General features: G+C 45.1%; 11 protein-coding genes and 3 long non-coding RNA genes across 32 annotated transcripts; 4 read left to right on the plus strand and 10 right to left on the minus strand.

The window, feature by feature from the left end:
- Nucleotides 1–1943: 1943 nt before the first annotated feature.
- On the plus strand, nucleotides 1944–47072 carry mbnl2 (muscleblind-like splicing regulator 2). 12 transcript variants are annotated; one of them, XM_047577003.1, is made up of 10 exons: nucleotides 1945–2201; nucleotides 11134–12026; nucleotides 32451–32615; nucleotides 33261–33464; nucleotides 34124–34384; nucleotides 36668–36721; nucleotides 37134–37284; nucleotides 39227–39262; nucleotides 40207–40301; nucleotides 43294–47072. In XM_047577003.1, the coding sequence occupies exons 2-10, from the start codon at nucleotides 11853–11855 to the stop codon at nucleotides 43306–43308; spliced, it is 1155 nt and encodes a 384-aa protein (XP_047432959.1). In that variant the 5' UTR covers nucleotides 1945–2201; nucleotides 11134–11852; the 3' UTR covers nucleotides 43309–47072. The 12 variants fall into 12 exon arrangements, with proteins under 12 accessions (XP_047432958.1, XP_047432959.1, XP_047432963.1 ...); XM_047577007.1 differs by having other exon boundaries at nucleotides 40249–40301; XM_047577002.1 differs by lacking the exon at nucleotides 40207–40301 and having other exon boundaries at nucleotides 1944–2201; nucleotides 33264–33464.
- Nucleotides 47073–48190: 1118 nt separating this feature from the next.
- Nucleotides 48191–58808, plus strand: LOC125001137 (ras-related protein Rap-2a-like). Its single transcript, XM_047577018.1, has 2 exons — nucleotides 48191–49138; nucleotides 57523–58808. The coding sequence occupies exons 1-2, from the start codon at nucleotides 48825–48827 to the stop codon at nucleotides 57758–57760; spliced, it is 552 nt and encodes a 183-aa protein (XP_047432974.1). The 5' UTR covers nucleotides 48191–48824; the 3' UTR covers nucleotides 57761–58808.
- LOC125001142 lies at nucleotides 58631–60160 on the minus strand. The gene is made up of 2 exons (XR_007111527.1): nucleotides 60016–60160; nucleotides 58631–59292 (listed from the first exon to the last, which is right to left on the minus strand). It is a non-coding gene; the product is annotated as an uncharacterized LOC125001142 (long non-coding RNA).
- mrpl39 (mitochondrial ribosomal protein L39) lies at nucleotides 59240–63022 on the plus strand. Its single transcript, XM_047577013.1, has 9 exons — nucleotides 59240–59417; nucleotides 60058–60264; nucleotides 60354–60493; nucleotides 60577–60676; nucleotides 60762–60829; nucleotides 61200–61312; nucleotides 61398–61617; nucleotides 61707–61754; nucleotides 62362–63022. The coding sequence occupies exons 1-9, from the start codon at nucleotides 59381–59383 to the stop codon at nucleotides 62437–62439; spliced, it is 1011 nt and encodes a 336-aa protein (XP_047432969.1). The 5' UTR covers nucleotides 59240–59380; the 3' UTR covers nucleotides 62440–63022.
- Nucleotides 63023–63485: 463 nt separating this feature from the next.
- On the minus strand, nucleotides 63486–66855 carry LOC125001141. The gene is made up of 2 exons (XR_007111526.1): nucleotides 66442–66855; nucleotides 63486–64819 (listed from the first exon to the last, which is right to left on the minus strand). It is a non-coding gene; the product is annotated as an uncharacterized LOC125001141 (long non-coding RNA).
- Nucleotides 66856–66952: 97 nt separating this feature from the next.
- Nucleotides 66953–79913, plus strand: jam2a (junctional adhesion molecule 2a). 3 transcript variants are annotated; one of them, XM_047577015.1, is made up of 11 exons: nucleotides 66953–67370; nucleotides 72129–72194; nucleotides 72323–72433; nucleotides 73678–73827; nucleotides 73915–74102; nucleotides 74275–74377; nucleotides 74815–74922; nucleotides 75027–75042; nucleotides 77513–77584; nucleotides 78896–78929; nucleotides 79055–79913. In XM_047577015.1, exons 1-11 carry the CDS (start codon nucleotides 67322–67324, stop codon nucleotides 79091–79093), a joined length of 936 nt encoding a protein of 311 aa, XP_047432971.1. In that variant the 5' UTR covers nucleotides 66953–67321; the 3' UTR covers nucleotides 79094–79913. The 3 variants fall into 3 exon arrangements, with proteins under 3 accessions (XP_047432971.1, XP_047432972.1, XP_047432973.1); XM_047577016.1 differs by having other exon boundaries at nucleotides 66954–67370; nucleotides 75030–75042; XM_047577017.1 differs by lacking the exon at nucleotides 77513–77584 and having other exon boundaries at nucleotides 67161–67370; nucleotides 75030–75042.
- Nucleotides 73651–74931, minus strand: LOC125001140. Its single transcript, XR_007111525.1, has 3 exons — nucleotides 74795–74931; nucleotides 73861–74020; nucleotides 73651–73793 (listed from the first exon to the last, which is right to left on the minus strand). It is a non-coding gene; the product is annotated as an uncharacterized LOC125001140 (long non-coding RNA).
- A 1274-nt stretch (nucleotides 79914–81187) lies between the features above and the next one.
- Nucleotides 81188–83365, minus strand: atp5pf (ATP synthase peripheral stalk subunit F6). The gene is made up of 4 exons (XM_047577021.1): nucleotides 83244–83365; nucleotides 82268–82437; nucleotides 81890–82014; nucleotides 81188–81287 (listed from the first exon to the last, which is right to left on the minus strand). The coding sequence occupies exons 2-4, from the start codon at nucleotides 82435–82437 to the stop codon at nucleotides 81259–81261; spliced, it is 324 nt and encodes a 107-aa protein (XP_047432977.1). The 5' UTR covers nucleotides 83244–83365; the 3' UTR covers nucleotides 81188–81258.
- A 675-nt stretch (nucleotides 83366–84040) lies between these two features.
- appa (amyloid beta (A4) precursor protein a) lies at nucleotides 84041–113533 on the minus strand. 3 transcript variants are annotated; one of them, XM_047576996.1, is made up of 17 exons: nucleotides 113351–113533; nucleotides 98072–98239; nucleotides 96918–97047; nucleotides 96614–96726; nucleotides 96337–96527; nucleotides 95730–96079; nucleotides 94667–94834; nucleotides 92084–92217; nucleotides 91456–91530; nucleotides 90282–90431; nucleotides 89836–89964; nucleotides 89659–89758; nucleotides 88896–89108; nucleotides 88739–88792; nucleotides 87972–88063; nucleotides 86732–86878; nucleotides 84041–86423 (listed from the first exon to the last, which is right to left on the minus strand). In XM_047576996.1, exons 1-17 carry the CDS (start codon nucleotides 113408–113410, stop codon nucleotides 86322–86324), a joined length of 2376 nt encoding a protein of 791 aa, XP_047432952.1. In that variant the 5' UTR covers nucleotides 113411–113533; the 3' UTR covers nucleotides 84041–86321. The 3 variants fall into 3 exon arrangements, with proteins under 3 accessions (XP_047432952.1, XP_047432951.1, XP_047432953.1); XM_047576995.1 differs by having other exon boundaries at nucleotides 90282–90440; nucleotides 113351–113531; XM_047576997.1 differs by lacking the exon at nucleotides 94667–94834 and having other exon boundaries at nucleotides 90282–90440; nucleotides 113351–113531.
- Nucleotides 113534–113748: 215 nt separating this feature from the next.
- Nucleotides 113749–120831, minus strand: cyyr1 (cysteine/tyrosine-rich 1). 2 transcript variants are annotated; one of them, XM_047577019.1, is made up of 4 exons: nucleotides 120484–120831; nucleotides 118056–118155; nucleotides 116387–116547; nucleotides 113749–114643 (listed from the first exon to the last, which is right to left on the minus strand). In XM_047577019.1, exons 1-4 carry the CDS (start codon nucleotides 120572–120574, stop codon nucleotides 114510–114512), a joined length of 486 nt encoding a protein of 161 aa, XP_047432975.1. In that variant the 5' UTR covers nucleotides 120575–120831; the 3' UTR covers nucleotides 113749–114509. The 2 variants fall into 2 exon arrangements, with proteins under 2 accessions (XP_047432975.1, XP_047432976.1); XM_047577020.1 differs by lacking the exon at nucleotides 116387–116547.
- Nucleotides 120832–124232: 3401 nt separating this feature from the next.
- adamts1 (ADAM metallopeptidase with thrombospondin type 1 motif, 1) lies at nucleotides 124233–130239 on the minus strand. Its single transcript, XM_047576991.1, has 8 exons — nucleotides 129203–130239; nucleotides 128039–128379; nucleotides 127806–127938; nucleotides 127263–127720; nucleotides 126960–127146; nucleotides 126592–126770; nucleotides 126231–126406; nucleotides 124233–126138 (listed from the first exon to the last, which is right to left on the minus strand). Exons 1-8 carry the CDS (start codon nucleotides 129825–129827, stop codon nucleotides 125406–125408), a joined length of 2832 nt encoding a protein of 943 aa, XP_047432947.1. The 5' UTR covers nucleotides 129828–130239; the 3' UTR covers nucleotides 124233–125405.
- Nucleotides 130240–131987: 1748 nt separating this feature from the next.
- On the minus strand, nucleotides 131988–133858 carry LOC125001109. Its single transcript, XM_047576959.1, has 4 exons — nucleotides 133374–133858; nucleotides 133198–133235; nucleotides 133047–133114; nucleotides 131988–132951 (listed from the first exon to the last, which is right to left on the minus strand). Exons 1-4 carry the CDS (start codon nucleotides 133483–133485, stop codon nucleotides 132504–132506), a joined length of 666 nt encoding a protein of 221 aa, XP_047432915.1. The 5' UTR covers nucleotides 133486–133858; the 3' UTR covers nucleotides 131988–132503.
- Nucleotides 133859–134880: 1022 nt separating this feature from the next.
- LOC125001146 (A disintegrin and metalloproteinase with thrombospondin motifs 5) lies at nucleotides 134881–150119 on the minus strand. The gene is made up of 8 exons (XM_047577026.1): nucleotides 148800–150119; nucleotides 142420–142552; nucleotides 142066–142233; nucleotides 141329–141612; nucleotides 140101–140284; nucleotides 139844–140019; nucleotides 139589–139764; nucleotides 134881–138725 (listed from the first exon to the last, which is right to left on the minus strand). The coding sequence occupies exons 1-8, from the start codon at nucleotides 149886–149888 to the stop codon at nucleotides 138014–138016; spliced, it is 2922 nt and encodes a 973-aa protein (XP_047432982.1). The 5' UTR covers nucleotides 149889–150119; the 3' UTR covers nucleotides 134881–138013.
- Nucleotides 150120–153186: 3067 nt separating this feature from the next.
- On the minus strand, nucleotides 153187–173287 carry LOC125000949 (sodium- and chloride-dependent GABA transporter 2-like). Of its 3 annotated transcripts, none has more exons than XM_047576727.1 (15): nucleotides 173167–173287; nucleotides 164260–164504; nucleotides 164039–164173; nucleotides 161868–162008; nucleotides 161667–161757; nucleotides 161437–161569; nucleotides 160568–160702; nucleotides 160026–160129; nucleotides 159542–159666; nucleotides 158214–158326; nucleotides 157995–158132; nucleotides 157797–157899; nucleotides 155978–156078; nucleotides 155650–155820; nucleotides 153187–155543 (listed from the first exon to the last, which is right to left on the minus strand). In XM_047576727.1, exons 2-15 carry the CDS (start codon nucleotides 164486–164488, stop codon nucleotides 155394–155396), a joined length of 1869 nt encoding a protein of 622 aa, XP_047432683.1. In that variant the 5' UTR covers nucleotides 164489–164504; nucleotides 173167–173287; the 3' UTR covers nucleotides 153187–155393. The 3 variants fall into 3 exon arrangements, with proteins under 3 accessions (XP_047432683.1, XP_047432681.1, XP_047432682.1); XM_047576725.1 differs by lacking the exon at nucleotides 173167–173287 and adding an exon at nucleotides 165535–165692; XM_047576726.1 differs by lacking the exon at nucleotides 173167–173287 and adding an exon at nucleotides 164613–164736.
- Nucleotides 173288–286522: the final 113235 nt, after the last annotated feature.

A 286522-nucleotide genomic window follows, 5' to 3' on the forward strand; every position in this document is an offset into this window, starting at 1 on the left:
TATACTTTTTTGTATTTTTTTTCATATTCTCAGATTATTTTTATTGATTTCTCTTTATATTTCCACATTTTACAGCACCCCTGTGACACCATACCAATGGCGTCTTCATCCCTGACACTGCCCAAGGTAATATATGGAGAAACAAATGTGAAATAAATAAAAGTGTATACTTTTTTCTGTATTTTTTTCTTCATATTCTCAGATTATTGATTTCTCTTTATATTCTCACATTTTTCGGCACCCCTGTGACACCATACAAATGACATCTTTATCCCTGACACTGGCAAAGTTAATATATGGAGAAACAAATGTGAAATAAATAAAAGTGTATACTTTTTTTTTGTATTTGATTTATATTCTCAGATTATTTTATTGATTTCTCTTTATTTTTCCACATTTTTCGGCACCCCTGTGACACCATACCAACGACGTCTTCATCCCTGACACTGCCAATGGAGAAACAAAAAATTTATACTTTTTTGTATTTTTTTTCATATTCTCAGATTATTTTTATTGATTTCTCTTTATATTTCCACATTTTACAGCACCCCTGTGACACCATACCAATGGCGTCTTCATCCCTGACACTGCCCAAGGTAATATATGGAGAAACAAATGTGAAATAAATAAAAGTGTATACTTTTTTCTGTATTTTTTTCTTCATATTCTCAGATTATTGATTTCTCTTTATATTCTCACATTTTTCGGCACCCCTGTGACACCATACAAATGACATCTTTATCCCTGACACTGCCCAAGGTAATATATTGAGAAACAAATGTGAAATAAATAAAATGTTGTACTTTTGCGTATTTGATTTATATTCTCAGATTATTTTATCGATTTCTCTTTATTTTTCCACATTTTACGGCACCACTGTGACACCATACCAACGACGTCTTCATCCCTGACACTGCCAAAGGTTCTTGCATCCTGACAGACTGTGATGCCTTTATTCTCAGCAGCATTCCACTGAGGCAGGCCTTGGCCCTGACAGAGCAGTCTGCGATGGCTACGTTCATTGTTCGTGCGCTCAATAGGCAGCACATGGCGTGGGCAGCAGTCAGTGGGGCTAAATTTGTGCCTCTCCGCTCATTCCGGGGATATTTGTGACTTGCTCCTTGTTGACTCGCTGCGCTCCTTGCTGACAACGGGGCTCTGTGTGTCACAAACTGCTTAATCCAACCAGCTGTATGCAATTAGGCTGCAAAACGCTGGGGATGTGCATGCTCCTCTGCAGAACGTCAAGCGGCGATGATGGGCTGATTTAAAATCTGTGATCAAGGAAAGAAAATGCAATTAAATGCCACTTTTTTTTTGTTGTTTGTTTGTTTTTTTTGCTTTAGGTTTTGTGATTCAGGTTAAGATTCAGAAAACTATCAAAGCCAGTTGAATCCCTCTGGTATGAACAACACAAGGTTAAAAAAAATAAAAGAAACATGTTTTTTTAATCATTTATTTTGGTCCAATTGAAATGTTAGAACTTACCTGGACAAGGGGAATAAAATAAAACAACTGTTGATCCCATTGCAAATGATCACATGTCTAATGTTTTCATCTTGTCGACTGCAGGCTACTTTGACAGACAGACGGGCTCTGGTTCATAAATCAGTGGCCACATCTTTTCCCCCCAGGGAGATTCACTGTTGTTTCCTAGGTAACAGGCACCCCCCCCCACCCCATCCCTACTCTCGGTTTCTCTGGACTGTACCATATCTACTGTAGGGTAGAAATGGTCTTGTTTATCAAACAAAAAACGGCTTTTATTTCAAAGGCGACAATACATAGCAGAAGATTATCATTCTAAATGATTTAAATCTTTATTTTCCGCAAATAGTTGCTCAAGCCGTTTATAACACATGCGTTATTAATGTTCACACAGCAGTGATAACCCCCTCCCAGTGAAGCGCGTTCAACATTTCCTCGAACTGTCAAAATCGCTTGTTGCTTCCTACCCTAGCCTTAAAAGTAGTTAGCGAGCTAGCGAGTGGCATCGCACGTCCGCTGGAAACCTCACTTCGAGAAAGCGGAAAAGTTTGCAGCCGAGCAGAAATAGTGGCGAGCGTCGGTCGGAGACCGTCCCGTGCTCGGAACCGCGAGTCCCGAGCCGACCGAAGCAGGCGCCCTCGAGTAGCCCGTGCGGCGGCGGCGGCGGCGGCGGCGGCTGAAGTGCAGCTGGATGTGACGGGCTCGTTCATCAGGTAAGCTGCAGGTAGTTAGCTTAGCACCTAGCACGGTAGCACCCTCGGGGCTGCGGTGCCTGCTTACACACTTGTTACGGCTTTATGGTGGATATTGTGACTCCCCCCCCAAAGGTGGCGTGGTGGCGTGGGTGGCTGAAGTGTCTCCAGTGATGCTGCTCGAGATTTATAAACAATTCCCTGGCAGCTGGGTTGCCATGCTAGCTCCTGTCACTGCTCGGGTAGCTCATGAAAACAAGCTGAATTTATTTTATCATTATTATTTCCATTTATTTTTTTTTTTTATTTGCATTTACATTTCTGCATGTGAAATTATCCGAGGATGGAGATACATAATAATAATAAATTAATAAATAATAATAAATGATTTTGAAGAAAGTGTGAAGCCAGTCACGTGTGTGTAATGCGCACTGTGCAAATACATTGATTTCTAAATAAATGGCCTGTAGCTCCGATATCCTCACAAAATATACACTATGTGACACGATTGTTTGTGTCAAATCCGAATCCGTTGACATAGAAATTCGCTCGAGGGGTAGGCACACACCTGAAAATCAAAGACGAGCATAAATCAGGCAGCACTGACATCTGTGTGTTGCCTCTGCTGGGAAGTTTGATTCACGACCTGCTGAAATCTGCTGGGGATATGTTTGATAATAAGATAAGACGTGCCTTTAAATTTAGTTTGTGTAGCATCAGCAGCAGCACAGATTGTCTCAAGATGATGGAAAAAAGCTGGCATGAAAAACCTCCAGAAGGTGACGGTGATAAGGAAAAAACTCCTTCTCAACAGGAAGAAACCTGGAGCACATGGACACATACACACAAACAAGATGTAGATGATGGTGTTACACGTTAGCAGCAGCTCTCACACAAACAGTGCACATATAGGTGGACCGTGCATGGGGGGAAAAAATAAAATAAAACATGAAATATAGATTACAAGCAAGTCATGCACCAGTTGAGGATGCAGACAGTGAATGTGCTGTATGAGTATGTGTGCGGCTGTGAGTCGGAAAGAGTGTCGCACATGCAGCAGAATATTGCAAGCGTGTTGTCGTGGGTGAAGAAGTCACTGGTGGAGCTTTCCAGGACTCTGAGGGTCTCGACTTGAATGATGTTACCAAAGCTCGACGGTGCACACGTGTGGCGGCACACACGAAACTCGCCGCTCACGTGCAGTACATTTAACGTCGCCTCTATTCGTGGATTGTTAGATTTAATTGCGGCGTACAAGAAAAAAATAATAAAGCGGCTCTAATGAGACACAAGTGGACGCACCTTCTAATCTGACCCCAGCTTTTCCTTTCCTTTCCACCTGGGGAAGGTTAATAAGTTTTGGATCGGGGCTTCCTCGCTAGGTCATGTACGGTAATTGGTGCTCCTGAAAATGCAAAGCGGCGTCTCACGTTAGAAATGTTCCAGTGGTTCTCAAATGTAAAAATAGTAATGTAAATTGCCATTTGCGTGGGATATGTTGTGTGTATTTAGCAATGGTAGGACGTGGCCTCGCTCTGATTGTTAGAATGTGGACCACCAGAAACACAACGTATACGGTCTGTAAGGATTAGATTGATTACGTTTCATCAACAACATCTTTTTCCCCCTGTAAAATTATCACGTAGATTTTGCATGTGACAGTTTTACAAGATTGAGCTGGAAGCGGAAGGAAGCGCAGCCCTTTGCTGCTTGATATTTGATTACAGCTAATAATAGAAAAAGACAGCTGCCTTTTCATTGATCTGTCTTCGGTGCCCTATTTCTGAGCCCTGTTTTTTTCCCTCTCTCCCTCCCTCTCTCTGTCCTGTGCAACAATCCGGTCGCGATCGCTCTAAAACGCCGGGGATTTTTCAAACTTCCAGCCCCGTCCGTCTTCATTTCCCATAATTAGCCGTTGTTTCAGAATATTTTTCGCGTTTGAAAATGAAGCCGCTTTCGGGGGGGGGGGGGGGGGGGGGTGGGGGGGGGCGCTTGCGGGATCCTAAATCCGGTTTTGCGCGCGAGCCAGGGCCGTCCGGGGTCAAACAGGACGGGGATAATAAGAGGGGAGGGGACGCCGTGTGGGGAAGGAAGTAGCTCGGCTTGTTTGTCTGCCAGCCTTTTGTTTGTTTTCCTGTCGGACAAATCTATTTAGGAGGTAGGCTATCTGAGGTCTGCCAGTGGAAATTAGCGACAAACAGGGCTCGTTACGCGGTCATTGACAGTTATTGACAGTTATTCAGTAGTGCCATTATTGAGAAGCCAGATGAGAGATTTATGAGCCTGTATCTGCTTATTTTTTAGGAGCGTACCTGTTAACGTAATCTCCTGCTTTTATTCCGAGACCACTCTCACTGAAGGTGTAAGGTGACACCTTTGCTTTCGACAAAAGGGCTCACCCTCCCCGCCTCCCTCTTCATGCCTCATGCAATGGCAGCGCGCTTGCCTGTGTTATTTTCCTACAGGTGCCCAGATGCTTGAGATGACGTCGGTGCTGAGGTGGACATTTTTTTTTTTCCCCCTTTCACGTAAGAGAGAGATTAATCACCGCAACCCCCCATCTCCCCCAAAACATTTGGCAAATGTTTTGCCAGATTATACGCGGCGATCGAGGCCTAATCAGACGGCAAATGGGTTTGTTTGTCGCGGGGAGCGCAAAAGCGTGTTTATCCTCATTGATGTGAGCGAAGCACCCAGGCTGCCGCCGCGTCACCCGCCACCTTTTGTGTGAGGGCGGAGAGACACGGACGGACGGTACAGCTGTTCTATTGAATCTGGAATCGAAAAGTCATGAAGCTGGATCTCTGACTCATCAGTTCTGTGACGCTCCGGTTTCACGGCTCATATGATGCCAGCCGGCGTGTCATCGGCCGGGGCGGGGGGGGGGGGGGAGGCAGAGGGACCAAGACCTCCCTCCCAATCCCTGCCACCAGCTAATTCTGATGCAACGACAATAACAGTCACCACTGTGCACTTTCTCAATCCAGAAACTAAGGAGTTGGATTTAAATAGAGACAGATTACCGGGAAAATATATACAGGTGGATGAGGAGGGGAGAGGAGAACTAAGAGAAGAGGGGGAGTGTGCATGGTGGGGTGGATTTGAGGATGGATGCTGTGGGGAGGTAGAGGAGAATCGGGAAGGGGAGGAGGTGCCGTGCTCCCGTTTCCTGGGGGGATGGTTTTGAATGTGATGACAGACAAGGACAGGGCTGATCTCCTCTATGCAGCTGCACCAACACTTTGATTATTATTTTTGTGCGCGTGACAAATTCCTATTGCTCCTTTTCTATTAAAAACACAATAGATGGGGATGATTTATATCTAATTATAAGTTCACGTGAATAGGAAAATGGGAAAAGAGGAAAGCGAGTGATGCGATAGCGAGTTGAAAGAGGCATGAAATTGGGGAAATACCTTCTAAGATCAGCATTCAAGGGTTGTTACTGTAAGCGCAGTTTTCACCCCATCGCTTCGGCCGCTCCCCGCCAATGGAGAGGCTCCGAAAGCCGTGATTCAAAGGAGCTGCCGTTCCATTGGCCGCTGCCGTCAAGGGGCGGGGCCTCGCCACAAGCTGGTGGGCAGGAAGGGGCTGGCTTTAGGGGTGTGTGTGCGCGCGTGTGTGTGTGTGTTTGCGCGTGTGTGGGGAGGGGGTGGGTTCGGCTGGAAGTGTTTCAGACGGATAGTTGGAGTAGACACTCTTCTGCTTCCTGCCCGCCTCGCTCGCTCGCCTCGCTCGCCCGCCTCGCTCGCTCGCTCGCTCTGTGGCTGAGAGAGAGACACTGAGAGAAAATCCCTGTCTCGGCATGGACCTCCAGCTGCAGCACTCGGCAGCCCGCGAGGAATGACAACAGTTCACACGGTCATTAACTCCGGTCGCTGAGGCTGAAGGCAGAGCTGCGCCGTAGCCCAGTGTCACTGAAGCGCCGGCGTGCCCCCCCCTGCGTGTTCGGGACGGCGGCAGAGCCACGGGACCCCGGTGAAACGAGGTGGGAATCTGGCTGGCTTCTCTCTGTTTTAAAGATTTTATTTTTTTTTTTTTTTTTTGCTGCAGTGTGCTGCATACCAGTCTGGGTGGGGAGGGACCGGAGGGAATGTTTTATCTATGTGAGAGAACGGCTAAAAGCGAGGAGAGGAAGAGAATGTGACCGGGATAACTGCATGGGAGCGATGCGAGTCCACAACGCAGTCCTGTAATGGACTTTCTCTTCCGACTCCCAAGGGAGAAGCGTTATCACAGCAGCTGACTTGGTACAAATGTCAGGAGCTTCTTCTTCTTCTTTCTTTTTTCTTTTTTGCCACATTGGCTACATATTCTTCACCGTGTCGAGAAAAAACTCCTCGCGCCGCCGCTTCAAGTTCTTCCTCGTAACTCTTGCACATTTTCCACGGGCTCGATGTTTTTCTGGCCTCTCGCGCGTACGTGGATACAAATAGACGGCGGCTCCGAATTGAGCTGGAACTCCCATTTCTAATAAGGCCCTCGTCACAATTAACCTTTGGAGTTAGACGGGGCAGGGTTGACGTGCTGTCTGTCCAGATTTAGCTTCGCCCCGGCGCGGTCGGAGCGGCGGACGTCGCTGCCTACATGGAAAAGGCCACGGCGGTGTCACGCTTCTGGCCGTAGATCAAGGGGAAGTGGGTGTTTGCTAAAATGGAACATCAGTCCAGCCCTTCCTGTTGAGGAAAAAATAAAAGAACGGGGTAAATCTCAGACAAGTCGTCACCGCGGGACTAGAAATCCCCCCCTCTTTCCGAGTCGCATGCATATTGCACCTCGAGGTGGCTCTAAAAGGATTTTTGCGCTCGGTAGGTTTAACAGAGGAAAGAAGTAGTCTGTGACACGGGGGTGAGTTTGCTGAATCATTCAGCTCGTGTGTTTTTAAAACGCTGCAGTTTGAAGCGGAATGACTTCCGAATTCATTTGATATCACAGCTCGTAAAACCTTGAGAACATACTCTGTTCTCGATTTTTGGGTCCGTAAAGTAAAAAAAACAGTTAAGTCGGCGGGTTCTGATATCCCGTTAATCGTTACAGCCATCTGAACAGCGCTGCTGTTCACCTCTGGCTGCAGACTGCACTGTAATTAGCTGATGACTTGCCTGCGTCCCTGTGGCCAACCAGGCAGAAGACAAGAACACTTAAACAGGAAATCCATTTACTAAATGCAGGGGTTGATATCACTCGGATATACAGTAAATATCTCCTGATTGTTTCCAATTAGAGGCCGCTACGAAACAGCCCATATGTCCAAGGCTATTGGGGTCACCGTGGTCCAGCTAAGGCTATTATGATATGGGGCAGACCTACATGCTGACTCTGTGAAATGCTCCTCGCGTCGCCGCGAACGGTAGCTTAGTCCCGGTATAGCCTCTGCTGAGCTCACTCACTCGTCTTTATCGCTAATGGCACTTGATAATATTCAACTCAAGGATCCGTAGCTTATGCCAAAGACAATTTCATAATAGCCTCCATAGCATTAAATGCGAATTAGGGCTGCGGGGTTATTGCCCCCGCTCTGACTGATCCTCTCTCTGGGAAAAAAACGCGGAGGAACCTTCTGCAAGTGCACAAGCGGGTGATGTCACACAGAAAGCTAGGTTTTTGATAAAGCCTTAACTTAAAAGCTCTCTCGTTTTTCCATTACCCTGGCGGAAAATGAACATTTTCCCATTTCCCCACCCCCCCCTCCATGCACAATGAGCCCCCTCTCTCCACAGCCTTGAAAAACATTGACCACTTGTTCCTCTCGGCCATGCAAATGACCGACACAACCGCGGCCTCGCCGGGGCATAAAATGGTAATAAATGGAAATGCGGCCACTCAGGTAGCCTGCGCGCACGGGCCCCGTTCGTCCCAGTCATTTGCGTTTTTTTTTTTTTGCTCGCAACACCTGGCCGGTGCCAACAGCGAGCAGCGCACGGCCCCCACGACAGGAACCGGGTAGCTTATCGTCTCCGCTGAGCAAATACGGAGCGGGCTAAGATAAACTGCAGCGCGCAGCCCGGAGCGCACAGATACCAGACTAATGGGTTACATACGTGGTATTCGGAGGTCAAGCCAATGACTTTCACTCGAGACACCCCAGTCCCGCTGACTCTTATTCAATTAAGCGGACTGACCAAGATAATGCCCCGTGCCAGCTGGCCCTCGTAAGCGTCGGTAATCCATAAAGTCTAGTACTCTGGTGCTTTTCTTCACATCTCTATCCCGCTCTGTCGGGTCACCCTATCTGTCCACTGTTTGTGCAGGACGCAGAGAGGGCGAAGTCTTCTTGCGCAATCTCAGCAACTGCAGATTAATGCGATACAGTGTTTTAGGCATCATCCAGAAGCCGGTGCAGGTGATGTGGTGACAATATCTGGGTTTACGCACCAGCGTTAACATTCACACCCAGGACAGGACACAGGATCTATTATTCCTTCACATGGGTTTTGTTTTTGTTGCATCTGAAAGTATAAATGCAATTTTCTGCTCCTGGACGGACTCAAAAGTGCTGAAAGGTGCTAGATGAGGGCTAATCTCCGGGGTTTGTTTTGACAGCCATGCAGATTTTACCTTGAGATGGTTTTAAAAGGATTCAGCGGCTGATAGACGTCCTATACGCGAGAGGGGCCCTGTGGCTCTGTACCTGCTGATCATCCCTCCTCCTGTCTTTCCATCTCTGTAGCATTGTACTTAAACGCGTCTCCCTCGCTGTAACAAGCTAGCCGAAGCCGAGCTAGCTCCTGTCCACATTTACGCCTAATCAGCCTGAACTAAAACTGCACCGACTTCAGCTGGAGTTTTCCAAAGTAGTCATTTTCACGAAGCGATTCCCCCTCGCTATGTGTTTGGGTTTCTTATACTCTTAGGGCTGGGATGCTATTATGTGACAGAGGTAATAGTTTTCCCCCTCGGGATGACAGTTTGCTTTCCAGCAGGGGCTCAGCTTTGCTTTCACAAACGTGAGAGAGCTCAGTCATCTCTGCAGTTTGTTCTGCTAAGTATTTAGCATGCAAATGAATGGTAACACAAAGATTATTCTTTACTTTTATTTATGATATTTCCAAGTAATTAATTCGAGCCTGGCTTCTGTGCAGGAGCCCTTGTGCATCGCAGCAAACCACTGCACCAAAATAATGACGAATAAATAATATTTGCCTTTGCAGCGGTTACATTCCCCGAGTGAGAGCGAGGACTGCGGAGACGTACAATAGTTTCATGCAGAATGAGAACAGACATGTGGTCGTGTTGCTGCATGTTGCTTTTTTTTTTTTTTTTTTTTTTTTTATCTCGCCACCGCCCACATAGGGGTCCTTTTTGATTTTCAGGCCTCACCATTTGTTTTGAACATCTTTCTTTTACGGCAAACGTTGCTTGAATGTCGCCCGTCGAGTCCCCCCCCCCCCATGACCCCGACCAACCCTTTACCCCCTTACGCCTGTTGGATTTTCACAAAAGCTTTCAGCTCCGCGAAAAACCAGTTTTGCTCAGTGTAAAAAAAAAATAACAAACACAAATGACTGACGCCTGCGTCAACCAACCGTTTCGCCCGCTCGTCGCTTGGCGGAGAAATGCCGCCCCGTCGTACACTCCTGACAAAGTAGGTTAGCTTGATCACGGACGTCTTATGGCTGACTTCTAAAAATAAGAAGGGATTAATTGTTAAAGGTCACATCTGACATGATTCTTACCTGACTGTCTCTTCTGCAGCGATTGGCTCACCCCCCCGGGGAGATGATGTGAAATTAAATCGCGCCTCGGAGAGTCAGTGCGATCGGGCGAGGGAAGCTTCTGATCTCATTTCACATGATCAGCACTAAAGTGGGACGATATGATTAGCCGGACGGTGGGGCCGAATACGAACTGTTATTTCAAGGGGAAGCATCTTTCTGCCTCTGGTTATCTGCGTTGACTGTAGCGACTGTTGTGAAACATTTCTTCTTCTCTAAACAGCCGACTGTACAAGCCTTAACTTGCCTCCATTAACAAGTGGAGCTCCGGGAGGTTGGTCAAGATCTCATGATATTGGCTAATCTCGTCTGCTTTCCACGGATGAGTTTACGTGCACACGAAATCTTAATCTTTTAACCAGAGCCGTAGATTTTTACAACCCTTCTCTTTCTCCTCCCTCCGTCTGGTGTCCTCAACCCCCTTCCCCTCCCCATTTAGCAGGAAAACATTTCCAGATGTGCCAAGAAAAGAGCTCCCTGTGCAGTAGCTTAGTAATGGATTTCGTACGCTCGAGCTAAAGGTCACTTCCTTAGATTGTTGCTCTATCAATTGTCCCCCTTGTTTCCCTAGACGACAACCAGACACAGGGACCTGGGCCTTTCCAGGACACGGTAGAGAGTGCGCGCACACATTCCCCTCTTGAATGTAAATGGACAGGCTGCTGTCAATGAGCCGGGGCCTGATTTCGGATGGTGGGAGACCGGTGAATATTGCAGGACACTGGGCAGCGTCATAATCGTGTCTGGCATTGGCATATGCATCTGTCTCGGTCCCTCTCTGGCTGCTGGACGTCTGCCCGGAATAGTGCTGCGCTGCGCTGTTTTCTATTGGCTGCTCCATCCCGTCCCCGTGCATTGCTCTACAGGGTGGGTTGGACCCTGGGGCTTTTTTTTTTTTTTTTCTATCTCTGCCCTGACTCTTGTCCACTGTCTCATAGCACAGAGGCGTTTGTAATTCACCACTTTGTATTCAATACTTTTGGCAAGCCGGTGGGCTTGTAGTCACCTCTCACAAAGGCACACATCAGTGACTGGGGAGGCTTAAATTCAAGTGGCTTTTGAATAACCTCACCTTCTCTGGTTTATTAGCCTGCTTCCTTTAGAGCCAGCGCTCCTTTGGGACAGTAGGCACACAAATTCAAATTAACAAGCTTAAAGGGACGCTGTTGTTAAATACTGTTAAAGAGTTTGCCAGCATTTCTGGTTTCGTAACCCCTCTCGTCTCCTCTCCGTTTCAGACCACCGACAGGAAGTGCCTTGTGAGACGACGAAGAGCGTTTCCGACGAGACGCGGCGCAGACGCGAGCGAGCGCCACCCGACCCTGGGTTCGCCCTGAGTGAAGAGGGGGGGGGGAGCCGCTGCACCCGGTGGCCCGAGGCGCCAGAGCTCGGAGAGGGAGAAGACTTTTACGCAACGAGAAAGCCACGCATGTTGTCGTGTCGTCCTAAACCGTGCCATCGTACCTCGAAATAGCACCACCTCTGCTCCCCAACATCCCCCCCTTTGCGAAGCTGTTATCCCACATTCGGAGGACGTTTGGGGGACGTTGCTAAATCAAGTAGGGCTGGTCTACAAGTATGCCCCCTCTGCCTTGTCAGGGGTCCGCACCTGAGACTTACTGATTGATGAACAGTTAGACATTTGACTGACAAACTCTGCAGCAGTGCAATAGCGCAGTCCCATGCTCAGGTCACAGAGACGTTGCCAGTCCATTACCTCCAACCCCTATCTGCAAGGACAAACATCATCCCCTGACCCGAAGCAGATCATTTTTAGCTACATGTTCCACCGCTTTTAGTTGTTTTATTTTTTTTATTTTATTTTATTTTTTATTTTTTTTGTTTTTACTGGAACACTCTGATACTGATCCCACCGAGGACCGAGGATCGCCTCCCCCTCCCCGTTAAAAGCAAGCGGCCCCGCTCCACCCTAGCTTCCGCGGCCAGCGCTGTTGACATGGCTCTGAACATCGCCTCGATACGGGACACAAAATGGCTGACGCTGGAAGTGTGCCGGCAGTTTCAGAGGGGGACCTGTTCGCGCAGCGACGAAGAATGCAAATTTGCCCACCCGCCCAAAAGCTGCCAGGTGGAAAACGGGAGGGTGATCGCCTGTTTTGACTCATTAAAGGTAAGGGCCAAGGAACTAAATACAGTCACATAGAACTGAACGGGATTGCTACGTGTCAGCGTTTGATGTTTAATTTTACAGCTTCGTGGTTGCTAATGGTCGGCAGGTGTAAGCTATCTTCTCAAATTAGCGTGTGTGTCAGGTCTCCGCGCCGCGCTGCACTTAGCAGACCGGCCTGACCCGTGAAGCTAAAGGCCAGAGAGGTCTGTTGTCACGTTCACTGTCACCACAGATGCGTATGTGTGTTTGGTTTCTCTAACATGGTAAGTTCGTCTAACGTTACCGTGCCCGGTCCATCATCTTCACATCCGATCGCCTTGAGTCGCTCCAGAGCTTCTATTCCTGGCTTCATTTCAGCTGTCACACACGTTTGCCAGCAAATAACATAAACACTCGTGGCGTGTTTTGTAATGGTTGAGCTCAGAGATTCTCCAACGAGAGGCACAGGCGAGAATATTGCAAAATTAGAGGCCTTAAAGTCGTGTTGAAGTATTTATCCCTTTAATAAAGGCCTGTAGTTGATCTGTTAACCCATCTTAATAAAAGTTATTCTCCTCTTTTATTTCTTATCTTTGATGCACTCATTATTGGGCACTTTGCTTTTTCATAGCGATGAATATCTGAAATTAGCTTAACACCAGACACTTAAACGTCTCCTCAATTATAACAAGGTCGCTTCACACGAGCCCCTGCACGCAAGCAAATCAGACAACCGCATCCAAGAGCAACCTATTATTTTCAAGCTGTGTGTGGGGGAAAAAAAAAAGAAATAAAAAATAGAAAACAAAAAAAAAGAGACGTGACAATGATAAATAGCCAGGGAAAGTAGAGCAGAACAGTGGAACTGCGTCGTGGAGTTTGTCTTTTTTTAAAGTATGGACTGTAGCTGCGTTTCATATAAACACCAGCGCGGAGGTTGCGCGCATCACATTTTTCAAGGTTGCGCACGAGGTCAGCAGCGAAAGACAAGAGGTGCTCTTAATTCCGGTGTGCTGCGTTTCGCCAGACAAAAGGAGGAGTGATCCGAGCCTCCCTAAAACGCCGGGCGAAGTAGAGCCCTCTTCATTACAAGCCAGTTATTTATTCTGCACTGTAAAAACAAGCTGCTTTTATGGCGCTACCAGCTGACCCAGCTCTCATCGAGGCTCGCTTCAGTTATTGCTCGCCGTCAGCCACCGAGTGACATTCTTCCCCAGCTGCCAGATTTCGTGAGCTATGCTTTAATGAGCAAACAGCTGACTCTAATCGGGACGGATTTGTTGTTGCGCCACGCACTGGGACCTGTGCGCATCTCATGTTATGGTTCCTTGATAAGTCCGCATCCCTGGCAGCGGAGACTAAACCACCAAGGAGCTCGGCTCCGCACTAGTCCCGCATTTCATTGAGGCCGCGCTCGGTGACATTTCCTATGCAAACATTGGCTTTGAGGCACTCCCCTGACACTTCATACATCATCTGTACCGTAGCATTCATAGAATAAAAGGATAAGCCTATGCATGCAGTGTGCGCTCGGAGGCTGCAGTCGCCGCCTAGAAAGCTGCAGGTAATTAATCCTGTATCCCCTGTTCTCTTTTACCACGGAGAAGGAATCTCACCGAGGAGGGCTCTCTCATCGTATTCAAATCACCCCAGTTCATCTAAATGGGAACTTCGCAGCTTTTGTCAGCCGTTCAGCAACAAAAGGGTGTAAAAACCCAGATGTAATCTACCGACACGTCTCAGATCTTTATTTGAAAGGGTAGCACAATGTTCTCATAAGCTAAGAGCTACATAGAACGACGTGGACATGCATCCTGTACTTCCTATATTCTTAAAGTGTGGCTTCAAAAGCACAGATAGGAAGTTTTTGTTTTGGCCTACATGTGATTGACTCTGGGTCAACCCATCAGTTATAATGAAGCTAAATTGTTAAATATATATACAGATGAAGACCTTATCTCCTACTTTCTCCGCGTTTTCTCCTCACAACCCAGTGACGGGAGGAGAATACAGGATTCTCTGTACTTTTAACTCCAACTCGCCCCCCACTCTCCCTCAGAAAAAAAAAAAAAAAGGCTTTCCTCGTGACGGCAAAGAGAATGAACGCTTTATTATGCATTAGGAAAAGTGTTTCGCTCCACAGCCGGGCCGATTTTCACCCCATTACGGCCGTATCATCTTTCCGGGTGTCCTCATCTGATAGGGTTATCGTGGCGGGGTGGTGTTCTGCCAGGCGCGACTTGGCCGCTGATCAGAGGGGTCCTTTTTTTCGCAAACGTTTAAGTGAAAGAAGACGAGGAGGCGTAAGTCTCGTTGCGCTTGTCAGGTGGCTCTAGGTGAGCGGGCCGGATCTGTGGAGAATCGGAGTGTTGGGGCTGTCGTTGTTTCGAGACCGAGTTGGTAAAAACTGTCACGACAAAGGCTCCTTGTTGAAATTTCATATCAAATCTTCAAGCCACGTAATCACCCATGACTTATTTATTGTCTGTGTTTTACCGGAGGTTCAAACGCCTGCTCGCTGTCTTAGATACTCATATGACTTATGACTTGATATTATGCAAATTAGAGGTGTCTCCGACTCTTGGCAGTCATCTTTGGCAGCTTTAAAGAAAAAAGAAGAAGGTGTAATTCATTTGAAACACAATGCAGTGGGACTACGCGCAGAGGCTGCCGTCGTCGCTCGCGGTAAGACTAAACGCCTCGTGTGTTTTTTTGCCGAGATTAAATTATATCCGGGAGCGTAATTCAATTATTGCTCTTGCGCGTGAGACCCGAAGAGCAACCCGGCTTTTTTCATATTTCCCGTCCATCTCTTCCAGGCAGCAAAACGCAGCCTCTGGACCGGAGGAACGACCTGCACTGGCAACCGAAAAACACCTGCCTTTGCATTTTCCGTTGGCGCGCTTTGCATGGGTGCAACGATAGGGCTGAATCACACCTGCTCAGTTTGCTCCTGCCTCCTCTGATCACGCAGCATCGCGGCATCGCGCCGCACTCAGCATTTCTGTAGCGTAACGTCTAGGGGATTATTTGTGTCCCCTGCTCCACATTGTGGGCTTTAGAAATAGTCTCCCGGTGCCGCATTCGTCGTCTCTCAAAATAGCTGCTTCATCTCTGTCCAGCTAGAGGTGAATTCACATTTAGGGATGTACACATGCTCGTGAGGTATCGTTCGCGTCCGCTGAGACAGGACATGAAAATTTGACAGTGGTGACCTCAGGATCAGATGTGACGCTGAGATATGTCAACCGTTTTTCAAGGCAACGGCCCCCTTTATAGCCTTTAATTCAAATGTGGCAGTGCTGAATGTTTATTTAGTCGCTTTCAGTGGCAGGTTATCTCTAATTAGGAAAATAGCATGAAAATGAAACGTGGTGGGGATGTGAATTTAAATAAAATAGGATAAGAATGCAGATGGTAGTCTGGCAAAATTAGATTGGCTTCCTACAGGTATGTGGGGATAAGATCATCGTCAACGTCTGCAGATGCCTTAAACATTTAGTCTCCACGTGTTTTTCCCTCGCAGCCTCGACGTCGTTCCCTTCTGGACGTGATAGATAATCAATCGAAGCAGCTCCGCTTCTCCATTTTCTTCAAGCTCTTTGATACTTGTTGCGCCGTGACCATGGAAACCGTGACAGAGCGGTGACGGTGGGGATGAGTGGAGGTGGTGGTTGCTGGGGGGGTGGGAGGGAGGGCTGTGGGAAAGGAGCGAGGATGCCTACCTTAATGGAGCAAATGCAATCACGGCAGTCATGTGAGGATGTCACATTGACTGCGCCTCAGACATTAGCCTTTTGTTGATGCTTGTCTCTTCTTCTCCTGCGGTCCATTCCCTATGGGGCCGGCCATGCTGCTGACAGGGTCGTATTTCTTCCCCTTACAGCAAAACACTGTTCACGTCCAGGGCGGTCGTCTCAATTAATGGCTTTGAGTGCTCGGTTTTGGGTGTAACACACATAGTGTGCGCATATTTAAAGCAGGACTAAAAATAAGAAGCATGTGACGAGATTGTCGGATGTTTTTCTGGTCCAGTCACTTTTAACCAGGTGACCATCACGCCTGGCTGAGCCTCTATAGCCTGAAAGGTGGTGGTGGTGGTGGTTGAGGGTGGGGGGGGGTGTCCGCTGCATCTCGGCGCGATCATGTTTCGTCAGATTGTCAAAGAGAAAAGCGCAGGAGAAACAATAGAAGCTACATTCAGGTGCGAGTGTTTCCTTGTTTGCATCACCAGCCCACCGCGGTCCCCTTGGGAGTGAAGCGCCCTGGTTTCTCTCACTCAGTAAGAACATCTTAATCCGGACTCTGCTTTAAAAGAGCATACTGTCGAGTATTTTTTTATTTTTTTTGTGGAGGGGCGTGGGATGGCTGGGAGCAGTAAATAAAGAAGCGAGGGAACCTGGAAAGAAGGGAAGGTGTTAATAACGAGAGGGCGCTGGAAAGGAAGGGAAGAAGTGATTCAACAATAAGAGTAAAGAAACGAAGGTGGGAGTGTGAGGGCTTTCCTGTCGGCTGTAAGTGATGGATGGAGCAATCATCAGCAATTAAAATTCGTCAGGAATGTGCCGTGAGTTAATTGGACACCGGTCCAGACAGAAACCTAAATGCTAATGTATGCCGATGATGCAGTTTTTTGAGGTCAGAGATTCCTCCGACTGTAACTGTAAGTGCCCCCACCCCCCACATCCCATCACACTTCCCTTCTGAGCTTATTGCATTTGCATTTTTTAGGAAGCTTCAGTGAACATTGAACTTCGTGCCAGTGGCCTCGGCCCCCTTTCTCCTCTCTTGTTTTAAAAGATGGGCTCGGCTACATTCCTCAGCGTAATCCTCTCGAACTGGGCCACACCCTGGGCAGAGCAAACATGTGGAGGGGAATGCATGCAGCGCAGCGGGAGCTGGTGTCCCCCCCCCCACACACACTCCCCCAACCCCACCCCCTTGAGGGTCATTCACACAGACACAATGAGGCACTGACTTGAGCTTAATGTGGGGCTACAGTGGACCCGGCATGCTTTGATGAGCCCCTAGGAGACCCCCACTGCTACGTTCCTTAAAAGAGGCCTCCCCCTGTATGAAGACACATGCGCCTTGCACTCTGCTGCCTTGCCAGCGCAAACCATGGCAAACATCATTCGATCCATGTGATTTCATCCCTGCAGCCCCATAACAAGCGGTCGTAAAAGTTCTAGACGGGGAAGAAGTGAAAGAGGAAGTCAGATGAGCTCACTGTCTCATGACCCAGGTCCAGTTACTCAGTGGAAACTTTTGATACCGAAAGGAAAAACAGCGGAGAGCATGTGTACTTTAACCACCATTAAACCTCGGTAATAGATCAACGCGATTAAATAAATTGCATTTAGTGATTTAAATTGTTTCTCTGCAGATATTCAAGATTGTCATATCAAGATTGTTTGGTTCACAGTATCTGTGTAGGGCTAGGATTAGGGTTAGGGTTAGGTCATAGGGTTAGGGCTAGGTCCTAGGGTTAGGGCTAGATCCTAGGGTTAGGGCTAGGTCCTAGGGTTAGGGCTAGATCCTAGGGTTAGGGCTAGGTCCTAGGGTTAGGGCTAGCTCAGTGTGAGTGATGTGTCTACACTGTTGTCTCCATCTAGGTGCAGCCAGGGGACCGAAGATGCAACAGAGCTACAATAACAACACGTTTTGCCCCAGCAAAATTATCTCTTTATGCGTGTATCGCTTATTTCTTTCTTTTGGAGTGCTTTATTATTGGAGCACTGCAGGCCTACACTGTAGCAAATCTTCTCCTCTAGCAACAGGAATTCTGGTGAGCCCTTGGCTTTTAATGTGGGCAGGGAAACCAAAAATAAAACCCAGAACAAACAGATAGAGCACATGGCCACATTTAACCATGGGTAATTTTCTATCTAAAGTAAGAACTTTCCAGACGCCAGAAAGGGGAGAACAAGCAGCGTTTATCTTAATAAGAGTAACGCTGCAGTCATGAGCTAGAATAATAAAAAGGCTGCTCGGGGACGGTTGTTTTGAACTTCATCATATCTTCTCCGCAGAACAGAAGGTGCATGTCACTACTGTTGTTTAGTGTCAGATAGAATACTAGTCCGCCCGACGACGAGCCGCTTTCAGCGTGATGGAAAGGCTGAAAATCTGCCCATCTGCTGTACCAGTGTCTCACCTGGTCTCAGTCCACCCACTACCTCTGAGTCATCCTCTTTTTCCAGCGCTGCCCACAGTGCTGAGAAAGTGCTTGATTCTCCGCATTTTTATTTTCCCTTTCTGTAAAAAAAAAAAAACAAAAAAAAAAACACAGTAATTTAAATCAGCACCGCAGAATCAATGCCATCCTCACATTTGATGATTTCAAAGCCAGCTGGACTCAAACCCCCTGACTGCTGCAGTAGTTGTTGCGGTTTGCGAGCGCCTCTGCAGTAAAACCGAAGGCAGATCTATGGCAAGCCGGGCAGGAGGCCTGCTGTGCGATTGACCTTTAGTGTGGTTCTCATTAATTATTGATACCCTAGTTTCATCATCACTGAGATGGACTCTGGTTGTCTGAGCGTAGCAGTTATTTGGGATTTCATTTAAACAGCTAGCGACGCCTTTTTGCTAGCCGCCTCAATATGTTGCCTGGATTGCCAGTGATGCTGAAGCATATGGCGTTTTAGTGTGGCCCATTTTAAACATTAAAATTAAGTGTTTCACGAGAGAAGAAAGCCCCCCCACTCCCCTCCCACCCCCTCGGGCTTCTTTTAACCGTCTGCTGATTAGAAAATGGACAAACTTACAAAAAAACACAGCTCAAGATGCTCCACAATTCCCACGCAGCCACACACACATATGGCTACACACACACACCGAGAGAGCCACAAGCAGTTAGACAGACAGGCCCAGCCGTCTCCCAGGGGCCAGCCTCTATAATGAGACAGAGATCCTCCTAATTGGCTCCATCTAATGAGGCAACAGAAATGCAATCTTTTGGGGCCCCACACTTTTTTTTTTTTTGTCTAAACGACTATTGGTCTGTGTCAAGCAGGCAGCTGCGCACCAGATCTGCCACGACATCCCAATCCCATGTGAAGACGCTTCAGCGCTGAAAGTGTCAAAGCCTCCATGTTGGTATGTCACCCTGTAAACGATTCAGTTAATAAAATCAACAGTGTAAAGTCAGTGATTGACACGGGCATGTGACAATAGACTGAGCCCGGTTTGAACCCCTTCTTTCTCCTTTAAGTGCTCTGACTCCTACTCCTATTGAGGCCTGATGAGTTGCAGTGATGGACCGTGCAGTAAAAACAAAGCTCGCCAGTATTTCTTGTGTGTAAGGTTCTTAGTCAGTGCTTTGGAAACCGCAGGAACTTACACATATTTCCTAGAACTGTTGTAGAAAGTGGCTCTTTTTTTTATGTGTCTGCGCTGCGGGAACTTCGGGGTAGGATGAAAGCGTTCGGTTGTCGCTGCAGACGAAACGCGTAGGAGCTTGTGAATTCAGCAGCTGGTTAAAAGAAATGTTATTCGCTAGCAAGACCACACCTCGGCACGTACAAGGGTGCAAACAAGTTTATTTTGAGCAGGTTGAGGGGAGGGAAAGGTGGGGAATGGGATGAAGGAAGGTGTAGAGGTCGATGGTGGTCCTCAGATGTTCAGACCAAGGAACCTAGATAAGGTAATTGGATGTTTTAGCCCTGAACCTAAGTTATATAACTTCACGCATTGGCCATTCGTCAGCCATCTAAACCACGTCTCTTGCAATAAGCCATACAAAACGTAACAATGCATGACGAAATGGGCCAACAGCGTGGTCCTGACATAGTACAGCCTGGGTGAATACGACGGCAAAGGAAGTCCTTGAAGTACTTCTTGCTGTTCCTGGGGGGAGTTGATGCCGAGGAACCCGTCACCTCAGAGACGACACTTGAAAAGTTGCCCTCAATGAAGAGCCAGCCATTCACCCTTGTAGCCTGAGGGTAAAGATTGAATCGGCCGTGATTGCGTTCACCTCTGTCTAAACCGGCTCATCGCCCCCCGTATGTACTGCCGTTGCAGTCAATGGCACAAGGTTACAGAAGACAATTCATTCAAGGCCGGTCTTGATGTCCTCTCAAACATCAAATGTAATACGCTAGACTATAGCTGCTGGGTAATTTGATCGAGCTTGTCTTGATGAAAGTCTCGGAGTCGGCGTAAATGGCCTTTGTGTGAGAGAAGGAAAGGCTCAGAGCTGGATATTGGAAATGTTTTCACGCCGACACATGTCTGATAACTCACATTGGACTTTGGTTCTCGAGTAGGCAACGCTTTATATGTCTCTCTTGTTGTTGTTATTCTTATTATTCGTAACAAGAATAGTAACACTGTGCACACCGAGGTTATTTCTGACATCTGGGACTGCGCTGTCATGACGATGAAGACTGTGAATACAAACTAGCGAGGCTTTTGAATGTCTTCTAAGACTCAGAACGTGTACGGTAATGGTTACTATTCTAGTAGAGGTAGTTTTTTAATAGCCTGTCCAAAGTAGAGAGGTTATTTATGTCACGCTCGCCTTTCCCTGACCACTCTGGGTGGCCATACCGTAAAGGTCAACTTCAGGTCATGGCACCAGATCCGAGCCTGTTTATGTGTGGGTGTATATGTGTGTGTGTGTGTGTGTGTGTGTGTGTGTGGGCCCACGAGGGAGGAGGGGGGCGGTGCATGCAAAGTTCATGGACGAAAGTGAGATGGCCAATTTCGCACCCAGCAGATGCCTGCACCGGTGACCCACGGCGACAGGTGGGGGACACTAATTGGCAGCGCGCACCCCTCGCAGAGTGGGCCGGACCCGCGGCGGGTGAGGGAACGAAGCCGGGACGGGAGGGCGAGGAGGAAAGGGAAGACGGCGACAGCGGCGGGCGGGAATTTGGCGAATCGTTAAAACGTCCGCGGAAGGAAGGGCGTCGGGTTAAGGAATGGTATATTCTACCGGGAAAACACCTTTTTTTTTTCGCTTGAGTCCTTTTTGATAACCCACACACCAGATCTCACCTCATAGCCAAGAGCAAGAGCAGGGTGATGACATGGGTGAATAGCGTGATCAATATGTTTACCTGCATCCGACGATTTTAAGATAAAACACTCTGCTGCTCAGAGGCTGAGTCACTGTACCCTGGTTTATTGATCCCGTTCCTTTGACCAAAGGCCAACTATTGCTTTTACCAAGTGCGAGCTCTTGTTCAGCTCCGTGCTCTGATTCTTATGAGGACGGTTTTCATCATCTCCGCACGGGGTTAGAGACTCTCCGGGCCCACAGGAGAAAGCCTCAGAGGCCTCGTCACCACAGCCAACAAACAACATGCCGATCTAGGCCGAGCTGCACCTTCTTCTCTTATATGTACATAATGAACAATACCAGATAAGATTCCTATCTGGGATACTAGCGCGACTTCAAATTCTCACTTGAGTAACCGGACTTTTTTTTTTTTTTTTTTTTATGTCAGCAACTGAAGCTTAAATCTCCAAACTGGAGAGTAAGCAAACCACACTACATTTCTGCCTCTATCTGCTGAGTGTGTTAGAAAGAGGCTTTGATGAATAGATCTGCTCTCTCCCTTCCATCTCATTATCCCCCTTTATCTGTTTTATGGATTTACACAACTCCTCAACACGCTCTGACATGCAGTCGATAGCGTCGGGCTGGAGAAAAGAAGACGTAGCCGTGTCGTATTGTTTTAGAAATGCACAAGCAGTTGTTGTGGTTATTTTTACACCACTTCACGTTGGTTTAAGCTTTAATCGTTAGGGAGGGATTGAAATTCTACTTGTTAAAAAAATGTAAACTTTTAGATTAAGGCTCACTTGCTTTCTGTTCTATCCTCTTGGGCTCTGTGGCACATTTTCTTTTCAAACTAGGCCATCAACATCGTGTAAGCTATTTTTATTAAATCGTCCGCTGGTTGAACTCGTCTGTTAGTTGCAGGACTGCTGTCATATCGACGCAAAGCTGACAAGATGTGTGTTCTCGGCACGGGGGGTGGGGGGGTGGAAATGACAGCTCGTTGAAAGCAGGTTAATGCCTCACTCTTTTTTTAAGCTGTGACTCACCTATCAACCGACCGAGAGTTGGCAATGTCACAGCCGCAGCCTCTCTTCGGGGCGTGCGCTCGCAGAGGCGCGTTTGCGCGCCGGAGCGAGACGCTTCGCTTCAGAGAAAAAGGGTGCAACCCGTCGGCCCTCGCGCCGGCGTCCCTCCGCGCCGCGCCGATTGCGCGTTTCTGTTTGTGTGTGCAGATTAAATGGGCTCTGGAGGGTGGGTTTCATGTCTCAGCAGGTCACAGATGATCAGATTAACTGAAGCAGGGCTTCAGCCTCCAGCTGGATTAGCAGCGGGAACCGGGACTTTGCAGGCGCTTCGCAAGGGTGCCGTTGCAGACAAACTTTGAACATCCTCCTCAAATGACAGTTAAAACAGCAACACATGTGCACTTGCCATAGCATCACTTGATGCTATGGCAAGTTTTAACTGTGACTTTGAATATATCTAGATAAAACAGATATATTCAAAGGATATATCACAGCTCCTCTTGCAGAATATTGTCCAAACCCTCTAGACAGTTCAGGAAATTTACCTTTAATCTTAAGGAATGCCCTCTCTATTAGCTCAGTTAATAATATCATGCACTTTTATTCTTGATTTATACTAAAACCTTATGGCTTTAGTGTTGACATATTCTCAAATTATCACTTGGTATTTGCACGAGCACTTTTTAATATTACCTAGGAGCGCCTGACCTACGGCTGGAGCTAACAGCTCACTAGCCAGAGCGCCAGTGCTGCGCAGTGATAACACCAGCATGTGATTTTCAGCTGACGCGCCGCATTCTGCGACTATTCCGAGATGTTGCCAGACAGGACTTGCACGGAAACAATGCGATCAAGGGAGAGGCCGGTTTATTAAAATGGTGTCAGTTAAAACCGATGGCATAACCCCCGCGCAGGAAAGAAAAGCTGCTATTAAACGTGCCACATGGAGGTGTTTGCTTTGGCGGGCTGCGGGGGGAAAGTCAGACTCGCGGTATCCAGGACAAACAAACCAAAAAAAAATAAAAAACTAACTTTATCTCACCTTTATCCCACTCTAACCCTGTCTGTGTGTATCTCCTCCTCCGCCTCCTCTTGTTGGGTAATCTCAGGCTTGTCAGCAGCAGTGCCACTCCTTCATCTGTGGGATTACAGCTGGTGAAACAAAGGCACTTAATTACTGCTGAGGCAACACAGTCTTATGTGTGTCTGCTGTGTGTGTGTCTTAGGCATGAGAAAAAACAACAAAGGCAGTCCATTGCAACGGCATTTCTTTGTTTATTCTCATTCATATAGTTAATTGTAGTGTGAAAGTCAAATATACCTAATCACGTCATAGTCAGATTTGAAAATGAGTTGCGAGGCGGTTTTTAAGAGGCCGGCCCTTACCCACCCTTCGCCATTGATTCCCGTTCTCCATTACCAGCTCAAATGTAAGCAAGACGCCTTCAGATATCATTTCATAATGGATTTTCTGTGTTTCCTGCTGTCCAAACAGGCCCATTAGCCCAAACAGATCCATTAGAGCCCCAAAAAACAAAAAAATAAGATCCCTAAGAGGGGGCATTCTCTGTGTTTGAGCATAAAGAGAAGCCCTGTCCATGTGCATCCAGTGCTTCTCAACTCTACCGAGTGCTGGGATCACTGGGTCTTTTTCCGGTCCTCTGAGCGCCGGAGTGCCTGTCCTGTTGGCGTCTCATAGATGGCGGCTTTCACCAAAGTGGTTTCCTGGTGAACTGTTACAGGCTTGACCCATAACTAGTGTCCCAGGTAAACGGACTCCTTCGGACGGACGAGAAGAACAACTCTTTTCATTGATGCCCTAGAAAAAGCATGATGTCAGGATTGGGCAAAGACAATGCAAAAAAGGAGGGCAAGGGAAAAAGAAAACCGTTTGTGTTTTATGTAAATGTGCAGGTGAGGTGTAACTTCCTGGAATGGGTAATTTCACCGTTACTTCCCGTAGGCGTCAGGAAGCAAGAAATGCTCTTTTTGGAGCTTTTCATAGCAACGACTATCTGCAAACAAAACTCCCAGCAGCAGAAATTAAACACATATTTTACAACAATATAATTGGAACAGCATTAATCTGAGGATATAAATTACACCCCGCTGAGGCAAGACACTCGAGACAGAGAAGGAGGAAGCTCCGGCGCCTCCTCACCGCCCCTTCTTCGCTGGTCAGTTGGGATACAACAGGTTCTTCGGTTCTGCTGTAAGAGGATTACACATATCTCAGGCTTCGTGTCAGGAAAATTTGTGTCAGTTTCTCGCGGCGGTCTTCCCCCTTTCACGCTGAGAAGGACAATTGGATAAGGACTCTGTTACAGTCTCTTCTGATGGATGCAACCACCCAAAAACCAGATGTTTAAGGCGTTGCCTGTAAAAGACGGCACTATTTAGGGTTGTCCACCACATTCAGCTAGGTTTGTCAGGCTAGCAACGCTGCTAGTCACAGTCCCACGTCTCTGACTTCTAAAGTCTTGATGGCACAATCAACCATCACATTCCCAGGGCCTGGTTGTTGCTGCACCCGCATGTTTCTAAGCTCTTTTTTCCCATGATCGTCCATCCACGATCGGCCTTTCTGATTTACAGTCTGCCAATACCGTCAGTCGCGCGGCCATCGATCACGTCGCCGAGCGCTGCGCTAGCATCAGAAAGACATCACGAGGGCTCGTAAAGCCTACCCGGCTTCTTTGCGGCCGCCGGAGAAAATGGGAGCTTAATGGAGAAATGCATGCGCGGACACATCTCGGATTCCCGAGATTTCGACGGCCGGTTCGTCAATATCGCTTCTCGGTTTCGAGCGTTGATGTGGGGGAAAAGGAAGGGTGATCGGAGGCACTGGTGTAATATAAAAGCGCGTTTCCAGACGCCTTTTTACGAGGGCGTTTACAGCTCCTCCGTCGCCTGCAGCCCATAGGCAGCCACTCTCTGTCCCCGGCCGGCCTCGAGGATAGAGCGCCCATTGAGGGCAAAATGCAAATGTTACAGTGCTGAACGGAGGGGCCCACAACTGAAGCGCTATTCTGCGGAGGGGGTGGAAGACTGGTCCTCTGTGTCTGTGCCACCCACAGACACACAACAGTCATCGCTCTGACCATTCAGCCGGGGCTGATGAAGGAGGTGGGGGGTCGTGGAAAGGGGTTTCTGCCACTGATGAAGATGCCAGGGTAAAGCAATGGGCAGGGGACGTTAATGGCGGCTATGCACGGACCGTTTGGGCTAGTGTTGCTCGTCAGTGTATTTCACACTTCAGAGGGAGGGGCGTGCCAGCTCCAGGAGAGGTTCTGGTCTCGTTTGAACCTACCGACTGTAATTGAAGTAGTAATGATCAAGAAAATCTTTTGATTTCTCCTTCTGCTGGATTTTTCTCGCTTTAAGAGACGGCAGTCGTGGGCTGACTCACAAGAATCCTTAAAGCAGACTATAGGAAAACACGCACGCTTGAAAAGAACAAAACTACAGCAGAGATCCCTGGCAGTTCAGTGTGCGTACGGTCAGAGGATGTTTTCCCCTCAAGTGCTTTTGTGTTGCCTTATCGTCGCCTCCGTGTATGTGTGGGCTACGGTGTGATAGTTAGGTCATGTTTGAGCAGGAGAAACGATGTACCCTCCTCAACACTCTGTCACTCCGCATTGTTTTTTGTGCGTGTGTGTGCGCTTTCTGTTCTCTTGAGAGCGCGTTCGCTGTGGTAAATGTTTGCCTTGTGTTTTTCCTCTCCCCCGCTTTCGCTTTTGCTGAAGGTTCGTCAACTAAACACTGCGCCTCTGATTTGGAGGAATTATTCAGTGCAATGAGAAACAATTTATCGTTTTCGTTTTATATATACTGCAATCCGTTGATTTTTATTAATATTTTTGATTGAGCTTTTCATTGTTTAGTCACACGAGACACATGAGAGAAACAGAAGCACGCAAATTGCAATTTTCCAGCATTCAAAGGGAGGTCGACTGATCACTTGCTTTGTAAAACTTATAAGAAAGATGGTATTTCTACCTAATAAATTGCGAAAATAATTCACTAATATGAAAAATTCTTACTGACTAATGATAATGGAATAACCGTTTTACCATTAAATGTCAGGGGAAAACAATTAGTTTGAAACTGCAGCGATTAGGTGCATGAAAACATTTTTTGCCTGAAGCTGTGTGTTGTATTATGCAAACCGACTAACAGCAATATATGGTGAAGTTCATCACAAGTATCCACAGCCAATTTACGCATAAATAAATAATATATATATATATTATAATCTATAGGCTCTCTGGTCACTTTATTAGGTTCACCTTGCTAGTAAAAGGTTGGACCCCCTTTTGGTGGTGTTGGAAACATTCCTCTGAGATTGTGGTCCGTTTTGACATGATAGCATCACACAGTTGTTGCAGATTTGTCAGCTGCACATCTACGATGAGAATCTATTGGATTGAGTTCTGGTGACTGTGGAGGCCATTGGAGAACAGTGAACTCATTGTCATGTTCAAGAAAGCAGTTTGAGATGATATGAGCTTTGTGACGTGGTGCATTATCCTGCTGGAAGTAGCCGTCAGAAGATGGTCCACTGTGCTCATAAAGGGATGGACATGGTCAGCAACAATACTCAGGTAGGCTGTGGCATTTAAACCATGCTCAGTTTGTACTAAGGGGCCCAAAGTGTGCCAAGAAAATATCCCCCACACCATTACACCACCACAAACCACTGACATCTGAATGTCGCAGCTGAAATCGAGACTCGTCAGACCAGGCAACATTTTTCCAATCTTCTATTGTCCAGTTTTGGTGAGTCTGTGTGAACTGTCGTCTCAGTTTCCTGTTCTTAGTTGACAGGAGTGACACCTGGTGTGGTCTACTGCTGCTGCAGCCCATCTTCTTCAAAGTTCAACTGTTGTGTGTTCAGAGATGGTGTTCTACGTTCCTTGGTTGGAACCAGTGGTTATTTGAGTTACTGTTGCCTTTCTATCATCTCCAACCAGTCTGCCCATTCTCCTCAAGCCTCTCACATTAACAACTACTGCTCATTGGATATTTTCAATTTTTTTGGACCATTCTCTGTAAACCCTAGAGATGAAAGTCCCAGTAGATCAGTAGTTTCTGAAATACTCAGATCAGCCCGTCTGGCACCAACAACCATACCATGTTCAAAGCCATTTAAATCCCAATTCTTCTCCATTCTGATGCTTGGTTTGAACTTCAGGAAGTTGTCTTGATCACCTCTACATGCCTAAACGTACTGAACTGCAGCCCTGTGATTGGCTGATTAGCTATTTGTGTTAAGCAATTCAACAGGTGTACCTAATAAAGTGGCAAGTGAGTGTACATATATATAGATAGATTAGATTAAAGAAATACTAAACCGACTCAAGGAGGCCACTGTCCCACTGGGACAGCCCTAATGTGGAACACATCCTTATTGACATTACTGCTTTGTGAAAACTCGGAGCGGCGTCCTCTTGGCGACGACCGTGCGGATTTGCGGAGAGTAATGTCTTATATTACGAGGCTCTGTGTCAGCTGAAAGCGTCTGATCGTTCATCTCCGCTTTCCCCTCCGTTGTTTTTCACTGCGGCGCCGAGGAGATAATTATCCATTCTGAAACACATCGGTTATTAGCCGAGTCCCGGCCGCACGGATCGGGGCGTTCGCGCACACGGGGGGGGGGCAACCTCACAGCCCGCGATGAGAAACTGCGGCGCGGCGGAAGGTGTTATATCACCGCGCAGCTTCGCAAACCGACGGCTGAACCACAGAGACGCTTCAGAGATCCTTTTTAACAGACGGCCGCTTGAAGGCAGTGAATGGATCCCTGCTCCTGGGCTGATGCCGGTGACTTAGCATCAGTGCGTCTGTGAAACGCCAGCCTCAAACATGAACATTTGTTGCAGCGCTGCCGTTTCCACAAAGCTTACCTCATATTATGTGCTTTGAATCCCCAAGTGTGCTATCTCAAGCTGCAGCCTGGACCATATTTCACTACTATTGAAATTGCCGGCAATTGGCCTTCACCGTGTTTTACTAAAGCAAGAATCACTTCTGCGACAAAGCAGATGTTTTCACCCTTGGAGCTAATCAGAGAGACATTTAACTGCTTCTGTACAAGAGCAATAAATGAACACGTTCCTATATATATGTGTATATATATATATATATATATATATATATATATATATATGTATATATGTATATATATATATATGTGTGTGTGTATATATATATATATATATATATATATATTATGTGCTCAAAGTTGTGCTCTTTTTGTGCCGATAACTTTCATCCCGTTTCGCGCATTAGCTCCAGACTCTGATCTATGACTCAAACATGTCTTCCTGTATCGTATTACATTTTCTTATCTGTACCAGGAGCAAACAGGATCTATTAGGAAAAATGGATACCATGTTCCAGGACGGCGGCCATTTATTCTCATAAAAGTTGCACACCGCCTCGAGGCTTCGGCGCGCGACGCACTCGCATCGGTGCGCGGCTAACTATTGACTACATTTAGTGATTAATACTAACGCGTAACACATCATCGTCCCTTATTTTCACAACGTTGTAAATGTCGCAGCTATTGGCACACACGCATATGTGTTTACACGTACTGTAAGTGACAGGTTCAGCTAACCTGATCTCTGAATAATGGTTGTTTACATGTTTTTTAAATGGCGCCTGGATCTCCGTTACCGTGGCAGCACCGGCCCCAGTCCTTATATTTATTGTCTCTTCCACCTCCGAACTAGATGCAAAAGAAGAATAGAAGCTAATTCATGCAAAGATGGGCGCAGAGCATCGCGATGGCGTCATCGAGGGCGAAAAAAAAAAAAAAGGACCCTCGGATAAAGTTTGACAAGATGAAAGGAGACGTTTTTACGAGTCCAAGGCCTGCACTTAGCGAGCTCAAGTAGCTGCACCGCCGTTTACCTCATTACCTTAAACGGGGAATAATGATGAACAACTGCACAAAGCGTATGTCACTCACTGTGTGTATACGACGCGAGCGCCGAGCAAAAATAGAGGTAATGGCTTCGCGTGACCGACGAAGCGGAGGTCTGCAGCGCGCGGCGGCGTCTTTATCTGCTCCCGGCCTCGTGTCTGTGATCTCTGCTGGGCGCGATGGCGATGCTGCGCCTCCCCGCGGACTCGGTTTGGGACGCCGTCCAGACCTCAGCTTCAGCCCCAGCTCCCTTTTTTTTCTCTCAGTCACACCCGCCCACGCGCTTTCTCCTGCACACGGCTACACCTCGCCCACGCACTCGCCCCGGCGGCAGACGCGCGCACACACCTTTGTGCCGCTTTCGACGGGCGACTGCGCGGAAGCCCCCAATTAGTTTTGACGCCTCGTGAGGTTTTCGGTCGCGGGGGTTCAGCGTTATCCCTCCGGTCTGGACGGGGCCGGACAGAACTGCGCGCATGTTTTCTTATTTTTTTTTGTGTGTGCATGCACGCGTTGTGTGTGGGCGATGCCTGTTGTGATTTTGTATGCATACGTGTGGGCAGGTGTGAGTGCGCCAACCGGGAGGGAGGTTTGCACGATTGGCTCGCCGCAGCTTCGACGCCGGGTTACGGAGGTCGGCCCCTGCTGGCTCGTGACACTCCTCGCCGGAGTCTGCCGGCAGCGTATGTGTGTCACAAAGACAATCTAATTCGTGCCAAATTGCAAATATAGGTGCACGTTGAAGGAGGAATAATTGTAACAGTAGCTGTGTGTTTCATGCTCTGGAGGAGCGTGCCTTTAATATCTTAAACAAGACATCCAGGTTTTATTAGTTTCCCTTTGATGAGACCTGAGTGGTATGGATTATTTACACTGAGCGCCAGGCTTACACCCTGATTAGAAGTTCTCTTCTGTTCGCCTGCTCACATAAGGCAGAAGAACAAAGCTCCCGGTGGCGCTGTGTAGACTCGAACACGCGTCGGCTTCAGATCGACGCCGCGTGGCGAGTGACACACAGAAATAACCTATATCATGTTCATTTGCATGACAACCCATGGGATGTGCTCCAGTTACTAAGGATAATAAGAATAATGTATTGTTTTGTGTATTTCTAAATATACAGTATACTGCCTATATATCACTTGCTGCTTCTCATTAGGAATGAGCGACAATATATATACGCCAAAAACAATCCCCACGATAACAATTTGCCATCTCGCAATAAATGTGATAAACCACAGGTCTTTAACAGGGGGTCCGCAAAATCTTTGGTTGATTAGATATATTTTATACATTTTTTTTTAATGTCCCCCTACACATTTACATAAATCCAACATATTTTAGTAAAGGGATAAATGGGGGCAGAAGACGTTATCTATCAGTCAGCTGCCTTTAAATCTAAGCTTCCTGTACACAATAGGCCCCGCCCCCATCGCTACTGAGCCAATCACATGGCTGCATATTATACAAAAAAAACAACCGCTGCGTTCCAGCGTTCCAGCATCCAAGAAAGCCAGTCGTAGAAGAAGAAGCTAAACGGAGCAGCTAGAAGAATGGTCTGAGGGATAGCGCGGATCTTACCTGCACCAGATGTAGCGTGAACGTTACGTACGAGATTAAAAAATGTACTATTATCCCTATAGTTGTTGTTTAAATGCCGGTCTGCCGCATGAACAACTCTTGTTTATTATATCACATAATAGGTCAACCGGAAATCGGGCCGTATTAACGTGGTATTTTCCCGCTGAAAAGACACGTGTCGCCACCTAGTGTGGAGGAGGAGAACAGTTATTCGATTTTTATTCGAAGGACTGTATTCAGAAAGTCGAACTTTGACCATAGCTCGATTAAGCTGTGAATGTAAACGCACTGATTGACTGTCAGGTTCTCTTAGTTGCTGGTGGACTTTCTGGGTCTGGTTGCCTTGATTGTCCACTTGTATATTTCCTTATTCCCTTGTTTCAGAGTTAAACAAACTCATGTAGCTACAATATAAAAATATCTGTATATATCTCAGGGGAAAGTCAATGATGAGACATCGTCTTTACGAGTTGTTAGCAGGTTTGATCTCCTCTTCTGTTGTGATGTGGTTGTAAACATTCATCATTGGCGCCCAAACCTACCACTTCCCTCCCATTGGTCGACACCTCAACCCACTCCTCTCACGTCGTCGCCTCATAGCTGTTTAGAAGCCGCAGTCCTCCCCCTTGATCTGGAGACGCCACTCTCGCCGACGCTTTTTAATAACAGGTTAAATATGCTAATCTTATCAGCGTAGTGGTATGTTATTAATACATCCTTCACTCTGCTCTCTCTGCACAACTCCGGGCCGCTCAGCAGGACTCCCCTCCTCCGTCAGATATAATAAGGATCACCGTGCCCACCAGACTGCCTCAGCACATGACACACGTCGCGTACGTTTCCCTTCCCGCCGTCTCGTCGTCGCTTCGCCTCTTCCACCCTGCGCTCAGGACGGCGTTTGAGCAATTAAACCCAGTCATAACCAATTACTGCGCGGACACTATAGGAGGAAATTAGAGAAACGATGAGCGCGATATTGCTAATCAGGCCGCGTCTAGTCCGTGTCACGGAGCTAAGGGGTATTTGCGCAAGGCAGCAGACCTCCTCATGCGAGACTGATTCTTATTTAGCTCCGGTTCCATCTGCCGTCCTGTCCTTTTTTTTTTTGTCTCCGCGGCCCGCGCTAATTCGTGTACCTCCGCTCTGCCTGCATCTTCACCTCCGCTTTCAATCTCCCCCACGGCTCCAGTTTTCTCTCCAAACCCGCCGCGTCCTACCTTTCACATCGTCGCTCCCCCCTGACCTCTCTCCTCGCTTCCACCCACTCTCCCCGCAATAAGCGCTGCAGAGAGGATCTATATTGGATTATTGTGTTTGCCATTAGCCTCTGGGTTGACAGTGTAATTGCCTCCATCCACCGGGGTCTCTGTGAGGCCGACCCCGCCAACCCCCCGGATTTGCATTTCCACCGAGAAAAACCAGATGATCTGTCCGTCAAAGACTTGCTGGAGATTTAATCACGGTGGCTAGATGTGTTCTGCCGGCGACCGTCCGCGGGCGCGGCGCTGACCGGGGACCCGCCGGAGATAACAAGGTCACAAATCAAACCGGTAATCATCCGTCATGAGGACGTTTCAACCCAGAGCCGAGAGCAACAACTTCCGCTCAAACATTCCTCGAGTTGTGTTTCACGCTCGCTCAGCATGAATATGTATGCTGCCTTCAAGCGCTTCATGTTGTGTTAAAAAAAAGAAAAAAATCAATGCCCACATATCTGCCACATCCCCAGGCAGACACACAACCTGTTCTTAGTCAGGTTTCTCTTCAAAAGATGCTTGTCCCCCCCCCACCTCACTCAATCCCGTTGATCAGGCGCTTTCGCACGAGCCCGCGATAATGACCCCGACTTATTTATTTTTTTTTTCTCTTCTCTCTCTTTCATCGTCTCCGCTCAGGGCCGCTGCACGCGAGAGAACTGCAAATACCTCCACCCGCCCGCTCACCTGAAGACCCAGCTGGAGATCAACGGGAGGAACAACCTGATCCAGCAGAAGACGGCGGCCGCCATGTTGGCTCAGCAGATGCAGTTCATGATTCCCGGCACCACCATGCAGCCTGTGGTCAGTCATTCGCTCCTGAAACATAACGCAACTTCAACTGATGCTAACAGCATTTTGCAAGATCTATGTTGATGTTTTACTTAGCGATACCGTAGGTTATTTGGACTGAAGTTGCCCTTCACGCTAGCGCAGGCTAGCTTGATTTATAGCTATCTACCCTCTGGAATTAGCTTGTTAGGCTATATCTCGGGCTATGAAGATCATAAATTCGCTCTTGTAATCATATTGTTCTAATGCCCTTGTGCGAAGCTCCCCTACCTACCACTCTCAGGGAGTAGCTCAGCAGTCAGCAGTAGGCCGTGGCTGCACTGGGCAGCTGCCAGGTGCGAATGTGTTTAACTGCATCAATGTAAGGCGACTGAAAAAGGAACATGCGCGCTCAGCAACTCTTCCCAGGATACATAGAGGTTAAAAAAAACCCCTCCTCCTCCTCCTCTCTTGTTTCTACCCTCATTTTCCCTCCCTCTCTCCACTTTTTCCTCTTAAACCTTTCTCCCTCTACTTGTCAAACTCCCTCTCATCTTTCTCCCCCACCACACTCTGCGCATCTCCGGTGTCTCTTCCCCCCCCTTTCCCATCTCAACACCCTCCACTTCCACTGTTTTAAAGAGCGCCTCCTCTCTCTCTCTCTCTGTCCGTCCGCAGCAGACGTTTCCAGTCAGCCAGGGCTTGGGTTCCAGCGCGGGCCTGAGCTACACGCCGTACCTGACGCCCATGTCCCACAGCATGGGCCTGGTGCCCACGGACATCCTGCCCAGCACCCCGGTCATCGTCCCCGGCAGCCCGCCCGTCTCCGTGACCGCCGGCTCCTCCTCCAATCAGAAGCTGCTGCGTACCGACAAGCTGGAGGTGACCCACCTCGCAGACATGACCAATGATAACCATTACATCACCTTAATGCAGCTAATAGACGGGAACCTGAAAAGTTCTGTTCAGTAAATACGTGAATGTGCCGTAGCAGTAGAGTAAATTAGACGTATTTATTTACGTTTTCCTCGAGCATTAGCTGGAAATTATAGGGACATTACACCGAAAAATAAAATTGGAATCTGCTCAACACAAACCGCCACTTGCCAGACAGACGCAGTTAGACGAGGACGGCTACTTCAAGCCGTCTCCATCTGCCCCCTGGCAAACAGCCCCGAATGAGAATAACTGTGCCATTGTGACAGAGTGCGTGGCAGGGAGGGATTTTATTTAATTTTTTTAATATTTTTTTTTCCCGCTACATTTATAAAGATAAACAATAATCTCCCTAAGACCTTTAGGTGATGCGTAGGTGTGTGCCTGTATGTGTTTTTCTGCAGGAGTGCTATCACTTAGCAACTGAATGAAGCTGCCTCTAATGAAACAGTATCCCTCTGAGACACTTACACTCTCCCACGCAAAGCCGTCATGTGTGTGCACACGTGTGTGCACCAGTGTTTTTCTATTTTTTTTGCATGTGTACTCTCATACAGAGCTAATAAAAAAAACTGTTCTCCCCGCCCGTCCTCCTCCGCCCTCAGGTGTGCCGCGAGTTCCAGCGGGGCAACTGCGCCCGCGGCGAGACGGACTGCCGCTTCGCGCACCCGAGCGACAGCCCCATGATCGACACCAGCGACAACACGGTCACCGTGTGCATGGACTACATCAAGAGCCGCTGCTCGCGCGAGAAGTGCAAGTACTTCCACCCGCCGGCCCACCTGCAGGCCAAGATCAAGGCCGCGCAGCACCAGGCCAACCAGACGGCCGTGGCCGCGCAAGCCGCCGCCACGGCCGCAGCCATGGTGAGAGCGCAGCACCACACGCGGCGTTAGAGCAGGACGCACGCGCACACACACGCTAAACCTCAGAGTAACTGCTTGTTTCCAACACCTAAAGACACCTTGAGCCGACCAATATTATATTTGTTAGAACACTTCAGATTTGATGCACTAAATTAAATTTGATTGGAACGACCACGACACCTAAAATGTGGAGCACTGCTTTATTACTGCACAAAAGCCGCCCTCCTCTGCTGGTTTATTCTAGCGGGCTCTGATGCACAATCCGCCGCCGATAGTCATCCCCGCTGTACACAATAAACAGCGAGACCTAAACAGATCACTAAAACGCCGCAAGAACAATCTGTTATTATCTCACCGCAGTCCTCTTTTATTTTCCAATGCCCTTGGTTCGTACAGAGACAATGTGCTGCCTCACCCCACATCCCCCCCCCCCCGTCCCTCCCCCTCTCATCCCACCCCACTGCTCTCAATGATAAGTGCGGCTCTCAGCAGATCAGTGCAAATTGAATCTGGGATGGATGACGGTGTAAGACCGCGGGTAGGGGAGGCTTTACCCTCGTCTGCCTTTTAGTTTAAAAAAAATAAATAAAAAATTAAAATAAGAAAAAAAAAATCCCCCAAGAAGCGACAGATACAGGCTCCTCCCCCCCATCACAGGCTCAGAGTGGCTTCTTTTTAAACGGCTGCTGCGCTCGCACACCTTTTCTTTCCTTTATTTCTTTTCTTTCTTTTTACTGACTTCTTTCCTCCATGGCATGCGCATGCTTTACGCGTCGCACCCCGCCTCTCATTCGGCTGCCTCCTCGCTTTCCCCCTCCCCTCCCTCCACGAGCGCGGACGTCGTCAGTCGCCGCGCGAACGCCGGGAAAACGACAATTAAAAAACGGACCCCGAGGCGGCGTAAACCCCGACGTCGGCTCACGTCGCCGCGGCGCCCCGGTTCATCAACTTTATGACCCAATTCCCAAATTACATTCAGCGGTTCAATCTGTTCTAGAGGTGAAGAGGGGTTAACCTTAGGACAGCGAGTTGTTTAGTCAGCACCTTTAATCCAATTTTCTTTAGCCCTTAGCCTAAGCTGGAGCACTTTTATTGAAGCCCATAAAAGCTGTATCGCTGCACTGCTGCAAATAGGTAATATCATTATCCATAATTCACTTTTTTTTTTTTTTTTGTAAATGTAAAGCAAATAGGATAAAGTGTCCTGTAGCTAAGTTTGCACATTAACTGATCCTATTACTGAGATTATGTTGTTCTACTGTGCCACGTTATGTGTTGCTTGCCGCTGCTCTGATCTTCTTCCTCATGCAAGTCGAATGCAATCACCGTTGCTTTCCATGTCACTGTAATGGGCCGCCTTCCATTTTAACTAACCACGGTGTTTGGGCCTGTTAGCTGTGCGCCGCCGCTCTCCAGTGGGATGTTGCATACCATTAGAAAGCCCGCACATCTGAAGCAAGAGGCTTGTGCATGAACCCCTAAATCTCATCCATCCATGTCATCTTTTTCTTTTTTTCTTTTTTTTTTTTTTTACTCCTCGCAGCAGTGACATCAGTTTTTACTAAACGAACAAAAACTATAAATTGAAGCCTTTGTAGATACTTTTGGTTTAAGAATAAACAGAGCTCCACATTGTTAAAGTCACGCCGCGTCACCTCCCTGATTTCATCGACCTCACTAACGAGCCAATCAGATTTAGCTTGAGGACGTCTCGCGGAAAAGGGTGAACTACTTCCAGCTCCAAAAAAAAGAAGAAGTAAAAAAAAACACCTCACACCATTAAATAGCCGACTCCAGGAGCACTGTAATTACTGTGTGTGTACATGAGACTTCATAAAGTAGCCCAGTATTTAGAAACCAGTTGTGTACTGCTTTTTGTTCTTGCGTAGCTCTTTTTAAACTTGTTCAGAAATAGCTACTACTACTAAATGCTTTCCCGGTAGTTCTGAAGTTCATCACAGTATCTTGCTTTTTTTTTTTTTTTTTTTTTTTTAACCCAGGGTTAATATAGATGCTTTTTTTTTGGCTTTTGTACTAATTCAAAAAGTAGCAATGTTTCTTTAAAAGTAAACAAAACAGTTTTTTGTTTATGTGCATGCCTATTGTTTTGTATGTGGTATACTTGCATTCAGATTATTTTTGTTTTTGTTTTTTTCCTTCTCACCTATCCACAATGCAATGCTGTCCCCCATGACGCACCTCTGCTTGCTGTTACCTGTATGTTAATACGCTTGAATCCCATTGGCCCACTGCCATCATGTGCTCGCTGCCTGCTAATTAAAGACTCAGTCGACTGCCAAAGCAATGAAGCGACCCCTCGAGGCAACTGTAGACCTGGTACTTTGACCTTTCACCTTTTGCTTTGCATGTAGCTTCTTTAATTGTACTGTAGCCACTCACAAAATTTAATTTGGCTCTTTTGTTTTGTGTGAAAGACACTTTAATGTGTAGCTATGTATCGTTTACGATCACCAGTGGCAATTCTAGATTATGTATATATTTTTTTATAAATGTACGACGTAATGTTAAAATAATAATCCCAGCTATCTCGCTACTTTCTTTAATGTGTTGTTGATGACTTCCTTGCTACGGTGTAGTTTCTCATTGTCCTTGTGATAGACTCAGCAAGTTTCCATTTTTGCCTTGTTGTGCTGTGCATAGACAGATTTAGGACGTGTTAGCGTTGACTTGCGGAAGTCTACAGTTCAAATATGCTTCTGTTGTGTTTGTGTGTGTTTTCGGTGACTAGGCGTTCCCCCACGGCGTCCTCCAGCCCCTACCAAAGAGACAAGCACTCGAGAAGAGCAACGGAGCCAGCTCCCTGTTCAACCCCAGTGTTTTGCACTACCAGCAGGCGCTCGCTAACGCACAGCTCCAGCAGCCCGCTTTCTTTCCCACAGGTAAGACCTCCAGATCCACACACACACGACACGCAAATCACAGGCACTTATAAGTTTGCACGCACCAAAGACTGTGTAAAGATGGACGCCTGAATCGTTCCTCAAAAGTGAAGCTAAAGCGAGTAGAGCTCCCCCTGGTGACTGACTGCAGAATAGGTCATAAGCTCCTTCTCCACCATGTTAGTGGATGGGTCAAACTAAAATACTAAATTACACAAATCAAATCATTTGTTTCAAAGACGGTTTTGGACTCGGACACCGCCCATAGATGACAGCAGCAAATTAAATTTTGGGTGAAAACAAACCACTAGCAGTAAATACAAATCCCCCTGTAGTCGGTGTTTATTTTGCGTTGCTAGCATTTGACGGGCAAAATGGCTAACGTTAGTCAAGCAGACACATACGTAATGTTTTTTCTGAGCGATGATCGGTGATGTTACATAGAAAAACTTGAAAAAGTAGAGCCAACCAACCGAAAAATGGGTGAACGTGCCCACTCAGTGGCTGGAGGTGTCATATCTGAACAATTACTCTACAGTCTCATTGAATCTCCGGGTAATATATGACATCTGTCATCAATTCATAATCGTTGATGTTTAATTAATCCTGACGTAAATACAGCATGAAGCTTAGCCAACGTTAAGCCTTTTGTTAACGTAACTCTGCTGACTTACATTAGCTAATGTTAGCATCATAATTTAAAGTGATGAGGTGTTTGAGGGGAGCTTAGAAAATCTCAGAGTTTTATCCTAAGGGGGCGTGGCCTTTTCAGTGACGTGGGGTTACTCTCTTTTGTAGCATTTGGTCACGTTCAAGGAAGTGGGGACATGGCGTCCATATTTATATACAGTCTATGGCATGCACAAACACAGCTGTCCACCTTTTTTAAATATTCTCTCCTCACCAGTCACGTCTGTTTACTCCTGTATTTTCTTTTCAAGTGGATTCGTACCGTGAATGATGGCGTGTGCTAACATTTTAACCATTCACCGTGTCATTTCTAAACTTTGCTGCCTGCTAATGTAAACACGCGCTAGCTGCCGGGTCGAGGCAGAAGAAAGAAGATACATTACAGTCTCCGTCCAAGCGTATTAAAAAGAGATCTCTTCTGTACTTTGAAGGATAAAATAATAATTTTTGAGGCATTTATAATGCATATATTTAATATCAAATTTTAAAACTAAACAATTTTGTCCCTTTTTTTAACCGAATTAGATCAGGATTTCTTTCCCCACATCAAAACACAGCCTGCCCCAGTAGCTTAAAGGCCCTGGAGTCATTAAACGAGTTAAGTGCAGCTAATACGATGCCTGTAGCCACACTCATGAGTCATGAGGATGAGACTTCCTATCCCTCCCCGCGCTCCTTACTCTACCTGCTCCTTTTTTCTTTGCCCTTCGTGTGCGGTGCCTAACGGCCCTCCATCCCTCCCTCGTCGTAACCGCGTGTGGGAAGCAGCCCCGAAGTCTGCGAATGCATTTAAATTTCAGATGGGCGCGGTAGAAAAACACGCGTGAATGGTTGTGACGCGGCAAACCGTCCCCGTCTGTATTTGATCCGAATGGACACCGCATGACGCTGCTCTTTGACTCTTTCGTTTCATTCTCTCTGTTATTTCCATTTTTGTTTCCAGCTTATAGCCTAATGTAATTTACCCTTTTTAGATCCGCTCTTGGTTTAAAAGCTACTTTAAGTCAGAATCGAAGCCTGAAATGACTAAATAAGTATGTACGGAAAAACATCTGGCGTTAGAATAAACTAATAAACTACAGAAGCTTGCTCGGCCATTAACAGCAGCGAGGCCTTCTTCTTTTTTATTTTGTCTTGTCTAACCTTGTTGTTCTCCTCCCTCTCGATTAACCCATTGATTTCCTCCTCTCTCTCCCTCTCTGTCTGCCTCCCTACCTCCCCTCTCTTGTCTTTCTCTGCATGAACACCACAGGGTCAGTCTTGTGCATGACTCCTGCTAGCAGTCTTGGTAGGTCCCTCCCGTTGCTCTCCGTCTCTCTGTCCGACACACACTTGTCTTGATTTAAGATTTAAGGTGGGAGTAGAGGGGGGGGGGGGGGGGTGCAGCCCTTGCAGGTGAGACAAAATGCACCATCACCGCCTGTGTTAACGGTGAAACTTTTTAAGATGTGTTCTTTGTTTTTTTCTTTTGTTTTTTTGTTTGCGGTCAATTTTGTATCACCTGGAAGACATTCACGTCTTGTTTCTGCCTTTCTTGCTAATGTTCAGGGTTCAAGTGTGGATAAAGTACTGCTCACTGATCTGTTCTTAAGCTTTAGAGTAGCTTCTGTCTGTTTTGCTGTGCTGTGTTGATCAGGAAATTTAAATCAGTTTCCCAGAGAATTTACGAAAAAAAAAGAGGGGATGGGAATTATATATTTATATATAAAAAATGATTAAAATGATGTAGAAATATTAATTGATCTGTTTAAAAAATAGAAATAAATGAATTCCCATCCCTGGGTCTCCTGAACTTCTCTGGGAAAAAAGCAGCCAACTGATTTTCCGTGTAAATTTCCTTACTTGTGATTGTAATCAGCTTCTCTCCTCTTGTTTTTATTTTTTCTCCCACACTCCTTTCTTTCTTTCTTTCTTTCTTTCTTTCTTTCTTTCTTTCTTTCTTTCTTTCTTTCTTTCTGTCTTTCTGTCTGTCCTCCTCGCTTTGCATTGTGAATGGTTGCATGCCATCTGCCGGTGTAACCCTAACGATGGCTTGCTGGCTCTCTGTAACATCCACCACCACCACCACCACCACCACCTCCACCATCAACAACAACGACAACACACGCATCACAACTGTTGCCACGGTTACCATAATGCTCCACCTACCTGTCCACCGCTGCCACCTCCTTCCCCCGTCCCTCCTCCTTCCTCCTCCTCCTTCCTCTCCCCTTTCCCACCCTCAAAACAAAGTCCCAATGATGTACAGTGCTACGCCTGCTACTGTCTCTGCAGCAACAACTCCTGCCACAAGTGTCCCCTACGCAGCAACAGCACCAGCCAATCAGGTTTGCTCCTTTTAAAGCTTTCTTTCATCAGTCCCCGAAGCTCTGAATAAGTGCTGCTTTCCAATAGCGAGCCGCAATAATCTGCAGCTGAGTCCACTCCCTGTTTTCTGGAGAAAGCTCTCCTGCACAAAAAAAAAAAAAAAAGGCACTTCTTCAGAGCTCCCACATTTGCAAGTAGTAGTCGTGTTGTGTTGCACTACTTCCTGGTTTTGTTCTGCATGTTCTCAAGTTTTGTTTTCCACTTTTTTTTTTTTTTTTCTCGTCGTCGTCCAACAAGCCTCTCCATCCGCAGCAGGGGCCTCATCTGCGCCGCTTGTGTGCTACGCAAAACAACAACATTCAAGCAACTACTGTAAATGCAGCGCTTTTAACAGCCGCCGCGTCCCCCCCCCCCACCACCCCCTTGTTTTCCACTCCTCTGCCCGGGTTTGACCTCTTTACCCTTTTCCTGGCCGCGGGTTAAACGGGAGCACAAGTCGCGCGAGGGGACGGGGGGAAAAAAAAAAAAACGATCACGGGGCCGAAAACGGGCGTCCGATCCGATCGTCGTCGGTGGTGTCTCGGTGCCAGGGCGCTTTAAACCAGGAAATTTCAGCACAGTGCTGGCCTCAAACAGCTGGCAATCATTTACTGCCGGCGCGGTTTAAGAGGTACCTTCAGGACGCACACATGAACAGATGAGAGAGAGGTTCCACAGGTGGAAGTGGGAGCGGCAAACCGTCCTGAATTTAGGAAAACCTTCATAAACGCCTTCTGTTAAGTTTTACACGTTCTTTTTGTTCTAACGCTCACTTTTATTAGTACTAGGGACCCATATTTAAAATTTCCATCTCATTTGAACCACTTCTTTTTTTTTTCTTTGGTTTTACTGCTTCAGTGACGAGAGAAAATTTATATTAAGCATTAAATTTAATATTACCTTCAAAAATATCTGCAGTAGAAAAAAAATAAATGACAACAGAATGAGCTCCGTCTGTGTTTTCCATTTTCAAACGAAATGAATGAAATCATTTTTTCCAAGATCTCGTCCCCCACTCCTCTGGTATCATTAATCAAGGATCTGGTCCCAGTCCTCTGTGCTTTATTGCCCCTCATAGGCCAGCAGTGTGTGCACTTCCTGTGACTCACCGTCTCTTCCTGTAATTGGCATGCAGCAGCAGTAGCAGCAGGAAGCAGAGCTGCTCTTTAAAGATGCATGTGGGACAAGGAGCCAGAGAGAAACACTGACGTCAGCCTTCGCTGTCTGTCTGCGTCTGCCCCCCCCTCTCTCCTCTCCCCTCCCCTCTCCCCCACCCTGAGAACGATCCCTCCAGCTAGGACACAGTTAACCCTTATCATCATCAGCTGGGCTGCGCACAGTACGCACCTTGTTTATCGTCATACGGTTTTTCAGGACGCACACCGGGACAGCGGACGTCACGTTTTTTTTTTTTTACTGAAAAGCAGCTTCTCTGTTTGAGCTTTTAGCGTCTCCTAAATAAATACTCTTCAACATATGTTCTGAGCCGAGACAGTTTAAGTAGACCTGGATCATTAACCGGGCATTATGTAAAAAATCTAAATGAATTAAATGTTGTATTAGAAGGGATCTCGCGACGCGACTAATGAGCACCACGCCTCCGTGTGGGGCCAGGATGTCGCAGACATGTCGTCTGGTCAGAGTCTGGTCATCCCGTGGCTCCCTGAACCATTAATGTGACATGACAGGCAGGAACCAATCACATCCGTCCATGTCCCAGCACATATTAACCCACCAACATCGCCGGGCTACCGCATCGTGAAGCGGCAGCGCCCTCTGCTGTCGTTCTGTTATATTAGCCTCTACTTAACATGAAAAACTCAAGTAGACAGAAGCTACTGTTGTTATTGTAGAATAGAAAATAAGCCTTATAATATTTATATATATATATTTTTTAAATAAGCTGCACTGAGCGCTTTCTTTCTAACTTGTTCCCGGCTGAGTCATGCTGCTAGTGTCTCAAGCAGGACCTGCAAACAAATCTGTGTTTGTTTGTCGGCGCATCCGTTTAAATCCCACCAATCTGGAAGCTCCGCGAGGCGACCGCTCCCTACTTCCACGCCGCTCCATATCAGGCTTCTCCTCTCGGGCCCCGCGCGCGTCAAAACATCGCACGCCGCACGCCCTCCCGCCGCGGCGGCGACCTTCTGCGACGTGCGACGTGACCAGCGGCTTCTGTCCTTCGCCGGCTCTCTATTGTGCATTAACGAGCACCATGGGGCTTTGTTCTGCGCTGGCTTGCCGCCAGCGGCACCCACACAACGGCGGCCAGCCTCTCTTCTACCTTCCTCCCCTCTCATATGAGCAATCTTCTCTCTTCTTCTCTGTCTGTCTTTTTTTCATTGTGTGCTGGGGTATAGTCTTTATCTCCTAGACAGAGAGTAAAACACACAGAGGTGACCAGACCAGGGTTAAAGACACATACGTTAGAGGCTTTCGCCCTTATCTGCATGAAACACCAGGCAGGTAGCGAGACCACAACTCAACAACCTCGACCTTGTCGTTGTTGTGGTAAAATCCGCCTTCTGGTCGCCCTAAGGTCTCAGTTTGCTTCAGAGGAACTACTAGGTTCTCATTCCCTCATGAGTGGGACATGTGCGACAGTAGCAAATGCCATAAACATAAACATTCATGGGATTTCACCTAAATTTATGGGGGAAAATAAAATATATATATATATAAAAAATGTCGAATCAACCAAAGCTTTTGCGACCCTCCTGCAGTGTCTCCGCGGATCCTCTAGGGGTCACCAACCCCCTGTTGAGGAGCTATGACGCACAGCGAAAACTCTTCTTTTCCAAGTTTTTAAAGTACTTTTTCTTAATTCGTGGGTTTATCTGAAGCGCACTGAGACCTTTAGTAGATGGACAGGTAATCTCCGGGTGAAGCCAAACTCTGATACGTTTTGTAGCATCCGCTCCGGGTCCATAAAGAGATTTGCTAACATTCTCTCTCCTTTGTCTTGTCTTCCAGATCATCCTGAAGTAAGGAAGGGAACGGAGTGTCACGAAGCTGCACTAGCAAACCCAAAACAGCCCCTCTGTAAATACTACCTTACCTCTCCCATAGAGGTCCAGCAACCTGCATGCTAAGAGTGTAACACTTCAATTTAACCGTAAGAACTGCAGTGCCGGTGTAACACACACACACACAGAAAATAATAATAATAATAATAATAATAATAAAAAAGATATATACTGTATGTATTGCTAGGAGAAAAAAACTATTAACATGAAAAAGTCAAAAATATTCTTATGTGTAGTACATACATAGCAGACAGACGTACTATAGAGGTCATTTTACCAGATACAGTGGATCCCCCCTCTTTCTTTTGCGTATTTATTCTAAACAAAAAAAAAAAAAAAAAAATCCTCTGCACAATGTTCATCCCTTCGGTTGAAAGAGGTGTTTGATTTGCACTGTACGAGAGGTGCACAGGAAGCCCACGCACAGCCACACCTACGCACTTTTCGTTATTTCGGGAGGGTTTCTTCGAATGTCCTCGACCTCTCACCTGCCCCGAAGATGCCATGTTGAAGCTCATCCTCCCTCCTCCCTCCTCCCTCCTCCTCCGCCAACTTTTCATCTCCGGAAACATCTTGCCAAAGTTGGAAGAGGTCAACGGGGGTCAACCTGCCAGTGAGCAGAGCCACATTTTAATTTTATTTTTTTTGTTTTTTTTTTTGTTTTTTGCCATTGCCCACACTGCAAACACACACCCTTTATTTATTGTGGTGCTGGGTTCTTTGTCCGGGAGTGTGATAAGATTGCGCACGGGTTTTTCGCATGCAGTCGGGACAGGAGGAGATAGTCGTGGCCATTACTGAAAAAAGCCTAAAGGCTCGAGACGGTGCCAAGGGCTCAACGAAGCTTGAGGGTTTTTGTTCCAAGCCTTCTGTGTGTGCGCGCGCGTGTGTTTCGTAGACTGATGGTCTGCCGGCAGACTGGGACTTGAAGCGAGGTCTAGCAGGTGATGGCAACACCAGAGTTTTTAAACGGAGGGAGCGGGAGAGATTTAAGTGCTAAGACTTTAAGAAAAAAAAAATAAAAAATTAAAAAAAAGGTGCATTTGACGACGCTCGTCAAGCAAAAAGATGACTTGAACTTCGACTGGAGGGCTATCTGTGACCGTCGGTTGTCCTGTCCAACCCTACTATCACCGATAATCCTGTTCCATTTTAGAAAACTGTAGAAGTGCCTAAAAGAAAAAGAAAAAAAATTTTTGCTCATCAACTACACACACACATCCTGAGTGTATCACTAAAAAGTTACACGACAAACACACTGGCTGTCGGAAGCGGACTTTTTACAGGAGAGGAGACGAGCGGTTTTTCCGCTCGCTCGTTAACATCACAAGTGACTTTAACCGAGAAGAAATTCAAGAAACGACAAATCAAAAAAAAAAAAATTTAAAAATCAAAAATATTCAAATAAAAAATAGCTTTGTAGAATGTTTGGTGACTTTCACGGTGTACCATCGTTTCTTACCACAGTTTGAGTAGTTTACATGAGGAACGTGAGTGAGAAAAAAAAACAATGTATTGTAAACTGTGTAATGTATGTAAAGTGTCTCTTATTTTGAGAGTTTATATTCATGGTTCTAGAAATGTATTCAGAGTTATTTAAAAAAAAAAAAATTTGTGTTGTGTCTCCTATCGAGGTATGTTTGAACTCCCCCCAAAACCCCTCCACCAACCTCCTCGAACAATCATTTATTTTTAAGCCAACTTATTTTACTTTTATTTCTTAATTTTAATAGCAACGTGTGTGTGTGTGTTTTAACTCACCATACTAAAGAAAATTTTTGAAAAAATCCTGATGTAATTTCATGGTGCTTGATTAACATCGACAATCCACAATCATCATTGGTTTCGCTCACGTCGTTCCTTGCATTATGATTTGTTTGTAATATTTGTGGAAGGTGGTAAAAGTTCTATTTTGTTGTAATTTATCTTATTTTACTCCTGGTCAAATTTTAGTCAAAAAACTAAAACAAAAAAAACAAACAAAAAAAATTTAAAAAAAGAAACAATGTTGTAAACTATTCTATTTTGAAATGAATGTAATTTATTGAACTGTGCTACGTTCTGCACAGTTGGTCATTTCAAGGTCTAACCTGTCAGGTCAGCGGATGAGGGGAGGGCGGGGCAAAGGGGGCGGGGTTTAAAAGTCCACCCACCAATAGAAAGCTACAGGATCTTTCTTGCCTTCTCATCGATACAACAAAAACAACAAAAAAAAAGAGATCATCGCAGTAATGAGCATAGTTATAGAGTTGCTTGTGTTGTTGGGGGAAATAAAAAAAATGTTTATTGTATAGATGACATTTTACCAAAAAAAGCAAAGAAAAATTCAAAAAAGATGTACTTTTCACTCTAGTATAATAGTATTTCATAACAATATTAAGTTGTTGCTGTGGCAACCAAATGTTGCAAATTACTAAAGGTCGGTATTTTTGTAAATTACATGGTTAAGTTGATTTTTTTTTGTTTTTTTGTTTTGTTTTTTTTTGCTAGAACACTGTACACAAGGTAGATTGTAAAGAACATTTCTTATTCTTCACTGAGATTATGACCTAATATTTTCATTAGCAAAACAACAGCCTCTATAGCGCTGTGATTGTAACACTTATAGATTTAAAGTCATCAATGTTACATAGATTACATATAAATATATATAAATATTTATATATATGAAATGAATAATCTATAAATTAATAGGATGTGCGACTCTTCCCCTGACAAAGGACCTTTAGGTTCCACACGGACATTTTATTCGATATGTATCACTAGACTTTAGGACTGCACTTTCATATTGTTTCAAAGATGTGTTTTATCCTTTAAGGGTTTATTAGTCCAGTAAATCTGTTCATCACTCAAAAAGCAGATACTACCGGTAAATACTTCAACAAGTTGCATGGGAAAAAAAACAACAATATTTTCCTTTTCTTATTAAATGATACTGAATGTTTCTAGTGAGAGAAAAAAAAAATGTCTGTACACAAGATGTCCTCATTCGGTGACCCCACATCGCCCTCGTGTATGGAATCCTCTTGAGGTGTAATGCTTTCTTTTCTTCTTCTTCTTTTTGTTTTACATGTGCTCGCAGTGATTGACTGATGGTTAAAAAGACAAGCACTTTCTGAGCAGTTGGTCAACTGAGCAGACTCAGCTTATCCAAACACTTTGCCTTATCTTGAGTCCATCGTGCTTAAGGTTTTATGTTTTTAAGAGCTCTTATGAAATTTTATCTGAGAGACTTTATCTGGTCTCAGATCCCTTCAGAGTTTCATTTCAAATATGTATCTTTATATCTGAAAACATTTTTTTTTTTTTTTTTTTTAAATGTGTGCATCACAAGGCCAAAAGAAGTAACTGCAACAGTCACTCATGTTTACTTCTGGTCTCCCCAAATCTGTAGTGAGATATTTTTTTTGTCCCGTTGACTTAAAAACTGTTTGGAGGGTGTAGTTCACTGCTGTAGCCAGCAGAAGGCGCTGCACTGGAGGCCACAGGTTTATGAAGTGTGACTGCCTGTGACAGCATTGTTGCAGTGGACCTTACCAACAAAGTAAAGGCATGATTTGACAGGCAGACCCTCACCGGATTTATAGTTTCAGTGTAATCATTTTTAAATGTATTCTTTTTGCATATATTTTGTGCTATTTTATGTTTCTATAGTCAAATGTTTCTTTGGTTCCAGCAAGGTAGTGTAAAATCTATTGAAAGAAAGAAATAAAGAAAATCAAAGGATTTTTTTTTTCTTCTTTGGTCTCTTGTTTGTGTCTCAGATTCTTTTGCCTTCACAGGATTGTAGCTGTGCACCCTGTGGACCAGGGGAGTTAAACATCCTTTCACTGAAATTTCTTTGAGTGCAGAGTTTTTATTAGAACCCCTCTGGAGGATGCTTTGGTGCTCCCTAAAGCCTGCTGCCCTAAAAATAAACATCAGATCTTATGAAAAGATTTTCATGCATTAAAGTAGATCTGAGCCTTCCAGAATTGACTTTTTCGCCACAGATGATAAGAAGGACGATAAGGCCAGAGCCTGGGACAAGTAAGCTCTTTTCCATTATTTATTTTCTGTGTCATTTCCTGTTAGTGTAGTGGAACAGTTTTTGGAAAAAGACAGATATGAGGGGTCAGTAGTGCCACAGTGGTAATCAAAATCATCTCGTGTTGATAGCAATGAATCATTCAGAAAACGTTTATGTTGCCCCGTGTGCTTTATTTTTGCGTGTTTTGATTAATTACAACGAGTTACAACATAGGAATACACAATTATTACGAAATGTGATACGCCTCTCTACTCCGCACATTCCTATATGTAAACCACCAGTAGAAATACGTGCCAGATGTGGCACGACTAGGACAATATTGGAAGCAGGAAGTGGATACGTTATACTTGTCAACCGCCAAAGTAAGTACTTATTTTTTTTGTTGTTGTTGACAAATAATTGATAACTTTATGTCAAATAACTTGACACAGTTTTTAAGATTGTGTGACGAAGTCAATATATATAAATATATTAGGGCTAAAATAATAGTTTTTGTAGATTTAGGAAAAGCAGAAGAGACATGGTGATAGAAAACTGCGCAGGTAGGGAGGTGACCTGGGTGGATGGTTGGGTCAATAAAATGCTGGTAGCTCGTAGCTAATGCTAGCACCCTGTAAACACTGGTACACGGCCACAGAACAGTCAGGACGTTTTTAGATGGCAAGGTATTTTGTCCTCACATTCAGGGGACTTGTTCCAGCTATGTTGATGATTAAGGGAGACACATGTCCCATCATGAAAAATAATAAGAATCGAACAAGACTTAAAACAAAACAAAACAAAACAGAGTTAATTTTGGCTATGTCCTTCCAAATTTTTGTCATTTTCATAAATAGTTTGTAGTTTTGGCTTAGCTTTGCTAGCTGAGATTGCTTTGTCTTGTTTTATTTACAGACACAATCAAATAAAAAATAATTCCTTCCCATAATGCATGCCCTCTTGTCTCCGCTGCCCCGTGGCACTAATTGCCCTCCATATCTTCCAGGAACGTCCAGTGGATGCACCGACTCCAGAGGCGTGGATTCCCAGCACTGTTGTCTTCTTAGGGATAAATAGGCTCTTTGCCTTTAACACCACTGTACACCACTGTGCAGAGAAATGTAGCGCTAGCCTTCTGTCTCTTGTCTGCGCCCGAAAAAGATGTGCCGTCTCGTTGTTGCTAATTATAGCCAATCTTATTTCTACCACACCGACGCCTTATTGCATTATGGATGCCTCTGGAATGGTGTCCCTTCAAGATAGCGTGGGAATATCTCAGTAGAGGCTGTGCATCTCGGGGCTACATGCTCCAGCATCATCTCGCCCGCCTATAGCTGCCAGAGCATCTCATTTAGCGGAGGCTGTGTCATGCCTGTAGTCTGAGTCCCGTGCACGGGGATGCGTTTCTTTTCTCCGCCGCTGAAGACCTGATTTCCTCTGCATGCCGGATTTAACTCCGCGGGAGCGCTATGCGGGAGTATAAGGTGGTGGTGCTCGGCAGCGGCGGGGTGGGGAAGTCGGCGCTCACGGTACAGTTCGTCACCGGGACGTTCATCGAGAAGTACGACCCGACCATTGAAGATTTCTACAGGAAGGAGATCGAGGTGGATTCCTCTCCGTCGGTGCTGGAGATCCTCGACACGGCCGGCACCGAGCAGTTCGCCTCCATGAGGGACCTCTACATCAGAAACGGCCAGGGCTTCATCCTGGTCTACAGTCTGGTCAACCAGCAAAGTTTTCAGGACATCAAGCCCATGAGAGATCAGATCATCAGGGTTAAAAGGTGAGACAATGCCCACTTCATTGTGTAAACCCCCATTGTGTCCTAAATAGAGTATTGAACATGTTTAGGCCCCTTACATAGTCATATCCCAAGGCAATATGTATCACACAAGTTGGTTGTGTTATCAGGAAGGGTAGTTATTTACAATAATCATCCCTAAACACACCCTAATGTAAATATAATACATAGTTAACTTCATGGAGTACCACCTGGTATCCATTGAGGGCCCCTAAAAGTCAATGAACCCCAATGTAAATCTTTCGCTATCTTTTAAAGAATTTACATTGAGGCCTGGGAATCATCTCAGACTGCTATCCTCCCGGCTCCCTCCTCTTCCTCCCTCTACATGCTTCTGATCCAGAGCTTTTCGTGAGAAGCCACAGCCCCGCTCACATGTTCCTCATAAGAGTCCAGCTGGGGCTCACCTGTCATGCGTCGACCCCGCTGAACCCTCGCTGATGTTTCTCCGTGTGTCCCCTCGCTCATGACTAACCGTGGACGGCTTTGATCAGTTTCAGTCCATTACTCAACAAATCCGCTGAGCTCATCTCACGGCTGTGAGAGAAGGAGAGGGAGAGTGGAAGGAAAGCTGTGATCTTTGCGTTTTGGTGCTGACACATTGGTGTTTTTGGCAAAGAGCCTCCTGTAATTCGTTTAAGGACACCAACTGACGCTGAGGCTGCGACTACAGACTTTATGAATACATACAGTTTGCTCATTCATTTCCTTTTGTGTGGTGAGTTAGATCAGACCGACACCCCTCTTCAGGCCTGTGAGTCAGGTATAAAGGTGCAACAAGGAGGCTGCTTAGCTTAGCTTAGCAGGGAGACTGGAAACAGCTAACCAATTAACACTTTGGTTTTCAGTGTGAGGGTTCAAGGGTTGTCCCACTTTAAAATGGGATTGTAAAATGAGTCATTCAGAGAATAAAAAAAGCATGGAGAAAGTATAATAACCCAGATAAAGAGACACATTGCCCGAGCTCTGACTCATGCAGTTATCATCATGGGTAATTATTTGAGAGGAATAAAGAGGATATGCATCTTATTAAAAGTATTTTATCATGACACAGCTGCATTTTAAAAAAAATAATCTCTTGTGTTGCTCCTATTTCCCCTTTTCTGCAATTTGGACATTACACAACAAGGCTTCGGCATATATATATTTACCTAACTGCATACTGTTAATAATTCACCATTTGACCTGTATAGTTTGGCGCAGCTCCTTACAGCTCCACCGCCGGAGTGAACTGAATGCTCCCGTGGCGGGGGACGTCACAGGCCACGCAGCAGCAAGACAGCGTCACGGCTGGTGATGCACAGCAGGGCCGAATGCATGAGGGAACTCCTCTGAAATGAATAATATAATGAGGGATAAAACGCCACTGCGTCGCCTCCAGCCGGCCGCCACCCAAAGCAGCTGCCTGTGCTACACCAGCCGCCGTCATTGTCCTCAAGTGTATATCTATATATATATTTCATACTTTTATTTCTCACTGGTTCTGCTTTTGAAGTGGGGATTGCTACTGTATGCGCAAGGCTGCAGATGAGTAACATAACAAGATGCATGATCGGCTGGGTTTAGTTTTAAGGATCGTAGCTCATCTACACACGTGTAGGGCTTAATGAAAGTAACAATCAGCTCCTGGTCTCCATTAGCTGTCGTCAGGAGATCAGCCACGCTCCTCCCAAACTTCTTGCTGAGCCAGCAGCAGTAACAACAAGCGCCACGCAGAGCTGTAGTATGTGCCCACTCACTAGAACTTAATGGGATTGTGTTGGGTTGGAAGCCAAGAAGACATCGGGCCTCCATTAGGGAGTCCTATAAACCCAGAATGCTTATGCAGGGCTCTGTGTGTGGGAGCCAGTGAGCCCCTATACGCTGGGATGTTGCGCGGTGAAGGTGGCATGTGGAAACAACATGGCCGCCGCGGGATATCTTGGGTTTTATGGCCCACGGTGATTAAACAATACATTACTTTACCGGCTTAGGCAGCAACTAGTGGTGAGACCAGGGGTCTTCAAAGTTTTTCAGGCCAAGGACCCCCGAGGGCCCACCAGATGCAGTAAGGACCCCCTACCTACTATATGTGTTCTATATATATATATATTTATAAATATACATTTTGCATTCAATATAAAGCTATTCAATTATTTGCTTTACCTCCACTTCCTTTACTAAAATATGTTGGATTCATGTTAATGTGTATTTAAAGAAATTTAACAAAATATGTATGTATATGTATATATATAAAACAAATGTCTAATCAACCAAAGATTTTGGTACCTCCACAGACCCCCTGTTGAAGACCTATGGGGTAAACCTTAGCTGCAAAGATACATTTTTTGTTTGACACAATATGTGAATTTACACTTGTTACAACCAGGATATAGCATGAAATATGAGTATCTGCTACTGGTTAGCCTAGATGTAGCATGCTAGCTCCAGCTTCACACAGTGTTTGAAGCGCAGACACATGCTACCAATCCTTTCATTTAACTCTCAGGGAAAAGGTAATAGAGTAATTTAATTTGGCCGCACATGAGGTTGAGACACATTTTTTTGTAGTTTAAGCTGATGTTTTTTTAACCCTGTGGTGGTAAAATGTCCTCAGAAAGATTGTCTCTTTTTCGCATAAGCGGCCTACACGTGTTAAAATACACCGTCAGACATATTTTACCCCCCGCAGTCTCCAGCACCTCACCGACTAACCAAATAAACCCCCGTGTAAGCTGCTTTCTGTGAAAGCAACATCTGGGTGCAGCCCTTCTCCCAATCTAATAATCTCCTGCTCGCATGTTAAGGTTTATAGTTCTGTGAGGCCAGGAGGCGGAAGGACGTTCAAAGCACTCGAGCCGTGTTTTCACGCTGCACTGATGCTGTGTCTAATAGCAGGAGGTGAGCATCACGCACCGCTGAGTGGGAATCGGGTGGAGAGACCAAAACTACATATCCCAGGGGGCACTTTGGTGTAGGTACAAAGCAACTTCTTGACCTCGTGCTTTTAGTGTTTGCCATCAGGAAGGAAAGAGTTGTTAAAGCAGCCAGTTTGATTTAAGATATTAGCCAAGAAGAGCCACCAGTAAAGTGCTCATTGTTGGTGTGTGTGTGTGTGTAAAGTGCTTAACATATTTACTGCATTATGCTCTCTTAAGTGTTTTCACCATGCACTACCACTTATCATATTTAGAACTGCCTTGTTGCTTTCAGGCAGCTCTCCAGCATTTCTTCATTGTTCCAATCTGATCTGCTCGCACAGTTATTGTTCACGAGCTTTAAACCAAAGCTCTTGCATCCAGCTGTCGGTGGCAAATAGTTCGGAACAGATGTTCCTTTTCCAGTCTTGAGGCCTCAAGAGGTAACACAGCACCATAAAAAAAAACACAAATGCGAGAAAAAAAAAGTATTTTTTTCCCCTCTAATTCCTAGCTTGTTAATCATCTCACAACCACTTTAGTTTATCTTTAACCTCTTAGGGCTACAAAAAATACTTTGATGTGTATCTTGAATTTACCACATTTAGATGATTATCGCTGGATGTGGAAAAACACATTGGGATTCCAGATCCCAAGGCAATGAGTGGAAAATCTGCAACATACAGTGTATGCATTATTCAATGTTACAAACAGTTAACAATCACAGTTATTGTATTCTGGTTCCTTTTTGAGCAAATGAAATCACTTTGGTGAAACATCTGCAGGCCTCTTTAATTGGAATAACAAATATTAAAGGCACACTAGGAGTGCTGTTGTGCAGAGTAGTCATTTTGAACAGCAATTATAGCTTTTACCCATGGACGGGAAAAACAGATTATGTTTCAGTGACTGGAAAAATCTGCGATATATGTGTGTTTTGTTTGGTGTTACAAAAAGTTATTATGTTTTTTTTTTCTTTTTTTTCGGCAATTGAAATCGCCCTTTAGTGTGTGTAAACAACCAGACAATCAGTGCTTTCATAGTTGGGAAGTCAAATTATGGAATCCAGTGAACTGAAGAATTTGACCACAGGGGGTGCTATTATACAGAGGAGTCATTTAAGAACAGTAATTATCGTTTTTTTTTTTGTTTTTTTTTCCCTAAAATTGCTTTAGTGTTGTAGCATGTGTATATGTACAACAACCAGACAATCAGTGTTCTTGTAGAAGGAACATCTACAGAGGTGTTTGATTGTAATAAAAAATATTAAAGGCGCACTGTGGAGAATTTGACCACAGGGGGTGCTATTGCAAAGAGTAGTCATTTAAAATGAGCTACTTCGAAACAATAACCTTTAAGTGAACTAGCTCCAAAGAAAAATCAACTGTCAAATGCTTGAATCACCACCTCTAGCTTCTATTTTTTTTTTTTCGTTTGGAGCATAAAATTTTATTACTCACTTTGGATTCCTGTGATTCTTTTCAGTACAGATCATCAGCAGTAACTGAGCTAATGAGTCTGGGAACTACTGTAAACTGAGGAAAAAAAAGGAGATTATCTGGAGCTGAGCTCCAGTGTTGAAGATGGAAATGAAGCTCGGGGTATCGTCATAAAAAAAATAAAATAAAAGAGATTCTCCATCTGCTTTTCGCAGGCCTCTCTCCTTCTGTTTGTTGTTTTGTTTCCCAGCTTTCTTCTTATGCCGATGAGATGCCAGGGCGCGACAGAAACATTAGCAACATTAGAAGCTTTGTTCCTCAGCAGTGACACCCTTTGGGAGTTAACGGAGTGTAGGCGCTATATGTTGTGTGATGTTTCTGTCCGGTTCCACCAGCAGATACACGGCCGGCTGTCACGGAGAGTAGCTGCTCCAACTGTTAATTAACAGCAGATGCAGGGAGCAAAGAGGCGGCTGCAGGGCTGGAGGGCTTCACGTTGGAGATGCCTGACTGTTCTTTTGTAGTCTGTGTGTGTGTGTGTGTTGGCCGATGCTGTGGGGATTGTGAAAAGTGAAGTCACTGTAGCTATTTAGCACAGCAGGTAGCCTTAAAAAAGTCGGTTGTACCCCGAGGCTCAACGGAAAAATTCGAGGGCCGTCTTTTTTTTTGTGAGTTATAAACACCGTGTGCGGGTGGGTTGGTGTGTTTGCCTCGTTCCCAACAGTTGGAATAACATCCTGCGGAGGTAATAGGCACTAAGTAGGTTGAACTAGTTGGAAGTCATTCAGGGTTCCACATGTTCAACCTGTGGCTTTTCGCCTATTGAGGAGCAGACGACGGTTTCTTTCTCTGCGTGTCGTTCTGAAATGGATTTTTGCAACAATATTTTAGAAAGCAATACAAATTCCGCAAAAAATTTGCGGATCATTTGTTGAGCCGTCGGCCACCTGCTGTTGTCAGTTGTGTAAATCCAACGTGGCTTCACTCCCGCTGCATTTTGAAAACAAAAAGCTGCACATTTATACAGCTGCCAGACATTCCGTCTGAGCTGATATAATCCCCAAAGTCAATGGTTTCCAAGAACTAGTTCCAGGAATAAGTTAGTAAAATGTGTTATTTTTTTCCCTGACACCTCAAGAAACCACAATGTGGGTGATGATACCTTAAAATGTGACGTTATACGGTGGGTGTAATGGTGGGAGAAAACAGAGGGTCACAGTAAACAACATGTCCCTGGCAGCAGAGTTAGCAAGTGAGTGGCAGTGGCTGAGGAGGAAACAAGCTAGCTGGGGAACATACTGAAGGTAAGGCTAGATGAGTGGTTTTAGTAGTTAGTAGTGGTGGATACATGGAGGGGGGTGACTCCAGGACACTGGAACTCACTGTTAAGCGTTCTTGAGGTGTTGTGGGCCAAACTTAACGAAACATCGGTGACTGGTGGAGCTGGTGTCTTCTTGTAGGTTGCTAGCCAGTAGCTGACTGCTAGCCTGCTGGTCGGGATATTTTCTTCTAAAAGTATTTTGCCTGGGATCTTGGCACAAGGGATTGCCCGGGATACATCTTATCCTGTGTATGTACTTAAAGCTGGACACAAAAACTGTAACCAAATCAGACCTGTATCAAACGTGCTTCAAACTCCATTTATTTTTTAAACTGTTGACAAAATGCTAATGCTAACTGTTTAAGTTTCATTGATGCTAGTAGCTTGATTTCATAGACGAAAACTACAACCACTAAGCAATGACGTTTAAGACCAAAACAATGAGCTCAAAAAGGCTAAATGGCTAAAGCTATATTGAAGAATTGACCTTTTAATGTAATGCATCATTAAAAAAAACGTGTTTGTTGCCGCTTTCAAATTTCAAAATAAAAGCAGAAATTATAAAGCATGACTTCTATTAGTTTTAATGATCTTGCTAGTTGACACGGAGCTAGTTATTATAATATCTTGCAGACAGAGATGTTTAACACTCCAAACACTGACTCACATATAATTCAATAACACATTATAATAAACCACTAAATCCCTGTACGACAGCTTTTCATCCTGCTGTGCTGAACAGTTAACTCTTCGTGTGGTGAGGAGGGAGCGGTAGTTTGATGCCGCAACAAAATCATACTCCCCGCCCGCCCTCCCCGGAGTAGCTGGCTCTCCCTGTGTCTTTGTAGTTATATATAGAGTTTCTCCTGCAAGGCTGTCAGATTGCATTTGTCTGTATGATGCTCTCCTTGTTCACACTTCACACCCTCTAGACTCCAGCTTTCCAAACACACACAGGCCGCGCGAGATGCTCGTCCTGCTGAGGTCAGCTGCTGTTTGCGAGCGTGTGTGTTAGAGCGCGCCGGCTGTGTGGGAAAATGTCAAGCTGCAGGGACGTCCGTGGCATTTGAGCTTTTCCGAGATCCGCATTTCTTGACAGTCCTCGACTTGTGGACTCAAAATGCCGGCATTACTTTCAAGTATTTGCGCATTTTTTTTTGCTAAGATTTACTTTTTCTATTTTGGATTTGCCTGTGAACGAGAGGGAGTTCGGAGACGAGCGTGACCCTTCAAAGTCTCGCTCGAGGATACCCAAGAGTGTCCGTAAGTGTCCTCCTCTGCTCCGCTCTCATTCCTCCGAGCCCCCCCTCCCCGCTCCCCATCTCTCTTGGCCCTCTTTAGCTCGCCGAGGACGCTTGCCAGCTCTTTTCCACGCCTCAGCTCTTCTCCCTGGCCGAGCGGCGTGGCAGCAGGCCACCAATTTGGAGATAAGAGCCTATTTCTCAATAGCACCAGCAGATCAATAAGCCCAGCTTGGAAAGCACTTAGGGACGATTGATGGCGCGGGCTATTAGGTGGTGTGTGCCATTACCTGTTGTGAAAATATATGCACACACTGTAACTGACACTCGGTAGTTGTTTCATCTGAGGAAACACGTAGGGGGGTCTTAACTGTACCTCTTGTATCGCTGTATATCTTGGATTCAAATAAAGTCTAGCATTAGCCAATCGTCACTCTTATTTTAGCTCTGTTTTGGCCTCCACCGCCTCCTGAGACGTGCAGCTCTTCATCTAACAGCTCGTCATTGCTCTTCCATGGTGCGCTAAGCTAACAGACGTACGCCCCACACAATAACCTCGTGTTTTGCAAGTAAAAGAATTTGGATTCTTAGGAAACTTGATAGATTAACTCAATATATTTTTTTTTGTGTGTGAGAGTCTCCACAGACACCCGCAACACATTAAGCAGTTACAGTGAGCTGAAAGCAGCTTCAGAGCTTCAAATCCGAGGAGAACCGTGAGCTATTTTCCAATACAAGCGACACCCTTCACATTGAGTTAGCCTTTTCGTCCGCCGCTCACATGAAATATTAATCACAGGCTGCTCCTTTAATTTGAAGTCGACTTTTCCTGTTTGTAATATTAGTGGATCAAACCTTTAGGAAGTGTTTTTTTTTTTTTTTTCCTCAACTGACATGTGTTGCTGTAGAGCTTTTAATGCTAAATAAGAAGCAGAACATGTCTGTTTCCAGGGCCAATGTCCGCGTCCTCCCAACCACGTGAGAGCAGCACATTAGCTTTATTCAATTATTCAATAACTTATTCCATTACTCTCCCCCAGCCTGGTTTTCCTTCTATCGATGGCTCAGAGGGAGGAGGAGGAGGAGGAGGAGGAGGGCCGGGGGTCGTGATGGACGCTCGCAAGGCCAAGAGATTTTACACAAGAATTGGGAGCCCAAAAAAGCCGTGAGTAAATACATGGAGCATATTTTTGTGGTGACAGTTTTGTAATTGGACTGGTATTAGACGCCCGGGGGGTGATGGGAGCCTCCTGGGAAGCTGGAACTGTTTATCGCTCTCCTTTTGCTCCATTGTGCATTGTTGAAATCCTGTATTGTTTCTGCATCCAACAAATACAGTATTTAGGCCAGCAACACACACACACACACACACACACACACGGCTGGAGTTTAGTTTCCCTCCCTCTCTTAGGAAGTTCCTATGTTTAACAGAGCAGATTCCTGATGAGCCCTCTGCTCTCGTTCGCAGGTACCAGCAGGTGCCGGTGGTGCTGGTGGGGAACAAGGTGGACCTGGAGGAGGAGAGGGAGGTGTCCCCCAGCGAGGGCCAGGCGCTGGCCGAGGACTGGGGCTGCCCCTTCATGGAGACGTCCGCCAAGAGCAAGACCATGGTGGACGAGCTTTTCGCCGAGATCGTGAGGCAGATGGATTTCTGCCCTCTGCCAGACCGGAGAGAGGCCTGCTGCCCCGCCTGCAGCGTACAGTAGCAGTCGATGAGTCTGAGGGAGGGAGACGGGGAGGGGTGGGGGTGAGGGGGTGATGGATGGGAGGGGAGTAGAAATTAGAGTGCAAATGTATTCGTGTTAGAGAGCCCGAAGACGGAGGAGTTTAAAGGAAAATCCACTGTTGAAATCACGTCTTCTCCCTCCACCTGCTTTCCATCCGAGTCTAGTGGTTCAAGAGGCATTCTGGGAAACGTGGTGAAATCACAAACTGAGGCGGGGGTCAATTTAAAGCAGGTCGAGGGGGAATTATCACTTCTCAACACGCGAGGTGGACTTTCCCAGCGGGCTCCGACGTCCGTCGACGGCCGCTGGCGATTGTTCGGGCGTCCGTTTTCCCGGGGTTTCCCAAAGGCAGCACGGTGCCAAAACCATCCTGAAAGCCATCAACTAAAAGGATAGTCATAGTGCTAAATGCTTTTGGGAAAGCAGCCATAGGTCTGAGCAGGGATGGCAGCACGCTCAGCAGTTTTATTAGCCCTGATTCCTTCTGCTTTTTTTTTTTTTTTTTTTTTTTTTTTTGCACTTTTCTGACTTTTCTGACGGTGCAAGGTCCAACCACCCGAAACAGATGAGCAACACCACTGTGAAGGAGGGAAGGAGTCATACTGGATGTTCATTTTACCGCAGGCCCGCCTAAATATGAATGAATGAAAAGATGTACGAATGTCTAATAAATATTAAAACAAATGAATAAATAAATAAACGAGGCACCTTTGGGGAAATTCCTGCAGAAGATCCCAAATGTTGATGTACTGTGGATGATGTGTGCGTGGAGGGAGTTGTGCTGTCACACTGACATTGAGTACAATCAATCCCACCCAAAGAGACCGTATCAATCAATCAATCAGTCAGTCATTGTCGGACACTCGTCTTTACACACTTACAGATAATACAAATGCCTTGTTACATTGTTTGAACTTCAGTGTCAGTGTGTAGGTCATCTATCTTAAGTCACATCAGTTAGTGGTTCAATGTCAGAAACACTTATTTTCAACAAAAAACAAAAAAATAAACCTTTATGCACAACTTGGCCATGTTTTATTGTTCTTCTTCTCCTCTATGTCACATGATTTGTGAAAATCGAGCAGCAACCTGGCACTGCTGATGATTCACGATGCTGTTGGTCCCACTCCTCGCTGCTGATTGTGGTCCTGAAAATCCAACGAGCATTTGTCAAATTCCCAGCGCCATTAGAGTCCATTAGAGGATGAAATCTCAGACGTGAGATTTTAGATACAAGATCATAACTTTTGAACTCCACGCAATCAGCATAAGAGCAGCGGCCTTAAGCGGAGGACATTAAAGAGTTATTAGACAGAGACGTAGCCTATTATGTTGCGTTAAATGAGTGAACGAGTTAAATGAATACCAACAGCGACACCTGCTGTCGTAAACCAGAGCAGCGCTTGGTCCCGTAGGTCACGTGGAACTCCCGGCTCCTGATATACGTTCCGCCCCGGACCCAAATATACGTTGCACATCCAGCAGGCATGGCGTCCTTCAACCACAAGCGCCTGTAACAGACATTTATTAAATTCCTCGACTGTATTTATTTGATATATATAGTTTTTTTTACTTTAGCTGCAGTAATTGTTCGTCACCATGGCGACGAGGACCGTGCGTCAACTTTTGCAGCGTCGTAAGTACCCCGCTAGCCGTTTAGCATTAGCATGGGGGCTAGCCCACAGCTCGTCTCCTTGATAAAATACGTAATATTGTAAAAATTATTTTTTACAAGGAGGACAATAACTTATTGAGTGTCTCACTAAGATATTCCAAGTAGCTATGTGGATATATAATACTGTATACGCGTACATATGTACATTAAATGTCTCGCAAATACATTTCTTCGGCTTAAAATGTATTAGATACTGTACATAGTTTTATTCATTTTTATTTTTTAAGTAAAAGTAAAAAGTAAAAGTAAATAAATATAAGTAAAAAAAGTAAATAACATATGTTAAGTATATTGCATATATTGATAAGATGGTTTAAAAATATTTTTAATATTTTTATCCTAATAACTGAAGCCTACATTTCCCACAATGCAACTGCAGAGTAGCGTTGAACGACTAATCCGTTCCGAATTGAATCATTTCTGTAAGAATATCCATTATACACATACTATCCACTTTACATGCCCTATACAGTCTCTTTTAAATAGTACTTTTGGCACATATATCTGTGATTTATCTATTTTTATTAAGAGTACTCTAATAGTTAGAAGCAGTTGATACCTCCTCGTTTGTGCCTGAATCCAAACGTTCATTGATCCCCAGGTTTTGCGTCGGCCTCGGCCGCCCTGCGTCCGTCTCCCGCCGAGATCCTCGGCCAGCGCAACGCCGTCTTCTCCAGAGAGCAGGCCCGGCAGCGCGCCCTGTACCCCCGCATCGAGAAGATCGAGGTGTCCATGCAGGGCCCCGGACTGGACGGCACGCTGCTCATCATGAACAAGGGCATGTCCACCCCGCTGAGCTGCGCCAGACGTAAGTGGGAGCGGACTCTGATCTAGACTCCCCCCCAGTCAGTCGGGTCCGGGTTTGTGGTTTCTGATGAACTTCCCCGATTCCCGCAGATCTCACCGAGCATCACGTGACGAGCTCGGCCCTGGCCCTGGTGGACGGCGAGCCGTGGCCCCTCCACCAGCCCCTCACCCGCTCGTGCTCGCTCAGTCTGCTCACGTTCAAGGAAAAGGACCCGACGCTGGTGAACCAGGTATGAGGCGGAACATCTAAACAGAAGGAGGACTCGGCCAGTCAGCGAGCAGCTTTAAATACGTCTTGTTGTGCTCCCTTCAGGCCTACTGGCGATCCTGTGCTGCCCTCCTGGGTCAGGTGCTGGAGACGGCCTTCAAGGATGATTACACCGTGGAGCTGCTCAGCACACCAGAGGTGCCAGGTACGAAGGGTTGGAAATTTGATGAGTGGTCCTAGGGGTTAGATACATCATTTGATTTGATTGTATATCACGTATTTCCCCGCAGTGACTTCAGGGGCCTTCTGCTGTGACGTGGTGCTCGACTCTCAGCTCGACTCGTGGACTCCCTCTGAGGTGGGAGCTCAGTTTGTGTTTTGGTCATGTACTGTAGTGCACAGGGTGGACCACTAGAGGTCAGACTCTACTGGATGACAGTATGTTAGACAGAGTCAAATCATGGGTGCAAATCACATCATGTGTTATTGCTGCTTCCCTATGGGCATCGCTGGATGAATATTGGTTAGATGGAGCCGACGTGGCCCCCACAAAAAACGTGACCAGCTCAGAATCAATCAGCATAGTGGGAAAGCTCAGACCCCCCCCCCCACTTGGCCAGACTCTCTAATATAGAGCAGAATTCGTCCTCATCCTCTTAGCTATTGTTGCTAATCAGTTAAATGTGACTAGACGGGGAATCCTAACACGGCCGTTTGTTTGTTTCTAGGAGTCGTTGCGTTCTCTGACCAAAGGGGCCCAGCAGCTAATCCACAAGAACCTGGCCTGGGAGCCTTTAGAAGTGGCCCCATCCGTGGCGCTGGAGGCCTTCGCTCACAGCAGGTAGAGTGGTGTGTGACAGCTATATAAATAAATAAATAAATAACAAGAAGAAGAAATCTCACTGAGCTGACTGTGTCTCTCCCAGGTGTAAACAGGAAGAGGTGGAGCAGAAAGCCTCACAAAACCCCAAAGGCAGAGTGATGCTCTACAGGTGTGGAGACCACGTTCTGCTGAGTGGGGGCCCCCTGGTGGCCAGGACAGGCCTGTGCTTCCAGTACGAGGTGACGGCCCTCCACAGCCTGGGAGAGGGACCCTGGGGCCTCCGTCGTAGAGCCCAGGGCCTCTCGCTGCCTCTGCAGCTGCAGGTACAGATGTGTTTGTTTACACTTCACTTTTTCTTCTTCTTCTTAAATAAAAAATAAATGCGAGTCACCACGTCTCCTCTCCCCTTCAGGCTCACCACACAGTCTGGAGGAAGCTGAGGCAACGAGCAGAGAAACTGGTAAGAAGTCACTTTTTTTTTATATCTTTATTCTATCCAACAGTACTTAAAGCTCCTCAGTACTCCAGCCATCACTTCATATTTCACCAAGCAGCCAGAGGTGAGGATTTAACACTTCTATTTTTACTGCTCTGCATTATTACTTTGGCAAACACAGAGTGTAATCTCCAAACGCAGTCCTCATCCTCATCACGAAGGACAAACGGCTGTTTTTCTAAACTCGACATCAAAAAAAAACAAAAAAAAAAAAACGCAGACAGGAGATCCAAGGAGAAGAGTATTTTTAAATCTGCAAGTTCCGGACATTTGTGACACTTGGATCGTGTCTGTCTGCATAACCGGAGCACCGAAGGAGGAGAAGCATAAAATCAAACTAGGCTACGAGTTAATTTTGGATGGAGATATCTTTCGCTGCAGCTTTTCTGGCATTCAAAAAAAAAAAAAAAAAACCTGATGTACTCATTAATGGAGTCATTGGCAACCGGTGACATACTGTGCTCTGTGGCCTACATTTCATTTGGATATTCGCATATATTATTTGCAGCTAATTCATCACGATTTCCATGATTTATGACTTTTTTAAAAAAACACGGCTTCTTTTATTCAGGTGGACGTACCCGAACCTAAAGAAGAAGTGACCCCGTCTTCTCCTCCTGACTCCGACCGGCCCCCACCCTCTGTGTAACCTCCCACACACCGTTATTATATCACATCCGATTGTATCATTAGTTTAACGTACAAAAAAAAAATAAATGTCTCTGTGTCTCATCCACTGTTCTTCTTAAATTGCGTAGACAACCGAAGCAGCGTGTGCGTGTACATTGGCCGAAGGTGCAGCTGTTGTGTCTGTCGCTCGTCAAACAGGTGGCCCTCAGTCATGTGAGTGTGTGTGAGAAAGCGATTCGATTTGTTTTTCCCTGGATTCCATTCACTTTGACACGTTAGACACGGCGCTGACGCTAACAAACACGGACGATTACCGCTTAACAATCCTCTGACATCTGAGCGCCTTGTGTGTGCAACAAACATAATTGTGGATCGCCATTAACATGTTTTTGCTGTAAACTCCATCGCGGCCCCTGCGCAGCTGTTCCTCCCACTCCTGCTCCCCCACCCCCAACACACAGAGAGAGTTGAGATGTTTGAACTGCTGCCTGAATTTTTCACTGCTGTACTTTGGCAACAACAAACCTGAATGTTATGTCTGAAGATTTGTTTTGCCCACGACAGTATAGTGTTGTATATGTATATTAAAAAGTATAAAGTTGTCCGTATGTTTATATCTAGCTACAATTAAACATCGGTTCCTCCCTATAACATGGTTCAGTATTTGGAAGGACAAAAAAAAACAAGGACTAATACCACGACCTGGGACCTCTAGGATCATGAATGGGCTGAAGCCTGGGACACGGAAATCCGTTCCCAGAGAGAACGTTTTAACTGCCCCTATAGGTATAGCTATTGTTAATGCAATAGTAATGTAATTAAGTAAGTTAAGTAACTTCTTTCTAATTTAGTAACTATTTTTAAGTTACTTTGTTATTTAGTAACTTAAGTTATGTTCAACATTTTGTAAGTTACTTTTTTACCACATTCAAAAACCATTATTTTACTAATTTCATAATCTTATATAAATGTTGGCTAATTCAATTCAAAATCATCAAAATTCTTCCATCATTTTTTCCTTCCTCTTTTCTCCCTTTGACTTCCTCAACTCTTGTTTTTTTTTTCTCTTCCCTCCCTTCACTGTAAAACTCCAGCCTCTCGTAGCTCTGGGTCCTATAACCCCCTCCTTCTGTTGCTCGGAAACCGCGGGGGAGGACACGGCCCCCCCCCGGCCTGCTACTGCAGGGATGTTTGGTGGATCCAGGCCCCCGGCCACGGATGGGAATCGAACCAAGCTCTTGCGACTTCCAGTCGCGGTTGAAACCCACCACGCCACCGACGGCCCTTCACACTTGAACCTTCTTTCTGAGCGCTTTTAAGTCTTCGCTTTGGAATCTGGACTTCAAAACACACTGACCCTGATAAGATTTGAACCCATGACTTCATGACTGCCAAGCAGTCTCCTAACAGCCCGCGCTGTTGGATCAGACAGGTGGTTGAATGGCGTTGACACAATTTGACTCTTCACTTTGGGTGTTGGACTTTAAAAATCACCAGCACCGATAAGATTTGAACCCATGTTCTCAGAGTCTCCAGACCGTCATCTATCAGGTTGAGCTATTTGACCACATGGCTCTGACCTTTCTTAAGAGTTTTATATTCTTCACTTTCGGTGGTGGACTTTAAAAACCACTGGACGTCATAAGACTCGAACCCAGGCCTTAAGAATGACAACACAGTCCTTCAACAGCCTGAGCTATCTGACCACACACCCACCATCTTTCTCATAGCTTTTCATTCTTCACTTTGGGGGTTGGACTTCAAAAGCTCCTGAGTGTCATCAGGCTTCAACCAAAATCTTAACAGCAAGAGATTCCTCAAACAGGCTGCACTATTTGACCACATGTTTCCAGCCTTTTCTTTTGGTGTGGAACTTCAATAAGAATTTAACCCACGCCTTCAGAATCCCTAAGCAGCTTGCAATTTACTCACTTGTGCTTAATGAAATCCATATTGTCAAATTAACTGCAGATGGACCAAACACTTGAAGCTATCAGAACGGAGATAATAACATACAAGATCTCCTCCAGACCACTCTAGTACTCAGAGCACCAGTTGAGATAATTATGTTTAATTGACCTTACGTTAATGAGCCTTCAGCTGCAGTCCAGCCAACAGAAAACACCACGGACATATGTATCAAGCATTAAAATAAAGACTCCTACACCAGAATGTTCTTTATTGACTCCACCTTCAACACGATCATCACCCACATGCCGTCTTTCTGACGAGCCCAGTCAGGATTGGGCTAGGGTCTTCAGTTAGCATTCTTACAAAGATTGGCACTCCACCAGGTTATGTCCTCGGCCCCATCTGGAACTGGATCGTTGAGAGTGTCTCGACCAGCTGCATCGCTGTGTGGTACGGCAGCACTACCGCCTTGGATGATTTGTATACAGCTGGGGATTCGAGTGAATGGGAAAGAAGAATTTCATTGTAAAGGGTTTTGTACATGTTTCTATACTGTGCAAACAAACAATCAAACCCATGTCTTCAGAACCATCAGAGAGGCTCGTACCCAGATGTACCCAGTAGTCGTAAGGCAGACAGTCAGATAGACAGATATATACTTGATTTATCCTGTGGGGAATTTGGTGTCCAGTAGCTTTATTGCATAGAAACATATGCAGTGGTGTGAAAAAGTGTCGGCCCCTTCCTGATTTTTTTTTTTTTTTTTTGCATGTATGTCACATGTAAATGTTACAGCTCATCAAACAAATTTAAATATAAGTCAAAGATAATACACGTAAACACAAAATGCAGTTTTTAAATTAAGGTTTTTACTGTAAAGGGGCAAAAAAAAAAAAAGAAAAATACATGACCCTTTGTGTAGACCACAGATCCTCAAAAGCTGGACAAGATCCAAAGAAATTCAGGAACAAATGAGAAAGAAAGTCTTTGAGATCAATCAATCAGTGTTCATGACTCCACCATAAGAAAGAGACTGGGTTACAATGACCTCATGGCAGAGTTCAAAGACCACAATGATCATGATCAAAAAGAACAGAAACCTCAGTTTGGCCAGAAAACATCTTGATAATACTATGTGTACTGATGAGACAAAAATTGAATCTTTTAGGAGCTGTGTGTCCCATTAAATCTGGTGTAAAAGTAACACAAAGAACATCATAGCAACAGTAAAATTTGGTGGTGGTAGCGTGATGTTCTGGGGTCGTTTTGCTGCTTCAGGACCTGGAAGACTTTCTGTAATCAATGGAACCATGAATTCTGCGTCTACCAGAAAATCCCGAAGGAGAAAGTCTGGCCATCTGTTCATGACCTCAAGCTGAAGAGAACTTGATCCAAAATGATCAAGAAAAATGATCCAAAATACACCAGCAAGTCCACCTCAGAATGGCTGAAGAAAAACTAATTGAAGTCAAAGTCCTGACCTGAATGAGAGATGTTATGGCATGACCTTAAAAAGGAGGTTCATGCTGGAAAACCCTTCAATGTGGCTGAATTATAATAATTCACCAAAGATGAGTGGAGCAAAATTCCTCCACAGTGCTGGAAAAGACTCACTGCAGTTATTAGGTTTAGGAGGCGATCACTTTTACACACAGGGCCATGCACATTTGGATTTAGTTTCCCCTCAGTATAAAAACCTTCATTTAAGAACTGCATTTTGTGTTTACTTTGACTAGAATTACAATGTGAATCTGAAACATTTAAGTGTGACAAACGTGCAAAAAGATAAGAAATCTGGAAGAAGGCCAACACTTTCTCACACCACTGTAAGTTACATAATAATAATATGAATACATAATGCAGTGTATAAATAGACAGTAGTGGCAGCAGTGACAATGACAACAGTCCAGATGTTTCCTCACAGGGAGGTAAAAAAGTTAAGAGAACCTAAACCCATATCTCCAGAACCACCAGAGATATCTGACCACACCTCACCTTTGTTTCTTTTCATTCTTCACTTTGGGCGTTCAAAAGCTCCTGGGTATTCAAAAGATTTTATTTAAAAGCCTTTCTTTCCCCAGCACCACATCGTCTGTAAACTTTGTTGTACCTCTGTGAGTGGAGATCCTTCAAGTCCTTGACGTTCCCAAGATCATGTCAGCCACAGTGGATCACAGCAGGACCTCTGGATCAGCTCATCCTTCGACACCAGGACTGGACCCGTCACCCGAGTCCTAACAGAGCACCAGTTTAGATTATTAATTAACCCTACATTAATCAGTCATTAGCTGCAGTACATCTAGCAGAAAAGCCATGGACATATGAGGTTTCTATGTGTAATAAGCAGTAGAAGAAGCATGACATAGTTAGTAAGTCATTTTCTTTTAGGGTTTGTTCAGTGTGCGGTCAAACTTTTTTTTTTTTAGTCGCCACACCTTGTTGCCATACCCACTTGACTCCCGCTATGTGGCCACCAGGCAGTGCAGTGCGCGTCTTGGACACGGCGCTGCGCTCTCGCCGCTCCGCCGCTCTGAGCTCACCCCGCCCTCCCTCCCTCGCTCCAACTCCCATCTCCATCAGCTCCCAAACGGCACAACAAGCGGAGCGCGCGTTCATTCCGCGTTCAGTGGCCGACGCACTCTGTCCCTCCCCACCCCTGCCTTTCACACTTCTCAGCCAGGACGCCGACCTCACTGTTGATCAGTGCCGGAGTTGCGCCCCGCTCATCCCGTCGCCCTCCAGCTCCAGCTCCAGGTCCACGCCGCGTCTCTCCTCTCCTCTCCGCGCCGGGCTGGTCCGGTCCGGTCGGTTCGCAACCCTCCCCCCCCTCCTCCCCGCCCACCTCCTCCCCCAGAGAGCGGTTCATTCCCTGGAAGCTGGATGAATTATTGGAGAGTTGTGAACAAGTGCGAGAAGAACCCTGAGGGCTCGGGATCTGCCTCCTCGCTCCGTCCAGGGAAGACAAGTCTCAGCCAGAGTTGTGGACGATAATGGAGGGGACGTCCCTGTGTCTGCCCGTTGTCATTTTACTGATGCAATGTAAGTGGAAAATGGAAAGTATTCATCCAGGGGAACTCTCTGTTTTTGTGCGTGTGCTTATCCACTTTCCTCCGCGGGATAAAGCTCAGGGTGGATGATATTAAAACGCAGGGTAGGAGCAGGATAGGAGCGGCTTTGGTGCCGAACTGATCCTGTTACTCGTTATTTACCATGATTTGTGCTCCTCGCGGTCTCAGTGGATTCAGCCCAAAGCGTTTAATTTGACGCTTTAGAACAGATAAAGTGATATTACTTTAAATTTTTAAAAAACTGAATGCATGATTTTTTTTTTTTAAATCTACCTTTTTTTGCAGAATCACAAATTTCAACGTTGACTATATACATTTATTTATTTTTTTTTTCATTTGGATTTGTGTCCGGTTAAAGACCATCTGCGAGAGCTGTGCAGCCAGGCTGGGTTCCCTACAAGTTGGCCCCTAAAGTTGCGTTGGCGCGGTGCCACCTCGGGGCGTGGGTGGCACGGTGGCAGGGTGGGACCTCTGTTTCTGGCAGAAGAGGTGGCGCAATCCGTGCAGTTGGAGGTCAACAGTTGGAGCGCAACCAGAAACCTCAAACTGCTCTATGTTTTCATGAAACGTAGGGGGAACAACAACAACAACAAAAAAGAAAAAAAAGCAGGGAGCGTTTTCAATCTTTAAATAGAAAGGAGGCAGTCAGTGGAAGTTGTCCTGATTGTGGGACGCGTGGAAAAACCTGTGGGGCAGATTGAGAGAAAGCAGTGGAAGTGCTGCTGGGACTGGAGCTCAGCGAGATGGATGTGATGAGACAGTGAGAGTGAGTGACGCACACTTTTTACCCCGCGTTGTCCACATTTAGCCACCTGTCAGGCCTCGGGGTCACGGGTTCACATTGAGGTGTGTGTGTGCGTGTCTTTCCTTTCCCGCTGCGTGGACGAGCTGATGGGAATCAGTCATCGTCTGGTTCGCTGATAGGTGGACGATTAAATCAGGTCTCCTGCTTCGGCGGATTAAATTGTTTTAGGGGAATGTTTTTGGGTGGGTCTCTGTGGCAAGAGTCCCCACATCCCCCCCCTCCCATATGACACACACACACATATGCACAGTGTCTGACTGAGACAGCTGTTGCTCACAGTGTTACTCTCACACAGGCAGGCTTTGTTCAAACTGAGCACACACACACACACACACACACACTCTGAGCCGTCCTGTTTTCCTCTGTCCCCCCTCAGCCTTGAAACGTGCCGTCCACATTTCTTATCTATATCACACAGCCAGACGGGATATTTCCTATGGGTCCATCTCCCTCCCTCCTTCATTTGTTCCCTGTTAATTTGAGTAAGTGCCTTAATTATTACTGCGCCACGCTTTTGACCTCGGCACAGCCCTGGCAACACACGCCCCCCCTTCCCCCTTCCCCCCTCCTCCACCGCCGCTGCCACCACCACCTCCTCCACCACCCCTCAGTCTCTGTAACACTCTGTACGGACCACGTAATGAGAGTAAAAGCTGCGTGCCAAGGAGCGAGCGTGCCATCCTTCTATTTTTTGCCCAGGCGAGAGAGTGGCCGTCTCTCTCTCTCTCTCTGAGTTGAGGCTGTCGCAGCGTTTGCTTGATGCTAATGCCGTAAACGGGGCGCGTTAGCATGTCGATCAGAAAGAAGCCACGAGCATCTTTTTTTGCATCTGGTGCGTTTACGCGACTTGAATCGGTCGCGCTCGGCCCGAGTCCAGCAGACCTGTCTGGACTCACTACTGATGAGTGATGTGTCTCGGGTTTTCTCTGGGTGCCAAATCTGGCCCGGGCGCCGCTAAATGGAGACGATTCTCCGCCCATGTTGCTGGCGCATAAGCCAAATCGGATCCGGCTTGTGATTAGTCCGTATAGTAGAGCTGAGTGGAGTAGTTTGCTACGCGTCCCGATCTGTCCAAGTGAGGTGGCTAGGCTAGGTGATATCAGCTCAGCTCACTCCTGATTGGTGGTGACAAACTTTCAGACGGATCTGAGGCAGCAGTGATGGTGGAGACTATTGCTGTTGGCGGGGATTTCAGTACCTGATTGGAGCTGATCGGCAGTTACTGAAGTACCTACAAACCAAACAAATCTATCTCTAACCCTGACCCAACTCTACCCTAACCCTAACTCTACGCCACCTTAACTCTACCCTAACTCTACCCTTACCCTACCTTAACTCTACCCTAACTCTATCCTTACCCTACCTTAACTCTACCTTAACTCTACCCTAACCCTACCCTAACCCTTACCCTACCTTAACTCTACCCTAACTCTATCCTTACCCTAACTCTACCCTAACCCTACCCTAACCCTAACTCTACCTTAACTCTACCCATACCTTAACTCTACCCTAACCCTAACTCTACCTTAACTCTACCCATACCTTAACCCTACCCTAACCCTAACTCTACCTTAACTCTACCCATACCTTAACTCTACCCTAACCCTAACTCTACCTTAACTCTACCTTAACTCTACCCTAATCCTACCCTAACCCTAACTCTACCTTAACTCTACCCTAACCCTAGCTCCACCCTAACCCTAACTCTACCCTTACCCTAACCCTACCTTAACTCTACCCTAACCCTAGCTCCACCCTAACCCTAACTCTACCCTAACCCTACCTTAACTCTACCCTAACCCTAGCTCCACCCTAACCCTAACTCTACCATTACCCTACTCTAACCCTAACTCTACCCTAACCCTAGCTCCACCCTAACCCTAACTCTACCCTTACCCTACTCTAACCCTACCCTAACCCTAGCTCCACCCTAACCCTAACCGTCTGACACAGGAGCACGAACAGCTTAATTATTTTTTATCAACATCTAAGAGCTTTTCTAACAGTTGTGACACCACCACCTATTTGTTGCTTAAATCCAAAGCTTCCTCCGTGTGCATTTTCAGCGGGTATGCCTGATAGGATTACTCCGTGCCATTTGGATGATTCAGATGCGTCACGTGCAAGGACGCCCCCTTGCCTTCCTTAAATATTTGAACGCCGAAATGAGTGCGTCGGGCTCATCGCGCTCGGCAGTAATTTTGCGCCTCAACTTCTTGGAGAGCAGCGGAGCCTCCGCCGTGTTCCCATTAGCCACCATGCGGTTGTGAAGTGATCCTCACGGGCCATGTGTTCGTCGTCTAGCCCCGACGCCTCTGTGGCTAATTGAGGCCATTGAAGCTGACAGGGTTCACGGAGGAGGAGGAGGAGGAGGACCTTGCTCATTTTTTATTTTTTATTTTTTTTATTTCTCCCCCCGATGCTTTTGTGTTGTCATCCCTGCTACATTTCCTTCCCCTCAAAGAGACACCCTTCAAGGCTTCAAGGTGGCGGCAGGCTCGGTCTCACACTGTGTGACAAGAGCGTCTCCCATTCACAGTCCAACTGTCTGAGAGGATCTCCCTCGCCTTCAATCCCACTCGCTCTTTTATTCATGCTTCTGTGGGTCTCTGGCCCGGCCCCCACCACCTCCACCTCCACCCCATTTGTATTCTATTCTTAGGGCCGCTCATCTCTCCTTGATCGTTCATTCTTGTACCCTTTTTTTTTTTTTTAATCTCATTGTATCTCCCTCCCTCATCTTGTTCATCCTTCAGTGAGACATTGCCCGTCTGAGGGTGTCGAAGTACACAAAGCCAAAGCTACCATCATAATCCTGTTACACCGTCGTGAGTGTACACAAAAAAAAGTGAAGGGAGGGGGGAAAGAGAGCGCCTGGGGGAGGTGAAGGAGGTGGTGCACTTTTAATTTCACTTCAGGTCAAAGTTTGAACCGAGTGAAGCTGCCGTAAGCTGTTCTTTTGCCACATGAGACATTTAAAAAGCTGAGAGCTCGGTTTGTATGGCCGCCCAGCGTGGCCGTCTTCCTGTGCTACCTCACACTTCCGGCCCTTTGTCTCAGCTTTGCCAGGCATGCTTCAACAGTGTCACCCCTCCCTTTATACAGGAAATTATCTCTAACCCACAGTAATAGACGAACAATGGAACCAACACAGGACGCTGTGGACAAACAGGAATAGTGGTTTCAAATTTAGAAATCTTCAGTGAGTGGGACTTTCAAGAATGTCACAACTTAATTACATTTTTTTTTTACATCTCTTCAAAGTACCCTAGAGCTCCATTCAACATTTATGCATTTTCAAAAATGCATAGCCTTCCCATCTGAAAATCTTTTTTACTTAATTTGCAGCCTTTTTGAAGACGATGTTCCCGTCGTCCATCATGAGAGTGCTTCATGGTTTCCGTCTGCATGATTTTAACCCCGTCAGCCCGGATTTAAATAACACCTAACCTCCAAGAAATAACAGGACAGCGAGATAATCATCTGCCGCGCAAACCAATCAGCGCGCAGGAAAGGCGGCTTCCTCTTCCTGTTTTGGACGCGGTTGTATCAGTGACACGCAGACGGCGCACTGTCCGCCTCCCGCTAATACCCTCCATACATCAGGTTAATCTGGACCAGCCACCGCTGAGGTGACCTTGTACTAACCTGCGTTTAAATAAACATACGGCAAGCTGCTCTTTAACCCGGTAGGATTAAAGCAGAGGAGGAGGGGGAGGAGGGAGTAATCCTGCCTCTACCTCAAAGCTCCTTGAGACAGTAGAGCTTCAGCCCCCATTAAGTATTCTCCTCTTGCAGTTGGCGGGGCACTTTACCCAATTCACCTTGCCCCCTAATGGATGACAAGTGATATTGCATTCTGAACTGCTCTCACCCCTCTTTTTGCTTTTTTATCCTCCCTCCATCCAATCCCTCCACCGCCAGGTTCTCCCTCAGCTCCTGTTACCGTATCCAGCAGCAAACCTAAAGTGGAGGTACACGAGTACGCAGGTGAGGCATCCTATCAGATTCAGCCTGACAGAATAAAACACACAGCTATAAATAGACCACACACTTAAAAGTTCCCTCTGATCCTTTGCTGCTGAATATATCATCTGTCACGACTCTTGTCTTTTTAGACGCAGTGCTGTCCTGCGAGTTCCGGACGGAGAAAGACCAGAACCCACGCATCGAGTGGAAGAAGAAGGGGAAGGATGTTTCCTTCGTGTACTACGAAGGACGCTTCAGAGGTGAGAAAACAGTTTGTCACCGTCTATCCTCTTGGTGTTCTAATCAGCTTGCAGTACCAGCTGGAAGGGGTGTGTCGGATGAGAGGAAACGCTCGGGCACGGTGAGAAGAGAATGATGGATGTGTGAGATTTTAGCGCGGTCGACGCGTCGACGGTGTGGAAGCATAAAATCATAACCCGTCGCTCGTCCTCAAACTCCCATCGCCGTGATTTAGGACGTGAATTTAGCAGCGGGACAGAAATAACGATCGTACGGACGCTTTCACACAGGTTTCTCAGATTTGTCAAGGCTTTTAAATGCTTTTGCCCCATTAGATCATCTTTGTTAAAAGGACAGTACAACTTTTCACCTTGGCTTACTAACCTGAACAACTCCTAGGCCAGTTTAAAAATCAGTCCCACAGCTGCCTCATAGTACAACATCATCAGCATATACAGTCAATACGTTTATATGCACATGAAAAAAACGAATTATTGCCTTAATACGACTTTAACTGGACCAGTGAGTGTAAACACGAGAGTTCTCCTTATCCGATTAAGACACCCAGATAATTTGATTGGAAATTGATTTTCTCCAGCATGTATACACTTTAATTGGACTTGACAACGTGCACATGCTCCACAACCGCTGTGTTGGTGTATGACCCTGGAATAAAAACATCAAAGAAAGTCGGTTGCAGAAGAAGAAGTAGGCAAAAAGAGCTGGTATAAGAACCACCTGAGGGATAGCGCCATCTTATCTGGACCATAACCTGGGCAAACATTACGTAGGAGATTAAAAAAGTTGAACTTATACCATCTAGTTGTTGTTTGAAATGCCGGACGACTCTTGTTTATCATATGACCTAATAGGTCAACTGGAAACCATATACAATTATATTTTGGGTTTATATCACTCTAGGAATGGCCAGGATACAGGATTAGCCATTCTGTATCTGGATAATGGATAGCAAGGCCAAGACATCCGGTTCAATGCATTGTTCATTGTTGTGAATGAAGTCAAGAGACGACATCTACACCAGCTTACACCCAGTTAACCTTTAAATCCACAACAACTCCTTTGTTTAAGGTATTTGCTTGACAAAGGAGACCAGTTAGCTTGCTTGATGACAAGGTATAGTTCATGCTATAGTAACATTGCTCTGTACAGTCTGTACCATTTAATTTTCAAGCGAAAGGCTGTGGATTAAAACATGCTCACGGTGGCTTTAGTCTTCATCCTGACCTTGTCTTCTTGCTCTCAGGTCCCTTGGAGGGCCGAGCGTCCATTGACGGGGCGACGGTGAAACTTCGTAAGGTGACCCAGGAAGATGCCGGAGAGTACCGCTGTGAGATCAGCGCTCCTCTGGACTCTGTCAGCCTGGGAGAGACCAACGTTACTCTCAAAGTTTTAGGTACGAATCATCACCATAAAAATTTGCTCATACCCTTCGACTTGGCTGGTGTGCTCAAGCTTTACTTTCCGGTTCCTTATCCTTCAGTGCCGCCTCAAATCCCGTCCTGTGACATCCCCAGCTCCGCAGTGACCGGCTCAGTGGTGCAGCTGCACTGTAGGGACCGGCATAGCATCCCACCGGCAACATACTCCTGGTTCAAGGACAACAAAAAAATGAATCAACCCCGTCAAACCAACGCAACCTATAAAATCGACTCAAACACTGGACTTCTGGTGAGGCGGACAGTTTGTGCATGACAGCAGATAAAGAAAAGCAGGAAATTATCTGTGTGTGCCAAGGAATATTTTACACCTTGTAGTATCATATTTAAAGGCTTCTGCTGAGTTTTGTTGTGCTCATTGGTTGCTAGTTACAGATAGTTGTTCCCCACTGTCTCCCGTGCAGGAGTTTAAAGCCGTCGCCAAAGAGGACACCGGCCGATACAGCTGCCTGGCGTCCAACGGAGTGGGATTGCCCCAGATGTGTAAGGGCAAGCACATGACAATAGGTGTGTTGGTGCTACATCCTGCCTCTTCCCCCACACCTTTCACTACTGGACAAAATCAAGGAGGCAGTGGAGAGGAAGCGCCTTCTAAATTTATCTCACCTTGCTTCTTTAATGTGGACACCTTCAAAGTCCCTTCCAGTTTGAAGGGAGGCTGCATCCATTTACGGCCAAGTTTTGCGGTTTAAAATGATTCCCCTTATATAAACGGGTCTTGCTGATGAATTATATAATGTGCTCTATGTTAACAAGGAACCACTTTACGCAATTAATAAATGATAGGAGATACAGTTGGGAGTTCAGGAAAAGACATTGGCTGCATTACATTATGTCCGACCTGTTTGTTCGAGGGACTCCCTCTACTTCCCAACCTTTTGTGATTTACTACTACAATGAAACACAGACGACTCCATAACTTACTCTTCATTCCCTCCTACCAGAGGACGTCAACGTTGCAGCGGTGGTTGCAGGGGTGGTGGTCGTCTTTCTGATCGTCGTGATCTGCGGTTGCGGGGGGTTCCTCTTAAACCGTAACGGCTTCTTCTCCCGTGAGTTGGTTGAACGCTGCACCAATTAATACTTTTTATTCTCTCCCAAAAAAAAGAATAACATTAAGTCTGTTTCTCTTACATGGTCATGACTCATCCATCAGCAGGACACAGAGGAAGGTAAGAGCTTTGTGATTGCATTAACATTGATGTGAGCGAACAGGCTAATATCCTACACACTGAGGGTTGAGGGTGGAGGAGGAGGAGGAGGGGTAGGAAGGGTGGGGGGTGGACTGTTGTTCCACTTAGACGGCGTGTCTGCATCTGTGTGCTGAGTCAGGATTGTATAGAGTGACAGCTGTGGCTGTGTGTGTTTTTGAGTCACAGCCGTGCCTGCGTTTCAACTCGCTCTGTGATTGGCGCCAGCAGATGGAAAACCATGGGAAAAGTTTTTTTTTTGTTTTTTTTGGATCGGAATTTGCGTCAAAACGTAGCCTGGCTGATGATCTGGAAAAAAACAGGAGATGAAAGGAGACACAATCAGTGCATGCATATTTATGGAATAATTACTGGCTGTTAATCAGCGAGGACGATAATATTGGCAGAAGAAAGAATCGCAGGCAATTAAACTGATCTGACGGATCATTGCAAATGGAATACTTAGATATCTGAGAATCGGCAGAGACTGGCATAACAGAGTGATGTCAGCGCAGTGCATACACACTAGAGTGGGCAAGAGGAAGCGGTGCCTGAGAAACCACCAGACATAAATGCATGTCCTCATGCGACTGGCCTAACTCGTCTTGACGTTATTTGATTACTGGCTTGTTATTGCTTGGAGTTTGATGGAGAGTCGGCGTTGAGCTCTCCTTGAAGCTGATGCGAAAGCTCTTTGTCTAGGTTAAAGTCTGATGCTTAGCCCACTGAGCTAACTGGAGCCATCAGTGTCAACTTCCTATTTATAGAGCGGGGCTTCTTCACGATGACTCAAAGACAATGTGACATGATTTCTGATGCACTGATAGTTTGTGCGAATTTACACGACAGCCACGCAGAGCTGCCTTTAAAGGAAAAATGGTCTGAGGGGATTCTGGTTAGATGGATTTATGCCATGTTAAACACCGGCCATGGATCCGTTTACAGTTGTCTTTATGGATTATGGTTGAGTAAAATAAAAAATCTGAGCTTTATAATGCTGAACACTAAACCAAGACCAAACAAAGTGTCCTTGAACAATGCATCTACATTTATTCTAAATGACGCTGGATGTAGGAAAAAACAGCTAGATATGAAAAACAAAATAATTGCAGGTGTAAATATTACTTATAAAGCATGATTTGAAATCGTATGTCATTTCAATAAAGATGGTTTTAGAGTCACAACTTTAACTGATATATGTATTGAACATTAATGCATTGACAAAGATCTTCAAGGGACCCAAACTGGAGCCCTGGGGAACTCCAGTTTGAAAATGAAGCAAACAAATCCAGAGCCATTTGTTGAATGTGTTGCTCAGGGACACTTTCACTGCTATGGGAAAACTTGAGAGAACAATGGGGAGAAGAGTCACACGTGATTTGGACTATTAATATCGGGGTGTTGGATTGCTGCATGTGATTGGCTCACCTGCATTATGATTGGCTGCATGTTTGCACAGCATTGACGCTGGTATATGGAATATTATATGATTTATAAATATGTGCTTAAACTAAGGAGTTTTGTACCAGTGATGATGTTTTTTTATGGTCTTAAAAACTATCTGTGTACTTGTATTATCATAAGGTGTGGTTGGCAATGCAGTTCATTTGCTTCAATCTTAATTCTGCGTATGAGGGATTTCTATTTTCAGAGTTTGCATATTTAGGTATTTAGCTTTTAAGGTTTTTTTTAAGGCCTCTACTTGTAAACTGACTCACATTTGTAGTCAGATCTATTCTTTCCAGCTTAATTGCTCAAGCATCTGTCTGCGCAATCACATTACTGCACATTGCGATAAAAAAAGAAGAGAAGGTGTCTTTGTAATTGCTATAACCAACACAGCTGGCTAGATAACAGTGTTGGTCACCCACTGGTCAGGGTCATTCTTTTCTTTGTAGCAAAACGAGACAATCCACCTTTGTTCAGTTTCCTGGCTAATGCAAACCTATCGGATTTAGGCGATTAACATTGTCGTCCAGCCTTTTAAGACACTGAACGGTCTCGCCTTTGCGACACACCACGCAGTAAACTTGTTAAAGGTTTATTTTAGACGCTCACAATGTTTTCTTTTAATCATGCAGCTTGAAGCTTTGGATGTGTGAGCACGAACTTGCGAAGCGCATTTTTACAGACACAGGCCTGATACATTCTGTTTGTTTTTTTTGTTTTTTTCTAAAACCTGAAAGCGATGACCTGAATACAGAAAACGTTTGAAACAGAAATCCCAGTACAAATCAAAAGGTAGACGCTGACAGATTTAGGATTACAGCTAGAAACTTGTATTTTCGAACACACTTTTTGAAATCACAGATACCAAGACAACAAAACTGGGTCAAAATTCCTCTTTAAGTTCCTCTTTCCAGTACTCCATACTAATAACCGCCACTCCAGAAAGCATGGTGTGCAGCATGAGTCAGAGCTCTTGTTAAAGCCAACGCCCTGACCCCTACAGGTCATTTTGGATCTCCCAGTGTCACGGTGCAGCCCACATCAGCAGCCAAACCCTGCACAGAACTGAAGACACGTGAGTGTGACACATGAGGGAGAGTTTACATCTAAAACAAGGACGCCGAGAAGCGGTCGCTGCGAAATCGCCACGTCAGTTTGTTATTTGGATTAACCAAACAAGATGCGGAGTAAATACGGAGCTTTAAAGGTGCTGCCAAGCAGATTTCGTTCACTCTCAGACTGGGCCGGGCACATTGTTTCCCCCGTTTCCAGTGTTCTCGCCAAGCTGACCGTCTTTTGGCTGCAGCTTCGTATTTAATAGACAGATGAGTGCCATTGATCTTCCCGTCTAACTCAGCAAAAAAAAGAGAAGAAGAAGAAGAAAATGGCACTGATTTTAGAGCAATTTGAAATCCATTATCTGGATTAATATGACATTAGATGTACATATTTCAGATGGTGCAAAGGTTAAAGAGTGAAAAAACATGACAAATTAAAACAATTATCTTAAATTATTCTAATTTAGAAAAAAAAATAATGTATAGGACAAATAAGTGAATGAAAGGCTGATTTGTCCAATTATGGAGACATCTGACGTCCATACATGTCAAGGTTACGTCTTCTTGAATTCGAAAAAAAATTACCCACATGCACTCAAATAGTTTTCAAAATCTAATATTTCTCTGATGTAAGTTCATTATTTTACAGTCCAACCAAACTAGTCGCTCATGTATGAGAAGTTTTACTTTTACGTTGTTTGTTTTTTTTTTTAGATGACAGACCCAAATGCAGCCGGTTGAGCAAAGGTCTCAATGAATCCTTTCAAAAGGTCACCGGTTGAGTTTATGAATCCGTAGCCAAATATTTTGATTAGTTTTTTTTTTTTTTCATTTGCATATCCTCAAACTTTGGACGGTTTTAAAACGAAAATAGTTCAGCGCTACCTAGAAATTAAATTCCGTCCACGCTCCAACATTACATTCGGAATGAAAACAGAAAGACGGATGAATTTGCTTTTGTTCTGAGCGTCCGAGGACAAAGGTCAATATCATGTCTGTCTGAAAAGCACAAAGCTTAGCTTAGCAACAGAGGCTGGGAACAGGGAAACGGCCCCCTGGTCCACTCCGAGGGTAAAAACAATCTAGTTTACGGTGGTTCTTCGCTGACTAGTTCAATTTTATACTTAACAGAAACAGAAAATTTAGGTTCCTTTTGGTCTCCGTAGATGGACGAGCAAAAGCCACACAATAGTGTCTCTAATAGGAACGATGACTGTTGTTTTTAACCAAATGTCTCATTTGCCTGGACACGAGAGGCACGTATGACAAATGCAGGAAGAGATGTGAGTCAGGGTGCAGCTGTCTGACGTGCTTGTGATGTCTTTCAGGTCCAACGTCAACTACGTCCCTCCGCCCCAAGAAGTAAGCGCCTTCGTTACCCCCTCTGCTCTTGCTTTTTGGTGATTGATGGGTGCAGGTCACCACCGAGGACAGAAAGAAAACGAATGCTAATATATATATTTTTTCTTTTATTCTGTCCTCCTCAGCCCCAGGATTTCAAACACACACAGTCGTTCATGCTCTGAGAAGCCGGCCTCCCTTTGAACTCGTCACCCTCCGCCCCGATAAGGTGCCAACACTGGATGTCTGTCTCCCTGCGTCTCGGGACTCGAATTATTGATCTTCCACTATAATGTTCTACTTTTTTTTTTTTTTTTCCGAACGGGTTATGTCAAACAAATCTGCAAGGCTTCTTCCTCTCTTGCTTTGCTGTGTGTGGTTCGCCTCTTTCACTGATGTCTTCTGCTCTTGAGGGATTTAAGTACAGTTTCATGGTACTCTGCTCCCCCCTGGTGGTCAGACGATGAAATTCCAATCGACCTTTCACAAATAATCCAGGGACTAGTAGACATATCTACACCCTTTGTTTCCTCCCTCTGCAGGCCAGTTTATTATTATTACTTTGTTGTTGTTGTTGTTTTTGCTTTCTCTTACCAAAGACTGATATTTAATTGGTTGCTTTAAAGCGGAACCATCACACGGGAAATCTAAAAAGCCATAGGAAAAGTTGTTTTCAATCCACTCAAACAAAACTCTTAAATACAGCTTTTACCTCAAGTCGGGTATCTTCAACAACACAGAGACCAACCCCATTCCATCCTAATGTGCCTGCATGGTCTTTTTTATAATGTATACCTTGTGCCTTTTTAATTTGTCTGTCATATTTATCTACGGATCACGGTTTTTTGTAAAGAACTTGCCTTACTTCTTTCTGTCTTTATATTTTTTCGTGCCACTCTTTGTGTATCGAACGTATCGAGTGTCTGTTTTTAGACGGCGTGAATGGATTGTTCAGAGTTTTATTTGAATGGTGTACCGGTAATTAAAGGTTTTTTTTTATTCAAAGCCGTTGTGACGTCTGCACATTCCACTTTTTGTTAACTTTTGCTGCGAATTAAACATACGTATCTATACACACAGTTGCAAATATATATCAGTGCATAATTAATTTGATCATAAGGTTTTAATGGACCATGCATAATTTAAATTAACCCCAGCATAGCTGCAGTATAATCCAATGATTAAATTTGCATTTTCTCTAATTATTAAGTACATTTGACTACATATTAGTTTCCTTCCAACACTGCAACTATAGAACAACATGACAAGAGGTTGAAAATTAGTGATATGCATCTAAATAATCAGGCTAAATTTGTTTTATTGTACGTTTCTGGGATTCATCTGCAACTTTTTCATCATCACACATTGAAACACTAAGTTATATAATGAATATAGAAACCTTAAGCTTTGTTTTGAGGGTAATGTGCAGGAATTCTAATCATTTTTAGACTCAAATCTTATACGAGTGTTGTGGTAAACGGCTGAAATAAAAACTGTTGATGCTCAGAGGCTTAATCATTCAGTTCCTCACAGCATCACACAGGTTAACCAGATCACGCCTCGCATTCAAAGCGGACAATATTTCCCGCGTGCAGCCGCAGTTTATTCACTCGTATCAGCCTCCTCATCCGGATGCGGACTCGTGCCGCCCGGCGACACCGAATCTGGGTTAACGTCCCGAGCTCCGCTCTGCAGCGCGGCCGCACAGTCGTGAAATATTTAGGCGTCGGGTCAGACGGGAGCGCGAACTTTCCGCTGCTATTTCGGGTTTGAAACATTCATCCCGGAAAGAGGGAGGCGCCCCCCGCATCTCTGACCTTGTCATAATTTAACGCTCGAGAACCGATTCGGAGAGATTTCCCATGTGGGTCAGTCAGCATCGAGTTCAGATATCTGGGCGTAAATGAGATCATTCAAATTCAGCGTAGTTCACAGCACGTTCTGAGAATAGCAACTGTTTCATTCCTTCCTCATTAATGAACTAATCTGGGCTAGAAAACAGATCAAGGAGGAAACTGACAGACAAGATTTCTGCTTGAAAAATGACACGTTTCAGCTGTAATGTAACTGATATCTACATTTTTTGTCGCTTACCTTAAGATTTCTGATGCTGTTCTTCAGACCAGTGTTGACCACAGAACCTTTCATCAGTCACCACAGATTTATTTGAGATGAAAGTACAGTGACAGGTGACAGTATGTTTGGAAATACACTCCAATGTTAGTCAGTGAGGAGACGGTGTGTGACAACCGGCTTAATACACAACTAGCGCGTCATGATTCGATCCACTATCTTTTTATTAAATACAACATATCTGTGACAGGGAGGAGATTTACAACATGGACATCGTTCACTTGGGTCCGTCCTCGAGCTTCGGCTCTGGAACGAAAAAACAAGGAGAGATTCATTAGCGTCTGTTATTAGTGAGTGTGATTTTGAATTTTAAACGTACTGCAGCAAAACTTCCAACATCACAACAAATCTCACAGAAGCTTAATCAAAAACGAAACATGTCTGAACCTAGTTCCAACACAGTTCACCTCACTCTGCCGAGGGTCACCATGTGAGATATTTATAGGCACAAAGGCTCATATTTATAAACAGGAGACTAATAAAACTCAAATTTACTGTACAACCAGCACCGGGGCCGATTTAAAAACACACCTTTCCATGACAAACGTTTAAATTTTCTTCGTCTGTTCATTACAGTAGAACCTCAAAAAATACTGACATTACCATAAATAGTATATTACAGTTACACTCGTAGAACCTGGGGTTACAATATGTAACCAACATTAGCTGCGCACGTAAGTAACAGAACTGGTTGTAAAGCATTTGGATCAATCACAAACTATCTTTGAAGAGCTCCTGTCCTACAGAATAAAACTACAAATAAAAAAACGACAAATGTTTGTGCGCAAAATGTTCAGTCAATAAGCAAAAAAAACGCTCAGTGAATGGATTTAGTCGTCTATACCGACCTGTGAACTTGAAGTCGGGGAACTTGTTCATGTCTCCGCCGCCATATAGCCTCTGCAGTTTGGTTTCTTCCTCAGACACGTTCTTCTGGTAAGAGGGACCTGCATCCACAATCCCACCAGAGCTCCTGGGAGAGCCAACGCATCAAATCATGTTCAAAATTCACGAGCTCGACAGCGATGAATGGAGGAGATGAATAGTCGGGAGGGAGATGAAATGAACCTGCATGCAGCAGTTACGCGTTTCACAAGTACATTTAAAGTTAATATTTGACCACGACACAACTTGGGTGAGCTTCTTCTACCTGGACACACGATTCAGATAAATTTAAACGTCGCAAACAGAATAAAAATGACACGACTCGCGCGTCGTCTACTGACTTGCTCTTGGTGTTGTAGTCCCGGATCTTGTCCAGGAACAGTTTCTGGATGGGGTCGAGCTCCTTGGCCCGGTTGAAGAGGACGGCGGAGATGCCGATGTTCCTGCGCAGGGTCAGGCTCACGGCGGAGCGCAGCACGGAGGACAGCTGGAATAACCGGTGAAGTGCCATCTGAAGGGAGGAACGCAAAAACTAGGGTTAGGGAGACCAGCCTGCAGGAAACGAGAGGTTCAGACGCATGTGGTTTTCATTTAGCCAATCAGAGAAGATCAAGGAAACAGTCTCAGGGCTAATCAGGGTCTATGAGGTCCACCTCTGCTTTATTAGGACAAGAACAAGTGTCCTAATGTCGTCTAATGTGATAATATGTTGTCTGAATCAGCACGTATGTTCTAATGGTCTAAATACATGTTTACATTTGTTTATCACGTAAGGACAAGTAAATTCAATTATCTTGAGTTTGTCCATGAAAAGAAAAAAGAAATTGATAAAGAATAAAAAAGTAAAATAAATCTAAATGTCGACATTGTATTTCAACTCTACTCTCGACATTGTACTTCGACTTATATGTGCAAGTGCATGATGGGAAAATAAGCTACCTCCTCTCATTTGTTTTCTCTAACGAGCGGCCTTAATAATCTTCCTTACATCCACATAAACCAGACTATTATATCAATAATGTCACAATGACCTTAAGTTGCAAAGTTGACTTCATTCCTGGTTAAGCTAACTAGCTAGCTAGCTAACGTTTCCTTCCTTTAACCCAGCAAAACAGCTGCTAATGCTAACATGCTACGCTACCTTTAGCCGACCCGAGAACCTTCAACTATTATCCTTAAACGTCCGTTGTTGCCTCAAACTTCTGTCACGTCGTTGCACTAACCGACGACACTCGCATTTATTGGTGTATTGAGCAATAAAAAACAGGGTTAAGCACAAAGTTTGACATCTTTTTTCCCTCTTAACGCCGTACTCACCTTGGGTTTGACACTCAGAGCAGCACTGGTGGATCCAAATGTGGAGGGCCGCGGTGGATTGTGGGAGTGTGGCGGAGACGAGGAGACGTTCGCAAGCGTCAAAATGTTGCCTCCTCTGCGCAGCGCTGCGCAGATTTGATTTGACCTCCCTTTCAAAACAAATAAATAAAAAAATACCCTAAAATAACATAAAATACGAATAATATATTGTTTTTTTAATCTATACCGATCTTCACCTTGGATAACCGACTCTTTCAGAATTAAAAATAAATAATTACTAAATAAAAACATCGTTAGCCTAATAGCATAATTACCTAATCCATATTTAAACGTTTAATCGTTAGCCTAATTATGCTATTAGGCTAACGATATAAACAGAAACAAATCTGGATAATTATTTATTATTAGATGTAAATATGTTTATAGTTATTTATTTTTCCCATTAAGAGAAAAGAAAGAATGAAATGTTTCTATGTATTATCTATCAGTATATTATTGTAGTATCTAGAGCAGATTGTGGATGTGGTTCCAGTTCAGTGCAAAAGCAATTCAACCTTTAGCAAGATGACCCAGGTTCATGTGCGCCAGGGAGATCTGACGTGTCCTTTTAAGCAACACAACTCCAGTCTGCTGTTTTAAATGTGAGAACAACCTCCGACCTCCTCATGAAAGTCAAAGAGTCGGCTGTCACATTGTTATTCCCCTCAGTGGTTGAATTTAAATATCAATTATTAGCATAAAACAGGGCCCATGAACAAAACTACAAATATAAGAAAGAATAAGGAAACAGAGGCAGCTTTTGTATGTACATTCAAAACTTTATTATGGAATACAGTGTAGAAAGCGTTTGCCCAGTCAATGCAAATGGCCTGCACAATATTACACAGTGGAAAAAAACAAAAAAACAAAAACCAATATATAACCCGTGGAAAAAAAAAAAGATAGAAAGAAAATCCTGCTTCCTCTTCTTCTTCTCTACTGCCCTCTGTCGGGCTTCTAACGAGCGCCTTCTGAAAACCACCCCACCGCAGCCACCGCCGTGCGTACATTTCACCCACCATTTCCTCGCAGATTTAAGAGGCCGCGCTGTGTTTCTTTCCCCGCGGAGATGGTGACAAACCGTTAATCTGAGCTGACCGCGTGTTGTATGTGGATGAACGGAGATCCTCGCCCCGGCTTGCATTTACCTCCGACTATCGTCTGCATGTGAGGGGGGTTGAGGTGAGACGCATGGCTGGAGGAAGAGGAAGGAGAGGAAAGGGAGGTGCAGGGGGAAGTGAAAATCCATTATATGTACAGACTGCCTGCCTGGCTGGTTATCCATCCGGAACTGCAAGTCATTTCCTCTCCACCTCTCCTTCCTCCTCCACCTGCTCTGTCCGCACAATGATTACAAAACGAAGGCTCACAATTGGACGAAAACACCAGACTGAAAATGACACATACACATACACGCAGATATAATCCTAACCCGGCTTCCCATGCCACGCCACGCCACCCCACGCCGCGCACCTCCTTCCTACCCCTCCACCCTCACCGACATGCCCTTCTCAAAATTTTTTAAAAAAAAAATACACAGGAACCGAAACGAGGAAAGATCTCCGAGAGCCCCTACGAGTAAGGATTTTCAACACAAATCAGTGAATGAGGAGGGTACACAAACAAGAGATGAAGCCGTGCGCCCTCCTGCAGCTTCAGGAAAGCAGCAGGGTTTAAAATTAAAAAACAAAAAAATCAAAAAAAATCAAAAAAAAATCACAGATCTCCTTTAAATGTGTATTTTACATGATATCAAAGCATCGTCTAGATTTATACGTCGTCATCGCTTGAACTCACGTGATCACGAGAAGATACTAAATTTACAATCTTGCTAGAATGAACAATCTATACGTGAGAAAGGATCTTGAGAGAGAGAGAGAGAGAGAGAAAGAAAGAGAAAGAGAGAGCAGCGTTAAGATTTAATTTTTTTTTTTTTGATCTTCCAAATCCTGTCGTCATTGTTGTCATGCACTACATAGGAACAGCTAAGACTTCAGCATTACTCCAGTAACATTACACGTAATTTAAAAAAAGGACTTTACATCGGTTGATTTCTCGTTTTTTGTATTTTTTTTTGGTTGTTTTTTTTTTGTCTGAGTTTTTTTCCGTCTTTTTTGAAAAACAAAACTGGAAACGATAGAGAGAGAAAAAAAAAAGAATTAAAAACAGCTCATTCGGAATACGTAATTACTACCGTCCTCATCGACACGTTTATCGTCAGCGTCTCCAGATATCCTTAAGAGCCTTGTGTGTCTTAACACAGCCCAGCTGTCGTAAGAATGCGCAAAGAAAAGAGGATGGAGGGAAGGATGGATGAAGGAGGAGGAGGTGGAGGAGAAGGAGGAGGGAGAGGAGGCTCACTTATACTCCAGTGTAGACTGTAGAGAGAGTGCAGTAGTGGTGCAGTAGGTGGGGAAACACTGGGCCTCATTTATAATAAATCATGTTGCTCGACTTAAGCCTCGGTTTGATTAAAGCAAATTAAACGTCTCCATGAATGATTTAAAAACGGCGTTTTTTTTCCAGATCAGCATGCGCATAAACTGATCAGAGGTCAGATCACTCGAAAACCATCTCAAACCAAAAAAAACAAAACAAAAAAAAACTATACACTGGCCCTGAATCAGTGTGGAGAGACGTGCTTCTTCCTTCTTCCCCCAGAGAATGGGTTTGTGTCACTGGGCGGGGCCTTTTTTTTTTTAATTTATTTATTTTTCCCCCATACATCAGCAGGCCCAGACGGAGCGAACGTATAAAAACTCCTTTCTTTTTAATTTAAAAAAAAAAAAAAAAAGGCGTCTTCGCTCCAATAAAGTGAACCAACGTGGTGCAAACTGGCTCGAAAATGAAAGAGGAAAACTCCCGGCTACAGTCGCTCCGCACGCTCGTAACGGACTATTGCAACCACACTGCCTGTTGGGACCCTAGTTGAGGGGGGAGGGTGGGGGGTCGGGTGGGGGTGGAGGGAGGGAGGGAGGGGAGTGTGATGCGTGGGAGGGGATTGGTGTGTGTGTGTGTGTGAGTGTGAGTGAGTTCTCCTCAGTTCTGCATTTGCTCAAAGAACTTGTAGGTCGGGTTCTCGTAGCCGTTCTGCTGCATCTTAGACAGGTGGCGCTCCTCGGGGGTGACGGCGGCGTCCACCTGGAGGGGGGCCAGAGGAAAAGACGGAAGGGGGGAGGGGTTACACACTTGCACTTTTAATAAAAATAAAAATGGCTGCTGTGGCGAGCGTTTTTTTTTTTTTTTTTTTTTTTTTTTTTAATTGCACAAGTAATGAAAGTTTTAAAGTGATGAATGTGGATAATTAGAAAAAGGAAAGCAGGAAATTAATTTGTAATGGGTGTTAATGCAGTGCAGTGGACCATTCATTGCATAGAAACACAGTCACACAGAACAGCTTGTACACACAACACACACGTGAACAAACACGGCGGTCAGCTGTTTCCCACCTCGATGACTCCGTGGTGGATGGAGGTGTACTGCTTCTTCCTCAGCATCACCAGGGTGATGACGATCACGGTCGCTATGACGACGCCGCCGACCATCAGGCCGATGATGGCGCCCTTGTTGGAGCCGACGTCCTCCGCGAAGAACACCTGCGGGAGAAGCAGCGGGTCGCGGTGATCCGACGGATTCGAAGCGGCGATAAAAATCTCATTCCGACTCGAGTTGTTTTGTGTGTTTTTTTTTTTTTTGTTTTGTTTTTGCGGTGCACGCTGTGGGTAATTACGTTTCCTGGCTTCATTACAGAGGCAAATTTAGTTTGAAAGTACGCCAGCACGCGAGTCACGCGGCCACGATAAAAAAAAAAAAACTAACTCGAGGGGTAATTTCTTCCCGAGCTCAAACATAAAGAAGGCACCGGTGCAGAATGACTCAGCTCCAGCGCAGCTCGACGTTTCTCAAATGCACAAAACCAAACGGGGGGGGGGGGGTTCGGCTCCGGCTCCTCGGTCAGAGCTCACAGCAATATGGAACAATAACAATAAAACAGAAGCAAACGCCTCGTTAAAGGAGGAAAACAAGTCTCTTTGCAGCAAAAGCTGCAGCGATTAAGGACTTTCTTCTCCTCCTAGTGTATGCAGCTGATTGGGGTTACGGTGAATATTAAATTGAAGAATTAAGGACATGCTGGCTGCTCATTGTGAATACAAGAAATGCGATATGTAATGAAATGTAGGGATTAAGGGATTAAAGCCTTAAGGTGAGAGGACTGAGGTACGTGGATTTGGATTTGGCTGAGGGTGGATTGAGGTTTTTCTTTTTTTTTTTTTTGTGCTCGCATTACAACGCTGCGTGAGATTAATGTACGCAGAAGTGGGAGGGAGAATATTAGAATGTTTTAGTACCTGTAACTTAACAAAAAAAAACACAGATACAAACAGAAAACTTATCGGAGGGCAGTGGATTTTTTAGAGAGTGTGACGCACGCATCGTCGCGGCCGTCTCCATGGGCACCTGTCTCCATGGCGACAACCTTGGGAGTTTACCGGGGAGGACGCGGCGAAGAAAACCTGCGCTCGTGGGGAAGAGGGACCAGAGTGCAAGCTTGCATGCGTCGCTGTAATGCATCTCAGTGCTTATCAACTCCTCCGTACGCGAGTGTTCGGCCGGATCAGCGAATTTGAAAATGTGCGGCGAGCTTCTTTGAGGCTGGGTGAGGGATGGGGGGTGGTGGAGCCTGTTTACCAGTTTCTGGTGGTGAACTTCATACTCGGTGCTCTGCCTGTCCTCCGTCTCCATGCGCATCTCAGGGATGGCCTCCATCTTCATTCCAGTCACTGGCGAAGGGGAAAAAAAAAAAAAAAAAAAAGTACAATCTATTATAGATGGTGACACTCAGCCACTTTCTCCATCTCGCCCGGCCGACATAAAACTCACTGACTAAAACGTATCGGACAGCCGAGTGTTGGATGGATGTAGCAGCAGCGTAGCTTGAAAATAGTAATAATATATATTTATAGATGTAGCACCTATAGAAGAGCATAAAATGTATAAAACTTGTGCATTAATATGACGTCAGGAGTGCAAGAATACTGTCCTCCCAAAAAAGAAGGACACTTCTATCATTTGTCTACAGCATAGGCCTTCAACAGGCGCCCCCTAGGTGGTCCATGGAGGTACTGCAGGGGGCGGGGTCGCAAAATCTTTGGTTGATTAGACATTTTTTATATATTTTTTAATTTCCCCCCATCAAATTTAAATATTTTTGAATACACATTAACATATTGTAGTAAAGGGATAATAGCTTAATATTGAATGCAAAATAATAATAGTAATGTATATTTATAAACAGCTGCTTAATCTTTCCATCACCTATTAGTGACCAGCGACAAATCTGGCCACTATAAATGAGCCTCTATTATTGCCACCAGAGGGCGCATTCATAACACTGACAATTAGAAGCTGTGTAGAAAACCTCACAATCTGGGAATAAATGAGATCTTTTTAACCACCTGGCCGTGTGGGGACGCCTCTGTCGAGGCCGGGGCGAGAGTCCACTGGCTCCACTAGAAAGACAAGACAGAGAAGGAAAAGGTTTCACTTTTATTTTTTTTTTCGGAGCAAAAATCAGCACCCTAAACGGAGCTCCTTTCCGACCGCGCCGCGTACCCTGGTTCTCGGTGTTGGGCTGGTTGAAGCTCTCGGGGTGGATGAAGCCGACTCCCCCGAAGCCGAGCGTGTCCTCCTGGGGCAGCAGCTCGGTCTGGTCGTCTCCCAGCTCCTGGTCGGGCATCAGGGCGTCGTTTCCGTAGCTCACCCTCACGTCCGTCTGTAGGTTGGCCAGCTGCTGGGCCATCTCCGCCTGCTCCCTCTGCAGGAGCTCTGCGCGGACACCGCAGGGGGTCGGGAAGGATGTTTGGGAGGAAGGGGGTGGTGAAAAAAATATTCGTTTTGAACGTTATGCTTCTGTATCAGAGGAGGGCAGACGGTCCTCAGACGTTTAAATAGACCTGCTGCCGAGCAAACACTGACTGCTTTTTATTCTGTGTACGTTCGTGTGTGTGTGTGTGTGTCGGTGGGCAGTGCAGACTGTCATCGTCTCCCAGACACAGATGGCGGCGTGACGCAGGCAACTCCAATAAACCCAAAAACCCCAGCGAGCAAATGCAGGGGTGAGAGCGAGGGAGGTTAGGGAAGGGATTTACGCTCCTAGCAAACAGTTTCATTTGACTCGGAACAGAAGAATTAGGCCAAATGCCTCCAAAGTCCTTATCAGCAAATTTTTTTTTCTCTTTTGAATGTGGAGCATTCAATCTTACCGTTACATGTAACACAATGAGGACAGCGTGTCTCCTCCCGGATCTATCCGGCACACAAAGCTACAAGATTTTTTATCTACCTGCTGCCTCGGATAAAAAAACGACACACTCACCAACTTGGTCCTGGATGTCGTCGGCCACGCCGGGCACTTTGTAGAGAAGTCCCAGAGACTGGTTCATGCGCTCCTCGATGACGCGGAGGTGGGTCAGCACCTAATGCACAAGAAACAACTTAGAAGCGTTCCTTCCTCCATAACTGGGGACTTTAGATCCAGGCTGCCTGGTTGTACCTGAGGTCTAATCTGAGCTGCCTTCTTGGGATCCACCATGCGGACGTGCTCGAAGTGCTTGAGGGTGTGCTGCCTGTCCTTCTGCTCGGCACGCACGTACTTCTTCAACAGGCTGAAGACATGACGGGGCTGCGGGAGAAGGAGGCAGATGGTTACGAGCAGATGTTTTATATAGTATGGATGTATGCATAGGAAGACAGAAACCAAACACCAGCTACAAATGGCTCCCGAGATGAAGGTTCTTCCATTAATCTCCATTTATTTATGAGTATTTTAGATGTTTCAGGTGGATCTTCATTGAGATCCATCCCATGTGCATAATTCGTTAGTTGCTCAAAAACAAACCCGAACACAGATCTAAAAGTAACATCTGCAGGGGTGTCAATGTCTTTTAGTAATTGGTGTTAATGTTCAGTCGTAGAGAATTACAGAGAAGGTGGTCGTACCCTGGGGGGTTCCTGCTGCAACGCGGTCAGGTAGCTCTCCAGAGCGAGGCGGCGGCGGTCGTTGAGCAGAGCCTCCACCCGGGCCATGTGGGTCTCCACCAGCTGCTGGCGCTCGCTGGCCGCCTCCTGCTCCAGCGCCTCCACCTTTTCCTGAAAACGCTGCGCGCACACGCACGCACGGAGGAAGTAAAGTTTTCACCAAACTTTTAATGACTCCGCTTAGAGATCAACCGATATGGATTTTTTTTATGGCCGATACGTGCTGCCGATTTTTCTGAGCCAATGTTTGTAGCTGATGGTGCTTTTTCTCCCTCCATTTACATGATGAAAATGACACAATGGTAGCAAAGTGTCAATCTAACCGAAAACATACAAGCGTAGAAAATAAAAAATAAACGGATAAAAGCAGGTGGAGCACTAGCAGGGGCGATTCTACAAAAAATAAACTAAATAAATCACCAAATACTCTTATTTTTTTCTTATTTCAATCTTATTTTTAGTTGGTGTTCGACACAACAATGAGTACGAGCGTTTTCCAGCTGCACACACTCTGCTAGTGTGGGGGCGGCCATGTATGGGCTGCACGGGTCCAGTGTCTCCAGCAGCACAGGGCTGCCTGTGGATGCGCCTGTCTGTAAATCCTGCTAAAGAAAAACTGAGTATCTGGCATCAACTATATATTCAGCTTGTTTGGCTCCATTCGGCTCTTTTTTCGGCTTATTTTTCACAATATGTTTGGAAGAGATAGCTCGGTAAAGTTCTTTTATTTATAATTTTTAATTTTCACAAAGATACAATGACAGCACATTATTCATACGAAAATAAAGTAATAAAATGTCAAAATAATTCGTTCATTTGTATAGTAGGCCCAAAAGGATTTGAGAAGTTTTATCCTGAAGAAGATTAAATAAAAATGCAGCTTTTATGAATTTATCCAAAGAATAAAAGGACAAAACTAAACCGATAAGTTGCTCTGCTTCGATAACAACTACTAACTTAACCTCTCCTCCGCTTCCTCCTGTTGTCCGACCAAATATAAGACGTGATGTCAACATCGTTGTGATGTCACCTGGAAGCGGTGATATCAATACCAGCAAAAAAAAAAAAAAAGACGCAACTATCATCCATCGGTCGATCTCTAATTCCATTTACATCTGCCGTTTGCATTTCTCACCTGAATCACAGCCTTCTTCTCTGAGCGTGGAAGATTCTTGGCTTCCCTCTCGGCCTCTTCCCACTCCCTCATCACCTAAAGAGGAGCGAGAACCGTCAGTCGGCCCGATTCGTTTTTATATCCGGTTTGACACATTCATGTAGCAACGACATCTGGGTGAAGAGTCACGAAGTCAACGTGAGTCAATATGAGGGGGATCACATGAGGCTGCGTCGTCAACCGTTTCTCTTCCCTTCTGCTGAGCTACATCCTCCCTCTCGACTCACTGTGCGAATGCTTTAATTCCACTTAGGCTTCTGCCAAAGCGAGGACCAAAACAGCGTCTGTAAGGGTGAAGTGAAGCGCGTGAAATCGGACGACGTCGCGCCCCGTGGCTGCTCATTCAAACCGAGCAAACTCTGAGCGATGAAGTCCCTCCAAGAGCCGCACAAGCTTGTGTGCGGCTCTGAAAACGGAGGGACCATCTGGCCCGAGAGCCGCATGATTAAAGAATACAATTAAAGAAACGTGGGGGGAGGGCTCACCCAGGAGGAATTAACGAACGCACCTATTCCTTTTATTTGACGCATCTTTTTCCACCATTTTCTCAGCAAAGACACTGTTGTGCGCGTGGTGAACAAATAAATACCTGGGACATTCTCTCGCGGTGCTTGGCCTCCAGACTCTCTTTGGCTTTCTGGAAGTGGGCGTGTTCGTTTTCGTCAGCAGGCGTCTCCAGGTAGTGGTCCACTGCGTCTGGGGAGCTGGGCGTGGCTGTGGGTACTGCATTAAGATAGAAGAAGAGAAAAAAAAAGAGAGAAAGGAAGGGAGGTGAAAAAGACACATTTGGTTCGTCTGCTGGAGGCGGTTTCACCTCGGGACGCACAGACATCCACACGGGTTAATAAGAGTTAGAGTGAACTCAGGGGAGAAAAGGAGGAAGCAGCTCCAAGCAAACGCAAACAAGTGAAAGCCTTGAATGACCCAGCCCTTTGTATACAAAAAAAAAAAAAAATCGTCATTTATATAACTTCATTCAGAGCGTGATCGAGCTCGCCTGCCAAACTACTGACACTAGAATTTATCCCGTGGGCTCAGAAGCACGCGCTAAATCGTTGTTGACTCACCAGCAGAGGAATAAATTGGATCGGTTATTGCGTGAAACCTGGATTTAATCAGCGGAAAGTTGATTAGCGTTCGCGAACGTGCCGTCGGGAGGCGCGAAGCCGCCCGCGCGCACGCGTGAAGGTCGTGCGAAATCGGTTATGTCTGATGGGAACGCATGACTGCGCCAGACGCCAAAAAAACAACAGATCGCTCTGACCTCCTTACATCTTTTAAAGGACCGGTTCACCCCAAATCTCACGTTTAATGAGTGGCCCCAAAAACTAAAATCAGATGTGAAGGTGCAGACAGGAGCGCCGGCACAAAGGCCAAGTAATTAACTCCTGTGGACGGGGTCAGCAAGAAAATGTATTTTAGTCTCTTAAAACAAGGAGCTGCTAGAAAAATAAATAAATAAATAAAAATCAATAAGAGTACAGACAGTCTTTACACTTTTCTGACACCGTTATTGATCTGTGCTCCCTTTAACGCCACCAGACTCCACTAAAAAATTTTTTACCTCAGAGATCTGGTCTTCCACTTCCTTGATTGGTTCTTTTTTCTTTTTTTTTTGTTATTGAGTGCCTCTGGTGTGTAACGCGTTAGATTGGATCTGAATTAACAGGTTAAATCACCACAGCCGCACAGCGGTACACCAGCAGCCTTCAGTGCTCCGTGGAGCAAAAAAAAATGCTGCTTTTCTCTGTGGAGTCTGGTGGATTTGAAAAGCTTCGTTTCCCCGTCAGAAAAGGCAAATAAAACGGTCCTTGTTGCGTGAGGCTAAAAAAAAAAATAATATTTTGTCACTAATAATTCTCTCATATCTGTGGTAAAGTGGGGGCTTTAAAGAAACCAAAACCATCCCCGTTAAGCTTTCACTTAACGTAATGACAACGCACTAAAAAGTGGGACGTAAATTACAATTACGCAACCCTGCTGAGTCAATACGCACCACTGCAGAGCGCACAAGGCCGCATTCTTGGTTTCGTCTTGGCATACCGCCGCTGAAGAGCATCATTCAGCACATAAGTGCTTCTCTAAGTGCAACCTTTTAGAATAATACGAGCGTCCATGAAAGGAATTTATGATTAGCCCGAACACTGCCCTGAAATCAATTACCGTTACTGTAATTATCGTGCGCATTATGCTCTTCTTTTCTTTTCTTTTTTTTTTTTAAAGCGAAAATGCCACCTGCACCGAGACTGAGAACGGTTATTAATTGAACGTACATGTAAGTAAACGGTGCACCGGTGAAGGGAGGGGGAGAGAAGAGACGAAACGGCAAAGCAAGAAATCCTGAGCCAAAAAAACACGCGTGACGGTGCACTCTCACACTCACCGGTGATAAAATTAGAGCAGAATATGGGGACGTGGAGACGGCACGACCCCATTTCGCTGCAGGACGGCTAATGCGCCTCGTGACTATACCTACACGCCGTGACACTTGGGTCACGTGCAACTCAGCGCGCGGAAGCAAGAAGCAATTTCTTTTTTTTTTTTCTTTTTAAGTTTCCATTAATAAGAACCTCTGATGGTTCAGCACATTAAGTAAGTGGAAAAATCACTGAGCAATCATCCTTATTTCCACTGATACCAACTGATAATCAATCATGGCTGCGTGAGGTCTGGCAGTCGTATTGATGAGTTTTTTTTTTCCACTCACCGCTAGCTGGGAATTCACGTTTTTAGAAAGGAAAATGATAATCTCTGCCCAGGTGGTTTTACACCTCACATTCATTCTGAAGTAATACTTGTGGAATAGCTGTAATCACAGAAATTGTGGTTGCTGTCTAACGTGTAACCATGGCGATGTAAAGTGAAAACGAGCCCTTTTTGCGTCTTATCAGTTATTGGAGGATTTAGCTTTGGGAACTGACTCAGCTGAGCCCCGTCGTGGTCCAAAGTGACTCTGCAAAGAGAAGAGTGTGAATCGAGTGTGTTATTAGTAAAAGACACACACAGACTGGGAGGAAACGGCACGCTTTAGTTTAGAAGAGAAGCACGCCAAGCGGCTGTTAATATCAATAGTGGAAAACTCGGATCGGAGTAAAAGTGGAGGTTAGAGAGGGGGGAAAACACCCAGCTTTCACGCCGGTCGGGGGGGTTAGCAGCTCTCGCCGGGACTTACTGACGCTGTTGCAGACAGACATGCAGTACTCCTCTGACTCAAAGTTATTCCTGTTGCCTCCGCAGCCGCCGTAGATAAACTGGGCACAGCGGCCCTCCTCGCGGTCAAAGTACCAGCGGGGCAGCATGGCCCGGCACGGACCTGTCTCTGCACTGGCCCAGCACACATCTTGGAGGACACACACACACACACACACACACACACATCATTCACAAAGAAGTGCTCCTCTCTAGTTTACACCATCTTTTTTGTCAAGATCCTGTAATTTCAACAATTGCAATGCGTCAGCGAAGTAACACGATGGAAATATAATTAGAAAAAAAAACACATTTAAGCATTATTAATGCAGCTTGGGGTTGATTTTAAGACCAATTTAACATGAAGGAACAGCGCTGGTACAAGCGCCCCTGATTCTAATGGATCGTGCCTAATGAAAGCTGTGAGATGACAAATGAGCACAATGAGAAAAATGACAGCAGGAAATTAATTGCTGAGGAACATGGGGTTTAACTGTGTTCAGCAAGGCGTACAAACTGGGGAGGAAAGAAAAACATGTTTTTGAGTGTTGTAACTAATGGAATTGTTCCAGACGGTTCGAAATTTGGAGCCGTTGAAGTCGTCCGACGGCTGAATTCAAGCTTCAGATGACGGAAAATGTAAAAGGGTTAAAACTAGAGATCGATACATCAGGCCGATATTTCTTTTTTTTTTTTTACTGGTATCGTTATTGGCCGATAAATGGGTGCGTCAATACATATACATATATATATATATATATATATGTTTACAGGCGCATCCACAGGCAGCCCTGTGCTGCTGGAGCTGCTGCTGACCCGTGCAGCCCATACATGGCCCCTCCCCCACTGGCAGAGTGCGTGCAGCTGGAATCTTCATCTGTTCGTAGTCATGAGCTTATTGAGGCCTAAAATCCGACCCTAGAATTCTTTGAGTTAAATAATTGTATCGGCTCCAAATATCAGTATCGGCCAATGCTGATCGGTATCAGCCCCAAAAAATCCATATCGGTCGATCTCTAGTTAAAACTGTGGGAAGCCTTCCTCACCCCTGACAACTTCTTCCACGGACTCGGTGGTGGTGGTGGTGGTTGTCGTCATGGCAACGTTGGTGGTGGGCTCGTCGGCGTCGTCGTCGAGCGTTTCGACGACGTCAGCGTCGTCCCCTTCCTCCTCATCCTCATCCTCATCCGCCTCCTCCTCCTCCTCAACCACCTCTTCATCCTCCTCTCCGTCTCCGTCCTGGTCGTTGTCGAGCACGTCCTCTTCCTCCTCCTCTTCGTAGTCGTCGTCTTCCCGGGCCACCACCTCCTCTGCCTCCTCCTCCTCGTCCTCCTCCTCTACCACAGATGGCTTGGTTTCCTCTTGCTGCTCCACTGGCTCTGGCTCCCGCACCATACTGGGAGGAAGGGTATAGGAAGAGGAGGGGGGGGAAGAGAGTAAAAAATGTGATGAGGGAGTAACAAGACATATGGGGGCAACAACAGCAATAGAGGGAGAGAGGGAGCGCAGCAAGGACAAGTTATAACCAATCAGCAGTTTGCTTTTGCCGGGAGACATTTTGTCCTCGCCGCAATGTGAAAAATTAAAGTGGAAGTATCGGTGCTGTTGTATCCCTTTGGCACCTCGCCCTCATTTGTCAGCCCGTGCGCGTACCTGTTGTCAGAGTAGTCAGTCTCGGGTCCGCCCCACCACACGTCAGAATCATCAGCATCCTGCTCGGCGCTGTCGGCGTCCCGCTCCGCCTCGGCGGGGCAGCACACGAACTCCACCCCTCGGAAGCGGTCGATGCCGCACGGCAGCAGCATCCCGTAGTCGAGGAGGTTCATGGTGCGGTCTCCGCAGGACTGCGGGGGACGCGGAACGGGAGGTTAGCTTAACAACGCGGGCTCGCCGCTAACGACGGGGGATTTGTCGTCGGCGCGGGACTCACCTCCTTGGCTAAAGTGTGCCAGTGCAGGTGGCTCTCACACTGGTCCATGCGCTCCTGATGCAGGAACTTGCACTTGTCAGGAACGAGCAGGGCGTCGCTCACAAACTCTCCCACTGCAGAAGAAATAAAAAAACATTCAGATTTATAAAGTGGAGACACACTTGAAGCAGCACTCCTAGAATCATGGTTGCTACGGTAACTCTTTTAGCAACCAGGTTAAGATGATTTTTTTTTTTTTTTTTGTTTAAATTAATTTCTCCTGCTTTTAAATCCGTCTGTTACCGACATGTTTTTATATCCTCACCCAGGCAGCGGTAGGGCACCACGATGTGCATGTGACTGTGACACTGCTTGCGTCCCTTCTTGCACCAGTTCTGGATGCTGACCGGCTGGTTGGCCTCCACCACGTTGGTGATCTGGAGCTCTGGGTACACCTATACACACACACACACACAGTACTACTTGTTACAATTGTGCCGTAACAGTGCAGCTCTAACGTGCGAAACACAAATTAAAAACTCTCTCTTCACTTATACATCACCATGGTGACGTTTTATCTGCTCATCCGACAGCATATATTTAAGCTTGGCATCTATTCCCTGTGCTAACTTCCTTTTTTACTGTGTTTGCAAAAACAATAAAAAAAAAATATTCCCTGACTCTGACAAAATGGCTGCTTTCTAAGCGTCTGTGTTTACTTCTATATTCCTCTCAGCCGTGCGTGACATCTGCCTCGGCGCGATACTCTGACTCTGCACGTCACCCCTCTCCAAACGCCTCCCCCGACACCTCCTCCTTCTGTCTTCTCTCCCCCCCCCCCCAAGTGCGGAGGAGCTGCACAACCTTCTGCTTTCGCCCTCAAATTCGCCGTCAATCTGTCCTTTATGTCATACTTGAGGAAAAGCGTTTCTTTGTTATCGGGCGACGGCAGTGATAAGATGCGTTTATCTTCCTTTGAGCTCGTCGCTCATGTCTTCCGGAGAAATCACCTCTTATCAGACGGCTGCGTTTTTTTTATTGTGTTTGCGCGGCGGCGGGAATGTTCCCATGATGAAACGACGAGGGGAGCTCGGTTCGGTTCCTGATCACGAGCTAACTTCTAAAGTAAAGTCACATGGACTTAAGCAGCTTGATCACCGAGGCAGAGTTTGGGCAACGCGTCGCGCTGCCAAACCGGGGGATTTCGGTGACTAAAACAAATCTGCTTGCGGACTGTGCAGCCCACTCATGACAGACTTAAAACCCTCCCACTCACTTCACCGAACTCCTGTGCTCCTGGTAAATAAAAGAACGAAACCATCATCGGTATCATAATTGCTTGATAATAACAATTTCATTAATCTCTGACAATCCCTGAGGCTGAGACTTTCTACTCCGACAATCAATAAAGATTCACATCAGTGTTTAATAGATTAATGCACATTAAAAAGAGAATAAACTGTCCGTGTGAAGCCTTACCTCCTGGCAGTACTGCAGGATGCCCTCCTTGGTGCCGATGCAGCTCTTGGTGCCCGAGGGGTCCGGCTCCCACTTCCCGCTCTGCACGTTGATGTGCATGTTGAGTTTACCGCAAAACATGGCCACCTGGGGCTCGGCCAGGAGACCCATGGAGCCGTCCGTGGGCACCTGTGGGCGGAGGGGACAGACGAGAGGGGCTTTAACGAGACGCTCGCGGCGAAACTCCTCGAGCGTTCGCGCTGGGAGAAAAAAAAATAAATAAAAAAAAAATGCAAGGCAGACGCAATAAAATTTTATTACTCGGATAGCGAGAAGGCCGGGAGAGGAGAGGAGAGGAGATTAGCGCGTGAGATGAAACGCGCGGTGAGGTGAGCCGCTTTGAGGGGACGAGGGGCGAGCGGGGAGTCGAGAGATAAGGCGTCGGGAGCAAATGTTCCGCTTGGAATTTAATCAGAACGTGCGGTTTGACTCCCGTGTAACTGTCGCCCGGTGTCCTTCCTCAGCTCTGGAGTTTTTTGTTTTTTTTGCCGGCGTTTAAAAAAAGACAGCGGATGAAATATGGATGCCGCTGTTGTGGAAACAGGCAAAATAACAAATAATTTATGAACGTCAGCTAAATTGTCCTCGCGGTGTCACACTCTCACTTCACATTTCCACCATAAGACGTTATCGATCATCGTAAATGAATATTTGAACTGATGTATTATTCAAATAGCTTAATACTGAATGATACATTTACATTTATAAGTAGCACTATACATGTAGAAGACATTGATGACCCCTTGCTGTACACATTAATTGCAAAACATGCGAGTTTATGCCCGTGTATTGTGCCGCAACAATGAAGAATTCTGTGTTCCGGGGAAAATACGTGATGGACGTGATGAATCAATAGCCTTACAAGAATAAATTACTCCAGACAACAGGCCTGGGGCGATCAAACACGCCCTCTGTTGTTTAAGGCGTTCATGCGCGATGAAACACACCCACTCGTCTGCCCCGTGCTACAGGTGTACCCTTCATGTGAACAGCGCCTGGCTACGAAGGGCTTATTGTGTTTACGTAACCCTCTGTTGATTCATTTTTTTTTTTTTTTTTTGCTTCGTTTCTCTCAGCCGGTGCCGAGAGAACGAGAGCAGGCTCGCTGGAGGCAAGAAGGCAAACGTGAGCACAAAAAAAAACAGAGAAAGAGTGTGTTTGTGCGCCTTTGGCATGACTGTGTTAATTTTTTTGTGTTAATTTACACTCCTGCGCCTCGGCCTGTGTGCGCCGCTGCCGTCCGCCCGCATAAGGAGGTTTTGTGCTCGAGTTTCCCCGAGGAGAGGAGGTGCAGACAAAACACTGAATGTCTGCATTGTGCTGGCAAATGAGCTCCAGCAAAATGGGAGGGGACGCGGGAGGGGATAAAAAAAAAAAAAAGAGAGAGAGAGGAGGAGGGAGGAGAGGGACTGTTGCCATTGTGCGCTCCCTAATCTTGTTAATGGTTCTGAAGGCCCTGGCAGCCAAACAAATGTTGTTTTGTGAGATGGATGGCATATTTTTTTGCCTCCCGACTTGATTCTCTCCGGAGCGGTCCGCGTCCCGACTCTGACGGGAAGGGCCGGTGGCGGCCGTCAGCTCGGATTTAGTCTGAAGCCGCAAAGTCAAAAAAACGGTTGGATCGATTTAGCGAGCCGCTCATCTGCGCGGCGGCGAACTTTATCAGTTCTCATTATGTTTCATTACTCGGCGAGAGGACGGCGATGACAGTTCCCTCTGGAGCCGTTAGCTCCTTCTTCTATTTTCAGCTGATTGCGTCCAGAGAAACTAGGCACAACGCACCGAAACAGAAAGCGACGTCAGGTACACGAGCCTGAGGTGAACGCGACAAAATCAACACCTGGCTGACAAAGAAGAGTTATATGAAGCGGCTAATGATCCGTTTAAAGCTAAACAGAGACGGGTTTGCCTATGATGATTAATAGAAAAGTACATGAAAAGAGACACTGTCGCGTTAAACTGTCATTTGGAAGGAGTAATTACATACATTTTTCATTTAATTACAGCCCTTTACGGGGGAAAGATTTGTTGATATGCAGCGACAGGCAGACGTTCAAAGAGATACCGTGCACTTAAAAATCCATCTTCTTTGCGTCTTGGATGTTGTGTGGTTATTGCACCGTGAAGCAGCTCAGACTGCACATCTGATTTTTTTGCTTACAGTACATGTTCTGGCCACATCCATTCAAGCTATTTCTGTTATTTATTGTTTTATTTTGTCCACTGAGGGACACCGTACAAACAGCAGTTTTAATACCGAGTTAAAGTAGAAGCCCTGGTCTGTTCTGTGCATTTGGAAGTTGGAAAGATAATATCATGGGAAAGTTCATTAAGGGGAAGGTTAACTGCCTTTTATTTTGCACATTTTTGCACCGATGGTTCCAATTTTGTCGTTTTTTCTTCCACAAGATGTCATTTGTCTCCTCTGATTAGACAGCGCATAGACAGTATAAAGATGGACGGTGGAACAGCTCCCCAAAAATGAAGTGTAGCTCCCCCTGGTGGCTGGCAGCTGCAGTATAGGTCATAAGCCCCACCCCCTCCAAGTTAGTGGATAGGACTTGGGCCAAAGTAAAACACTAAAATAAATGTCAAAGACGCCATTTTTAGGTAGTTAACCTCCTGAGACCATGCGTCCTCATATGGGGACATGACCTTTTGGGTTTCACTGCTGCTTATTCTGTTTCATTTAAACCCATTGTCCTCGTTAGAGACAAATTAGACAAATTAGTCTGCCATTTAGTGCTAGCAAAGATTAAACTTATTTATTTATGCTTATTAACGTTTCTAGTTTGATACGAGTCACAAATTAACACATTTTATTACTGACAACGAGCTAATTAGCAAGTACTCGTTTGAGGACATTTATTATAATATAAATAATAAAATAATACCAGTGTCCACATATGAGGACATTGATATCGAGGCTCTGCATGGCTCCAAAATTGCAAGATGGCAGGAAAATAGCATCTATTGGGCCACTGCAAGGAACTGGTGACACAATGTCCATATTTATACAATCTATGGTATACACTCATTAGGGGTGGGTATTGGCAAGGACTTCACGATACGATATGTATCACGATACTTTAGTCACGTTACATTATTGCGATATTATGATATTGCGATATATTGCAATATGCTACATAGTTAACTGAGAAATTTTAAATGCAGCTTAAAATACACGTCGTATATACAGCTGACAGCGAGTCAAAAACAATATTAATCCCAATTGTTCCATTTCCAATTTATTGCACTTGTACAGATAAAGTGGCGGTGGACGAACGGAAGTTGTTCAAGATTTCAAAATCGATACTGTATTAGAATTTTTCCCACCCCTAAAACTCATTCATTAATGATGATAATAATACTAAAGCCTGCTATATGTTGAGTCATTAAGACGTGACAGTGAGCTTAACGTTGCTGAATGACTGACAAAGCCGAGTCATTTGTTCTGAGCCGTTCACTGCAGTCAAATGGTGGTAAAAACATCACACTCTGGCATCAGATTACACTTCTGTGGGTTAAATATGCACCTTTAAAGTTCACATCCCCCTCAGGTCAGTCTGATAACAGGCCAGCTGCGCTAGCACCGAAATCAGTGCATCTCCCCCGACACACACACACACACATAAACGCACACAAAGCCGGATGTAGAATAATCCCCTGTTCGCCACAGCCCTCCTTAGCTCCCCCAAATGATAACTTAACACTAGTGGCCATCAGTCTTGACACTTGGCCATCTGCACCACACAGTGTTACTTAGGGGTCTGCCGCTCAGTTCCCACAGTGCCATCTGTGAGTGAGGGATCACTTCCCGTTCGGCTCATTAATAGCAAAAACCCAAGGCAAACTGAGAGCGGGAAGTTTTCAAATCATCTCTGAAAAGTTGCGCGCTCTCTTTTAATTAACTCATTTTATGACCTTATCTTATTCACCCTCCGGCCTCGCTGGCTTACTGGGAGACATGCGTCGACTCCCTCTCAGTGTCGGGGCGCAGGTAGGTAAATCCCTGCCAGGCTCTCGCTGCTGACATTCAAATTCTTTTGCGTCGTTCCCGTTTTGACTGGCAAATTATACCCTCTGCAATTTCTCTATTCTCCTTCCACTGCTCCAGTTGGAGGAGGAGGAGGAGGAGGGGGAGGAGGGGGAGGGAGGGGACCAGCCAAGCCTTTGCTGCAAGCTTATAAATCAGAGCTCGGGGATGATGGCAAAGGCAGGAGAAAGTGAGAGAAAGAACAATAACCACAATGGCGAGGGACGGGGGAGAGATTGGAGAGCAGATGAATTGGACAATAAGCCTCGGGGCCGAAGCAGAAGGTCGAGGGCTCTGTAGGACTGGACGGACGCGGTGATGGACGGCCGGTGGCACGGAGGGAGGCTGGAGGAAATAAGGGGAGGGTTTAACAGGGCAAAGATGGGAAACTATGCCGTCAGTTTTGGAGAAGAAGGATGTCTGCAAAGATCCTCCCGGCAAAATGGCTTTTATCCAATCACAGAGATTTTTTTTTTTTTTTTGCCGTCTTTTAGCTGTGGTGACAAACTGACGAGCTCAAATCTACCCTGAGTGGGCAGCAGACGAAAGGTCTAAATGAAAGGCAGTCTGATAAATGGTGAAGCAGCAGCAGCAGCAACACCAGGCTTTCCTCCTCTCCTTCACTCTTTATCCCGTCTCTGCTACACCGCTCCTGCCAGTCTGACAGCCGGTCGTCCTGCAGGGTGGGGAGGGAGGGGGAGCAGTAATCTGGGCACCGAGGATTAGGACGGCAGCCTGGTCGGGAGAAATATCCCCCTTTGGTCTCAATCTGGCACGATAACCATCACCGTAACGACGGGGAATAAGCCCGGGGAAACAAGGCTGATGCTATAAGAGATTGACCCTGAGGAGATAGTTCAATTAAAGCCGCCAGAAACAACACTCACATTCGGCTTCGACGGAAATTGACCTCAACTGAAGCAGCGATCCATCAAACATCGTCACACTTTTATCAATTATATTATCTGATGATACGATTTCATTAAAAAATAAATAAATAAATAAAGAATCAGAGTGACTAAAAAGCTAAAAGCTAGAAAAGAAAAGCACCGCCGCAACCTGCTAAGCCTGCTGACCCACATAGCGCCGCAAAATTAAGTTGCATGTAGCCCACGTGTCCGAGTTGTCAAAGCGCGGCATGCGATGTCCGTTCCTAAACAGGGAGCGCATTTCGCCCCCAAGAACGAGAACGGGCGGAGCAACAATCTAATAACGTGATGCAATAACGCACAAGTTTAAGGCAGCGAGGCGATTAAAGTGAGATTATTTGGTGGCGCAATCTGACAGAGTGGTTCCGCCGCCCAAGGAGGTTCGGGCTGAGGGAGACGGAACCCGGCGCGGGAGTTCACACGACTGTGTCGCATCCGGATCGTGATATACCAAAAAAAACAAACGCTGAGTCATCCGAGGAGCTTCTTCAGTTGTGAAGGACAGCCGGGGGATTAAGTAGTAGCACACGTGTGGGTGTTACCTGTCGGAAACTGGCACGACTCGAGTGTGTCCGTTGACAACAGGATGTTCGTTGGAGGAGACTGTTTGACCCAATGACCGGCGCTCTAACAACCCATTATCAGTCAAAGACTCTTGGGTCGAGGTGTGAACGGGGGGTGAAACGTCTTATCTGGGAGCGGCCGCTAGCATTTCCACTTTAACAATTACAAACTAGCATGGATTTGGAAAAGTGGATTAGCCTCAGTTTTCATCAGTTTCAGTTAGTTTTAGTTCATTTCAGTTATGATAAATGTAGCTAAATAAAAGATGCTAACGCTAAGATCTTTACTGAGAACTAACGTTAGCCATATAATACTGTAGCGTCTGACCAGAGGTTAAAGGGATGACGAGGAGTTATCACAAATATTCAGTTTATTGTTTTATTATTCAACAACATCCACAACAGCCCTCCAGAACGTAATTTAATAATTAACTTAAGATATGACTTTATCAAAACAATACATGACACTAAATGTGAACCACAACACCAGGTTCCATTTGTTTCTTCTAATGCAGCGATCCTTTTACTTCTTTTCTTTGGCAGATATCTGTAAAAATATATCTGACTGCTTTTCAAATCTGTCACTTCAGTCAATCACACGACAGCTCTTCACTTTTTTATTTGTTTTGCCACTCAGTCGTCGTAACCACGGACACTTCAGCTAGCTGTGACACCACGTACGTACGCTCTACGCCTTAATCGGAGTTAAACTAGACAACGCTCCACAACCGCTGCGCCGGGAGCAGAAGAAGAAGAAGGTAAACAGAGTCGGTAGAAGAACCACCTGAGGGATAGCGCACATCTTATCTGCACCAGAAGTAGCGCAAACATTACGTACAAAATTTTAAAAAAAGCTATAACTATTATCCACCTTGTTTGAAATGCTGGTCTGCCGCATGAGCGACTCTTGTTTAGCCTCAGTTTCAATTAGTTTAAGTTAGTTTTAGTTCATTTCAGTTATAATAAATGTAGCTAAATAAAAGAAGCTAACGCTAAGATAAAAAAAAAAAATGTAATATCTGATATATGACATAATAGGTCAAATGAAAACGGGGCCGTATCAACCCACTGACAACACACATATTGCCACCTAGTGTGGAGGAGGAGGACATGTATCTGTCAGACTTTCTCCGTTGCATGTAAACGACTTGTTAGTTCTTCATTTAAAGTGTACACAATGTTCCTAACCTTAGTTTACATAAACAAACAAAAATATGGTGCCATAAAAGACAGTGATAGGAAACTTTAAAATTAAAAAAAGAGTCCTTGTGTCCCTGTCCAACTGGTTTGACTTTGGGAGGTGCGTACTCTCAGAGGAACAAATATTCTCAGTAATCTATGCAACCACACGGCGCTGCAGACACCGGACTGTCACAGAGATAATAACTCTTCTTTGACTTTATGTAAACTGCCTAACCATTCCCACCTCCAAAATTATTGTGTATAAAGGACTTGTGTTAAAACCTAATGCTGTGTGCTTACGACTGAGCTTCCCTAAGCCATTACATGTAAATGGGTCGACGTCAGAAAAAAGAAATATTACATCACAAACTGCAAATAAATGTGTCTGTTCACTCACATAGAGGCTGAGGAGCGGTTTAATGTATTCTGGAGCGCGCGCACACACACATCTTTGAAGTGTCCCCATGGGCGCTGGTCCTGCAGTGCTATTAATTGTACAGTCTTATCTGAGTGGCCCAGGCCTGCCATGGGGAGTTGGGTGAAGGTGGTAGCGGTGGGGGATAAGAGGAAGGGTGTCTTAGATCAGCTCTCATCCCGGGGGGAGACTCCCTGGAGAGCGGGATGTGTCACAGGAGCTCTGAACACACACACACACACACACACCTTTTTCCTCGGCATCTTCGGCTACGTCCGGGACAAAAGCTAAAAGATGAGGTGTTGTTGTCCAAACTGGGACAGACTGTACCCAACGCGAGGTAACGTCGGAGCCGGAGACGGCTCACAAAGACTCCAATACGCGACACGGAAGATAAAGAAGAGGCAACGCGATGCAAACGGGGACGTTACTCCTCTATCCTCGGCAGCTTTTTGCGGCGTTTATGAGGAGCGGGATAACGTGTTATGTGATGCAATAAAAAATATATTGCTTCTTCGCGAGTCGTTAATCAATCAATTGCGGTGGGAATTGTGCAGAAGTGCCGCGGCGTGTTTACAAGATGCATCGCTTTGGGAACGCGTTTACTTGGGAGGATGCGAGATGGATGAATTAAATAAGACAGGAGTGGGAGTAGAAGAGCTGCCCACTTGCACGCTCCTCACACACACAAACACTCTGTAACCACCTTGGCCAGCGGGGCCTGCTGTTACTTAAACCCCTCAGATCATCTCTGACTGGACTTAAAAGTGTGTGTGCGTGATAGTATCCCACTATCTGCGGCTGATGTTTGGGAAGCAGATCAAGTGGACGGAGCTGATTACAGAGGCAGGAAGGGGCTGTTCCCTTCCCCACACACTCCCCGTCGGGCAAAGGCTCAATAACAGACGGCACAATAAAACAGAGCGAGTACAGGAGGAGGAACGTCGCTGTAAAAAAAAAAAGAGGCTCGGTGTGAATGTGTGACAAAAAGGATGAAAAGCAGGTAGTAGGGAGGCCGGATTACCTGGCTCATCCTCTAAGCAGTTTAGGCCGAGGTGAAGCGAGGTGATCCGGGTTGTAAAGAAACGTGAGCGCCGCTGCGTCTCTCGGATCGATGCGGAGTCCGGCGCACACATCGATCTACTCTCGCTCGTCTCAGGTCAAACGGGCACGATGAAACGTTTTCCTCAAATCTCGCCCAAATTTCAAAACCTACGAGATCAATCGCTCCGAATCGCCGCTCCCGACGCGTGCATCCGGCTCCGTCCTCAACTTCAAAAGTTTTCATTAAGTCTGCGAGGAGAGTTTGGGTTTGTTTGAAGAATTGTCTTCATTCATATTCAGCGCGATTAAACTACCGGCCCGCCGGGGGGTGGTGGGGGGGGGTTCCTCGGGAATTAGCATCCCAGACAAATCGGTTTCAAATCTGATTAGGAGTGTGTAAGAAAAACCCTTCTGACTTTTGCCCGTTTAATCTGTCTGGACGTGATGGAAGGGACTCTTGGTTTCCGTGGGTGTCGTCTCCATGGATACGGAGGCTGCTGTCAAGCCTCGGGGGAGCCGCGAGTTATAACCTACCCTTCTGACACCGCTGCGGCAACCTGAGGCAACAACATTATCCAAGTCACCTGGGAGCAGGAATTTCATCATCGGGTTGGTTAGTCAAGGAAGTGGGCTGGTGTGTGTGTGTGTTTTGTGTAAGGCTCATTTCGTGGCGGCCTGGCCTGCTGAACCGGCCCCGACCTCGGTTGGCGTCCGGTCGCCACGACGACGTACGCAGATGGACAGCTGTAAGTTCGTTTTACGCATCTTAAACAAATAAAAGCAACAGGCGATGGTGGAAAAAAAAACAAAAAAAGCCTGTGAGCTGAGGTAATCCTTCATCAGCGTTAGTCAGGTGCCCTGAGGAGCTGATGGGCGTGTACATATCCTGGAATCATCGTCAGGGGTTACAAGCCCCGCCCACAGCAGGTGAACTGGGAGCGCAGTTTGTATTACGAAAAAAAAACGCATTATCAATGAATACTGTTAAGATCCAGCGTCACACCTCATCTCCCTGTTTGTCACTGTCCCTTCAAACATAAGGGGTTTTCCACACAATGGTTTCCCATCACAGCCCACGCCCGCACACACACACACACACAAACACACACACTTGGCTCATTCGACATCGTTCTGGTCCCTGCACAAACACAGGAAGTCCACCTCTATCATCGAGACCGAGCAGGAAACGGATCCAGAAATAGCACGGCACTGGCCAGAATAAGCCGGCCGCTTTGTGACGCAAGCCTCCATCGCTCCTGTGCAGACGATACACGTCACACACACACGCAGGATTCGACACGTAAAACTGATTTCATGCTGCCGCGCGCTGTATGCATGGCAAAAAAATAATTAATTCTTCGGGTAGAAAATGAAAGTGGAGAAATGGGTGAGAGGAACGTTGGGAAGAGCACAGTGGCCTAATTATAGTCCAAGTAGCGGGGCACCTGGGGAGAGATCTACTGCTATGGCAACACTGAACACCCAAGATGATGAGTGGGGACGAGGGAAGAGCAAAGCTAGAGGATGATGAGATCATTTCGGAAAAAGGGAGGAATGTAACCTCTATCTTTTTTTTTTAAAAAAAGACAACAGTCAGTAGAGATGGTGAAACTTCATCATCATTAAGATGAACCCCCCCCTCCCTCGTCTTTAAAACACAGAGTCAGCAACCTCTGCGGGAATCAAAGACGACGCACGCATCCGTTCACTGGAAAAAAGAAAAAGTGCAGGAAAAATGGAAAATGAAAATGGGGGAATGATGGAAGCTCGGAGAAAACCTCAACCTCGGCTCCAGGAAATAATTCCGTGGCTGACGCTGGCAGAGACGGAGTGCTGCTGAATATTAAAAGATGTTAAATTTTAAAAAGCCAAAAATATATATATATATATATATATATATAAAAAATACAGTGGCTGGTGCAACCAACTTGCTAAATCTTTACTTGAACATCTGCACTTTTGAAAGCTCTCTGGCCTTTTGGCACGGCTAATCATCGGCATCTGGCACATGTCACACGGTGTTAGAAGAATGTGCTATTTTTAAATCGTTGCCCTTCTGGGTCTGAATATATGGATTCAGCTTTTAAACGTACGTAGGAGCGATCGATGCAACAGGATTGTTTAAATCCCGTCTAGACACAACCGACTTCTTGTTATTTTAGACTCGTATCGACGGCAGACGGCAGAGATCCCCGCTGAAACCCAATCTGGGATGTTGCAGAAGGCTCGCACGGTTTTCTAACCCGCTTCGCCTGCGTGCCTTTTTCAGGATGGCAGGACCAAACAAGCCTCTCTCTGGCTTTGTATCAGCCCTTAATGCAACCCCACCCTAAAATAAATCAAAACTTCCCTGGCACAAAAGCGAGGGTGGGAACCTGCAAGCTGAGAATTTAGAAGGTTTGTTTACTCAACTCCAAAACCAGAACACCAGCAGCCTGCTGAATGCAGTCACCTCAAGGTTGAACGTGGGCCTGAGTCACCGTCATTTAGTCTCAAAAGTGACAGAACCCGTGGCCCTTCATTGGCCAGATTATGAGCATCCGTGATGGAGGCTGTGACACTGCAGCTACGTGAGGAACATGCCTCCTCTCCGGTCGAGCTGAAAGCCGGATTTGGACGCCGCCGTGCAGCTGCTGAGTGACTGCGCAGGACGGTTCGACCCGTTTTCTCGGCTCATTATTCAGATTTTTTGCACCGACGGCTGCTTACTCAGCAGCGGCGAAATGAAAAGTGTGTCTTCGTGGCGCACTGCTGATATTTACAGACGGAAATGACAGTCGAACTCCGATGCCGAGTGGGAGTTTCGCACTGAAAATGAGGGGTGAGAGGGAGCGAGTTCCCGACAGGACTTGTTTGACCTATTACAACCAATTATGAGTCAGTTGGAAAAAAGGAAGAGGTGAAGAAGGTGAAGAGAGGCTTCATCTTTACCGATTGCAGCTGCACATTAATGACAATGAAAAATGTAGGACGTTGAGACATGTTAATCACAAACTACAAGCTTAACGCAAGCAGAATTCAGCTCAGCTCTACAAAAAACCTTGAGAACCCATCTCTAGCCCTAGCCCTAACCGTACGACAAGCTCTAACCCTAGAGATGAACCCTAGCCCTAGCTCGAACCCTAGCCCTAGCTCTAACCCTAGCCCTAGCTCTGACCGTAGGACAAGCTCTAACCCTAGGGCGAACCCTAGCCCTAGCTCTTACCCTAGCCCTAGCTCGAACCCTAGCCCTAGCTCTGACCATATGACAAGCTCTAACCCTAGACCTAGCTCTAACTGTGCGACAAACTCTAACCCTAGGTCGAACCCTAGCCCTGGCTCTAACCCTAGGCCTAGCTCTAACCCTAACCCTGTCCACTTTCCACCATTTAAGACCTCCAAGGCTTCATACATGTAAATTATATATCAGAAAATTCTCATCAACAGGTCAATTTCTCAAACAGCTTTTTGGATCTCATCAAAATTTCTCATCTTTAGCCTTAGCTGAGTCTCGTTCAGGGGTCAGGTTTCGGTGCACAAAGCAGGCCTTTGAGCGCACCCAGCGGCCTCCAACCGGTGTAATCAGCACCGCCAGATTCCTGCCATACTTTCAAAAGCGAGGTATGCCACCTTTCAGCGTACGAACACACAAAAAGGTGAATGATAATGGGAAAGAGACCGGAAAAGAAGGGTGGACGGAGAAGAAGGGACCGTTTTCCGGACAGGGGCCTCGACACCGGTAACCACGACAACAGAAACAACAGTATCAAAAGGTCAGGAATTCTTTTCTCCCGGACAGAGGGGACTGGAAGGGGTGGGGGGGTTGCGGGGCGGACGTTAATTGGAAGCGCCGCAGTGTCACTGTTGTTGTTGACAAGACGGACAGTGTGCGGTTTGGACGAGGACGTTCCGGTGCCTGCCCTTTTTGCAGGAACTGGTTGGAGAACTGAAAGAAGAACATGGGAGGGACTGCTTGGACACAACCTTATTTCCTTTTCACATCTTGAAGAGGACACGCAGTGCTGTTACGGGCCGATACACAGCGATAAGCCGCAAGATTAAAACCAGCAAACTGTGAAGTGACTGGTAATCTCAACATTCTCCCTGCATCCAGAGAAGTGTCACAGTCCCGGTCAGCTCAAGTGTCAGCAATCATATTTCATAAAGCGCCAGAAACTCCCTTCACTATCGCTTGTTCTTTTCTGTCTGTAAAGAAAACCCTGGGTTAAGCAAAGTTCACACTCATACTCTCAGGGTTGCCACAGCTTCTTCGGCAAATAGTAAAACTGAAATAGAAGCACGGGGGGATTCAGGTGAAAGAGAGCACAGTAAAAATAAATAGATAGGCAAAACGGAAGGCGGGAGGAAATTTATTGGTGTCAAGCGGATTCCTTCTTCAAAGAACCGAGGCTGCAGTGTGAGCAGCGGAGAAGGCGCCAGAGCGAGAATCGGTGGCAGTGCCAACGGCCATAATGGCATTAAGGCCTCGCTAATAAGGGGAGAGGGCCGGTCCGCCCCCGGGCTGAAAGACTGCAGTATGCACACAAACACCCATGCCTGCACCCATCCAAGAGCCATTTCCCAAGGTTTTACAAACACACAAAGGCTGGCATCCAAGTCCCACGCTCCGCGCCGAGGCCTGCGCGTTGTACAGGGCGGGCCCCACTTCAGGAAGGGCCGCTTCCTCGGGCGCTTGGAAGTGTGCGCTTGCACGGGGGCCGGGGTCGCGAAAGAAACAAACAAGCCTCATTTCCAAGCCTGATTAATTTAAGAAAATGAGGCGGCTCCTTCTGTTGGTTTCGGGCCACTTCGAGCCGCGATGTTTGGAACACAAACACGCGACTCGACGAGCGGACGGAGGTTGGTCAACTTCGTGACCTCGGCAGTGGATTAGGAACAAAGCCTCGCTTGGCGTCCAAACCATTCATTACGAGCGCTGATTATAGGCTGCAGTACGTGCGGGAAACAAAGAAGATCAGCTGCAACATTTCGCCGCCTCACGCGAAATAAAACTGCAAAAACCGAGCGGCGCAAAACCCGGCGCAGCACGCAACATTTTCACAATGGATCTATTTATGGCGCGTACTAGCTATACAACCAGAGACACCACAAGTGGACTTCAAACACTGCTGTGGCTACAGGAACGAGTCATTTCTATCACAGCGAGGCTGCGAATAACTTTAGCGAAATCCCGTTAAAAACAAGTGGACCAGATGCTTTAAATGGTGTGTTCACTGCTTTGGGAATTTTCTAGTATCACATGCTAGGGGCCTAACCTTGATAAAGGGAAACTAAAGCCTCGCTGGTTCATTGCATTAAATGAAAATCACACATCTTGAGAATGATGACATGCCATTTGGAGCACGGGAAAACGTCTTAAATCGATGCAACAACTGCGATTTTCCACGTTTTCAGCCACACAATAGAGCAGGATAGACTAAATGTCGCGATATATAAAAAAAAAAAAATGTTTTCCACAGTGCGCATTCACACACAGATAATCTCGGAGAAGACGGTTAAAATATGCAGGAGCAGGGATCCATATTCAACTGGCCCCGATGTGACATGTTGTGTCGCTTTAAACTGCGCGTGACGGACTAGAAAAATGCCCGAAACGCAACAATGATAGCTCCTGTTGGCTTCCCACTTTCCCGACCCTCGATAAATGCTGCAGTGCACCGCCGCCATCTTACTTCTCTATTCTCTGCCATCTGACTGAAATATGTGGAGGGGCGTTAATGATGTTTGTTTTCCTTACAAATCGCCACCGTGACGACTTGTTTTTCCTCCCCTGCTTTCGTCCAAATTCCACCCGAGCCCGAACCAGACGTCAACGAGTCATTACGCGAGAACAAAATGCCTTATTTACTCGTTTCTGTTCCCAAAACACGCCCACTACCTCGGATTTAGCCCTCGGGATATAGAAAATGAGACAATACGCTTTTCATTTGTTCACCGGAATTACTCTAATAACGCCCAATTAGCACAATTGACTGGTAAATGTGCGTTTTGATGGCGTCTCGAGCCGCTTGCGCAGCACTTGCTTGGGGGTAAATAGAGCGTTTTCATACCCGACCGCTTAGTGACATTTTAAATCAGAGAGGAAAAAGCAAGTGGCTTCTCGCTTTGACACAAAGAAAGGGGAAACAAAGTGGGGAAAGCTTTAAATCAACGGTGTCGGACATTCTCTCCATTGTCACACAGTCTCAATAAATCAGTTCCCACAGGCTCGAAGCGAGATTGAGAACACGGAGCAACGGAACAAGGGTCTTTGAACATTCCCATGGAAATTTTCGTTTTCCCTATTAACCACTCAGTGAAGTAATAACGAATAAAAAAATGAGAAGTACGATCAAACGACATCGCATCTACATGGTATTTATTTAGCCCGTGGTTTGGTAATACCAAAGTATTCGCACTGTCAAGCTAGCTAGACAAGCGAATTAAACTTCCGGTTAAGACCTTCAATATAAAATGAGTTGCATATTTTAAACTCGGTGTTTGACGCCTATCTGAAAATTACAGAGGATAAAAACTAACGGAAAGAACTTTTTATTATTATTTTGATTAAAGATTTTTAAAAGTAAATTTAAAATACAGTGGTTTACATGTGAACTAACACGTAAACCTAGCCCCTAAGGTATTAAATCTCTCATAAAAATGGTTTATTAGTGAGTATCACAACTAAGTGATAAATGTATTCGAATTCATTGAGTGTGTGTGTGGATAGACAGATAGATAGATAGATAGATAGATAGATAGATAGATAGATAGATAGATAGATAGATAGATAGATAGATATACCGCTACCTCTCTGTCTTGTCTGATACGTTTTAGTCTTGGTAACTATTTACCAATTTTAGCCATTTTAATAACTGCCACACCGCACACGGTTTTATATTTCTCGATATATGTTGTTATTGTTTGCGTATAAAAGGAATTCTCCCATAAAGTGCGTTCACTCTAAATTTTGCTGTGGAGGAACGGCGGCTCCACTTCCGGTCTAGATTGTGGCTAACGCTAGCTAGCTTGACTTGGCTGACAGCGGCAACAATATGGTGGAAAATACTACAAAAAAATTATATTTCTTACCTCGACAGCCAGAGTCGAAGCCGCCGCGGCCAGCAGCAGCAAAGCCACTCGGTCCACCATGTCGTTTCGGGGACGCAGCGAAAGCAGGGTGTTCGGTTTATCGCTCTTTTTTTAAGCGTCGGCTGAGAAACTGAGTGCGTTCGGCGCCGGTGACTCCCGTTGTCTGATGGTGGTGAGCGATACCGAGGCTGCACACAGCTGCTCGGAGGAGCCGGATCACCTGACCACAGCGGAGTGGGATTAACACACACACACACACACACACACACACACACACACACACACACACACACACACACACACACACACACTTCATCTGTCCCAGACACGATTTCTTTTCTTTCTTTATTTATTCATTAAATCTTATTATAGACCAGTAAAATGAACAAATAGAGACATTTATATTTAAAAAGGCATCTTTTTATTTACAACACACACATCCAACTAAACAGTGAGAAAAAAACGCCTCCTTCCATCATTCACAGCGAGGTCACTTTCAGATTTTCTTACCACCCCACGAACAACTCGGTTAAAATGTGAACGCTTCACAATTTAGATCCAAGAATCCGTTTCAAGTAAGGCAATAAAAGCCAGTTCATTACCATCAGGCCATTATTATTATTATTATTCTACAACTGTGAGTACACACATGACAGGTCCAGACCTGCCTAAAACAGCTTTAATCACCCCCTCCCACCTCAGTCCATGACACAAATTAACATTTTTTTTTAATAAGTTTTAAATGAAGGAGCGGATAGGTAACTTTCCATAAAAGCAGAGTCTACAATGTGTCCCGGAAAGACTTTCTCGCCCTCCAGTGATGTCAGGTTCCCCCCCTGTGCCGACAAAAGTGGTCTTCTCCTCCATCAAAGCGGCGGCGCGCCTTTGATGCCGCACAGGCGGGTTACGGATCAGGGTATTGGTTATTAGCTGCGAAGAAGAAGAAGAAGAAGAAGAAGAAGGAAAAAAAAAAGAAGTCCCAGCTGCAGGCCAGACGTGATGTGGCATTCTTCAGCTGCCCTAACCCACACACTTCGCTACAAGATTATTTTCCCATGAGTCTCGCCCGAGAGTGGCTGCCACCGCCGCTGCTGGGCCGCGGGCACACAAATAGCAGCTTTTGGGTCCAGGTCTGGGAGCCCAGGCCCCGGGGAGGGATTCACTTGCGGGTGCAGCCGGGGTAAGGAGGAGGTGGGGAGTAGTTGGCCGGCCGAGGCTGAGTCGGGGTGTAAGGCGGCGGGTGCATGGACGGGGGGTACATCTCGTAGTCGTAGGTGTATGGAGGTGGAGGACCTTTAACATAAAAAAATATATATATTTTATGTTGGTTATTAAAAGCTTTCACATCAACTGTCACATCAATCAACTTCACACTTAGTCATGTTTAATGCAAATGAGGCCTTCTTTTGCTTCAGGGTGCCCTATTTTACAATGTGTTTCACGGGACAGTTGCACCCTCTAGTGGTTCAATGGAGAAACTGCACACCCTAGAAGATTTTAAGTACTGGGGAAGGGTAAAACATGGCAGCGAAAGGCCTTTTTGTTGTGCGCACTGTATAATTTTCAGCAGAAGGACTCACATTATCCAAACAAAGCAGCTCACGTGAAAGACAAGCTGACTGAGGTTCACTTGCGCCAGCAAAACACGCTGATATAAGCTTTGGCCGCTTTGTTTTAGCATTTCCCCGCGCTGATCTGATCTCGCGGAGCAGGAAAATATTAGTTCCAGGACACCTCGCATCCAATTTCAAGACTCTCGCCGTAGCTGCATACCGTCCATAACCATTCATATTGCATTGTGTCAAGGGCCCGCATTCACGAAACATGATCAGAGCCGCGGGGCGCCATTAAGAGCGGCCGTCCGGTGTAGCATGAAGCCGATACACAGAGGAGAATGAAACACGATAAATAAATGATGAGCCCCAGAAAAAAAAAAACTGGCATTTCTGCGGCTGGAGAGTGTCACTGAACACCGGCTCCGACATGAAAAACAGCAGTACAATATGGAAACGTTGACGCCATCCATTCTGGAAATAATAACTCTGTGTTTCAGGAATATTGCTCAAGGCCGAGGCGGAGCCAACAAGATATGATACCTTTTTGCACATTTTCTATTCTCTGTTCAGAGGCGGTCGCCTGAGGAGAGGAGATGAGGTTTCACTCTGACAGAAATCTGTGTTACAGACTACTCTGTGGGCTGAACCACTTCCTGATTAGGAAGAATGAAAGTATTTTAACTAACATACTTTATTAATTAGGAACAAAAATTAAAAAAAAACTTTATGAGCTTCGTGAAATGCCTTAAAAACAGTTAATACTTAAACCAAACCAGCCATTTATCCATAAATCGCTGTTTAACAGATCTGTATGTAAACCAAGAATGACCATAATTGCAGTTTTAATTGTCTCAGAATAACAAAGTAACTAACATGTGATCTCATTACACACACTCAGATAAAGCAAAGCGCATTCTCTCATAACGACGGCTCCCTTCATCTTGTTATCTCGGGAAAACACGAGGCAGATTCCTCAAGATAACTCTGGTGTCCTGATTTCAGCCTTCACGATTCCTGTCATGGCTGTCGGGGAGGATCCGCAACCCAACGGTTGAAACCCCGAAGGGCCCTCGCCTGTGAAGTCGCGGGTTCGCCTTCTCCTTAAATGACAGGCACTGATCTGAGTGCTGGAGTTGGCTTGGGGGCTTTCTGCGCAGAAAAGCTTTCCGTCTTAGTAATGCGTGGTTAAGGTCGGGGAGGGGTCGATTTTAATCCAAACTGTGGTCTTTTTTTTTTTTAAAGTGAACCGAACCAAACCCCAACTGAAAATAATAAAATGTCTACACCCTCTTATGGCTTAAGACTGGACACAAACCACCTAAGCTTTTGTCTTGACCCCCAGAAATAAATAATTAACTAGCGATCTTGAGATAACAATATTTAAAAAAAGGCACTTTTTGTCCTCCATAGCTCGGTGACTCAGGATGAATCCTTAGTGAATCAGTAGCTCCTTGTTAAGGGGGCCATTGTGTTGCCTTACCTGGATAGCCCTGGGTCACGGTGTTAATGTAGGAGGTGCTGAACACGCCGACCCGCGCTCCACGCCCGTTCTTCATGCACATGCACACGCACAGGAACAGGGCCGCCACCGCCCCCATCAGAAACACCACGCCGAAAACGATACCGGAGATGGCAGTGCCCCTGGAAAACACACACACAAACACACACACACACACACAACACACCATCCAGTCAAGTGTGAGAGGAGGCAGCTGCCTCCAACAGACATGCTTGCATTGCTCCTAAGTTGCTGCTATGGAGATGAACCATCTGATGTAACTCAGCTGTGTGGTGCGTGCATTGGTGTGTGTTCGCTGCAGAGGAGTCTGTGAACTGGCAGTGTAAAACAGAAGAAGACTCGTCACCGGCAGGTTCGGTTACGTCTTCGTGGTCGGCATTAGTCAGCTGGCTGCTTTGAATAAAAAATGAAATAACCGATCGCAACTTTATCTTGGAGGAAGCTGAAGTGCTAAAGCAGCTGTGCTGAGTAATCACAGGCGGAGATCAAAGGTCAGATGGTCTGAAGGGTCCTCTTGCGGGTTAAAGGACAGCTGGTTTGTGAATTAGTTCCCTCTCGTTTAAAACTTACTGCCTGCAACAAACCCATAGGTGTCTGGGCGGACCACTAAAAAAATAAGTCCTTGTCTCAGGTTTGTCCAGAATAGCACAAAGGGGTCATTTTCTAACAATGACGTGTTAAAATAACACCAAAATCTCTTTATTTTTTTAATGGTGGTGGGAAAAAACTCAACTATCAGGATACAACACAATCCCTGTGATCTGACAGAGATAATTGGGGCTTCCTGGCAACCAAGGCTGTTAAAGCCTGCTGGGCAGCTGCACCGAGAGCTTGAGTCAGCCCCTGCTTTATCCTCACGAAGGTGTCTGATGACCGGATTTGTCACTTGCAAAACCTGTATTTTTGTGATCTGCTATATTTAGATGCAGTAAGGGCTGGTGATAGCAGAAAACTCATCATTATTGTTGGATATTTCTAATAAGAGACAGCAGATAGTTTTAGTTTTTCTTCCATTAAATCTGCATGCAGCCCATTGCTAGAACCCTGGACCCCAAATTACTGCCAGATATACATCATTAATACTAAAGCATCAGTTTGGAAGCAGCATGTGAGCATTTTAGCTGCTGGAGTTTGAACTATTAAACGGGAGACAGAAATCTGTTTTCATTTATTGAAATGTTGAGGAGTTTATACGGACAAATCAGTATTTGGTGGAGCTGGTAACCACCGAATGTAACCCCGGTTCCGTGAAAATATTTGTGAGGAGCCAAAAAATTCTGAAACGCCTGTTTTAATCATTACATGTGCATTTAAGATTGTTTTATTATTATTTAAAGCCGTAAAAGTAAATGTAGAGGAGTAGAAAGTGCAGTATTTTGCTTGTAAATGTAAAAAAGGAAGTACACCAGTGACCTGTGTTCAAATCTTGTGTTCTCTAAACAGATTCACCTTTCTGGTTTATGTTTGTTGTCCAAATAACCCTGACCAATCAAGTTTGTGTGAGGTTTAGTTGCATGCAGGTAAACAGTCCATGGATTAGGTTTAAACAAGACTCAATTTTCAAAAAATGACACATTTTAGTTTTGGCAGAAGCAAAGGAAATAGCCTCTGTGTGCATGTATTAACTCACGAAAGGACATCTCCAACATAAGCGTAATAGGAGCAGCAGAAAGGTGGCGATCCATCGCAGCAGTACTCGATACAGCCTTCACACTGGGCTTCACTGCCACCTGTACACAAACACACACACACCTTCTTAGACATGACATAAAGTGTTGGTGGATAGATCAGAATATTTTTTCCTTTACCTGTGCAGGGTTAAAAAAATTCCACATGTCAAGTTGTTAAGATAAAATAACTGTAATACCGTAATGAAACCTTTCATAATCTGACTTCAAAGCACACCACCTCAACCGACGCCTTCTATTTATACCTTTAACAGACAGCTTTAAAAAACAGTCAATTTATTTTGAGGCCCGTTTTGAAAGGAAGCCACCGATACCTGTGGAGCATGTGGGGAAAATAAAACTCTCGTTCCAATAAGCCCACTCTCCCCCATTAGCCTGATTAACAATATGAAGTTTTAACAAAATAAAACCACTGGGAGATTTGAACACATTCCCATCTGCAGCTTCTAATTACCTCAAGAGCTCCGGTAGATTGCTTTCCCTGGTTAAAAAAAATAGTTTTTCATTTACAACTGACTTATTACAAGGATTACATGCTAACACTGAGTTAAAACCAGACCTATTTTTATATGTGCAGGCTGGCTAAGGCAGAACAGCCCACAAGTCCCCAGCATCTGAATCCAGCTCTGAATCTGACACGTATGACGCCAACTGTAAAAAATTATACCTTCTTGTGATGACGTGACATTAGTCACGCAGTTCGGTCATTTTTAGGAACCAGAACTGTCCTATTTTTTAAACGAAGGGACACATCAGTCTTAGGCCAAGAAACCAAGTGACTTTAATTTGGGCTGAAAGAATGTGTCAGTTAAAAGCACAGTGGCTGTTCGTCCAAAATAAAACACGAACCACTGATGCTCCTGTTCCAAAAATGTATTTTACGGACAAGCCTTTAAAGATCACTGTTAAATTGAATCCTGCATCATTTGCATTTGAATCGTTTGAACTGTTCATCCGAGTGGCTACTTAACTGCAGATGGGTCACACCTGATAACTAACATGTTTTCGGAAGGCTTTAAGGAAGTCTTCCTGCTGATCTCTGTGACTCATCGCCAAGCTGACGCTGACAGAAAGCATTTGTCCCAAAGTAGATGGAGTTTGAAAAACATCTCTAAGGCAACGCTGCATCATGGGAAGTGTATGCTTCATCTGTTGCAGGAGCTTAACCCCTGTTAAAGATTTATAAACACACTTTCCCTGCCTGCAAGGAGAGCTCCTTCAACTGTGACACGGGGCTGCTCAGGGGGTGGATTGAGGCTCCTTTAAATTGGACTCTGAGGCAGAGAGAAAAGTGTGAAACCGGCAGACGGTGGACATGAGATCGTGAGCCACGGCGATCCTGGAGCTGAATTAATTGCCGTTCGAGTGGGATGCGGCGCGATAGGGTGAGTGTTTGCGTGGGGTTCGAATTAAAGAGGATTTTGGAGCGCTGACACTTGTGCACCGACGCAATTCAAATCATTTTTGCTGTTTACCAGGTCTGAACTGATGAGGCATTGGAAGGATCTATGACAAGCTTTTCATGTGTGTGTGTGTGGGATTAATGTGGTTGATTGCCCTCCCCTCCCTCCCCAGCCAAAAAAAAAAAAAAAAAAAAAGCCTGCTTATTCAAACGCATTGTACACACAGCTGTGTCTCCTGTGTACTCGCCCCAACCTGCTGCCACGACGCGAGCCCTTTTCATCTGGAGGCGCTCCGCGGGCTGCGGGATTTGTGTTGCTCCGCGGGCCGCGCGGAGGCTCGGAGCCTTTCGCAATCAAACGCGCAGGACGCAGCGAAAGAAAAACATGCGGCGCGCGTGTGCGCGTCTGTTTACCCTCAGCAATCACTCCACCAGCGCCCGGAGGGATGTGTGCGCAAGGGTTCAAATTCAGGTGGGGGGGGGGGTGGGGGCGCTCCAGAGCTCATTAGACGGGAGGCTTTTCTCGCGATCAGAAACTTTTGATGGATGTTTCCCTTTAATTTAACACCAACCCCCCCTCCGGCTCTGAGGCTGCCATCCACTATAACAGACTTCTGGTGAGCTCTGTCTGGGTGGTCCTCTGAGGTCCTGGCTCCTGTCTCTCCACACGCAGGGAGACAATGGCACCATGTCCTTCACCCCCCACACATTTTCTCTCTCTCTCTCTCTCTCTCTCTCTCTCTCTCTCACACACACACACAACAACACCAATCCTCTCCCCCTGCCCCCCTCCCCAGCACCACTGTACCACAGACCTGAATCACATGAAAACTTTCCAGCTGTTCGCTTTTCAAAATAAATACACCTAAACTTCCAGTTCTTACAGAAGCTTTTTATAATTCCACGCTTTTTTTTCCCCTGCGGACGGAAATTACAGAGTGTGTCAACTGTTTTTCAGAGAAACTCACCAGTGAAGAAGCAGAGCAGCAACGAGCTCCTCAGCCATTTCCATCTCACAGCCTGCGTCCACCCCCTCCCGCTGTTCCAGGGGTTTTCCATGATCCTCTCCTCCGCGCGCCCACTTTCCGGGCCGCTCTTATTTCCCCCCTAATCGGTGGTAGGAGATAACAGAAAGGTCCTCTTTATTTCCTCTGCCCGCGCCGGTCACCTATCCGGCTCACCCAGAGGCATCGTCCGCGTCCCGCCCCGGACTCAAACCCCCCCACCCCCTAGCAGTTTCGGGTGCGCCCCCGCGGAAGAAGTGGAGAGCGCCGCTTGCTCTCCTCCACGTGCGTTACGTCTCCTTCTGCCGCCGCGTCCCGTTTCCCACACCCCTCTCTGACTGGCCGCTGAGGTTTTTATTCCAGTCCCCTCCCCCCCACCTCCACCCTCCCCCCCCCCCCTCTACCCTCCCCTCCCCGCCCGTCGTCCCCCGTTTGCTCAAATTACCATGCCGAGTTTACACTGGGGAGAGAGAGGAACACGGAAAGAGGAGAGGAGGGCGAAGGCAGCCACGGCGAGGATAAAGCCTTCTAATTAACACTTTCAAATTAAGAGATAAGTTAATAGCCTTATTATTTCTGGAATAATCTGTTGAATTTAAACAGTCTTTACTTATTTATTCTGCAATATTCATGTGGCCTTTTCACGAGAGTTTTTCCGTTTTTCTTCCAATTTTCCAGAAATTAAACATGCATTAATTAAAAATCTATCTATCTATCTATCTATCTATCTATCTATCTATCTATCTATCTATCTATCTATCTATCTATCTATCTATCTATCTATCTAGCTTTGTCTGTGCTTTTATTTTGAAATCTTATTTTGAAGTAACTGCACGACTTGCTTGATGCACGTGCACGTGCATGGATTTCTACGTACGTGCAGGTTTCTCCCCGGGCCCTGCTTCCCGTGCTTTCGTCACATCACGACCTCTATTGTGTTCGAGAGAGGAGCGAGGCTTCAGTGACCCGAGTCTACACAACGTGCCCGCTTCACACCTGCCTGACGATACCTTGGGTTTTATTTTCAGCAACCAAACAACCGCACAACTCTTTTTTTTAATGTATCCTGGAGTGGTTTTAGCTATGGGGCCAGGGCGTGTGTCTGCTCAGATCATCCCATTAACACAGCGGCCGCTACGATGTCAAAACCCCTCAAAGACGTGGAGCGTGTGGATCCGCTTATTCCTCTTAAGAGAGGAGGGTTTCGAGACCTTTCGGTGTTGTTTGTATGAGCCGTGGTTAATGGCATCCCGGGCCCTCATTTTTTACATCCACGGAGAATTTTCCGCCCATGCCCAGAGGACATTACATGCTAGACGGGGCAGAAAGAATCAAGGCCTCAGTCATGGAAGGTCACCACAGCTGAGAGCACCATTTAGGACTTAGTATCTTTGACCGCATGATAGATCCGATCTAACGTTTAATGGATCCCATGGAAGATTTAAGCCAAAAGTACAAAAACCACTTCAACAATACATCTCCCTTTGTTCTGGGAATGCTCAGACACCACGCTCGCCTGCAGTGACTTAACTACGGTCGTTTAATATCTACAATACATCTGAACAGAAGCAACGCACGAACCGATCTGATTTATTTGGGTGATGTTATCAGTAAACAGTAAACGATATATATATCTATCCACCTATGCCCACGCTGAAGTTCAGGGCCGAAAGACGAACGCTTCTTTTGAAGTTGGGTCAAATTTGCCATTATTCAAACAAACCTTTTACGGGCAACCAAGGGTGGCAAAGGATGACGATAATTTAGCTCTCGGAAATGCCACCCACATCGAGCGGGGATGATTCCTAATGCCTTCCAGATGTTTCTTTTGAGCCGCAGTGACGCTCAGACATGTAAAAACAAGCAGGTAAAAAAAAAGTGACTTTCCTTCCAGGCAAAGTTATTAATGACGCCGACTCCCTGCATCATTTTCTATCAGTTGTAACGACAGGAAATAAAACTTATAGGCCTCTACCGCCAGATCGGTTGTTTAGGCATACGAGTGTGGGGACACGTTATGCTGTTCCGCAGATTACAGAGGTGGCCAATCTTCTTTTTAACCATCTGTAATTAGAGGATAATGATTTCCTTTGTGCTGCGTTGGAGCCGACGGGGCGGGAGATCATCTTCCTCGAGGCCCAACAGGAAGTGACACATGTTCTCCAGCTTTTGGTGACAGTTGCTGCGGTACCCCCAGATCTGGAAAGTTCAAGGAAAACGCAAGCTCTCATCAGACCGTGAAGGCAACTCTATTCTGTGCCGTAGCTTTACATTAGGGCGACTAATAACAACATCTCTCTGTAATTATCCCAATTTTAGAGCTGGTCGCACAATAGCCCGGTTTCCTCAGTGTGACGTCAACGCATTCAGCTCAGAATGGACTGATGTCACGTAGCAACAATAATCTTAATAATGGTAACAATCTAAACCATCGCCATGACTCAGAGGTGGACAAATAAAAGAACTGTGTAGTATAATTTTAGATTTGTCTTTATTCTACTCTCTTTTAAACTGCCTTTCTTTCTTAACCCACACTCTATGCGTCACACATTGATTAGGATTAAATGCATTATGGGATACGCACGGTTAGCATTGAGGCTAATAAGATGTAGAGCATTAGATTCATAGTGTATACAATTAATGAGAACTGATAGTAGCTGGTTCTTATGTAGACTTTAGAGGCGGGTTTTGGATCCACTCTAAATCCATGGCCAAAGTGTCCATGAGCAAGGAGTTCTACCCCCTAACCTGCTTTTTGGGGGGCTTATACTTGCATTCAAATTAATTAAGGGCTGCTAAATGATGCCCTCTCATGTTTAATCAGATTTTTCTGCAATATTTTGAGACCTCTGCAATTGTTGAGAATCCCAAATCAATGAATATAATGTTGAAATGCTGACACCTACTGGACAAATGTTGAATTACACAAAATCCCATTGGCATTTTCAATGTGCTGTCAAACAGATTAGCTCATTTTAAGAGTTAATAAGAGTTATTTTTTATATTAATATATATATATGTATTCTATGTATTATATATCTATCTACTATCTATCTAGATGAGTCTGCTACATTTTTCAGGCCAAGGACACCAAAACGAGTAGAGACCCCCTACCTACTATACGTGTTCTATATTAAACTTAAGCTTATTATTATTAAGCTTATTATTAAGCTTATTAAGCTTAGTGCTATTGTTATCATCATTTTGCATTTAATATTAACACACATGTTCAAATATTATTATTATTTTTTCTATTTCAATCATGCAACTGCCACGTAAACATAAACATACCTAAATTGCTCGCTGAAAGATAAAATCTTCTGCCTCCATTTATCCCTTTGCTAAAATATGTTGGATTCATGTTAATGTGTATTTAAAGAAATTTAAATTTGTAACTATAAACTATTGTAACTATAAACTATGTAAACTATATATATATATATATATATAAAATGTCTAATCAACCAAAGATTTTGTGAACCCCCCTGCAGTACCTCCACACACCCACTAGGGGTCACGGACCCCCTGTTGAAGACCTATGATCTAGATCAATAGAAATATATAAATACTATATATATATATTTTTTTTTTTTCTATATATAAAAGAGTTAAGAGTTGAATCCACTCTAACTCGTTTTAGTTTCAAGTCATCACGCAATTTCCTATTTAGATTTTTGAGTTTTTTTTCCAACAAAACACTCTGGACACATTCATTGCACAAGTCAATGTGATACTTTATTCATGAACCTAGGACCATATATATATATATATATCTATATATATACATATATGTATATGCATATACATATATATATATATAAAAAAACATTGTATAAATACTCTATATAATCTACTTCCTTCTGTGATCTCAATAACAAATAAAAAATAATATTAAAAAAAGCCACATGAATATATTTAACAGGCTGTACAAAAATAAATAAAGTTTGGATATTCTGTACAAAAGGGAAAAAAAAATAAACGTGGAAAAAAGAACAAGGTGCCTTCGCAGAAGGCGGGAGAGACTTACTTATGAAGTAGTAGCAGGAGACAAGTCCCTCTTTAGGTCTCCACACACACACACAAATATACGCGCACACACACATGTTCACACACACACTCAGACACACACTCCTCTTTGGTCTTTGAAGAGTTCCCTCATTGAAGGCTGTGTAGACGAGGGCAAGATATGGCTAAGAGACAAGGTGTACTGAGGCATTTAGAGAAACTGGGTGTTACAATGTGCCGCTGGCAAAAACAAAGATGAAGTGCTTCAGGTTTGTGATAAATAAACGTGGACTGAAGTCTGAACATAACATTACTATAACTATGAGCTATCTTATTTTCCATACCTGATGGGGTGAGCAAGTAGATTATGAGCTATTCTCTTTCATTTGTTTCTTTATATACTCTGTTAATAACCTCCCCCACCCGAACCCCTACTTGTCTGTCCAGCCCAGCTTGGACAAACATTAAATGCATTTAAAATTTGACACACAAATCTCTCTCACACACACACACACACACATACGAGCACGACATTGGCATGGTAAGCAGCATGCTCTCTCTTTTTTTTTTCTTTTTTTTTTCTAGGGAAATCAGGAATGTCTGCACGTTCTTCCCCTTAACGGGACGCAAAGTGTGCCACTTCTGTGCCGCGAGGACACACAGCTGTGATCAGTCCTTGTTGCTGCAACGTGGATGGAGGGAATGGGCAGTAATAGCCACAGTCACTGTGGACTCATTGGAACCCATGAAAACACATAACACTCTGGATGTAAACATTCATCGGCCTCTTCAGACTGTCCATGGTACGAGTGAGGCAGCTATTATGTGATGTGTCTTTCTGAACGCTGGGACGACAGGAGGTCAGGTTGTAGATGCAGTCCTTAGCAGGGGCCCCGATTGCACAGTTCCAGCAGGGGCCGTGGCCGGTCTTTGGGGTCGCAGCTTTCGTGGGTTAGCGTGCGCCCGTCGTGGCCGATGCAGCGCAGTTGGCGCTTGCGGAAGCCTCGGTCGCAGGTCTTGGAGCACGCTGACCACTCGCCGAGGAGCCAGGAGGGGCACGACTGGGAGGCGCATGACCGGGAGACCAAGGGGCGCAGTTCCTCTGGGCAGTCTCTGGAGGGACGTCCCTGGGCATCCAGACACATGACCTCTCTCTTTTGCACCCCTCCCCCACAGGTATGCGAACATGGGCTCCACTCCCTCAGGGTCCACTCGGCTCCGCCCACCTCTCGGATGGCGTTGATAGACTGGCGCCGGCCTGCGTTGATGTTGGAGGCTGAAGCAGCGTTGTGGGGCCTTGGAGCAAAGTAGCTGTACTTAACCCGTGGTCTTGGGGATGCCCCTACAGACAGCACCTGAATGGTGAGGGGTTCGGGGAGCGGGGCGAAGCTTCGGAGGCGCTCCAGAACGGCGGAAGAACCGCTGTAACGCAACAGTGCCCCACGCAGGGCGATGTCCGTCTCCATGGTCATCAGTTTGTAATCACCATTCAGCAGGTAGGTTCCATCTTGGCGACGCACTGCCAGGTAGCTGTTATCGTTGCCAGGGGCGCGTTGCTTGACATCCAGGTGGGTGGCGCCGGCAGGGATAATTACAACATCCTGGTAGCCAGGCCTAGAACAGACACAAATGGAGGTCAGCCTCAGCTATAAGACGACGTAGATTCATATGAAAACGGCAAAAACGGAAGCTCGTAAGGTGTTTACCTGGCACGATCCAGAGAGCCTGACACTTTCTTGCAGGTGGAGCCATCTCCGCCACACACGCCGCACTTATCAAAGCGCCGGCTGGAGCCGATGACGCGGTCGCATCCGGCCTTGACACACTGGCCTTGAACACAAACTGAAGTGGAATCTGGGCTGCAGGGGGTACCGTCGGCCACCTGGGGTCAGCAGAGAAACACACAAGGCAAATTTAATGTTTTGTCTTTGTCTTAGGGTTAGGGTTGCGAGATTGTCATGTAGGAGTCAAAAGGGGAATGCTTGGGGACTGTCATTGTATCATTCCAAAACATGGCAATAACAAACACACTGTTGTTATTATGGTGTGGCATTTAGCAGCTCTCACCTTAGATTTGAGGACAAAGAAGTATCCAGTCCCTTTGGCCCGGCACATCAGCTTGCAGCGGTCTTTGGGCGAAACTCCGGCATACTTGGGCACCCACTCGACGCCCTCGCCTGAACCCAGCGACACTTGGGCTGACATGTCGTTGTGGGCCAGACACTGCTCCTCGCGGAACGACAGGCCTGAGAAAGAGACGGAGAGGTCAGATTTACTGCGAGTACGTTCTGTGCTGGGTGAAAACTTTCACACTAGGGTGCGAGTATCATCAAAACATGACTACGATATGCCAGCTGAAAGACTTATTGCTCTGCAAACAACTTTTCACAAGACATTTCTCAAATTATTTCCATGTGATGACCAAAATCCCTTACCGTTGGTATCAGGGCAGGTTTCTGTGTTACAGGAGCGGTACTGGATCCTCTTGCCCTCACAGTATTTGCCTCCATTCTTGGGCAAAGGGTTGTCACAGGAGCGGAAGGAGTACTGCACTCCTCCGCCGCAGGTACGAGAGCAATCACCCCAGGGACCCCACGGACCCCAGCCGCCATTAACAGGAGTCTGAAAACAGAAAAAGGTTCAACATTATTGTTTTAAGCTGAACTGGATTGTGAGTTAAACTGTGCACGTAGGTATGAGGCTGTTTTGGTGCTGTTTACATTGAGTCTGGTTCCTACCTGGTGCTTGGCGGCCTGGCTCTTGGTGAGACACTGTCCAGCCAGGCAGTAGCTGTCATGCCCACATGAAGTCCCATCAGCCCACGGGAAGTTCTTGGTCTGGCACACGAGCAAACCGTTGGATGTAGTCACGGTGCACCACAGAGTTGCACACGTGGTGCTCAGGTCCGGGCAGTGGAGGGAATCTTCCCCAAATGTCAGGCGGCACTGGTAGTCAGCGTCATACACGGTTCCGGGTAGAGGCAGTGGAAGTGGCTGAGGCTTGACCGGTTTATCCAGGAGGCACTGACCATGGCCGTTGTCCAGGAATGTGGTGACCATGAGCGCCGAGCAAGGAGACCATGGCTGCTGCTGGTCCAGGTTGGACAGGGTGGAGGCCATCATGTGGGAGCCCCAGTGGGGACCGTTGACACCAGAGCACAGCTGGGCATCATCATGAGGCATGTTGAAAACGTGACCTGGAGATATGAAACACTTCTTTAAGCATCTCCAGTATGAGTGATGACATTGTTTACACATAAAAACTCGTCTTTTTCTACTCACCGAGTTCGTGTGCCACTGTAAATGCTGCCTGCAGACCGTCATCTTCAATTATTGAGCAGCTCCTGTCAGGGTCGCACACGGTTCCAACATCTGCCATCCCCAAAGTGTCACAAGACTGGGCTCCACAAAGGTCCTAATGAGGCAGACAGAGAGCAAAAAGGAAAGTGTGAATACTCCTGAATGTTCCTTCTCCTCCTCTCTTCCTATGCTTCTGCTTCACTACTCAAACTTACCGTCCTGGTGAAGAGCACAGCTGTGTCGTAGTGCTCTGGGTGGCGGTCACTCGCGGGGTTGTGCTGCCGCTGCCACTGGCAGAAGTTGCGGAGGGTCATGGCAGCGTTGGATGACACCTGGGGGCCTTTCTCCTCCTCGTACACCACCAGCAGCTTCACCACCGCCAGGCTAATGGAGTTGTGGATGCTGGGGTGGCGGTAGAGGCGGGACGCCACCGCCATGATGGTCAGAAGGTAAGGTTTGAGTCCCGTGCTGTGGAATTCGGCCATGGACTGGTCGGCCACCAGCATGATCTCCAGGTAGCGAGGGGTGGAAACAAAACGCCTGGTCCTGTGGTGGGCTGAGGGAGGAAACAAAAAGAGGTTAGACCTAACTGGGTTCACAGCTCAGGTTTCATGGCTTGATATTTGCTGGAGCGTAAACTTTAGGGGCAAGCATTTTTATTACATTTGTTTCATGTTATCTGGAACAGTTTGCTCGTGGGAGCAGCTGTGTCTGAACAGTAGCTACTAAAGCTCTTTTTCTTTTCTTTTCTTTTTTTTTTTCCAGAGGAATAGAGGCTCCAAAGAGAGCTCTTCGTGTGCCTGGAGCAGCCTGGCTGCCGTGACTCAGCGTCACACCACCGACGCCTCCTCCTCCCTCAGAGTCCACATTCCTAAAATGACCTTCTCTGGTGGAAAACTGTGGGAATGAGAAAATCCTTTCTGGAGAAAATGTCGATGCCGGCGCGAGTTGTACCAGGAGACGGGTTTACACGCCTCAGCGCTGCCGGCCGGGATCTGGCCTAACCTCCCCCGCGCTCCCCTCCCTTTCCTCTTTCACTCCTCCTCCTCCTTCCTCTTAATGAAGTTTGCCCCTCTCTCCTTCCCTCCCCTCACTTCCTACTTGGTAGTGAGCTGACAGCGCTGTCAAAAGGTAGCTGAGTCCACTGCGCATGCTGGCACATGAACAGTTCCAGCTGACAGCAGTCTGCTCTGCATATTAACTATAGTCAGTGATTTTTTTATTTTTTATTTGTTTTTATAAAGCTCCAGGTAAGGTGATTACTGTTTAAAATAAAAAATGGAAAATATATCCATTTGCACTATTTATCTGATAGTTTAATGCCGCTGTTGTGAAAAAAATAAAAAATAAAAGGATGCGTAAAATGTGCCCAGTCTTACCTGTCTGGTCTGAGTTAGGGGCCCCGTGACTGGCTTCTTTTTCCAGATTCTTTGGCACCCTCTCCTCGTCCTCGTTGACCCCGCACTTGGAGCTGCCCTCCTCAGCCAAACCCGCTCGGCCTCTCTTGCGGATCGTGTGGACATCCTCCTCGGTGCCCCGAAAGTCGCTCGAGTTGAGGGGCTGAATAAAATACTCTTCGCCCTTAAAGTAGAATCCGCCCCTGAGTCCGTGGCACAGATTGAGCGCAGCGGCAGAGTGCTCCTCTCCATTCACTGTGCCGGAGAAGAAGCAACCCGGCTCGGCTGCGCTCTTGGGCTCCTCCGTCGCCTCGAACTCCGGACTCCCCACAATGTGAAAGACAAAACCCGGCGCCAAGAAGGTCTGGTCGGGCTCCAGTTGCAAAACCAGCTGCTGGCCAAATACGTCCAACCGGTAGACCCTCATCTCCGCCTCCTTCTCTTTCTCCTCTGCGGAGAGAGTCCGCCATGGTTCGGCTTCGCTCTCAGACCGGGCCGTCGGGTCTAATCTGACCGGCACAACAGTGCTCTCCTCCCAGGCGCTTTGCGCTGCGCTGACGCACAGTGCGGCAAACAAACCGATGGAAACGCGTAAAACCCACATCATATAAATGTGAAATCCGATAAGTGGAAAAAAAACTGAAAATAAAGTCTCTACAATGGAGCAAGTAAATCCTTTACAAAAATTTCCACTATGAACTAAAAAGTCTTCCACAAAACTGTCCCAAAATTACGCACATAAACCTAAGAAGGAATCAAATCCAGTGCAAAACTCATTCAAACTTATGTGCAGCTCTGACTTGTTGCAAAAGAAAAAAAGGAGTCCTTTCATAAAATGGAAATAAAAGCTGGGTCTCAGCAGTAAATTCCAGCAGGTCGATTTTTCTATGTCTTTGTCTTCAAAACTCAAATATCTCAGCTCAGTCTTTGAGTTCGGGGGCAGGTTTCTTTTTTTTTTTTTTTTTGCTCTGCTGGCCCGTCTTGTCTGTTCTCTGCTCTTGCCTTGCAGTCAGAACAGAGCCGGTGCCTCCTATTTATCTATCTGCCCCAGGACCACCCCTTTCCTGAGGGCCCTTTGATCTGAGAGGGGCCAAATCCCGTGCGCAAAGAAAACGCACCAGCGACCTGGAGCGTTGCCATAATAATCAATCATTGTGGAGAGCTTTGGGTCGAGAAACATTTTCTTCTTCAACCCGTACTTGTCAGTCACAAATCACACAGTGTTCTGCATGATAGCCCCTCAATATAGAATGCACCATGAATATTTTGAAATGTGAATAGTTACACACACTTGATGTGGGTGGGGGAAATAAAAAACAAACCTGTAACTTTGTCACTGATCTAGTGATTCTGACTGCGCTCTGGAGCGTTTATTAAACATCTCTTTATTCCAGCATAAATTAGGGTGTCGGGCAGTGGTGGCTGATGTGGAGTTGTAGTGTTGGTGCAACTAGGGAAGGGAAGGTCGGGTAATGGTAACCGTATCGTGCTGGCCACAGCTCCGGGAGTCGTACTCACCTCCTCTGTGCCAAGCCGGCTGTGGCGCGCCGTGGCCGGGTTCCGCAGCTCCGCTCCCCGGGGAGAGGGAGCAGAGAGGGGCCGCCGAGGTCTTAAGGTGGAGCGGCTTCTCAGCCGGGCTGTGTTTGCGCTCCAGCCAAGGCAAGCGGAGCCCCTGTCCCCCGGCTTCTTACCCCGCCCGCGCGGGCCGTTTCTCCTGTGTCTCCGTGGTGCTGTTTCATTAAACTAACTGGTAAAAGTAGAGATTGATCCTGTCATGAACTGTACTCACATTAACTCCCTTCAAATTAAATAAGAAACTCGATTTATTTTCTTTCTTTCTTTCTTTTAATATAATAATAAAACATTCTTTTATTTAATAATAATTTCATAAAATAATGTGTGCACGTATTGATTTCAGTTCGTTATTTGATAAAGTGAAATCTTGGGTGGATCCCAGAGAGCTTTTTGGCACCGTTTTCCTACTTCTTATTCACAAACACATCCTGTTGAGTCCTCGAGGGGACAGATCACGCAGGTCCACCTTAAAAGCAACTCGTCAGAAAAAGGAAATACCTGTAAGTTTGTCATTTCCCAGTAGATGGCAGACGTTTCTTTAGGAATATCCCGACTCCGATCCAGAAATTTTCCGCTCCTCGATGGCCAATTCATGAGTTTAGCCGGCAGGGGGTGCCCTTGCACCACATTTTGAGATGCCTGTAAAATTGCGAGCCACGAGCCACTGACCGCATAGTGGCAGCCTGTGCACATGAAGTAAATGCTGCTCAGGTCACAGCTTCTAGTTCAAGACCTGATAAACTGAATATTCTCATTGCGCCAGAGAACTATGAGTGTAAGAAATTCCGCTGCAGGTTGAAGTTTGAGGGAGTGAAATCTGCTCTTTTCCCGTGTGAACCTCAGCTAAGAGTCATCCTGACCCATGAGGTGTTTAATGTCACGGAAAGAAACCACAGATGTAAAACATAATTCATATAGCACATGCTACCAGGCCAGTCTCGAGCAGTTGGATGATGGTATGAAGTTATTGGACCCATTTAATTTTATTGTATTTTATTTTTTTTTTCTCACCATTTGCAGTTAAACCAGCACGTACACACAAAAAGACAAACTATCATTTATTTTTTTCTTTTCAAAAGCTTTATTTATCATCAGGTGAGCAAAGGAAAAGCAACAGTAGATAAATCGAGGTATCTTCTCTCTGCAAGGTGTGGAGCTAATGCAGGTGGAGGACTTGGAAGCGGTGGAACCTCCAGGCTGGATCAGCGGGGTCGTGATCCAGATCCAAAGATAACCTGACGTTTTTCAGGCCTCTCTGTTGTTTCCTTTCTCTCATGGGAGGCAGAGCGGTGGCAGGTGGAAGGCTCGGAGGAAGTGGAACCGCACAAGGCGGCAGCTTGACCCTCGTGGGATCAGAGTTGTTGTCCTCCAGAGAAGGAAACCCTATGTTTTGTAAATCTGGGTATTTCTTCTCATCGTGGTGCTCCGTATGTATCTCGTCGTCAGGAGGCGGAGGACTTGGAGGCAGTGGTATATCAGCCAGAAGGCTCAGAGGAAGGATACCCTCAAAAAATCGAGGACTTGGAGGCAGTGCCACTATGCAAGGTGGAAGCACCGGAGCAGAGTCATCCAGAGAAAGAAACCCTATGTTTTGTAAATCTGGGTATTTCCTCTCATCGCGGTGCTCCCTATCTATCTCATCATCAGGAGACGGAGGACTTGGAGGCAGTGGTATGTCGGCCAGCAGGCTCAGAGGAAGGATACCCTCTTAAGATGAAGGGCTTGGAGGTAGGGCAACCACACAACGCAGCAGCTTGACCCTCATTAGATCAGAGTCATCGTCATCCAGAGAAGGAAACCCTATGTTTTGTAAATCCTTCTCATCACGTTGCTCCACATCTACCTCATCATCAGGACGTAGAGGACTCGGAGGTAGCGGAACTTCACGAGCCGTTACATGCAGCGGTTTGGACATGTAGAAGGCCACTTCATCGTCCAGAGAAGAAAACCTTGCCGATTGCAAATCCAGGTGCTTGTCCTCTGGAGTATCTCCCAATCGGAGTAAGCGCTCAACTGGAGGAGGACTCGGAGGCGGCGGCGAAACTTCACAAGCCACCGAGTCGCGTTCTGGCAGCGGCACCTCCTCAGCAAAAAAGAACACAATGTTGTAGTAGAAGTAGCTGTGTTCATCTGGCATTGTGGCTTCCAATTGGGAGCTGGAGATGCAGAAAAAAAAGGCATTATTCTTGATTTTCGCATCATGTTTCGCATCAAAGAAATGATCTTATTTGGGGTTTAATGTTAGACTCACTGGTCATCGTGACCCTGTGGAGATGCACTACAATGCATTTTGCTGTGAAGTGAGTGATGGTTGTTCACCTAAAAAAAAAAAAACGTTAGATTTTATTATTGTTGGTTATTCTTAAACATTGAAAGAAACAGAGACAAAGAAGGTAACTCACCATTTTCAGACCAAATGTCCACACAGGATTTGATTTGTCTGTGTATGAAAATAGAGTATTAGTCATAAAATAGCCCAGCTGTAAACCTAACTCACAAGAACTATATCAAGTTTCTCAAACTGTAATGTTAAAACAATTCACAACCAAATAGCATCATCATGTTTGAAAAGCCTTACATGGTTTTGTAAAATGTTCACTGTCTTGAGTAAGTTTCACAGTAGCACCAGTTCTGTTGTGTCTTGTCAGAATCTGTGCAGCCAGGAGACAAGTGGAACCCTCATGTGACATAACAGTGTGGTTCTAGAATGGAGTGGGTTCCGAAATGCTTGTGTCTCATAGTTTGATTCCTTCCGAATTCATCTTGCCTAAAAATGACTTGTTTGCCATTTTTCCATGCACGTGGAAGAAAGAAATCTGATTTAAAGTTCATCCTAAAAATAACTCATTCTATGTAACACTCACGACATTTGCAGCAGGCCACTGGAGATCACGAGGAGCCGGTTTCATTCAAAGACTACTCTAAAGTGATGTGTGGTGATTAATGTTGTGCCAAGATTTGAAACCGTAGCTGCGTCACTCACAATACGGTGTCTCAGGTTCAAACTGACCAACACAGGTACATACACCAGTCAGCCATAACATTATGACCACCATGTGAATGAATAACATTGGCCATCTTGTGAAAATGCAGTGTTCTGCTGGGAAATGTTTGGACCACGCATTCAAATGGGTGTTACTTAGACATGTAGCACCCATTTAGACGAGACCAGGAACCCCCACCCCATAACTATGGCACTCTTGTCCTGATGACAGCAGCCATCCACAGCAGGATGCAGAATGACACAGAAACACTTTAGGAGGCAAGGTGTTGACCAGGCCTCCAAATTCACTAGATCCCAAACTGATCGATTATCCGTGGGATGATCCACAGAGGCCCTTCCAATCAACCCACAGGACCCAATTTTGTTACAAGTCACCACAAGGTACCCTCAGAAGGCCCATGTCCATTCTCTGATGAGCCACAACTGTGTTGGAGGCACGAGAAAGACCTACACAATATTTGGAAGGTGGTGTAATTTGAGCATTAATGGCATCAAAATTAAAATGTTCTTACCTTTTTTGTTTGTTGTTTTTGCTGCAACAGTCATCATTAAAAATGTAACATATGGCAGTGTAAATATTCATTGGTTTTCCTGAAGGAGTCACCTTTAATATCCTGTAATCATTTACATTTGTTCCATTTCCTCTTCTCTCCTTGTACTTTTATTTGATTAGAGCTCAAATAAACTTACTCTCATCGTGCAAAAAACCCTTAAGACAGGGGTCTTCGATGTTTTTCAGGCCAAGGGCCCCAAACTAATGGAGAGGTTAAGTAGGGACCCCCTACCTACTATATGTGTTCTATATTAAACTCAGCCTTGTGCTATTTATAAATATACATTATTATTATATTAATATTAAGGTAGATAGTAAGCTATCGCTTTTCCATTTACAAAAATATGTTGGATTCGTGTTTATTTGTGTTGTATATAAAATGTCTAATCAACCAAAGATTTTGTAACCCACCTGTAGTGCCTCTACGTGCGGAGCCCCTCGGGGTCGCTAACCCCCTGTTGAAAACCTATGCCTTAAGGTCATTAAAATGTACAAATAATCGATGAAAAACACACAGACACAAAGATATTTAAATATATAGATTTTATATACATATATTCATGTGGATGACTAGAAAAGAAAACACTATATTCTTACAAAGGAATGCTTCTGCACAGTCATATTCCTAAGTTAAATAGTAATTTGGTACAAAATTACTATAATAAATAAAACTCCTCTCATTGTTTTTACTTTATTCACACATACCAGTTGTACAAACAATAAATTACAAGTTCAGTGCTGTGTTTCTGTCGTTCAGCGAGACGCAGGTTTTTTCCACCCGCTGGAAGAGTCGGAGTAGGTTGAGTGTGTGTGTCTGTGGACTGTCTGAAATAGGCAATAACTATGTAAATGATGGATTGTTTTCAATGTCTACACTTCTGAATAAATATGGTTGAATACTAACACATATATGGAAGGTCTATTCATTTTTACAAACATGTCTACATTGTGTAAATAAGTCTGAATGTGTGCGGGGGAAGGCGGGGAGGAGTGGGGAGGGGGGAGAGTTATGAGAGTGGTACAACGTCATGGAGTATCTGAAAGGGTTTCTCACACGAGATGGGTGAGGTTTGCCGCACAGGAAAACGAGGGTGCAACAGATTTGAACACAATTACAGGAAGGTATTTTTTTAAATCCGTTACGCGTGCAATTAAGTTTACTTCCTGACCTGAGGTAATGTCTTCGGTGAAATTCATTCAGAAAAAGAAGCCTTGTCTCAAGGCAGATGCACATAATCAATATCCTTGATTAAATTATCAAGTTAAAGACGATGCCAGGATGTAACACACTGCTATCTCGTCAAAGCAGTTGCACACGAGGTGCCCTTCAGCTCCGAGTTTGAAAATTATTCCATATTAGAGGCCATGAGATCATGATTTTCTTTCCAGTGTTGCTCCTCTCCAGACATTTGGTCTTTTTCAACTCCCCAAATCATAATCTGTTTGGTTACTAAATGTAACAGTGAGTGAACAACAAAACTTAAGACAAAACTTGAAATATAAAATAATGGTCCCACATTTTCATATGAATCATTTGGAGCATTTTCTCACTAACAGCAGGACTAACACTGGAATCCACTGCAAACCTGGGTATGTCACCGCACTGATACAAAAGCATGACTCTCTGAAATGCTGGCAGCTTTGAAGAAATGGCAGTGTTTGACACCATGGGAATGAAAATACATCTGTATAGATGGATTTAAAAAATAATAATTTCTAAAAAAAAGTAATTTTTATTTTGCTTAAGGAAATAGTTCAACGTTCAGAGAAATGAACTGATTTGACTTCTTGTGCAGCATGAGTAGGGAAGATTGATACCTCACTCGTATATGCCCGGAGGTAGCAGCTTGTTAGCTTAGCTTAGCATTAAGACAGGAAATGGTACATTTCACAACTCTGATTTTTGTAGAAAAAGTAATAGTGTTTTAATCAGTGGACTGTAGAGGTGATGCTAGGAAAGCTAGCTTTATGCTAAAGTTATCAATCTGTATCCTAGCATCAATACACATTTAGGATAATATTTAATGGCCAAACAAGAAAAGGCAGCAATTTTTTGCTGGGAAGCAAATAATAATCAGCAATCTTCTGCTGTTCTGTAGATTGTCCAAAAGCACTTCTTGTTTCAGAATTTGCAATTCCACCTAAGGTTATTAAAAAAATAAACACATTTTTGGGGGAGTACTTTAAAAATCCACCACCAGGCGTAACAATGATTCTTGTCCTAATTAACCATCTCGTGAGAATTTTTGTGTTATGGCTCACCTCACGCATCAGTGTACGAAGAGCATTTGGAACGTAGAACGAGGAAGGGGACAAGTGACGACAAGGAAAGGAAAGGGATGAATTGCAAAGGGACAATGACTGAATTAGTATTTCTCTTGCTGTCGTTGCGAGTATCCAGGGCACACATTGTCATATTAGCATTGCTTCCTAAACAGAGAAACAAACAGATATTAACAAACACAAACACACACACACACAAAAAACTGTTTACCCAGCACCAGCATAATGATTGATACAAGTGGCACTGAGACAACAAAAATCCCATGCATACAAAGACACGCGTACACACTACACAGGCATAAAAATCAAGCATTGCCCCAAACCTGTGAGTCATTGTTAACCTCAAAAACTGTTAAGGAGCGTCACGGTTAACCTTTGTCGGTTTCCAATGATTCGGTGCAGCTTTTTCTACACTGATTATCAAATTCAGTAGAATCGATATTTGTGTCTTTGCGGTAAAGTGTCTTCCCGAGCTGTCTCGGAGAGGAGGAAGAGCACAAAGACACAAAACTCTTATCGCCCTGATCCAGAGTCATTACATATGTAGCTTCCTGGTAACCTGGACATCTCGACCATATGTCTTCGGGAAGCAATACTGATCGGCAGCCACCATTTATGGAATGGAATTTAAAGGAGACTTTCTTGGTCAGAGTAGCTATTTGTTACGTAGCCATTGCTGCTAAAATTGCTTTGGATGATCCAGTGACTCAGTGTTTCCAACAAATTTTATGAGCCACTTGGTGATAGAATTATTAGGGGTACAAGAGATCATCCGGGATTTTGAATTTTGGTATGATGGCTGTGGTACAGGGCTACTACACGGGCAGAAACAATGACAACATCAACAACGAGTGCTTCCCATGGTTGGGGCTCTTGTCTCGGACATACTCATGACAAAAGAGGAAAACTTTCAAATCCCCACAGTGATTAGAACACATGGAAGCACAAAAAGACACAAAATGCATGCCATTACAGGGCAACACACACTAGGCCTCCGAGGTTTGGAGACTGAAAGGACAATCACTTATCGTCCACATAGAAATGACATGCAACTTAAGTCCTTAGCTTTGTCAGGGCGATAGTCGCCACATTAATATCGAAACTGCACTCCGTTCTACTTGTGTTCTGCATAGCTACTATGATCCCAAGTCATTCCTCTGGCATATAGTCAGGTACGTCCATGCCAATCTGTCTCTGAGTCCCTTTGTGTCAGGTCCTAGCGCTATTCACAAACATTCGTAGTCCGTGTTAAGGTTCTGCGTCTTCATTTCCATTGGTCATCAGTTCATAGTTCTACATCCAGCACTTGAGACCGTTATCAGATGTACAGATGACAACAACTCCTGTCTACCAACTGATCACGTCATCTCCTGCTGCCTCAACATTTCTTCACCAGACAGTGTTTGAAGGCAGAGGGGCGAGCGCTCAGCGTACACCCTTTAGACAGTTTCCCATCCTGGTCTTTACACTGCACTGTCCGGCTCTGCCAGCCAGTGTCACAAGTCCTGGAGCAGATCATCCAAGGCCCCGTTACCCACTGAGGACCTGGGGTTGGGGTAGAGGGACCTGGAGCTGTAGGCGACCCTGGGACCAGAACATGGGGAGTGGAGGAAGACGTAGTAGTGCTACTGGTAGTGGTGGTGGTAGTGGTGGTGGTGGTTCTCGTTGTGGTTGACACTGTTGTCGTGCTCTGCAAAGGGGTCAGCTTTGAATTTGAGATGACTTGTACCGATGGCTGCTGCTGCTGAGCTGTCACACGAGGCATGAAGAAGCTGTAACGAACGTCCAGGGGTTTTTTAGCATCTGTAGCTAGAATCTGGATCACCAAGGCTTCGTGGAGTGCTCCGGGGCCCATGCTGTGGAGCCACTCGTCCCTCTGGCTCCAGCCACTGTAGTTGAGCACCGAACCGTTGAGCGGGATGATTGTCTCAGAGGTGGAGATCATGAACTTGCCATTCAGGAGGTACTCGCCGTTGGGCCGTCGGAGGGCCAGGTAGGCAGTGTAGCGGGTCTGGTCCTTGGCCTTGTGCTGACGAACCTTGATGTGAGTAGAGCCTGAGGGGATCTTCACTACGTCAGTGTAGCCCTTACTATTGGGCAGAAGTGGACAAAAAGGAGGCATCAGATAAATACATAATTAGCCATGCAGCAAATTAGCACTAAATTTGGCTAATTCAGTGTTTCTCAATTCCGGTCCTCGGGACACATACAGGACCAGTCCCTGTATGTTTTTGATGTTTCCCTCCTCCACCACACCTGATTCAAATGATCAGCTCGTCATCAAGCTCTGCAGTGGCCTGGTAAGGAGCCATTTATTTGAATCAGGTGTGGTGTAGGAGGGAAACATCGAAAACATGCGGGGCAGTGGGTCCCGAGGACCGGAATTGAGAAATTCTAATTGGTGGCAGGGTGTTACCAAATTTACACAAATGGGACAAACTGCTAAATATAAACGGTCTCTGAGGAGCAACATATGGAAGCATTTTAGATCGAGCACCGTTAAGTATGAATAAAAGGCATTCTGTAGTCTTACTTTAAGAAATGCAGCACAGGAGCTTTGCCACAACTTCAAAACTGAAGTCAACCATTCATAAGCCCCATAATCAGATTGAACAGTCACTTCACTTTCTTTCAAAACCCGGAACAAATCAACAATCTGGGCAGCGGTTCAGAGGTCTGGAACTAAGCTATTGCATTAACTTGTTACACAAAGCGGAGGCTCTGTGAGCAGAATGACAGCAACCTCAACAACGAGGCCAAGACAATGAATGGTTTTGAAACACATTCATATGAATTAATTATTGTTAAAGTAGGGTACGTCTCTTCATCCAGTGTGAGTAAACGCTGCCAAAGAGCGTGACATGTCAGATCAAGCCGGAGCATTGGGAGCCTTGAGCTGTTCTTTCCATTCCACTGACATGATTTTCGTGATGGATGGCTTATTTTTTCTTACCTCTTTTTCGTGAAGTTCCCCACCACGCGTACGCATCCCGTGCTGTCGCCTCCGCATATGCCGCACTTGTCGAACTGGAGCTTGGAACCGATGATGCCGTCGCAGCCCGTCCGCAGACATTTCCCCTTCACGCACACCGAGCTGCTGTAGGGACGACACTCCGTCCCGTCCACCACCTGAACACAGCCACCTCCTGTCACATTTTGCCGTCTTTTCCTTCAATCGAATGCACCTTTGCTTGTGTGACACACTCACCCTTTGGGAGAACACCACGTAGTACCCAGTTCCTTTGGCTCTGCAAGTTAGCTTGCACACATCTTTAGGGAGAACTCCTGCGTACTTAGGCACCCACTCGACGAAGGTCTTCACCCCTTTAGGGTCTGTCTGGGGGCCGTTGCGTACCTCACACTGCTCCTGGCGGAAAGTCTTATCTGGAATAGAAAAGAGATTTGAAATCAATGACTATGAAGCCTTTCATGATCTAGTGTGCATTATTAGGCAGTCACACTCACTCGACGCTGGGCACGGTGTGACGTTGCAGGACCGATAGATGGCTCTCTTCCCGGTGCAGTAGCGCCCGTTGTTCCGTGGTGGCGGGTTGTTGCACAGACGCTGGGCAAACTGCACCCCACCTCCGCAGGTCCTGGAGCACGCGCCCCAAGAACCCCACGAGCTCCAGCTGCCGTGGTTGGACGCCTGGAGGAGCGGAGAGAAGAGGGAAGATGAAAGGGGATATAAGCGTCGGCGGAGACAGATCGGAGGGCAATGGGAAGATGAAGATAAATGGAAAAAAAAGGGGGATCTGTGATAAATAAAAACATTCATTCATTGCGGTTTGGAAGAAGGAGACGACTACTCTCATGTGATAATAACTAATCCAGTGTAGCAGGATTTGTGGTCTAACAACTCACATGTTTCCCTTGAGCCTGAATGAAATTCTTCAGGTAGCATACTTATTTTTGAGTTTTTTCCAACCACTCCGCACATAAGCCATTGGGGATAAAAAGAAAAAATGTCTGAATAAGTAGCATTTATCATTTTATGAGACAAAGTTGATTTTGTAATCCTCAAGTTCTGCAAACTATCTTTGGAAACGTGGTCCTTTCCACTTGGCTCTTCACAACGCTCGCACAGATGCTTTCCGCAATAAAACCCACTTAATCTGCAATCATGCTGCAAGAAATATAGAGAGGCTAAAAGATTGTGAAGTTTAAATTGGAAGGGGCGTTCAAGCCTGCCGCGAGCGAGAAAAAAAAAAAAGGTTGTTAAACGAGGCGGCGAAAAATGGAAGGAGCCAGAAACTGGGACGGGTCCGCCAAGGACGGAGCCGGGCTCGTCATGTGACAAACACAAAGAAAATATTCTTTTCTGACGTTCGCTCCCTTTCCCTCCCCTCAATACACACACACGCATACAGAGAGAGCATCGACAGCCTGCCAAGAAGTGAATTTGGGCCTTCAACGCACGAAGGTCAAATTCAATTTAGATCTATTTGAGCGAGGTCGAGAGAACAAATAGCTCCGATAAGTAGCGTAAATAAGGCAGGCCACACAGTGAAGTCACATCAAGAATGCGTCCTTGTCTCTCTTAATAGCACACGAGTAGCTGATGGCTTCCACAAACAAAAGGTTCAAAACGTGGAAAGCAGTTCTTAAAATATCAGCACTATAAAAAGAATATCTATCCATATATATATATATCTTTTTTGTTCCTTATGCGCCAAGAATCCATCCGTCTTACCGAGTAGAGCTTCTTGCGGGTCTTGTCCACGCACTTTCCCTGGAGGCAGATGCGTCCCTTCCCGCAGGGCGTTCCCTCCACGGCCGGCAGCTTCTTGGTCAGGCACACCATCTGTCCCTGGCGAATCACGGCGCACCACAGCCTCGAGCACACGTCCATGCCCGGGCAGACCGTGTACTCGGGGCCGAAGGCGAGTCGACACTGGCGGACGGCGTCGTAGCTCTGGCCCGGGAGCTCCTCTGGGCCTAGGAGGGGCTGGCGAGGCATGTCGAGGAGACACTCAGCTGTAGGAAAAAATGAGGAGGAGGAAATATTAAGGAACCTGCATGCTCCATGAGCTACAATGCAGTATAATTGCTGGAGCCGTGACAGATACCGTCAAGCTTGAAGTGATGCAGTTGATACATGAGTTACGCTGCAAGGCATGGAATTGCTGAGCAAACTGTCAAACAGTCCCACATAACTGGAAGGCAAAGTGTGACTCATCCTGATCTCTGGCCGCAATTCAACTGCTCTTTTTACGGAAGTTAATGGGGCTGTAAATATCTCGCTATTAAAAGAGATGTTATGGCTTTGTTTGGTAGTAAACAGCTCTAAATGACAGGTATCATCAAATTCACATGGGTGCAACGTGGAGAAACTTCTACTGGCTGGGAAAAGTTCTCACCATTAGGACATTTTATAGACCTACAACCCGAAACCACAATTTGTTTTTCTGCATTTTCTCCCACGCTCACCATTGCCGTCATCGAAGAAGTCGGTGATGGTCGCGGAGGTGCAGCGGCTCCAGGGTTTGGAGGCATCGATGGAGGTGAGTATGGAGGACATGAGCCGCTTGTCGCTGTTCACGCCGAACCGCTCCTCGCAGAACTTGGAGTCGTCGTGGGACAAGCCGAGCAGGTGACCTGGAGAGGAATTTGCAGCAATGTGAGGAGTGATGGGTTAGAATGAGGAAACAGGTGAAGAGGTGCATGACATCAGACAATACCTAAGTGATATTAATCAGTGAAAGAGTTGTGCTGACAGATGTGCATGCGTGCCTTGGCGTGTCTTTGTGTTGTGTTGTGTCGTGTGTGCGTATCCATGCCTACCTATCTCGTGAGCGACGGTGAAGGCGGCGTGAAGCCCGTCGTCCTCGATGACGGCGCAGCTCCTCTCCGGAGAGCAGATGGTGCCGACGTCCGCCATGCCCAGGGTGTCGCACGAGTGGTGGCCACAGAGGTCCTGGGCAAAGGGAACACGGCAGGTTTAGCCTGTTTCAAGACTCATTTCAGGTGAAAGAAATGACTTTGAGCCGCCCCTCAGGATGAAATCACCGCTTATTAGTTTCGTCTATTAGTTTTGAAGAACAAACAGGGGGTCCGTGGATCACAAAATCTTTGGTTGATTAGACATTTTTATATAAAAAAAATTTTTTTAATTCCCCCCACAAATATAAATTTCTCTAAATACACAGTGACATGAATCCAACATACTTCAATAAAGGGATAACTGGAGGCAGAACACGTCATCTTTCAGTCAGCACTTCACTCATTCAGCGATACAGGGCCTGTCTCAACTGTGCACCGTTTGCACAGAGCGCCACACTTTCCTGGTTTGATGTGTCAATCGAAGCCACCTGTACCTCTACTGCTGCTGAGCCAATCACGAGGCCCCATATTACACGCTGGCTCTGTCAGATTCCCAGCAATTGGCCTATTCAGTCTCCAGGTGAAATCCCAGAGGCATGCTGTAGAATATTAGCAGAAGAGAAGCTAACAATGCAGCTAGCTCCCATCAGCCAACTACTGAGGCCTAAATGGCTTGGTGATTCATCGTCCCTACTACATTTCGCTATATTAGCTGTTTAAGCCAACCAGTTTAAAACAGTGTCACCACAAACAGTCAGATTTAAGCTTTGCCTCTGACCTGCTTTTTCCCCGCCTCTGCATCTTTTTAATCAGCGCTGGATGGCGATGCAGTTGAATTGATTTTGATTTTGGTACCCGCTTCCTTCCTCTGCCTCCACCATCCTTCCCTCCCCGCCTGCCTCGCAACGTGCCCGGGTGCGTATCGATCCCCGTTCCAATTCCCACACATGTCCATGCAGATGAGGCCTCCGGGCCTGCATTGCCTGTCCCCGCCGAGCCCACGGATCGATCGGCCAATCCCACCGCCAGTGCATGAGAGCTAAAAATGCACTTGGCTTAGATGCACATTGAGAGTCTGTGTGCGGGGACAAACATCCATGCATGTGCGTACGAGGTCGCACCCCCCCCTCCCAACCCCATATACGCGCACATACACACTCACGTCCCGCGGGGAGGATGAATCGCCGTGTTAAGTGGTGCTGACAGGCCTGCTGGGTCGTGTGTGAGAGGCTCTGTGGGGAGGGTGTTTACCCGTTCCGGGCCGATCGGTTTGGAACAAACTGCCTTGTGTTCTGCGCTCTACACACACACATGACTGCCTGGGTGAGACCATCTCTCATGCACTCAGACAACTGAAGGAATGTACATTTTTTAGCCGATTCCATACAATTGCCAGTCATTCAGAGTACAGGAAGATAGTGCATGCTTTTTGCCAGTTGACTGCTGGACAACAAGAAGAGAAGAAAGGCCGAGACTGACTGCATGGATGGCTACTGAGAGCCGTGCAGTGCTGAAGTTTCACTGCACAAGAAAGGATGTTTATTTTGATCAGAAAATCACACTGTATTCCGAGGTTTACCCTCAGATTTACTCAGTTTCTCCTTTCCAGTTTCCCATACTGCCCTCTTTACACCTCTCCCCGTTTCATTTATTTATTCATTAATCCCCTCCCCAGACTCTAGGGTGAGAGCTGTTTTCGTTCCGCTCTATCTTGTGTACACTGAATTCACTGCAACAACATGGTGTAATAGGAAACATGCGAGTGAAAAAAAAAATTGGAACACCTGTTAGATTTTGAGTAGTGACATATACTGAAAATAAGTTATTTTTCCCACTAGTAAAGCTTTCATCCAGGACTCCGATGGACACGGAATGAAAAATGAGGGAGGGAAGGAAAGAGAAATACGGTCGAGGGGGAAGAGCGCAGGATTGGCGGAAATTAAAGAAAAGAACAAGGAGTTACAGCAATATTGGCAGGAATAACAGGAGAACAGGTGGCAAGCTGGCTGCAGAGGTCAGGAGACGATCAGGGCTGTGCTTGTGTGTGTGTGTGTGTGTGTGTGTGTGTGTGTGTGTGTGTGTGTGTGTGTGTGTGTGTGTGTGAGGTACGAGACCACTTGCAATCTAAGCCCAGGCTTGTGTTAAACAAACAGTCGGCCAGACGCAGACACATAGAGAAGTCCCTGTGGCAGGGAGAGGGTTTCGCTGTGAAAACCTCTGCAGGCTGTGATTCTAGCCGAGCTAATGAAAAGCAGCCACTGCCTGGACAGCTCAATAATGACTGACAGATAGCTGACTGGTGACAGGCAACACATATTTATCCAATGGTAGTTTTAGGCAGTTTGCTGAGACCTTGAGATGGTGGCCTCAATTATCCGCCCAGCACTTCCAGATCCAGATAGATGTATGCGGTAGCGATGGAATCGAAATTTGGTACAGACCCGAAGGCTTTCTAAACAGTGTCATCACCAGGTCAGAATATTAATTTGTCCAAATACATGTGTATTAGTGTCTTCCAGTGTCTGTCTTGTGTTTTGTGTTGAGCAGCAGATGTTTGAACTGAGCTGTTTGCCTGCCAAACATCAGCCTATGCATAGCTTTGCTGGCAGCATTATCACTGCGAGCTTAGCAGTGATTATTTTCAAGTGTCAGCACATAAGTTCAGAACAAAAGAGGACCCAGTGATGAGCCCTGCGGAACGCCGTATTTAATCTAAAAAACAGGAAGATTTGCCACTCACATGTGAGCACAATCACAAAATTCTTTTGACATGTCAAAGGTGACATAAAGAGGGATGGGGGATCAGACACGGCTGATTGGATCGCACATGTTGAAAGAAAATAAGACACATTTAGCAGTCGAGAGCAAGCGGTCAGAGGACGTCAGACCATGATTGCAAGCAGAAGTGCGCCTTAAATTCACCGATGCGTCACAGCGGGAGGAGCGAAGCTCATGTTGTTGCAAAGCCGGCCAAAACCTCTGGCCAGTTCTCAACAGACCCCAGGGCCTGGAGTTGAGGACTTTTGCTCCAAGATCTGTCTGCAGGTTGTCGACATTTGGCAGTCGAGATATAGCAACGTGTGAAATGTCAAGGACACTTAAAACAAATAAAAGGATGAGCTGGGGCGTGGCGAGGAATGGGAAATGTCAGGAGTGGCGTCCAAACTTTATCCATGACACAATTATATGGAGGAAAGGGCCAAAGGTACATATTGACATTGACTTTTAGCCTTCATGTGTCATTATTACATAAGTGCCGTCGCTACTAGAACTCTATTGCATTTTCCCATCATTTGTTCATTTTTTGGCTGATGCATTTCACTTTATATTCAAGTTAATGTGCCACATGTCAGCAATCAGGCTAAACTTCAACTCCCTTTTAAAAATGTTCTGAAACTAATCTGGCACGCTAATCCACCTTCAATCCTCTTTTATTGTGTTTGGCATCACAAATGAAAACCCTGTATTATCCTATTTATTCATATATAATCTTTCGCTCTTTATTCTCCTTCTCTAATGAACCGAGCGTGAAGTCTGAACCCACTCTGTAAATATTTATGAGGCTCAACACTTCGCATGTATTCGTACGCGTTTGACCTAAACACAACCCGAGTTGAAAAGGTCAGGTGGCATCACAAGTACCTGACAGTAATGTCTGCACAAACATATGAAGCAAACGCAAAGAGGGGGGGAAAAAAAATCAAATAGCAGCACAAACAGACACATGTATGTCTCCAGAAGGTCTATAGAAGGGCTTTGTCTGCCGTCCAGAAATGTCCCCTCAATGTCTCCGTTGTTTTGTTCCGGTGCTGGTATGTTTGGAACTGGGTGACACCGCCACACGGGTCAGCTCACTGTAAGCGCGGGGTGCTGGAGTAATTGGACCCGACCACAAAGAGGCGAGATCCCTCCAACTCGGTGCACTCTTGCCCTCCCATCTGGGGGGACAATGGTCTGTTCTAACTCCACAGTCACTCTGAGCTGTGCTTCAGCGGACTGCAACAATCAGCTCTACGCTCGCTCCAAATACACACATGAAAGAAGATACACTTTCACTTCTAAATTACTCCCTGGTTATTCGCTGACATCCAGAGAGCACTTGGCGGGCCGCCGCCTCCTTATACACATCTGAGCCACATCCAAGCTTGTCTTTCCCTTTGCACTGGAATTCAAAGTTCCCGAGAAAATAGCTAACACCTGCCTTATTTATGGATTTTTTTTAAAAGAATGCAGTAAAGTATGAGGTACCTGAGCCAAGCGTTCTGTCGGTGGAAACACTAACAGCTGCATTTGTTGGTAAAAGGACCTACTTCGTTCAGCTCTTAACATCATCTGGGGATCTTTGCTGACAGCAACTCCGCAACAAAGCGAGTCGTCAGCATCCTCACATTCCTGCGCCCACGTGTTTTTGTTTTTAAACGCGCGCAATGAACGGCAGCGACTCGCGCACCCGCCGATAATGGCCTTTAACAGAAGAAGGGGTCAGAGGTCAGAGGTCAGAGTTAAAGTGGAGGCTGCTCTCTTCAGTGCATTGAGATCGTGAACTCCTCCCAAAAGCCGGGTCACGCATTACCTGTGTGTTTAGTCTGCGCGCCGGGCCAGATTTAGATGTAATTGGGCTCATTTGTCTCGCAGAAGAGATAAGGATCAAGAATTAGAACGGTGTTGCCCGGAGGTCTGTGCTGTGTTACAGTCTGCACCCTCTGGCGACAGGTCAAATCAACAGCCCCGGCCTCAGGGTGAGACAGCAAAGGTGTGTGAAAGACGGCCTGGAGACAGGTTTATGAATAATAAATACAGCGACAGAGGAGACACAAAGACTGTCCTTTAGACTTTTGGTCTAAAATGGTGCAGAGGCCAGTACAAGTTCCAGTACAATGGCCAAATTAAAGATTAAAGCATCTAGACTTCTGTTTCCATGCCCGTCTGACCCTGCCAAACCCAACCACCCGAGGATGCCACTTCCTCCTGCCTCCAGTCACACCCGTGCAGGTGCAGCAGCAGCAGGGGTTACAGAGGAGCTGGCACACGGAAACTGTGCCACTCTTCCAGCATGCCAACCTCAGGTATTCACTCACCGGCTGCCCTGCCAATGCTCAAAACGGTGCCAACTACCCACAAGTGCAGGAGATCCGATTCTAACGCCGTCGGTACCACTTGCTCCTGTTGCCATGACAAGACCTTGCATGGCTCGAACCCACCGCAATCCAAGGCGAAGCTCTCCGACACGTCAACTTGGAGCAAAACCGCCATAAAGCCACACCCGGAGAGGTGAAAAATGCAAGCGGATCTGCTGCTGCTGCCCTGCGGGTTTGGACCAGGCAGTTAGGGAAAGAGGAGGAAGAAGGAGGGGAGAGAGCGGGATGGTGAAAGAAGGGATGGATGAGTGTGGTCTCGGCTAAACGTACGGCTCCTCGCAGGGTGGACGTGTTTGTTTTTCTGACAGCTCCCAGCCCCAGCTGACAGACACTGGAAAAGCAGCTGGGGAAAAAAAAATGTGCAGACGGGAGTGATGAGAGAGAGAAAGTGGGAGAGAAGAGAGGGGGGGAGTGGGTGGGAGTGAAATACTGGGATGAGTACCTAATTAAATACTATTTGAGGGGAGTTTCAGGGATATTTCTGCAGCAGCTGATCTCAAACCTCATACCCTGGGAAGAATGTGCGTGCGCGGCCTCGGGCACGCGCCTCAGATCACAGACTGCGCGGCTTTGGGGCTGTCAGGGGACTGGGAGGGGGAGGCTGGAGACAGAAGAGCCTGCCTAGAAAAACACCAGGCGCAGGAAATACAGTTTTTATGGCCGTTTCACTAACGCGGCGCTGCATTACGCACGCGAGGTTCAGCAGAAAGAAGATGGGGAGAAAGAACATAAGGAGAAAGAAAACAAACACTAAAGGGGTGGATAGAACCGGAGGCGTGTGGGAAGCGGTTTGCGCGCTCTTCACTTCTAATTGAGAGTGATTCAAATTGGGAAATGGCTCACAGTTTGCCAGAATTACGACTTTATGTGTCACTTACCTACCGGCTCAAATGGAAACTACCTGGGCCATTACTGATAATATAGCGTGTCAGCTGTTTTCATTTCCGCGCGTGTTTTGTGCGCAGCGAGCCACCCAAGACGCATTTGTGACATGTGCTTGGAAACAGCGAACCACCTGCCACCGTTAAAATGAAAACAAACCGTGGTGTCCCTTCGCTGCCTTGGCATCGCACCGGGGCGCTAAACTGCCTCTCCTCCTCTGCGTGGGAAGACAGACGCAGCCGGCGCCTGCCTCGGCGAGGGCGCACGGCGATAGCAGCGGGACAGAGTGGAGGCGCTGCGAAGCGAGGAGGGCTTGTTTACCTGCCTGGTGAAGAGGATGGCGGCGTCGTGGTGGTGCAGGTGGTCGTCGTCCAGCGGGTTCTGCTGGTTCTGCCACTTGCAGAAGCTCTTCAGCGTCGCCGCCGCGTTCTTGGACACCTCCAGCCCCTTCTCCTTCTCGCTGACCGTGGTCACTTTCACCACCGACAGCCGGATGGGGTTCTCGATGCTGGCGTGCCCGTACAGCCGGGACGCGATGGAGGCCAGTGTGAGCAAGTAGTGGTTCAGGTCCTTGCCGTATTTCTTGGTCATGGTGTCGTCCGCCACCAGGAGCAGCTCCACGTGCCTGGCGCGCGAGACTGACCTCTTGCGCCGCGCGCCAGGCTCTGGAGCGGGCGCCTCGGCGAGCCGGCTCCACCGCCTCCGCCCTTGCGCGCCGTGATCATCCGCGCCGTCCTCCTCGCCGTCTCCCACCCCCTTCCCGCGACCCCTGCGCCGGCGTCTCCCGGCCGCGTGCCTGCGTCCTCTGCGCCCGTCGCGCGTCCCGCAGCTCTCTCGGCCCTCGCTCATGGCCTCGAAGCTGAAACTTTCGCGCGTGAACACGTGGAGCGCGCTGTCGGCATCCTTGTCCTGCAGGGCGCGCGCGTCGTGCTCGTGTCCCTTCGCCCTGATGATAGGCGTGATTATGTAGCGCGCGTGGTCCACCGCGAAGAAGCCCTCGAGACCCCCTCCGCAGAGGTTGAAGACAGCCAGAGACTCCGGGTTGGAGTTCACTGTCCCGCGGTACGCGCACTCCCGCTGCAAAGGCGCGGGGCTCTGCCCCATCACTGCGAGCATATACTGGGGGCTGAAGTGATGCGACATCACCGACTCATCCCGCTCCATGTCCAGCTGAAACCGGCTCCCATTTAGGTACACCAGGTAGCCGACCTTTCCACCTCCGTGGTAAATCCGGTCAATGGTCCGCACCACCCCGTCCGTCCTCCGGGCAGGTGTGAGGAGCGACCCGCTCGCAGGTGGAAGATAGAAACCCTGGAAAGTAGAAAGCCCGGCTCCCAGCTCCACGACGCACAGCAACAGCAGCCGAAACCAGAGCATGCCCCCGGCCAGTGCACCAAGGAGCCGCACCATTGTTCATTCCAACCCGTACAACATGTATCCACTTAAAACAAACCCGCACCGGGCGAAGAGACAACTTTGAGCGTCTGCCCCTCAAAAAAGCGCATCATCTTGGCGTCCAGATCCCCCATGCAAAAACACAGAGTAGTAACCAACCGGGGAGGCAACAGAGCCACTGAGTGAGGAGGAAAATAAATGGAAAAGAAAAAGAGCAGCAGAGAGGAACTGCGCGCAGGCTGGAGAGCACTGAGCTGAACTTGGAGAACAAAAACACAAAGTTTGCTCTTAATAGGACCCGGAGAGAAAAAGTCCTGCCCCCTTTGCGCTCAAGCACCATTCCTCCACCCCCCCTCTCCTCTCTGTCTCTCCCTCTCCCTCTCTTCCTCAAATCGGAGTAAAGTCAAGTGGTGGAGGAGAGAGACCTGAACAATGCTCTCTCACTGGAGAGTTTCCCACTGGCTCAGCAAAGGAGAGGAGAGTCTGTTTGTGTTTGCAAGGTGAATCCCCTTCAGATGCAAACGAGTACGAAACCGAGCCTCTCACTGAGGACTTAACAAAACATCCCCAAAAACAAGACCCCAGACAGGACCAACAGCGTTTATCTCAAGTCAGAGATGTCTCCATTAAACAGAAGCCGTAGCCTTTTTGCACTTTCTCCACTCCTTTAATAATTGAAGGCTGAGAGTCGGACAGGATTTGGCTTCAGCAAACTAAAGGGGAATAGATAATTTATGGCCATTCCCGAATAAGAACTCTGGGAGTTCACCGTTCCTGGCATTTAATGGTGTGTGTGAGAGCGGAGAGAGGAGAAGATGGGGGAAGCCTGCGAGTGTGTGCATACAGTAGGCGCTGTATTGCTCCACTCCACGGGAAAAAGTGTGTGACTGTGCAGGTGTGTGACTTTGCCTGGAACTGCCCTGGGAGCTGTCTCGGTTATTTATTGTACCTAAAGGGAAGTGAGTGTGGTGTTGCCAACTGGATGTCATACTTGTGTGCTGAGAGGGACTTAGCCATGCATACCTCACTGATGGTGTAGTCACCGTGTCCCACTCATGCACAAACACAGAGGGCAGGCACCAGGAGAGAGGCTTTTTTTTTTTTTTTTTTTTTAAAAAAGCAAAACAAAACAAAAAAACTCTTCAAAGACACTGCTGAGTCACCTAGCAGCTATTACCTCCGCTGAGGGGGTTTCGGTGTACCTGCATGCCAAGGGGAAGGCCTCTTCGTTGATAGGCAGAACCTGAGAACGGATATCGCATTTCAACTTCGACGTTGATGTCGGCTCCCTTAAAGCGCTAATCTGAAAGCTTGAGCGGTGTGGGCAGCAGCGCGTCGCACGGATGCAGCGGGGAGTGGGCGGGCAGGTTTTTTTTTTTTTTTTTTTTTTGTGTGTGTGGAAGTGCAGCCAAAATTGGGAACGCGGTGTGCTGCTGCTGCTGCCGCCGTAAAGCCTCGCCGCCCCTGTCAAATCCCACCGCGGCGCTGCCCACACACAGAACATCCCCAGGTCTGTTTTCAAACGAACGGGCCCCCGGAAAAGATGTCACTTCGTGGCTCCTCAGCGGGGTGTACGCTGTCTTTTTGGATTTCGCTTTCTGCAACCGATACTCCCCGCAAACAGTCACAACTAAAGTCACAAAGTTGCACGGGGTGGGGGTGGCCTCACCCCGTGACCCCGGTGCCCCTAAAATCAAAGCTACGGCCCTGCTCCTCAACATGTAACAGACACCTGAAGAAAGTCGCCACTGTATGGTGGATCCTCTATCAAGTCAAACTCCTCTCAAATCACCCAGCTGTTACGCAACACACATCCCACCCCCACTCTCCTTTCCCCCTCCCTGTCCTCAAGTCTCAACACCCCCTCCCCACCCCACCCCCCGACTGCTTCTCCTTTACACCCAACTGTCAAGTGTACCGCCTGCAGCGAAGCGACGGCCGTAAAGGCAGAGCGACGCAGGGGGTGTGTGTGTGAGAGAGGATGTTTGATCAGGACAGTTTGATGAGAACGTGCTTGAGGAAATGTGTATTGGAGAAGCTGTTTTTTTCCCTATAGTTAATGAGACATAAGGCCACATATGTAGGATTGTGATGAAAAAAAAAAAGTGCTGCAGCTGCAAACTGGTGGCATAAAGCCCGGGGAGATATTAACTCTCCACAACATCCTCAGCGTCCTCTCTCATCCCTCCCTCTTCCTCTCTCCTCTTTGAATCTCACACAAACTCAGCCCATTGGATCGTCTTTAATCCCCATCATCTGAAACTAAGATGTATGCCAAAGCAGCCATATGGACATAAACCGCCCCGTTATCCACACACACACATACACACACATTTACACAGTAACCCGGAGGATCACACGTGCAAAGCACGCAGGGTGGCGCGTCACCAAAACAAGTGCGTGGACCCCGCGTGCCGAGCCACGTGTGCACGGGGGTCCGGCCCACTTCCTACGGCGGCTGGGATGGGGGGAGGGAATCCAATACGGTTAATCGACGAGCCGAGCCTTTTACATAACAGCCCGGCTGTGTCCAATGGTGTTAAAATTCCCCTCGGCGTTATCTCCATGACTCCCTCTTCCCTCTCCTCCTCCTCTCTCTCTCTCTCCCTCTCACACACACACACATCCTCTTCCATCCATCCTTCATGGATGCTAAACCAGTAATTCCCATCAGGATGAAAACGATTCAGATGAAGAGAGCAGCAATCACAGCCCTTGTTCTGCAGTTTTTTTTTCTTCCCCTCTTCATAGAAACCAGGTGCGCTCTCAGCATCGGTAACCACCAGAGAGCGTCTCCAGGGTGAACACAGGTACACTCCACACACACACAGCTTCTCACTCAAACGCCAAATGAACACAGGCTTTTTTTTTATCCACAATGTATATGTATTCATTTAGAAAAGAGATCGATATACAAGAAATCTATTTTAAAACAAAGAGGCACATGTATACACGTGTAAACAGAAGACAAACACATTCGAATCCGAACTAAAAAAAAAAAACCCTTTCAAAAAAACACGACAGGAGTTTAGTTTCTTAAATTAATCTCAACGGAGCATTCGAAAAAGGATCAAAAAAGAAAACAACAACTCTGATCCGGGTGCGCCTGACAGCAGTTTCAAGTTTGCATAAGGAGATTCTAACATAATAAAACACAACATCACACTCCTGCTTCGGAAACATTCTCCGTCGAGATGGATTTACACAGGCGCTCCCAGTGAGACGTACATTCTGTCCGAAAGCAGTTAATTTCATATCCCAAACTAAACCCCAGTGAAACCCTGACAAAAATAAAAATTAAAAAATACACACATCATAACGAAAGCAGTTTGTAAATTATTAAAGCGTCCTCCAGTCCAACACCGTAGCTTAATCAAAACATATTACCCTTTGTGCATTGATTGATTCTTTTGTTTAAAGCTTTATGCATCAGTGAAATGAAAAAAAAAGACAGATTCTACTGAGTTTTCCACTTTTAAAAACTGAACCTTTTTCTTTAAGAGCAACGGCATATTACCACGTCGTTTAAATGTTACAGTGAAAGAGAATCACAACAGAGTGGCAGAGCTGTCAAACAAAAATAAACTGAAAAATATTTTTTATACATATATATTTGTGTGTGTATGTTGTCATAGTTCTTTAGCAGCAATATTGTTAAATTGTCGCTGTCCGATGAAAAACACGTATCTCCAAATTTCTTTTTTTCATGCATAATTTTTGACTGACATTTCTGACATCCAATGGAGATACATTTTAAATAGATTGCGTCTTAAAGCATCGTTCCATCGGTCATATAGATACTGAATGTGTCAGTTGCTAGGGTAAAATGTTGTATACATGTGTTTTTTTAATCGGACAGCGACGAAATGCTGTTTCAGATTGTGTGATTGCATGTCTCCCAGCTTGGTGAATTACAGTGCAAAGATGAAAAAATAATGCCTTACTTATTGTAAAAACGCCACCTAATGTGTCTACACCTGCAACCGCGACATGATCGCATGCGTTAAGAAGCAGACTGCACGTTTCAGTCGTTCCGTTGAGTGTAGACGTCTGTCAGTAAAATGAAAAAAAATTAAAAATTGTATATTTGGTAATGCAACTAGTGCATTTTTGCTCCACTTGGTCTGGATGTAAGGCGTGCTATGAATAATTCCAACCCCACGACATGACACAGAGCACGTAACAACAGAGCATAAAATAAAATTAAAACAGATATATATCACTTTGTATAAACGTCTAACTCATGGAGTCATTTCAGATGATGAATGCGTAATGCGAAATAAATCGACAGACATGTTTAGTGGAGAATCAGAAGCTAAACGGAGCGGTGAACACTCAATCTCTCATAGAGAGGATACAGAACTGCTGGCAAAACAAGAAAACAAGGGAAACATGGGCTAAGTGCTTAGTTTGCATCCTGCGCCATCGAAAGCCTGTAGAGGCTGTAATCACATGGTCCTCGAGCGCAGTGACAGTAAATAAAAAAAATAAAATAAAAAAACAACAAAAAAAAAAGAGGCTAAAAGGTGTATAGTAATGAAAGTAAACGGTTAAGATTTGGGAGTATATGCTACGTTGCAATACCAACACTGGCAGCCGGGGGGGAACAGGGTGTGGCAGCTGGTCTGAAAGGTAAACTAAACCGTGTCCCGATTCAGGTCCGGACCCTCTTAGGAAGCTCTTCTCAAGCAAAACAACCGGCGCATTCAGGCAGCAATGGTCAACATTACCAGTCAGATATCTGAGTTTCATGATATAAGGAGTCCGACTTTTATGTGTGGATACCTGGAGCCATAACCAGTCATAACCAGGAATATATAAAGATACAGATAACCTCTTCTCATTTGAGTTGAGTAGAACTAGATTGATACCAGATCTCTGGGGTTGATTATAGCGAGTATCATTCATTCAGGAGTGTATCGGCTGACAATCTATATCTATCACTATAGCTATGTAAAAATATGTAAATAAGCTACTTTCTATATGAACTGTATTTATTTGTGCTCTGTGAATTTTTGTTATTTTTTTAACCATTAATTTTAGTGATAGCTGTTATGAGCTAGTATCGGCCCGATAACACCAGTTGAGCGATATCAGTCAGACTCTTTGAATGAAGTTTTTCATGATCGCGTGAGTCGTCACAGATATTGATTGATATATATATATACACACACATACATGTGTATATATATATATGTATACATACATATATATATATATTTTGCAGGCTGACAGTAAATGTAATGTAATAACCAAATGAATATAAATATTTGTGAAAGAAAAACCCCTGAATCTTGGGTCAAATGGCAGACCTGGGTGCAGCGGGCTGTGCGATGCTAAAAATGGCGCTTTACAGAGTCAGCTGAACGCGGCCGCGTTTGATATATAAGTCGAGCGGTTACAATCTATTTACTATAAATTTATACGAAGGAGAATCCGGACCTTCAACCCTCTTGTCCGCCACCCCCGACTGACAGACTGACTGAGCGGCAACCAGTGTTACATTGCTGTTAATCGTTATCAGGTCTTCTGGTCTCGGACGCTCCTTACGATCGGCTGTTTGGCTGCGAGCTGCAGCGCAGGGCTGTAGGTTAGCGCTGAACCATTGGCGGAGAGGTGCTCGAAGGTCAGCGGTGAGGTTTTGGTGGGGCTGCACAGACGCTGGAAACGCTGTTGGGGATGAAGAAAAAAAAGAAAGAAAGAAAACATTGCACTTAGCCGAGCGCACACCCAAGGGTTAGTAATAGATTATCGGCAGAACATGAGCTGGTTTAACCTGTGGCAGGGTTCCAGGGGTGGTGACCAGGGCGTAGATGGCCCAGATGGGAAGCAGGGAAACGGACGAGAGGGTAAGAATCCAGCCAAGAGTGGTGGCCCAAACCGGAGCGACCAGTCCTTTCACAAGGCTCAGTGGAGACCAGCACACCAGGGAAAAAATAAAGGTGGCCTTAAGGAGAGAAAAAATAATTGCCACAATTTAGATGCTTTTACATCATTTTTATTACACCTTTTAAAATCAGGAATGCAGAGCATGTGTTTCTTGTGTATTCAGCGAGCAGACACTGAACAATGTGAAAGCGGGTCAGCGGGGAGAGGTTACTCACGGTGCACACAGCGGGGGTCAAGTACTTCCAGCACAGCTGGAAGACAGGCAGGGGGCTGTAGCCGGTCATATCCTGGATGTTGGCACTGAAGCGCTTGGCTCCTGTGGCCAAAACAAGAGCACGGTGAGGTTAGGTCGCGGTTCGGTTTGGCCCCACGATTTGGTGGAGGCGGCCGGCTTTAGTCAGAAAACATTATTTTTATCCCAGTTTTACCACTTTAACCAGCAAAAGTTAATTTTTTTTTTTTTAATAAAATGGACAATCTAGATCCTGATACGCTGCTTTCTGCTTATAAAGACAAAATCAAAACCTAGACAGCTAGAAGATTTATTTTCTTAACGATTACTAATAAATATAAAACCACTACGATGGTAGTTCCTCTGTGCTAGACGGAGCAGCAGGGACTGAAAGGGAACATGGGACCTTCGCTGTCTGCTTTCATCATTAAACAGAATGTGATTGATAAGTTCGTGGCCAAAGAAAAGAGCAGCGCGGGTCCTTGAGTTCAGCTCTTTGAGCGATTTCGCAGCAACTTTGAAGTTGTCTTACGTGCTGGTTCTGCGGAGGGCGACAGAAAATTTGCAACTCAGCACCGTGTGAGGAAACGGACGCGATCTGCTACCTCCGTCTCATCGGACGGAGGTCGGCGAGGCCGCAAGGGTGTTTTCCGTGTGCATTATCGCCATTGTTCGAAACGCCGCGGGCAATTAAGTCCAAATGACGTTGCTGCCAGACTCCTACTACCGCTTGTAAATGTTTTTTTGTGTCACTTCCTGTTTCAGGGTGTTTTCACACATTTCTCCTTGCGAAAGTCTTATTGCGTGGCGCTCTCTTGCTCCATACGTTTTCAATGTGATCAGTTGACCGTGAGGGCACGCGGTTACTACACTTCTGCACCTCGATTTCACACCGACCTCGGAGCCTCCTCCTCCTCCTCCAGGAACCCCGTAAGCAGCAGCAGCAGCAGCAGCAGCCCAACAGTGTTAGTTGTTGTCAGCGTCTTTAAAACAACTGTAAATTCCCACAGTCATAAAAAGGGGGGAAAGGTGTAGTGAAGTGTAGCGGCCGCCGCGTTACTCAGTCCAGTTAACGCTGAGAGCCATAAAAGCCGTCTTGCTGTCTCTGCACCTCTACACATTATATTTTTGGTTCTTAATTCTAGATTTGAAGTTAATTGTCTAAACGTACACGTTCCCACCCATCGCGCATTTAAATAAACTGTGTTTTTGTGCTTCGGAGCCCAGTGTCTGGCTGGGACAGGGGGCTCCCTGGGGCCGGCAGACTGAGACACGGGGGCGACGGGGCCCGGGGGCTGATTTAGGGCCCGCAGGAGACAGACAGGGGCCTGGCCGGGAGCCAGTCTCCTTCCAACAGTGGGTAGCTGCAGCCACGTTAATATACTGTCTACCGAGTCCAAGAGGAATGCAGGAGGAGGGGAGGAATGGTATAGGATGGAAGGAGTTACATTCATTGACACGGAATTATTTATTTTTATATTTTCTATGTGAATTGACGGTGTGGGTATTTCCTGATTAATAATAATAATAATAATATCTGGACTCTATATGAATAGAAGAAGCAATAGAAAGAAAGGAAAAGAAGCAACAGAAAGAAAGGTAAAGAAGAAGCAATAGAAAGAAAGGAAAAGAAGAAGCAATAGAAAGAAAGGAAAAGAAGAAGCAGACTGAAGAAGACTGGAAAGAGGAATAGATAAGTGGAAAAAGGACAAAGGAGCATTGAAATAAAGGAAACTAAAGAAAATATTGAGAAAAGGGGATAAATAAGATATTAAAAAGGAAAGGAAAGTTTGGATTCGTACCGTAAACCCAGCCGATGGCCAGAGACTGGAAGATGGAGAGAAGCAGGAGGCTGGCTCCACTGCAGGAGAAGTGATCATAGATCTGGAACACATAGAGACCGCCCTGCACGGGGTGGAGACGGACATAAACTCCGTTATTCCTTCACATTTAAAACAAACACCATCTACTTGTGCATCCGTCCGTCTCCTCCGACTCACCGGCGTGACCATGACCAGCCCGACCAGGAAGCAGACGATGCAGACGAGGAGCAGCAGCAGCTCTCTGCGGTGGCCCCGCCGGATCACTTGAGGGTACAGGTCGGCCACGGACGTCATCAGGGCCTCCAGGCTCACAAACTGAGAGACAGGGGAGTTTTTACGGGACGCGATACATCGGCGCCTGTTTAAAGCGATTCATCAAAGTCGGCCGGCGTCTACCTGAGTGTCCAGCCCCAGCATGATGATCATGAGGAAGAAGCAGACGGACCAGAGCTGGGGCAGGGGCATCATGGATACAGCCCTGGGGTAGGCGATGAAGGCGAGGCCCGGTCCTGAGAAGACAAACACGGCGACTTAAGTTGGGAGGGACGTTAAGTACGTAGGACGATTGACTCATTCTTTAAATAAAAATACTGCAATTTCCTTGGATTTGTCTGGGACTATTTTCAGTGGAGGATTAATACACAATCTGTCCTCTGGTGAGTTTAATAGAGTCAGTGTACACACGCTGTGTGTGTTTAATAGCCTTAAAATAAATCGCAGCGCCTGTGTATTTTAACAGTTTTTGTTGCTTTATGGAAAGTCTCAGAGCTCACTTGCTTTTACTTGTGGCCGCTATGGGCGCCTTTAAATGTGCAAGTGAAAACATTTTCCTTGCAAAGATGGGTCATCTAGCAGCATGCTAACTACGGCGCTGGCTACACTGCTGCCTTCTCAGATGGCGTCCCTGGACGAACTCCCAGGTGTTCTGAGCAACAAACCATCTGGTGCATCGTGTTACCCGTACGCACCTTTACTTGAGCGCCTAGTGTTTTAGCTGATGTGCACCTCCCCAGAAATGTAATTACATGGGTTAGGCTGAGTTAGGGTGGATAAGGGTGGGTTAGGGTTAGGGTGGATTAGGGTTAAGGTTAAGGTGGGTTAGGGTGGATAAGGGTTAGGGTGGGTTAAGGTGGGTTCGGGTTAGGGTGGGTTAGGGTTAGGGTGGATTAGGGTTAAGGTTAAGGTGGGTTAGGGTGGATAAGGGTTAGGGTGGGTTAGGGTTAGGGTGGATAAGGGTTAGGGTGGGTAATGTTGGGTTAGGGTGGGTAATGCTGGGTTAGGGTTAGGGTGGATAAGGGTTAGGGTGGGTAATGCTGGGTTAGGGTGGGCAAGGATGGGTTAGGGTTATGGTGGGTTAAGGTAGGTAAGGGTTAGGGTTAGGGTGGGTTAAGGTGGGTTAGGGTTACGGTGGATAAGGGTTAGGGTGGGTAATGCTGGGTTAGGGTGGGTAATTAGGGTTAGAGGGCGAGCGTGGTTCCATTTTCGCATTCCTCCATCTCCGCAATTTTCAAATGATTGTTTTGGATCAATAAAGACTTGTTAAGATTAACTGAGGAGGTTTGGAGATATCGGCTGAAATTTACTGAAATTTTCCCTAAAAGTTTCAGTTGCCAATGTTGAAACTGAAACAGGAAGTCGAAACAGAAATCAACCCGTCTGGCAAAAACTCAACTATAGCACCTTTAGTTCTGTTAGAACAGGAGCTCAATGAGACCCTGATTTACCTGACTCGGCCACGGTGGATATATCAACGCCCTGCTCCTCGGCCATGAAGCCCAGCACAGAGAAGATGGCGAAACCCGCCAGGAAACTGGTGGCACTGTTCAGGAGGCACAGCATGAAAGAATCCCTGGAGGCAAACACACACACAAAAAAACACTTGTTTCAGTTAAGAAGCATGCAACGTGCATTAAAAAGTAATGGTGGCGTCGTGGAGGTCTGTGCTGTAAATGTAAGTCAAAAGTCAAGCTCTTGTGTCTCTGTCCAAGGGGTGCGTGGGAGTCCTAGAGTGTGGGAAACACGGCAGCGAGGGCTCTTATTTAAGGTGTGGCTGTATCAGTGTATTTTTTCTGTCCATTCCAGCCATTCCTTCTGGAAGCCATCTGACTAGTGAGGAGCCTGCGTCTAGCATTTCACAGGGTACGGTCTGACTGAAGCGGCGAGGGAGGCGCTGCTGTGCGGGTTTGCGCGTGTGACAAAGTGTCTCACTTGTAGCAATCGTTGTTGTATTTGTTGTAACTGCCCAAGGCCGTGAGACTCCCCAGGCAGATCCCGTAAGAGAAAAATATCTGGGTGCCAGCGTCCATCCACACCTACGGAAACAGAGCGAGAGGAAAAAACAAAAGGAAAGATAAGAGGCAACAGGAGCTAAATTACGTCCTTTATTAGTCTGCTCTTTCGGGGTAAAGGTTAGTCTTCTGGCAGTTCAGTATTTGCACGCTTTGCAGAAAAGCCGACGCTAAACTGCGTGGCCGTTATCAGCAAGTTTACCTTGCAAACAAGAATTGCATTGCCAGGTAGCACGGTAGCCGTCAAAGCTACTTAAGCCGCCTGGCAACCTGTTGTGTTTCCTCTTTGGCGGCATCTGGTGAGACCTTTCGCAAACAATTTCCAAAGAGGACTCACCTGACAGCTACACCCTCCCCCTTCCCTTACCCACAGGAGCATCCATACCACCTGCAAGAACAACTAGAAGAGCTTCTGTCGCCTCAAACTTTTAAACGCTAAATATTCCTGTCGCGTCTGTGTACCTGTGGGTCTGCCAGGCGCGTGTGGTTGGGTTTGAGGTAGTAGACGATGCCCTGGACGGCTCCGGGCAGGGTGGCACCGCGCACCAGCAGCACAAACAGCATGACATATGGGAAGGTGGCCGTCAGGTACACCACCTAGAAGGTACACACAGATGTGGTCACGGGAAGGACTTGTTGATGGATGGCGGCAGTGGCCCAGCAAACAGGGCCTGCAAAATAACTGCAGAGCCCAGTCCCTTGTTTCAAGCAGATTTATGCTTTACCACACCTCAGGGTTTTGTTGTTTCAGAAGACGGCGTCAAAACAAGAAGTCACTGCAGCAGGATACGGCCTGGCTTATTCATTATTAACAAGGGGTCTCTACTTATTTTATGGCAAACCCCTTGAATGTTGTTCAGATACATCAAACGGCATATAAGCTGTTCAATTTAATTGAATAATTTAATGTAAGGAGCTAGTAAGTTAGCAAGTCTGCTCCGTTGAACGTCCTTTAGTGAGATACCGAGAGAATCCAGTAACATGGGAACACAACTCCAACGATTTATCTGCCCTCAGGGATACAATTATTCTTGTTTTCTCTTAATGCATTTCAAGTTGACACAGAATGTTAACCTCAGATGAAGATAGAAAACTAAAAGCTTTAGAAGAGTGACTCTGGGCTTTCTCTCCAGGAAGCCCTGATTCGTATCAGGAGATCGGTATCGAGGCAGATCCAGGTATTTTTAAAAAGAACGGATCACTATCAGGCTCTCGTCAAGCCCTACCTTTTGTGCAACTATTACTCAAAAAATGTTCCATTTGGCAAACGCTCTTCCAGCAACTTCCCAAATACCTCGGGAAAATAAAACGCCTGCGTGTTTTCCGCTCACCTTCCCCGTCGACTTGACTCCCTTCCAGACGCAGAAGTAGCAGACGAGCCAGACGACGGCCAGACACAGAGCCAGCTTCCAGTTGATGGGACCCAGCTCATCTAAAGTGTCGGACAGGCGGAGCACTTCCCGCCTAGAACACACATGCTGCTGTTAATGCCAAACCCCCAGTGGTTTTCCAAGAGGCTTCATCAACGCCCCCATCAGTACTCTGAAGAGGCCACACTCACTCCCAAAACTCCATTACGGGGGAAGTGGCGTTCTCGGGCAGGCTGCTCGCGTTGGTCGTCTGGTTGTGGTGGTGGAACAAGACACACGCGTCTGTGTGGAGAACGCACACAACCGTTTAATTCCCTTAAAAAGCTCCCAAACATTGCTCAAGCAGCACCTTCCTTCGCATTATTATTATTATCATTATTATTTTCTCTGACCAGTGTTCCACGTGTTGTTACAGTGCGACCACGGCAGCTCCGCCTGGAAGCTGTAGGACAGGTAAAAGAGAGCCCACGCCAGGATGACTATGTAGTACACGCAGCCGTGCAGGATCATCACCTGACTCGCGTAGCCCAGACCTGCGGAGACGTAGGGAGAAGCATGCGGGTGAAATGGCGTGATGGGTTCACACAAGCAGATGGTATCTTCATCAGATACATACGTGAACGCATGGAGACGAGCTTCAAAGCGGCCATGTGCGCACGTGACATTCCCGAGTCACTCGAGTGTCTCGTGAGTGGGCGCTTTCATCGGGACACTCGACTGCCAGCCCACACCTAGTATATCCTCGCTAGGAATGGACGATAACCTCACGAGGCCCTGCGTGGGCTACAGTGTATAGGCTGTTTGTCCAGACAAATAGCTGCTTGTGGCGTCCGCTAATGAGATTCAGGCCTTTATCTGATGGTGGCGTCCCAAATGTGAGGAATTCCCACAGAGGCATTTCTTTGTTTGTGTACAGCTATATTAAGCTCAAGCGCACATGCGCCTGGTGAAGGACTTAGGGTTAGGGTTAGGGTTAGGTACGGGGCGCGGAAACCTGAAGTTTGGGCCGAACCAGTTGCCTTCAAATAACCAGCTGTCAGAGAAAGGAGTGTGTGCATCTGGAAGCCATATGGGCCCAGGGGTAGAGAAGAACATGCTGGCGCGCTCATAATTTTTCATTGAAAAAAGAGGAAAACCATACACTCACTCGTATATAATCTGTTTACAATGTGTTTGGCAGGCGGTCCAGTTAGCACGCTACCAGCCTTCTCAAGATCATTTCTTTTCAGGGCAGCAAAAAGTTAAATTGCTCACCAATTATGAGTAATGTCCACTTCCGCTCTCGGTAACCAGCTCAGCAGGTCGACAAATTGTTAATGTCTTTTTAAGGAATGAGCAAACCCTGCTGAAGTACCATTGGGCAAACAGTGTCGGAGCTGTTGACGCATTAAGGGGTGCCAAAAAAAAAGTGACTAACTGCTGTGTCCCAACCTTCTCGCTACAAGGCCCCTTTGCGTAACATTAGCTGTATCGCTGACACCATCTCGCTGCTCTTCGTGTGAAGGATGAACCCGAGAGTCGGCTCGACTAAAACAACGTGGACCAGAAGTCACGAGGCGCGCGGAAAAGTGAGGAAAAGTGCTGAATCCTCACATAGACGGGTTTTAACATCAACCACCGATGTCTCTTTATTTTTTGTTGTTTTTTTTCCTCCTCAGTGATGCTTGTCTAACCACTCTCCCTCCGAGAACCCGGGAACAAAAGGTCCATGCTGTTCATTTAATGTGTTTGGTTAGGGAAGGTTCTGAGTTATGGCTTCGTTGACCAATCACAGCTGCTGCTATTAAACATAACATTTAGAATTAGAGTCTCTGTGTATGTAACACTGAACTTGAGACAGGCTGTTTGCTAGCAACTTATCCCAGGGCCTATAAATAAATACCCAGGCAGTATGAATGATCAAAGTCCGCTATAGTGCTTTTAGTGAAAGGGTGCATCAGGTTCATATCCAGTCGGTGCATGACTATAGCGCAGGTCTAATTTCCTCGATACTTCAATGCATTCCTTCCCTCCCAGTGTTTAATTGTGTAAAGCAGCTTCCATTCCTGAAGGGGCTGGATTATCAGGGATCATGTGTGCAACTTAAATAACTTCACACAGAGTTTAATTTCTCATTAACAAAAAAAAAAAAAAGAAAGAAAAGGCACGGGTTCCGTTTCAATTGTGTGTCAAGTTAATGCTTAACCGCGACCCTTCGTTTCGGATGGCGACATACCATGAAAAACAAGACACTCAACATAAGGCGCGTGTTTTTCTTGGCAGCGGCGGGAGCGTCTTGCCTCCTGCGCTCTTAAATTGTTTTGATACACAGGCCGACATTCAATATGATCTCCGCATGCGTTTCGGCCGGCAGGGACTGCCAAAACGTCTGATTGCAGACGCTCTGTTTATGAGGGTTTACACTGATGCGGACAGAGGAATGCTTTGAATGCTTGCGCCAGTGCAGAAAACAAAAGATCGTGAAAAAGACAAGGGCAAGTGAGGTGGAAAGTCGGAGAAAGGGAAAGTCAGCAAAAAGGGAGAAAAGGCTTCGAGTCTTCAAGTGAGCGTGAAACGAACTGACCTCCGAACAGTGGGCAGATTGTCCTCCAGGCGCTGACCCCTCCCAGGCTGGTGTACTGTCCCAGCGAGGTCTCCAGGAGGAAGAGGGGGATGCCACATAACACCAGGAACAGCAGGTAGGGGACGAAGAACACACCTTTGACACAAGCACAAAAGGTGACAGTGAGCACCGTCATTTATTATTGAGCCAACAGACGGCAGACGATGGGTTCGTCTCTTTACCTCCTCCGTTTTTGTAGCAGAGGTAAGGGAACCTCCAGACGTTTCCCAAGCCGATGATCTGTCCGGCCACGGCCAGGAGGAACTCGGCCTTGCTGGCCCACTGCCCCCTGGCGTGCAGCCCGTCCTTGGTGGCCACCTTCCGGGCGGGGAGGCTCCCTTGGTGGAACTTGGTCAGCAGCGGGTCAGCCTGGTGTTGAGGCGGTTGGTCGGCCATGGCTGTCTCTGGCATGGGTACGCACACACCCCTGAGGAAGAAAGGAAAGGGTGAAAAGGACGGCGGCGAGTTCGAAATCCCACGGAGCGAGCTGAAAGCGGGGGGAAAAAAGTCAAAGAAAGAGCAAAAAAGCACGCACATATTCTCAGCGAGCTTCTCGAGGACATAAGGCGAGCGTGTTTTCTCGCCGTTGGCTGCGCTTATCTGGGATGTGAGGCTGAAGGACGAGCTCGTGTGGGTGGGCGTCCTTTATCTGTTTTGTGCAGGACACTTAATTTTTTGCGTGTGCATCAGGTTGTGCCCTCTCCACAGCGTTCTTTCATAAAAACTAGTTTTTTTTTTGTGCTGTGGTGTGAAAAAAAAATATAGTGTTTATTTTTACATTTTTTTTTTGTCAAAAGTGTCTGAATATATGAAGAAAGCTGCTATTCTGTTATAATGTATGTTAAATAACCAATTTAAAATATTTTGAATATGACTTTTATTTATTGTTGTGGACTTCCTATCGAAAACAAAAGCCTCACTCAAACTCGGTTTTATTGTTTTACATTTTTAATCACACACTCAGAGCATCGGAGTCGGGAGTGTTTAACACTTCCGGATGTTACATGTCTGAGGGACTTCTTGTTCTCCGCCGTAAACGTCGCGTTAACCTCAGCACCTCGTCTTTTCCCTCCACACCGTCCCCTGCTGAGCCATGTGACCACGTAATGCTGATATAACCGCACACGCGTGCCACCTTCACCCACTCAGCTTCCACTGCCTCTATATGAGCACGAGACAATTTAAGAAAAATTAAATCAAAAACGGAAAAGAGGACAAAGGCGCTGTAACGGCGCACGTGCTACCTTGGTCTCGTTATGAAATACATGGTACTGTACTAGTGTAACGCCTTCACGTAACATTATCGGTGAGGAATTGAATAGCAGAGGCGTGATTAAGTGTCAGGATGCCCTGCGGCTGATGCCGGAAAACGAATTCGCTGAGACTGCACAGTTCCAGTCGCTTGACATGTCGTTTTAAAGGATACATTGAGGATAAATCAACATCACATCGCCTACCTCTGCGTTTCCTGTAGTTCTGTACACGGCGACCACCCCTCCGTGTGGGAAGGCAAATGGTTTAATCCAGGCATTGGGAGCTGCTTACCGGCCACAGCTCCTCTACCCAAATTTATTCAGGCACTATGTATGGGGTCGAGTCTGGCGAATGGATGTTAACCGGCAATAAACAGGTTACAAAATGAACCACAAAGCATCATGGGTACTGAGTCCTTTTTTTTTTTGATGTTGTTACAAAACAAAATTTCCTCACATAACCCCCCTCCCTCTCCCATACACTTCCTCATTATCCCCTTAGAAAAAATATATAAATATATGTATAAATCTATATTTAACATCTTTTCTCCAATCATTACCTAGATGTGTGTTAGTGTGCCATCCTGTTTCCCTACTTTCCCTTTACCTATTACCCACAGCCTGCCTTTCTTATCACTATTTCCTCTGATAAAAGCTCACAACTGTTTTACTTGTTTTGCCCATGTGACAAATGAAGTGCAAGTCACCTTCCTCCATTGATAGACACAGTGATTCCACCTGCTGGTAAAAGGGCGCTGCAGGTCTACCGCTATTACTTTGCTGTTTGAATAACTTAATTTAGACCTAAATTCATTTGTTAACACAGCGAATAATACAATACGTAGCTGCATACCAACGAGGTAAAATTACTGTTTTTGTGAATGGAGTCTGGTTGCCTTAAACACAGGTCGTTGTAACAGGTGGATAACGGACTCATACAATTATTTTCTTATGTAGGCCTTGTTTGAGGGACTAAAAATAAAATTTGCAGCTGACCTAGAATAACCTGCAACCGTCCTACATAGTTCATTCATACGAAAACACATACCTCAGCTTACACTTCTCTTTATCTACTCGCAGCATGTTTAACAGGCTGTGTTGACACCTGTCAACAGTAAAAACATAAATCTTCCATAATGTACTGTATATTTTCCATTTACATTAAATAATTTTGCCCATTTGCATGATTTCATTTTCATATCATGTCTGTAGTGCTGCTGTTGTATCAGTTCATCTGAGGATTTCGAGAACAGTACATGTTGTTCTGTTTATAACTTCTGACTGTATGTGCCATCAACTGATAAAGGTTTACGATCAGTTAGCGATAGCCATATCGCAAGCTCATTGTCAGAGACTATAAGGGGGAAAAGAAAACAAGAATGTGTTGGACCAACCCCACGAACAAATATACATATCTCACACGGCACAAATGCTAATATTAGTATAGAAACGTATACACACCCCACAGCCCTGAGTGCAAGTCCCTACGTGACAATTCAAGCCAAACTTTACCATTCACTGGCTTTATTTACTAGCTCAACTACTTCTGTTGTGTATTATATTGTTTCTTACAAGCAAACGTGTGCTACTTAAAATTCCTACATGAATTTATGTCACAATTTACTTCAGTTTCCCTCTCATTAGTCAAGGAAATTCCATGAAGAAAATTAAAAAGTCAAGGGTCAAGAGCCAGGAAGTGCTAAAAAAAAAAAAAAAAAAGTCTTGCAACCATTTACAATGTATGAATTCCTCATCGACGTGCGTACTCCACGCACACAGGCTCCGCTTTGCTTCCCAGGGGCCAAATAAAACCCCAGCGGCAAGGGGTCCTTCGATACAGTCCCCATTGTTCTGCCCTGACAAACCTGCAGACTCTGTAAACGTGGTGCCATGGCATGTAACTCAGACCAGGCACGGCTGTGCGCAGTTTCTAGATGCTTTACTTTTATTGCTGTCTGGCATCCAGGCCAGTGGGTCAATGGCATACAGCGGTAAACTATTGTGAACCCCAACTCCTCCTCCTCCTCCTCCATCCTTAGTAGCAGTCGCAAGACTTTTAACAGGAAGAATCATTGCAGCAGGTTAAAGAGAGTGACGGAAAAGGTAGTCTGTCACTGGGACACAACAAATGCCAACAGACATCCAGGGAAGCGGTGGGTCAAAGTACAGTAGAGGCTAGGGATTCATTCACGATCAGAATAGAAACCTAGCATTTGTAAGCAAGACCAGAACGTCTGTAGTTTAAATAATGGAAGTTTAACAGAACTATGGGTATTGAAGTCTTTTTTAATGTGTGAAACGATTTGGCATTGGTTACAGAGATCGTCTGGCAAGCTGAAGGAGAGCATTCACGAGCGACGTCTCCGCCTAGACATCCAATACATGCTTACTTAGTGAGCCAGTCTGGCTGCGAGCCACAAACTGACAGAGATATGATTTTAGCTTTCAGAAATGGCTACAAGATAGTTTCATTTTCCAATTTGAGCGGCCAATTCGGTTACACAACATGTGCACAACATAAAAGCCTGCGACACGGTTCGGTTCCACGGCTATTTGCTGTCAGATAAAGAGTTTGGCTGATGTTCTAAATGAATTTCCGTTTGAATGAAACTACCGAGATAAGGCGGGTCACTTTGTTTAACGTGTTGGTTTAGCCATAGATGAACTAACCGCTTCTTGGCTCTGACTTTGTATTTCGTTCCACTATTGGAGAGGAACCCGAAATGCTTGGCTTTCCTTAAGAAAGCCAAGCCAAGAAAGCTAATGATTAAGATAAAGCAGATAAGATAGAGCAGATAAAGTTTGACAAGTAACAAAATAAGACATGAATAACCATGCGTTTTTGGACAGGTTGTTTTTCACAGTACGAATGTGAGAACGCCAGGTCAACTACCAGACAAGAATAAAATTAAACCCCTCATGTCAAACCCACTGGGAGAAGAAGCTAAAGTGGCCTTCTTCCTTTAGCTGAACCCTTGGAAACCTTGGGAGTGGAAAGCGGTCAAACTCCTCATCTCCTTCCCAGACTCTTATGTCCTAAATAGGTAAACATGCCTGTGGCCTAACCCCCTTCCCCTTCGACCTGGGTACGAGCACCTTGTAAAAGAGGAGTCATTTAAGTGTAACATACGGCCTTATGTCCACACTGTACATGGCTCCACTGAGGTATGTGGTTTACCAGATACTTGGTGCTGATAATGCTTCCTTTTAGGTTTTATGGGAAAGTTCTGAGTGGCAGTTCCACGAGACTTTAAATTGCAACGGACTGGTCTCACCAGTTGTCAAATTACTAGTTCTCTGCTACTAGTTCTTTGCCACGTTTTGAATTTATTATTACACCTGTTACCAGAATCGGACCCAGGATTAAAGCTGCGGGGCTTTTCACATTCTTTCCGAGGCTCTGTGTGCTGGACCTGGTTTGAGAACCGCATCAGAAATCCAAAGTGGACTAGCAGGCGGTGTGAAAGCTGCCCGTCATAGGAATGGCTGCCGCTTGAAAGTGGGGACGCATATTTTTAGAAAGACTGTGCGTGCGGCTGTTTCGCGTGAGAAGAGCGTCGGGTAGTTTTGCAACAGAGGGGCTTGCCAGCGAATTTGGGTGTGAAGGTCATGGGCTTGGGGATTTTCAAGAAACACACCTTAACTGACATTCTGTCTAAAGTGGAGGCTGGATTAAGTTTATCCAAGCATTGATGAGGAACGATATCAATCTTGTAATTTTAGCTTGATGTATTAAGTCTTTTTATACTTTAGTTCATCCGTGGAACAAAGAAAGGAATATTTATGCTTATTTATGCTAGGCTACCACACTAGACAACCCTAAACATATATATATATATATTCATATATAGCTATATATGGATTTCCATGTTGCACATTATAGTTAAAGATGATTATTTGATAAAAACGACAATTCTCAGGAGGGCATCACTCGTCCTGTACTCACCTCCGTCTGTGGATGTAGACTGTGGTCACTAAGCCTCCCGAGGTGGTGCTTTAATGAGCCGGGTTAATTAAGACCCTGCTCGTCCGGATCATTTTACAGAAAAGTGAGTTTCGACCCTGTCTCTCCCTCAACCGTCGAGCGTGTGCCTGCGACGGTAGACCGGGCTCTGGGGCGAGACTACGGAGAGCAAAAACAAACCCAGATTCCTGTTGTTCACTGAGCCCGAAGCCGACGGCTAAATCATCACATCATGGGACTTTTACGAGTCAGGGTGTTGGACTCATGAGGAAATATTTTTAACTTTACGCGACCACAATGGCAACATGAACAGTAGCGTATTTATGCAAAAAAAACTTTAAACTTAACACCACTGTAGGACGCATGCAACATCTACTATGATGCTGGCTGCTAGCTTAATATCTGATGCACTTTATGTGTATCTGTAACCAGTGGAGCAGTATAAAGTCAAAAGCTGGTTACACTGATTCTGCAAAATGAGGATAAATCAAGCCTTTAGCCGGTAAGTCCGCTATTCAGTAATTAATCCATCTAATCTGGCCACGGCTCCCAGACCTTCACACTCCGAGTTAAGACAGCCCCGGGAAGGAATGCAGCGTTGGATTATCTCAAAACATCAAATAATAAGCCCCCCCCCCGCCTCCACTGACGGCTAATGAAAGGGCTCCTGTTTTTCCATCCCCGAGGAGAATTAAAGAGCACAAAACTCTGTGGGACTCTGACTCTGAAGGCACGCCGATGAATTAACTGAAGCTGATATTTCGAGTCAGCAAAAACAAATGATTAATTCTTAGCGACCCGTGCCCCAGATACCTCCATTGTTGTGCACCTGACAAAGTCGTGGGGTATCCGGGAAGTAATTATATCATTACAGGTCATCGCGTTCATTAGAGGCTGATTTGGTTATTTCGTTACTGTGGTCTTTGCTGACTTGGCAGCTCTGGCCGGTGTGGTTTGGAATTCCGGTTCGTGTCATACGCTTGGAAATAGAGAGACTAAAGTGAGGTTAAGCACCACGGTCAAGGGGAGAGGGGTCTTAAGAATCTCTTTTATGTTCTGCAACTACACATAAATAACACGTGATGACCTGATTCCGACATCTATACAATTCTTTGGTGAGATGTTTTTAGGCCAAGTTCCCCCATCCCATTCCTGATATACACAGCCTTGACATATGACCTTTGACCACCAAAAGGAGCCCAGCTGGACATGTGAGCTATTGGCCACAATAGATGGGCAACATGAAGTGCACACTCACGGTCACTTCATTAGGTACACCTTGCTAGTAAAAGGTTGGACCCCCTTTTACCTTCAGAACTGCCTTAATTCTTTGTGTCATACTTTCAGCAAGGTGTCGGAGATTTTGATCCATATTGACATGATAGTCTCACATAGTTGCTGCAGATTTATCAGCTGCACATCTATGATGAGAATATCCGTTCCGCCACAACCCAAAGGTGCTCTATCGGATTGAGATCTGGTGACTGTGGAGGCCATTGGAGTACAGTGAACTCATTGTCATGTTCAAGAAACCAGTTTGAGATGATATGAGCTTTGTGACATTATCCTGTTGGAAGTAGCTGTCAGAAGATGGTCCACTGTGTTCATAAAGGGATGGACATGGTCAGCAACAATACTCAGGTAGGCTGTGGCATTTAAACCATGCTCAGTTTGCTCATGCTCAAGAAAATATCCCCCACACCATTACACCACCACCACCACCAGCCTGAACCGTTGATACAAAGCAGGATGGATCCATGCTTTCATGTTGTTTACTTCAGATTCTGAGCCTGCCATCCGAATGTCATAGCTGAAATCAAGACTCGTCAGACCAGGCAACGTTTTTCCAATCTTCTATTGTCCAGTTTTGGTGAGTCTGTGTGAACTGTCGTCTCAGTTTCCTGTTCTTAGCTGACAGGAGTGGCCCCCGGTGTGGTCTTCTGCTGCTGCAGCCCATCTTCTTCAAAGTTCAACTGTTGCCTTTCTATCATCTCCAACCAGTCTGCCCATTCTCTCACATCAACAAGGCATTTCCGTCCACACAACTGCCGCTCACTGGATATTTTCTCTTTTTCGGACCATTCTCTGTAAACCCTAGAGATGGTTGTGCGTGAAAATCCCAGTAGATCAGCAATTTTATGAAATACTCATACCAGCCTGTATGATATATGTGTTAAGCAATTCAACAGGTGTACCTAATTAAGTGGCAAGCGATAGAGCCGATGACTGTTTTTGTCTTTCTTCTTTCCAGATCATTAATAAGGAGGATACAACAGACCTGATAGTCACGCAGATAACCAAAAAGGTATGACAGGTAGCTAGTGAAAAAGTTAAATGTTATTGGCATACATTCCTGCAATGAAGTGACCTAGATCTACATCCGTTATAGGGAAATGACAAGAGCGTTTCACTACGTTCACAAGAGAACAATCAACTCCTTGTGGCTTTAACCCTCCCACCCCCAAGCTACATACAGTTCATGAAAACATCATAGCAGGTTGTTGCTGATTGCTCGACGCTGATTACGGAAAACCAGGCCCAGCATTACTGGTTTCCCTTATTCTTTTTAATTTTCCTGCCAAAAACCCATCAGCGGCGCGGCGATGACAGAAGGCGCCGTTTCGCCAAATCCGACTAGCTGCCTCAGCACTGCGGTCGGAGCGCAAGAAAAAGTTGGAAACATTCACCTCTGGCTGGGGCTCACAAAGAACATGCGGCTAAATACGGACACATGTGCTGTGACACAAACAACATCCCTCTGTAGTAGCACAGATGAGTGAAGTAGCCTTAAAAGTGAATAAATAACTGAGTTTATGTACTTACATACAAAAACCAGCTGGAGCATTTTTTTATGCCAGGAATGCATGACTTGCATCCGAACCTACTACCAACTGCATTGACTGCACCAGTGATGTTGTGGGACACAGTGAAACAGGTGCCATCACGATGACATTGCAAAATTCAGGCAACCCGATGCATTCCTCAAAACACAGGTGTGGCAAGAACACATTATACTATACATGATCAGATTATGTCGTATAAATTGGAACAGCATGTTCCTCGAGAGCGGGCAAGAACTCATATTTCGGCTCCTTCATCTCTGTTGCCTCAAGGCAAAAAACTAGCCAGGCAAACTGGCAAGTGTGTGGTGGAAAGCTATGGTTATGTATGCCAGCAGGGATGAATTAATAATAAGCCACAGGTGGGGAAAGCTGGTGGAAAATAAAACTGGAAATGAGTTCACAACAAAATCCCAGAAGGCTGACTTTAAAATCCATCTAACTGTAACCGTAACATATTCTGGCCTTCGGCTTTGCATAATGCTATCATATTACTGCTGGCGCTTTGACATGTGATAACTCACATGTTGCTGTGTCATGTGGGTGTGGCGTTGTGGTTACCGGGCTTAAGGAAGTATACCAACAATGGCAGTCAGCACAGAAACAAAAGAGTAATCTCACCTGAAGAGAGAGGTGTGAAAAGGTTCTTTAGATAAATAAAAACATAATCCACTATATTTCTATACTGTTACTATGTATAAAGTGTGACACAGGGAACAGCTTTTAATCTGCTCACTGTGTTGGCACTTAAACCACAAACCTTGTGTCTACAATATTAATCACATCTACAGCAAACACATGTATGTATTACACTGCCACATTCTGATACATCATGTTTCCATAAATGACAAAGGGACGAGATGAAACTTGACTCTCAGCCAACAAATTATGCCACGATATCCATGGACCTGCCTCCTTTCAAGCCTCAACAGGTGTAGAACAGCAGGAAAGCAGCAGTTAATTTTACTTAACTGCTGCACATGCGGGTGAAAAATGGGCCGGCGGAGAGAAAAATAAATATCCGTCACTCACCTTTCGTGTCTGGAGAGCTCCTACTGGCGACTGACCCGAGGGGACTGAGGAGATCGCAGGTGTATTGCATAAAGGAGGAGGAGCAGCTAATGAGAAGCTTGTCCTCGTGGAGGCAGGAGGCTTGGAGCGGCTCGTGCTGTTGCATCTAAGTCTGATGTTATTCAGCTACGGTCAATTGTATTATAGCATGCGTGAAGGTGTGGCACTCTCCTTTTTCACTACATTACTGGAAGGAAAATGCGGCGTTGCTTTTCAAGTTAAACATGTTTCATGTAACTACGCAATTCTGTAAATACCAGAATTACCAGAATTGTCAGAAGAAGGGTTTGAGGCCGTTCTGTCAGTAGCATCTTATTACAAAGATGCTTTAAACTCAAATTTTTGCAGCACCACGTTGCTTCTTGGTCTGGGGCACACCTTAAGTTTTGGTACATTTTTCAATAACGACAATAAATCTCACAACACTGTCTGTCTTATAAAACAACACAAAAAAATCATACAGTACATTTTGTAAAGGTTGGCACTGCAATATATATGTATGTTCAAAAACTTTTTTGGGTTCCAGGTTTAAAAACTGACTTCACTTTTACGTATGCATCTCTTCTTCAGCCTCTCTAGCTGCTGACTTGTTAATTTGTGTACCATACACATTTGTGTATCAGTATCAGACACAGGAAAGACTACTCTCTTAAAACTAATTTCCCTAGTTCCCCAGTGTCTTTCATGCGAAAAACCCTGTAATCCGTGCGGTATATTGCCAGATTCAGATCCTGTGATCTGAATCTGGCAATATACCGCAATATACCGCACTGAATCCTGTTAGTTTTGGTGATTTAAAGAAAGAACTGGAGTGAGCCAATCAACAACAACGGGCACATTTTATATCAGGTCAGATTAATATGCAATACAACATAGTTTCAGCGTGGAAAATGTTATGGGATAGACTAAATCGTGACAGAAATAACGTTAAGTTAATGCTTATTTGGGGGATTCTTTGTTACACGTTAATGCTAATGCTAACTGCTAGGTAACGCAACATTAGCTGTATGTTTCAGGGGGGTCCAAGCAGAAGTTGCATTTACTACGTTACCCCCCACAGTGGTTCCACTTACTTTTTTTAATATCTTTGTTGGAGAGGCTTCACTTAATAAAGACAGACCAGACTTCGCCCCCTCTGTGTCCTTCTTTGGTCAAATTGTCCATCCAGTGAGTGAGAGTGTAGGGGTCGGTGAATATAGACCCATCATTCAGAGTTGACTTTTTAAAATAACACTCACGGTCTCGGAGAGTGAGTGTGCCAGTATATTCTCTAAAATATGCCATCCGTGCCAAAACAGTCCATTGAAATATGCTAACTGCCGTTTACAGGCTATGGTGTTTGAGATGTTTTGACTCCAGTTAAGCCCCGCCCCTCAAAAAACATAACATTGTTTACAAACCATGAAGGGGTCTTTAAGAACTTAAGACAGATGACAAAAAAGAATAAAAATAGGATTTAAGACATGTTTCGGAAATGGAAAGTGAGGTGGCAGTTGCAGATCGTTCCATAATTTCGGAGCAGCAATAGAAAAAACTATTCCAAAATACTGTTCAACATATTTCAGATGTACCTACTTCTCTACCTTACTGAAGTAAGTTTCGCCCAGTTCAGTTCAATTCAGATGTTACGCTGCAAAAACCTGTAATTATCTCTCATATAGGTCAGTTCCCTGGGCCGAGCCAAAACGAGATGGAGATTTTTACGTCATGTTAATGTGCTGCTGTCTGGCACTCAGAGAGGCAACCTGTCATTTAGGGCAGTCGGGACCTCAGAGCACCTACAAGAGCAACATGTCAGGGAGCAGTGAGTCACGATGCTGTTTTTCGTGAAGCCTGTTGGGAGCTATTGTCAAAATTCCACACTCATTCTATATGAAACATCCACATTAGCCTGCGTGGTTGACTCCCTGTCATTCCAGTCTATTATGGCATGTTGATGACCGCCCTACAGCTTCATAATCTCAATGTACGCGGGCTGTCTGTGCTCACATAAACACAGGTTTGTGATTTCACCGAGCGTCTCGTGCTTCAGGTGGAACACAGAGCTGGAGTCTGTATGTAGCAGCCCCGGTTTTATTCTTCACGCGTGAAAAGAAAATGTCCTGATCCTGGATTAGTGCTCCTGCTGGCAGCATTAGCCGTCATTGAACATATAAATCACGGTGATCACCAAGTGTTTGGGATCAATCTGTCTGTCTGCCTAAACCCTTTGGCATTAGACTTTTTTTTTCTGAAGGCCACATTCTGCAGAACAACTACCAGACGCACAGTATGTTTTAAATTCGCTGTAACAACAATGATGCCATTTAGTGCCAATGGCGCAGAACATTTAGTCTATTCCCTTCGCCTTTTCTTAATTATTTAAACTTTCCCAGCCATTCTGGTTTAAAACATCGTTCATCATCAAATTTATTTCCATTCCTGGATACAAGGATAAGGATATCTGGAGTGGAGTGTGGTGCAGTTAATCCACACAGACAATCCTGCTATTGGCTGCATGGAGCTAGGTTAAACTGAAATATTCTAGACCCCTTTTTTGTCAACAATGTGACGTTTGTTGAGGGGCGGGGCTTAACTGGATGCAAAACATTTCATACACTATAGCCGGTTAGCATATTTCAATGGACTGTTTTGGCAAGAATGCACGAGGAAAACACAGATTTTAGACAATATACTATAATATGCTCATTCTCCAAGACCGTGAGTGTTATTTTAAAAAGTTGACTCTGACTGACGGGACTACATTCATGTGACCTGATATGATGTGTGCCCGTTGTTGATGATTGTCTCACTCCAATCCTTTCTTTTAATCGCCAAAGCTAAACCAAAGTCATCTAGCAGTGGCTGGTATGTGATGAAACTTAAAGCCATTGTTTTACAACAAGACAACATTTTCATGGTTGAAAGTTACAGTGTTCACCTCAAGCTTCCCTCTGTTTTGCCTCCAGCTAACATCATGAAGTCACAGTGACATGGGTCATGAAGGGGTCTATAGGGCTTTGAGGTAAATGCTAACATGTTAGCACACTCATATGTCCACATACTTTTACTTTAGTTTGACTCTACGTCCTTCGAATTCATCCAAACTGGAGCCATGCAAAACCACCAACGATCCATTCACTGGGGACAATGAATCCATTTAATTCATTACATTAGTTCAAAACGAAACTTCTTCGCCTCATTCCTGTAGGACCACATAATGTGCCCTCTTCCCTACCGAGTACTATTGTCTGGTAATTTTGTCTCAACATCAAATTATTTGGGACATTCCCAGCCACTGAACCAGAGGTTAGGCTTTTGTGCAACGCAGGCCGTTGTTCTTGAGAGGTATTTTCCTAAACTTGCCCAAGGAGCTCTACTTTTTCACATGACAAAGGTTTCTTGCAAAGAAGAAAAAAGTTGTGGCTGGAACAGCCCTCGGGATACGCAACAGATAATTGCTCTAATCTGCTTGAGCTGTGATACTCGAAACCACAATTGGTGCTTGTGCTGGGTTGCCTCAGTTAACAGTTGTGTTCTTATATGCCAAAGTTGATGCATATTTGTCATATGTTCATACTTCCAAAATTAGAAAATGACTGTGCAACGCAATACAGTGCAGACACAGATTTTGGTCGCATAGAAATCTTTTATTTGTCTGTCTGCCTGGTTGTTTAAGGTCACAGAGCTGGAATCAGGATGGTGCAAAAAAAACAAAAAAAAAAACAATTGTCACGCCATGCACTGCTGTAATGGAACCAGTAAAAAAATAAAACGATGCAGAGAAATTGGGTTGGTCAATAAAAAGGCAAAGAGGAAAACGGTGGTGAATGTGTGGTTTAGGTTGTTTGCTTCACACAGTGGCTAAAAAAGCTTTTGCTGTCAAATGTGTGTCGCAGGATCTGTTTGAAATCAACATTGGTCCCAAACAAAGTCCCGGCGAGCCTCCCGACGCCACAACAAGCGACTGCCAACCCATAAATTCACATTTTGAGGTCTGAAATTATGAATTATTCTCCTTGTTTTGCTTGTTTTCACATGAAATACATGATTTTCTTGCGAAGAAAGACAACACGAGGGCCTCTGAATAATCAGAATGCTTGTCATCCTGTTTTAATCATGATCAGCACCCTCCCTTCGCGCACACAGCTTCCAAAAACTTGGAAAAATTGGCCCAGGGGTCAATAATTCATTTCACACTGTGACATGTGGACTGAATTATCAACAAAGTGCAGCGCTGTTATGAAAGCACAATCAGGGATAAGACACATCATTTTAAGTTATCCTAAAACTTGATTAGCGCCGTGGATGATGTCATGTACTAAACTAGTTTTATTTCCTGTTTCCAGATGGTCCAAATAATGTTTAACTAGAGACGGATAAGAGAAAGAGACACAGGGTTGGAGGATGCACGTTATTTAAGTGAGATTCAGTCATTTTTGGTGTAATTACACCCACACCCTTTTCCCTTCTGACAAGAGGCATTCCAGGCATCCTTGCTCCGAGCGTTTACTACAGTCTGACATGCTGTCACATTTCTCCCTATCTGATGGTTCAGTCTAACACACACACACGTCGGGCAGAGCCGGGCATAAACAAGAACCCCGGGGCCTGCAGGTTCTTTCTTGAGTTACAACTTCAGTTCGACGCACGCACAGCTGCATGCCTGCAAACACATGCGAGTGCAACAACAGAGAACAAAGGGCAGGCCAGGGAAAAATGTCCTTCCTCATTTGTGCAAACAGCCAGTGTTCCTTTAGCCAAGGGAAATGTAAGAGATTAGTAACTAAACTTTGGTCAGGGGTCCGAAATTTATCTGATCTCAACTTTGAGAACTACAGAACTGTCTTATACAGGTTCCTTTAACATTTACCTCAAAGAAACCACTATGAGTGCTACCCCAAAGTACTGCTAGTGTAATTTGGGGTGGGAAATAAATCTGCAGAACGCTAGGTCACATTAGGTTAGCTTTTATTTGCAGGAACCCTAATATTGCGTGTTCGAAATCCACTGGACTACCAGCCACTCTACCAGCCATCCTTACATCTCACTTCCAGTGGCTGGCAATAGAAAACCAAATACACAAACGATCGTGACACATTTTTGTCTTCTTTCCAGGTCTGTTTATCGACTGTAGCTAATCAAGCTGAGTCTACAAGACGGGTTGGTTCAAATCAACTGCAGCTCACAAGATCGTCATCATGCACGCACAGCGCACGAGTCTTGTGCCGCATTCCTCAGCAAATGAGCCATAGAGTAAAGGGGCACATAAATATATATATGTGCTTGGACCACCAGCGCCAGAGTCGGATTTCTATTTCAAACGGCACGAGAATATCTGATTTATCAAATTGACCTGAGGTATGTCTTGAAACAACAAGTCTTGATTAAATCTGCCTGCTGTAAATCAGTCGCTCTTCTTCTTTTGCCGGTTGCGTACGCTGCCCCTGCTGTTCGCCGGTGTCACCACCAGGACTTTGAACCGCTTCTGATAACTCGATAATTGTTGTGTTGTCGTGACAACATGAAAACCGGTGCACATCGGCTCAGAAGTCATCTGCTCACGGTGAGTTCTTTTTTAAGCACCCGTCTTTAGAAGCATGAGCCGGGATTCCTTTATTACGTCCTCCACCTTTCGACAGCCACTTATTTAATAGAGCGGGCGGAGGAGAGGAATCTGACAACGTATAGTGCTCCCGCGAGGTGAGGAGCCTCGTCTTGTAATGACACATTTGGCAGTAAACAAAAGAGCTGTGATCAACAACTGCCAGAACACGACTCCAGTGTGTTAACATTCTTCAGGAAAAATCTGCGGACTGTAAGAGGAGCCGAGGAGAGAGGGGTGGGCGCTGGCGTCATGGAATGAGGCATGTGTTTATGGTTTTTTTGGCGTAGGGTGAAGCCGACTTTTTTGGACTGTGTGTGTGTGTTTTCAATCCCTCACATATTTCACCGAGTTTGTTGTGGAAAAGTTCTCTGAAGAAAAATGGGAATTGTGAACTGCGATGCGTTCATAGTGTGTCAGGGCAGCAAATTGTCAGAGGGCCGAAAGGGAGGGTCCACTCCTCTGGACCAAATCTAGGCACATAACCTCATTATCCTCTGCTGGGACCTGTTGTATAAGAACCGTTGTGTGGTTTATTTTTGCCTTAATCCAAGCCAGAGTTGTGATTCATGAAAAGACGAGAGGTTCATTACAAGCCGAGCTATGTAATAAAACAGTAATCTCCATGCGCGCTGTCCGCATTATGAGACTCTTTGTTCCCGAAACAACGTCTCACAGCGCACATATTTCTATAAAAGCATTGTCTCTTTAGACTGAGTCAGGCGGCGAACACGTCGTCATCACACACTAAGAGTTGACCTGTGACAAATACCCCCTTACAAAAAGATAAAAACCCTCAAAACCGCAGCACACAATTATGCAGGAAGGACAATACACATGATTAATTGTCACAAGGTGAAAAAAGAGGAAGCAAAAAGATGGCGTGATACATTTAATACTGCAACAGTTTGGAGGACTTCAAAAGAAGAAAAATTTAAATTGAGTTTGAATGGAGGCAATGGGGATGTTGTTGCAGTTTGTTCTGCTTTGTTTAAAACCCATTGTCCTCATTTTCGGACATTGTAGTCTCCAATCTCGTGGTAAAAAAGGTTAAAACTTATTTATTTATGCTTGTTAACGTTACTAGTTTGATATGAGTTGTAAATTTTTCTTGATAATATAAATAATGAGATAATCCCAGTGTCCACATATGAGGACATTGTTTTTTCAAAAAATACTACTTCCTGTTCAAAGATGATGCTTAATTTTTATATGTCTTAGATCCTACTGATCTCAAATATCTTGGAGAAATTAAAAATGAATACCAAATAAAATCTCAGGTCTCAGGAGGTTAAAGGCACTCAGTGAGGTTTTTGACCACTGGTGGCGCTACTGAGCCATGTCCTTACAGGGGACATGCGTGTACTCAAGTACATCATCATCATGCATCATCCCATACCACACATTACATACGAATTTACATATTTTATTTTGGAATATTGGATTTGTACATTGGAATCTATATTTGTACATTTCTACCTCATCATACTTTTTTTTTTTTTTATTCTTTGTAGAAAAGTCAGTCCAGTCTACTGATGCTACTGGATACTAAAGTTCCCCCTGGATCAATAAAGTGTCCATCCATCCTCTTAAAGACTCGGCCTCACGGATAAAAACAAGGCGTATTGTTCAAAAGCACTCAATAATTTTGACAAGGGACCCTTAAAGTAGTCAAGATAATAACAGAAGAATCCGGCTGTTGAAATGTGCGCACATTCTCTGCCACGTACTTTGACGGACAGGCACATCCGCGTTGAGTTAGTCCTCTGGCCCTCAGGCCACTGGAGCTTGGATAGATTTACAGCCCTCGTGTCCCCTCCAGCTTTTTCATTACCTTTCCCCTTTGTGATGAATTACTCCAAGACACAATACATGCTCAGTGTCCTTTAACGTGCTCCTCTTCTCTAAGTGATAGCACCCTTCAAGGCCGGGAAACGGGGACTTCTGGGAATGCAGCATTCAGTGTGCAGGTTGACATTCGGCAGTCTTTTTTCTCAGATCTTTTGGATTCCATTTGATGCCATAAATCTATCAGAAGACAGACTCCTCTTAAGCTGCTTGTCTCTGCTTTTCCTGATAAAACTGAATGACTGCCTTAGCTCAAGAAAATGATTGGCATAGTTTGCTCATAATCAGGTTGACCTCGTGTGACGTCTCGCCAAAGAATCTGGGCAAATCTTGATTTTTCTTTTCCTGGAGGTAAGGGCCTCTTTCCTATCTAAGCTCTTAATAGCCAGTCGAATAGCATTCCTCGGCATTAGCACTTCATAAAACCGAAAACGGCTTTCCTTGTGAATCTGTGGCTCCCTTGTACTTGGTGGTGTTAGCACTGAAGCCCACATATGATGACTTTGCCTCCAAATGGAGCTTATAATTACAGCAATTACGCTGTGATCGGAGACTTCGCAGCTTTGAAATGCCTTGATTTGTTCTCATCGAGCATCACATCACCTCATAAAGCCTATATTTAGCTGCTCCGAATGCATACAGTGTGTTTTCTGTAAGCAGTGATTTGTGGTATGCTGCGCTTAGAGGCTAAAAGAAAAGAGTGACGGATAGACAGAGAGAAAAAAAACTACAAAATCTGTGGATGTAAGGAGATCTGTCTGGAATGCCGTGTGAGAGAATGCATGACCGAAAACCGCGGAGGCAAACTCTGCCTCTGCCCTGCACCTCGTCTGGCCCTCGCCCAAAACAACAAGAGCTTAGGAGACAGGGAACCAGACAGCGGTAGGAGATAGTGGATGCATACCCCACAAAAATGCTGCTTAACCCTGGCAGAAACAAAAACAGCCTCTAAACCCAAGAAAACATCAAGAGACTCCCCAGGTTATCAGCTATGAGTGTGCGGTGAAATGTTATCTGATAAAAAAAGAAAGAAAGAAAGAATCTGGCCAGATGGAATATGAACCTGTGGAAAATACAATATCCTGGATTTGTCTGAAGGGAGAAATTTAGCATTCTTCTGTAGAAAAACAACGGTAATTGAAGACACTGTTTGTCTATTGACATCCTTCAGATTTCCGTGTTTTTATAGGTTTAAACATACAGTTACAAAAAAGGCTTAGAAATAGTTTTGGTTTATTCATCCAAACAGTCATTCCAAAATTACCCATGTAAGCAGGTCAAGACTGTCATCCCGAGAAAAATGACTTCTTGACATCAGCAACGCAGATGTGTCGGATGTTTTTATAACTCAAACGTTGGGGTGAGGATGACGGTGAACATTTTCAGTCTTTTGTGGAAAGTTTTCATAGTGTTTTGCTTGGCTGAGCGCATGAAAAAAAAGAGACAGAAGTTGTTGTTGTGTCACGACTGATTGGAGAAGGAGGTAAGGTCGGACTTTGGCTGCCTTGTCAACCTCGAGCAGCTGGCGAATGACGCCATAAGGTGGGTGTTAATGGCAGATTTTTGGTTTTGAAGAGTTGGACAAATGGTCCAAAGCTGATTACTGATCCTAGCATTTGGTACGGAGGAGAACTTAATGGCGATGTCACTTTAGGGTTGTATGCTGACCACAAACTTTGCTAAAGTTGCCTAAGCTTACACAAATCCCAACCAGAGAAGAATAAGCCCGAAGAACATCCTAAGACAAGACAGTTGAGAGAAAGCATCCATCCTGCCGGTACAATATGGTTAATTTCGGAGGCAATAAGAAAGGGATTAGAGGGGATATGATGATACCTTAAAAACTGGACAAACAAAATCAAAAACATCTGCACAGAAAGAGGTTAGAGGGAAGTATGTACCAGAGCTCGAACCTCATGAACGTAAGTCCCAAAGTCTGAGCATTACTGGGAGAAAGATAACATGCTGTTGAAGTTAAATAATGTTTAGAAAGTCCTGTTGTTCCTCTCCCACTGTGGGTTTTGTCTCCAATGTCCTGGCGCTCCTTTCCTCTGGGAGGATGTTTGACAGGAAATGGAACTGGCCCGAATCCCATGCGGGCGTTCAGGCAGGCACTTCCTGTGCCAACCCCATGCCAAGCCGTGCCAGCTTACGGCTCGGCCCAGACCACCGTGAGAAAAACAGGCCTGAACGTCCTCTGGGAAGTGAGGACTGTGCTTTCCCATTCCCTGCTGTCGTCCCAAAATCTGTCTTCTACATCTGCGCACATGTCCGCATGAGTCCATCCAGCAGTAACCGACTTTAAAATATTTAGACAGGTAAAGAGTGGAGGTCAATGGGGGCAGGCAGCTTGAGGAGGAGGTATGACAGATAGATTAAAGACGTGGAAAACTAAGAAAGGACAGGGGATGAGGAGCGAAGGTGGTTAGGTTTAATCTTCTGTGACGTTTGATAAACATTTGTTGAAAGACAAAAGTGAAAAAAGTGCGAGAAAACTGACAAACGAGACGCGAAAAAAGTGGTAAAAAGGTGGAAGAAGCAGAAAGGTGATAGTGGGGGGGAAACACATGGAGGATTGGCGGGGAGGTGAGCCAGCTGTGGAAGAGGAGGAGGAGAAGGAAGAAGGGAGGTTTGGCGGTGAGGGTTTCCCTGATGAAGCACAGCTGACGGTGCGAACCTACAGCGCTCTTCTGACAGGCCTCACCACATCAACCCGTTGACATTATTATTCAGCTGTCCAGGGCCAGGGCCCACACACACACTCCTGACCTGCTGCACTGCACTGCACTGCCAGCGTGTGTGATCCTCGATTCAAAGGTGGCGGAGGACATGAACAAAATGTTTACTCGTCCCCCAGCAAACAGGTATACGCTCAAACCCGCGGGCCGCTGCTATGTTCTTTGGCGGTCACGGAAAAAAAACGGTTCAATTGATACAATTTTAAGCATGTGCATGAAGGTAGCCTTGTTATACCGAGAGCTTGGCATTGAGCAGCAAAAGGGAAGTGTTGCTATTATCTCGGCTGCCAGGCCTCATTCATCCACTCAATTTCAAATGTGATGCCACCCTCGGTGTTTCAAGTTCTGCGAGATTGAAACCACAGAGCATCCAACTAACATCAGAAGCTCAGACTTTCCTATTTTGTCATTTCATATTATTATTTAGCAATCAAGACTCCATAAATATATCCTCTGATCTTCTCGACACACGCCCTTTTCGGCACAATGTCTTGGCCTTGCCAATCAAGAAACACACTGTCTGTGTGGATTACTGTAAGGTCCCTGGTGTTTCTGGAAGAGTCACTTTATTTTTCTCTCAGGGGGCAATACTGTTTACAGAGTCTGGAAGTGAGCCACAATTGAGCAATCCGCAATCCGTCTTGGTGTTAGATTTACATGTCTAAAACATTTCGCCAATGGCGTTAGAAAAGAGTTGTGGTTTTGCGTTGACTTTTTTTTTTTTTTTTTTTTAGTATTTAACCACAACCCCAAGTGCTTTGAGCTGCCTAAACAGAAATAGAAGACATTAATCATCCTTAAGTTGCTGGGAGCGGATAACATACGGGGGGGAAAGAAATGAAATACATTTGCAAATATTTTTAATATAAACATTTCACTGCGCTGAACAAAATAGCGCAATTCCGTTTGCTATGAAACATGCTGCAGATGCTGATTCCAGATGGCCACCAACCAATCAGTAGGTGGGACTAGGAATGAGGTCTTCAAAACCAGTTACATAAAAAAAATAAAAAAACAAAAAAAAATTACGTGAAACAGATGAGGTTTTTGCAACTCTGACAAATTCAGTCAGCAGCATTTGTCTCAAATTAGAAGGACTGATTTTCATGCTCCACTCGTTAGCTTGCAAACTAATCCAAACAAGTCCAAGAGCCTTGTGCCTGGGGGTCAGTGGTGATGTTGACTTGGAAACTCTGGTGGGGCCATGCAGGAAAATCTCATGATGTAATCCAGAAATAGCATAATCACTACCCTCACAACAAAAACACAGTAGCAAGTGAGAGAGGGGACAACAGGGCCTGACAACAAACAATGACGACACAATTGCAACTGAATAGTGCCATCGCACAAACAATGCCAATCTGATGAAATATATTACTATATCAATAGCACTACCAAACGGCAGATCTCACTATATCAAATACTCAAGATTGGTACTGTAACGTGACAACAATAAAAACACAATGCACATCTCATGGCGTGGATGGCGCACGCCCAATACACAGCAATCAATACACAAAGTCTCCACACACAATATACCACAGTCAAAAAGCCATTCCAGCTCCACACAGGTAAATAAATAGCTCCACACATAGTCGCCAACTATGCTCCCATTATAATTCAAACAATATATAAGCAACATTATCAATTCCATTGATATTAAAAATAAATTACTTACCAAGTGCCTTTTTGATGAGATCCTGATTAACCAAGTTTTCCTCTTAAACCACTCCTGGTTGAATGGCCTAGTTTTGTCTTTACCTTGTTGAGAAATGATTAAATCCTCTGGTCAATGTGGTCCCAACCCTTTTATCTCCAACTTCTACTAAAGTTCTGAATGCCACACTAGCAAGGTAGTCAACTCCATCCATCACGCAATGAATGAATGAAACATGAATTAGCTACCTAATGCAAAGACGCCACTGCTGGGGGTTGCAGCCATTGTATGAACACCAAGTTTGTAATGTAATGTAATGTGTCAATTAGCACTTGAGTGAACTGTGACTTTGCTCAGGCGCCTTGTAACTTTGTCTTGTAGGGAGACAAACAGCATAAGAACTGATCATAGATTCACTGTAACGTGATGCTGCTTTTCAGTAATTCTTGTGTTAAGTGTTTCTGCCACATTAATTCCCACTACCACGAGTTCAGTACTCCAGTCCTGGAGTCCAAAATAGTCTGCTGCTGCTCTGCAGGTAGCCGGCAACATACACCACCTGACGAGCCATGTGAACAGTCAGCCCCTTGGTAAACACTAAAGACACACACACACAGATCAGTCCTGTTATCTGTAGACAAGACGGTTTAAGGGGAGGTTTTGTCTCATATCTCCGGGGGTTAGCCCTGTTTTGCCACCCGCTGCTGTCACAAGTGTCTGTGCAGCGATGATGTGTGCACGCTCAACCTCTGACCTCAGCCTGTCTTTGTGTATTAGTTAGTGTCGGGCCGGAGGGTTGATAGAATGATGGATGAAAGTGAGGAGGCTGTTTTTCCAATTTGGTGCCTTAATGGAACACAGATGCACACACATTAAAAATAATTGATAAAAATGCACAGTTGCAAGATTAAAAAAAAAAAAGCACAGTAGAGCATTTATATGCTAGAAAATACCACAGACTGTGGAGCATTACATTATATTCCGGGAATTTTCTGCAGTTACACACATAAACCTTCCAGTTAATACTACATAAAAAAACGAATGACTGCAAGCGTCCTGATGTGTGTTGGAGTACGTAAAACAGAGAGAAAATAAAGTTTGTCCTCGGTTTCCATGGGCGCTAAGGCTGGAATGTTAAGAGTCTGTACTTCCCACTGCCTGGAACACACACTTGTACACGCAAAACCTATAGGTGGCAAGTGTGGTGTGAGAGATCAGAGGTGAAGGTCTCGCAGTGCTTCTTCCCCTCCTTTGGGTTTTCCTAAAAAACATAGACAATACTGTGAACCATCCATCAGCCCGTAGCCACCTACGTTGCGACTCAGGCTGCCTTCGAAACATAAATCAGTCGATTAGTTGTCGACATGCGGTGAGAGGTCTTGTCCAGTCAAAATGCAGATAATTACTTCCTCTTCAGTGCATATTAGCTCATTTCGGAAAACTGTAAGCAAATCTTTGATGGAAACAGGCATGCCAAGAAATCAAGCTTAACGAGCTTGAAGGAATGCGTTGAGTGAGTCAGCAATCTGTGAAGTCATATGCATATTTCTTTAGAGGAAACATTTTCGTCAGTGCGAACAATAGGAAGGGCCGAGGGTTCATGAAGGGTGACGCGAGCAAACACAGGCTCAAAAGACACGCCGCAAATTTACCTAGTTCAATGCTTGTGTTGGCTCTCTGAGGAACAACCTTGCCAGGATAACAAGAGGGAGAATCAGGAACTTTTGCCCATCGCTAGGCGACAGAACCGGTGAGGCCTGGGTGGAGGTCTGGAGGGTGTGGGGCGAGGAAGCGGAAAGCTTGGAAGGGAGGGTCCCCCCTCTGAAGGAGCCGCAGCCAGGGAGATCCTTCTGCGGTCACACACACACACACACATATATATATACATGGAAACACACACACTGCACGCAACGCTCTTCTCCCTCGGTGATAGCACCAGCTTCCTCTTTCACACACACATCCAGCCAATATCAACATGCCTGTATTGTGTTTGATCTGCGTCAGGTCTGAAGGAGAAACCGTGGAAAGAGGGAGTCCTTTCGGCCCGTTAACAGACATATTGCTCGTCACGCCTCATGAAAAAAAAACCCTCCATGAATCACAAAGTTGATATTTGACATTTTAACTTGTAGATATAAAGATCCTGACTTGAATAAATCAGAGAAGTCACAGGTTTGGTGAAGAATGCATAAGAATAATATGCCATTCAACGTTTGTATTTTTAAATGAGTTGGAGTTTTTGCATGAGTTGGGACAGCTCAGGCCTGAGATAGTCATCAATTACAACCACACACTTTCACGCTGAAAGCTGACGGAGGGGCTCAAGCTGACATTTTACCTTATTACATTCTGTGTCAATAAAGCCTACATGACATTTAAAGGAATGTTTCAGTTTGACCAGGAGCCTAGATGACAGTGAAAAATGTAGGTGCTTTTTGGGAATGTCATTCCAAAACTTCCACGGGGTACTTTCTTAGAAAAACTCCGCCATGTGGTTCTGGTTTTGTCTTCTGGGAAGTCGCTGAAAGCTATGCCGAGCTGGTGGGTGTTCACCGGTCCCGGCTGGTGGACCGCAACGAACGCCAGAGAATGTCTCGGGGCTTTGAGATGCCAGCGATGATGTTGACGATGATGGCTGCGCAGATGTCACCCGGCGGTTTCGTGGTGTTAGGCCGGTTCCAGGGCTTGGTCATCGGAGCGGAGATGTGAGATAGTGTGACCAGTGTAACAAGGAACAGGTGGAAGGTGAAATTTGTTGAACATTTGAAATGAAATTTTGGATAATGCAAGACAGAGATAAATAATAAGAAGAGATGCTTTAGCTGTGCAGGTGGTGTCTTGGGATTAGTTTGCACCACTACCGGCCTCATTGGGTCAAACAACCAAGCAAAGGCAGATCTGAAGTGCTGTAGAGAGGAGATCGGGGTGGATGGATGGGTCGGCAAATCTAATCCAAAATAACTTTCAACTACAAAGCCATAGAAGTTTTTTTTAGGCAGACTGTTGAAGACCTACGTCTTAAACTGCTGATTATTAAAATAAAAGACATTTAAGAATAACAGGGGGTCCCTGCCTAAGGCTACTCTCACATACGTTTCCATAAGATTCTAATCTTAGTGGTAGATATGTGATAGTAGCTGTTCTCTCCTCTTTCTTCTCACTTCTTCATCCCACCCTTCTTCTCCTCCTCCTCCTCCAATTCCAACCTTTCTCCTTTCTCCTCTGCTTCTAATAAGAGTCAGAAGCAACACCACATCAGTCAAGGAGGGACGAAATGTTTTCCAGATGACATTCAGCTGGCAGGTTGTCCGTCTCCCCATCTCTCCTTCCTCCAGTTCGCCTCGCCACGTCAGAGACGAAAAGAATGAAGACGGCCTGTCGACGGCTTCTGTCTGTCCCTGCTCCCCATCTGCCTGTCGGAAAACATCCGGCTCCCATTACCCACGTGCCTCGTCTTTATTTCAACCATTCATCATTTCTTCCCAACTCCAAGGGGTTGTCAATCCTCCTGTCTGTCTTATTTTTTGGTTTATTTTTCTGGGTCATTTTTTAAAATTATTTTTACCGGCATGAACCCCTTTTAAAAGTGTTTTTGTTGGTGTTATTGTGGAGTGCTACACGCAACACACCAGCTGGAACCGAATAACAGCTGGAGCGTGTTAATGGCTCTTGACTGACCTCCACAAACCAGCTCCGATTGAGTGTTATGTTTGAAAAGTTCCTCGTATTTCCATTCAAATGTGCGTTTGCCGGTTACAAAGATGAAGTCTGATACTTCCCCTACTTTTCTTTCTGTGCATCCGATCCTCCCTCCACGGGACCCTTTTGAATAAATTATACTTTGGGTGTGCATGCCTCTCTGCTCCTATACTGCAGCCGAGCAAGATTTACATCCCTGTGAAAAAGGGCTGAGCTGTTTGGAATTGTAGGTCACATGACGAGAGCTGACCCACATTACATTACATTATACCAATTGCATTACATGCAACACACTGCCCTTAATTTTTTTTTATTGGTGGGATTTCTTCAGCTACACAAGCGGCCTTTGCCAAGGCATTAAGGAAGGCGTATGAAAAGGCCTCGTGTACTATTTTGATGCAGGACATCTATTAGACAGAACATCTACCAAATTCCATTTAAATTCCACCACTTTTTTCATCCCTGCTCCACAGACAAATTGCTGGCTAACCACACAAAGGAGGTTTCACATGGCAGACTGTTTTCGTAGAAATCTGAATGGGGCGATGAGGTCTCTGGGAGTGGGTCTTTGAAAACTGGAGACCATTTGTAATCCCGCTTAATAGGAGGGAGTCTGACATGGGCCGAGGGAGAGGACGGTGTTTAATGGAGAGCTCTGGTCGGGGCCATTGTCTCCAGCCGAGATAAGATCTGTGAGAACCTCCCTGCGATGCTAGCCGGCTGGTCGCAGAGATAACCCTTCGCTCTGACCTCTTCATGGTGTTCGTCAACACAGACTGGGCTTCACCGTCTGGGTCGTAAACTACAATTCCGCCACGTCAGATTGGTTTTGAACTCCGCTCCATTAGCAGACATAGTATAAGCAAATGTAATGTATATTCATCTAATATTTAGAAGATGGTAGCTCCCGGCTGTCTATAGATCTGCTTCTTGTTTCGTGCCTAATGGCTGGGTGTGACTGCTGTTACAGCTTCCTCTGATCTCAGGCTGTGAGACAACAGCTGTCAGCCCCAAAATGTAAAAGCTACAAACTAAATATTCAAGCCTGTTTGCAAACAGAAGGTTGTGTTCAAGTTTATCTGCTGCATGTTTAGCTTCAGATGTGTATGTAAGATATACATCAAAAAATAGCAGTAATGCAACATGTGGTTCTTATTCGTACACAGATTACAAATTCATAGGTATTCAACAGGGGGTCCGCGACCCCTAGGGAGTCCGCAGAGGTACTTCAGGAGGGGTCGCAAAATGTTTAGCTGATTTTTTGTGATTTTCCCCACAAATTTTAGTGGAGAGATAAATGGAAGCACTTCACTCATTCAGCGATACAGGAGCCGTCTCAGCAGCGCACTGAGCGCCACACAAGACCTGTCAATCTAAGCCTCCTCTATACAGTAGGCCCCGCCCCTATCACTGTTGAGCCAATCACAAGGCCGCATGTTACACACCGACTTCTCCGCCATTGGCCGAGAGCCTCTTCAGTCCCCAGGTGAACTCGCAGTCGCAATATTAGCAGGGGAGAAGCTAACAGTGCATGATACGCATATCTAAATATTTAATGCATATAATATTTAATGCAAAATGTTAATAATAATAAAGTATATTTATAAATATCATTAAATAGAGTTTAATATAGAACACATAGTGGGTCCCTGCTTCATCCCCCAACAGTTTGGGGGTCCTTGGCCTGAGAAACGTTGAAGATCCCTGCTTTAATTCATACAGACAACCACGAGCCCCATCACCTGATGCAGCTTTACTCCGCCGCTCCCCCTCCCGCCATTGTTACCCTATTTTTGTCTTTCTCCAATTAGACATCTGGAGACGATCTGCACCCTGCGTGTGTTTGTGTCTGGCTAAATGCTGACAGTGGGGTTTTCAGCCCAGGGCAGACGGGGTTGAAGAGTGGGATGCTGGTAACAGGGCGACAGGGAGAGGGAGAGAGGGCTTTCCATCCTTAGCGGTTTTCGAGATGAGTCAGGCCGGTTACTTTGGTCGCGTTTGAAGAAAATGATGAAAAACGCTCGAATGGCTTTGATAGTCCGCGGTTAGCCGGAGGTGATTTACGTCCCCCCCCCCAAAATGGCCTCCTGTCTTTGAGGTATGCGTGTTTGCAGTTTTCAGCTGACAGTATACTTGCTTAATCGCACAAATTCTTCTTTGATTGCATTAGCGTGTGGCAATGTCGGCTGCGCGCGCCAAACCAGCGTTCCCACAGCGTTACGCCGGGATTGTGTAAGTGCAGCGGCGAGGGCCAGAGGACGAGGTCAGCGGCTGCAGCTGCTCGCATGTCCTCATCTCGGAGGCAAGCATGACTTCACCGCGAGTTCCGCCTCGCTTCGAGCGTGAACCCTGAACTTCGCAGTTTAGCACTCGCATCTGATGAAATGCTTCGTGTGGTGCGTCGTCTTGGAGCGTGTTCTTTTCGCGACGCCGGCTTGGACGCACTCTTGGACGCTCTAAATCGGGAAATTGATTACGTTTTTCTTTTTTTGTTGTTCCGTGCCAGATGATGCTTCCATTCCTTCAAACAAAATCGGCCGGCTACGCCCTCTCCGCTGTCGTGTTATCATTAAAGAGACAATCAAATTTATCCCCACTGCAACCTTTCAGCCCTCTCCTCATTTCCCTTCCTCCAGCCTGAACTCGCAGTGATACTGTCCAGAGGCTGCTCTCTGTTTTTCCTCACCTCCCTTTAATGGCTCCTGATGCTCCCCAGCTTCCAGGATCGTGTTCCCACCCCTCTAATACCCCCTGGACGAATGGCAGTATTAACCAAACACACCCGTTTGGACTTCCTCTTGGACAACCACCCAAAATTGTAACGCTGAAACATTCTACTTCAATTAAGCACGGTAAATGTTCCCTTGTGTCACTGCATCAGCCTCGAAACTCAATATATTTTTTTCCCCAAATTTCTACTCTTCACGGGATGTTTTGGGCGCGCTCCCATGCGCGGATCATGCTGTCAGGTCCCAGGCATCCTCTCCATCAACGTGTCACCCCCTTGACTTTGACCGTTGATTTTTGCTTCGAGTGGTAACTCCTTTTACGGACTTGGCTTTGCCCACTTAAAGGAATGTTACTGGACCCGCAGGTCAAAAGTTGACTCCACTCTTGACATTCATCAAGTGCCTGTCGGGCGCTGTGAGGGTCTGGTTGTATTTGCTCAAGCATTCTTTGCAGTTTCAAAGGGAAACGATGCGAAAGCTGATCGACCGAGTGAGTGGATTTGATTTTCTCTGCAGCTGGGTTTTGGGGGGTGGATTGTGTGACTGGGTCGGCTGCTCCTGCTGAAGAGCGTGCAGGATCGGCGTCTGTGCGCCTGATTTAGCCGAGAGAGAGAGGAGGCGGGGAAAGGAAAAGGCACTTCCTGTTGTTGTTGTGTGTCTGGGTCAGAGGGGTCAGAGGTTGACTTCCTGCGAGGGCCCTGTCCGCCTGGATTACAGTACAGTAGAGCGTGGAGGACCGGGGTGACTGGGGACACCGTTAACACCCAAACAGAGCGGCTGCTTCGCCACATCCGTCAACGCGCTTTCTCGGTGTGGAAAAAAAAAAAAAAAAAAGGACTTGACGACGGGAAGAAGACGCGTTGGCAAACTGTGTCTGAGCCGAAGTGTGCACTCTGACACACTGACACACTGACAGACTGACACACTCCGCAGATAAAACGAGCTCCACGCACGCTTTGGTCACAGATAAATCATTGTGAGGGGGCCTAAAAGGGCGATGAGCTTTTGGAGGAAGTGGGTCATTCCCCCCGGGGGGAAGGCGGGCGGTCTGCCAGCGTAGCGTCATCATACCAAAACAGCAAACAATCATATAAGTGAATTTCTTAAAACGTGAGAAGCACCTGATTATTCTAAATCTATAACTGCAGCGAAAAAAATAAACTGAAGTGAGTGGAGTTACTCAGGGTCATCTTTAACAAACGGATGTCTGTTTGAATGCGCACACACACACACACATGCACACACAATATCTCAGTACTGCACAAAAGCACGCATAGTGACCCAGAACTGTAATCACCGTCTCACTGAAGCTCAAAGCAAACATCGGGGCGGCTACGCGGCCAGACGTCAGCAAGACGTTTAGTGTCCTCAGTGCCGCCAGCTGTGCCTAAAACGAAGGTCGTGCATTTATCTCTTAGCTCTTTATACGTCAGAATGCATTTGAGGACGCGGGCCGAAAGAATTTGTTGTGGTGATGTGCCGGTGGTGACTGTGTTTGCTCACAGGAGACACTCAGTAGATCGCTATGGCCTGCGAGGCAAGGTGAGGTGAGGCGAGGCGAGTGTTGACTCATCTATTGTGTTTCCTTAATTAAAAATCGGTCGCCAAATAAAGCCAGATAATATCTGCAGGCTTGGTTTGAAGCAGGTGTCTTCAACGTTGGTTCATGTTATTGTGTTTTTAAAAAAATTTAAATTTGTGGGAGAAAAATTAAAAAAAAATATATATATATATATAACAAATATCTGATCAACCAAAATTTTTGTTGAAGACCTGTGGTTTAAAGGGACAAATAAAGGCCATCCACCTAAATAATAAACGTGGGTGGATAAATACTCTGAGCCACGTCATGTCCAGTAATCTGCTCGCACAATGTTTATTTCTACAGTGTAATCATCTTCTTGTTTTAGATTACTCATTTGTAATAATCACTGTCCTGTTTTCAGTCATTGTGGGTGTACTGCATGTGTGCGCTTTGTCGTCATGTAAACCCGCAGCTGTTGTTGTATATCGCAGCCTATGCCTGGGAATCTTTCACAAGTGTTACAGTGAAACGTTCATAACCTTGGGTCCTGGCATTCACGCGGATGTTACTTTGTTAAGTACCACTCGTATAAATATTATTGCAGACCAAGCCGCCTCCCTCTGGCCTCCCTCGGGCGGGACAATGTGCGCCGCCACGCTGCAAAAACTGCTCAGGAACGACAAAGAGCCCGTTGATCCGGACTCCAAAGGATCCAGATCCCATCAAGGGATGCACAGGAACAAGCCTAATCCTCAGAAGCCCCACCCCGCAGCCCACAGGTCCCAGTGCCAAACACTACAGAACATCAACTGAGGTCCCGAGTCTAAACTGCTGTTTTGGGAGCATGAAGGAGACCTACACGATAATAGGCAGTGTGGTGTAAATGTTGTTGCTTATTGGTTACAGATCTAGCAATTTATAATTTCCCTCTAACTTCTTAAACCCTGCTGACTGTCGTAAATGGCGCCACTTTCATAAATCAGTCCCTTATGAAAAGGTTTCACTGTGCCATTTTTCAAATAGCGTGTAGCTTATTAGGTTAGAGGACTGTAATATGTACTTCTGCGGTCAGCCGGCAGCACGCATGGCCACAGATTAGCTCATTACTGGAAGACGGTTTACCAGGCTGTGATCAATCACTGTTATTAAAAGATACTAACTACTGGCTAATAACAACCCTGAAACTCAGTACATACAGTGTGCGCAGGGCTTCCTCTGCATGTGTAGTTTAAAGCAGGGGTTTTCAACGTTTATCAGGCCAAGGACCCCCAAACCGATGGAGAGATTAAGCCTTTACTAAAATATGATGGATTCATGTTAATGTGTATTTAACAAAATTTAATTTGTTGAGAGAAACTAAAAAATATATATATAAAAAATATCAAATCAACCAAAGATTTTGTGATCCCCCTGCAGTACCTGCATGGACCCCCTAGGGGTTGCCTACCCCCTGTTGAAGACCTATGCCTTGTCCCTTTACTACAATATGTTGGATTTGTTTTAATGTGTATTTAAAGAAATTTAATTTGTGGAGAGAAACAAACAAACCAAAAATGTTAATGTGTCTTGAAAGAAACTTAAATTTGTGGGGGGAAACTAAAAAAAATAAATAAAAAAAATGCCTAATCAACCAAGATTGCGGGCAAACTAGACCCCCTGCTGAAGACCTATAGTTTAAAGGACTCGACCTGTAACAACACGAAATAGATGCCTTAATAGAGAGAAACAGATCTCTAACTATACATAAAGTGTATATTTTTTGGGTGAATGCCAAAAAGTGTTTTGAATATCTGGTGTACCACTAAGTACAACAACACATGCTGTGGCACGGAGGTTTAAAAAGCTACAGTAGACCCATGTACACACGCTGACCCTAGCTGCAGATGGAAAAACTGAGAGTTCACCGCATGCTGTTGAATCCTAACTATTTGAATGCCAGAAGAAAAACAGCAAAACAGTGCATCAAGGAGTCAAATCCATCATGTGTGGATTCTCCGAAGCAAACAGCAGGCAGTCACTCCTGCTAGGAATTCTGACGCTTGAGTGATTTACTTAAACATTGGAGTATTTACTAAAGTGAAAGCAAAATTATTTTTTAAATCTTTTAAAAATGTACTCCGTTCCTTCCTTTGTACTCTTAACACGTGTGCTTGTTCTCCCCTCCTTTACTAAATCACACATACTTTCCCCTCTCCTCCTTCCTCCATCTGCTTTCTCAGATGAATGTTCTGAGGCCGGAATGTGTTTTTGTGACCACCGGTCCTCGACAGAAAGTCAAGTCAAACAAAAAAGAGCGACGCAGCTGACTTGCCCACATACCGCGTGGTGTGTGTGCATTCCCCAAAACTTTCCCTCCACCTCCATCCTTTTGACCCGCTCTTTTCCAGCGCCATATTTCTGTCAATTTTCCTCCGCAGCAGGAAATCTAATCAAGCGGGGAGTGTCCTCGCAGACTGCGGAGGGTGATAGGTTAGTCGTGGCGGGCACTAGTAAAACGTCATGAGGTGGAATGGGTTTGGAATGGAAGAGGTGAGAATCTGTGTGTCAGATCCATAAAACTCTCCTCCAGTCGTTTCAAGAAGTATTTCTTTTTCCCATGAGCCCCATGTTTTTCGTCTATCAGTTCAACACACGCACCATTCTACCCATTTAATGAGGAACTGAAATCATTATTCTTTCCAATTTAGTGGTTTAGATCAGTTCCTACGGGAATTTGAGTCAAATCTGTGTCAAATAACAACTTGATCCTTAAAATGAAGTCCAACATGCACACATGCGGGATGTAAGAAGAGAGAGCTAGTGTATGACTCCTTTAAAGTGGTAAACCACCTCTTTTGCATGCTGTATGAAAATCAGCCATCCCTAGGAATACACCATGCTCTGTTAAAAACACAGGGTTCTCTGTGTTGGTGATATTTTGTCAAGTCATCACAAATAGCAAGAATTAGAGAGACAAAGAGGTTGGCTGACATGAAGAAACTGAAAGTCACCATTTGACGTTTTGAATTTGACCGTTGCTTGATTGCTCTGGTCTGACTCAGCTCATTTTGTTTGTAGACTGGTTTCAGTTTCCAAAGGAACCCAATTTGTATCGCTACAAAGCATGTGAGAACATTCGCTTATTGGTCAGATGGGTCTGGGGCAAGAGTGAATACAAGAAAAAAGACTAGATGTGCTGAGTAGGACAAAGGAGCTAATGGGTGCAAAAGATCTCCAGAGTCCGTGGTCACACCAGCCCAAGAAAATCCAGATTCAATCCAAACCGACCAAATGCTGCAGACGATATCTTAAAACTGTGAAGTCAACTCATTGCATGTACGTTCTGTCATTGTAGCCAATAGAAGTGATGACTAAAACCACAGAGATAAGACCAGAGATTGAAGAAATGCCTTCCCTATCTATATCTAATACATGTGGATATTTATCACAGGCCTCTATCTGTGTCCGTCTTGTTTTTCTAACGTATGTGTGGGTGTTTTTAGTTTCTGTCCTCCTCCTCCTCCTCTTCGTTTGCCCCCGACAGACAGAGATTCCTCCCTGTCTGTCAGCAAAGCCCCATTAATTCCCACGAATCACTCCCGCACACACGCTCTTTCTGCCTCCGTCTCGCTCAGACGCACATGTGTACTCCTCCATCAGCACCTTTGATTAAGGCTTACATGTTTGTTGGCAGACACTGATTTAAATGCCCTAGAAGTACCTCCAAGTCAAACATGAACTTCAATGGATGTTGTTTGAAAAAACAAGCCGCAACGCAAAAAACACACATTGTCACATCCTGGCTAAAACCACGTTGGTTAAACGCTAAACTCAAAGGATGCCCGAGTTTATAACCCTTAAAACACTTCATGGTGCAACTCCTGGAAGCTTTTTGGTGGATGTAAGAAAAAACAATTCATCTTCTCACAAACAAAGTGCAGCGCCACACAGGCAGTCGGGGAGGTCGGGGCTCCTGGTGTGAAAACCTGGAGCCAGACGCTGTATACCTCCCCCGAGCAGTGGTTGCTACATGATTAGATGTGTGCGTTGAGTGATGGAGTTTCGGCTGAGGATCATACAAGAAGAAGACAGGAAGAAAAAAAAAAAACGCTATGCACATATGTGAACTCTTTCCGCTAGCTCCATACTCTCTGCCTCTAATCTGTTCTCCAGACACGACAAAGGGAAAGAGCAGGGAGCTGGAGAGAGGAAAAGTCAGACGACTGGAGGGAAACAGAGGTTCCCCCGACTGAAATTTAAACCCATTTGATGACACTGCTGAAAACATGAGCGCATACGCTGTAAAAAGCACCGTGGAAGTGTAGACTTAGCATAACATGAAATGGAATAAATGATGCTTTATGGCCTTTGTCTGTGAGCGAACATTTCAAGACACAAACGTGTAACCGCATTTTCAGAATAGTAACGATTTGTAGTGTTTGTCGAAGCTTTTCACTTTTTCGCAAAATCTTTGGTTGATTAGACATTTTATATATATATATATATATATATATATATATATATATATATATTGTGTTCCCACACAAATTTAAATTTCTGTAAATACACGTTAACATGAATCCAACATATTTTAGTAAAGGGATAAGCGACAGCTTAATGAACGCAAAATGGTAATAATAATGTATATATTTATAAATAGCACCAGGCTAAGTTTAATATAGAACACATATAGTAGGTAGGGGGTCCCTACTTAATCTTTCCATCAGTTTGGGGTCCTTGGCCTGAAAAACGTTGAAGACCTCTGTTGTAATTAGATTCGGCAAAGTGAATTACCACGTAATTTGAAGAACAGTGGCCACAAGAGGTATTACATCATAAAGGCACTTAATGTTGCGTTAACTTCCAGAAATTCTCCTTAACTTGCTGCCTTTTCCACTAAAACTCATTAATTTTCCATTGAGTCAGTTTGGACTTTGCTCACTCCTGATGTGACTCACGGGACCGGCAACCTTTCCACTACCAGGTGGCCTCCACGACCTTCTCCTTAACGAGAAAACCGACATGAACACGCACAAAAATGTTCTGCACGTACAAGCAGGTCTACAGAAACATTAGCAACCACACATACAGTTTATATACTGTGGCCATGACTGGCACCAGATGATGTCAGCATGTGTGTGTGTGTGTGTGTGGGAAACACCAGACTAATCCTGTGGGAATAGCTGTCTGTCTCAATGTGTAACATGAGTGATGTCAGATTACTGCTGTATTCCCACTGAGGGCTGGGAAAAGTGTGCAAAAAGAGTGTGTTTTCTTGTCTGTGTGTATGTGTGTGTGTTCGGGGTTTGTGTGGGGTTTGAGAAGACCTCTCATCAGTCCGTCTGCTGGCTGCAGGCAAATACCTTTTCACATTTAGGGAGTTTAAAGACACAACCGAGGTTCAAACTGACAACTTGCTGAATGCTCCTTTGGGTTTTACCTATTCACTCCAGTGTGTGTGTGTTTTCCCACTGTGGGACATCAAGCTTTAACCGTGCCTATTAATATACTAACTGTAATAAAAAGCTCAAAAATAAAACATCTCTCGAGCAAAAAAAAAGCTGGTGCCTACCTACAAAACATGTTTACAACTACTAATTTGCTTTGCCTTTTTGCGGGAAGCGTAACGCACCAAAGCCCAACAGCCTCTGGCAAAGGCCAAAAATAACTTTAATAGGGAGTTTGTGTGTAAAGCCAACAGCAACTGCAGTGTACCATTACAGCTTGCACTACAATTTAACTCTACTGGCTGCAATCTGAAGCTGTGGCAAGGAGTGATGTTTACCTGCAACATGTGGACGATGCTACTAACGTGAGACATGAAACATTAAAAGACATTAAAAAGTCCTTCTTTCTTACCAAAAATTAACATAGACAGCTTCCTTGAAAGTTGGAGGCGAGTAGTTATGGTAGACTGCCAGCTACACTCGCCGGTCACTTTATTAGGTACACGTTGCTAGTAAAAGTTTGGACCCCATTTTGGTTTCAGAACTGCCTTAACTCTTCGTGGCATACTTTCGACAAGGTGTTGGAAACATTCCTCTGAGATTGTGGTCCATTTTGACATGAGAGCATCACACAGTTGCTGCAGATCTGCACATCTATGATGAGAATCTATTGGATTGAGATCTGGTGACTGTGGAGGCCATTGGAGAACAGTGAACTCATTGTCATGTTCAAGAAACCAGTTTGAGATGATATGAGCTTTACGACATGGTGAATTATCCTGCTTGAAGTAGCCGTCAGAAGATGGTCCACTGTGTTCATAAAGGGATGGACATGGTCAGCAACAATACTCAGGTCGGCTGTGGCATTTAAACCATGCTCAGTTTGTATTAAAGAGCCCAAAGTGTGCCAAGAAAATGTCCCCCACACCTTTACACCACCACCACCAACCTGAACCGTTGATACAAGGCAGGATGGATCCATGCTTTCATGTTGTTCACGCTAAATTTTGACCCTGTCATCGGAATGTCGCAACCTATTGAGTCTCGTCAAATCAGGCAACGTTTTTTCAATCTTCTATTGTCTTATTTTGGTGAGCCTGTATGAACTGTAGTCTCAGTTTCCTGTTCTTAGCTGACAGGAGTGACACCTGGTGTGGTCTTCTGCTGCTGTAGCCCATCTTCTTCAAGGTTGGACGTGTTGTGCGTTCAGAGATGGTATTCTACATTCCTTGGTTGGAACCATTCTCCTCTGACCTCTCACATCAACAAGGCATTTTCGTCCGTTAGACTGCCGCTCACTGGATATTTTCTCTTTTTCGGACCATTCTCTGTAAACCCTAGGGATGGTTGTGCGAGAAAATCCCAGTAGATCAGCATTGCAGGACATTCATTTCAGATAGCATACTCCAACACTTGCCACATGTTGCTTCAGGGTACCAATTTGCATACTTGTATGTAATTTTATATGATAGTCCAGCATATATCTGCAGGGCCAGGCTATTCAAGCTAAGCTACGCCAGCCTGTCTATCAGGTTTGTTTTATACTTTTATTCTGTGTTTTCTTCCCACTTGTTGGGTGTGATTACTGCTTCCTCTGGCCTCCAGTGCGGAAACCCTGACCGTTTAATAGACAGCCACAGTATTAAGTATTAATCAGTGGAAAGATCCCTACCCATTGATAGAGTGCCTGGAGGCCACGAGCTAGCACATGGCTAACGCTGCACTGGAGGAGTTTGGGGGATTCCATGGGAGTAGCTTTGCTTTCGGTGCTGCAGCTGCTCCCTTACTCAACTCCGTGTGATCTCCCGGTGGACATGCAAACCAAGAAGTCTGTCTCAGCTCTTTGGCTCGGCTCATGGCAGCATCTTCTCAGCATTTGTCTGTAATCTTCCTGGCTATGTCTCATTTGCTTTCGGTGGCTCTAACTTGGTCAAATAAAAGCCAAGAAAATAGAAAATTAATCTCTTGCTTGGGTTCGCTCCGTCATCTCTATTGCTCTTTTTTTTTTTTCCCTTCAGCCCTCTCTGCTTCCGACTTATTTTGGCTCCAAACCGCCGAGCCATATGTCTTTTCTGCCGGGTGTTGAGCTGCAGATCCCCTTCGATGTGGGTGAGTTCAGATTCCGCCCTTCCAGCTTTCCCAGAACACAACCAACTGTGTGTTTACTCCTCACTGGCAGCGGTGCACATCTCACTGATTATAGTTTTATATACATTCTATGCACATATTGTTTATTTTATACGTCTGGAACGGAGACAGGATTGTGACCTAATTTTTAGCTGTAATTTTTTAAACATATGACTATAAACGGTGCTTAAATTGGCATCACAGCAGCACATAGATTGAATTTCCAGCTTCCTCCAGCTTTTTTTTTTTTTTTCACCTCCCGTTAGATAGCCAGGTCAGGAGCAGAAATCTCTGTCCAAGAAACCAGCAGCTGGATAAACACGGCATCACAGCCGCGGTCTGTGGGGTGAGAGTAGGAGTGATCTTGCGTTTGATTGATGGCTCCTCTGTTAGCGGATCCCTTAATCAGCACACGGCTGACTCACCCGCCCGCGTAGGACACGCTGTCAGTGTCTTCATTAGCTGCACCCACACTGTTGGAACTAACGCAAAGTGCACATCAACTTGTTTGAATAAGCAGAGATGTTTTCGTGGCAGGATCTCGACGGTAATTGCTGTTGACTGTGTCCGAGCCTTAACGTGGTGCAGCACAGAAAAAAAATGAAAAGCAGCCAGAAAAACCATGTGTCAGGCATCATTTTATTACATGTAAAGAAGGATTAGCGACTAAGCAAAGTGGTCCGTGTATGTTTTGGTCATTCGATTTTCAGAAAAGCACATTAAAAAACAAAAAATAAGTATTTATTTGATTTTCATTTTAAAATTCAAAAATTAAAATGGAAATTCAAGGTATTTTGTCTTCCAAAAACTTAGCAATTGGCCGATTTTGTCGCCAGAAGTTGGTATTTTCAAAGTAAGAGCACGTATGAGAACGGTCCTCATACGTGCTCTTACTTTGAAAACAATAACTTCCGGTCGAGCAACATGAAAAAAAGGCTTTTTTTTGTTTCTGTCTTGTAAAAATTTTATTTTTTGTTTTTAGAAACAGAAAATGACCAGTTTTGTTTATCCATTCTCGACCCCGATAAAGAAAAATGCCTTGAATTTCTATTTTAATTTTTGAATTTTGAAATAAAAATTAAACAGCCGCTCATTTTTAGTTTTTTAATGTCCTTTTCTAAACCTCAATGACCAGAACATACACGGCTCTAATATCTATGGGACTTTTTAATCACTGTAATTTGATTTCTTTGTGAATATTTACAATTAAAGGCAATCTATTTGTCCACAAAATTCAATAATACCCAGGATGTTTTAAGTTTTAATTCCCAGTTTATACAGTAACTTGACGTGGAAGTTTTCAGGATTATCACAGATAAACAATGGTCAAGAAGGTACTTTCTGTGCTGGCAAAGGATGCAGGGATTTGACCATCATCACGTGTGAATGTGGTCCAATATGAACTAAATGGCCAGAAAACTGAGCCATTTTTTAGCCAACTTTGTTTTGTATAATTCTGAAACGTTGCAAATAGAAAAACAAAGAAAGGTTATGTTGCTCATGTTCTTCAGAAGGAAGCACTGCTACATTATGTTTGATTGTGAACAAGTAAATAGCAGAAATAGAGGTTGCAAACCAAAACCCGAACAACGCTTTGAGGAAGCATAAACAAAATCAGTCATAATGAGAGAGTATTGAATTGCATGCTACAAAAATAACAAAAAACAAAAAAACAATTTCATTCTTCCACATCAGCTAGTATTTACCACCTTTGTGAAGCCCGGAGACAAAGACAAAGTGATGCATTGATATTTTTAAAGTACAAAGCCAACACCATAATAGGAATACAGGGCGCCATACACAGAAGTTAAATCTTTGCAATGTCAGACCAAAGCGGCCTCAAGCTGGAACTGGATAACGTACAACCAATCAGAGCCCTTTTGTTTAAACAAATTCAACTCAGCGGCACTTGCATGATGTGTATGACTACGTCTCTGGTACTCTTCTGTCCATTACCACAAATGATTCAATTCACATGCATACAGTCCAAACGCACTTTCCAAAAGCAATCAAATTATCAACTAATAATTTTCCACACCAACTTTTCCCAACAAACGATTTATGGCTTTCAGGTTAGGAAATATGGCTACGGTCTGCAAAATGATAACAATGATGTATATTTATAAAGTTTAATATATTTAACACATATCGTAGGTAGGGGATTTCTACTTAATCTCTTCATCAGTTTGGGGGTCCCTGACCTGGAAAACGTTGAAGACCCCTTTGATAGATGATCATCAGGTGCTGAATGGGACAGGAAGAATCTGAGGGCATTTAGTAAACATTTAACTGAAACTGGTTAAAGTTGATGTATTTCATTTTAATGTACTTGTGGGACAACTATTTATGACTATAGCGTATTTACGTTTTGCAGTTAGCTACTTTAAATGAGTTATGGACTCCCCTGAGGAGCTTCCAGGAATTTTATGCTCAGCTACCATATAATGGCTAATGGCTGCGGTTCATGAGGATAATTCCAATTTAGTTTTGTGTGGAAATACTCCAGCATCGCGTTAACCTGAGGCACAGTTGGGATCTTCAAACCGAGCCCAGCCCGACGCAAATCTCCGCATTAAAAACCACCTATTTGGCTTTGTGTGAATCGTTCCACTGTTGCCGTTTTCACTTTTTCCTCCAGGAAGCGGCTTGTCCTTTGCCCTCCTCGAAACGTCGTAAAACAATTCCGAAAGGGCGTAAATTCATTCGTTATTATGCAAGTTTCCGAGGACTGACCTAAACAGTTTGCTCAAACAGATATGCTCCCTTGGTAAGGTCTTGACTACCGTGCACAAGGCCGACATCCTTCTGGTGCTTCGGTTTGTTGTATACCCCCAGTGTCGTATGTGTGCAAGCATTTTCTGCTAATTTTTACAGCGTGTTTAGTCCTGCGGCAGACAGGCAGCTGAGGAATGCGGTGTTTATAAGATGCTCCGCGAGCCAGGAGCCGTCGTATTTGACAGTTAGCTACTGCTGCGTTGCATGTGTGTGCGAATATGCGACCTCTGCACAGCTGAGGCGACGCCTGAACCGACGCCCGAGGACAAAGCAGAGATAAATACGAGCTGAAATATTGAGCACCGACCTGACTTCCCATTAAACATCCATTTAGCAAAAGCACAGACTGTTTACATGAACTTGAACTAATCTCTAGGCATTTCCTTATAGCACTCAGGTGTCTGGGTATACATTACTCATACATGCTGTACAATGTTTAGTAGGCATGTAGAGATTTCCTGACATGAAGGCTTTTGGGGGGGTAGTTTGGGGGTTGGCTGCTCCTACCAAGTGAGTCTCTTGTGCCCAGGACCCTCTTAAGCCACATCCTGTGAGACAGGACGTCCATTCTGCACAGGAAATGACCCTGAGTTATTGTTCGGCGTTCACAGAGAAGCGAAGCAGTCGGCGGGAGCCGGAGGAAGTGGCGGGTGAAAACGAGGCAATTTACACAATGGGTGCTAGAGGGCGGGTTGTGTTGTACATTACTCAAGTGAATGTTCGCATCTGCGGAGGCGAGAAACTGTGCCACTAATGTTAGCGAGTGGAACACCTAGCCTCTAGCATTTTACTGCAGGACAAAAGAACAGCCTATATGTGAAGTCCTCAAACACACTTTTCAGCTCACACACACACACACTTTATCCAGATCAGGTTCCCCAACCATTAGCAGACTACCTTCTAATTGCATCTTTCTATTGACTTTTCTTGCAATTACTCTGCGTAGTGGAGTATTTATTGGCAATGCCACTTCTGCCATGGCAGATTCCCCTCCGTATACAAATCAAATCACACTCAGACCAACTAATCCAGTTCCCCAGCATTCTTGATTATTTGGCAAATTATACATTAGAACAGGGGTCTTCATCAGTTTGCATTCAACAATAAGCTATCCCTTATCCCTTTACTAAAATATGTTGATATTTAAAGAAATTCAAATTTCTGGGGGAAAACTAAAAAGATGTATAAAAAATGTCTAATCAACCAAAGATGAAAGATAAAAGATGAAACCCCGGCTGTAGTACCTGCGTGGGGCCCCTGGTGAAGACCCATGCATTAGAAGTGGGGCCTAATTCACACGAATGTACACAAAAGCAATCTAGTGAGTAACTAAATTAGAAACTGATCGCAAATGATTTATCTACGCTAAAACTCTGCCATCACCCGTTATTTGATGGTCCACTTGGATTAATGGCATCGTCAATGGAATCAGACAATAAGAAGTTTTACTGCAGGCCAGCAGAGGGATCCAACTATTCGCCAGCAGTTCAAAGATCTGAAACAAATTTCTAAATGCCATCATTTGTCTGCTTTATTTCCTCACTGCTCCTCCGAATGAGTCATCGGGATTTCAGCAAAGCTGCGTGTTTCCCTCACCAAACACTTCTTCTATTTTCCATCATTGGGCCCAGGAGTGTCCAGAACCACTCTGAGAACTGAAAACGATACTTGGGTGACTAATGACTGAAAATCACAAGTGTGAGCGGGAAGGATGTGTGTGTGTGTGCAAGGGTGTGTAATCTAATCTGGTCTAATGGGCAGCCTCCCACAGCGTAAAGCCAAAACCAACAGGTGTGTGAAACCAAAAAACAGAAATGTTTGTCCCATAAGACCCTGACGACTGAGTGACTTTGAATGCACCGAGGAGGCAATTAATGATAGAAAAAAGGAAGATAGTTTTACGCTGTTGTTCTCTCTTCTGTTTTTGTCCTTGTTGATACGCAAGATTTCACATTTTTTTAATAATCTTTTAGCGTACTCTCACTATTTCTTTTGTCCCAAGTTCACTATAACTGACACTGGAAGGAGTAAAACACAATCTAGAACAAACAGCTGTAATAGACGAGAGCACAGCAGGTCTTCAACAGTGACCCCTAAGGGGTCCTTGGAGGTACTGCAGTGTGGTCGCAAATCTTTGGTTGATTAGATATTTTTAATATATATTTTTTAATTTTGTTAATAATAATTTGTAATTATAAATAGCACTAGGCCAAGTTTGATATAGAACACATATAGTAGGTAGGGGCTCCCTACTTCAGTTTGCAGTCCTTGGCTTGAAAAACGTTGAAGACGCCTGGACTAGAGAAAGTCTAAGCTAAATACACACTGTAACTCAAAGACTGAGTTAACTACAGATAAACTAATGTTGACTTAACCCTTTCTCTGTGATTGCTTATATTGACATTGCCTTTGACTTCTTTTCTTTTGGGAGGATATCCTATGAAGACTAGCAACAGCTCTGTCAGGAAGCTAATAAGGATCCAAGTAAATACGACTCAGCCTGCAAACCGACTGACCTCTGATCTTTACTGTTTGGCTGGAGCTGGCCGGACGGCATCCTGGCCCTGTGACGAGGGCTTCCTTTTCAAAGCGCCTCAGGCCGTTTGTTGGCGGAGATGGGGTGTTATTAACAGCAGGAAGCTACGGGGAACAAAGTGAAGTGATTGGACATGGTCTGCTGGCACTTGTGATAAATAAATGCCCCAGCGTGGCCTCTTCAAAGAGACAGCTCATCGTAGTCAGAGCTGATATGCGGAGTGTCCGATGTGCAAAAATGTGCTCAATGGGGGAAAAAAAGAAAACTTCCTTCTCAGTTCTTTCTTGGTTTAACATAATTATACAGTACGTTTCAACTGTATGCATGAGTTGCATGTGAATCTGACATCAGGTGGGTGAGGAATATCGACCTTTCTTTTGCATATCCCCAGGGGCGCCCACACAGCGTAGCCACAGCATTAATCTTGTGGCGCATACGTGAATGAAAGTTTGTCGTGCCGCTGCTGGTGCTGGTGCATCAACTTGAGGATGATCTCAGTCTTGGTGCTTTGAACAAACCCCCGGTCCAAGCCAGTACTGATGTGGAAAATGAAGGTGTCGGGGACTTTAACACACCATTAAATGGGCACCAACTGAAATGTCACCAGAAAGGATTTCGCTCACACTCGCCTTCAGGTTGTTGTGATTAAAAAAGATCAGAAAGTCTGCACAGATTTAATTTGCACTGTGAAATCTAATTACTATGCTGGTCAATTAAACCGCTCTAAAGGGAATAATTTATACCATACTTTTAAGCAAAATTTGTGACTCTGTTTTATTTTAAGTCCAAGTTTTTTTTTTAGATAAAAAAGGCAAATTAGATGAGTTATTTATAATTATGATGAATTTACATATTTTTCAGCAAATGTCAACGTCTCTTTTGTGCATTTGTTTCCAATGGTCAATTTTTTTTGACCATCTGCAGTATCCACTATCCCTCCTGTTTGTTTTTCTCTTTTATTGCACTTTCTAAGCACTTCTATAAAGCTGGAGGACACTGTTGCGCTCATGCTTTTTCCATTTGTTCTACATTTTCCTTTCTAGGAACTGTGCAAATGTGCCTTTGGGGCATCCTCACCCTGGAAGGGCGCTGATAACCCGTGATGTATTGCAAAAATAGACCCATCTGTCAACTTCCAATCTCGTGCTGAAAATCTATCCCGCTGCACATCTATCCCTACTTCGAATGAAAACTTAAATCTTTCCCAGAGCTCCCTGTGAAAGACATACTCCCCCTGAACACCGTTCAGCTCGTATAGTGTATGGACGTTAATAGAGAAAGCAAAATACGAACCATGTGCCTAAAGGTACATATCCCAGTCCTCATGAGGCCACAGGTTACAGGCTAATAGGAGACAGACAGGCTCAGTGGCACAATCTGAACCAAACAGCTGTATATGCACTGAAGGAGCCAGTACCACCCTGTACCAAATGCTAACACTGTCCTGTAGGTCTTAATAAACCGTTGGAGAAATAAACTAAAAGGAACACTCACTATGGAGAATTTTAAACAAATCCAGCACATGTCATAATCTATATCCGCCAACACACACACACACCCTCAGCTTGCTTCAAATTGGCCTTAGTGGAGATGCATCAAACAAACAACAAAAGGCTTCAATGGAGTATTGGGGAACGTGCACGTTCCATTTGTTTTTATGAATATTCACATCTGTGTTTCAGATGTCAGGGCTTTAAAGCAGCACAGAGAGAGAGATATCTGGAAAAAAACGTTAGCTAAAGTGTCCACTGAGGGTATGTTTAAGGCTAGCTAGCATGAATAAACCAAAGAAGGTTAATGTGGCAAATGTGGCAAGCATTTCCATTGCTTGTTGTTGAAGCATTCTTATGTAAGCAAATGTCTTTGTGAGTATGTGTAAAGAAATGCTTGGTATTCAGGGGGTAAATAGTCACCTCAAAGCCGCCGAGGCTAACAATTCATCAAGCTAATGGGCAGCTAACGAGCTGTCCAAGCAGACATTAGGTGAAATGAAAAGGTCTAATGAAGACATTGGTCTTTTATGACTATCCACAGTGACTGAATCACAACCTGTTATAAGTTAACTGGTGTAGTAACTCAGTTCTTATCAGATTGTGGGTCTGGTATGCTTCAGCCGATGCATAGAAGAAAATATCTCTGCACGCAGTTGGATGCCGCCAAAATAAATGACTTTGTTGTAAACAAATTCAACTCGATGGCGCCGTATTACATGGAAGAATATGTCACCGCTTCTGTCCATCTGAAGCCCACCCAAACTATTTGATTGCTCTGGAGCGACTCCAAACCAACATTCCCCTACAAATAGCGAACACGGAAAACACAACTACGTTCGCCACGTCTCATGCGATGTTTCCCTTCTCTTCCATTTTTGTAGTGCAGCCAAAGCACCTCTGTACCATTGAGTGTGACCTACTGTAGGGCACACACAGAAAGTTTAAAACACTTGGTCTATAATTTGGGATAAATTTGGTAATAATTATCTCGTTCATCTTTCGTTCCAAGGTGAAGCAGAAGTACTCCTATAAATGTAACAAATGGGAGACTCTAAATCCTTGGCTTGGACTAGAGGATGGGTGGGGAACTATCGGACCTGCTCTCAGTCGGTCTTTGTGCTCTCACAATTATAATCCTATACCTTCCAGTCTCCTCTCTGTCCCGTTATGCTGTGAAAACTTCACCTGCACCACAGCCTCAGAACATTTCTGAGGTTTATGTCTGACATCCACAGGACATTCCCTGGCAGTGAGAAGCTGGCTCATCTGTGGGGAAATTACACCCAGTGGTTTGTTGTGTTAATAGATCTCGCAGCCCGGTTTCTCGGGGCGCAAACTGTGTGGTCCGTCGTTTCAGCTCCTCGGTCAGGTGTGGGCTGTGGCGTTATTTGTTAACTTTTTGAACTCCTTTGTGCTCATGTTTCAGTCGGGAATGTGGCGTTTGCTCTGTGACTGGCGATGGTGAGCAATATTCCCATAATGACTATGTACATTTAAATTGCAATTACTACTAACTAATTACTAACTAATGACATAAGCCACTCCCATGTCCTCTGGGATTCTTCTCCTGCAGCATATACCTTTAATTTAAAGCAGCTAACAGATCATAGCGCTTCTGTCAGATGTGCCAATGAAAATAAATTGGATTATACTGCCTTTTAAAGAGTTTCCGATCATTTTTTTTTTTAAGAGCCCAGTGCTGCAACCCCTAGGGGGTCTGTGCAGGCATTGCAGCAGTTGGAGGTTGCAAAATCTTTGGTTGATTAGACATTTTTGATATATTTTTTCAGTTTTCCTGGACAAATGTAAATTTCTGTAAATACACATTAACATATCCAACACAGTCCAACATATTGTAGTAAAGGGATAAGGGATAGCTTAATATTGAATGCAAAATGGTTATAATAATGTAATTTTTTCTATATAGCACTAGGCCAAGTTTAATATAGAACACATATAATAGGTATAATACTTAATAATACTTAATGTCTCCATCAGTTTGGGGATCCTTGGCCTGAAAAAAATTGAAGACCCCTGCTTTAAACATACCATGCAAACAGGGTTGTCATTTGTCATGCTAGATGTTAGCATTTAGCATGAACGCATCTTTACAAATCTTACTTCTACAGGAAAATATATGGTCATAATCGTTCAAATTTAAGAAGTAATTCAAACTGGATTTAAGAACTTTAAGATCACATGAAAAAAAAAAAAAGAAACACTCAATATATGATGCAGTGGCAAAGTCCTGATGGGTTCCAGCAGTGTCTGTTGGCACAACATAAAGGTGGCTCTGTGAGTCTGGCTTGTTTTTAAGCTGCAGCACCGTGGCAGGGGTGACATGTTTAACCCCAGTGGACTCTGAAATAAACCTCTCTTTTCAAGATGACACGTCAACCATAGCTGAGAAGCCTTTTTTTAGTAAATTACTTTCCCTAACGAAGGCCAGACTAAATATGCTGTTATGTCATTTCGCATATTTTACAGCCTATTCACTCGGGTGCAATTCCTGGACCTTAATTTCTGTGTAGTTAATTGTTGGTATTTTGGGCCTTGTATGAAGCTTTATGAAGGGGTGATTCTCAGGGTTTAAATACTCTGTGGACGTGGCCCACCCCAGTGAAAAAGATGCATAAAAGTGGAAACGGTGCTGCGTAAAAATCCAAACATTCCGGTGTCTGCGCATGACAAACTTATCTTATAGGTGTTTCCATTTGGCCCTGTGGTGTCACAATTTAATGTGAGACCGCTATTGCCTGATGGGGGGGTGGGTTGCACGGAAGTACCAAGAGGAGCCATAAGACTTTTATGAGAGGAACTGAATTCGCAGTCGCCACGTTATTATCGGAGGCATTTCGTGGGAGCCGACTCTCGGAAGACAAAAAAAGGGAGAGACACACAAGCAGAGAGAGGGACAGTGTTGTTCTACGCAGTGTGTATCCTACACACAGGAAGAGCCTTCTTATGAGTTAATGCACCCTGTAAATAATGTGAATAAGCAGCCTGTTTACAGGGTCCAGATTGGCCTCCAAGCGGCTGCAAAACTTTTCCACAGTGAGCGCTTGTAAACTACATCGTTAACTAGCCAGCCAGCTAACATGGACAGCATTGTTGTCTGTCAGGTAGAGAATATTTTTATCCTGGCAAAGGCCAAATGGAGTTGTAACCTGCTCAGGGTGGTTCCCAGCCTTTTGTCCAATGCATACTGGGAAAATGGCTGCCGCTGCACTGAATGTGAACAAGTAGAAACTGGATGAATGGCGCATGGATGGAAAGTGTTTACTAGAGCTGATGTTGATCGTCCTACCAGGAAGAAATTACTTCTCATTTAATCTACAGATACACTTCCTGCTGCAGGAAGAGGACCATAAAAGTGTGTAGTGTTTGAACTCAGGGTGTTCCACAAAGAGACATTTATCCAAATTCTTTGGAAAAGTATGAGTACTGCGACACGTAAGAGAAAGGTGAACTATAGTATACTCCTCACATGTTGCATAAAATATTCAAATTCATGAGGTACCGCACAAACCATCTTCAAACAGCGTCTTGTTTGTCTGTTCTCAAAGCTGAACCTTGATTCATAGCCACGTAAGACTCGGGCTACCGCTCAGATCCGTTTGTGTCATCAGTGGGAGACATCTGCTGAGCACACAGAAAAGCAGCGGTGGGAGCAGAGTTCAACGTTACAGCAGGAGATGCCTTTTCCCCCTCCTGCCAGCAGTGCGCCTCGGAGACGGCGCTCTCAGCCCATTCAGGCCTTCCTGTGAGCTTATGTTTTCACGATCATGATCTTAAGCTGTGTTCACAAACATACCTCCCCAAAGTGTTTTCCCTCAAGCCCCTGACACTGCTTTCATCTTTGTTTAATCTGCTACTTGTCTTTTTTGTTGTTCCCTCTTAGTCTGCTCAGCTCTGGGTTAGTCGAGTGTTATTCGAGGGTTAGTCGAACTATAAGCACTCTATTATGCATATAGGTTATTATTTGTAGTATATAACATAGATGATAGATTTTGAGAAATCCGCAAACTGCTGAGAGTATTCGTTTTTTCATGTCAGAAGAAAATAAAATTCTGACTGAGTAAATTAAGAAAAATCTCTACTTTTTAAACATAGAAATGAGCAAAGTTTATTTTGAATGGTGAAAATCATAGAAAAACAAAAAAAAGCAGGGGACCCAGTCATGATCCTTGCGGTGCTCCTCGTCAGTGTGGAGCTTGTTTTAAAATCATCTGCATGTTTCTCAATATTCTAAATGATTAAGATGTGACTTTTTACTTTTATATTACAGAGAACAGAGCACAATCTAACAATGTCGTTAGCCTAAGTGATTCAAATGGTCTGTGTGGATAACTTGTAAGAGTGAGCTGGACGTATAAAATGATCCAAAAGCCTGTCATGCAGCTAGAACCACAGGAGGAAACTTTTTCAGTGTTTCCAATAAAAGCCAACAAAAACTCAGCGTTCAGTTCGACTGCAAGCATTTTTTAAGCTGAGACTCAGGTGGCAAAGTGTCAGCGAACTCAGAAGGTGACTAAAGCGAGGAGGGTTAGATGATATAATTTCCTCAACTGCTGCTGTTCAGAAGAAGGCCCATTTACTGTAAACCGGACCTTGACAAACAACAGTGTAGATAATAATGCAAACAGAATGTCCCTATAAATCACCATACACTGAGTATTTGCCTTCTCCCTGTACATGTCTACATCTACAGCACTACCAGTATGACCTCAAATTGCAGCAACACTCAAGCTCCAGACTCTAGTTTATTTATGCAGCGGTGCCACGACCGCAGTAAACGGCACACCGTGCCCTCTGCCTCTCAGTGGCCGACGGCTTTCTCAACAGGCATCTCGACAGTCCGGCTATGTTTCACCGAATGTGAAGACAAGATGCCGTGATGCTTTTGGGAAGCCCAGCAAGCCGCCGCAGGCTGTGAACCGAGGCCAAGGCCAGATCGCAGGCTGCCAGAAGCGGGGGCATGGATTGCCGCCTCTAGCCGTGCTTGTGGCTTGCTGCACTAGCTGACCCTGTACATGTGTGTGCATATAGCTGCAATGTCACATGCAGTCTTTTTTAGTGCATTGTGTTCGGAGCCAGGAGGCAGCTGCTGATGAATGTGTTTATTAAGGTGGCGCACAAGCTCGGTATGACACAAGAAAGTCTTGGTGGGTGAGAACATGTTTTTAGAGCATATGGACGGCCGTGCGTGTGTGGACACAGTGCGCTGTACGTCTAGCAACTCCCCCTTGGACTGCTAGACAGTGTTATTGCAGCTGCGACTAGCCCTCCTTCTTGTCTTCCTCCCCCGACTAACACTTCAGGTGCTTTCCAGTCTTGGCTCTCCTCCTTTACTTCCTTCTACTTCCCTTTTTTTCCCTTAATTTTGCTTTCTCAGGCTGCCCACAACTGTTTTACCCCCTCAATCCCACTTCACCAGACAGTCTACTGACTCCCTCATTAACCCCCCGCTCCCATTGGTCGTTACTAAGGCAACGGTTAGATTGAGTGGGCTTACCTACTTCCTGCACGTTAAACCCAGCAGTAATTTGAGGGTGTGTTTTGTAGGTATGACCCTGAGTATGTGCATGGGTGGGTTTTTTTCGCTCACATTTATGTCCAATGTATGCTTTCTGTGAATGAGCGCCGTCATGGATAATGGAAAGCCAGTGTGCCACTATATTAAAACATGATATTCCTCCGCTATTTTTTTTTTTTTTTTGCATTCAGCTTTAGCCTACAAAACTCCTTGGAACAATTCTATTTTGAGCTTAAACTCAATTTTCTGAAGAAATGAGAGGAGGTCAGCTGAGGATGCATATTTCCAATCACAGCCTGAATCATTTGGGAATTTTTCGACTAGATGTGTCTTAGAGAGGAGAGGAAGTTACTCAACAACATCCAAAGTGCACATTTTTTCCAGTCGCTCACATGCCTGCTATGTCTCTGACCTCTAAAAGTGCAGAAAACCACATGGCAGTGATTGACAAAACCAGAGGAATTTGAAAACTCTAATTTTCCAAGTTGGCCATCCAAAGTAGGACAAAATGAAAAGAGGGCAAAGGAACAGTCTATTGCATTTAGTTTATTTTCATTTTGTTTGTCCTCATGTTGCTGAAAAATAATCACAGTATAGCGCAGTAGGAATCAGCTGAGTCAAACAAAGCGCCCTGAAACAAAGCCTTTAAACAAGATTTGTGTTGGAACCAAGTACAATTTTGTCACCTCGTTTTCATTTTGGTCTTTCTTCAAATAAAACAATTTCTGAAGAACCAAATATGAGATTAAGTGACTTGTTAAATTCAAGCTAAGTGTATCTCCCTTTTCCCACCTACGCTTCTATTCATTCATCAATAGGAACAGGCCAGATTCCCAGGCTCTCTATGAGGCCCTCAGGCTGTTTTTCCGGGCTTGGATCATTAAAGCCCTTGACCTGGTGTCTAGTGGTGTGGCTGACCTGCTGGTGACCAGAGCCGGTGGTGAGGAGCTTGCAGGGAGGCTTCGCCCCTGGTTTACCCTACCTGGGTGGGGCTCAGCTGGGGAGGAGGTGAAGGGAGACTAGGCGGGATGGATTTCTTTCACAAAAGTTTTCAAAAAGCACAAGGAGCTTTTTCTCATGGTAGCAACAGCAATTTAAAAGTTTAAAGCATTGGTCTTCAACAGGGGGTCCGTGACCCCTAGAGGGTCTGCAGGGATACTGCAGAGAGGTCGCAAAATCTTTGGTTGATTAGACATTTTTCATATATTTTTTTAGTTTCCTCCCACAAATTTAAATTTCTTTAAATACACATTAACATGAATCCAACATATTTTAGGAAAGTGATAAGGGATAGCTTAATACTGAGTGCAAAATGACAATAATAATGTATATTTATAATAGCACTAAAACACATACATTAGGTTGGGGTCCTTACTTAATCTCTCCATCAGTTTGGGAGGTCCTTGGCCTCGAAAATGTTGAAGACTCCTGGTTTAAAGAGTTTAAAGGGTTTACACCAACTTATTTTGTAGTCAGCTGTCACACACGCATGACATTAAATAAAATAATAAAAGCACTACGCAGAGATAAAATAAATTTAAATCCACTGAGCCTCTTGGCCATGGTCGCCTAGTAACGTCTGAGATGCAGCTGTTTCTGTTCGGCACATCTGGAAAGCTCTGCACACACATTTGCGAACACACTCCTCTTTTGTGACAATTTGTAAGATATTGGACTGGCCCACGCTTATACGTCTCAGTGAATCAACCTGAAACATAAAAGTGTCAAAGAGGCACGAGCTATTCTTCCATTGTCTCAGAAGCGTCTCCACAAGTTACAGCATCGCCTTGTGCAAAAGAATGCCATTGGCGCAGATTGCGCTCAGATGATAACTTATATATCTCAAGGCTACAGTGGTTATTTGCCAGCCTTTGATTGTCTGAAGGAACTGTTTGTTTGTTGAAAGCAGTAGACAAGAAGACAAGAAGAAAATGCCCAGAAGGCACCAAATCACTTCCTTCAACAAAAACCAACGAGTCAGGATCTGAAATGTTCCTCTGCAACACATGTACTGTCCTTCATTATCCTTCCCACATTAGCCTGTGATCTGCTGTACAGGCGGTTGAATGTGGATTTAGCAAACAAATATACTGTACGCATGGCCTTGCATGTCAGACTATACAATAGAGCACGCAGCGAATGGGGAATTTCATTCAGGTTCCACAGCCCACTAACTGCAGTATAAACACACGCCGACATGTGCTGGCACATTTACTTTCAGTGCCAGAGAGAGGGGTGTACATGCAAATCTGCCGTGGAACAAGCGCATGTGTTAATGAGCATGTATCCGGCTTCATGTCCTGTAGTGGTAGTAGGTTCACTGAGCTGGCTAACCTGCTGACTGCTGAACTAATCAGTTTTCACATGTCTACTATGGATTTATGATCATGGTTACTTAAAGGCTAGGAAATCTGGCTAAAATTGACTCTAATCTGTGTCCATTCCCATAATAAACTATCTGTTTGCCTTATGATATGAAAAGTTTGCATCAAACTAGAGGAGTAATGAGATCTGTGCAGTTGTCACACCAAATTCATTGCTAGCAAACTCCTGCTTGAATTTAACACAAGCCGAGTTTCCCATTCATTCAGTCCTGTACAACATACATCCTGAGTTATGTGGTCACAAGTGGGCAGCTTTAAATACAGATGTGAACAAGACACACTGAAGACTAGGGCTGGGCGTACCTATTTAAATATCGATAGTATCGATACCAAGGCCAGTATCGGTATCGGATCAATAGTAGCGTGATGAGATCGATACTTTTATTACAGTTTCTTTTCTATAGACCCCTTCACAGTTTGTAAACAGTGTAACGTTTTTTGAGAGGCGGGACTTAACTGGATGCAAAACATCTCAAACATTATAGCCTGTAAACAGTGGTTAGCATATTTCAACGGACTGTTTTGGTAAGAATGGACGAGGAAAACATTTATTTTAGAGAATAAACGAATACAGAGACCGTGAGTGTTACTTTAAAATGTTGACTCTGACTGATGGGACTACATTCACAGACCCCTACACTCTCACTCATTGGATGGACGATTTTACCAAAGGAGGACACAGAGCGGACAAAGTCTGGTCTGTCTTTATCAAGTGAAGCCTCTCCAGCAAAGATATTAGAAGAAGTATGTAGAAGTATGTATGTTGTGTTAGCTTGCAGTTAGCATTAACATGTAACAAGAATCCCCTAAATAATGATTAACTTAACGTTATTTCAGTCACAATTAAGTCTAACCCATAAAGTTATCCAGGCTATTAGATATTAATCTGACAAATGTCATCAAATGTGTGCTGCAAATACAGTGTAGTTGTGTCGTGTGTAGTGTAGAGTGTAGTCACTCCAATTGTGTCTTTTAATCGCGTTCAACTAAAGTCTTGTACAACGGTCAGTGGCTGGAATGTGATAAAACATCAAGTTTGTTTTTTTGCTTTTTCGGTTTTGGCCCCAAAAAATACAACAAGACGACACTTTCATGGTTGAAATTGACGCCACGAACATCTCTGTTTTGCCTCAAATTACGCCGTGACATCACTGTGACGTCGGCCATGAAGGGGTCTATACTTCTCCACATGTAGCAAAAGGTGGATATGGACAGAGTTTGACACTCAAATCCTAACATCACAGCAACATCACACAGATGGAACTGATGCTGTTATTGAAATGCGTCGGTACTTGTAAGAGAGAAAAATTGCACAGGAAGCAGACTCACTTCTTTGGTGGATAATGAATGAGCCAACATTGCCCTCTCTGACTAATTTTTTACATCATTACATTGTTGCTTTTGATAACTTATTGCTCAACTGACTTTGTCGGTATCAGCGATACTACCCCGGTATTTAATTCGCACCAATACCAAAATCCCAAATATTGCCCACGCCCTACTGAGGACACATCTGAGCCACTTGTGATCACATTCTTTCACTTGCTCGAACACACAACGCTTCCCGGCCACATGTACGCAATGTCCTATGAACACTCTTAATATCCGTCATCCTCTTAGCAGTTAACCAACTAAACTAAACACATAAATCTAAAGCGAGAGAAGATTAACAAACGGAAACATATCTGCGGTGGTATTGTTAGTAATATATTCTGTCTGTCTGTGAGACTTTTGTGTTGAGGGCTGGAAATAGCTTTCATAATGATCAAAAAGATATTAGTTAGAGGGGCATAGCTCTGGAGAGTGGTCAGAAATCAAGTTTAAGTTGTGGGTGTTCACACATTTTAACGTCAACATTGGGCAGTTTGTTTTCGCTCGCTGTGTACACTTCAGCATGAGCTTCTAAGGAGGTTTTATTACTATAATGAATTTAACTTGTCCTTAGAACATGACAAAAAAGCCTCTGTTCAAGTCGCCTTTCCATCGCTAAGCTTCGTAGCTCTTCGGTTTGTGACCAGTAACTTATGTTTCAGTCTGGAGCCAATCGGATGGCTTCAAGGATCAGTTTGCGTACAGCGCTATGGTGAAGATAAACCATATAAGAGGAGATAAATAAAGGCACGTGCATGTCCAAAAGCCTGCATATGGAAGTTCAGCCTGTCCTCTTTTGAAACCTCGAGGCACAGCAGGATTTAATTCAATAAGAGCAGCTGATGTGGATACAAGCAATGACCCCGGCTCATTTCAGGGAAGATTAAGGCTCAATTTGATGTTGTCGAAAAAGGGAGCTGGGGTCACTTGGGATGCATGTGGACACACGGCGCACATAACCCACTAGGCATTATTCAAGCTCTTTGTCAGCATCTTTGGGACGTGTTGTTTTAAACCTTTTGGCAAACGTGCGGAGATTTATGCCCTTTCAAGTTTCTGCTTCCTTTGTTTCCGTCTCTGACGGGCTCCCTTTACGGTGGAAGGACTTATTTTTCCAAAGGCAGGACGTTATTTTCTTAAGAGGAGACACTGTATCCTTAAAAGTCAACATTCCTGAAAGGGGACATTATTTTTTCCAACATGAAAACGCCAAAATAAGACACTGTTTTTCTTGAGAAGGATTTATTTAATAGGAGGAGACTTCACAGAAGAGGATATTACACAAAGGGAATACCTCAATGATTCAGGGTAGTCACAAGTCCACCTCCATGTATTTTTCCTCATGCGACACGTGGTGTTTAGTCAGTGACCACAGGACAGTACAGTTGACCCACACATAAAAACCAAAGCCACAAGGCTCACGCTGAAAATTGCCTTATCTCGGGGAGTATGTCATCAGTTGATCGCCTGCTCTCGTCTCCCCAATTCTATAAGAATACCTTGTTGCGTGCCCTGCGTGGAAAGTTTTGCTGTAAACGAATACACTCAACAGTTGCCAAAGAGGCACAAGGGACTGGCTGCCGACAGTGTCGGTTTACTTTGCTGCTGCAGAATCAAATGTCCGGGAGCATTTCTCAAGCTACATGCGATACTGCGTGGCCTAATGTGGAATGTGCATGAAAGCCCTTGGACAATATCTCATAAAAAGCGCTTTAAAGCTGCAGCATATGATGTGTGTAGTGGTCAAGGGGGGTTAATGTCAGTTTTAGTAGGTGGCTGCTTTTATGAATGTATGTTGAATAGTTGCTTTTGCTACTTCCCATCATGAAATACCCCCGTTAAAAGCACGGCCAACTGTGCAATCATCCATTCCCTGGATCCTGCTGGTTATCAGATCCCCGGTGGGGTTATAGATCAAAATAAAACTGAAATCCAGACAAACACACACGCACCATTGTCCTACTAACCCACTCTGCGCAGTCTGGGGAATGTGACTGCACAGCAGATCCGAGCCGACAGGCCTCGTAGCAGGAAGGGCTCCAAGCTGCGAGGCCACAGTGAAAGACACGGGCCAGACTCGCACTGAGGAACTCCATGACCAGGTTCAACCATATAAAAAGACATATGTAACAATCTTACATCGCTTTATTTTTCCTTGGCTGCAAATTTAACGCAGCTGGACTTTTGCTGTGAAGGCCCGGCTTGACAAACCGTCTCTCATGTGGCATGTTTTAATCAAATCAAGGCACGTCCGTGTGTCAGTACAGTATGGAAAAATGATTAGAAAAACAACAAGAACAGCGCCGTGTGTCCATCCTTACCTATAACCCGCATGTGTTTCCCATCAGCTGAGGTATATATGCACATTTAGACATTCTTGCTTTGTCTTTGTCCCCCTTCGAACCCTGCGTGTTTGTGACCATCGTATGAACCAGGTCCGCACAAAGATGGCAAAGCCAAACAAATACCATTTAGCAGACAAAGCGCAGACCTGGGGAATTAAAGCTGAACGTGTTTGTCTCCTCGGCCTGTTTCTCATTTGCTCACATGCACACGCACGACCTCTCTCCGAGCTCACATGCCTCACATGTGGTTTTGCGATTATGTCCCCGCAAGCAGCGCGTGTGCGATGGCACACGTCAAGTTACGGACGTCCAAAGGTATGCGCGTGATGTGCGGAGGTCTCTCGCGCTACCTGTTGCCGTCGGATTAGAAAAACACATCACCTTAAATGGGCATTAAAGTAAATCCAGTAGAGGAGTAGGAATCTTTTAAGCCATTTAGAACTGTTGAGATCCCACAGAAACATTGGTTTACTCGATTGTGTCGTACCCTATTCAGCCGTGTCATGTCAAGATTTGCTGAAAATCCAAACTGCAGAAAGATTGTATCCACAAAGCAGCTGGATAGTTCTCTATCTGGTATCGTTTGCAATAAAGCGATTGCAGACCGACTCTGCGGGCAAACAGATTTATTCTACTCGAGGTTCAAACTGATTTCACTTGATTTACCGTCACCACAGACATGCAAACTCACACTAAAGCAATCAGTCGAGGCCTGGAAAAGTCATCCTTGAATCCACGATGCTCCAGTCGACTTCGACAGTTTCTGCACCTTGTGTTTTCGGTTACAACAGTACATGGGCTAACAGGTCCCTTAGCAAACAGCGCATATTTACACACCACAAACACAGCTTTAGCATGAAATTAGTGTTTGTATAAGGAACTCAAATTGAACTTGACTGAGAGATGACGTTGTCTGCCTCCATTTACCCCTTTACTAAAATATGTTGGATTCATGTTAATGTGTATTAAAGGAATTTAATTTTGTGGGGTAAAAATAAAACAAAAACTATATAGACTATATAAAAAATGTCTAATCAATCAAAGATTTTTCGGACCCCCTGTTGAAGACCTGAGGTAGACGGGCTAACCTTAGCAAACAGTGCTTATTTAAACACTGCAAACTTAGTGTTTGTATAATGAACTCGTATTGAATTTCAGTTTTAGCTCCTTTTTGTTCTCCACCACCTCAAAGTATCGGCCTCTTTAGCTAATAAATGCAAACAGGTATTATTTTTATGGAAACATGTTTCTAAATCTCTTTTAAGCTTCTATTTGGTCTCCATATAAACTATAGCAGGTGGGTCAGAGGCTTTTAGCTGAAAACACAAGAGATTAAAGTTGACAAACTTTGCTCAAATTTTTTATCCAAGTCTTTTATTTTGATAATACATATATTCCACGTAGCCAGAGGAAGGTGAGGTTGCTGATATTTCCTAGAAACGGTGGATAGGTACAAGCTGAGCTCGAAAAAAGTCACAGTAGAAAACATCCATCCTCTCAAGTCTTGCCAGCATGAGTCAAACCAAGAAACCCTGCCTGAGCCTGCAACAACACTAAAAAAAAAAAAAAACGAAAAAAACTCCACAGAAAGGTGACGACCTTCAGGGTGTAGAAAAATACTCTCATTCTCACTTCGCTCTTTTCCATTTCTTTTACCACTTCGTGTTAACGGTCGCGGGGGAAGAGCAGGGGACTTGTCCAAAACCAATAAACTGCAGCGTCTTCATAAGTGTCCTGGAAACATGTCTTTCCAAAGGGTGAGAGAACTGAACAACACGAGGAGAAGACGACGTGTCCGCGCGGTGGAAACACGACGCACCAAGATGTATTTCGCCTTTTTGACTTATTTGGAGCAAGTAGCATGAAAACAGACACACACATGCATAGGCATACAAACACCTTTCCACATAAACACCACCCACAGTCATTAGTCCTACAGTCATACTTTCCCCTGAGCATACTTTCCATATTTTTTCTGATGACATAAACTGGCTCAAAGGTGTTTTTTTTCATAACAACCCATAAGTCTTTATAATGTCATTACCCACATAGGTCCCTATACAGACAGACCCATTCCAAATGCATAATTCTTCAACATCAAACTTCTCCTCGGCAGCCCTAATTGGCTCAAACTGAGGTGGTAACATTATTCTGTTTGCAAATCTTTCTGTAATTTTTTTCAGCCTCGCTGTGGTCTCGTAATCCTGCTCTTGTCCCGTCCAAGAGATCAGTCATCATTGTGGAGAAGCTTTTAGTCACAAAACCACTCTGTCAACCTGGAAAAGTAAACAAGACAATTAGTAGCAGAATCCCCAGAAAGCTTTGCATCAAAACAGGCTTTGGCCCGACTCTGACCTGTGAGCAGTCAGACGATGACTGCGTGTATTTGTGAATGTGTTCGGTTGTTTTTGTGTACCGACTGGTGACATGCTGAAGAGCAGTGGGGTCTGAATCCCCCCAAAGCCCAAGTGCTGTTTGGTTCTAGGGATTTAAACAGAATAATAACACGCAGAGAAGTAGCGTGACTTTGTTAGATTTGCACAAAAACTGTTGGGGAGGAGGTCAGGGTGGATGGCTGGGTGGGCAAAGCCTCCGATTGCAGGTTTTCGGACCAAAAAACCCAAATGTTGGCAACAGACGTGGCAAATCAAGGGTTTTTCCGGTTTATATTCATGTTAGAACCGCTATTAAAACATATACAAACACACTAGCTACATGGTATAAAAACAAAACACTACAGAGGCCCGTGAGGGTCAAACCACAGACAATAGTCTCTACAAGTAAAATTTCCGCCTCCATCCCAAGAGTGCTTATGCTAAGGTTAAAAAGCCGTCCCTTACTTCTCGCTCCGTCACAGCTGCGGCACTTGGACCCTCTCCAAGGCTGCCCTCACATTTGACAAATTGATAGGTCGCAGCCAAATCAAACCCCAAAAAATAAATCCGGATGAGGCAGGGGAGGGAGGGCCGCGGGTCGCGGTTCCTGCATGCATCTGATAAACGGCTCCCCACAGAAACGTACCTACTAGAAACACTTGTGACCACATCAACCGCTCTGCCTTGGTTTATTTTTTGCTCTCGCAGCAGTTTTTCCTAAGCACAGAGGCAACAACACAGATTCGAGCTTGCTGATCGGGCGTGACCGGCCTGTCATCTGTAGTAATCGCAACCTTCTGGATCAGAAGGCTGTGCACGCATGGAACGACGGGAAAATAGAGGAAAAACACATGGTTTATTCCTCTTTAATATTCCTTTACCATAATGTACTATAATATCTTGCAACCGCAGCCCCCCTCCCGAGCCTCCGCCCAACTTGGCACGCATTTCTCAACTCATGGGCCGTACAGTAAAATATGAGCTTGAGGCAGTTCCTGAGACCTAGCGGGGAAGGTTGTGAGACAAAGAAAAGTCCAAACACTAACACACACACACAAGCAGAAACCTGAACCACATGACCTGTCAATCGTAGATGGGGTCGTTTTTTGTGGCGTCGTGCCAGATCTTGGGTAGAACAAACTGAATAACGTTTCCGTGACCACGCGCTCACTGATTGACTGACTGACCTGATGAGCAGTCTATGCAGCTGCTGCTGCGGGCAGAAAAAGTCCCGTGTGCTGCAGACCAGACACAAAGAAGTCAGGACTAATATACACAGAGGGAGACATACAGTGCAAACCAATGCACGCATTAAGCAGACACGTACACAAACGAGGGACTCTCCTTGATGTGACACAATCAGCGAAGCAGCATCTAACCTCAAACTAAGGTAAAAGCTGCAATTATTGGCATTACTGTCATTTGAGCCTTCGGCCTCGCAGTTCAGAGCCGTTTCTCCAAACCTGCGGTTTGTCAGCGGTGACAGCTCCTGGTCCATTACGTCTGTCTGTCTCCAAGATGGAGAGGACTGATGCCTGGATGACCTGCGACGGCTGTCATCTTCTCTGACCTTTGTTCCTTTCATCCTTCCCTTCTTTCTTTTTCTTTCATGTATCTTTTTGGTGTTACACATTGTCTGTCAAATTGACATCGTAATCTTTCCACACACCAATTTTGAGTTTGCTTCAGAGGGCAACGGCTCAGCAAATAAGTGATTTAAATTTTGCTTTTTATGAAAGACTGGTCAGTTATTAGCCATTTTCCACTTGTCTTAACTTAGTCTAACACAGTGTTCTTCAACGTTTTTCAGGCCAAAGGTCCCCCAAACTGATGGAGAGATCAAGTAGGGTAAGTCCATGACCCCTAGGGGGTCATGGAGGTACTGCAGGAGGGGTCGCAAAATCTTTGCTTGATTAGACATTTACATATATATATATTTTTTAATTTTCCCCCAGAAATTTAAATTTTATTTTTCACACTAGCCAAGACCTGGCACATATAGTAGGTAGGGGGTCCTTACTTAATCTCTCATCAGTTTGGGGGTCCTTGACCTGAAAAACATTGAAGACCCCTGCCTTAGACCATTAGTTTTTAGGATACGCCCCTTTTATGCACATGCAGTTCCATGAACCGACTGAGGGGGCAGCAACAACCACAGAGAAACCCAGTTCTTGCCAACAATGGCTGCAAAGAAGATGACGAGAAGCATAGACGTTTTATTAATTAGCTAAAAATGAATACGCTTCAATTTGTTCATCCAATATTGTAAACAACTGTTGGATATAAATGAGTCACTAATGTATCAGAACATTATTCTGAGTTTTGAAAGAATGCAATGTCGAGGAATATCTTTCCAAACCCCGCTAGGGTGGATTTACCAGAATGCACACCTATTTCCAAGGTCCGTGTCCTGAAAAACATTGAATACAGATGCATGTGAAGTCAGCATAAGGAGCTAGCAAACATCACTACCAAAGGCTGAGGCTACAAGTGAATGGATGCAAAACCTGAGTCTCTGACGGAAACTTGAATGCTTGGAATGGATAATCCAGGGTCACTGAGTGAGGTCCCAACCCCCAAGCGATAGCTGCAACCATCAGCTCTTAGTTTTTATGCTGACAGATTGACGTGCCAGACGTCCTCTTAGCATGCAGCTGGAAACACAGAACAACTCCCTTTCGCCCTCAAGCCCGGAGCAGGAAAACACCGCTAACATCGCTATTCTCCTGCTAGGGACACACACTAGACGCATATAGTCTAAAGACCAGCGTTGCAGTGAAACATTTGTAGAGGATGAGACATAACAGAAGAACAAACGGTGAACGTGGTAAAGAATGAAAGCAGGAAAGGAGAAAGGACAAACGGGATGAAGTCCTGAAAGGAGGACTGGAAGAATGTGGAAACGTGAGCCACACAACGACAGATACATAGCATGTTTGATGAAATAAAAGGGAGGGAAAAGCAGTGTCATCACGACAAAGAGGAGAAACTGCATGGCGGTATTTGAAAGGGACACATCAACACGTCTCATCCTTTTGTTTCCGTAGCAGAGTGTTTAGTTTTACCCCAGATGAACCGAAATGGTTCTTGCTGCCTGTCGAACTCATTCAGACCCGAGGTTTAAACACCAAGAGCACTTGGTAATAGGTACACTGTAATTCATTCACTTTTACTGGTAGAATTTTATGACCCATGCATCTTCATTAAATAGTTTACAGATTGTGTATCCCACAGCTGAAATAGAGGTTTCCAAATGTTCCCCTTCTAACATTACAAGAAAAATGAACTGCTCCTGCTCTTTGACACATTTAACTACAAAATGGTATTTGTCTACCCATTACACACTTAATGTGCCTCAACTCATCAACAGCCAACAGTGCAAAAACTGAAACGAATGTGTCAGGTTTGTGTCAGGCAGAGCCGGCTGAGGCACGTGTTTGCAGCCTGGAACATAAAGTAAATACCTCTGAGAGCATTTTTTTTCCTCATTTAGCGTCTTTATCAAGTTGCAGCAGGCTCCTGAGTCGAAGGTGCAACGGCAAAAGTCAAAGAATTCTGCAAGCGGACATTTTTTTTTTTTTCGACTGTCACGCAGCCAAACGAGGATGATTTGTTTTGACGTTTACTGATAGCTGCCAGAGGTGGAAAAGAGGTGAGGCCGCGGCTGTATTTCTGTCAGTGCGCTGGAAAACGTCCGCCCATCTTCTCGTAGAGGTCCAGAGGTCAACTGCTCAGGCCTCTGTGAACGGCTGCGAGGGATGTGGAAGCCTCGGGTAGTCTTATCGGCCTGTGTGAGCGGGACGCAGGTTCGCTTGACGATTTCCATGAGGGGAATTTTAAGAGGACTTAAGAGGGATTTCTGAGGACAAAGTCCGTCAAAAACATTAGCATCTTAAACTTTATGACGGGCTCACTCCATCTCCAAGCTGAGCTGCCTGATAGCGCCAGTATTGTAACTATTAAATTTCACTAAGAAAACCAATACTAAGGGTTTCTTTAAAATAAGTTTTTATCAAATTAAAAGTTGTATTAAAACATCAATCAGTCAATTTCTTTAGTCACTCACACTATTGATTATATATATTCCTGACTCTGATATAACCTTAGATCACAGTTCTTTGACAGGGATTCCTGCGACCGCTAGGGGGTCCGTGCAGGTACTGCAGGAGGGGGGGTCACAAACTCTTTGGTTGATTAAACTTTTTTTTTTTTGTTTTTCCCCAACAAATTTAAATTTCTTTAAATACGCATTAACATAAATTCAACATATTTTAGTAAAGGAATAAGGAATAGCTTAATATTAAATGCGAAAAGATAATAATTATGTATATTTGTAAATAGCACTAGTTTAATATAGAACACATATAGTAGGTAGGGGGTCCCTACTTAATCTCTCCATCAGTTTGGGGGTCTTTGGCCTGAAAAACATTGAAGACCCCTGCCTTAGACCATTAGTTTATAGGCTATGTCCCTTTTATGCACATGCAGTTCCATGAACTGACTGAGGGGGCAGCAACAACCACCGAGAAACCCAGTTCTTGCCCACAATGGCTGCAAAGAAGATGACCACAAGCTAAACATTTTATTAATTAGCTAAAAATGAATACGCTTCAATTTGTTCATCCAATATTGTTAACAACTGTTGGATATAAACGAGTCACTAATGTATCAGAACATTTTTCTGAGTTTTGAAAAAATGCAATGACGAGGAACACCTTTCCAGACCCCACTAGGGTGGATTCACCAGAACGCAGACCTATTTCCCACTGGTTTATCATTCAAATAACACAATGCTCAGTATCTGCACTTTGATCCAGTCTGCAGTCAGTCTAGACCATCTGATATTCACTAACTAATGGAATGGAAAATATGATGCAGCGAGCCAGAGTGGCTTCTTGCTTTGGTAAAAGGGTTTTTAGCTGCACATCTAAAAGGAAGGGGAAAAAAAAAAAGGTGTGAGAATGAGAACATATGAGCTCTGGATTCTTGTATTTCTTCGTTCCAACCTCCCACCTGTTCTTGCATAGCACGTACACACACACACACACACACACACACACACACACACATACACACACTGCCACACACACTTCCCTTCCTGGACCCTAGAGCTTTGATCCTGAGCCTGTCTGCTGGTATGACTTGGCACATCTGGCATGGTGCCCCCGCTGCCCTCCAGTGTGTTTTCCTCGTTAGAGGAGGGGAGGGACGGAGCGGCGGAGGAAGTGAGGAAGGAAGGCGAAGAAAGGGAGGGTTGTAACTTTGCACCTGCAGCAGTCGCGAGCTCGTCCTGAGGCCAAACTGTTGATCGCAATGTGGAGAATTTACCTGGAATTCACCGTATTCCTCCCTCTGTCTCCTTTTCTCTGCGGAGATGTGGCTTAGGTGGCCCCTTGTGATTTTTTATGTGTCTGACTCACACGCACTCGGTTCAACTTTAAATCCCTCTCTCTGGACTGCCATAAAGCCCACACTTCAAAGTGGCCCCTGCTACCCACAGTCCCTTGCTGCTCTGACATCACTCGGTGCCTGTTTTCGCAGCTGCTGCTCCCAGTGCCAAGGCAGCCCACTCCTCACACTGCCGCTGCTGCTGCTGCTCTCTTCCGCTTCAGTGTGTGTGTGTGTGTGTGTGTGGAGGGATGTTTATGTCTGAGGGCCACGTCTCATGTATATGAAGGTGTATTTGTTGGCGCGGCCACAGACGGACGGGCTTCACATGGCAGCGTGTTTTACTGAACATGCCCTTCAAAATAAAATGCGGTTCCCCGTGTTTGACGCAGCGTACATAAATTGTGTATGTGTTTATCTGTGTGGGCTTTCTCCGCGAACACGGCGCCTGGACTTTGGTATTTGTAATTTTAAAGAAGAAGCAGGCGTCAACGGGCTGAGGTGTTTCTCTTTGTAGCGACAGTTTTCGCAAGATGTGACGTCTGCGCTTCACCTCTCTTTTCTCTAACCTTTGGGGCCTTACATGTTCAACAACTGTACAAATCCAAATCTATCTTTGCTCATTATGCCTCGGCCTTTGCAAACTTGAGAATGCGTCATCCGTTTCCAGTGGCTTCTCCCCTTTTGTTGGTCTCTAGAACCCCTGTATAAAGATACAATATTATTACCATTTTTGCATTCAATATTAAGCTATTCAAATAATACACAGGTATAGCAGCGTGGGTCTGGGATTTCACCTGGGGCCAATTGTGGAGAACCTGATAGAGTCAACGTGTAATATGCGGCCTCGTGATTGGCTCAGCAGCAATAGGGGCCGGGCCTACTGTGTCCAGGAAGCTTAGATTGTCAGATCTGGCTAGTCTGGCACGGCTGTGCTGAATGAAACATGAGGTCTTCTGCCTTCTTTTATCTCTTTATTAAAATATGTTGAATTTATGTTCATGTGTATTTAAAGAAATTTAAATTTGTGGGGGAAAATTAAAAAAAAAAAAACATAAAAAAAGTCTAATCAACCAAAGATTTTGCGACACCCAACTACAGTACCTCTGCAGACCCCTAGGGGTCGCAGCCCCCTGTTCAAGACCCATGATACAGACTTTAACACCATTCAGTTTTCTCAGGAAGCGATGTCCGCATGTCTTCGCCTCTCTTTTCCTTAACCTTTGGGCCCCTACATGTTCACATCGTGTGTAACATAGGTTTCCTAAGCAGCAAATATAGCAACATCTCGAGACAAAACTAGCTGGAAACAACTGCACAACAATCCAGCCTCAAATGAGAGAACGCGCCATCACGTTTCCGGTGACCTCCCCCCTTTCGTTGGCAACTGGACGTCAACGCTTTTGAAGACGAGACGAAAAAGCCATTAAACGAGAACATTAGCCCTGTCAAATGTCGACACTAAAGTGGCTCCTCTTCTTCTGACTCCTTAGAATCTAAACAGAAGCAAACAAATACCAAACTGTTCTAAATATCCCGTAATGCTCTTCGCCCACTTCGACAGCATCATGACAACAAATACGGAATCACACCTCCTCCTCCTCCTCTGCTCACTCGCTGCAGGCTGATGTCAGCGTGTAGACTTATTCAGTCCTGTCATGAAGGGAATTCCCATTATGTCACTGGTCCTTCGGGAGGGGGAAGGAGGGAGAAAGGGTGTCGTAACCCCCCCTCGAACAGATAATGGACACCCAGAGGCGTCTGTCACATCGGAGACGTTGGCGTGACTTAGTGAGGAACGGCTTACATCACTACGTCAGCGCGATGAGCCGAGAGACGAGCCATTACGAGTACTGCGCTCAGCGTTGAGGCATCTTTTGGCTCGACGCACAATGACGAGCTTTCAGGACTCCAAAACAAAAGTGACCCTATGAGAGTCTCTCTACGGGCTGCTGTGGCTAAGATGAGGCAGGGCTCAATTATACTAGGGGATCCATTGTGGGTGACAAGTGAGGTCAAAAAAATGACGGACCAAAGGAAGTGTGCACGTGCAATCCTTCCTTTTTCATCGTTTCTGCATGCGTCGGTATGTTAACATCTCCCCCTAGAGGCAGGCCGTGCAAAAACCTTTTAGATGAAATACAAAGCCACTAACAAATAGGTTTAAAGAGGCTGGAATACGACTTATATGGTGGTGTGGTTTCTGCTGCTCTGCTTCAGCTTGTGTGTGTGCATGTGCTGGCAAACACAACCCAGTGGAAAATGCACACTGAAGTCTGCAGTTTGTAAGTCTGTCAGTAGGCCAGTGAGGCAGCAGTCACAGGAAGCTCACCGGGCCAAGATTCAACCTCTCTTCTCTTTGCATGACTCCACACACACACACAAAAAAAAAAAAAGACATCCAGCTCAGTTCATGCGATCCCGATGTAAACACACCCGATGAACCCGTCCATTTCTCAAATAAATCAAAGAGCGAGGCCGCGTGTCTCACAAAGAGCGTGTCGCTCACATACTGCAGCTGTCAGCAGATCTGGGAGGATCTATCTCGCACGGAGATCGTTGGCTTTGTCTGATGCTAGACTCATTAGCGGAGCTTAGTCACCCACTTACATGTATTTACACAGCAGTGCACGTGGCGTCTAAAAACTGTTTGGTTTGCCCTTCGTGTTTTCCATCTCCTTTGTTCATCTTTTGTGTGGTTCAGGGATGTTTGCAGGCTGCGCTCAAAGTGAGTGAGTAATCACTGGATACAGCGTTATTGTTTTGCACCACTCGAAGGCCTCAATTTAATTTATGTCTTGTCATACGAAACATGACAAAACGGGCTGGAAATGCGACCGGCTGCCAAGATGTCCTCATGCAACTCAGAAGCACCAGGAGGTCACGTTAGGACACAAACAGACGCGCTTTTCAACACAACTTACGGGATACACAGATAAATCTCATAGTTCCTATTTTTAGAGACGCCGTTAAGTCATTCGTTTGACCGCCTGCCTCCAGTTGTCGCGTTACGGTGGAGAAACAGCACTTGGAGTGAGATGGGAATGAGTTTACAGTCGGGTTCGGAGCGAAAGCAGACATCTCAGGAGATAGGACTAGAGGAAGAGGGGTAGATAAGACTACAGAGGAGTTCACACAGGAAGCCTCTCTGGACTTTTTTTTTTTTTTTTTGGAGGGGGGGGTGGAAGGAAGGAGGGAAGGTCACTGAGTTAGCAAGAGCAAGGCTGAGAATGAGCAGGAGTCAGAGATATGAAAGAAGAAGAGGAAGAAAGTAGATAGGAGGGTCTGTGCAAGCAGCAAGAGGTTTCATTTCCATCTTAACAGAATACAGCAGTAAAAAGTATAGCTGAGTTATATTAAAAGACATATAGAAGCATAGAAATAAGTTCAATGAAAAGTCTCTATCCCTTGTTCCTTTACTAAAATGTGTTGGATTCATATTAATGTGTATTTATAGAAATTTAAACTGAACATATATAAAAAAAAAAATGTCTAATCAACCAAAGTGTTTGCAATCCCCCCCTGCAGTACCTCCGTTTACCCCCTAGGGGTCGTAGGCCTCCTGTTGAAGACGTATGTTTTAAGGCATCTTTTGAGAAAAGGAATAGACACCGAGCTGGAAGTTCCTGACCTCTTGATGGTACCGTTTGGTTTTGGACATTGCACAGTCTTCAAAACACAGATGTTTGATGACTATTATTGTTTCTCACCGTGTCCTCCGCAAGAATCGGGAGCAGGTCAGTGCCAGCGAATGAAAATTTTACAGGAACAAATTTTCCTACTTTCAAGCATGTCTGAGTCAATTATTTGACTCAGTCTTCCATGGTAGATTTCACTTAATGCATTAATCATTTGGGACAAAGTGGTGGGCCGCGGTATAACTTTTGAAATGAAATTCCCAGTCACTTCAGAGTCTTTACCAGAACAAGTCTGGTAACACGGGGCTTTCCTTGGAAATTCTGTTTATAGGTACAGGCTTGGCTGGTGCACTACTTCCTGTACTTCAAACTGGAGTGGAGGCCGGGGTGATAGATGAGCTTGTAGTGCAGGGATCTTCAATGTTCTTTAGCCCAAGGACTCCAAACTGATGGAAAGATTAAGTAGGGACTCCCTTCCAACTATATATGTTCTATATTAAACTCAGGATATTATAAATAAACAATATCATTATTATTTTTTATTTAAAAATAAGCTATTCAAATAATACACAGGTCCAAGTATTCATTTTTCATTTCAAACATGCAACAGTAGGGTGGCCGTGCCAGAAATCTGTAGGGGAATTTTTTATTTAAAAAAAGGTATAAAAAATGTCTAATCAACCATAGATTTAGCGACCCCCTTAGAGTACTTCCATGGACCCTATAGGGATCATGGACCCCCTGTTGAAGACCTATGTTTTAAGGCAAATAAAAGTCTGAAGAAGTAAGTTTCTTTTAGAAGTTTGCAGAGTTGCAGAAGAGTCGAGGTCACTGAACTCAACCGAATCTCTCTCACGTTTTCCAGCCTCTTCATGGTGAAATTTGACCCTTGTAAAATTAACACATAAACTTGGCATTAGGTAAGAAGATAAGGAAACGCCTTTCGAAACAAAGGGTCTCAAATGTGACAGTGATGGAGGCAATTTCCTATCCTGAGACCAACTTCTTAATAACCTGGCCATATATTTGCATAATGACCACGCTCTGGTGAGCGGCATGCTCACATTCATTTCTGTATCCTTTTAAAAATCAACAAACCACAGAGGCTCCTCTTAAATCTCTTTGCATGAGTCGTTCTTGCGAGGAAGGCCTTCTCACTGGTAAACAGTCTTCTTAAAGGCAGTGGCGGACACTTTAAACAGAGATGACAGCTGGAGCTGCTTAGCACTGGCTCGTGTCATTAGGTTTACTCCTATTGTTTGCTGTCTGCAGTGTTGTGTGCAGCTGTGTGTGGCCTAAACTCCACAAACACACACATACACAGTGGAACCCTCCTAAAACTCAATGTGCACACAACTACACAAGCTATTGTTTTCTTTAGCTACATTATCAAACACACATGTATTTTGTCTCATCATATCACGCTGTAATTTCATTTTTTTTCTGTTACAGTGAAGACGATGCAAACTCCAACCAGACAGCTCCACCTGCTGAACAGCCTGCACACGCTACCCTCCAGTTGAATGGAGCAACTTTTTGCCGACGTTGCCTCCTGCGGGTCGGTTTAGGAACTGCAGAGTCCCGCTGAGTCCAAGCCAAATGAGCGCTGCAGTACAGGCGAGTAGACACCAGGGGGCAAAAAGGAGCTCGATGAGGAAAAGTAGGGCAGCCCGTGGTAAAAAAAAAAAAAAAAAAAAAAAAAAAGAAACTTTGTCCAGAGGCCTTACTTCACTTCGCTTTCAGCACTTAATCTGATTGTGTGTGTTTCTCCTCTCTGATCATCTGTCACTGATGGCAAAGCTTTGCACAGCTGGATGCTTAGGGTTGTAAGTAGACTGCAAGAGCTCTCTTTCCCTTTCTTGAAATATGTCCTGATAATTCATCTTAAGCCATAATGTAGCATGTAACCACATTTCACATCATATCTGCACACTCTCCACATCTCCCAGCTTTCACCCCGAGGCTTTTTTTAATTTTTTTTTTGCCTCCATATCCTCAGGAATGTCCAACCGTGCAACACACCTGTAGCACAGACACACACTCATGTAATAGAGATGCCATTGTCTTCTCCTGCGCGATGCACATATAATCACGTACACGTTATGACGCACTGCTCGAGGAAATGATACCGTGACAGACCTCTCTTCACGTGTCGGGCTCGATTCCAGCCGCCGGGATTCTTCCGATTGATTCAAACTTTTGACGAGTGGCTGCAGCTTCGCAAACATCTTATGCGCGCAACACACCCACGCAGCTCGCAGCTTCTCACTCGTATTCGAATGAGATAAAATTTTAATGACCGTTCTGGGAAAGCCGGGCATATTCCCACCGGCTCCGGGGCCAAAACACACACACGCACGGCGGTGGCAGGTGGATGTTTGGCCCGAAGAGGACGGTTTGGGTGGGTGAAGCTTTAACGACTTAAGCAGGACAGATTGGAAAACCACACCCAGCGGGGACAGGAAAGGAAGGCCAGGGCAGCTTAAAAAAAAAGGCCTCAAATGGAAGAAACAGGTGAGTTGCTGTGTGGATTCTTTTTGTGCAAGGTAATGACTGGCTAAAAGAGAAGCGCTGGCTTAGAGGCGCTAATAAAAAAATAAAAAAAGAGGAAAAAGAGGCTAATGAGAGGTCAACAGAGGTTTATATCTCCTCCTTTCCTTCACCTATCAGCTCATCAGGGCAGATTCAAACTGCTTCACGAAAAAGCTCTGCAAAATAAAAGTGTACATACATGTCTACGGGGGCATATGTGCACGATTATATGCCCAAATATACACACAGCAGCACACATGCTATCAAAGCCCCTCATTGTCTCCCCCCCCTCCCCTTATCACTTTCCTCGCCGCTGTTTTTCCCCTTCCTGTGCTCTCTTACCTGCCCTTATCTCCTCTCCTTTTCATCTCGAGAGAGAGGCCTCAGAGCGGAGACAAAGAGAACAGAGGAGGAGGAGGAAAGAAGGAGCAGCAACGAGAGAGAGGAGACGAGGAGAAACGGAGAAGGCGAGCAGGCCGCCTTATCTGAGATGACACACACACACACAGACACACACACACACGTATGCGCGCACACACAGGGGCCATTGTGCGTTGGTTTTGCTGCGGGGCCCTGTGATCACAAAGGCCGAGGCTGATGAACGTGTGGCCCCTCTTTCTTCCCCCTTTCATCTCCTCCGGTCTCTCCTTGACGCTCAAAGGAGGCTCCTTCCTCCGCGTCTCTCTGAGCTCCTTCAGTCCCTCATCAACAGGAGATTTCCACGTTGGGGGAAACAAAGCACAAAAACGGCATTAGCGGACGCCAGTCCTGCCTGCTGCGCTATTAGTGCACGTATTTATAGCCATGGATGGCTCCAGTGGGAAGCAAGGGCCTTGCTTTGATGTTAGAGTCAAGGTTTCCTGACCGTCTCTAATGTCGAGCTAGCAAACAGCAATTAGTGCAAACTACATTGCACACACAAAGTGACCACCTTCCTACTTTTGTTTAAGTTTCCCTTTTGTCTCCAAACCACCTGTGACTCATCAGAGAATGGACATGGACCTTCTGGGGGGCCTTCGGTACTTCCATACTTGATCAGTTTGGGATCTAACACACAGGTCTTCAACAGGAGGTCCAAGACCCCCTAGGGGGTGCACGCAGGTACTGCAAGTCCCAGGTCAGCATCGGTATCGGATCGATACTAACCTGACGAGGTCGATGCTTTTGTTACAGTTTCTCTTCCATACATCCAGTAAATTTCTCCTCACAAGTCTGTGTACGTCAGGAGCTTCTTCATCCCCACCTGTAGCAAAAGGTGGGACATGGACAGAGTTTGACACTCAGATCGTACCATCACAGCTGCATCGGACAGCTGATACTGATGCCGTTTAGAAATGCGTCGGTACTCGGAAGAGTCGACAACTACACGGGATGCAGACTCACTTCTGTGGTAGAAAATGAATGAGACAATGATGATGACATTTCCCTCTCTGAGCAACTTTTATGTTTATTATTATCTGACTGTTACTGTCTTTATTTTCCATTGTTGCCATATTTATGTTTTTGTTACGTTGTTCCTGTTTCTCATTTTGCACTAATTACTTTTTTTTCTAAAACAATAGTGTTTAGTAAAAGGGGAATTATTTAACTTTTACACTATTAAATTGTTTTATATTGTGATTACTTAAGAAAAACAGGGTTGTTTGCCTAAATATTAGTCCTGTATTTTCTAATAATCACAATCAACTATCTAAAGGCAAAATTAGGCAGAAAAGTTATTCAATTATCATGACATTTGAAGAAAAAGTATCGGTATCAGTATCGGTAATACTGGCCCTGTTTATCGGATCGATACCAAAATTCCTAGTATTGCCCAGCCCTATTAAACATTTCTATGTATTTATTATTATTTATTTAAGTACATATTAACATGAATCTAACATATTTTATTAAAGGATAAATTGGAGGCAGAAGACATTATCTTTCAGTCAGCACTAAGTTTAATATAGAAGACATATAGTAGGCAGAGGTGCCTGGAAAACATTGAAGACACCTGATCTAGTGAATTTGGAGGTCAAGTCAACACCTTGTGCTAATTTTCATGTTTTGTTCTTTTTGAGTTGTTCTTAAACTGTTTTTGCGTCAGGTTGCATCCTGTTTGGTATCCACTTGCCTGGTTCCAACTGTCTCCAAGTTCACAGCAAATAAATGCAGGTATTACGTGTCATCAGTATCGTGCAGATGAGTTACCAAACAGTCAAATTCAATGCCGATTTTGTTACGCCAACCTTTTTATTTTTTCCAGGGCTCACGTTACATCACACGAAAACGACGCCAGTCAGTTCAACAGTGAATGGCATCGGACAGTAATGGATCACATTCTGGATCCCTGAGAATTAAAAGATAACTGTGGAAGACTGAAACAATGCTCCAGTCTGAAAGGAGTCCACAGGCAAAAAAAAAAAAAAAAAAAAAAGGCACCCAACGCTTCTGTGTTTTGACGTCCGCTTACCTCGTTGCCATGAAGACGGCAGCACCTCCCTTCCCCGCATTCCCAACGTCTACCGTGATGGACAGGAAGTGGCGCGGGGGGAATGTGCGAAGAGTAGTAGCGCCGAGATGTCCGGCAGCGGTTTGCTCCGTCCCATTTCCCAGCAGCTCTTGACCCTTGGGCTGCAACGCTGTGACCTTTCAACTCTTTTCTGACAGGTAGAGAGGGGAGATATTAAATATGAAGGTGGAAAGGTGCAAACGACGAGGAGACTTGGGATTAGGAAGAAGATCTTAGGTCCAGTCTTTTGGGTAAGTGTAGATGAAGACATAGGTAGGCCCTAAATTTGGAGACAAAGGTTTCGTAATGAGCCATCTCATTCCAACTAATAAAATCTGTCTAATCATCAAACATGAACCGCTCCATATTCCTCCTATTTTTCTCCGTCACTCCTCCACCTCCGCTCTTCTGATGGGCGCGAGGAATGCGGCAGGAATCTCGGCAGAATGTTTTGGTATGCGTAGCCGACGGATGCCGGCGTTGCCGTGGCGATGCGGGCCCCCCTCCGTCCTCCTCGTTTTCAGAGAGCGCCGTGGGCAGCGCTGGTGGTGCGGGGCAGCGCCGCTGCTTTAACAAGGTACTTGGAAAGTACGTGCGATCGTATGCTGTGTGCACGAGACACGCCGTCGCCGTGGAGACCGCAAAATGTTATGCGTGTGTGCGTTTAGGGGGATGATAGAGCAACTGTCTGAGATTACGTAATCAAGTAATCTGACCTCTGACCCTTGACCTAAGCAAACTGGAACTTGTAATTTGGCAAATGGGCTGCATGGTACTTGGATGTATGTACTTAGGAAGTCCTGTTTGACCTTACGACCCCCAAAAAGGTTGTATACACAAACAGACACAGAGCACAACTGTGATGTCATTGCACTAGGTGAAGCTCTGTAAAATGTCAGAGTTGCTCAGCAGCCTCTTTACTTGCTTAAAGATTTGTGATTTTTCCAAGAAGCATCCACATCTGCAGTGCTGTGCATCAGACACGGATCCCTTGAGCTATCTCGGGTCAAGAGAGTAAATCCTGGATATCCAAAAGCTTGGCCAGGGTAGCGATGCTCTTCTGCACGTTTGCACGATAAAGATAAAGCTGAAAGCTTGGCCACCGATTAAGATTTTCCTTTGAAGGCCCGGCCAAAAAAGTGCTCCGAGCGGGGATAAGCCGGAGACATATAGTTTCTGAAAGCCTCATCCTGCATGTATATTTAAAATCTTTACTAGTATTATCATATTAAGCGATTGAAGTTCAAGTTCATACCAGAAAGGTGGCTCAGTGTCATTCAAAGACGAAAACATGAACCCATGCACTTAAACACACATACACATATGGACTTTTTCAGTAGGGATCCATCCACGTAGGGTTGCACTGTGAGATAGCTTGCATCTGTATGGCTACATGCACTGAGCACACAGAGCCTACACTCCAGGTCCACCCCTTCCCAGAAACCGCTGTCCGTTGACCAGCGCGCCTTTGGACTCTTCACACACCTGAGCACCAGAGCGCTCGGACGCAAACAGAAGAGGCAGCGCAGAGAATGCTGCTTCTTGTATTCTTTTTGAGCCATGTTGACGATTCTCATGACAAAGTGCGAAAGTTGGCGCTGCTCAAACAGCCTGCTGTCCAAGGTAAATCTGCAACTGCCAATTGAAAAGCGGAGAGGAGTGTTTGTTTTCGATGAGGCACCTAGATATGGCTTGAGGGTTTTTTTTTTCTTTTTTTTTTTTTGGAGACGTGCATATATGTGTCAACAGGGCTCGCACGTGCACCGGTATCGGCGCACATGTTGGTGCATGTTCATGCGGGGAACACAGTGCGTGTGGTTATTAGCGAGGAATGAACCACTGGGAAACCTCTTCCACGTAAAGCCATCCTCAACAGAGAGGCCTCAGAGTCCCTGTCAGCCTCTTTCCTCTGGCGTTACCTGGATACCAGGCCACTGTTTGGCTAACACTCCTCTCCCATAGGCTCCTCACTGCTCCGCTCCACACAGAGGTCAGCTGGATTAGCTCTCGCTTATAGTACCTGTGTGCGATCTGAAATACCTAAGCAAAGGTTTTCAGTCCGCTCTTTGTCCTAGCCAGTCCGCTCTTTGTCCTAGTCCCCACAATACATACATTAACGACAGGGGAAAGTGTGCAAACATATGTGCAAAGGCAGGCTTTTATTTTCGAATGACCTCTGTTGGAGAAGTAGCATATTTTTCCGATCCTTTTAACAAGAATCAAACCTTCTCCTCTACCAGTGCTTTTATTGTGAAACGTTTGCAGGAGCGCCATAACCAACAACAGCTGGACGGATTAAAAGGACAACAAAGCGCCCGCATCCATCCATCACGACTGGAATAGCATAATCCCTCTTTATAGACGAGAAATCCAGAAGTGTTGAAAATAGCGTGAATGTGCTGTCGAATTCATTCAATTAAGTTAAACTGGAGGCAACGCGAGGCACCAGGAATTAATCCGGTCTTGCACTTGGATGGGGGGGGTGGGTGCCTGGACTCATTTGTTTGCTTTGCAAAATAAATAAAAAAGTTTTTGTTTAGTTTCCAATCGAGTTGAGTTACACAACTTTCCTTAAATGTGGCGCGCCAGAAGATTTCTCCTCTCCGCATTGGTACAAAAAGTACAGATAAAAGTCAAACATCAGAAGATTGAAACTTGACCACATGTCAAACAATGTATGTAAAATGTGAAAACTGTACCTGGAATAACCTTAGCCATGCTTGCGTGTTTAACTCCCTGTGTGATGTTAACATGTGTGGGTGAGACTGATCTCCAGCAGGTAGCCATGCCCTGGATGTGCCTCCTCTGTCTATACCCTAAATTATCCCTCCTGCGAGCTGGCTGGTGCACCTGGCTGCAAGGTTGGTATGTTTCGGGGGGCCGGCGTGCACGAATCCCAAGCCCCTGTGCTCTCGGGCCGACACGCCCATTTGGGCAGCGGCGGCTATTTTTACTCGAACCCAAACACACGGCCGCACACTTCAAACAGGCTCGCCTCACATTCCACACCAGCAAGCGAGCACTTTGAACGTGGCGCCACGGTGCGTCCTGGAGTGCTGGGAAGTCTATACGGACATCATCGCGACCCTCCGCGCCACTCTGACCGCGTCTGAAGCCGGCCCTGTCGACCTGCTGTCAAATGCCCGTCAGCACATCAAAGGAGACGGAAAATGGGAGGGAGGATCAAACTGGTGCGATCTGGATTTTCAAAATTTCTCTGGATTGAAAAGATAAATTCCCTGCCAGACCAAAGGCAGAAAGGCCTTTAAGCATCTGCTTGTTGTGTAATGCATGATTAAAGCGCAATTATATTTTACTGGGAAACATTTCAGTATTCCAGTCAACAGGCGGCCAAATGACATGAAATGCACGTCACTACAAGGACCAAGTGTCGTAAAGAAAATGACTCATTTTAGGTCATTTCTTATCTTAAATAGACTGTACATCCAAATCTACACCATGCATCCCATCACTGGCTGTAGTGGCATGTGCAATTTGTTTATTCTGGCATCGACGACCTCAGTTCTCACAGTGATTACTTTAAATGCATGTGCGTGTGTGTGTCTTGGCTCGCAGGTTTTCTATGAACGCCAATCAGTGAATTTCCAGTCTACCATCTAGACCCCAAGCATTCTGGTGATTTCAGATAATGGAGGTGACGCAAGCCCTCAGGCGTTGTGCAGCAGAGGAAACGGGCTCAATTAGGAATTCATACCCTTGGAGCGAGAGGTTTATTGTGGTTCCAGTGAGACACCTAACTTCTCATGGTTTGTTCTAGTGAGAGAACAACAAAGATCAATGAAATATGATAACTAAAATATGAAAAAAAAGCTTTTTCATAGCGTAACTATCTCTTTCCTGTTGGTGTGTGCATGTTTTGAGTCTACCTGGTCTACCTGTCTCCATACTTAAACCTCGCTCTCTCATCACCACATTCTTCAGACAACCATTGTGGAACTCGGCAATTTCCTTTCCGATCCCATACTGAGTAAAATTCAGGGTGGTATCTGCAATACTGATCCGATATCGATACTGGGTTTAAATAGTAGTGGCAGTGTATTTCAAAACATAGCTCCATAATGAATACAAAACATCTGAGTATTTTATTTATGTATTTTAAACTTGGAAGTATGTCAAGGTAGCGGCCTAATACCATAAAATGTAGGTCGTGAACAGGCGGTCTGCGACCCCTAGGGGGTCCGTGGAGGTACTGCAGGGGGGTCGCAAAATCTTTGGTTGATTAGACATTTTTTTTGATTTTCCCTTAAAAATGAAAATGTCTTTAAATACACCTTAACACAAATCTAAACATATTCAGTAAAGGATAAATGGAGGCACAAGACATTACCACCAAAAAATAAAAATAAATAAAATATTTGAACCTGTGTATTATTTGAATAACTTAATACTGAATGCAAAGTGATAATAATAATGTATATTTATAAATAGCACTGGGCTGAGTTTAATATGAACACGTATAGTAGGTAGGGGGTCCCTCTACCCATCAGTCTGGAGGTCCTTGAAGACCAGTGTCATAAACGAAAAAACAAACAGAGGACACAATCATACAATAGTTCCTACATTACCTCTATACTGTACTTAAGTATCGAAAGTATCAGTATTTTGATTTGAGATTCGATTTTAGGGCCTGATATCGGAAGTACCGATATTTCAGTATTGATCTGCGCATCACTAATGTCCATGAACTTCCATTGTGCATTTCGAAGACTTTGAATAAATGTGTTCTCATCTTTGTTTGCAAAACGTTCTTTCTCAACGCCAAACACGCCGTGCAGAACCATCCAAGTTCAGACTGGGAATCTAAATCTACAATTTTCATGCAGTGCAGCAACAACTGCCAAGATACTTCTGCTTGGTAGAATCACAAAGTCAACAAAACTAACACAACCCACAGTTACTGTGTAACCTGTTGACTGTATAAATATGGGAAATGTGTCACCACTTCCTTGCATTGGCCAAACTGACGCTTTAAGGAGCGGTTGGCATGGCAACTGGTGGTCGCCATTTGTGTCCCCAAATCAGCAGGGCAGTTCCAGCTTCAAGTGGATAACGACAACGATATTTGGTCCTCCCCACAATGCTGCTGGCCTTGGGATGTGTCAGGTTTCCAGTCTGAGAACCAATTCGGTTACATCATAGGACTCCAGGACGCTATGTAGCTCTCTGTGTTATATCACGCATAAGCAACTGAGACATCTCCTGTTTCTTTTTACTCGTTCAACCTATCTGCAGAACGCATCTTAATCAGAATCACATTGCGGATTTTCTTCAATCTGAATTAACTTTATGGTTTTACAACATTTTAACAACTAACATACCCGCACGACCTCAGGGCCCCGCATGCACCGTGACTCAAACTGTAGGTATTTGTCCTTAAGCCGTGGTGTGAATTGCTGCCATGTTGCCTGACCGGTGACCCGAGGTGGTCGGTCCTGTCCTTAACAGCCTTGACGTGTAGAACGTGATCCCAGGGGAAATTTGCTAATGCCAAGATGGAAGTGGAGATGTAAGAATTACGACACATTTCCCCCAGATAATCCTACATCTGGATTAAGTCTCCATGCTAGATTAGTAATGCTCCAGTATCAATAAATATAGCAGGGGGGATGACATGGGGCAAATCAACACTGACTGCAAAGAGCAACCCACAACGGCGCAGTTGATTATTTTTTGGTTAGTCAATACATAAATACTATAAAATTTCAATATTTATTTAATTAGCTCAATTAACTAAATGTGCAGTGGATTTAATATCATGACCAAAGCTCTATCCCCATTGTTACCTTCCAGTAAACTGAATCATGTAAATAATTAGAAGCACGAGGACAGTAAAAGAAAATATTTGACTCTCTCCGTTCAAATCTCCTCCTCCTCCTCCTCTCCCCGTCGTTTATTCTCTCCCCTCTTGGATCACAAGACTCTTTTCCACTCCATTTAAACTTTAGATTTAACCCCCGATAACTGTTCTTGTTTAACGCGTCATTGACGGTTGGCGGCACGGAGCTCCTTTTAACAGCAGAAACAACAGAGTGGGTCGTTGGGATGAGGCCTCGCTGGCGCTCAGCCCCGTGGTTATGCATTTCTGGTGCGCGTTTGTAGTCATTGCGCTTTATTCCGGCGTCAACTGGCACGTTATTTGACGATGTTCTCGTCTTTGTCATTTTGTTTTCTTGTGCGCTGTCCCCCTGAGGACTCCTTCCTGGCAGCCATTCGAATATTCCCAAATAGGATCCGATTATTCCCGTGACACCGCTGAGACTTGCACAATCACCGACGTTACAACAAATACATACAAGCAGCTCAACAACAGGAAACTTTAATTGCCATCTGCCACAAAAACTCAGAGGAGAGAAAACACCATTATAAATCAATCTGCCCTTTCCCAGCAGTTCACCATCCAGCCTCATCCTCCACGTCACCACCAAATTGAGGCACCGTCCTCTCCTAATGTTACTTCAATGAGTAATCATTTACATGCGCATGAAATTATGACTAACCTTGCGTCAAATCAGATGCAAAAAACTTTTGTTGACCTTCGGTTTCCCGGCCCCGGATCAGCCTCAGAGGCTACATATCTGGAGGTGATGTTTTTTTGTTTTTTTTTTTCCCACCTGTCTGACTTGGACATGTGGTTGCGTTCGCGTGTGTTTTGGCACCACGCGTCCAGTTGTTATGTCTCAGCGCTTGCATTTCAGACGTGTTCTTGGACATGTAACGTACGATGGCATGTGCTCTGGTCAGGCTTTGCTCAACACCACGTGTCTCCTACATCTGTGCGGATTTAAATTTTCCTCCTGAGTTCTCCTCTCTTTTTTTTTTTCATCCTTATCATAATTTTTCTGGTGAGATTTTTCTCAATTCTTAGCCTCAGTATTTTATATTTAGCCTAACTGTAGTCCCTCTTGTCGTCTTTGTTCTTCTCTGCTTCGTACAGTTGTGAGTACAGCTTGAACTTGTTCTGGTTTGTAGTAAACATGTTATCACTCCCAGGCATCCCTCAGCCCCTTCCGCCGTTCTCAGACTAGCAATCCATCTACGTCAAAGAAGTCACGTGTGTAAGGGACGATTATGAAATGCGGAGGGGGTACACATGGACTGTTTATGGAGTGGAAGACGTAATAATCTATTGATGAGGAACAGCTTGGAGAGCCTCTGCGTCGGCCCTGCTCCAGACTGTACGTATGCTTCTCTCGAACATCAGTTGACTCACAGCCCCTGCACTTTCTGTCAGTTTGTGACCAAAAACAAGTTTTGACTTAGGGTTAGGGAAAGAACAATCTGCGTCTACATGGTGGGTGTTTGAGTGCACTCTCGTAGGAGCGCTGTGACCATATTTTAATCCACTGGTAGTTATGTAATTCAAGTTTTAAAGAAAGAAAAGGAAAACTGATTTATTTCCGCCCTTGGCACCCACTGTATTCATATTTTACAAATGTTTCATGCAGCTTAGTTTGTTCTTCTGGAGCAAAATGCGGTCGAACAGACTTAACAAATCACACTCGACAGGAGACACCTTCGCCCGCCTACTTATTTCAAATGATGCAAATCGGCTGCGTGGAGACGCTCCAGGAGACGGCCGCCGCCAGTCAGCGCAACCGTAAGTCCAGACATTCGGACGTCATTTGTCAGAAGGTGAAAACCCATGTAAAAATTAAGGAATGCACGTTGCACCCGGCCTTGACGAAAGAAACGAACATGCAAAATGTTACTGCACAGCTACTCCCTCTGGTGCAGTTGATGCACCCAAGCTAGCTAAAATATATGCAGCAACATTAGTTTCCTCATGTCGTTGATATGCAAACTTTTATGCTTTGCAAGTGTCAATTACAAGATCATCTGAAACTCCTAAAACATTAACCCTAACCCTAGGTACACGTTTTATTTCTAAGAGTAACAATGGGTTATTTCCTCTTCCATAACTCACTTAGTCTTCCTTAAAAATCTAATTTATATGCAGTTTAAATTCACTGACATCTTAGTCCAGCTATATTGGGCATCAATTGTAAACTTTTCCATCTTGTGCATAGTCTTCCACACTCGTGAATGGCGACATTAGTTTTATATTCCAGCTCACACCCGCTGCCCTCTCCGGCTTCCATTTAGGGCCTCTTAATGGAAAGTGGCCACCAAACGGCGGTCGTGGGGTACTCGACGAGGGGAGCTGGAGAAATGGAATGACTGTTTCCCGTATGCACTGCAGGCCATGCAGGTGTGACGCACCTGTCCTCCGAGACAACATTCCTCCCTGGAGCCTGCAGTCCTGCTGACGCACCGAAATGTTATTCCACAGAGGGGTAGACGCGTGTTTTTTTGTGTATGCTTTGGGGGGGTATGTTGGATGGCGGGGAGGGTGAGAGGGTAGGTAAGGGGTCTGGGGCTTTCCCATCTTTGAGGAATCCCATTTCCATAGCAACGCTGGAAAACAGCAACACCGAAGCTGGGTTGCCCCCATCAACCAAAACCCCCCAAAATTCCCCCCTTGTCAGCCTCCACATCCTGCCCTGAACATGAGCTTGTAAAGCCTCGACCCCCCTTTTATATTGTCCATGACATTATTGGATAGTGCATGTACAATGGAGCATCTGACTCACGGAGAGGCCGCGGAACCGATCGCCAGAAAGATTGAGGTATACCTGGTTGTGGTCCTGGTTACCCTGGCAACGCTGTCCCAGGGGGCCCCGGAGTGTTTGCACTGCACACAGCTGTGTGACTTGGAGGGGCTGGTGTGAGGAGGGAGGCCGGGAGATGGGCACTAATGTCAACAACTTCACACAGGCTCCTTCTTCCACCACTCAGAGATAAAGACAGAGAAAGAGCCTGGAACAGAACGGAGGTGCAGCCCACATGCTTCAATACTTCAGCATTTTTTTTTTGCTCCAAACACAGTACAGTGTACATTTGCTAAAAGCCCTGCTGATATTTATGCTTACTATGCACATAGCCTGAAGAGATAAATACAAGTGCTCTAGCTAGACCATGAATGAGTAGCCAAATATTTGTGAAGTAAATTCAATTTAAAAGCTGTAAAGCTCCTAGCCCACTGACACAGATTTAGAAAAAGGCGTGACAAATGCACAAGAGACATAATGGAAACGTCGAAAGCCTTGGAAATAATGGTTACTTCTTCTTTGACTATTTGACAAGAAGCACGCTCTCAGTCACACAATAAGCTAGCGGTGTACCGGGAATCGGTAACGCTGAGCTCATCACTTTGCAGAAACTTCATCCAATAAAACAATTTATGGTTTTCTGCTGATGTACAGCTGGCAGCCTGATTGCTAATGGGTTTAAAATGTGCCGTCTCTGGCCCACAGAGGCAGGGAGAAGAAGAAGAAGAAGAAAAAAAAGGGGGCTGAAGTTAGTGAGGAGTGAGAGTGAGAGGGAATTCTGATTTATGATCGCACCTTCGTCTCCAAATTTCAGCAGAGCTTTTAGCTCCTCTCAAGCCTCAAAGTGGTGTGATGTTGCAATGTGTCCAGATATTTTGACATCATTGCTTTCTTTGTGAAACCGAGGCCAGAGCTTCTGAAGTTCAGGCCTGACCTGTGCCAGTGTGATGAGCGCTGAGCCAAACACCAGCTGACTGATAGAAGCCTTTAATGTTGGCGAAGCGTTCAGGATACCTCGGGACGTTTCTGATGGTAAGTGATGCTGAACCTATAGGCCACCCAGAGAGGGATGAAAAGATTTCTAAATGCATATGATCTTTTATCGTCCATATGATTGGCGTACAAGCTCATTCTTGTGAGTTTAAGCAAACATTCACCGTTGATCTGTTAATGTGCAGCCAACTTTCCTTGGACGAATGGTCAAATAAGTATATGCATCATTAAAGGTAGTCAGATGGTTTTCCAGAAGTGCATTGTGTGTTTATATAAATCTAAATCCATTGATTACATTGATCCGAGTTGTAAACGGTTACCTGAGCCCCTAAATTATACCACATAAATCAACTCCTGCATTAATGATCAATGTACAAACGCTGCCACGGTCCCCCCCCCTTGCCCGCTTCATTGCGTCTGCTGCTACGTTGGCGTGTCGCTACGACAATGGAGCTCCCCGTGACTCATCACGGCGCGCTCTGTTTACATTCTGCCGCTCACGGCCTGTGACGGAACACAAAGATTTCTGGAAAATGAGGTAAATGGGAGCGGTTTCGGCTGGGCGGCCGGGTGAGGTTTTACACAAGGTCAAGCTGCATGCAGGTTGAGGGCTACCATTGTTTATACCGTCAATCTCTTTTCGGTTATTAAATTTTACGAGGAGGCGCGTTGGCGTCGACTGGGGAGACTTTGAAATTTTGAAATCGTGGAATGAGGACACCTTGCTAAGCTTCACGAGTCCATCTCTTAGTCAGCCTAGATCAGGACAGTTAGAAGGATTTTGTCAAGGTTTCAGATTTGAGTCATTAAAGTGGTTGCAGGTGAGAAGGAGGACATGCGTGTGTGGCCACTAACCTATTAACCCTTGTGTTTACAAGGGCAGACAGATTTCCCGCTCACCACATCATCTTGACCTTCGCCCTTAAGATTACATTGTCAAGCTGTGACCTCATTAATATAGAAAAACGACCAGTCAGTTGATTTGATACATCTATATCTACATATATATTTAAAAAAAAATCTGTTTCACTCAGACATTCAGAGTCTGGTAAAGTTTACTGGAGCAGTGTACTTAAAATACCGGAAACGGTGACTTATTAGCTTGATGACACCACTTCTTAGGGCCTCGGGAAGTTTTTCCAATTATCCCAAATCTGTTTTACTTGTTACAGTTGTAGCAAATTGACCCTGAATGCCACAAACATTAGTACGGCTTCTGCTAAAGTAGTTTGTGGGAACCTCACTGGAGAAAATGCTGATTTTCATACTGCTTTTAAACTGTGTTGCTGGTAATAAACTGTATTTTTCTTGCCTGATACAGCTTTCTTAAGTCTGTTGTCCTCCAAAAAATCTTTATTACTGTGAGAATTTCTGTCTGATTGGTCTCAAAATACACCATGGTGCTGCACTAAACTGCGCTCACTACCGCGCCATAAAGCTTGAAACTGTTCACTATGAACGCACCCTTATCGGGTCACAAAATCTTTGGTTGATTAGGCATTTTTTATATATATTTTTACATTTTCCCCAACAAATTTAAGTTCTTTAAATACACATCAACATGACACCAACATATTTTAGTAAAGGGATAAATGGGGGCAGAAATCTTTCTTTCAGCACTTAACTCACTCAATGATACAAGAGTTGTCTCAACAGCCACACTAGCCGAGACCTGTCAACCTAAGCCTCCTGTACACATTAGGTCCCGCCCCTATCGTTGGTTGCTGAGCCAACCACAAGGCCACATATTACACGCTGACTCTGTCAGGTTCCCCGCAGTTGGCTGAGAGCCTATTCAGTTCCTAGGTGAAATCCCAGACCCACGCTGCAATGTTTATGTCAGCTATGTTTAGGTTTGCGGCAGTTGGACACCCTATTGTTGCACATGTTAACATGCATGCTTAATATTGAATGTAAAATGATAATAATCATGTATATTTGTTTAATATAGAATACATATAGTAGGTAAGAGGTCCCCCTACCTAATCTCTCATCTGTTTGGGGGTCCTAGGCCTGAAAATGATGAAGACCCCTGGTTTACATAATTCTGCCTAAAAACTACAAATTCCCATTTTATGCGCCGAGCAAAAGCTATGTTTTTGTGGGCTGCGTTTGTCATTCAAAAGTGGAAACTGGAAGTGCTGCCGTCACCCGAGAGGCTAGGACGCGACGGAGAGCTGTAAATCGTCGCGCGGACTTGGCTCCTCCTGAACCGGCCACAACAGTTGGTGTTCGGCTTCTCGAGGACGGTGCCGTTGGAAAAACATTTGTGAATGAAAAAGTCTGAATGTCGCCCTCTCGAAAGCTGCTGAAAGGAGGAGCGGGGCACAGACGCTCACCAGTGGCTGGACAATGGAAAACAGACCTTCAGTTTGTACAGTGTGGCATCAACCTGTTATTATCCTGTTATTTATTTCAGTCCCTACAACAGTTCAGCACAAAGGCCTCTCAATAATGTTCCCTATTTATGGCGTACAATGAATGTGGACATGCTCTGCAGTAGCCTCATGGTATACGACGGTTTCATTTAATTCCTATGCTAACACAAATCCCGACCATCGCTCTGCGGTCGCGGTCAACATATATATTTAAGAGCGAACCTCCCCTCTAGGAGGGAGGGTGCAGGGGTCCGTAGCCTCTCCTGTGTCTGTGTGCCATTAAGATGTCGCCACTCTGCCCTACAAAGCCGCTAATAGCTGGGTCCAGAAGGAGGCTACTTTACACAGTGGGAATCCTTGGCCACAACAAGGTCACTGGTGGGTTTGGATGGAAAACACATAGAGGTCTGCGCACCATTTCTGACGCTGCCTCTCGCCTTCCACAGTACGCCCGAGAAGAACGCGCCGCTAACCGCCGCAGGTAAGCGATTGCCGATACTCGGTGTGGTTTTACTTATCTGTGTACGTGCGAGAGCGTGTACCTGGGGTTTGTGTTTCTGCTTGGATTACAGACAGCATGGAGAGGGCCTCACATCTGGCAGGCTGGCTGTCAGCCCACTTGAGCGATGGGCTCCAGTTGTGGCACTAGGCAACCGTTGTCAAGGGGAGGGGCCAACTGGAGCAGGACCAGCTGGTCATGTATCATCCCTCCGTCCCGGAGGGGAAGCGCATCGAGCGAGCGTGAGCAAAAGCTGATGAAACTTTCTATCACAACTGTTAATATTATGAGAGCTCCACCCTTTCCTTTTTTTTTTTTTTTTTGGCGCCAGGAATAAAAGCTGATTTTTGAATCACAAACTATTAATTTCTTTAATGTAAGAGCACTGGGAGCACCAACAAAAGTCCTTCAGAGCAGCTCTTCGTCGAGGTTTGTGGAAATTCCTTCCCTTTGTGGAGATTTGGCTCTTAAATCCCAATTGTGGAAATGAAAAGATGCAAAGCCACTGATGTGCTGGTGAGTCTGGAGCGGCTGAGGCTGTTATCTAGATGTAATCCCTGGAAACAACAAAGGAACACTGTGTCTCCTCAGTCTGGCACCTAAGACCTACCTGGATGGGTTGAAGGAAGGAGGAGGGGAAGAGGTAGCCTCTAGCAGGAAGGGGTGGGATATATACATATACAGTACATATATATATATATATATAAATGACATGGTAAGAAATAAAAAAAAAAGAGGAAAAAGAAGACACTTTGGCAACAGTGACACTGACACTGGCAACAGAGAAAATAAAAGACAAAAGTGGAGAGCTGGGTTCAAATCGAGTCAGCACATGCTGGGAGACAGAGAGACAGGCTGGCTGTGAGAGATTATTGTCACATTAAAAGGACCGTAAAAATGAAAAGAAACGGGTCCAGCGGAGCTCGTGGGTTCACGGCCGGGTTTACCTGCAGAGGAGGGGACGCAGAGAACCGAGCCGGGGAGAGTATGCTCGTGGGCCTCGTAGCGGGGGCTGTGTATCATTTGGAGTCTGCCTTTGTTTCCTTTCGCTCTGGAAAATGTATATATCTTCTGTCAAGTGTCCCGTGAGTCGCGGCCCTTCTCCCATCCAGGTCTCAGTGTGATGCACGCATGCAGAAGCACCCATAAATGATGTATGCACATCCGGGTCCAACTACTCTGTATAGACTTATGCTTTAGACTTTAGGATGACATGCACAGAAAGCATGGAAAGACAATACTCTGGCAAGTATATATATATAAAATGTTCAAAGTTCACCCTGTTTGCATGCCTACAACCCATCTTCATCTCACTCATTTGTTGAGTTTTACTTTTCTTTTTTCTTGGTTTCCTCTGGGTTTTTGTTGCTTTTGGCATCTTCTATTACTGGCAGTGTGGTTTCTGTCTGCAGGCCGTGAGCTCGGTTGTAAAACCCGCAGCATTTTTCTCGACCCCAATGCACCAGGAAGACTCGCCCTGTTGCATGCTATCACCACCGACCACATTAAATACACAGCCGCTCACCTGTCGGTTGTCGTCCCAAAGAAACCTGAATGAACCACGCAAGCGCGGTGCTCACTTTTGATTGGGACGGACAGTAGGGAGGCACGGCTAATCGTGTGTAATCAAGCCCACACGTGTGTGGACCAACAAACAGCTACACGCAAACCGTCACTTCAAATCATACGGTTTCAGATGCGTAAACACGATTTAGCCCGCTAACTCAAACACAAACTGAAATATGTTCCACCAAGCCCCGAACCTGACTCGCACTCCATGTTTACACGCAAAGTAGACGGGAAATGTAGGTCAACCCAGAAAAGAGCAAAAGGAGGTCTCCAATCCGCTCAGCCTGCAGGGCTGATTTCGCCTCGCAAAGGAAGGGAGAGGTCGTAATTTGGAGATCGAACCCTTAGATTTGCTATATCAGTGAGCGCGTTTCCACCGATGACTCACGCTTTGTGCTGTTTCCAGCTGTACGTGGCAGAGAACATATTGCGTTGTGTTAAATAACCGAGAAGAAGGCTGACAAATTGGAGGCATGTGTGGGTTTCTGCGGAACTGGATTATGAAATTTCCAGACATTATTCACCTCTTAAATCTTTTACATACTTTGGTCAATTGGAAATTATAATAAAACCGCGGGTTGTTGCAGTCAGTAGGCTAAACCATTTTAATATGACCGTTAGTTTTAGGCCCTAAGGGTAAATCTAATCATAAGAATGATTTAATATTTGTGCTTAGATATTAATTCATTAACGCAATGTTATTACATTAAGTAGCTATATATGTGTAGCTACCTGCATGTGTTCTATATTAAACTTGCTATACTATTTATAAATATACATTATTATCATCATTTTGCATTCAATATTAAGCTATCCCTTTACTAAAATATGTTGGATTCATGTTAATGTGTGTGGGTAAAATTAAACAATATATATATATAAAAAAAAGTCTAATCAACCAAAGTTTTTGCGACCCCCCGGAGTACCTCCACGGACCGCCTAGGGGTCGCGAACCCCCTTTTGAATGCCCATGATTTAGTGGATAACAGGACTTTGTTGCCGATGTAGCAGCGAATAACAACCGAATAATCATGTCCATATAATCATACAGACAAATAGCGTTCCAAATATTTGACCAGATGCGGCTTGGCGAAATTTTGTCTTTAATCATTATACCGCTGTCAAACTGTTTCCTCCGTCTTCCTGCCTGTCTTGCTCGCTACATCTGGGTTTGTCTTTTTCTTGGTATCTGCAAAACCACTGGTGCCAGACAGGTCAGGGGGATTTGCAACCAGGAAAATCCTAAAAGAGGGAGTTTTTAGTACCTTTATCTGACATGACTAAACTTGAATTCTGCGGAGCAGAGTGAGTGATTCTTGAGGTTTAGTCTTGTGGATGTTTACATGGATGTCTGAGTTCAAATAAACATTTTTGCACCACATTAATTTGCGCCAGAGAGAAATCTCACACGCACGCCGTCTTGACGCGACGAGGAAACCCTTTTTAATTAACAACGTTCGCAGTCGCCGGAGTGCGCCCCGAGACGTCAGCGGTGATTCAAAGCACACGGGCCCCGCAGAATGCTGCAGATGATTACGCTCGCCGCTTGCAAATGCCATTAGATCTCTTCTGTGTCCGTGCCAGCGGCAGGAAGCGGAGCCAGGCGAAATTCAGATGGAGATGCCGGGGCCAAGAGGCACAAACACTGAGCCGCTGAAGTCGCTGAAGCGCATGAGTGGGTCAATACTGAACACCGTGTGCTTCTGCCTCTGGAGCTTAATATACAGTTTCGCTGTCTTTTCTCTTTTCATCCCCTCGCTTTCTCCGTCATCTGTTTCACACGCAGAGCGCGGTTGCGTAACTTAATGGGTCATTGATAGTTGGAGAGGCTTCTTCGGTAGTTAAGGCCTTACGTAACATATAAGTACAGAGAGGGAGAACCTCTTAAAAGTGTCTCTAAAGCCTAGTATCTCTTGCCGTGAGAACAGAAACAATCATCCGACCTTCCATTTGGCAGGATGTCTTTCTCTTAGAGGAGGTTTAGAAAAGCAGAGGGGATACATGAGCTTCCATTTCTGCCTGAGCATCCATTTGTTTGTTTAAAAGTTATTCAACAGGCGGTCTGTCACCCCTAGTGGGTCCGCGGCGGTACTGCAGGAGGGTCGCAAAATCCTTGGTTGATTAGACATTTTTTATATACATATATATATATGTTTCTTTTAATTTTCACCCAAAAAATTTAATATGAATCCAACATATTTTAGTAAAGGAGACTTAGGGTAAAAAGCCCAAGTAGCAAACAAAGTAACACATACTTTCCTCACCCATTAAAATAAAAATTAGTCCAATCGTGCAGAAAACCGCACCATCTGGCAACGCTGTTCTCGCCTCCAGTCCTCCAGCCTGTTTCAGTTCTCACCATCCTCTTCCTGCAACAACCCTCCTCCTCCCCCTTCTCACACATTTAACAATCCACAGCGACATCCATCATCAAACCTCGCTCAATCAATCTTCCCCGACGTCTCCCGTCCTTTCATCGGTCACCTAATCTGAGCAGACGTCTCGTCCCGAAGTGGCGCTGTCTGTGCTAATGGAATTAGCATGTAAGCTGACAGGCGTGGGAACGCGCTACAAAAGGTTACCAAGTTTAATTGGTGGAAAACATAAAAACATGAGATAAAGGGCCGATTTCATGCAGCTGGATTTCAATATTGCATTTTCCTATGCGTGGTGTGCTCGAGGTCGAGAATCAACAGAGACATTTGCAGATTTCGCCATCGCCGTCTTTGGCAGGCCCGCAGGGTCAGCAGTGGACATACGACTCCGCTGGGCGTCCCAGTCCACCTGTAATATCAGACACTCCTGAACGCTCCAAGTCAGACGGTGAGTAAGATATCAATCCCATCCCTTCTTCCGCCACGGCCGGCCTCATAGCTTTAAATCATTTCCTGGCTGTAATGACTCCTCGGTGTAGCCCTAGGACCACTTGCACCTGTAATCCCGTGTATATATGTATGTATGTGTGTGTACGTGTGTGACAGGGAATGACCACACAAAAAAATGTGGCGCTCACATAAAACTGCGTCAGCTGCAGTTTCGCATGAAGGTCAGCGCTGCTGCATAGATTAACTGGAGGCATTTCATTTCATATATATAAGCCCCTTAAGGTCACAATGAAAATACAATAAAACACATGGGGGATGAGGAATGTGTGAGTGAATAAATGCAGATGACATAGCCTGTGCATGTGCATACGTGGTTGCAGATGTGTCTTAACACATAATGTTATATATTCTATAGCTTTCCAAGTTTGGTCGCTCTCCACCGGTGGGGAAACAGCCAAGGAGGTGTTACATAGCAGCTCATAAGCTATGAAAAAACAACCATTTCTGCTAATGAATATCATTTTATGGTGTGAAGAACAGTGCGTGTCGATTTGTGTGTTTGTGTGTGTGTGTGTGTGCTGATCATGCCTGCCGGCCCACAAAGTTCTGGCGCCAGTGTCAACATGTGCTTTGTAAGCAAGTGTTGAATTTGGAAACATGCATTGTTACTTTCAGCAGGGATTTGATTATGATGTGGTGTACATATGAATGAGGAGAGAAACCGTGTCAAAGCCAGTTAAAGCTCTGTGTCACTCCTCCATGTGCTTCGTGTTAAAGTCTTGTTTTATATTTTGTGGCTTTGTGGGATGGTAGACAGCTGATTCCGACTCCTCAGCTCGTTTTTAATGGAGTGTTGCTGGCTCACATGTCAGTTATTAGAGATTCGAAACTGTTACAGTGCAGCTTTGATTATCGGGAACTGCGCTGATTGACAGCACGTATGACGTGTCGAATGCGATGAGAACGTGAAGAGCACCGGGTTCTTTTCACAGTCCCGCGAATGATTCAGAGATTGTCATAAGAAGCGTCTGAGTCTGAGGCAGTTTTGCAATGTCATGTTTAAATCTGTTTTCCCAGGTTGTAAATGTGCCAAAGGAACTCAGCCACATTGAAACTTTCAAATATGGTAACTTTATCTGTAATTTCCCAACTTTTCTCACCTGAAATTACAAAACAGAGCAAATTCAGCCTGGTATTATGTACAGAAACAGTTTAGCTATGGACGCACCAAAAAACATGGTTCTCAGAAGCCCACAAATGGCCCGACACTGGTGTCAACCAACCCTTGGCTTGGCAGCCTCACTTAACGGGGTCAGGTTGTGTGTCTGAAGTATCAAAAACACATTCCTTCTTTCATGAAATATAACAAATCTGGAGAAAATTATGAGAAATACTGTCATTCAGTTGTCAGTACTGAAAGGTAGTGCGTCAATTTGACGGTGTGTCCCTGTAAGTGCACATTGTTTGTATCTCAAAACTCCTCGGCTAACCTTTCTTCAAACTCATCGTTGGTGAAATTTTGGACAAAGTTTCAGTTATGATTGTTGAATATGAATAAGCATAAATGGCTTGCAGTTACGTCATCTATATCCCGTAGTACTTCAGAGCTGGGTAGACATGCATCGCCTGGAGACAATTGGCCTGGAATTTTATCAGCTCGACTCGACTTCAGTATGAACAGGCATCCCGTGTCGACCTGCTAATTTACACCGTGACGTTGATGTACCTGCTCAAAAACAGAGCAAAATTTGGTCTACTCCCATAAGTGCATAGGCTAATTAGTCCTACGTCATGTTTGTGAAATCACACTGATCGAGTAATGCATCTGCGACTGTGTTTATATACAGATTGTATAACAACTTTTTTTAGTTAAGGCAGCACTGGCAAGACCGTGAGATCCACTACCTGCTCTGCACCCGAGAAGAAGAGGAGATCAGGCAGCAGACATTCGGCACTATTCAGGACACAGTGATTTATTCGACTATCAGCAGCCTTTTGAAAGAACAACGGTTTAACCAGTCCATTCGGCAGGTTATCAACAACTGAAGGCGTTAAAAAAATACCTTCTGATAAATGACTGGATTAGCAGGAGCAGCATGGGACGCACCATGCTGTCCATTGTTTACCTCGCATTGTAATGTACTTAAATGTGTAATAATGACGTACACTAGGGCGGAAAAACTTATCCACTATTAGTTTTTCCTGAAAGCAAGTAGACGTTCATTGAGCCGGAATACCCAACTAGCATTCAATAAATCTCTACTTGAAGAATATTTTCTTTTCTGTTCAAAGACACAACCACATGTCAGTTAAACTTGGTACCACTGACAGTAAAAAGGACAGTCTCAGCATTTGCGTAGTAGTGACGTCGTGGACTCTTGGTCTTCGGACCGCTACAAAGCCTTTATGGCGCCAGTATTAAAACAGCCAAAGAGCTCATCAAAATGAAGTGCTTCCTGAGCTAATCTGACAGTTCTGCCATGCAGCTAGTACACTCAAATTCATTTCATCCCATATGGCGGACAACTTCAAAGCTCCTCTTTTGAAGTGCGCCCTGACAAGCCTAAAGGCTCGTAAGTCTTAGAGAGGCTACTGCGAAGGAAAGCTAAGCAAAGAACACACCGAATGTACAAAAAATGAGTGGCAACATAAATCTTGGTTGAGTTTTGCAAATGACCTCAGAAACACCTCTTTCCTATTATGACCTTATGTCATAATAGTGCTGCGAGAGAGAGAAAACGGGGGAGAAAAACAGGTCCAAGTCTGCCAAAGCGTTATGTAAGGTCAGTGTTCACTGTGCATGTTCTTGCAAATTCCTACTCCCAGATATCCAACACATTACCTGAAAATGTAAACCTCTGCCTCGAATACATCACACTTGCTGAGGCCTTGCGCCTAAATATCTTGAGGCCTGTCAGAAACGGTGAATATCCAACGATGTTTGACAGTTTGACCTGGAACCAGCACGAAAAATGAGCCAAACACCGAGATATAAGGTTGCTGCGGTGGTGGCGCTTTGCCTACCTCGGGGTAACGAAGAATCCCAAGATAATCACACGTTCCTGGATTGATAATACCACCATTGTGCTGCAAGACTTACATTAACACCCCCAGCTCATGTTGTCTTTTCATCTGTTCTCCCCATGCTGGAAGTGGACAATGGAATACTGTTATTTATCCTTTTGCCCCGGGAGACGTGCTTAATGAACGGGTTTCTGCCGTCGCTGCCGCCACCAAAACAGATTGGGTTGGTAGGGAAACAAGACAGTAGTCAGGAGAGTGGTTACTCGCCTCAGGACTGTTGAGTGAGACTTTCCCCGAGTGTCATGAAGAACAAAAAAAAAAAAAAAAGAAAGTAAACACATATCACATCAACACTCAAATTGTACACAACTCTGCAACTTCCAGTGGAGACGCAACATATATAATGTTGCCTTACGGCCTCTTCACCTCATTACGTCTCACAGTCTTGAGCAGTTACTCGGCTTTCCAAAAAGTGCACACGCTGCGAAAAAAAAAAAAAAAAAAGCGAGCCGGCATTTGACAGGCAGCTTACATGATGCGACATGTGATGTGCAGACTGATGTTGCTTTAGGCAGCTGCAAACCGCAGCTTCCACAGTTCATTCTTAAAGACAGTTTTCCTGTAGCATCTGATTGTGAGCTACGTATGAAAGTACTACACACCTGCACGTATGGCAGACTGTTTAAGACTTGTGCCTCTAGATTTAGACTTAGAAAGAGACTTTACAGAAAAAGACTACACATACACAGTAGTGTATGTTTAGTCCTTGTTGATACTGATCTGATAGCGATTCTTTGTGTTATTACACCCTAATGTGTCTGGTAAACCTAAACAAGTAGTGTATTTAAAATCACAGTTTCATAAATAATACAAGACATCAGAGTAATTTATGTATTTATTTTAAACTTTAAGTATATGGAGGTAGCGGCCTCATTTACTATATAGGCCAGCTAATACAACAACAGAAAAAACGAACAGAGACACAATCATTCAAAATATGTGAAAATGCTGTTTCAAACACTATATGTAAAACTATAAGACCATTAAAATAAGTTAGTTATCGATATTTTGATTTGAGAACCGATTTTAGAGCATAAAGACCTGGTATCGGAAGTATCGATCCGCACATTACTGATACACAGTAAAATACAAAGTACAGTGGGGGAAATAAGTATTTGATCCCCTGCTGAATTTGTAAGTTTGCCCACTTCCATAGAAATGATCAGACTCTGGTTTTTATGGTTGTTTACTGGTTATGGGTATAGACAGAATATCAATCGAAAATGCATAAAAAACACACAATCTAAAAGTTATAAATTGTTATGTATTTTATTAAGGGAAATAAGTATTTGATCCCCAACAATTCACTTAGAATTCAGGCTCCTACAGATTGGCTGGTGCGCATGTGGCACACAGCTGTGCTCAGTCAACTAATTACCAATACTCCTGATCTTAACTCGTCATGTATATAAAGCACACCTGCTCTAAGAATCAGTTTCTTACATTCCAACTTCTACAGCACCATGGGCAAGACCAAAGAGCTGTCAAAAGATGTCAGGGACAAGATTGTAGACCTGCACAAGGCTGGTATAGGTTACAAAACCATCAGCAAAAGGCTTGGTGAGAAGGTGACAACTATTGGTGCCATTATTCGCAAGTGGAAGACCCATAAAAGGACCATCAACTATCCTCGGTCTGGAGCTCCCCGCAAAATCTTGCCTCATGGAGTGAGGATGATGATGAGAAAGGTGAGGGAGCAGCCTAAAACAACACGGCAGGAGCTTGTTAATGATCTGGAAGCAGTTGGGACCTCCGTCACCAAGAAAACAGTTGGCAACACACTGCGCCGTTATGGATTGAACTCTTGCAGTGCCCGCAAGGTCCCCCTGCTCAAGAAGGCACATGTACAGGCCCGCCTTAAGTTTGCCAGTGAACATCTAAATGACTCAGAGAAGGCTTGGGAGAAAGTGCTGTGGTCTGACGAAACCAAAGTTGAGCTATTTGGCATTAACTCGACCCGCCGTGTTTGGAGGATGAAAAAACGTGAGTATGACCCAAAGAACACCATACCCACGGTTAAGCATGGAGGTGGAAACATCATGTTTTGGGGCTGTTTTTCAGCAAAGGGTACAGGGCAACTTCACCGCATTATGGGGCCAATGAATGCAGCCATGTACTGTAACATCTTGGACAAAAACCTTCTTTCCTCAGCAAGAACACTGAAGATGCCTCGTGGGTGGGTTTTCCAACATGACAATGACCCAAAACATACTGCCAGGACAACAAAGGAGTGGCTCAAGAAGAAGCATATTAAGGTCATGGAGTGGCCTAGTCAGTCTCCAGACCTTAACCCGATCGAAAACCTGTGGAGGGAGCTGAAGCTCCGAGTTTCCAAGAGGCAGCCAAGAAACTTGAAGGATTTAGAGACTGTCTGTAAAGATGAATGAGCCAAAATCCCTCCTGCGCTGTGTGCAAACCTGGTGACCAACTACAAGAAACGTCTCATCGCTGTGCTTGCCAACAAAGGTTTCTCTACAAAGTACTGACTTGTGTTGTGCTTGGGGATCAAATACTTATTTCCCTTAATAAAATACATAACAATTTATAACTTTTAGATTGTGTGTTTTTTATGCATTTTCGACTGATATTCTGTCTATACCCATAACCAGTAAACAACCATAAAAACCAGAGTCTGATCATTTCTATGGAAGTGGGCAAACTTACAAATTCAGCAGGGGATCAAATACTTATTTCCCCCACTGTATATGCACTATGGAGGTTAGGAACAATTTAAGAATATACACAAACCAAATGGCCATCCAGAACGGTTCAGTGTGCACACATTCAGCCACACAAGTTTTGAGTTTTGATTAATCAGTTTTAAAAAGAAAAGTAAATTAAAAAAAGCCTGTAACATATCTGTTATCATATGACCCCATTTCTTGTTGGCCAATAAAAACCACACAGGAATAAAAGAAGCAAAGGGAGGATCAGCCACCTCTACAGGGTAATTATTGTGAGTTTTCATCCGGTGTGAGTACACCCCCGGCGTAATCTTCGGATATGACATGATAAAAACAGCACAGGAAAGTACAATAATGGGTTGTACAATTAAATGTTGGATTGAAAAAAAAAAAAAAAGTTCTACAAAGCGAAACTATATGCCTGTTAACAACAATGAATTATAACTCCGCGGCCAGCCCAGGCAGGCTGGTGCTCGTCGGTTATGACAGCTCCCAGAACTTTCTATTTTCTCTAACTGCTTCTCATTATGTTGAGAAGCAAGGCGATGACAGTCAGATCTAAAATTTACGGCCGACTGAGAGCCGCAGTAAAACAATGTAACCATATTTTTGTGATCTTAAAAAATATATTTCAGACTTTTAGCCAGCAAATTATTAGTTTTTTTCCTTCTTTTTGGAGGATGGCAGCAATAATAAAGAGAAGTCCTAAGCAGGGGAAATTTAAATCCAAAACATGTTTGCGAGTCACGTTCGGAGTCGTGTGCACGCATGCACGCGTATGTAAATGCGTGTAATCGGTTCATCTCAAGCATGGTCCGTTTTGGCTCACCTGCTCTCGGGCTCTTCTGTTAGTTTAAGATCCCTTATCTACATGAGAACCAGCTCACACACATGCACCGACGACTCGTTCCTCCATGAATGCACATGCGGCTTTCACTTAACGTATAATAGAGCGTGGAAAAGAAAAAAAAGGGTGGAAGATGATAGGCTTAAGAAGAAATGGTGGGTAAAGAGGGGACGTTGGGATAACAAAAATAAATAAATAAGGAGGTGGGGAGGTGGATGAGTGGGTTGAGGGAGCACCGGACCAACAGATTGTGTTGATGGATGGGCTCATGTGTTCCCAGATAAGAGTGGAGATATGAATACACACATAATACCAGGACTCATGCACAGAAGGTGCACACACTCAATCAGGGTCAGAATGGGACAGTTCTCACCGTGCTTAAGAAAGAGGTTATGTAAGAACTTAATCCAGAATTTTTTTGAGTATTACTAATGTTTTCACTACCACATTTAGTGACGGTGCACACATTCACAACCGTAATGCTCCTCTCACTGCTGCTTCATAAACGCAATAGCTGCGGAACAAAAAAAAACAAAAACACAAAAAACTCCACAGAATGGAATGAAGCTAAGGGAAGCGGCCCGTGTGGTGTGCAGGTGGTAATCTGGTTTATACAAATCTAATCCTCTTTATAAAAATTCACCACAATAGTAGTGAAGACTCTTTAAAAAAAAAAAAAAAGGCAACTTGGGTGGGCCGTGTATACACATTATCGGTCAACCAGAACAGAAAGCTCAGTGGCTAATGAGCCTGAACGTATCAGGTTTATTTATAACCCGTTTATTTTTATCATACTAAGCTGTGAAAATGGGAAGAAAGTTGGAAAACTGATAATGAGCTGAGCATAATGGCAGAGAGTTGTTAGGTTGCAGAAGGATTTATAAGCAGGAAATGGAGCTTGTTTATTGACTTTCACTTTTTTTCATGCACGTGGGAATCAAAGTTTGTAGGAAGCAGGGTAGAATTTAAAGCATAGGTCTTCAACGGAGGTGGGGGGAGGTGGTATGTTACCCCTAGACGGTCCACATGGGTACTGCAGGGCAGTCGCAAAGTGTTTGGTTGATTAGACATTTTTCATATTCATATATATATATAGACACACATATATATATATATATATATATATATATATAGACACATATATATATATATATATATATAGACACACATATATATATATATATATATATATAGACACACACATATATATATATATAGATATAGAGCACCAGCGCCACACTAGCCAAGACCTGTCAATGAAAGCCTCCTGTACACAGTAGGACCCGCCCCTATCACTGCTGAGCCAATCAGGAGGCCGCGTATTACACACCGACTCTGTCAGATTCCCCGCAATTGGCTGAGAGTCTATATTCGGTCGCCAGGTGAAATCCCAGGCTAGCTAGCTAGCTTATAGGAGCTAGCTAGCTAGCTACTTAGCTCAGCTCAGCTCATTATCAGTTTTCCAACTTTCTTCCCATTTTCACAGCTTAGTATGATCAGTATTGGCTGATAGTTAGCTAGCTAGCCAACTACTGAGGCCCAAATAGATCCGTCTGTCACTAGAAATAAAAAACTGAAATAAAAAAAATGAATATTTGAACCTGTATATCTGAATAGCTTAATATTGAATACAAAATGATAATAATCATGTATATTTATAAATAGCACTACCACTCCCTACTTGATCTCTCCATCAGTTTTGGGTCCTTGGCTGAAAAACGTTGAAGATTTGAAGGAATAACGCTGCATTCAAGACCTTAGAACTGTTATTTTGCCTGTCCAACCCACTGGACAGGCAAACAACGATTTTTTGCTTAATAAATTAACAAAACGTTAGTTACGTAACCTCATTCTGCCGCTATAAAACACTCCCGTGTGTGTGTGTGTAACATCAATAAAACCCGTTTAATAGCATTCGAAATGCAGGAAAACCTTCTACTCAGACGCATGACCTTACGAGGAGCAGCAAAACGCAGCACACACACCCCACACTTACGGCACACTGATTTATATACTGTCCTGAGGTGAGGTTATGTCGTCCTGAAGCCGCTAACAGTTGGAGGTTGCCGCCATGCCTATATAAGGACAAACAGTGCTCCTGTAAAAGCCACTGCTGCGCTGGCAGGTTAATTGCACGTTCCGTCGAAGTTTGAAAGTGCTTCTTTTGTGGCGAGTTTCTCAGAAAGGGAGTCCTTTAAACATATTTTTGCAAGCCTAAACAATAATACTGGTTTTTAAAACACTGGTGCAGTTCTAATTAGATCTAATCCAGACTCGGGGCTGTTTTATTTTTACCACTGGTAATGCTCCCTTGTGTTTAAGAACATGATGAACCATTGTTTTTTCAGCTTTAACGCATTGCAACGTGTCGTATGATTTATGGTCACATGGCCTTCGGAGACGGCGCACACACACACACACACTTACGCTGTGAATATATGTTCAACCTTTCGCCGCCTATTCAAACTATCCTACCTCATTTGAGGACGTTGAACATTGTTCTGTTTGTGCGTTACTAATTTGAGCCGAGAATGAGCTCGAGCTCCGCGGCAAGCCTGCAAAACGGGATGGGAGTCATTAATCACGATTCTGGCGTTCGCCTGACAGCCAGGTGTGCCAGATTTAGTCATGTGTTGGACCGAGCAGCAGCAGATACCTGCGAGCCCTTATGAAGACTGTAAAAAAAAGCTAGGAATTGGAAACGGAATTGCCGTCTCCACCGTGCAAAGTCCTGCAACCGCACATTCGACAAACGTGCATCGGCCCGTCGCTGACCGTTTCCTGCGAAAATGGCGACAATCCACCGCTTGTTAGTTTTAAATTTCACACTCCCTTTACGGGTTCTGTGTCAAGTTCGCGGCCAAAAGTGCTCCATCAATCACAGATGCGCCCGTCCAACCATGCGTGCGATAACAATGCACAATAGCGCCTGTGTGCAAGCCACGCCCCCTCTTCCCTCAAGTGGTGTGATGAGACAGGTACCTAATGCCCCTATTGTCTTTCTCCACACACACATATATGCACACCTTACAGGAAACATAAGTCCCTGAGGTATTTCCTCCGTCTAAGCTGAGAGGTGACGAGCTGTCGGACCCTGGTGATTTTAAGGTGCGATTGTGCAGGTAAAAGAAGCGGCGTGCACGTCCTCTTCTGCCCCGCAGTCCTGTGTGGTCCAACGCGCACACACACCCACAAAACCCCATCACAATGAGACTATTGTCTCTGCACGGACAAGCCCGAAACAGTAAGAGGAGAGCGTGAAACAATAATGTGAGGGGATGAGGGATAGGGTTGGGAAACGAGAATGAGAAATGAAAGAAGTAAAAAAAAAAAAAAATGACTCATACAGCATAGAATAAAGTAGAAAGATTAAGGGTTGGGATGGAGACAGAGGCAGGATTATGACGGCGAGGACAGTTTATTTAGCAGCTGCTCTTGAACGCTTTGTATAGACTGTACTGACTGAGTGTACATTTGGCTTGCAGACAGGGCTAATTGATAATGACATTCTGTAAATAAGGATTATACTGTACAAGCAGCTTGAACCGTGAAGCCTGTTTGCTTAGAAGACGTGTTCCAACTGCTGAAAAATGGAAATCATCAACTATTTTTTTTTTTTAAACTTTCAGTGCACACAAAGAGGAGAGCTTTTGCTTTTTTTCATTACTAAGTATGCTCAAACATCCTCCGGTCACCATGGCACCATATCTGAGAAGATGCTCTTCAAAAAGAATGAACCAGTGGACCCATAATAACATCACATATTTTATTCTGTTTAACAGAAAACTCTCAGCTGCAGAGAGAAGTCCGACTTACACATTCAAGGCTAAGCATGAATCGGCGACATGGTGGTGGTGGTACTCTGTCATTACTATACTTCAAATGAAAAAAAATTCCATTCATATATCACTCAATGAGGAAGTAATTCTTTATAATGACTGTGTTTAGTTGCGCCGCTTTAGAGTCCTCAAAGGCAAAACAGTGCAAACAAAGCAATTGCCCGTTAAATAGGAAGAGATAATGTTTTATTACCTGGTTTAATTATAATGGATAAAAGCAGGAAATCCCCTCCCCAAGAAACCATGATTACAAAGTGTTCATCTTTCAGTAAGAATTAATGTAAATAGCTTGGGTGAGGATGGCCGCATTCTCACAATTATATCACAAAGTGCATGAATTGCTCCCAGACGCCTTGACTTTTGCTCTGCGGTGCACGACTTTGATTAGATTTTTTTTTTTTAGAGCTTAAAAGCTTCTGTGACACAAGCAAATACAAATATCCGAGTGTGCAGGCAAATAGTTTCAGTATCATGCAGTGTTTTCTGTCAAGGTACTCACAACAATAATAATAAAAAAATCTACAAACTATTCATAGAGAAGAAAAATGTTTCCATCAATTTTTTTCTTTCTTTCTTTCTTTTTTTTTTTTGTGCTGCGAGCACCATAAATTTAATTATTCACGTCCAGTGCATTTAGAGAAAGGCATCAATCTGAGGACCAAATAAAACCAAAACCATCTGCACGGCTAGATAATACCGAGTCAAACACGCATAGCCCTCGAAGTTATGCCGTGCCCTAAATCATATCCAGCTAAAGTACTGTTCCCCCCCACCTGACAAGCCGCAGCTACATGGAGCCGTGTTTGACTTTTCATTTAGGAGTTTCAGAGGCCACTCTAGACAGCCAAGACTAAAGGCAATGTTGCAGGAAGAATGGGCCATTTTGCAAAATAGATTTCTTGCCATGTTAGACAAGATCAGGGCTGCGGTGTCAGGACAAGTTAGCTAAGGAACTGTTGAAAAACTGCATAGCATTTTTTGCAATGACAACCATAAACCCATTTAAACCTGCGAAGGCCTTACAGTCTACTGTATGACAGATTTCACTAGTCATCTTGGCCTAAGTAGTTGGCTGATGGGAGTGAGCTGCACTGTTAGCTTTTCTTCTGCTAATATTTCCCCTGGGGACTGAATAGGCTCTCGACCAGTTGCGGGAAAACCTGACAGAGTCAGCATGTAATACGCCGCCCTGGTGATTGGCTCAGCAGCGATGGGGGCGGGGCCTACTGTGTACAGGAGGCTTAGATTGACAGGTCTCGGCTAGCGTGGTGCAATGTGAAAGGGTGCTGATAGACAACATTTATTCCTTTTCTGGAATATGTTGGATTCATGTTAATGTGTATTTAAAGAAATTTAAATGTGTCGGGGGAAAATTTTTTACAAAATATGTAAAAAAAAATGTCTAACCAACCAAAGATTTTGCGACCTCCCTGCAGTACCTCTGCGGACCCCCTAGGGGACGCAAACGTGCATATAGCCAGACACTGTTCAGGATCAGCTGGATCACATAGACTGTGTGGTCACTTCAGGTGACCGGGCAACAATGCACAGCTCATTTATGAGAAGATCAAACATTCCTTTCTTTTGACGTCTTCTCTGAGCTGTATGAATCCAACATCCTCTCCTTTTTCTGACTAACAATTGTACAAGCAATCATCTTTAATCTCCACAGCGGGGATACAATATTGATGAAGGATCGGGGGAAGGCCGGGCAAGCCTGTGATTTACTCTCACCAAAGAACCGTGCGGCCATTTATCTAAGTTATCAACGGCTGAAATCCAACGCTGAAGTATGAATTGCGCTCTAATCCAGATAACCCGAACCTTTGAAGTGTCCGTTTCAAGGTGGATTTACTTTGGTTGGCAGAGTTCCCTTTCATGCTGTCATAGCAGTGACTTAATGCAGTATGAATCAAGACTTTAGGGCATAGGTCTTCAACAGGGACCAGCGGCCTCTAGCTGTTCCGCGGAGGTATTGCAGGGGAGTCGCAATATCTTTGGTTGATTAGACATTTTTTATATATTTTTTAAAAAAATTCCCACAATTTTGCCCCAAAAATTTAAATTTCTTTAAATACACATAAACATGAATCCAACATTAGTAAAGGGATAAATGGAGGCAGAAAACGTCATCTTTCAGTCAACACTTCACTCATTCAGCCCACCTTCTCACACAGAGCACCACACTAGACCTGTCAATCAAAGCCTCCCGTGCATAGCAGGCCTCGCCCCTATCGCCGCTGAGCCAATCACAAGGCTGGATATTACACACTGACTCTGTCAGGTTCCCCAAATGACAAAACATTTAGTTATGTTGAAAATTATTTTCTAGAATTAACAAATAAAGAAAATAGTTGACAGACTGACAGTTTTAACTTTTGTTAACTTTGGTTGGCACAGCACCAATGGGGCAGGATTGACATAAAAAAACTGAAATGAAATGATATTGTATATTTATAAAGAGCAGTAGTTTAATATAGAACACATATAGCAGCCTGAAAAACCTTGAAGATCCCTGCTGTTGGGGATTAGAAAACAGTTTAAGTTCAGGCCTGTTCAGATAAACTTGTAGCACCAAATATAGATAATAAAACTGGGATCATCATTTTAAAAAGGGCAACACGTGCACACCAAAACCAAATGTAAACATCAGACGTTTGAAGCAATCGCTAAAATGTAATTTAGCATGAAACCGAGGAGTCACTTCCTTGTTATTTTCTTCAAATAGAAGGTGCTAAAATTGAATTCTGGCTGCTCTCGCTGCACTGAGCAAAACGGACTGATCACAGCATTAGAGGCCAGACACGTACAAAGCTGCACAATGCCAAACAGCATTGGTCACACCTGAGAGCAAAAACCACACACACACACACAGATTAACACACAAACAGAGTCAGACACAAACACAGACGTAGACATAAATACACAGACGCGCACGCGGACTCGTGCACCAATGTGGGCACACAGAAAGCCATAAAAAAAAAAAAAAGGCTGCAGACTAAAATACACAGCCAGACACACACTCATTCATAAACACAGACAGATATTCACACAGAGACAACGAGAGATGCAGACATGGTCACGCCGAGCCCTCGGGGAATCCACTGTTATTTTTTCTGCCACATCGCTGCTCCGACTGTTTGAGAAATAAAGTCAGAGCATCGCACCACCCAGAGCCGATTTAACCGTCCAGTCAGGCCTTTTTCACTGCGACGGTCAATGTTAGCTGAAGTTAGCCGGCACACAGGCCAGTTCAGACATGCCCCACTCTCCGGGGCATAAATCAAGCTTAAGTAAACTTCAAGTCAAGAAGAGAACGAGTTAAAGATTTTCAGCGAAAGAAGACGCATCACATGTCCGTGGGCGAGCCCTTCGTCAGACTTGACCTATTTCATCATGTTTTCATTCGCTCTAAGATGTTTAGTTTATTCAGCCACCTGTCAGCGATTTCAGGCCTGGGAGTTATTTAGCCACTTTGTTAAATCTAAAAGCGAGATGTCACGAGCCCGATGCTCGGAATACGAAAAACATCCCGGAGGACACGGACAAGCGCAGTCAACACGGTTCGATTCAGTGCAAACTTTCCTGGCTAATTCGATGCTTTAGGCCTGAGCGCATGCCAGAGTTAACTTGGAAGGTTGGCTGACTGTCAAGTTACCAAATATGTATATTTGACCCTAGAGGGGAGAGGATGGAAGTGTCTCTAAACGGACAATCCACAAGGATCATGAAATGAGCATCAAAACGCAACGCAGGGATCACAACATTTCCCTTTTAGGTCACTAATGCCACAGACTATGATGTACACAACAAACACAACAGCGTGACCCCATAGAAAGGATGGGCAGACATATACAAAGAGGAAAGCTTGACCTCTGCTGCTGACCTCCTGTGCCATGCAATTGCACACACAAGAACACACACAGAAGACCATGGTAACTGTTGCTGTTTGGCTATTCCACACAGAGCCCACCACCACCACCTCCACCTCCAGCCGACCTTTGCTCCAGCAACCTCACTTGCCAACGCATTTAGCTTGATTTCATTAAAACATAGCAATCCTCCTTCTTTTTCATTCTACACACCAGCGATCCACTACCCGCACCTTCTCTGTGTGTGCATACCATGCATGCATGCGTGTGTGCGGCTGCCGGCAGGCCCGAACCCCTGATGAAATCACAGTAATCCCCGGGGCCGATAAAACCCTGTCGGTGGCAATCCGGGAGGCCCCCAGGACCTCGCCGCCCGGCCCCCGGCCCGGCCAGGACCAGGCAGGGACCAGGAGCCGTAAGCTGCTTTCTCTGTGTCAGCCACCACAAGCCGCACCAAGACACAGCCAGCTCTGGTGCTAGCGGGCGGCAGAGGGCACGGACGCAAACAGACAGGGGCGTGCACGTGCGCAGGGAGATGCATGGAGAGATGAAACTGCAGAATACGGTTCAGCGGTTCCTCAAAAACTTTGAATGTTTGGTTCATTTTGCACAGCAGGGTTCTCACTCAAAACCTCACAAACCACCTTAAGAACAAGGCCCTCCTCTTGGCACCCGAGCCAAGAGGAGAGGATTTTATCACAGCCCAACAGTGACACCAGCAGGCAGAAATGAAGAACTGCAGGCGAAAGTCTCTTAAGGTGGACCGGCATAGATCTAAGAAGGAGAAGCTAATGTTGTATTTAGTGTTGAGGTGATACAATGGTCTGCATGAAATAAATAAATAAATATGAGGTTGATTTGACGAGGTTTAATTATGTTTAACTTTTAACATATGTGACAGAGCCGCTCATAATTTCTCCAATAGACGGATAACACCCTCAGAGGTGGTCGGGAAAATGTTTCCGCGGTCTAAATAATCGCCACACACAAACATTCGCGAGTCCAACAGCCACAGGGGACGCGAGCCAAGCCGAATGTCGGCCAAAGTAAAGCATAAATATAAATTGTGTGCATCAGCGCACAGCGCAGCCCCCTCCTCAGAGTCAACACACACCAGCCCCACAAGGTGAGGGGTGAGGAGGAGTTGCTCGGTCAGCTGTTTATTGACCGGTCAACCTGAAGGGTGCAGGAGCAGGGTAAAGGTCAAGTTCAAGTGATAATTAAATGGGAAAATAAACAACATGTTTTGTAGCGATCTATATCTACACACATCACATCAGGCCCTGGGTTGTTTTCCCCATCTAAGGATGAAAGACCAGGATCAAGCACATCAGACTAATAACCTGAGGGGCCGGCGGGTGAGAGACAGAGAGGTAAAGAGAGCAGATTAGATAAAGCAGAGGAGTTTCGGGGACACAATGGCCAGACGAGAGAGACGAGAGATAAGGGGATCAGCGAGACACACAGCAGGACCGACGCTTTGACAGGAGAGGGGAACCTGCAGGGGAGTTTAGGGCGCACGCAAACATCAGATAATCCTCGGACGAGGACACACACGGCGCACACTGCAACAAAAGGAGAGAATAAATAGAGGAGTGCTCCACACGCAACTTTCCTTAAGTACTTAAAGCATAGGTAGTTTACCCCTAGGGGGTCTGCGGAGATACTGCAGCGAGGTCCTAAAGTATTTGATTGATTCAATATTTTTTGTATATTTTTAATTTCCCCTCACAAATTTAAATTTCTTTAAATACACATTATTATTAGGCTCATATCTCCAGTCTTTGCCATAACAAGTGTGCCGTAACTGCACACAGATTCAGCTCATTTAAACGGTACAACACGTTCCCCAAGCCAAGCATCATCAGGAATATTAGCAGCAATTCATTCAAACAACACTGCAAACACAAAACATCAGCCCCCATCGGACGAACTGCAGCATTTACGGCCTGCAGCTTATTATTTCCATAATAACAAGCAATAAAATGAAACACAGACTCACCCTTCTGGTTTTCTGGCAGCAGCAGCAGCCGAGTTTCTGGTTGATTCCGGTGCAGCAGTCGTTTCCGAGGCCCCTCCGGGTGTGGGCCAGGTTTCGGCCTTCTTCAGGTGGAGATCTGCTGCTTGTTGTCTCTTGAAGCTAGTGACGTTGGCTAACATGCCAACGTGTGCCTCCCCAGGGTCACAGTGCTCTCACCTGTGACTCTCACCTGCCACTTCCTGTTTCCAGCCTTTAGCTTCCTGGTAACTTTTAAAAGTTGCAGACAACATTTTGAATTTTTTTTCTTTTCATGACTTAATTCCACCATGGCTTTTGCTTTTCTGTTTCCTAAGTTTAAACAGTAGCTAGCTAACACATTAAGAGGAAATTTGAGCATTAACCCGGCGACCTTAATAAATCATGACATTTTTGTCCCACTGTTTTTGAGAATCTGCTATTTTTCTGGCATAATTCTGGTTTTGACATTGATACAACACACTTCTGTAGTTTCATCTTATGGCTCTTAGTTCTTGATTGGTCAATATTTCTAGGCTAGTTATCATTATCTGCAGAAAATGAACCAGAATGGTTGCTACAGTGAGGCTGAAGCCAGTCACTGCAGCCAGCGAGTCTGTGCGAGGGAAGCATCTGTTGTCCTTTACTGCATATTTCTCTGTCTTTATGTGTGGTTAATGGATGGCTGCTTGGCAGGGAACTGTTGTGTTTTGTCTCCCTTTTCCCTGCGTTTAAGTGGGATCAAAACCAAAACAACTTAACTCAGCGAATCCTCTCGTCTCCACCAGCAACAATGCATTGTCTTTGTCCCCTTTCATTTTTGACACAGATTAAAGTACTCTGGCTATGAAAAATGCTTCTGCTCCTCCGGGGAGACATGAGCCTAATGAAAACAGAGTGCAGGAGTGGAAAGATGAAGCGCGGGCCAAGATTTGAAATCTAAAGAAAAGCTTGAACAACAAAAACTGATTGCAGGGTCTGTTTGGGGTAGGCCGACAACTTATCGCGTATTTAAGCGCAACAAGCCGCGTGGATGCGAAGCAAGAACTTGGGAAAATGTTGTTTTCACACAGAACACAGCTGATTCATGTGATGACGGAACTTCACTTCCGGCCGGCGTCACTCCTCTCTTTCCCTCTTCCCGGAAAAAAAGTCAAATGAGTCACTGATCACATCTGGACGTAGATTGGGACGTTCTGATTCGCCGTCATCCGGCGTCAAATCAGCATCTTGCTAACGTCACAACAAATCTGAGCCATCGAGTGTCCTTTTGGACCAGAAAGACGAAAGCGGCGGCCAAGTTTAGGCTTTAAGATAAACAAGGATGAGAACTGACATCTTCTGAGAAAAGGAATACACACCAAGCTGGAAGCCGCTGACCTCTTTATGGTACTGTTTGGTTTTGAACATTTCACAGGCTTCGAAACACAGACGTTTGATGACTATTATTGTTTCTCATCAGGTCCTACTTTTTTCCTACTTTCAAGCATGTCTGAGTCAATCATTTGACTCAGTCTTCCATGGCAGATTTCACTTATTGCATTAATCACTGGGACAAAGTGGTGGGCCGCGCCGTAACTTTTAAAATGAAACCACTCGTCTTTACCAGAACAAGTCTGGGGCTTTCCTTGGAAATTCTGTTTATATGTACAGGTTTGGCTAGTGCACTACTTTCTGCAGTGGTACTTGGGTGGGTGGTAGATGGGCTTGTAGTGCATGAATCTTCAACGTTTTTCAGCCCAAGAACTCCAAACTGATGGAGAGATTAAGTGGAGACCCCCTTCCAACTATATATGTTCTATATTAAACTCAGGACATTATAAATATGCATTGTTATCATCAGTTTGCATTCAATATTAAGCTTTTCAAATAATACGCAGGTTCAAATATTCATTTTTTTTTTATTTCAAACATGCAACAGCAGGATGGAAGGTAGATAGATAGATGCGGTTTTGTGATTGGCTCAGCAACGATAGGGGCGGGGCCTACTGTGTACAGGAGGCTTAGATTGACAGGTCTAGAGTGGTGCTCTGCTGTTGAGGGAGCTCCTGTGTCGTTGAATGTGTGGAGTCTTGACTGCAAGATAACCTTCATTTATCTCTTTACTAAAATCTTTACAATCTTCAATTTTGGGGGGAAATTTTTTTAAAAAATCGATGAAAAATTTCGAATCAACCTGCAGTACCCCCGCGGACCCCTAGGATAAGTCTTTACTAAAATATGTTAGATTCATATTAATATGTATTCAAAGAAACTTAAATTTGAGGTGGAAAATAAAAAAAAATATAAAAATGTCCAATCAACCAAAGATTTTGGGACCCCCCGTGCAGTAACCCTGAGGACCCCCTAGGGGTCCGAGATGACATCTTCTGCTTCCATTTATCCCTTTACTAAAATATGTTAGATTCATATTAATATGTATTCAAAGAAATTTACTTGTGTGGGGGGAAATTAAAAAATAAATAAAAATGTCTAATCAACCAAAGATTTTGGGACCCCCCTACAGTACTCCTATAGTGGTCACGGACCCTCTCTTGAAGACCTATGTTTTAGTGCCATTAAATTTCAAGCAGGACAATGCACTTTACCCCACATCCCACTATCCAAAATAATTTTAGAAAAACATTTAAAAGTTGTGCAAAGTCGCAAACACCCAACCAGTTTTTAACAAAAACATTCTGCAAAAACACTCTGCACCATTTCAGTGCAGTCTAGGAATATCAACATGTACCTTAAAGTGTTCAGATTTACCGGTAAACACATGGACATGATGTTCACTTTGTTGTCTTCCCCTCCAGCGACATCCTCTCTGACCACCAGCCTCCAGATGAGGAGATTTGTTTGCCACCGGGGTAAACAACCCCTGCCTATCCCCTCACGGTCTTTCGAGAACAGACCGCAGACGTGTCAACCACCCGTACTTCGCCACACACACAAAAAACTGACCAAGCCGCGCTATTTTCCGACAACCTGGTTTGATTCAGCGGGGGAAAAGGACACACGGTTTCGTAATTCAGATGTTCGCAGCTGGAGTAAGCATCGGGTCAGAGGCCCGGCTCTGATCCTCAAGGGAACCGTTTCTCCATGTGTGATTTATTCCATAACATAAAACAGCATGTTACTGAATACATCAATTCCATTTATGTGTCTTCTCTTTTTCAGTTGTTTACAGAGGCTAGCGCTTGTTGTACTCTCATCCCGTACGCAGCCAGGCCATCACATGGACTTACAGGGTGTCTTAATGGGAGCGTAGCATAACAGTTTATGTTGGCCCGACTCTTCTTCATCTACTCGCTTCCTTCTCGAATTATTATTGGCCCTGTCAGCTCTCTTCCTCGTCCATCTCCCTGCTTCTTTGCCCTCACGTTTTTCCGTCCCGATCTGAACCAGAGCTTTCCTTGATTTCATCTTCCTGTTTTAGCTCGTGGATCCACAATGTCTGTTTTCAAACACGCAGGACCATTAACCTCCGGAGCGTCTAACTGTTCTATCAACAAGGCCAGCTGGGAGGAAGTCCTGAAGTGACTCTTCAGACTGTCAACGGCGACTCTTGAAGTTAAATGCACACACGTTCAAGAGCCGTACATCCGATGTAAAGCCTTTAAAATGAAAGGTCCTTACGCAATGAGGTCCGCTGGGGTGAACGCTGTGTTGGTGGAAGCGTACGGTGCAAACAGAATACAGAAAGGAAGTAAAATTTCTAGAGAGAACAGATGAGAAGAAACAAGAAAGAAAACAGAAAGGATGGAGTGCATGTGTGCGCTTTATCTCCTCCGCTCGCGTGCACGCCGTGGCTCATTGTGAGTGTGTTCTCTCGTCGTGTCCTCTCCTCCTGTGTCCATTACGGCGATAAGGTTTTCATTGAAGTGCAGCCAGCCCACAGATAAAGAGCCACAGAGAAACTTTCTGTGAACATGCCGCTCCTGCAGACCCCCACCGCCCACCGCCCGCCGGTGCCAGACTCCCATCAACATCCCTACCTGAAAGAGAAAAAGAAAAAAACTCCCCATCCCTCCAGTTTACATTTCTTGTATTCTTCATACCAGGCTCGTCCCTTTGAGCCAAGCAAAATACATTCTTACACTTTTGCAAAACTTCTGAGAAAGGAATTTAAATATTGCCTTTGGTCCTTGAATTATGTTCCAATAAGACACATTTTTTTTTGTGTTTCAGGTCGGGAATAATTTTCACAGAGGCTCAGGATATTCAGCCCGGCTGCCTGGAGAAGACAAGTTCTAAACTAAAGTACCAAAAGATTGATTTTTGTTTGATTTGGACTTGATGTATGTCTGAATTCAACCATTTTTTTGGCTGCAAAATGCATTTTATGGTAGCAATCATTCTTAAAACTTGAATTGTTATACTTCACGTGAAGTTGTGAATTCCAGAGGTCTGATTTCATCCTTCAGGGCCTCTTTTTTAAAAAAAGAGGGCGTGCTCACACTAGACCATAGGTCTTCAACTGGGGGTCCACGACCCCTAGGGGTTCCGCGGAGGTACTGCTGTGGGGGACACAAAATCTTTGGTTGACTGGACATTCAATATATATATTTTAATTTCTTTAAATACACATTAACATGAATCCAACATATTTTAATTAAAAGAAGTGGAGGTAAAGTAAATAGAGACGAAAGATGTCATCTTTCAGTCACCACCCTACGCTTGCACATGTTTGAACTAGCACTAGTTTAATATAGAACACATATAGTAGGTAGGAGGTCCCTACTTAATCTCTCCATCAGTTTGGGGGTCCTCAGCCTGAAAAAATTGCCATCAATTAGTCCTGTGTTGTCTATCTACTGTCCATAGATCTGAGAGGCGACCACGCTTGGGTAAACCCTCACAAACACTTTACACATCACACGTTTTCTTGTCTCGGGTGCCCGCACACTCACTCTTCACTCACCCATGCGGGCTGATAAGCACATGCACACATGGTGCGTTCACTCAATGAACCCGCCACACACACACTCTCTGCAGAGCTATCGGAGTGAGATGCATGCGTGTGTGTGTGAGAGTGTGTGAGAAGGTGGGTACTTTGAAGTGCTGCCGGGTGGGTTGGAGCCACACATTGAGGGGCACAGCGGGGAGGCTATGCGGTCGTGCCATGCAGGTCCTCCTCCGTGCCTGTTTCCTCAAAGGACCCCGGAGATCCAGTGTTCCCTCTGGTGCTGTTTACCGAGGCCTGCCAACAATAAGCCTTATTAAAGCACTTAAGGCGGCACAAGAGCTGGACTTAATGTCACACACGCAGCAGGGGAACTGGATGTTTCTTTAGCCTCCGTGTATATGGGTGTTTCTCGTTTTCAGGAACAATGCTCTACAGAGCGATAAGCGCAAGTGCATTCATCTTTGGAGAGAAAAAAATGACAACACTGGAAGCATTTTGCAGAAAGTCCTCCGACAAAAGAGGTTGGGGTGGATGGTTGGGTCCACATTGCTCTCTTTTGACCCCAAAAGAGGTTTTATACAAGGCTTGATATGTCACTTTTTTCTCTTGCTTAAATAGAATTATACTATATCAAGATGGCAGATCACAGACTCAGCATAAGTTTAACATTGACCCAAATATAACAAGCTGTTATAGTCAGTAATTATCTGACATACATATACAGTCTATAAGATATGTGACGGGACAGTGGAAATCTCTGACGCACATGGAAATCAAAATAAATCTAGAAAGTCTGTGGAGATGTTGATGATTCATGGCCAAGAAAGACGTCCACTGTCAACACAGTCCGTTATAGAGCCTATTAAACCAAAGTGCAAAGACAGAATGAAATCTCCAGGACGCTGAAACTCAATGTTCAGTCTTCTCGAGCTATCGTGGGCTTAACGTAACGAAATATCGGTGAAGGGAGGTGTCCACTTGAAAACCCCAATGATGTGCTGTATACTGCCAACTCCTGTTCACTAGGCTGTTGGGGTGGTTAAAATGCTGGCATTTCCCACTCACACTGGGGGATGGGATTATGTGGGCCTACTGCTGTTGGCTAGGCTAGTTAGCTGGTGTCTTCTTGTTGGTTGCTAGTTGGTAGCCTGCTGGTTGGTTTTTCAGTGGGGCTGGGTTTTTATATGGGATTGTAACTTCATATCCTGTGTAATAATGAATGCGGCAATTTAATTTTGCTCCAAAATCAACTTTATTTTTGACTGAATTACAACTATAATGCCCCAGGAGAGAATTCGCAGTCCATTACAGGACAATATCTTCACAGCCCGGGACTCTTTCCCTGCTTTCATTGTCACTTAAACCTGTGACATCGAGCAGGAGCGTTGTCGGAACAGAAAACCTTCTCAGATCTGAGAGCAAGAGGAGTTTCATTCCAGGCACCCCTGACCCCCTTTTATACACAGAATCACTCCTGGCAGGAATCAGCACGGAAAGTTCCGGATACACAAGAGCATTGGGAAACTTTATGTTATCATCCACACCATCTTCCTGGTGATAAAAAAAAAAGTGATAATAAAAAAATAAAAAAAAGGAGTTGTGACCCAGTTAGGAGTCTGCTAGCGCTGGCCGGGGGTTTGCTCTGGTTTTTATTTGTGTGGGATTCTCTGGACCAACGGAGAGCAGACGGAGAGAAAATTTGTAAAGGGGTCTGGTGGAAGAAATGAGGATCACCGTCCTCTGTGTTTGTCAACAAAGTTTCCCCTCCAGCTGTGATGCTGCTTTTTCGCCACAGCTGTGGACCACAGCAACACATAGAAGTGACCTTAATCTTACAGTGCATCCCTATCTCCTATATACACTCACCGCCCACTTGACTGTTGGCAGTTGGACTCCTTTTGCCTTAATTCTTCGTGGCATACTTTCAACAAGGTGTTGGAATCATTCCTATCAATATGGAGATTTTGGTCCATATTGACATGATAACATCACACAGTTGCTGCAGATTTTTGGCTGCACATCTATGATGAAAATCTCCCGTTCCACCACATCCCAAAGGAGCTCTACTGGGTTGAGATCTGGTGACTGTGGAGGCCACTGGAGTACAGTGAACTCATTGTTCCAGAAACCAGTTTGAGATGATATGAGCTTTGTGACATGGTGCATTATCCTGTTGGAAGTAGTCGTCAGAAGATGGTACATTGTGGTCATAAAGGGATGGACATGGTCAGCAACAATACTGAGCAGCCTGAACCGTTGGTTGTAACCAGTGGTTATTTGAGTTACTGTTGCTTTTCTATCATCTCCAACCAGTCTGCCCATTTTCCTTCGACCTCTCACATCAACAAGGCATTTTCGTCCACTCGACTGCCGCTCACTGGATGTTTTCTCTTTTTGGTACCATTCTCTGTAAACCCTAGAGATGGTTGTGCGTGAAAATCCCAGTAGATCAACAGTTTCTGAAATACTCAGACCAGCCCGTCTGGCACCAACAACCATACCACATTCAAAGTCACTTAAATCCCCTTTCTTCTCCAGTCTGATGCTCGGTTTGAACTTCAGCAAGTTGTCTTGATCACCTCTACATGACTAAATGCATTGAACTGCAGCCATGTGATTGGCTGATTAACTATTTGTGTTAACAAGCAATTCGACAGGTGTACCTAATAAAGTGGCAAGTGTTTATCTATATATATATGTATATACTGACTTTGCAAAATTTAAATTCAAATTCAATTAATGATGGCAGATAGAAGGTGAAGGGATCATATATAGTTAAAAAGGCACAACGCTAGAATAGTCGCTTCTCCAATTTCCTTTGGCGAATCACACAAATTTGCACAATGCCAAAATGTAACCAGTGATTCCGCCAGTTCTGCCTGAAGGTAACACAAGAACACTGAGATGTTGTTTGGATTATTTGGTTTAGAACTGGAGTAAACTCTTTTCTTTTTTTTTTCTTTTTTTTATTTTGTGAGTGAGTACATACAAACAAGGCCCAAGCGGATCCAAAATAACACCCTATGAGTAATCCAACATGTTGTTTGTATTTTTGGCACACTACCTACAATAACACCTAGAGCTATATTTAGTTTAGTCCGCAGATAATCACACTATTTCTGCACTCGGAAACAGTTATTCGTGGGAAATTTAGAGGATCTACGTCAAAGGTGACAAGGTGCGTTTGGGAAAAAAGCGGGCACACCAAAACAATCCCACCGTGTCGCATCCAGAAGGCACAAAAAAGAGCGAAGAGATTGATGAGACGTGGGTGTTTTTTCCCTTGTTAAAGTCTCGCTTAAGTGAGGGGGAGGGCAACTCTTCAGAAAGTGGATTTGTCATTTCTGCGGCCCTTTATTTGTTTCATGTCTGAGCTCTTGCTGGCAAAGCGAAGGCAAAAGCGAAACCGTGGCAGCGGCGTGCACGGGCAGAACGCTGGTTGGGGATCGGCAAACAATAATCAATATGTTTGCGTAAATAAATAACCTGATTCTTTTGGTGCCAGTTTGAAGTTTACAACGTAAACCGCTTCTCTGTTTACCGTCGAGGAATGGGCTGGCGTGCGTGGAAAAACCTTCAAAATTCTTCCAGTTAATCAAATTAGACAAATACAAATAACCTCCTCTTTTATTTAGATTAACTAAGTACGGTAAAGCCACCGTGATTGCATGAAATCTTTCAAAGGGAGGCATATTTTTCCATGCTCGCTCGCTGGTGTCTTTGGTGGATTGCGTCGAGCCCCGGCGCTCAGAGGGGATCCAAAATCCATGTAAATTATACCTGATGCTTTCTGCAAGCGTGAAAGGTGCAGAGTGCATGAGCAGCTGCCTGCCATAATATGTCCTCGGAAAAAGAAAGAAAAAAAAAATAATGATAATCTTGGCTTTTGTTTTAACGTGGCTGGAGCTAATCTAATCTTTAAACTGACCTATATTTAAAAAACGACATGTGCGCCGTGACACGTGAGAATATGAACATCCATAAACGGGCGGCCATCTTTTCAGAGTCAGTTTGTGGTGATGAAACAGGACGAATGTTGGATCTGTGAACTGAAACGGAGGGGTTGGGGGTTGGGGGGGGAATAGACCCTGAAGCATTTTTAAGCTAGTCTGGTGCATATGGCAGCTATCTGGCCTAATTGCTAGGGATTTCCATTGCTTCTTAGCAGTTTAATCATCTCTCGCCGATTTTTGTGGGCCATCTGGAAATGATATGCTCTCAATTAAGTCTCCTCTTCCCTGTTCAAGGTTTTAAGACTTTCTACCACTTTGAAGTCGCTTCCAGGCCTACAGCAGACCGCGGCTTTGCCTCGGCTTCACCTACGCCGCGATGCTAAAACCCCTGTCGGAGACGCGGGAGCTGCTGCTGCTGCTTCTGCGGCTACCGCACATCACTTATCTGCTGGCCTAATTTTTCCTGCTCTCGCACTTTGTCTCGCGAAAACCTGGTCCTCGTTACCCCTGAAAGTGGAAAATGATCGAATAACTGCTGGGTGAAACAAGGAGAGGGGCATTTTTTTTTTCATTCACTGACTCTGATGGGTGGTGACGTTCCTTACAAATAAGATGCAGGCTGAAAGCCTCCGTGTGTTGCACCAACAGTCCTGATTTTGTTCAGACCCTTATTTTTGCTCTATTTCTTTTTTTTTTATTGACGTGATCACCTTTAAATCCCCTAGGCAATGGATAAATCTTTATTTATGCCAGCCAGTGTACTCCAGCCACTCGTGAAAGTCTTTCAGAAAGTGTTTTGTTTTACACTTTCCTTAGCCAATATGCCTCCAGTGTAAATAAAGGTGAAAAATGAGCATATTCCAATCTGCCACCCTGGAATAAGAAAATGAGACCAAACAACAAAACCCTCATAAAAATTAATTAACTTCACAAGCATGGAAAAAGTGATGGATGCTTCGCTGCTTCGTTGCTTTTCAGTCTCCGGATCCTCGCCAAGGCTATAATTTGCATCCTAGCAGTGATGTTTATTTAAGAGCAGATGTGTGTTGTTGAAATTTGGGGCAATGCAAAGCTCCTATCCATGCAGTCTTCGAATCAATCGAGCCGGCGGCCTTGTTTTCCTTCTAAATAAATGAAAGAGTGCATCTGATGGCTTTGGCCTGGGCGCCTGGATGTATACATTTGGAGCACATGGCGTGGGGCGTTTGGGAATGTGGGAAATCAGACGTTTCGGTATGAAGTCACATGGCGAGTTGCTAGCTCGGCCATGGCGGAGGTCCAGTTTTCCAGCTTTTGATGAGAACCATGTATCTGGTGCAACACGTGCGGCGTGGAGGAAGGTGTGTTGTCGGGGGAATACCAGCACTGCTGCATCATCCCAGCCGCTCTTCGACCACCTCATCCGGCCCTGATCCCGGGGCTTTCTCCTCTTGCTTTATCTCCACCGTCTGTTTTTTCTTTATTTTCCTTCTCTCCATATGTCGCGTGGTGGGCTCCTGTGCGTCCATATGTGAAGCTAAAAGCAGGTCAGGGAGAATCTGGGTAGGCTTTGTTTACGCATGGAGGTGAGCATGTCACAACAGGATTGAATGCTTCCCGTGGTCCTTGACTCTCCGTAGGGCCCCCTGTTCCTTCAACCCTCTGTTTGGATAAAGGGCCTCTCGTCCTCCTTTCCAGGGGCCCCCAAGCACTTACAGCTGAGATGCAGGCTGGAGTGATTATTTGGACGGGGAGACGTACACGTGCGCAACCCTCCCCTCCCCTCCCCTCCCCTCGTTTTTCCCCCCAAAGTTTTATGCTTGCAAACTCACCAGCTCAGCAGTGTGTGTCCACAGTCCCGGGGCCAGTTTCTTTTGTTTAGGTGCAACAAACAAGTTATTGTTTATTTACTACAGGATTTATTGCGGTGTAAAGAGTTAACGAAGGTTTGGGATCACCTGGGCGAGTTGTAAAGAAAAGCGATCCCTTCGGGTTTAAGGCCCCAACAGTTCTATGAGGTGTTTAATTCTCCTCTTTTTTCATGTTATTTATAGCACTTACAAAAGTTTAAAGGTACCAGCTTCAACATGTGGCTCAGAGTAACTGAGAAGAATTTGAAAACCTGAGAAAAAATAGCAGGATTTATTATATAGGGAAACACGAACCTATATATATTGTTTCTGTTTTTCACTGAGGAGCTGCACTCAATTGAAAACTTTCAGAAACATCTACATGTGTGAATCTGTAGAAACCAAACACATACATATACAAATTATTGAGTTAACATTAAAATAGTAGCAGCAGGGCACAGGAACGAGTAGAAACATTGGTGTAACTTTACACTAACTTTGTTCTGTGCTCATAGGATCAACATTAAGACGCTACAGGATTGTTGCCAGGGCCTCGGAGTAACAATCAAGAGGAAAATCTTTGGTCTTTACAATGTGTTCACATCACTGTTGTAATTCTGCTCTAAGCCTGTCTGGAATATAATTGTGTCAACTGAAGTAAGATATGTACTCTTTTATTCTCTAACAGAGAGTAAATGCATATCCCACAAGAAAGCCTCATGTTCTTATGCTAAGCTAAGCTAACCTAGCTTCCTAAATTCAGACTTGGCATACATGCATGTGTGGTATCAATCTGCTCGGCTGGCTCTCAACAACAAACATTCACTTAGCTTTGTCTTTATAATTACACTCATAGAAGTAGTGCAATTATTTAAAGCAGGAGCTGGAGTAGCAGTCTGTTCACTTTAAACGTTCTCTGTTTCTGCTCAGCAAAATAACACTTACAAGAAGTGGCTGAACTAGTTTCCCCAAAAACTCAAAGAACAAAGGGCCTACATTTTCATTTACGCATGCAGGCAAATTTCCACTCCAAAGTGAATATTTGTTGTGGCTGAACAGAGGAGCCATTTCCACACCGCAAATAGTAAACAGTTGTTGAGAAAGTCCACTCCACACTGGAGTTTCACAAATCCTGCACCATTTTTTCTGCGACTGAGTCAGCGGCGTCTTCCTCAACAACACTCGGCCCTATTTAGGATGAAACTTGGGGCTTTGAACCAACTTTTAAGACCAGTTGCACTGATTTTAGATCAGGATTTTTGCAGTATTATGACAATATAAAATCTACTCTTAAGCTACTTTTTCCTGAGCGACCCTGAAAATACTACTGGGTGTCATTAAACAGGGAATAGAGTAAGCCCACCTGAGCCACTGTGAAAAGCCAACACGTTCCACAGATTCCTGCCTCGTTAAACAGAAAATGGAAAAAAAAAAAGAGAAAAGAAAAGAAAAAGAAAAGATCTTTTGTGGATAATTGCAACCACATTTTCACATTGACACACTCCAGGTCTTGGATGACCAAAAAGATCAGACAAAGAAAGAGTGACGGGTGAAAGAAAGGTAAAGAAACCTATTTCCTATAAATAATTAAAAAAGCTTTCAACTTGAAGAGTTTTATTGCCCGCAGTAGAAAATGTGTGTCTGATTCCTCTTATCTTCTAGCATCTTTGTGTTCTTCCCTTATCCGTCCCTCTGTAATGTGTCAGGTAAATAAAGGGATGTCCCATTTCAGGCTGTACTCTTAAAATAGTAGCCATCTGGCATCAATGAAGTGGTTGCTTTGTGAGCTGGATGCTGTCTGACACGTCACAAGTCCGCTTGAATCGTGTTTACTCTCAGTAAAAAAGGCCAGTCAGCATAAGATGTCTGCATCTTAAATCTGATTTCAAACAATGACATCCTGAAGGGATTAACAGCAACTGTAAACACTGTCTCCGTGATGATGAGGTTGCAACTTTGATGGATGAATTGCCAAGAAATATGACTTTGCAAGAGCAGCCTGGGTGGGGATCATTTCTGCACGTTTTAACAAAAGTTTAGTTTAAAGCTGCACCGGAGAACTTTTTTTCGCCCCCTTCTGGTAGTGACAGTAATTACACTATCGGTGCATGTGCACGATGTTTGCATGTCTCTTCACTTTCAAGACAGGTTTTTATTTTTAAGATGAGCCTCCTCGGCTCAAATTCATTCTCCCTGACTGCACGAGAGAGTGAATTCATAGAACCTTGGTTACATTCATAACATTTATCATAACCGTACTCCATTTATGTTGCCATAGACCAGGGGTTTTCAACATTTTTCAGGCCAAAGACCCCCAAACTGATGAAAGATTAAGCAGGGACCCCCTACCTACTCGTGCTTTTAATAAATATACATCATTATTAAATTCTGCATTAAATATTAAGACTATACTTAAGTAAAATGCACCATCGCAGACACTTTTAATATCATTTCTCTGTGAGTAAAAACACACAACTTCTATGACTGTTTGAAAGTTACTCCTCAACAGGCCCAGGAGCAGTTTCCTAGTTTCCAAACCTATAGGGTCTAAGTATCAATGATGTGCAAATATCCACGAAGAATCACAAATATGTATCAACACACGTCGATACGTCGAACACGTCGAACAAAACAGGATCCAGGTGCTTTTAATGCTGTCAGGTTTTTCGTATTGGTCGGGGTTGTAGTCATCACTCTCACATGGGCTCAGAGGTCCTTGAGCAAATACCTTGCAAAACCAGAAACTCTTCCACAGTCCATGTGGATGCAATTCTTTGGTATTTAGAGCGGAAAGTCTCCACAGGGCTACTGGAGAGGAGTTGAAATTAAAGCCCATAGCGCACACACACACAGTACATATCCCGTGCTAATTAGCGGTTACAGGTCCCCTGTGTCTACTCTTTGACGGCGGATAGTAAACAGAGGCGCTCTTTGTCGATTGATCTGTGCTTATTGTCCGTCAGCTGGGACGTGGGGTATCTCTGGACATGTGGGGATACAAATTTGTCCCCTCTCCGCGCTTCAAAGTGCCCCCATTCATCCTAGCCCTCGCTGGTGGAGAGCAGCGAGCCATAAATGAGGCTATATTCAGAAAGATCAAACCCAGAGACAAAGGGAAGAAAAATAAAGGACGCTGGCACGTTGTGTCTAGGAGCCACACTGAAATGCCCCTGAACTCTGGAGGACCTTGCTTTGATCCCACTTGAGCGAGCGCTCACCTGTCTCTGACCTCCTGACCTTCGCTCACAAACAGCTGTTTGTTGTCAAAGCCCGGTCAGTTGCTGTCTATTCGCCTAATCTGTAGCAGGCCCTCTCCCTTAATCCCAGAGTCTACGGGGCTAGTCTGAGAAAACACAGAGCCGCTTCGCTGTGTCCTGCTCTGTCCTATTTACAAGAAGCCGCGAAAGGCATCCATCCATCGGCCCTGCCATTGGCCCCATAACTCAGTACATGGCCGGGGCGTCCAGTTCACTCCCGCCCCTCCGCGCCTCGACTTTGGCCATGTGCTGCCTTGTCCTCTCTCCCATTCGGATCACATGCATTCACTCTCCTCTCCCCTCTTTCATCCCGTCTCTTTCTCTTTACCCATTCTTCCATCCTCTTCACCCGGGGCCGGACATTTTGTCTGTTGTCAGATTCATCTTTTCCCCGCGGAGCTTGCCCCCTTTTCTCAAGTTCTTTCCACCCGTGCGTCTCTGGGGGAATTCTTTTTATGTTATTTTCCTCACAAACAGATTCAGGGAGAGTCATTAGAGCACTAGTAAATATTTTCCACTCCATTAAAAGAAATTTCTATCTACAGATTCTTTCCTGCAGAGGAGAGGAAGGCGGCCTCATGATGCTTTAAAGCGTGAGGCTGGAGACAGAGGTACCTGCCATGAATGAACGAACCACACAGAGCAGTCCTTGTTTCTGTAAGTCTGTGCATCAGCTATTTTTTTTTTTTTTTTTTTTTAACTCATATTCCTGTCAGGGGCCTCCCATATGTGCTGCGCAATGTGTGCTTTGTCAAAGGAGGAAAGAGGCCGAAAAGCAAAAGAGATAGATCGTTTGGGAAGGTGCAAGCTCTCCCCCTTTTTCACAATGCTGAGCCTGCATATTTCCCCCTCCGCTCGGATTGTAATGGAAAGTGTCTGGAGGAGCTGTAATGGAACCTCAACAAATCTGACACATAAGTCGAGCCACTAATTGAAGGAATGCAGTGAAGGCAGAGCGGCGGCATTGTTTTTGACACCGAATTCAAGCAGAGAATGGCTACTGTTACTTTAGCAATTAAGATAGCGTAAACCTTGGCAACAACAGGCCGAGTAAAGGGATTAACCCAAACCGTTAGATAATGTTGCTCTCTGTTTAAAGTCGTCCGCTGTGTGTTATACCTGCTGCCTTTGTGTTGACGTTGAAACGGTGACTTTAGAGGAATGGGTGTTGGAGCCGTGGAACGGTTTCTCTGCCAAGCTCCACTTTCGCATTCCACTGTCTCTGCAAAACCCGGCGATCAGGCGTCTTTGCAGCACGCACGAGAAAACAGGAGCTTTTTCTATTGATTCCACTTCGAATCTGGAAGGTGATTTCTAAAGATGTTGCCCAGCCAAAGCTACGGGTCAATTTATCCGTCAGTCAGGGTAATAATAATAATAACGTCAAAGCTGAACATTGCTCCTTTTACGGAGCGAGCCGAGGCCGTGCTGTACATCCTCGCAGCCTGATGAGATATTTCGGATGATTTCAGGAAGCTCTCGCATTACTAAATGTATGACACTAACTAGTTGGGGTTTTCAAATGAGGCCTCATTTTGCGAGGCTTACAGTGCTACTCAGCGTCATGCCAACTTTCTGTGCTCGTTGCTTGCCGTAGAACGGGAACGTTTCCAGTTCCAACAACAACCCCTGATTATTGATCTTTGTCTAACCTTTGACCTCAACTTCAGAGGAAATCAAGGGCTCCAAGCACCACTCAGAGCGAGAGGTCATGTCTCCGAAAGGATTAGATACAGTATCAGCGCTAACGTTCACAGACTCCAACGTAACTGAGCTATGTAAAACCGAACAATCGCCTTTAAATGGAGCAGTTTCACGGCATTATCTGATTTGCTGTCCTTTTACATCATATGTCAGATTCATAAACATCAAAGGTTGCATGAAACATTACCTTGATTAAAACTACAGTTTTCCTTCGGTATAAATGTAATAAAGCACTCTGATAATGATACCTAAAAACAATCGGAGAAGAATGGGTATCAACCGCAATCGTTAACGTCTCTGACTTCCTAAGGGTTGAACAGAGGGCAAGATTAGTTACATAAGATGTTGTGGAAAAGTCTTTACAGTGGTCGGAGCATGACTGATTAAGATGTTGTATAATGTATCAAAAATATTTGAACTAGCGCTGCCGCTTTGACGTTGAGGAGATGATGGTTCCAATTCTGCTGGGAAAACAGGCAGGCCCATATGACTCCGGTTATCACGGATTCTTGGTTCACGAAAAGAGAACTTTTGTTGGGTTTATTTCAGCCTTCTCTCAAAGAAAATACACAGTGGGAAGAGCGTTTCGGACAAAGCTCCGTGCCCTCTGGCAAAAGACGACGACCAGCTTCTTGGTTTCTCTGCATGCGCCAGGGAACTAGGAACTTGAAAGCTAGCTCCTGGACCATCATGTCTTTAGGCCCCATTGTCTCCATGTTGTCTGTAGAGTATCATTACGTAGCACAAATAAATTACTTTATAATTGTTTTTAAAGGTGTGGTATTTCCCGGACTTTGACCTGGAGTTAGGCCTGGAACCAGGAACTGGAACCTGATGGTCAGGATAGACATTAGTCAATTGCTTAGACACCACAACCGCAATGTGATTCATTAACAGCAAAAATGGGCAACCGACTGTACATCATTACAGCATCTAAGTGTTGATTTGTATTTGCCGTTTTACAAGTCTAATAAACTTTGGATCTGGCAGCGTGAGGTGCTCAGCTGGACAGTGTTTACCATGCATGCGGTCACTAGGAGACTCGGGGTGTTTCTGAGCACATCCACATCCGGAGAGTGTAAAACAATGACTGGAAGAGTCACACTGCCCTCTCTTATTGACCAGGGAGTTGAGACACACCGACATTACTCAGCCCTCATTGCTTCCTCTTTTGTTTCCCGATGAGCCACAGCGCGGTTAATGAGCTTCATTGAAAAAGTCCCTTTCCAGTTCCGCGCTGCTGCCCTCGTGCTTTAGCCAGGAGCCTCCCACAGAAACAGAGGGCTGGCACAGGTGCAAAGGGCCACAGGCTGGCGTCACTGGTGATATCAGAGGGGAACTTGGGGCTGACCAGACACGGTACTTTAGGGGGAGGTGGGGAGGTAATTCCGTCAGGGTATGCCAAGTTCAGAAATGAGGCAAAGAGGATTTCAGTGGGGAAGTGGCAGATTGGCCAATCTTAGGAAGATTTCCCCTTTTTTCTTTGTTTTTTATGGCTTTTTTGTTTTAATATGAAGTGGAAGTTGAAACTGGATTCCATTTAAGGCAATGTCGGAAGCAACTGCATTTGCCGTGCAGCGTGTGTAGTCCTTCATTCCCCCGAAAAAACCCACTCTGAGCACTGTAAATATGGCTTTGATAGAAGCTGCAGCTCTTAATTACTTCAAGAAATCCTACAGCATCCACTATAAAACTCTCTCCCCGCTCTCTTTATCTCCCTGTCTCTCGCTCTGTTTGTGTCTAAAGGGTAGAGCGGTTAGGTGACTCCATTAGTATTCTGACTTTCCCTGGGAAATGGTCTCATAAACAGCTGGGAGCCACAGCAGGGGCCGGGCACACAATAAACAATGCGTGCGTATGTCTGTTAAACTTTGACTTCATGTCCCACGACAAACCAAAGGCTTACTCCTTCATTACGCACCGACCAATGTACGTGCGCACCGGGCACGGGCTCATGCCAAGTCACCTTTATTAACTGGTAATGTGTGAATGCTTGCGTTAATGTTATTTTCCTAATCAGACACCCAGGGGTGCACAGTATGGCAGCTAGTGTCTTATGACGTAGTTCGGCAAAAAGGTCTGCATGAATGGGTTTGAGTCACAAAAAAAGAATGTCATAAAAAACGATGTGACATTTCCCTTCTTAAATACCCACGTCATTTCAGTAATCATCTGCTAGAAGAACTAGTGGGTGCCTGGTTAACCGCTTCGAGTGTTTCATGCAACCAGGCAAAGATGTGTGTGAATATTACACAACAAATTTTAAGGGC

Source organism: Mugil cephalus, chromosome 23, assembly GCF_022458985.1.
Source record: "Mugil cephalus isolate CIBA_MC_2020 chromosome 23, CIBA_Mcephalus_1.1, whole genome shotgun sequence".
NCBI classification, from domain to species: domain Eukaryota; kingdom Metazoa; phylum Chordata; class Actinopteri; order Mugiliformes; family Mugilidae; genus Mugil; species Mugil cephalus.

Bases quoted from the DNA above. Each gene is read 5' to 3' on its own strand.
- atp5pf (XM_047577021.1), bottom strand. From the start codon at position 82,437: ATGGCACTTCACCGGTTATTCCAGCTGTCCTCCGTGCTGCGCTCCGCC. The intron at 82,015-82,267 runs GTCAGTAGACGA...TGGCTCTCCCAG, and splicing joins GACTACAACACCAAGAGCAA to GAGCTCTGGTGGGATTGTGG. The intron at 81,288-81,889 runs GTCGGTATAGAC...TTTTCGTTCCAG, and splicing joins CCCCGACTTCAAGTTCACAG to AGCCGAAGCTCGAGGACGGA.
- appa (XM_047576995.1), bottom strand. From the start codon at position 113,410: ATGGTGGACCGAGTGGCTTTGCTGCTGCTGGCCGCGGCGGCTTCGACT. The intron at 91,531-92,083 runs GTATTTATTTGT...GCTCCTCTTTAG, and splicing joins ACCGCGAGAGAATGTCCCAG to GTGATGAGGGAGTGGGAAGA. The intron at 89,109-89,658 runs GTGAGTGTGTCG...GTGTCCGCGCAG, and splicing joins CGACATCCAGGACCAAGTTG to AGCTCCTGCAGAGGGAGCAG.
- LOC125001137 (XM_047577018.1), top strand. From the start codon at position 48,825: ATGCGGGAGTATAAGGTGGTGGTGCTCGGCAGCGGCGGGGTGGGGAAG. The intron at 49,139-57,522 runs GTGAGACAATGC...TCTCGTTCGCAG, and splicing joins CAGATCATCAGGGTTAAAAG to GTACCAGCAGGTGCCGGTGG.
- cyyr1 (XM_047577019.1), bottom strand. From the start codon at position 120,574: ATGGAAAACCCCTGGAACAGCGGGAGGGGGTGGACGCAGGCTGTGAGA. The intron at 118,156-120,483 runs GTGAGTTTCTCT...GTTTGTGTACAG, and splicing joins GCTGCTCTGCTTCTTCACTG to GTGGCAGTGAAGCCCAGTGT. The intron at 116,548-118,055 runs GTGAGTTAATAC...TGTGTTTTCCAG, and splicing joins TATGTTGGAGATGTCCTTTC to GGGCACTGCCATCTCCGGTA.
- adamts1 (XM_047576991.1), bottom strand. From the start codon at position 129,827: ATGATGTGGGTTTTACGCGTTTCCATCGGTTTGTTTGCCGCACTGTGC. The intron at 127,939-128,038 runs GTAAGTTTGAGT...CTGCCTCATTAG, and splicing joins CTGTGCTCTTCACCAGGACG to GACCTTTGTGGAGCCCAGTC. The intron at 126,407-126,591 runs GTGAGAGCTGCT...TGCTGACCCCAG, and splicing joins TCTTTGTCCTCAAATCTAAG to GTGGCCGACGGTACCCCCTG.
- LOC125000949 (XM_047576725.1), bottom strand. From the start codon at position 165,608: ATGCCTGGATTAAACCATTTGCCTTCCCACACGGAGGGGTGGTCGCCG. The intron at 157,900-157,994 runs GTGAGTCGGAGG...CACCCCGTGCAG, and splicing joins GGCTGGTCATGGTCACGCCG to GGCGGTCTCTATGTGTTCCA. The intron at 155,544-155,649 runs GTTAAACCAGCT...CATCCCCAACAG, and splicing joins CCCCTGGAACCCTGCCACAG to CGTTTCCAGCGTCTGTGCAG.
- mbnl2 (XM_047577000.1), top strand. From the start codon at position 11,853: ATGGCTCTGAACATCGCCTCGATACGGGACACAAAATGGCTGACGCTG. The intron at 33,465-34,123 runs GTGACCCACCTC...CTCCGCCCTCAG, and splicing joins TGCGTACCGACAAGCTGGAG to GTGTGCCGCGAGTTCCAGCG. The intron at 37,285-39,226 runs GTAAGACCTCCA...TGAACACCACAG, and splicing joins GCCCGCTTTCTTTCCCACAG to GGTCAGTCTTGTGCATGACT.
- mrpl39 (XM_047577013.1), top strand. From the start codon at position 59,381: ATGGCGACGAGGACCGTGCGTCAACTTTTGCAGCGTC. The intron at 60,677-60,761 runs GTACGAAGGGTT...ATTTCCCCGCAG, and splicing joins CAGCACACCAGAGGTGCCAG to TGACTTCAGGGGCCTTCTGC. The intron at 60,830-61,199 runs GTGGGAGCTCAG...GTTTGTTTCTAG, and splicing joins ACTCGTGGACTCCCTCTGAG to GAGTCGTTGCGTTCTCTGAC.
- jam2a (XM_047577015.1), top strand. From the start codon at position 67,322: ATGGAGGGGACGTCCCTGTGTCTGCCCGTTGTCATTTTACTGATGCAA. The intron at 67,371-72,128 runs GTAAGTGGAAAA...CTCCACCGCCAG, and splicing joins TGTCATTTTACTGATGCAAT to GTTCTCCCTCAGCTCCTGTT. The intron at 77,585-78,895 runs GTGAGTGTGACA...GATGTCTTTCAG, and splicing joins CTGCACAGAACTGAAGACAC to GTCCAACGTCAACTACGTCC.
- LOC125001146 (XM_047577026.1), bottom strand. From the start codon at position 149,888: ATGGTGCGGCTCCTTGGTGCACTGGCCGGGGGCATGCTCTGGTTTCGG. The intron at 139,765-139,843 runs GTGAGTGTGTCA...GGCTGTGTTCAG, and splicing joins ACGTGGTGTTCTCCCAAAGG to GTGGTGGACGGGACGGAGTG. The intron at 138,726-139,588 runs GTAAGAAAAAAT...TCTGCCCAATAG, and splicing joins GGGAACTTCACGAAAAAGAG to TAAGGGCTACACTGACGTAG.
- LOC125001109 (XM_047576959.1), bottom strand. From the start codon at position 133,485: ATGTCACATGAGGGTTCCACTTGTCTCCTGGCTGCACAGATTCTGACA. The intron at 133,236-133,373 runs GTAAGGCTTTTC...TTTCATACACAG, and splicing joins TGAACATTTTACAAAACCAT to ACAAATCAAATCCTGTGTGG. The intron at 133,115-133,197 runs GTGAGTTACCTT...TTTTTTTTTTAG, and splicing joins GGACATTTGGTCTGAAAATG to GTGAACAACCATCACTCACT.